Below are 241,377 nucleotides of genomic sequence, written 5' to 3'. Positions count from 1 at the left end.
CGGGCGGGAGAACTTTTCCTTATTTGCTCCGACAGCCCCCAGGCCGGAGAGCGGCGCAACGCCCGACCACCTCCGCATTCCCCGCGGGGCCGGAGCGGGGTCAGGGCCGGGCTGTCGGCCCGGCCAGGGGCGTGGGGATCAGGTGGCGGCGAGGCGGGGCGGGGCGAGCGCGGCACCGCCTCTCCTCCCTATTGGCGCTGGCGGCGGGGGCCGCGCCGCACCGCCCTCCCCGGCCACAAAGCGTGGTGCCCGACGGCGGCGGGGCGGTGTTAGCGGGGCCATGCAGCACTGCGGGCGCTGGTGGGGGCGGCTAGCGGCCCGCGGGGCGCCGCGGCACCTGAGGCCGGCAGCGGCAGTGGGGAGCCCTCCGTGGCAGCAGCAACGGTGGGGCGGCGGCGAGGCGGCGCGGTGCATCGAGCAGCTGCTGCCGCGGCACGATGACTTCTGCCGGCGGCACATCGGCCCGAGGGAGCGGGAGAAGCGGGAGATGCTGCGCGCCATCGGGGTGCAGGTGGGTGCCTGCGGCACGGGCGCCGCGCAGCCGCGGCGGTACAGGGTGGCTAACGATGCTGTGCGGCCGCCTCTTTGCAGAGCGTCGAGGAGCTGATGGATAAAACCATCCCGGCCAGCATCCGGCTGCAGAGACCGCTGAGGATGGACGACCACGTCGGTAAGTGGCCCCGCTGCCGCCCGGGCGGCCTCCGCGCTCGGCAGCTGCACCCCCTCCCGCACAGCCCCCTCCCCCCGCTCAGGGCGGGAGGAAAACTTGTGCGAGTCCGCTCCCGGCGATGCGGTGCTACCGCTTTGTCCCAGGAGCCCCATACGGAGGGAAAGGCGTGGCCAAAAGCCGTGTCTTCCAAGCGCTGCTTCGGGTGGGCTGCCATCTGTCTGCAAGACTTCTTTGTGTGTCCTTCCCCCCTCCCGAGTAGCGTGTACGAAACCCTCGTCTCCGTGTAACGGCTGCGCCCGAAAGCAGTGGCAGTGATTGGGGGACGGGTGAGCAGCGGCAGCGCGGAGCCCCGCGCCGGCTGTTGCGGCAAAGAACGGTTCAGCGAGCTGCAGTTCAGAACTGGCGTGGCTTGGTGATGACGCTTTGAAGTAATCGATCACTGGTGAAATCTCAGTCTGCAGTCTTAACATGCAAACATCGTCCTGCGAGCCTAGGGAGCGAAGGAAACACTTAAAAACACACCGAACTCAACACTTCCACCAAAATTTACAGAGTGCAGTACCCACTCAGGTGCCAGGGGTGTTTCCATCAGTGTCAGCGTCACGTCTGTACCTGGATTCTCTGCTCAGTTCTTAGGCACAGGGTCCTTGCTGCCCAGTCCCTGCAGGCCTCCGGGGCTCTGTGTGAGTCCCAGGTGGTATCACCACTACTACCAGCAACAGGAGTGTGGGGGAAGCTGGGTCTGTGGGGATGTGGCCTAGTGTTGGAGGGGGGAATGGGTCCTGCTGGTGAAACACCCTGTCAGTGCCGTGGCACTGAATTCCTGGTACCTTCCTGTCCTGTGGGAACAGGGAGAGAGGTGAAATTCAGTCACTTACTTTAATCTATGTGAATGCTGCCAGTGCTGCTCAGCATGTTTTGCTGTGGTTAATATTAGTGGGTCAGGATTTTCCCAGGCTGATGAGTTGTCATTATTTAACCCCCAGTGCAAGGAACTTTTTAAATTTTATTTTTTAAGTAAAAAGGAGTGGAGGTAAATGTAGATTGTCAGTAATAATCACATCTCAAGTAACTGCTTCTCCAATTTCTGGATTTAATTTGAGATTGCTAACGTGTGCAGAACTGTGATACAGCACAGTTTGGCACTACGGTAATTGTGTGCTAACAAAATACAAGCCAACGATGCTGGCTTAAACCAAAATCCTTTTGCAGTTTTATGTATGTGAATGCACGCTGGTCTGTTTGAAGCAGTTCCCTCCCACATCACTGTGAATTAGTGATGTCCTGTTACATACAGGCTCTCACTGTGCAGTGGGACCTGTGAGCCAATGGTGTGTTTTCCTTCATTTGTTATGCTGTTCAAGTTCCCTTACAGCAAACTCTGACAGAATGTGGCTGTGATTCCATCTCGCACCACAGAGTGCAGTGAGTTCTCAAGAGAGATGAAGCGCTGAAAACCTCTGTCTGTCACTGCTGCTTGTCTTTGTTCTCCCCTCAGCATGGAGGCTGACTGCCTTTGTAACTTACTGTGTAGCTTTCCCCTCTGTTGGCAGTAGGGAACTCTACTAATTGTAAAAGAAAAGTTGTCCACTTAAAATAGTGCAACTTCTCACTGAACATTTTGGATCCAGAGCTCTCTATTCTGGGTAGAGCTTACTTCCCTGTTAATGCACCATTAGAGAGAACACCACTGTTTTATCACTGGTGTAGGATTCCTTATGTCAGTATGGTATATGATTTCTCTATCCACTGTCTTGTATTAAAAAGAGATGGCAAAACTAGGAAAGTGACGTGAGAACTGTTGTCTTTTGAAATCATGGAATTGCCAAGGTTGGAAAAGCCTTCCATCTAGTCCAACCATCCACCTACCATTAATACTACCCTACCAAACCATGCTTTAAACATGTTCTTTTCATTTGGGTGAAGATTCTGCTCCCACCTTCTCCAGATATCATACATGTAAGAGAGAATAGGGCAAAGCAATTCAGAACATGTTGTTCAGTGACAGAGTTTATCAAGTTCCTGATATGCTGATTCCTAACAGTTTAAATACATACATCATTTTTTTTCTGTACAAAAAAGCAAACAATAAAACCATAATGACTGCCCAGGTCAGCCTGCAGCTGGGCAATCAACTACACTCATTCTTGTCCTTCGTACAGGGAAATGCAGCTGCGCTTACCCTGAAGTCTTGCTGAAATTGTTACTTAAGGCTAAAATTTGATCTGTAGCCCAGGAAAGCCATTCGTATACCACCAGTACAGTGAATGAGTGTCATATGTCTCTGTAACTGTTTTCATTTTCTGAAGATTTTATAGCTTTAGGCTTAGCAGGTGTGAGCATGAAGTAACATAGCTACGTTCCTAATGACCACTGCTATAGAATTCTGTGTGACCCAAAGGTTACGTAGGAGAGCAATTTTGTTATCATACACCTCTATAGCTGATGGCTTCCTTTAGATGGTAGGACTCGGCACCTGGAGCAGGTTCTTGTGCTGTCCTGCAGTGTTAGTGCATGTCTGACAGTGCTTTGGAACTTTTCCACTCCAATAAATTGTGGTTTTGTTAAGAAAATTAAGTTAATTTCTAATTCAATAGAAATCATGCCCTTTTTTCTTGTAGCAACTGCTATGAGGATCTTGCTTCCTTGATATCAGAAGGCTTAAAAAAAAAAAGTTTAAGGCCTGGCATAGTGATAAAATTATGAAATAGTCTCCTCCCTTTTACACTGTAGATTTTAAGTTGTGTATCTCAGTCGTCTTCTCATGTCTTGATTCCTCTCCCTTTCCCAACCTTTTGGATATCTTTTTTTTTTTTTTTTTTTTTTTTTTTTCAGATATCAAGTGAAAAGCGACACTGCTACACTAAACACTGAAACATTAGCAGGAATAATAGTATTGTCATTTTATGACCAGATAGCTCATTCCCACTTAATATTTTTGTGATGCATTTTGCCTTTTCCATCTGTGGATGTTGCAGTAGCAGTTCCAGAAGTATTCTCGCTGAACTCCTAGCAGGAATTTCATTGAGTTTTCTCTTCAGTTATTTGATAAGAGTAATGCAGGATCAGTGAACTTTCTTCTGGGTATGCTATCTCTGATCGTGTTATCTGATGTAATGATGAGAGGAATAAAGATCAACTGCAGTAACTTACCTGGGAATTTTATTTTCTGCTGAATAAGGTTCCTAAAGGATTTGTAGACTATCGTCAATGAAGTGAATTCCAGATAAAGATGTTTCAATCATGTTGTTTTAGAAAACTGGAAAATATCTCTGTGCTATTGCCAGTTTCCCACTGTTAGCAGTAGTCAATTCTTTATCTCATTTTATTTCCACATTTGGGGTATTTCTTTATCTCTCCCATTGCTGAGGAGATCTTAAAGAGATTGGAAACCTGACACTGAGGTATCATGGGTGGTGTTTTTAATGTACATTTTAATGTACAGGGCTTCACCCTGCCGTAGTGTGAGGACCCTGATTAAAAGTAATTATTTGACCTGTCTCCAGGGATAACCTAAAATCAGTGTTGGGATCTATCTGTGCAGCTCTTCCAGGTGAATGCCCTTCTATCTTTCGCTTAGAAGTTTAATTGCTGCTTGAGCTGCTTACAGTCTCACTAAGGCTCTTTCCCTTCTTCCTTGGATTAGTATGGAAATGTTAGTGTTATTTCAGGGAGCAAAAGTGCAGTGTGTGCATGTGATAGTTGTTAGCTGTGTTTGCTGAGAAGTAACTCTTAACTTTCTAGATTACCTGTCCAATGAGGCAAACAAAGGGAACGCTATCAGCATATAGTACAGTACTTGCGGTATGTGCTCACTATGGAATTCATGCTCTTAATGCACTGTGGTATGATATCAGGCTAGTGGGCAAGTTAAATGATAGCCTGCCTCTGCCTTTGACTTAATTTGGAGTCAAATAAAGACATTGGAATTTCAAAAAAATTGCTGAAGTTAGAATTTTGCAAGAATACAACACTCCCCTTCAAATCAAACACAAAAACATCTTTATTTTTGGCTTGCAAATGATAGAGGAAAGTATCTGCAGTGCTAAAGCTTTCACTAAAAGAAAGGGAAAAAAAAAAAGTAGTAAAAGTAGTAAAAAAAAAACACTGGAATAAGCATTGTAGCAGCAGTATAGGGGAGTGGAACTGTCACTGCTATTTAGAAACTTTGCTTTGGATGTTGCTGAGATCAAATAAACACATGACTCCTGAACATCCAGGAAAATTGTAACAGCTCACCAAAAACAAGAAATTAAACTTTATTCATTAAATGTAACAGTGAGTAAGAGGCAGAGAAAGAATGAACATTGTGATTGAAACTGAAGGTCTGTAAAAAAAACAAATGAAAAACTCCTTTGTAGAAGTGTTATTGCCGCTTAGGTGACTGTGGGGAAAAACTAATCGAAGGAAAAATTTAATTAATTTTTTTACATATTAAATAAAATGTCAGGAGTAAAATGTTAGGAGTAAAAGAGGAAATACGAGTTTTGAGGTCAGAGATGAAGTGATTGTATCTTATATCTGCTGAAGATATTAATTCACAAACTTGATGTTTTCTATGGAAAATAATTTGCCAGCAGATTCTAGAGTATCACATAATTGATCTCTTCTGGTGGAGTAACCCACAGTGAGAAAGAAATTTTGAAATATCCAGGGCTCAAGTTTTTCTGCGTTGGTGATTTATAGCCTCATATTCCAAAGTCTGATTTTTCAGATTGCAATGCAGAACAGACAGAATAACTTAGTGCATCTACTGTATTGCTGCTGCACAGCAGTTTCCAGGGTCAGAATTGGAGAAAAGTTAGAAAAAAAATCTTTCCAAGCACCTCACCTAGGAGGCTTGGTGTCCAGTTTCATCAAGGTTTGTTAGGTTGGGCATGGTTATCCCTCCTCATAATGTTACAAAGCTTACTGACCACTTTCTGCATCCTCAAGTACTAAGTTTAATAAGGTAGTTGGTAAGTCTTTCCTTTTGGTTGGTGTTGGTTAGAGTTATTTGCTAGAGGAGTTGGCAGGACACGATTTTTGTATGGGCATATGATCAGTGAGAAGCGTGTTGAAGCAAGAGCAAAACTGGACTGTAGCTGGGAGAGACAGGACGTGCATACACCTTTCATCTGGATACTTCAAAAGTGTTCAATTGTAATTGCTAAGCCAGATTGGCAGACTGATTTCAAAGCTAATCTTGAATGGAATTTCTTAAGCTAGAAATGTGTTCACTTTTTTTTTTTTTTTTTAATAAACCAATGAAGGAAACTTAATATTGAATGAATAAAACTTTTCAATTTTATCAACTGTTTAGGGAAAGTATCTAAAGTCTGTAGAGGGGGGAAAAAAGTTCTCTGATAAATGGTCCCTTCTGAGATGTACTGTAACGCATTATGCAAAAAATCTGGAATGCACATTGCCTTAAAGCAAAAAGAACTCAAGACATGTTTCTCTCATCATCATTTTCACAGTGGTGGAACTGCATTTTCTTGAGAAAAGGAGATTTCTGTTCTTTAGGGCACTCGGTATTTTAAAAGTGAGTAACTGCCTAAAATGGAATATTTATGACTGAGCTGTCAGATCTGATTAATATGATACGCCAATAGAGGAAAAGTAATATAAATATTTAAGTTCAGATGTATCCATATCAGCTGTTTCTTAAAATTAATGGGGACAAAAGCTCATATTTTGTAGAATTTAAGCTTTCCCATATGCTTTAACATTTTGGCCTTACTCTGTTATTGTTCCTATGTCAGTCAGTCCTGGTAAGTTTCTATATGAGGGAATATTTCATACAAGGCAATTTAGTTAAAATCTGTTAGTGTTATGTGTAACTGAAGTTTTCTGATGTTGTTTTTTCTCAATTAGGTGAAAATGAAATCCTCGAGAAGTTATACAACATAGCAAGCAAGAACAAGATATGGAGGTCCTATATAGGCATGGGTTATTACAACTGCTCAGTGCCACAGCCCATTGCACGGAACCTTTTGGAGAATGCAGGATGGTAATGAACAACATTTTCTTGCTAAATACATATTTGTAAAATTTGAACATGTTTGAAATTCACCGTGCAACTACTGCAGACATATATGGCCCAAATCTATTTTTATCATTAAGGCTGTTCTGTATTAGGTACTAGTATAGGATGTAGATGCAGGAACTGTGTTGCTGTTATTGAAGCTAGAGAGAAGAAAGAAAATTCTTTCACTTTAGAAGATACATTTTCTGTAAAATATTTCATAGGATAGTAGAATATTATTGACCTAGAAGTCACAACTTCTATATACAGTTATCAAACCAAGAATGTTTTAGTTTGCTTTAAGGAAGTGTAAAAACTTAATTCTTGAACTTAATTCTTTCACTTTCAAGAATTCTTTCAATTCTTTAAGCTTCTGCTTAAAACTAAAGCAGCAACCTCTTCCACTGCATTTTTGGTTGAATGTAATTAAATATGCAGTAGTTTGATTAAATTATTTTCTTATGAGTTAGAAGGCAGCCTTGGAAATGTCAGAGGCTTTTCATCTTAAAATTCTATTCCCTCAACCTCCCCGCCTCCCCCCCTTTTTTTTTTTTTTCTTCTTTCTGAAACCAGAGTTTCAAGAAAGTGAATCTGTATTCACAAAGTATGTTCTTGTCTGAACAAATAATTGACTCCACTGATGCCTCAATATAGGTAGACAGTGATAGTTGATAATTCGTTTTTGAAAGAACAGAGGGCATTTTGATCTCATCATTCAATGGATGTTTAGCTTTTTGAGACAAGCCTGACTTATGGACTTGAATTGGACTCATTTGGTTTTGGCTTTTCTCAAATGTAAAGAAGAAATACTTCAGTGCATTAATTTGTATTTTATAAACAGTGTTAGATTAAATAAAAGTGGAATTTTTTTCTCTTCATGGTCTTTTCTTGACAAAAGCACTGAAGCTTGTTTATAAACATTCATTTACTGTTGACATTTTTCTAAGGAACTGTAACTCATGCAATAGAGAAACTAAAATTGATGTGGAGTCTCACTGCATCACACAGAATGTCATTGGTACGTTTCATTGTCTCATTTCGTTTGGAAGCTCCCTTATTTGAAGTTAATGACAATCTTTTTTTTTTTTTGTACTGTATTAAGACAGTAACGGTCATCTTACTTACCAAGTAAATTTGATTTTAATAGAAGCGGTTTTTAAAGGTTATTTATATTTAGAGGTTGTAAAAAATCACTGCTTCTTAGATACTAAATCTTATGAGTTTCCATAAATGGATCTGCATTTATATGGATTTATATCTGCAGACGTTCAAGACTTTGAAGTATTTGGTTTGAGTGCTTTATTTGTGTCTCAGACTTTTGAATTGACTACAGAGTTGCACTTTTTTGTATTTAAGGAATCTACGCAGTGTGTATAAGCCGAACTTTATTTGGCTTCCTGTCCTCTTTTACAAAATATGTAAACTAAGTATTTCAGTAGAGTGCAACAAATAACCACTTGCTAAAGATGGTAGAAAGTGGGCCAAAAGGAACTGTATGTTTTGAAATCCTAACAAATTATGTAGTAGTATTAAAATGACTGGTAGATTGCATCCAGAAATCTCTTCTTGCAGTGTCCAGTAAAACCACATAGCTAAAATCCTAACAGCTAAACCTGCAGAAGAATAAAAAGAACTATGTTTGCTGGGGGGACAGAAAGAAGGAAAGTGTGAGGGAACTAATGCTCTCTCACATGCAGACTTTATGGAGGCTGCTTAAAGAAATGACAGCTCTGCTTATGTCGTCTGAGTGTTTAACTATCAGTGTTAACGCAGTGTGCATTATGGAGCCGGGGAAATGCTGCAAGTGCAGGTTTATTGTTTCTGCCCAATTCTGGCTCTCTCATGTGACTGCTTGGCACTCATTAGAGCAAAGTTTGCAAGATGAATTTGAAAAAGAATTCTTGTAGAAGTCGGTGAGCACAGAAATGGAGGACTTTCAGTTTTTTGAAGCAGTTGAATTTGCTAGAAGGAGGTAGGAAATGCAAAGGTGGATTTTAGGAGAAAATTATTTTTGAGCAATGTATTTTCAGCTGAAAATGAACCTCCTGATCTACAGTAGTGGATCTGCTTTCTTTTAATTTGCCAGAAACATCTTCCCAAATCTCAGGTTCTGCTAAGAAAATAACACTGCTGGAGTTGCAGAACTTCCTGAAGTATCAGGACAACAGTGTATAGTATCTCTGTTTGCAATATAAGCTTAGTTTTAAATAAAACTGTCTGACAGTACCATGCACTAATTAACTGCCTAGTAGCATTAGAAAATATTGGGCATCCTTTCCTTTTAAGCCGGAATCCCATTTGAAAAAGATCCATATTCATTAAAGAAGCTACTTCAAAACCTTTTGGGTAGATATTCTTTATACAGTTTTATATCCAACAAACACTTTGATTCAAAGGAAATAAGCAGAAAACCTTCTGTAGTGAAACAGGGTTTTACTGGAATGCAGCAACTAAAATTCCTGTCTTCTGGTGAGGCATATGATTTAGTCACAGAGTGACTAAATTTATTTTTGATACTTGGTTTGCTTTTGGTCTTGGATACTAGCTGCTAACAATGCCTTGTTCCTGGCACTCTGTAACTGGCAGTTCTATACCAGTAGTGGATGGATGCCTTAGATGTATTTTCCATACACTACTGAGTTGTTAAGAACAAAAATATTAGTCTGCTTTTTTTTTTTTAAAACAAGAAGCAGGTCAGTATGTATACTTGCTTTATCTTTAGAGAAGAGAGTGCAGGCAGAGGGATTTGTTTGGGGGCATACTACCCATTATATGACATCCAGCACAGGCCCCTCAACTGCGTAAATACCCCACCTGTCTACTGGCTTGAATGAATTTATTCTGCTATGTCCCATTTTCACATATGAGTTTTTTTTACACCAAATGTGCTGAACTCTTGCCTTAGTAGCACTCATATTTGTCGCATAATGTGAACATAAATGAATGACTAAAGATATGAAGGATATTTGGCTTCATAATCAGCTTGTAGGGTGATTAGGCTTTTTTGTTAACATATGAGTTTCTTATTAAGGTATATCAAAACAACATAGTATTTACATTACTATAACAGATACAAAGAGCACAATAACACTATTTGATAGTATTTTGTAGCGAGAATTTGCTCTATTTTTCAACATAGTCACCACCATTAGTTATACATCCTCACCAGCAATTAACAAAAGTGCGTATGCTGAGCCTGTACCAGTGGAGGTGACCCACTGTCACCACAGCTGAAACACACCACTCACCACCTCTCTGTGCTCACATTGAGTGTTTGGTCTCCAGAAACATTAACCAAACATCAGTGAATGTCAGTGGGTGCCATTTTTTCTGTGTGGAGGAATTCAGTTCTTTGCCTTTGCTTCTTATGCATTTGCATGTCAGATGCCATTTTGTCCCTCTGCTGCCATCTGTTGCATGGCAACAAAAGAATAGAATCATAGAGTGGCTTAGGTTGGCAGGATCTTAAAGACCCCTTGTCTGAATGACCTGCCATGAGCAGGGCTACCACCCACTAGCTCAGGCTGCCCCAGGCCCCATCCAGTCTGGTTTAGAACACCTCCAAGGGTTGGACATCCACAGCTTCTCTGGGCAACTTGTTCCTGTACTTCATGACTCTCTGAGCAAATAATTTTTTTCTCAAATCTAGCATATATTTCCTCTATTTTTGTTTGAAGCTGTTCTCCTTGTCCTGTCACTATCAGACTGTGTAAAATGTCAGTCCCCATCTGCTTGTAAGCTCCCCATAAGAACTGGAACGCATAATGTGATCTCCTATGCAGCCTTCTCTTCTCCAAACTAAACAGTTCCCCAGTTCCTTCAGCTTTTCATGAAAGAGGTGCTCCAGATCTCTGATCATCTTCATGGTCTTCTTCTGGACCCAACCTGCAGCTGAACTGCTTGTACTGGAAACCCCAAGCCTGGACATAGTACTTCAGATGGAATCTCCTTGACCTGTTGGCCACCCCCTCTTTTGATGCAGCCCAGGATAAAGTTGGCCTTCCAGACTCCAAACATGCGCTGCTTCCTTTTTGTCCAGCCGGACTCCCAGTGTAACTGAACGTTGGTGGGAAAATTCAACCTCTGTTGTCCTGCCATGAACATACACCTTTGATGCTGTGGTACGATGTAATAAAATAGGAGGCATTACTTTTAGAGCACAATATTTGCGTATCTTTCAGCCCCTTGAAAATCTGTGAGACATTTTGTAACATTTGCAGTGGAACATGGTGCAGAGATCTCCAAAGTACTTCATCTTTTTTATCCACAGATATAAAGTATGTAAAAGTAAAGTAATCGTACCAAGGATATCAGCAATCTTAACATCACCTTTGTAACATAGTAGGCAGTAGTACTTAGCTCTCATGCATTGCATTGTAAAATTTACTGTATATGATACAAACTTTAAGCAGTTATCTTCCTCTTGCAGACTAAGTACAGAAAGCTGCACAAGCAACTCACAGACTATGCCAAATTGGCAGGAAATTCAGTGTCTGTGCTTTGACTGGAAACTGGCATGTCTCCATGCCTATCACAGGACCATCCTGCTTTCTCGAACCCACAAATAAGATACTGCTTATGTAGGTTGGTTTGAAATTATGCTAGAGGTCTGTCTTTACTTTACATTCCTGTTACTTTACTGTCAGATCTCAAAAAGAAACCTCTGTGACTGGAAATACAAATAAACGCCAGCTCTGACAATACATGAGATTCGTGTTGTGGATGTCTAAAACTTCAAGAACTTATGTTATAGTGGAAGTATTATGTTGCTTATGAGTACAGTAACTTTCCAGAGATTTAATAAGACTATAGAAGAAATTACTGTAGGAGATATATGGTGAAATGTTTTGACTGTATTTTAGGAAACAACTTAGACATACTCTCACATCTTATTGACTGTGCACTTGCAAGTACTAATCAAGAACTGCTTCACTGAGTGTTTTTTGATAATGGAGTCTATACACATTCTGCCATTTCATTAGTATTTCCCAAAGGAGATATTTTAAGGTAAAGTAGAAGCAAGAGCTAACTTTAGCATAAAGAAGCTGTAATTGTTATTTTTAAAGTTAATGTATCTGTTTTCCTGTTAAACCTAAAACAACCCCAGCTCCTATGTACAAAAACTGCTCCTTTGTAAAGCAGAATTTTTGATCAGCAGCCTAGACGTGGGCTGAAAGCGTGCTTCCTGGATACAGCTTGCTTTGATGCCAGTCTGACGATGCCAGCCTTGCAGGGACACAGTATTTAAGTGTCTTTCTAAACCTTCCTCAGTGTCTTGAAATTGATATTTATGTAAATGTTTCTGAGTGCAGAATGAGGCAAAGAGTGAAAAAAAAACCCAAACATGTTTGAAATAGCTACAAAAGTGACAGCCATTTAATATCAAACTCCTGACTGGTCTGACACAGGCTTCAGAAAGACTTTGTTAGCTTCCCATGGAAAGTTTCCTGTGTCATGACCCATCTGTCACTGTGAACTTCTGAGCCCAGGTCTGCAGAAGCAGTTTTGGTCCTGAATGATATCAACTGGAGATGGTATTTTCCTCCAATTTTCTTGTGGGGGGGGGGGAAGGCAGTTTGCAGTTTGTATTCCTTGTCATTACAGAAATTTAATTTGAATGTTGATGCTATTGAACTTCCACATGCAAAGTAGCCACTAACCTAGGCAGAAGAGAGGTGCTGGTTGGTTTGTTTTTTGGCTTTTTTTTAATGTTGTTTTGACTGAGAGATAGTTTAGTGTACTTTTTAGATTTGATCTGTGCAAATGTTTACTTCAAAAATGAGTTTTACTTTTAAGGATTTGACTTGTAAATGACTTTAGGAACATCATTTAATGTGAAGTAAAGATTGTCATAAATATTCAGGCAGGAGTTGGATTGCAGACTAAAACCAGCTGTTTTATTTGAAGAAGTTGTGGAGAAGTATTGTTATTTTGTGAAAGTATTTAGATGCTTGAACAGTGCCAATCAATCTTTAAAGAAAAGATTATGTGTTTAAATAAATGTTTCAGTTTTACGGAAGATTTCTTCACTAGTGAAACTGTTAAACCTGATCCATGGTTATTTGCACTAGTACTGGAATTAAAGATTTCACTGTTGAACTTTGTGTCCTTACTGAAATTGGTAATTTTTATTTCAGCATTTTTAGCATTCAAAAACATAGCATTTATCTGATGTGTTATCCTTTCTCCGCTGGAGCAGTAGGATTGAGAACTATCAAATTTACAGCTGCTTAGTTTAAGAATAGATTTAAAGAAAATAAAACAACAAAGAATGGAGAAACTTCATTTAAAAACTATTTGATTATAACCTGTGAATAGAAATCCTTTTAAAACTGCCTACTTGCAGTTCCCTTATGCTAATTGTCCATTCTCAAGAAGTGGTGTGTTACTAAGCCTGAACCTGAGAAGTGCCAAGTGCCTTTCCTCCCGTGAGTGCAGAGTGCTTGGCAAGCACAAGATTTCAGAAACAGCATGTTGACAGATAGCAACAATACTTGGATATGCTTGAAATAAGCATGCTTGTTCAGACACAGTGACGTGACTCAGTTCTCCCACATTCTGATCCTACTACACCTTTCTCTTCTCCAGTAAGCAATCCTATGACAACTTTAGAAGTAATTTCTCTTTTCAAAATGGAGGAAGATAATTCATCTGTAAAAAGCCAAGTCAGAATGAAGTAAGGAGATACCCTCAGGTTTTCAGAAGAATAATAAATTACAACAACCTAAAAATAAATGTTTCCTAACAGATTTTTTAATTGGTGGATCATACTCAACAATATAATTTTGGGTTGTTTGTGTTGTTGTTGTTGTTGTCATTGTTTCTTAATGGTATAAGCCTGTTAGGTATTCTGTTACCCAGACTTTGAATTCTTTCCTTACAGGGTTACCCAGTATACTCCTTACCAACCTGAGGTCTCCCAGGGCAGACTGGAGAGCCTGCTAAATTACCAGACCATGGTGTGTGATATCACAGGAATGGATGTGGCTAATGCATCTTTGCTGGATGAGGGGACAGCTGCTGCAGAAGCTATGCAATTATGTCACAGGTACTATGTTTAAATTTATGATTAAATTACAGCAGGAAGGAATTTGGTGTTTGAAAGACATCTCAGCTGTATAGGCATGAGTTGAGTTTAAATTGACCTTTTCAAGTTTTCTTGAAAACTTTTTCAAGTTTTCTTGAAAACTTTTTCAAGTTTAAGTGGCCTTTTCACTGTGAGCAAATTGCTCAATAGCTAAGGCTCATGCTAGTAAGCCTCACAAGCAGTTGCCAGTGTTAATGTGAGTGTTTGAACAATTTCAAGCCTTCAGAAATGTAAGGACCCAGTAACTAGAGTGAAAGGCTGGAACAAGGAATGCTTACCCTTGGTGAAAGAGGATCGAATCTGTGAGCATTTATGAAAACTGAGCATGCGTGAGTCCTCAGAGGCTTATAGAACAGGTTTCCTCTCCAGAGGGGTCTGAAGTCAGCGTGCTCCAGTCTTCAGTTGACTCACCAGGGACTCATGGACCCTCTGACTACCCATCATCTGAGTCCTCATGCTGGCACTCAGACTCCAATATGCACATATATGCATCACAAATACAGAGTGCCTTGCCCAAAGAAAGGAAATTAAACCAGAAGAAAGGAAGACTACACCATTCAGAGGTGTGACTTAGCCAAATAAGTGCATCAGACAACAGCTGGCCCCTTTTATCCTCTTATCCCTCAATTTTTCCATACTTATTCCTCCCAAAATCACTTTGATCTATGCTTTCCTTTGATTCTTCCTTCTAATATCCCATAATAAGCCCTGAAATGCCTTCCCTGCATCCCATAATATATCTCACACTTCTGGGATAGCTCTCAGGTTGCCAGGCAAAGTATCCCTTCCTCTGAGACTTTATCTTGGTTCCCACCTTCCTCTGTGCTTGCAGAGTTGACTTCTAGTGGACTGTTGTCTCCTGAGATGGATCTGGAAGTAACAAGGACAAGGTGTGACCTGTGGTCTCCATCTGCCCTTGCCTTGCAGGTGCTCCCTTATGGGGCTGCAGAGGAGCTTAACCTTACAGTCTGTGACATCAGACTCTCATGTCCTATCCAAACAGACTTTTAGAGGACTGTACTGTAAAAGTAATTGAAAGGAATCTGTAAATCAAATGAAGTCTGAGGGGCATTACTGAAGGTACTGGAAGTCTCTATTATCAAGGAGGAAACTATACTGTTGTTCAAAATGTCAGCCTGACATATAGTCACGCCATTTTACTGGAGAAAACCAGGCAAATATGCAAGGTTCTGTTTTATTATTTCAGTAGCACCTGTTAAGTTATCCAAGGAAATGCAAGGAATCTGTATTGGAGAATGCAATTGTACTTCTTTATAAGAGTAGTTGTGAATGAAGGCATTCTTGACGCTTTGTCAGCTGCCTCCCAGTCCTGTTTCATAGCCTGCTTTAATTTTTGTTACATTTGAATCTCACTGGAGTGTCTGCAAAGAACTTTTTTATTCTAAATTGACTAGAACTTTCTCTCATATACTCAACCTACTTATGAACATCAGAATTTGCAACTTCCTTTTTACTTTATGAAAACTAACATATAGAAAACAAGTTAATTTCAATTCCATAGAAAAAAATATATTCTTAATGTATGTCTCTTCTTTTATTCCTTTTTTAAACAGGCACAACAAAAGAAGGAAGTTCTATATAGATGCCCGATGCCACCCACAGACTATAGCAGTGGTCCAAACTAGAGCAAAGTAATGTTCTTCTCCATCTTCCACTGTATCTTTTAACTTAAATTGAATCATTTTTTATCTACGCCTCTTCATGATATATTTGACACACTTGAACTGTACGACTATGCTTTCTCAGCAAAATAGAAGCAGAAATCCGTTAGCTTCTGGTGTCGCTTCTAATTTTCCATTCAAATTTAACTGTGAAGTAATTCAAGATGTTTAAAAAGAGACTGAACATATGATAACAAGAAAATATTTATTTTTTTTCCTTAAATTTCTTTGTGCAGATACATGTGTTTGCTTTTTGAATTCAATTTGTTCAGCTCTTTTTAGCTGGGAAATAACTAAGCTGAGATAGTAAAACTTCTCTTTTAGTGAAAATTAATTCCATTCCGAATTTGATGTTTGAAATCACTATCTTTGAAAAATATTACTTCTTTCTGGAAGTTAAACTTGCAGCAAAAGTAGGTTATGAATAGTCTGCTCTTCTCCTCTGCATATTTCTGATGATGATATCATCAGATGCATTTATTCTTTCAGAACTTTCTGAATGTTGTTGGTGCAGAGCAGGATCGATTATATGTATGTTAAAGAAAAGATTCCTTAGTCCACAGAAATATCGTGTGAAGTATCACTTCAAGGCAGGAAATAATTTGAATGTGTTGGATTGTACGAGTTTTTGTTTTCCAGTTATACAGGTGTTATTACTGAGCTCAAATTACCCCATGAGATGGATTTCAGTGGAAAAGATGTCAGTGGAGTATTATTTCAGTATCCAGACACCGAGGGAAAGGTGGAAGACTTTTCTGAACTCATTGAAAGAGCACATCAGAATGGGGTAAAGTAAATGTTGCTTGTCTCATCAGATTTCACTTTGATGCATAAAGCAGACATAGTGTTTTTGCAGTGTTATGTGAGATACTGTGTAAAGGTTACCATTTGCATGTCAGCGCTGTCTAAGTTAAAATAAACTGTTTGAAGGTGTTAGAACCTAGCTCCCATGCAAGCAGCGTTCCTTCCGAAAAGAGGCTGACTGCTTTGTTCACTTCCCTTCTCAGACTCTTGCCTGCTGCGCTACTGACCTTCTGGCTCTCTGTATTCTGAAGCCTCCTGGGGAGTTTGGAGTAGATGTTGTCTTGGGCAGCTCCCAGAGATTTGGCGTGCCACTCTGCTATGGGGGACCCCACGCAGCATTCTTTGCTGTCAAGGAAAACCTAGTGAGAATGATGCCAGGCAGGATGGTGGGCGTTACAAGGTAAAGGCTCCCCTCACCTTTCGTCTCTTCAGGGAAAACCCAAATGAAACGTCTTGTGACCAGCTAACCCAGACTTTACAAATAACATCTGACCTGATCATTGTACCAAACATCTTTATTTCTTGAAAACCAGGAGACTAAAGATTAGCTTCAGTTTTTAGGAAGTGAACTTAAAGCATTGCACAGAATGATGCCGTGCCGTGCCCTGCCTATAGTGCTTGCTGCCATGTGGGATGAAGAAATAACCTACACTGCAGAGATAATTAATTATGATGGTGTGAGGCTTTGCAAGCTGATTTATTCTGCCTGTTTGTACTGTAATACCTCTTTCTCTTACACTAAGTCATCAAAAACTTAATTGGGAAGAAGTAGGAAGTACAGTGACTTGAGGGGAGTAGTCTGGCCATTCAAAACCTTACATGTGTACGTATATACATATGTCCCTGTGCATTGCAGGGGAGTTGGACTGGATGACCTTTAAAGGTCCCTTCCAACTCTAGAGTTTCTACGATTCCACATATACAGATTTCTATATATGTGTAGAGTTCATTCTTCTCTTTTTGAGATAGTTGTGAAAGTGTTTGTAAAAGGATGCAGGGCTGGTTCTTAGTTCTCCAGTCTCAACATGCTGGGAAGGGACCCTTTGCAGAATGGATCGACCCTAGTCCAGTTAGTTTCTCCATACAGCTTTGTTGTGCAGGTTATTTTTATGTACGAACTCTGCATACTATTGCTGGACATAAGAAAAGATGCTTTATGGTAAGTGTTCAAAACAAGTCCTGGGCTACATTCATTTAAAGCAGGGACACTTTGTGATACCTTAAGGAGAGTACCAGGTTTGGTAGAACATTTTCTATGCACTGTTTCTGGCTGGGCAGACTTGCCACATATGATGTAAGTACAAATCAAGAGACCTTAGTCCCTGTCTGATGTTCCCTCTGTGCTTATAGGACAGTCAAGGCTAGTATGCATAGAACTTAGCTTGCTGTCATTTTTAAGTAACAGAAACAGTATTTTCCTGTGTGTGTTAGAGATGCAAATGGAAAGGAAGTTTACCGACTGGCTTTACAAACCCGAGAGCAGCACATCAGGAGGGATAAAGCTACCAGCAACATCTGCACAGCACAGGTGACCCATCTTCTCTGCTTCCATAATGTAACCGTAATGTTGAAGTCATAACACCATAGTATTATGATTTAGCTTTCCTTCTGAGACTTTTTATTGAAAAAGGAAGAACATTGAAATATATTCCCTTGTATTTGTGTTTCAAGTCCTTTGGAAAAATGGGACTATGCTTGAAGAGAGGGTAATAGTATCTATTTCTTTTTAAAACAACTTGAGCTCTGAATGAACCCATGTATCCCTCTGCTTTGCTGAATAGTGCTGTGTTTATTACAAATGAGACAGATTTTCTTAATAAATTCTGATCGTCCGAAACTTGCAAAATTCAAAGCAAAAATTCTGTTCTGAAATTCAGAGACTACTTAGACATAAATGCAGGTTGACAGTTTGAATATGGGATTTAACACAAAAATACTACATTGCTCCAAAATTCTCTTTAAGTAAAATATTATGATCAAATTTGTAATTACTGTAAAAAGTTATCTTTAGTCTCTGCTAGACAAGTTTATAAAGTTTTCTGTTCCTATTGATATATTGTTCACACTCTTAATGTTTTGCTTTATTTGATAGAATAATTATTATTGTTAAAAGAGCTGATTACTTAGCATTTATGGGATATTCCATAAAAAAATAATAGTAATACTATATATAAAGTTTCTTACAAGTCTAGTTTTACTTATGATTCTTCAGCCTTCTTTGTTGCAGTAATTGAATTTTGATTCATGTTAACTGACAGTTAAATTTCAAAGGGCATTGAGTTCATAGTCAGTACCTGCAGTTTCATAAATACACTTTGTGTCTCCCAGCTTTTATTTTATGGGCAATTACAATAAAAGTATAACATCAGCTGGGGACATGTGGCTCTCCTGATACTAAAGAAACTTTCCACCAAAATAACATGAAGTAATATTTGCAAATAATAACATGCTAAACTGTATTTGGATCTTAGGCTCTCCTGGCTAATATGGCAGCCATGTACGGTGTCTACCATGGATCCGATGGATTAAAGGATATTGCAAGACGGGTACACAATGCTACATTAATCCTGGCGGAAGGTGAATATTAAATGATTGCAGAAGCCCTTCTTAAGACCTTACACCTTCTTAAATAAGAAACTCTTGTGGTTTGCTTGTTTGCTTTGCCAGCTGATGTCTTTTAGCTCTCTCAGATAAAGGAGTATGTTTATAGAAAAGCCATTATCATGACTAATGTTTTTTTTTTCTTTTGTTTTCTTTTGTTAATAAAATCCAAGAATTAGATACGTATGCAAAGTGAGCTTGCAGGTGTTCTATTTTCTTGAGAAACTAGTAGAAATCCTCATAGCGAGTCTCTAGCTGATAATGCTGTTTTCCATCTGCAAGCCCTGTGCTTTTCTTTTTGGACCATTCTGGTTTACACCCAGAAATATGCTAATAACATATCAAAAATAGATAATAAATGAGATTAAAGAAATGGGAACATTTCAATTCAGTTACATGGAGTGTCACACCCAGTACAAACAGTGAAGTCCCAAAGCTAATAGCTGTCTGAAAGAACAGCATTTGCGGTAGTAAATAATGACAGCAGCTGGACTGTGGTGTGGAATTTCTTTTAACTGATGTGACTGTCATTGCTGTCAGGAGGAGCTGTGCAAAGCTGGAATGCTGTGAACTGGAGAGGGACAGTTGCAATTATCCATGAACTCTTATCCACGAACTCTTCCAGCTCAGCTGGAAGACTGCTTGCTGCTTTTGAAAAGCACTAAGCCTTTTAACTTTGTAATAGCAAATTCCATGACAGCTAACACCCATTTGTGTAGGAAAATTTTGCTTTCCAGTCTTGCAATTTTGTCCTTATTTAATTTGTAGACTTATTCTTCTGAAGTATGTATTTATAAATCTGTCGGATTTGTCAGAAAGATCTTCTGTAAGATCAGTCTGCATTACTAACTAAACCTGAATGATACAGATGCATTTCATGCACAATGGTATTTTGCTATTAAAGTTGGTGATTTCACTGCTCTATACGCAAGGGGAATGTCTGTTCTTATTTTATAGCAGCATTTACTTGCAAGTCTGATGTAGTGTTGCTGTGTAAGCAAGCAGTAGAGCAGATAATAGCATTAACTTAACATGTTTCATAGGTCTCAGGCGAGCTGGTCATAAACTGCATCATGATCTGTTCTTTGATACCTTGACGGTCACATGTGGATGCTCGGTCAAAGAGGTTTTGGACAGGGCAGCTCTTAGGAAGATAAATGTTCGGATTTACAGTGATGGCAAAGTAAGCAACTTTAAACCTTTCAGAAATTTTATAGCATGACTTTTTCCACTCATAATGTGTTAAAAAGAAGGAAATTAATAATTAATAGAAATTTAATAGAAAAAGTTTCTTGTAATTTGGCCAGATATATCAGTCAATTATAAAGATAGTACAAAGAATGTGCCGAACTTCCAGAAATATGTACTGTGTTTTCGTTTTATGCTTAATATGTTTTCTAATTATTTCATTGTAAATATGCCACTAAGGGCTGTATAGAGAGAATCTAAACTCTGAAATTCACGATAACCCGCAAATTTCAGGCCCCTTGGTACTAAAGACAGATGATAATATAGCCTAGATACTAAGGACTGTGGAAAATCTTGTTCTTTAAAATGAGATTGGAGAAGCAGTGATCTAGCAAAATAGGAGATTTTCCAGTTTACTTAGAAATATTAGAATTGAAGTCACAAATTTTGCAGCTTGTGATCTGTTCAGTGTGGATGACTTAGAAGGGGAAAGGCGGGAATCAGAAAATTGTACATTAATAAAATTTGTGCATCTGTTAGATAAAACAACGTGACATTTGCATATTGTTGGGTGTAGAGATTTTTGTCTTTTTCTTTTGTCATGTGTGTCTGGAATGTCTTTTTCTTGGCCACAACAAAGAGAGTATACCCGCGAAAATGACAGCTTTGATTAATGAGTGTTGCTTTTGTCCATAGCTTGGAGTGTCACTTGATGAAACTGTAAACGAGAAAGACCTTGATGACATATTATGGATTTTTGGTTGCGAGTCTTCAGCTGTAAGTGGACAACAGAACATGCATTAAATTAATCTGAATGTTTCAGAAATGCAGTGAAAAACAAAATTGTGTTTTCACTTAGTGGTTATCTTTATGGTATCTGTTAAATACTAACAATTTCAGATCCTGTCTTACAGCGAGAGACAGAATAAAACAACAATGATATATTCAATTGGTTACGAAGTTTAGTTCTTTTGGCCAGTCTAGACACACCACATTAACCCATTATTTGCTTTGTGGAGTTGAGGGCATGGAGGTCAGTTATCTTTGTTCCACTGGATTTTTTTTTTGCTTATCATTGGTAATTGGCAGCAATACTTCCAAGATGAGGGGACTACTGAGACTTCTGTGCCAGTTTTACTATAATATTGTTGATAAGCAGTGTTTTTACCAGTGTTTTTACCTGGAGAACTGACAATGGCTTGTGGTATGCTGCTGATTCAAGTTAATTCCTATAGAAAGTGATGATGAAAAGAGAAATGTATTTGAAAGTCTTTGACTTCATGTTTCTTTTTGTCAAAGGAACTAGTTGCTGAGGGAATGGGTGAAGAAACCAAGGGGATCCTTAGCACCTCATTTAAGAGAACTTCCAAATTCTTGACACATCAGGTTTTCAACAGGTTTGTGAAATTGCTGTAAATCTGAGTTTTTAAATGGAAACTGATAGTATTGTCTTTCAAAAGTTGTACTGGGAGGTCCATTGAGGATAGTTTTGTACCTGTAGTCGCAGTCACTTGTTACTCTGAAATAATCAATTTAGTAGCATTTTTAGACACCTTTTAAATTTTAATTGAACAAAGCGTGGTCACAGGTAGAATATATGTTTTCGTCAGTCTGCTTCATTGTACAAGTTATTATTTGAGACCTAATATTGGCAGACTTTCTTGAAATTGTATAGTCAACATTCAGTGATAGCATTTCTCAGCTACCGATAACAGCTGTTTTTCATCCACATTATTCCTAGGAAGCATAAATTAATGACTTGAAATAAGTATCTAATAAAAACTAAAAATTAAAGAAGTGGCCTGTGCTCACACCTGTGTAGTCTTATTTTTTTTATTAATTTTTAAGAATTATTATTATTAAATGCTGTTTCCTTTGTTGGAATACAGATCAGCCTGGTGGTAGGGCTTGTCTTGTTTGCCTTAACATCATGTTTTGTGTCTTACAGCTATCACTCCGAGACAAATATTGTGCGGTACATGAAGAGATTAGAAAACAAAGATATTTCTCTCGTTCACAGCATGATTCCTTTGGTGGGTATTTGCCAACAAGAGAAAAAAATAAAGTTACATGCACACATAGATCATTCTGAAAGTAATGCCTCCTATTTATTTCCATGGAAATTACAACAAATACAAGAGCACAATAACACTGTTCGATAGAGTAAATTTGCAGCTACAAAATACTAATTTTTAGTGTAGGCACCACCACTAGCTATTCACTTATGCCAGTGATGAGTAAGAGCCTGCATGCTGTGCTTGTAAAAATCTGCACCAGTGGAGGTGACTCACTGTTGCTGTTGCCCCTGCTGAAACTCAGTACCCACCACCTCACATCCACTGTTGGTCTCCAGAAGCGTTCAGCAAATGTCAATGAATGTCAGTGGGTGTAATCTTTTCAACCTGAGGAAGTCAGTGACACACCTTCACTTCATCTGCACTTCCATGTCAATCATCATTCTGTCAGAGTGCCCCTCTGCTGCCCTCTGTTGCAACAACAAAATATAACAGGATGTTGGTGGGAAAGTTCAACCTTGACTGCCTTACAACTATCTGCCTCTGACACTGTGAGCCAACATAATAAATAGGAAGCATTACTCTCAGAGCAGATCTCTTAATATATACTAATAAATGGTTTTCCATTTTTAGGGGTCCTGTACAATGAAGCTCAATAGTTCAGCTGAACTTGCGGTAAGTTGCAATAACAGTGTCTTACCTGCAATCCACGTTATGCAGCCAGTGTCAATGAAAACACATTACAAGTACAGAGTGGCATTGGTCTAGGTCTCCATATACGGGGGGAGGAGGAGGTTCAGAATAAGCTAATGGGATTGACTCTGTCTTTTACTATGAAAAAGCTTCAAGAAGTTCAGGAGTGCAGCAAAAGCAGGAAGGTGGCTTTGAAGGCTTAATTTGGAAAAATATATATATATATGTATTTGTAATATATATAATACATATATATGTATTTGGAATTGGGTGTTACATTCATGTTCCCTCACATGGTGTTGCTGTAGCTAACTTCTAGCTGTTTCACAAATCTTACAGTAAAACCTAATTCTTGCCTTTTGACTATTTGCTGCTCCTTAGGGGAGCACTCCTTGTCCTCAGGTAAGGAGTTGGAGTTTCCCTCTATCTTCGTTTCTTTACAGCTGGTATCAGCTTAGCTAGCATTGGGTACTGAATGCTCTTTGATTTTTTGCTCTCTCTCCTTGTTGCTACTTGCTTGCTAGGTTTCTTTTCTCCCCTTTCTCTCAGTCATTTCTGTACCTTGTTCCTTCTTTTATTTTTGTCTTTTATATTAAAATTGAAATTAACAGAAGTTTATGAAGCAGATTGTTAGGCACTGTTCCTTGAGTCATCTCTTTTTGCCCTGTGATCTCAGCTGCACATAAGCACAAGTAACTAAAAGGAAGCGAGGATTTTAAACATCTCCTGAATATTAAAAAATGTTTTTGAGAATCATCCTTCACAGAGGCTGGGAACTTACGTTGACATGCAAGAAACGTTTGGTCTTTATTTGAGCAAGGGCAGCTTATCTTCTTTAGAGAATTTAACAACAAAACAGAGTTGTCTTCAGAATTTTTTTTTACAGCACTTGAGGATTTTGTTTGTTTGTTTTTTTAAGCCGATTTCATGGAAAGAATTTGCCAGCATCCACCCTTTTGTGCCTTTGGATCAAGCTCAGGGGTATCAGCAGCTTTTTAAGGATTTAGAGAAGGACCTGTGTGAGATTACTGGCTATGACAAAATCTCCTTCCAACCGAACAGGTAGGAATTTTTTTTCTAAACATTTGCTCCTTCACATGGACTCCAAAAACTTATTCATGAGGAAAATGTGTAAGACAAAACTGGCAGAAAGCTCCTGCAGAGTGGTAGTCCATTCTGGTTCATGTTTTTTCTTACCAGCCTTTGTTCTTCTCTTGCAGTGGAGCCCAAGGAGAGTACGCAGGTTTGGCTGCAATCAAAGCTTATTTAAATGCAAAAGGAGAACGCCATAGAAGTGTAAGTGTCAACTCTTGTCTGGGGAAGAACTGGGAGTGGGAAGTGGAGATGGGAGATTTGGTTTGGAAGTTAGGGCTCACCCATGACTAGGTTCAGTGTCCTTGTCTCTGACAAGCCTTTTGTTATTCATTGCTTTCCTCACAGATCATGTGTACTGTATTAAAAGTATTAATTCACTGTATAAGCAGTGGTAGTGAGGAGAAGTTTTATCAGTGGTCTGGATCCATTTTGAGTCTGTCTGGGATGGGGTTGGCTTTGTTCACAGCAGGCCATATGGTGCTGTGCTCTGCATATGTAGCTGGTAAAGCACTAATGGTAACCATTTTTTTTGTCTACTGCATGCAGAGTGTCAGGCTTCTCTTTCCCATTCTGCCCTGCACCCCATCCTCAAGTGAGTAGGCTGGGTGGGCAAGAAGCTGGGAGGTGACACAGCCAGAACAGCTGACTGAGACTGAACTAACCATAGGGGTATTCCATGCCATGTAATGTCATACTCCACAAACAAAGCTCAGGAAAAGAAGGGTGAAAGGGACAAGTTCATGGTTACGGAATTTATTTTTCCAAACAACCATTAAACATGCTGAGGCCCTGCTTTCCAGGAGGTGACTAAATACGTGCCTGCTAATGGGAAGTAGTGAAGGAATTCCACTTCTTGGTTTGGCTGTGCACACAGCTTTTGTTTTCCCTATTTAAATTATCATTATCTCAGTCCATTTATCTTCTCACCTTACCTCTATTTTCTCCTTGTCCCACGGGAGAGGGGAATGAGTGAGCAGCTGTGTGGGTGTTTGACTGTTGGCCAGGCCAACCCACCACTGTCCTTTTTGGTGTCCAACGTGGAGCTAAGGTAATTACAGTTTTGATCTGAGCATGCCAATCTGTTTATTGGAAGGCTCCCTATTCTGGTCACAGAGCTTGTTGCTTTATTGTGTATCTGAGCTCAGGGCTTTTAAATGGCTGCTTTCAGACCTTGCAGTTTGCTATGCTGCCTATCACTTCATTTTGCTGTGACCGGGAACATTCTGATAAAAGCAATGGCCATGTGTCTGGGCTGACATATGTCCCTGGAATGACGCTGTCCTGTTCTGTGTGGGCTACCTTGTGGAGACGAGGATTACTCCTCGCTTTTCTCCTCAGCTGTTGATCTGTCCAGCTTTCTTGCATGAGCTCTTGAGTTTTTTGTACATCCTTACATCAGATGTTTGATTTTATTATTTAACATCTTTGACTTGTTACTGTGTGTGTGGAACCTGTTTTGGTGCTGGCATAAGAGTGAAGAACTTCTTGTTGAGGTGACAGAAAAATGTGCCCCCAAGAAGTTGAACCCTGTGAGTCAGGGGATGGGAGGATTTGGGGCTTGTACCTGGTGCTGCTGACACCTCTGATAACTTGGTATTGTATGCCCAAATGAGCTTGTGGTCCCAGCTCCCAGCAGCTCATATTGTTTTGTGCCTATCCAGCCTCCATGTAGTTCTGTCAGAGCAACATGGTAGGCAGGCCATGGCATCTGACAGCACCACATTTGAGACAAGGACCCATTCACAGGAATCACCTATATCAAGGCTCATCCAGTTCTTGACTATTTAAACTGCTTCAAATAAGTTTCTATAAAATATGTGAAATAGCCTTTCTTCTCAAGCTCCACAAGGTTCTGGATGAGTAATGGAAAACAGTTTTCAATCTTATAATCTTCAGTTGGTAATGCTAGAGTCAGAAGTCTTAATTTTTATTCTCTTCAGTACTATTTACCTAAAACTTTGACCTCAAGGAATCACTTCTGAGTTATACCATTGAAGCCTGATAAAAGAGAGTTCTTGTAAACCTGAGTGGTGATACAGCTGTAGGTAACCCCAAAGACTAGTTCTTGCTAGACACCATGTTTAATAGTTTTTTTTAGTTCTAACTCTATTTTAAAGAGAAAACACCTAGAGATTAACTGTGCAGGTACAGCTGTTGCCTGCAGAATTTATTCAACCTTTGTGGTGATGCTTTTGTTTAACTGTAACTAACTGATGGTTCTGTTTTCTCTGTTTCACACTGGATGGCTACTATGTATGCGATGCAAAGAAAGCCTTGTATAGACATTTAAAGTTAAAGTAGTAGTGAAAAGGGAAAGATTGAATGGCAGGGCTCCTGCTGGTAGGCAGCTTGATCTCTGTTCTAGACGCATGAAGAGGCAACAGAAGAAGGTCTGAAGTGTTTAAGGTTAAAGTCACTGCTATGAGACTTCACTACTACTACAGTGTTCAATACATGACACTATAGCATCACTACTTTCTATGAATTAGCATCTGTCCTTGTAAATGTCAAGTTCAGATCTGTTTCATTTCACACCCATTTCTTTCCATACATTGACCATATTATAGAAAGTAGGGGTGTTCTCACTGGCTTCTTCTGCAAAACATACATAGTGTGTACTAAGAGATTAGTTGGGTTTTTTTGTTCGTTTGTTTTTTATTGTTTTGCTTTCTTATTTGTTTTGCAATTTAGGAAAGTAAACTGAAGCAGCTGATCAAGCTTCTTGCAGTCAGCCTCGTTTGGATCTGCTGCCCTCTTCTGGAAAAAAGACCAACAAACTTACATTCAATTACAGCTCACAGCATTTGTTTGCTTTGTAGTCTAATCAGTAACTTCTGAATCCTGCAGCTGCAGATACAACGCAGCAGGACTGGGTAGCACTTAACATTACCATTTAAAATTACCATGAACGTGTCACAGTGGATGTGTCACCAGTGGAGCCATGATCTTTGTATTTCTTTCAGCACAGCTGCACAGTGAAACACTGTTATTTCAGTGCAAAAAGAGCGAATATCCATCTGCTGAGACTGAGCGCTTAGTAGCTTGAAATAGCTTTTGAAGTAATCAGCATTTGTCTTAGCATCTCCATAGAGCATGAGATAGAGGTCACAATGCAGTTTTTCATGAAATCATCCAAACAAACAAACAAAAAACCCAACCAACAACCTTGCTGTTAGTTATTTAATACAGCAAATTTTGAGTAACTTAATGAGCTTTGTTAAATTAATCTTCTCAAGGGAATCATAAGAGACAAATATTTTAATATAGCCACTTAATAGAAGCAAAGAACTTCTTAAAAAAAAAAAAAAAAAAAAGGTATATTTATTGACTTTAGAATGGATGGAGTTCCTAATAAGTGTCTGGGAACTCCAGATCCCTGTTTCCTAATTGTCACTGATAAGAGCCAGTATTTACATAAGTAGAAGCCCTTCCTTTTCTCTTTGTCTCTCTCTCTCTCTTTTTTTTTTTTTTAACTGAGCTGTATAGAGGCTGTAAGTAACTTCCTGAAACTTGTTAGTTATAATAAAAGAAATGGCAATAGAATAGAGAAGGAAATGCTTAAGTCAGTTGGGATGTAGCGGAAGGTTAGAATCAGGTAGTTTTTCCTGTCAGGTCACTATACTCAGCACCAGACTGGAAAATAAATAAATAAATAAATAAATAAAAAGTCTCTGAAATAATGTTCTGGAAACACAGTCCTAAATATGATTTATAGAACAAAGAAAAATGTTTTCCTAATGGGTATTTTGATGCTTCTGCCTGATTTCTCCAAAGAAAACTAAGTTTCAGTGTTTGATGCAAGTAGTAGTTTACCAGTAAACATTTCCTTTGTCTCCCTTTTAAGAACTGTGATAATGAATTTGTGCTGAGTATGAACCATAATATTCAAAGACTTGTATAACTGGCTGTACTATAAAGCTTGCTTCTTTTTCCTTCCAAGGTTTGCCTTATTCCTAGATCTGCTCATGGTACAAATCCAGCAAGTGCACAAATGGCAGGAATGAAGATTCAGCCAATTGAAGTGGACAAAAATGGGAGCATTGATATCTCCCATTTAAAAGCAATGGTGAGTATTTTATCAGCTTTAATGTTCAAGGCAGGAGCACTCCTTCTCAACAGGTAATAGTTTTGGCAGACAAATTGGATACTCATTTGAGGGAAAATAGGGCATAAAATAGTGAATATGTACTTGAAAAGAATAAGTATTTCTTTCATTTCTTCTCATTCAGATACAAGCCATGTGACTTATGAGATTTCATTTAATTTGAGGATCTTTTGTGCAGGAGTGGCTAAGTGAGTCTCAGCGGGCTCTTTTACAGCAAAACTTTCCCATCTGCATTTAGTATTTGAAATGAAAGGAGCATGTTTGTGAGGCTGCGACCTTTCAGACTGCACTGTAGCCTTCACTTAGTTAAATTCAAGACTACCTCTGCTGGGGAGGGTGTTGCTAGGCAACTTTTTTCACTTTTTTGAGTAGATTTGCTGCAGGTGAGTCCTGGGAATTCAAGGGATTAGCAGGACACATTTCTAAAAATACATATTTGAGCAGCTTTTTATGATAGTAATAGATCTGTACTGCTGAAAGCAAAGGTATAACCTGTGGATGACGTTACCTTGAAGAGTGCTTCACTCCTGGTTTGTTTAAAGGTCTCAGAAGTATCTGCTTTTTGTCTTCTCATACCACGCTTCTGCAATTTAAAGTTCTGATCTATCAAGAAAACACTCTTTCTGCACAGCATTCTGCTGGTAAATACGAGAGCTGGTATTTTTTCTTACTGTAAGTGACTTAGGCTGATAGTCTCACTTCTCATGTGTAAAACACTTGATGACATAAGCTGAGTAGAGGTCTTGTCTTGAAGGAGCTTTGTGAGCCTCAGTGACCTTTTCCTCTGTCTCCTCCCTGCCTCCAGGTGGACAAGCACAAAGAGAACTTGGCAGCCATCATGATCACGTACCCTTCTACCAATGGTGTGTTTGAAGAGGAGATTGCAGATGTGTGCGATCTAATTCACAAACATGGAGGCCAGGTTTACCTGGATGGAGCAAATATGAATGCCCAGGTATATGGTCTCCTAGGCAGATATAATACAATTGAGTCTGTAGTTTCTCTGGGAAAAAAAGTATCCTGGCAGTATTCAGTTCAGACTATAACTTCATTACAAGATGGTGCAGGGCTCAGGGGAGGTGGTGAGGATTCCTTGAATAGTATTAGGAGTTAGTTGCTGGTATAGCTTTTGTTTATGTAAGTTTGCTTTGAAATACCAGATGATCACTGTGGTCCTTTTCAACCCAGGCCATTCTATGATTCAATGAAAATGACTTAGCTTGCCTAATCTTTGTCAGAGGCATTCTTTAAACATGAATGAGAATTCCTAAAGCAAAAAACTCACAGCGTTTGCATCAGTACTTGATTGTGATGTATCATGTTAAAGGAAAATGGGAAAATGTGTAACATCTCTTACAGTGTAATTTTCTTGAGGGTAGTAAAAGGTCTTTCAGTGCCAGGAGATCAGTTCACATGTAAGTATTCACTTCACAGGTGGGTCTGTGTCGTCCTGGAGATTATGGCTCTGATGTCTCTCACTTAAACCTTCATAAAACCTTTTGCATTCCCCATGGAGGAGGAGGACCTGGAATGGGACCAATTGGAGTGTAAATATATTTTAATAAGTTTTTTTAAGGAATTTGTTTTAAGGAAAATAAATTCAGATAGCAAACAAACAAAATCCCTTAATGAATCCTGATTGATAGTTCCCTTACGTATTGAGCTATTCATGTGAGAAGTATATTGCTGTTTGTAAACTTTTGTCTTTCTCCTGGATGATCATATCATAGAATCATGTGCTAATTTGTTGAGTGATGAGGCTCACAGATATTTGCAAACCCTGACTGCATGTTGGCCCTTAGTATGTATGGCAGATCCTGCTCAGCAGTCTGGTTTTTGAATAAGTACAAAACTCATCTGTGGGCTTTGAGGACTAATATTGTATACAGTCCACCGAAATGGTAGATGAAAATCTTGATTCTAGTCTAATCTAGTCTACAGACTAGTTTTATTGTTAAAAATTATATCTTGTTCCTTTAAAATATTATTTTGATTTGGATAGCTGCATGAGTATCTTCTGATGGTCTGTAAAATGAATGCCATCCTACATTGCCACCAATTAGGCTACTACATTTTCTGCTGAAGAAGACATTGACCAGACCTCCTAGTGGACTGTGTTTGGAAGGAATGTGAAGAGAATCTACTGCTGAAAATGTTCAGGAATGGTAACACAGCAACACATATTTAAGTTCTAAAGTCAATCTTTTTATTTTAGGAAGAAACATTTGGCTCCCTACTTGCCTACCCATCCTGTCATCAAAATTCAGACGGATAAGGATGCTTGTCCTTTGGGTACTGTCAGTGCTGCACCTTGGGGTTCCAGTGCCATACTGCCCATTTCCTGGGTGTATATCAAGGTTTGTAGACTTTTTTTTTAAGGCGTATCAGCTGAAGGGCTGTTTCTCTTTCAGCAAACCTGAGTACCACTATCACTGAAATCACATAGACAGTTTAAGTGCAGTACTTCACATGCTGTTTGCACAGACTGCAGTGCACCCATGGCATAGCCAGAAATTTTAAAAATCCTTTGAATCTCCTTGTTTTCAAGTAGAAATGCCTATTGCCATCTGTTACAATTATTAATATGGCAGGATGACAGTAGTGTTGTACCTATACAGCCTGCTTCATTCTTTTGACTCTTGTCAGTAATAATTCTTGAGACAAGTGGACTTGTGGACAAGAGAGCACAATCAGGCTGCTGTTAGGCTTGTCCCTCTGCTGTCTCTGATATTAAATTTTTATTTAAAAACTAGTTGGAAACTACTTATTTTCCCAGTTGTCCCATCTAAAGAGAGAACTGCAAGGGCTGCTTTGGCATTCTCCCTGTCAGCCTAACTCAAAGTCAAACACTAATTCCAGCCCTTTCCTCTGGCAGTGCCTTACCAGAGAATTAAGTATGCAATTGTATTCAATTGACTCTAATCTTTTTTAATGCACAGTTTCATCTGTGATATGACACCAAAGCAATGTCTGTTCAGGCAGCAGAGTCCGCTTTTCAGGCAGCTCTGTGGGTGCTCTTTGCCTGAAGATGCAGGCAGTGGCAGGGGCACAGGCAGAGATAGAAGCCACTTGAAGAAATTCATCAGTTCTGCTCTCTTCATTTCAAAGCTGCTCCATTTCTGGAGTTGAGTTATTCACCTGTTTACTTTCCACACATACTCTTAGGCACACAGCATTCTAACAAGCCACATCTTTCATGTGCTTTCCTGTGAGTCCAGTGTGGAAACCTGCAGTAGCAGTGTGCTGCTGTAAATGAGCCACATGTGTTCCCACTCTGTCATATTTGTTGGGATAAGCACATGCTTATCTTGCTTGAGAATGTTTTTATGTCTGTTTCTTCATGTTGTTCCTCTTTCAGACAATGGGCACATGCTTATCTTGCTTGAGAATGTTTTTATGTCTGTTTCTTCATGTTGTTCCTCTTTCAGACAATGGGAGCAAAAGGTCTTAAACATGCTTCTGAGATTGCTATATTAAATGCAAACTACATGGCAAAGAGGCTAGAGAAGCACTACAAAATCCTTTTCAGAGGAGTAAGAGGCAAGTAGTGGGCAATTTGATTTCCTCTACAAAGCTTTTTTCAAAATGTTTTATGTAAAAGTTGGCTTGCAGTATGGCTCTTACGTAATGCTATGTGGCAGCTGAATCTCAGTCTTCTCCTGGTTCCGTACGCAAGGAGAGGAATAGCCTGCTACAGTTTCTGTGGAGGTACCACAGTGGGAACAGAGAAATAGCTGGAGGCAGAAGTAAAAATGCTTTTTTTTTGTAGTTAGATAAAATGATGGCAGCAGATGGAGTAAACCTTGGAAAATCCAACTGTTCTCCTTGAAGTCTAATAGTAAATTAATGACGCATTAGAAAAAAAAGAAGCAACAATGTCAGGCCTCCAAACCTGTCCTAACCTCTCTATATCCCACATAACAATGTAAGAACTTTTCATCATAAACTTTCCCTTAAACACAGTCCTCTGAGAAAAAAAAATAAAAAAAATTCTATCCTCATTTTGTTTCCCTATTCTGTTTTATAAGGAGGATGAGAATCTCTTTGACAATGGGAAACACCAGCTACATTTCAGTTCCCTGATGCAACTCTTCTGTCCTGTAAGAGTAGGGAATAAGAGAGGACACAATTACCTGTCTGTTACACTAGACCATCATAACTATAATAAAATGCAGTTTTGCTTGTTAAAGCCCAATGGCACCAGAGAAAACCTGAGTACAGTTTGTATGCAGTTGAAAATACGTTTATTGAATTTAAGAGTACAAACTGACTAAACCTGCAGGTTGCATTTTAGGAGAATATATAATTTCCTCACGGAAGTAAATAAAATTTTGAAATTTTGAAGGATTCACTAAAGAAATGGAACATAGTTCTTCAGAATCATGGCTTGAGATAACTTTGGTCTTTAGCCTATCTGTAACAACAGATTTGAGCTTTTCTCTGATGTAATGTTAAATCAGTTTTCTTATATGTGGCTAATTTGAAAAAGTCCGTGATCCAAATGATGTTGGGCTACAGACAAATCCATTTACTTTTCACAGAGCTTACCAATGATATGAGCTATTTTGACTACCCTCTCCTAAACATCTTGGAAAACGAGGCCTCTTAAAGTGGTCTTGGAGGACCAGTGTTCAAATGCTGGGTTGTGTAGCTTTTACCTGGTAATTTCTCTGGATAGAGAATTTGACAAAGCAAATATTTTTTAATTTGTTTTTTTATCATATTCTACACAAAACCAATGAGGATAGACTGCTCAATGGATTGCGTTATTCTCCCAACAAGTAAACCACATTGTTTTCCTTACAGGTTACGTAGCCCATGAATTTATTTTGGATACAAGACCTTTCAAAAAAACAGCAAATGTTGAAGCTGTGGATCTTGCTAAGCGACTTCAGGATTATGGTTAGTCAAATGTCTTTTAAACGGCAGCCTAAATAAGAAATTCACAAATCTTTTCTAAACGGTTCCCAAAACATTCTAGTCTCGTGCTTATGGATGATGAATCTGCCTTGATCATCTCATCATTTTTCCACATGCTCATTAAGCTCATTAGAGAGCTTTTGTATCCATGAAGTTGTTATAACTACTGAAGAATCTGCTGCTACTTCCCCGCCTTTGTAAACTGCCCTCCCAATTTACAATTACATGACTGGTTGGGCACTCCAAGGCTGTTTTTGGTACACTTGTTCTGAAGAATGTTATCTGCAGCCTGAAGGCTGTGTTTAGCAGCAGTACAGGAAAAAAAAATGGTAACAAACAACCTTCTATTCTTTTCTTCATCTCCTACTGCACAAATCTGTATTCATCTTGCATTGGCATATTATAGGAGGGTGTAGGGACCAAACACTGAAATCAGCAGCAGGGAATGGAAATAAATCTGAATGGTGGGGCTGTTCAGCCCGGAGAAGAGAAAGCTTTGAGGTGAACGAATAACAGCCTTTCGGTATGTAAAGGGGAGCTGCAGGAAGGAAGGGACAGACTCTTTAGGAGGGACTGTGGTGACAGAATAAGGGGAAATGGTTTCAAGCATAAAGAGGGTACATTTAGGTTGGATATAAGGAAAAAGTCTTTTACAATGAGAGTGTGAGGCACTGGAACAAGTTGCCCAGAGATGTGCTTGCTGCCCCATCCCTGGAGACTTTGAAGGCCAGACTGAACCAGGCCCTGGGCAATCTGATCTAGCTGTGGACATCCCTGTTCATTGTAGGGGAGTTAGACTACATGACCTTTAATGATCCCTTCCAACTATAATGAACCTATGATTCTACAGGCCAGTCAGTCTCACGTCTGTGCCTGAAACAACCATGGAGCATTTCTTCCTGAAGGCCCTATTAAGACACATGGAAAATAAAGATGAGGTTCACGAAGGGCAAGTCATGCCTGACAAACTTAGTGGCCTTTTATAATGGGGTTACAACATCAGTGGATAAAGGAAGAGCTACTGATGTCATCTACCTGGACTTGTGTAAAATGTTTGACATTGTCCTGCATACCATCCTAGTTGCCAAATGGAGAAAGATGGATTTGGTGGATGGACCACTCGCTGGATAAAGAATTGGCTGGATGGTTGCACTCTGAGTGTTGTGATCAATGACTCAATGTCCAAGTGGAGACTGGAGATGAGTGGCATTCCTTGGGGATCAGTGCTGGGATCATCTTTGTAGTGGGCATATGCACAGTGGGATCGAGTTGTCAGCAAGTTTGCAGGCGCCACGAAGCTGAGTGGTGCAGTTGACATGCCAGAAGAAAGGGATGCTATCCAGAGGGATCTGGACGGGCGTGAGAGGTGGGCCCATTCCAACCTCATGAAGTTTAAGTTTGGAGGCAGGAGCAGCTCCTCTACAAGACAGGCTGAGAGAGCTGGAGCTCTTCAGCCTGGAGAAGAGAAGGCTCCGAAGAGACCTTGTAGTGGCCTTCCAGTACCTAAGGCTAGGGAGGGACTTTTTATAAGGGCATGTAGGGACAGTGTGAGAGGAAATGGTTTTAAACTGGAAGAGGGTAGATTTAGACTAGATATCAGGGAGAAACTGTTTACTGTGAGAGCGATGAGACACTGGAACAGGTTGCAGAGAGAGGCTGTGGATACCCCCTCCCTGGTAGCACTGAAGACAGGCTGGATGCGGCTTTGAGCAACCTGGTCCAGTGGGAGGTGTCCCTGCCTACTGCAGGGGAATTGGAACTAAATGATCTTAAGGGTCCCCTCCAACACAAAATATTCTGTGATACTATTGAAAAATAATGTATTGAGCTAAAAACTAATAGAGCAAAAAGTGCAGATTTTAAGATCATTTCATTATTGGTGTGTAACTTTAAACCCTCTTGTAAATAACACAATAAAATTGTCTTTTGATTTAGAAGAACTAAGATACTTTAAAATCTGTCTGTACGCTACCAATCCATGCGTTTGCTCCTGTAAAGATTAAAGAAAGGACTGAATTTTGAGTCCATTGCTAGCTGGTGCATGTGTTGGCTTATGACCCGTTGTCAGTGACTGATTCTGTTTTCAGGTTTTCATGCTCCAACCATGTCCTGGCCAGTGGCAGGGACTCTCATGATTGAACCAACAGAGTCTGAAGACAAGGCAGAGCTGGACAGGTTTTGTGATGCAATGATCAGTATTCGACAGGAAATTGCTGAAATAGAGGAGGGCAGGATGGATGCCCAGGTTAACCCTCTGAAGGTAAGATGACAAGTAAGAGCAAGTTGCCAGCTCCAGCTTAACTCTTGAGACTTACTTGAGCCCATTTGAGCCCCTTTTCTGGTCTTTCAGTACTCCAGAAAATAGCTGTGTGGCAGTGAAGTAGCACGGGATGACAGATTAACGTCTTGAAATTCTTTAGAAACCTTGAAAGTTCTCAAAACCTGGAATTCTGACTTTTTAAAGTAAAAGCTCAAACTTTGCAGACACAGTAGAGAAAGTTACTGAAGGAAGCATATGATCTCTAGTTTTGGAGACCATCTTAAATTAGTGAAGGAGTGGTGCTTACTTATTTATTTGATTTAAGAAAGGAAGTGAAATGACCTTAAAGCTAACAGTTAAATGAAGACCACATGAGTTACGTAAGCAACTATGGCACAATACTGCTACAGGCTCAAGTTCTGGTTAACTGTTGTGAGGCTGCATTGAATCTTTAAATACTGAGGGAAAGTAGTGAAAAGCTGGAAGCACATTCACATCTCGGGTGATGTTGGACAAAATGGAATGAATCTAGATACTGGCTGGCTTCCTGTTTTAGATCCACTCCTTTTTTTTTTTTTCCCCTGAGATATATTGTGTCTCAAGGAGATACCAGACAGTAATCTGAATTATTTTTATGTAATAATGTGAATCTTAAGGAAGATTCTCACTGATATGTTCAATTGAATCCAGTAATTTCATGTCATACACGCCTTTCTGCTTGCAGATGTCACCACATACTCTGAACTGTGTCACTTCTTCAAAGTGGGATCGCCCTTATTCCCGAGAAGTGGCAGCATTCCCACTGGTGAGTAAACGATGGAATGTTAGTGATGTGGTAATGTATGAATTTGCTTTCTGCCTTGTGGTTTTCTGGTTTATTGCAGAAGAACTAGTCTGGTAGGAATAAACACTTCAAAGAAATTGTTGCCATTACACTGTTTGTGTGAGCTCTACAGCAGTTCTATAAGTTTTCTTTTTCAAGACAAGAAAAAAGATCTTTTAAAAAATCTCTAGACACGAAGGAAACGTGAACTTGGATTTGTAATGTCAGCACTTGGATATTCATTATTCTTGGTGGAAGCGAGTTACAGCTCGAGTCCCTTCAATTCAGACGTTGCACCAGAGCCTCTGAAAACAGAGACCACATTTAATGTTCAGCACTCTGCTATGAGGAGCTTAGAGGAGGGTTTGATGAGATGGAAAAGCAGCATGGGGTGGCAGACACCAATACGAGTCAGCTACAGAGGACAGACTGGGGTGCAATGTATCTGATTTCTTGAAAGCACTGTGTAAAACTTTTTCCACAACCTTATTAGTTAGCTAAATGCATGTAACTTTTGTCACCTGAAACTGAACTGCACCTACTTTACCTCTGCATTATTGCCATGTACTGTTTCAAAGAAGAATAATTTAACTGCACTTAGGAAGTTTACCACGTTATTATATATATTTTTTAATATAAATTATTACTGCATTGAACAGCGCAGATCTTGATAGTCTTTCACTTTTCTTTCATTTCTGTCCATTAGCCACTAATTCAAGAGATCACAGTTTTTGTTTATTTCATGACTGCTTCTTTGCAAGCTCAGGTCAGAGGATAGAGATGCACTTTTTTGAGAATCTAAATTTTCCTTTAACTAACTGCCATTTTTGTTATACATACTTGTTATGGGATTGAAATGCAGGAGATTTGATTTCACACTCCAACGTTGGTTGTTCTTGAAACTTCAGGTGTCTGTTAGATTTACACAGTTGCTTAGTACAACAATTAAGATAATGTCTTTTTTTATTTCTGCATTTAGCCTTTTGTGAAGCCTGAAAGCAAGTTTTGGCCCACAATTGCTCGCATTGATGACATATATGGAGACCAACATCTGGTTTGTACCTGCCCACCAATGGAAGCCTATGAATCTCCCTTCTCTGAGCAGAAGAGAGCTTCTTCATAACACTGTTTCCAGCTTGAGTTTCTGAGTCAATCAGGATGGCCTTTTCCTCCCAGACCTGATAGGGGATTTATATACTGTGTATATTTTGGATAATCACCACATTCGTTAATTGAATCACCACTCAGTCAAAATGTAAATACAATCAGTATAGTAGGTGTGAACAAAACATGTTTGTTCCACAGCAGCTGACGTTGAAGTTGCCTCGATTCAGCATTTTCTCTGCTTTGTGCTAAAGCTTTAACTGTTAACTCCCAGTTTGTGATGTGGTATACAAAATACGGTTACAGAAATTAGAGAAGGTGCAGATGTGTAAAGCTATAGTAATAAATATTAACCGGAGGACTAATTGTTTATATTTTGTAAAAACAGATGAAGTAGATTGTTTAATTTACTTCATGTACTACTGGTCGCATTGCTAATATTAATATTTTGTGCTGTTTTTTATCTACCAATGTTAGTATTCTAATAAAGTTGGACAGAATTTAAGTATCATATCCTTTTGAATTTTAACTCTTAAGCTGGTTTTGTATGAACTGAGGCTTCTGAGATTGAAGTTCTGATTTGTCAGAACTGCCACAGCAGTAACAGATTCTACATGAAGCAAAATGCTGGCAGAGATTGAGATAAATCTGTCATTTTCAATGATTAGTTTTACTGAGTGGTAACAAACTTACCTTCTGTCTGTACCACATCACTTCTTCCTTGTAGTTCCCATGTAATCTTCTCCTCTTATTCCTGAGAAAACGTGAGACAACTTCTCTAGTACACTGTGCTTAGTTTGAGTTAAATCTTGTCTAACAAAGTATTCTCCTTACATCACTTCTCAAATATCTTGTTCTGGATTTTGGTTTTGGTGTACTTAGCTTGCTTTGCTTTGTAAGTCTTACACTCTGTGTAAACATTATTCAAAACTTGAGCTCCAGCCATCCATGATTACTGATGGTGCACTCTGTAACCAGTATCCTGTGGGTATGCACAATGCCATATTCAATTAAGTAGCATGAACTAAATGTTAAAGAACGTCATCTTCTAATCTGTTCCAAGTCATATTTTATGAAACCTAGCTCTCTAGTTACACTGACAGACAGTGCACTTGACACCAAAGAAGTGCATCCTGGCTTGTGTTAGGAATTGTGTGGTGAGCAGGACTAGGGAAGTAATCCTGCATTTTTAACTCAGCACTGGTGAGGCCTCACCTCGAGTACTGTGTTCAGTTTTGGGCACTTCACTACAGAAGGATATTGAGGTGCTGGAGCCGGTCCAAAGAAGGGCAGTAAGGCTTGTGAAGGGCTTGGAGAATATGCCCTACGAGACTGAAGTAACTAAGGCTGTTTAGTCTGGGGAAAAGGAGGCTGAGGGGAGACTTTACTCTTTCAATATCTGACAGGTGCTTACAGCAAGAGTGGGATTGATCTCTTCTCACTAGTGACATGACAAGGCAAAATGGCCTCAAGTTGCACCAGGGTAAATTTAGGTTGGCTATCAGGAAACACTTCTTTACAGAAAGGGTTGTTAAGCAATGGAATAGGCTCCCCAGGGAGGTAGCTGAGTCACCATCCCTGGATGTGTTTAAATCTGTATGGATGTGGTGCTCAGGGACTTGACTTAGCAGAGGGTTGTTAGTTAGGGTAGCATGGTTAGGTTGTAGTTGGACTTAATGATCTTGAAGGTCTCTTCCAACCTGAGCGGTTCTATGATTTGGAGTAATGTAGGAGTTGGTCTGTGCAGGTTGAGTTGTGTTTGACTCAAGTGGTCTCCCAAGCAATGACAGCCTCATATGGCCATGTGAAGCAGGATTTGGTGAATCAGGAAGCAGGTAACACCCAAGAAAGCTCTACAACCAGGAACTACACAACCTCTTCATGAAGGTGTACACGCAGTCATTAGCAGGGGTTCTCGCTGAAGGGACACAAACAAGGATAGTGCTAACAGCAGCACCTCAAGTACTGCACTTCTGGGTCTCTTCTGTTCTGGCTTTGCAACCTTTACATTACTTTCCAAAGGACTTTCATGTGGAATTAGTTAACCAGAAAAACTGAACAACAGATGATAGGAATGGCTTCCATTAAAGGAAGAATGGGCCAGGTTGATCTGCACATAGGTCCCAAAACATCTATGTATGGAGAGAAAATTAGAATTTTCTAATGTAGAATCTATTACTGAAAAGATATTCTTCAGGCTACTGATGTAACACTGGGGAATGGGGAGAGATATGAAACACCAAAACAGTGCCATAAGCACCACTTGCAGTGTGAGGAAGGGACAGGCATTCTGACCTACCAAGCTAACTCCACAAAGCCTTCCCTTTACCAACTACTTTGGTAAAAAGGCACTTTCATGGTGCCAGATGGTGTCTGATAAAGGGATTACAATTTTTTTTTTTTACACATTTGTATCAAGTGATGAAATCCCCGCTGTTGTCTTTCAACTGACAAATCTTAGCTGATGGTAAATTAGCAGTAAAATCAATAACAATGAAGTAATTAATAGAAGTCAGAAATAACCACATTTCCTAGAAGACAACATTTACTAATTGTTCTGCATTAAAAATAAGTTTTTATAAGATAAACCTTGGAAACATAAATCCGAACTACTCATTTGAAAATAACCATTCACATAACAAATACTAAAAATGCTACCAACATTCATGTTAGGCTGGGGTATGAATTAAAAATCAAGTGTTCTATGCACACTTGTAAGAGATTTCTCTCTCCAAATTGTGCATAGCTACTACACATATAATCCTCAATTGGTAAAAGCTATTGAACAGAATAAAAGCATCTTTGCTTGCTGCAAAAATGCATACCATCCTTACAGAGGTTGAATTACATCTGTTTCCCCATAAAATGCTGAGTTACCACTTCGTAAAACACAGAATTCAACAGGATGTAAGACTGTTTATAGCTCTTATAAAGCATATGCTTAATACTAATTCACCTACTGAACAAAGAATCTTCATTCTAATAAGCACAGAAAAAGCCAAACTGCTCAACAACACCTGTGCACTTGATATTTGTTACATTATGAGAGATACTACCAACATTTGGTATGCTAATGGCCTCCTGAGGAGAAATGGGGGTAGGGTAAGGAGAGAGAGAAGTTCATTGGAATGATGTGAGTAGGCCACTAAACTGACTTTGGCCACGAAAAAGCCAAACAGCACCAACATCTGAGTGAGTGGTTAGTTACGAATGACTAGAGGGCAGTACCCAACTGCACCAGGCTGCGGGCAGAGCGGCCTTACTGCTCTCTGGCACATGAAGTGCAATCCAGCACCAGCCTTCCTTCAGGCAGATGCTCAGCAGAGACCAGAGCAGCTCTATGACAGCTGCTACTGTACAGAGTATAGATGTTGGGTTGTTCTTTTCTTAACATTTTTTTTTTTTAAATCAATAATAAATGAAAGGAATGTAAAGCTTAGAGAAAAAGCAACCCACCTAAAGAAAGTATGTAGCAATCTGGAAAAAAAAAAATCTGCTATAAAAATATAATTTACATAAGAGGATAATAGTGAAAACAGAATTAGCGATTTTTCAGAATCATAAAATATTTAATAAGGTATATTTAGGGGGGATATATTGTATATAAAATTTCAGATCACAATATGAAGCGATTTGAACCCTCTCCGAGCTAGCACTGCCTTCAATGCTGTGTAGATGTATTGCCACTGATACAAGACCTACTAAAAGCATACAGTTTAACTAATACAGAAGTGGCAGTTCTTCATATGAAATATTTTTTACACAACTAGAGTGTCTTGAATACCCTCTTTAAGTGCAAAAAACACAGATCACTTTACACTAATGTAGCAACAATGCATTCATATTGTTCTCATTAGTCATTAGTAGTCAACTTGCATAAGATACAAGAAAAGCACAATGAAGCTCACAAAAATAGACTAAAAATCAGCCTGTTCTTGCAAAAAAATACAGCATAATGGAAGAAAAAGACAAAAAAGGATTATGCACTGCACACCACATAATTTGCTGTTCTTTAATCCAGCTGGCTTAAGTGCTGTTTCTGTTTTTTGCTGTTTTTGTGGTTTTTTTTTTTTTTTAATTGTTTTGTTTTTTTCTTTCTTTCTTATTTTTTTGTAAATCAAACCACACGGACCAGGCACAACTATTATTCAGGAGGCAGTGTGTAGCTAAAAATTCGCTAACTTTTTGTCATCCCCATAATTTATTTTCCTCTGTCCTGAGGTAGTTACAAAAAAAAAAAAAAAAAATCATAAATCAAGCATCAGCTAGGTCAGTGGGAGCTGAAGCTTTTCATTTTTCTCTTTAAAAACTATTCATTAACTGGCCCAAACTACCCTTGATGTTAAAAGACAGCCGAGAATTAAGAGATCTCACTACACCAAAAAGATGGCTATGAGGGGAAGAGGGTGAGCTGCTTCAAAATGTGACAACATATTGAGTCCCATCAAGCTGGCTGGTCCACTGTTGAATTTCCCACGTTTATTCTCCTTAACTGTCTATAAAGTCACTGGGAGGAATTCAGAAGGATCTGAGCACATCATCGTCCTTTACTGTAACCAGGGAAGAACTGGTCCAACAGGGTCTGCAGTATCTTGTTAGGAACCATAGTGTAGCTCTTCCCCAGGTCGTAGCGGCAGGCAGGGCAGGTGAAGACCTCAGCTCTGAAGGAGCGCTGTAAACAGCTCTAGGAAAGATAAAAGAGAGGAGTGAATTGTGGGAACTTTCTTTTATACTGACAGCTTCATCAGCCAAAACTAAGGAGTTACTAAAAGCTAAAGACGCAATTTTTTGTACTTCCAGAAAAAAGAGGAAGTAATTACCAAGCCCCTTGGGGCACAACTTTGCCTATGTGACTAAAGTGACCTAAGAAAAGAACTTTGAAACATGGAGCCTGGCAAGGATTAAAAGACAACCCTGCTGATATCCCCATTAATGTCTTCCTGTGAATCAGAGCCACAACTGCAGCTGTTTTCTAGCATCCCTGTTAGACAGCAACTGTACTCCGGACATTCCCATCAAGCTGAAGGTGAATGTATACACAGGTTGCAGTGCTGAAGACGGCCTCCATCCACCTCATCTGACAAAATTGAGTTACTCCTTAAAGATATATTCAGAGTGATACAGTAGTTTTTAATTAGCCCAAATAATTTTCTGTTATTTACTCTGCATCCTTTAAACAACTCTTGGTTAAAATGTTACACACTTTTACGATCTGTCTTTAATTCCTTAACTATTAATCTATCAACATCTGACTCCTGGGCTAAAAACAACTCCTAGCATACCTCCTCTGATCATAGTGGAATGACAGCAATGCTAAACCCAACTCATTGCGCCTGGGTTTATACTAAGCTCACTTCCACTCTTTATTACATAAAATTAAAACTACACAGCAATCACTGAAAGCAAACATGCAGCAAGTTACTGCCCAGAATTCTAGGCAATAATTATCATCTTTCTAAAATACATTTTGGCTCCAGTGTCTGGAGTCTCAGAGCCAAGAAGACAGCCCAGAGCACAACCAAGCTTGTTCTTACTTTACAGACGTTGTGGAGGCACTCCGTTGTCACTGGCTGGTAAACCAGCTCCTGGCAGCAGACACACATAAAGGATTGTTCCAGTTTCTTCAGAAAATTCTAATGTAGGGCAAAGGAATAAAGAAGACAAATCATTAAAAGGCATGCAAAAAAAAAAAAGTAGTATTTTTATTTTAATTATATATGTTATATATAAAACTATAGTGCCCAGCTTTGGTAATTACTATATACATTTAAAATCTTCATGAACTTTCATGTGAAATTCAACTCTTAGATCTAAGCTGAGGAAATGATAAAACTGATTTTGCCTCTGAAAATGTGTGAAATCTGTGGATTAACTCACAGGACTCTTGTGTAACCCTGCTGTTGTTCCCTTCCCAAACTCACTTAACAGTAAGTAAAAAGATTACAGAATTACTGTAAGTTGCTAAGCTTAATTTGTAAAATGGTTAGACATAGCTTCACTCTGCTTACACTGCAGCTCTTCTAGAGTAGTCTTCAAGACTCAGTCAACATTCAATTACCTTCCAGAGACAGTCAGCATCAAGTGTATATTGATAAGATACATAAAGGGTATTTTCACGCCCTCTGGTCCTGTTACCTGCATTTTGCTCACATTTACTAGAGCTCTACATACACCATCTTCCTTCTTCCTGCCAGAATAAAATTCTAGCTATTCAAATTTAATTAAAACAGTTGATAGTTTCCACCAAAAAGCTGTCATAGCAGCTACCCAATGTTTGCAGTGATTCCTATTGCCTTTAGTGGCAATCAAATGAAATCTTACCAAAACAATGGGTATGAATTTGTAGAAAAGTGACTTTTCAGTAACTCAATTGCTCTTAAATTACCATTTTCTCCTTTTTAAAACCATGCATCTCTACTGCTTATGAACAATTTTCAGCTGAAATTCTTTTCAATCATTACAGATACTGAATAGAAAACAGACAAAAGGTTCTAAATTTATAGTAAGTGGAAAAAAGCATTTCTCATGCTTTTTGGAAAAGAAGATCCCTACTGTGAAGGTGCCAAGCTAGTCATCAACAGCAAACCCTACAAGGAATTGGTACTAGATTGCTTTATCTATAATACTTTCTTCAAATCAAAGCTTTACAGATAAAAACAGTGCTAGAAGCAATCTGTATTCAGCAACCGTTCAACAAGCAAATTATGTCTTAAGAGAGACTAAAGTTTTCTCCTAGTACTTTTCTACAGAAAAGTAAAAAATAAAAAATCTAAGCATGCAGCAAACATACTGGTCCTTCCTTCAGAGAAGCAAGTACTTCATCCCACAGTTTCTGGTTCATACAATCTTCTCTAATCAGCCACTGCTGTTCTTGGGTCAGCTGAAAAGCTTCTCCTTTCCCTCCATCTCCCATTCTCATGGCTTTAGGTGTATTTGTAGGTTCCTCAATACCTGCTCAAGATGATGACCATCAAACACAGTAATATCTTTGTGTTAGTCTAAATTAATAAAGGGGAAGGCAAAGCCGATTCTAAAAGGGAATAAATGAACTACACCCATAAAATGTGTCAATCAAATGCCTACTCAAACTCTACTTCAGCTCAGCACTGCTTTGAGCTGCAAAGTTCATTTTTCTACTGAGCTTAAAGAAAAAAAGCCTTACAAATACTACATAAAATCTTAGGATCCCTAGGCTGCTACTTTATTACAGAATATGCACTACAATTTACATTAGTATTCCAAATAACTTCATGCTTCTGCGAGGCTTTCATGCTATTGGCTCAAAGAACACAACATGACAGACTCCACTGCTGAAAGCTAAAAAATAAGAAGAAATACCATCATCAATTGTTCTTTTCTGGTTTCCATTACTCTGGCTGGTTGGCTCCTGTTTCACAGTTTGCTTTTTAACCTTATCTTTCTTCTCCTTACTAGCCATGGCTTCCAAATAACCTTCTGGATACTAAAATAAAAAGCACAGATTTAAAACAAAACCTACTGGCAAACACAAATCCCCAAGTATGAACAAGACTAATTTCTAAAAGACGCTAAAACCATATGACAGCATACTGAAATAATTAAAAAGTAGTTTTTAAAATCCTACATGATGGAAAAAAGTTTTAAAGTAGTGTCTGTTTTCCAGAAAATTTAGCCAAGCTAAAAGATCTAATCTAGACTGAACTGTATTCAAAGGAAACTGACAATTAAACCTATGCCCTTTCTAATGGTGTACGTTAAGAAGTGTAGCCAGCAGACTGAAATAGTTTATCCTCCCCCTCTGTTCTGCCCCGGCAAGGTCAGGACAGAACTGCGTCCAGTCCCACGCTCTTTAGCTCAAGGCAGTCAGGGTACTTCTAGAGAAAGTCTAGTTGAAGGCCACAGAGATGTTGAGGGGACTGGAGCTCCCTTGTGAGGAAAGGCTGAGCAACCTGGGACTTCAGCCTGGAGAAGAGAAGGTCGAGGGAGGTATTTTAACCATGCTTATGAGTATCTGAAGGGCATGAGTCAAGTGGATGGAGCCAGGCTCTTTTCAGTGGTGACCAGCAACAGCACAAGGAGTATCAAGGATAAACTGGAAAACAGGAAGTTCCATACAAACATGAGGAAAAACTTATTTGAGGGTGACAAAGCACTGGAACAAGCTCCCCAGAGAGGCAGTGGAGTCTCCCTCTTTGGAGATGTGCAAAACCTGCCCAGAAGATCTGCCTGTGCAACCTACACTATGGAACCTACTTCAGCACGGGAGTTGGACTCAATGGTCTTCAGAGGCCCATTCCAGCCCCCCTGATTCTATGAACTACACAAAGTTTTCTCCAAAGGCAAAGTTGAATATGATGATACATAATATGATAAACCATTGCCTTGATAAGAAAAAAAGTGCAGTGATTTTTTCCACCTTTCATGGTGGAAAAGGCCCGAGTCCTTATGGGTTAGTTTATTTTTGCATCTGAAATACAATAGCCATACAAGCTCCTCAGCTACATATAGAGAAAAACATAGAAATGCACATATTTTTTGATTTCTCAGATGGACTCAACTGTAAGAACAATTACTTGAAAAAATTCTATCCAGGAAAATTATCACTGGTTTTAAACTGTTAATTTACATACACACACACACACATATGCATACACACACACACACACACACACACATATATGCACAGTATTTCACTGCTACGACAAAACTTCCTTTTGCTTTGTTTGTTTAAAAGGATTTTTCCAGTCTTTAGATAATTTTTTTGTGTGTTTTGTAGATGTCTGATTTTGTCACTGTGATGTAAAAGAAAAAAATAGGGATTTAATATAACTGATTTCTATTCTGCAATTTGTTTACTTGAATTGAGGAAAAAAAACCAAAACAGTTCCTGAGCGATCCAGACTCGAACCTGTACACTCAGACCCAGCTTCTTCGTCCTCTCCATTCCTTCAGAAGTCCAAGGTGCAGGCTCAACATCATCTCTCCTCAGAAGATAGCGCCAAACTAAAAATCCACATTTTCCAATTTCTGGCCAATATTTCACCACCTACAGAAAAATACAGAATTTCTACTGTTACTTTACCACAAGCCAAATGTCTGTGCATATACTCCCACTCCAATTATTCAAGAAAAAAAATCAGAAAAGGAAGTCAAACATTATTATAAAGCCGCTCTTCCACTATCTGCAAAAGTTTTTTGATTTTGATAAACACAGTGGTATCTATTTCACATGCTGTGAAGATTCTGAATGTAAAAAAAAAAGCGACAGCACAATTGGAAGGTGTGAGGACGTTATCTGACTTCCATTTGGTAAGCATGTATAGCTTAAATATTCAAGTTCATATAACCTATTATGGATTTTGAGGTTCAACAAGACCAAATGCCGGGTCCTGTGGCCCACTTCGGCCACAACAACCCCAGGCGACACTACAGGCTTGGGGCGGTGTGGCTGGATGACTGCATAGAGGAAATGGACCTGGGAGTATTGATTAATGCTCGGCTGAACATGAGCCAGCACTGTGCCCAGGTGCCAAGAAGGCCAATGGCATCCTGGCTTGCATCAGAAACAGTGTTGCCAGCAGGAGCAGAGAGGTGATTGTTCCCCTGTACTCAGCACTAGTGAGGCCTCACCTCGAGTACTGTGTCCAGTTTTGGGCCCCTCACTGCAAGAAAGACATTGAGGCCCTGGAGCGGGTTCAAAGGAGGGCAACAAAGCTGGTGAGGGGTCTGGAACACAGGCCATATGAGAAGAGGCTGAAGGAGCTGGGAATGTTCAGCCTGGAGAAGAGGAGGCTCAGGGGAGACCTCATTGCTCTCTATAACTTCCTGAAGGGAGGTTGTAGTGAGCTGGGGGTCGGCCTCTTCTCTCGTGTCATTAGTGATAGGACCAGAGGGAATGGTTTCAAGCTACGGCAGGGGAGATTCAAGTTGGACATTAGTAAGTATTACTTTTCAGAAAGGGTGGTCAGGCACTGGAATGGACTGCCCAGGGAGGTGATGGAGTCATCGACCCTGGGGGTGATGTTGTGTTGAGGGACATGGTTTAGTGGGAGCTATTGGTAATAGGTGAATGGTTGGACTGGATGATCTTTTAGGTCTTTTCCAACCTTGGTGATTCTATGATTACATTCTATTATCACTACTCTGACTAATTCTACTTCTTTTCTGAGTGAACTATGGCTAAAATGCTGTCTTGGAGTTAAAATAATTCTTTCTTTTAAGTAATAACAAAGAATTTACAACGTAAGACATACAAGACTTTCTAAAATAGCTCTAGAAAAATGTTATGTTGTACCTTCTAGAAATCAAAATACCTTGTAAATGCCATCGTATCTGTTGCCTTCCTCTGGGGCATATTTGCTGATCCGTCGTCCTTTTGAACTACGTACCACTCTCACTGGCTTACCAGCTCGCCAGTTCTTAGACTCTGCTCCATTTTTATCATCCAGTGGAGCATCACAGTTAAGAGCCAGTGCCCTAAAAACAGATATATCAAATTGCTTCATAAAAATTTTTTCAGGGAAATAATGCAATTATATCATATCTATTTCTGATATTTATTTATGCTTTATCAAGCAGTACAGAACTTTTAAGTATAATCTTCAACAACTGCAGAACTGATGGAAGCAATAAGTTACAAGTACAATTAAAAAAAAGAAGAACACAAAATATCTTGCTGTCAATGGTCAAGATGAAAATTCAGATTATATATGTAAATGTAATAAAAAAATCCTCCTTTCATATTTAATATCCTTCATTTTTAAAAATAACTCTTTCCTGGATAATATTGAGAAAAGTAAGAGAAATTACAAATAAAGGAAAACGTTATCATTATTCCCCAGTAACAGCAGATTTTTAGACTTTTTAAGCACAAACATAAAAATAATGAATATAACAAAAAATGCTATATAGTAAAAAGCACCAAAACTATCCAATAATCTCTGTGTAAAAGAAGTTCCTCACATAACATATAAACTGGTTAGAGCACGAGTTAAATAACAGCAGTAACTCAAGGACAAGCATCTTCTCCTTCATCATTTTATGCATCATCTGTATTTCTGGGCTTGTTGAGCCTGGAAAAGAAAAAGCTCAGGAAAGACCTCATTGTGGCCTTCCAGTACTTGGAGCGTATGAACAGGAGGAAGACTGTCTTTTTACACAGTCTAATAGTGATAAGACAAGGAGGAACAGCGTTTAACTACAAGGGGGGAAATTTAGGTTAGACGTTAGGAGGAAATTCTTTACTCAGAGGTCAACGAGGCACTGGCACAGGCTGCCCAGAGAGGTTGTTGATGCCCAATCTCTGGAGGCGTTCAAGGCCAGATGGGGCTGTAGGCAGCTTGAGGTGATTTGGGGCAGACCTGACCATGGCTGGGGGTTGGAGCCTGATGATCTTTAAGGACCATTCCAGCTTTAGCCATTCTGTGATTCTATATGAAGACCCTCTTCTAGAAACCTGTAGCAGTACAGTGAATATCTACAAGAACAAACTGCTGCAGTATCTTTGCTGCTACAATCTAATTAAACCACGTATCTCAGAACAGAAGGAACAATAAGCAGAACTGGTATAAATCCAAAATCCATATTGTAAACAACAGCAACACAGAGGTACACAATGTAGATTCTAAAAATACTTCTTTTATATAAAAACAAAGCTTAAAAAAAAAGAAAAATATCTGAACAAGCAAAAAACAAATCTGATCTTACTACATGAAATCAAAACAGTCCTGTGCACCAAAGTGCCTGAGAACTTTCATTGAAATTAGTAATGGAGAGCAGCACCTTGATATACACCATATTTATAGCATGAAAAATAACGCTACAAATCCTCAAAGCTTTGCCAGTGTATATTTTATTTGCTGAAAGCAGAGAAATGCTGATGCTAAGAAGTCAAGCTTTTAATTCTATTTCTGAAAGGAATTTTGCTCTGTTAATTGAAAATGCTTGTGAACTCACTGCTTAAACCTTCCATCTTCCTTCCTTCCTTGCTGTGGTTCACATTATCTTCCCTCTCTCTCCTTCCCTCCTTCCCTTCCTTTCTCAGTATCCAATCTGGCTTTTCCTCTCTCTCTCTCTCTCCTCTAAATGCCACTAAAAAGCCAAAAAGAATTCCTCTCTGCTCTACTTGACAGCAGCACATTTACATCAAAAAGGAAGCCTAGCAAACAAATGTCTCAGTCAGTACCAGCACTCCAGAGTTGTTAAGTGGTCAGCTACTTAATGCACCTATATTCATGCAGTCTTTTTAAAGGGTACAAAAATACTTTAAGAGGATGTCCAACTAATCTCTTTGGATACAAATGCTCTTTTTAAAGCATTTTTTATAATGCAGCACCATAACTCCTTATTTTTTTCTGCAATACTACAATGGAAGTGCAGACTATCTTGGAAGTGCAGACTATCTAACTATGAAAGATTTTTTTTTTTTCCAAGGGAAAATGAGCATTCTCTCTTCATACTGAATTTTCATAAATCAGACTGATAGAAACATCTAGAATAATCTCGAAGTTCTACCCAAGAGTTCTGACAAACTTCTCTAACTTAAAACAAGATCCCCTGAAGAAAACGTTGGGACAATTTCAACCAGAGACATGGCTAATGGCTGTAACAATAACACAACAACCTACCTCATTCATATGCAAACGTTTCTTGAAACCAACAGAACATAATGCCTGATAAAACACCTCTTAGCAGCAAGAGGCACCACTGTTTTCACAAAGTAGCATGTACAGCAGAGAATAAAACATATTTCACAGAAAATCTGTTCTAATTAAAGCACAACAGCAAAGGTTTTGCAATACTTCCTAATTTTATTTGCAAAACTTACCTATTCATGTGTGTTAATGTCTGATCAAATGAATGCTCTCCAATTCTTTTATTGCCAGAAAGATCTCTACCTCCACTCCCAGTATAAGTGAATTCATCTCCTCGATCCTGTGCAAGAAGGTTGGTTTTAACACTCCAAATTGAAGCAAATAAATAAATTAAAAATAAAAAAAAGAAGTGACTTCATTTGTTCATTACTCTGACAGACAAAAAATATACTCCAAGATATGGAAACACGTGTTTTCTATTTCACTATCACTGTCTTACAATTCTTGCAAAAAATCATCATTAGAAAAAATTGCCTGCCTTGAAAAAATTGACACTGACAGTCTTTTTAAAAATTACTTTGAAAAATAAAATATTTCTTTAATGACACATTCTAGCGAGTGGTGTAGCACTAAGTAGAGCCTTCTTTTACTTTACAAGAATAGTGTTTGCAAAATACATCATAAATAGCTTGGGGACATCAGTTTGTGGAAGGGACTGCGTTCTAATAAGTCAGAGCCATGTGTACTTAAATTCAAATTAGATGCTTTAGTATATGAATAGTTCCAGCTATTCTGAACTAGTAAGAGGTTAAAATCATTTAGATTCACATTTTAAGCTGAGGCAGTTACGTAGTAGAATTCCTACAGGGAATCTTTAAATTCAAGATAAATTGATCAACCTCTTTTCTGCCATCTTCTGCCACATACAAAAAGAATGATCAAAATCAAATTATTAATTTCCTTAGAAACTATATCACAGAAAGTCAGACCACCCTGAGAAAATTCAAGAATTTCTAGAAAGATAAATTATTTAACATGATATTTCATGGAGACACAAATTTTGTGCAAAGCGTGAATCAATAGCATAAGGTAAATACTTCATAAGAAAGTAAAATTTCCATGAAGTTTTACAGTAACTTTCTGAACAACTCAGTCAATTTCTTAACACTATTAAAAGCCTGACATTATGGATCCATCGCTAGACTGTTACAGATATTTCATGGCTGACAATAGCAGAAAAAAGGAAAATTGGGAATTGAAATGTTGGTTGTACAAAGCCATAAATTAATTATAGAAATTATCTCATCTGCGTGGGGAAAACACAAAAGAAATTCAGTTGCAGTATTACAGCATTTCATTCCAAAGATTCATACAGATGCAAAAAAAAAACAACCATGTGCTATCACCAAGTTGAAAAAAAACAAACCCTCTAAACCTAACAATGATATTGTATAAACACTAGTTTACCCTTTCCTAAAACAGTCTGTTTATCTCCAAAATGAATCTCCAAAAACAAACAAAAAACAACAAGCAAACAACACAGCTAGAAGTAGAATTGTGTTGTACAAGGAAAATGTATGAAACAATTTCAAAAGAATGAAAGACTAAAAAGACATGAGACATTTATTAAGCAAGGACATGAAAAAAATTGCATTAAAAGAGATATCACAGAATTGAATTGTTTGGTCTTTTGTCAATGATTGCTAAATAAATAATGCCAAAAGAAATGTGCAGATTACACAAAGATGATTGTGGTGATAAGAACAGAGATGGATTTGTTTGATGAATTTGATGAATACGCTCATTCTAAGAACTGAATAAGTTGTTTTTGCAAAGTTGAGGAAACCAAATTGACATATTTGGCCAATGTGTGTTTCTACATACAGAATTTGAATGTTATTTTCATTCTTATTTTATTTCTTGCATTCAAATAAATGATTAAAATCAAAAGAATTAACTTTATATTAGTTTTCAAGCAAAATGAAGTTCTGCAAGAAACTCATGGCTTGATAAAATGGAAAAACTAAGACCAGTAGAGCTTCAAAATTTTATGAAGGGAATAGAATGATGATACTAATGTAACTAACATTTCCTTGAAAATATCTGAATAGAGCAAGAAAGAATCTCGGCAAATTAGTTGTTCATAATCAGAGCCCATGCGACACAATATAAAACTAGATTAAAAAATGGAAATTAACATTGCCAATGCTTAGTAAAACACCATTTGGCCCTTTTTTTTTTTTTTTATAAATATTTAATGCTGTCCAAGAAGCACGTTGTTTGTAGTTCTATTCTCACAGAATTCTTTGGAAAAAAAGTCTTTGTCCTTTACCTAAGGTATTCTTAAAAAAACCACTAATTTCAAAGTTGTTTTTCAATGTTTTTAAATATTCTTCAGTGTTTTAGAAACATTCAAATGAACTTTGGAAAAGCATGGGTAGGAGCAGAACTAACAAAGGTTCTACACCCAATCAGAAAAGGAGCAGACAAATAGGTATGTAAGACTACTATGACAGGCATAGTTCTAACAGTCAGAATTGACAGAAAGGGTCTCTGCAACAAACTAAGGCTTATCAGAAGTGAAAATAATTCTGGATATAATGTAAGTACAGGACAATGAAATTCAGAAAATGATACCAGAAATGTATTTTTCAGCATTAGTACCTTGTATGGACGGGTAGCTAACAATACGGAATAACAGAAGAGGTGGACAGAAGATTGTCACAGAATAGGAGCTGTTGTGCGAATTTGAAATGCCAGGAATAAGTGAGTGGTGAAGCTATTGTCCAACAGATTATGTCAAGAACATCCTTAGTATCAGAGGTAGCAAGAGTGGGTGAATAATAATTAAGAGTGAGAAGAAATATATTTAATGTCTATTGTAATGTGAGATAATTCAAGTATCTCGTCATACATCTGAGTTACAAGTCGGTACCAAACTAGCTGGGCTCTGAAACCTCAAAAACAAGGCAGCATTTGAAAACAGCAGGTTTCATGGCATCAGACATGAGGTTTTCAGCTCTTTATTCAATCCAGTTGACAGTGTAAAGGCTGTGATGAACTTATGTTGGATTCTCAGTGGTGTAAAATAGAGAGAAAATCTGCAAGGAACTGTTTCCTCGGTAACATAGCATGGAAAGATAATACAAAAAAATTGTTTAGGACACAACATCTCTGCTTCAGGGGAGCTCACACTGGATTCAAGCAATCCAGGTAAGACTTAAAATAAATAAATCATAAAGCTGTATACCACACATATTTCTAAGTTCTGTTAGTCGTGGTCTTTAGATACAATAATTAATTTAAAGCTACAAGAAGAGAATTAAGATGGCACATTAGCAGACTGTGTAAATAGTACATAAATACAGGTTATAACTCTACAATGAAACAATTTTTCAAAGTGCACTTATTTCTCAATCCTGTGAAAATTTACGCAAGGGTTAACTATGTCATATTGTTGCAATTCAAATAAGAGCTGCCACTCTTTCGCTCATTACATACAATAAAATAGCTAGAAGTAAGGAGATTTTATCCATATTTTCATTTAAAATTTTCAAAGGAGGAAAGAAGGTACTTATAGTCTTATTTTTCACTGTATATTCACGTAGGAGTTTCATTTCAACCTTTTTGCAAGACATAGGTGAAATGGAAGTAAACTGAAAATTAAAATTTGGTATATAAAAAAAACGGAGGAAAAATGCACTTGGGAATAAATTTTGTTTTCCTTGCACCTTAGTTCAGAAAACTGAAAAAAAAACCAACAAAAAAACGCACCTCACATTCATATGCACTGTTAGGTATTACTTGTAATGTTTCTCCCCAACTATTCATTTTGAAAAATATGTCTGTCATCAAGGCTAGGACAGTATCTAAATGTCCATAAAACCCATATTAACACAGTACCACTTTGTTGAACTGGAAAAGGCACGCAAAAGATCCAAATAAGTTTATTAAACAGTATTAACTGAATAATGATAGCTGCAGACATAAGGGAATATCAGTATCAACACCAAAACAAACAAACACACACAACTCAAAGTAAATAAACATCTTCAGCATACCAGGAATGCAGCTACAGTTACTGAGCATATTCTTAGGATTCACCAGTTAAGGTCCTAGAGCTTGGGTTGGGGTTGACTCAAAGGAAATATTAAAACACCCCAACATTAAGTACCACCTCTTGTGACTGGCTCAACAAAAAGACATCTTCAGAGACAACATCTTGCAGCAGCGTCAGAAGGTAGGTGCTGTTGGCAAAGAATACATTACACTCTGATGCTATTTCAGATGCTTATTTCTTTCTCCAGTGCCTTTCTCCTGGTGACTACCAGTTACACATGTTGTCATAACAACAGATTGCTTACTGCTTTATTCTTCCCTTGATGCATGATTCAAAATCCCACCTGTGGAAGAGATCTGCAGGAAGGGATGTACCTTTTATAAACATTATTTGGTTGCAGAGAACAGCAATCTATTCTTAAAGAAGTGTTTGTCAACGTAATGAGAAGAAAATTGGACACGGTTACTGTTTTGTTTAGCAACACAATTGCTTTTGTTGCTCTATTTAGATGGTAACACCAAAGTCGAAAATTTTTCAGCAACTTTAGGGATGATAATAAAAGTTACTGAGACTTTCCCAAGAAGTTCTGAAAGCATCTACCAGTAGGAGGCAAGAGCCCTCAAAACTTCATGGAATCTTTCATAGAAACTTTTTATTCTTGCTTCATTAAAATAAACACATTATGTAAACAAACCCAAAGAATGAGGCATCTATCTTACTTAAAGGCAATAATAAATGTAGTACATCTATGTAAAATGTAAAACTTGCACTTAATTAAAATTTTTAAATAATACCAAATTCGGACCCTGAAAGCATACTGAAATTTAACTACCCTACGTGATGGAAAATTTGGCTTAATTTTTTTGCTTAAGCATACACATACACAAAAGCATTCCCTAATAAATATGTATATTTCTCCACAAAACACTGAGAACTTTTGATTTGTTACCAGAGGTTATTCTTCTCACAGTCATATCTGTATAAGCAGGAAGGCTCATAATCCTCTGTCTTTGCAAACATTAGTGTGTTAGAACAGCAAAATGATTGCTTAATAAACGACATACCACTTCATCTTCAAACCCTCCAGCTAATACAAGTGAATAAGCTCCATCATTACTGCGTCCATGAATTCCACCCACGTGTGGTCTGTGAACACCTGCTTCGCTCACCTGGTAACAGAAAAACAGCAGTTTCTAACATTTTTATCCAACTAATCAGTCATTTACAGTCACTTTTAAACAACAATCTTTCAGCTTAAAAAATTGCATAGAGGTATCTGTGTAAACAGTTAATGTAAAACTGCTATTAAAGGTGAGAATTTCATTTGTCTTTAATGAAGAAAAACCAAAAGTAAAGTCACCTAAAAAAGGGAAGGACAACATACAGCAGTAGTGACATTGCAAGCTGAAAATATATACTTTCTTCTCTGGGAAAATCTTCCATTATTCTTTCCGTAAGCAGTACTTAAGATTGAACTTACTGTTACAGCCCATTTGCACAAGTCATTTAGAAAAATTCAACAAAGATGGAGATCTGCCAGTTTAGTAACATCATGTATCTGTTAATTATGGAAGGTCACAATGACCTCTGTAAAGATCACTGTGTCAGGAACCAATGAAGTAATGTGCTAATTTGTGACCAGCTTACAAATTTGTGACCAACTCAGAGGAATACTATCACACAGCCTAATAAAAGAGAAGAAGTCATTGCAATAAAGTATAGCTCATATCCAACCAGGATTACTCTCAAGTTATGAATATGCAACTAAGCTGCAACCAGACCAACTGAGAGCTGCTGTTGTAACATAAACCTTCAACATCAGTAAAGCCTGCTGGGATACACTTCCCACAGAAATTTATGTATTAACCATCTCTTTGCTATTTTCAAATTTAATTTTAAAAACTCTTTGTGAATTAAGAAGGGGACAGCATGTTAAATTACATGTTTTCTCAGTACATGATGCAAATTTACAATTAATAGAAGTAAGACTCCCAGTAGAAAAGCAATTAGGATCCTTCATATCTCCCCATGTTCCTTCAAGTCTAGGTTTCATCTGTTTCCAATTCCATCCCTCTCAATCCTATAACCTTTTTTCCATTCAATATACTTAAGCAACTTCTTTAGGAGTTTACATTCTTTTGGTGCAGTCTTGCACATTTATCATACTACAACGCATCAGATAAAATGTCCAGATGGCAGGAAACGCTGTTTCTAACATCAGATAAGAGAAGGCAGCTGTGCACAGTATGAAAAACACGCACGGATACCATGATACTTCTTTGTACAGTTTCTCAGCATCTAGCTGTCTGTGGCTCTGGCTTCTTAAACTACTCGAAAATTCTCGAATCCATAGTAACTAAGAGAGAAGAGTACTGCTTGTTTTATGAACTTCAAATAGCTTGTTCCATTTGAGTCAGGCACCTGATCTTTTTTGCTCTGATGAACCCTCTTCTGGATTATGGAAGTATGTATGTATAGTGTTCCATAATTATGCCTTTTATACTATACTACTTAATTTTACAAACTTCATCTCCATTGCATTGTTTTAGCTAACTTCACATATGAAAAGTCTTTCAGTTGATTTTAAACCATTCCATTCCTCTAATAGTTCTGACTGCTGTTGATGATAGTATCTGCTGTTTTCCTCGTCCTTCCTTTCATCATATTTTAACTCTTGATTACTTTTTTTTATTATATCATCACTACTGGACATTAAGACGGCATATTTTCAAAACTGGCTATTAGAAGATCTTTTTCCTAAATAATAATGATGAAAGTAGCTGGAAGCCCAATACAATTCATATGAAGTTAAAACTATTCCCCACCCCATGCTTACTATGCATGACAACTTAGTACTCTCACCTAACTATCAGTTATTTGACAATTTTTCCAGATTATTTATGTGCATGCTGATTAAAAAGGCCTCACTATCGTGATCCTCTTTCCTGCTGTATCAAACATCCTTTTATTCATTCCTCCCTCCCTTCTTCCATTTCCAGGATTTATTAAATTAAATCTAGGTTTCGGTAGGTGATTCACCCCAAAGATGAATTCTGGTAAGTAATTCATGCCAAAGATGCTCTTCAGATGCTCTCTCCAGAGGCAATACTTAGTCAAATTCCTTCTACGGAAAAGAGAGTTTGTGTCATGAAAAACTAAGCAAATAAAAAATAAAGAAACTACGGACTCTAAATTCTCATAGATCTGCTGAGACAAACCTATTTCTCATAAAGAATACTGGTCATATGAGAAATATACAAGTGCAATTTAAATGCCTATGTAGAAAACATTTCAATCCTCTGTTTTTTAGATTAAGTAAAATGGTTTGATTTGTACAAAAATTAAATGATTATGTATAAGTGGCAATTGCTTTTTGCTCTCTACTATACATCCACTTATATACATAAAATCATCATACTTTGCTCAAGTTTCTGACAAAAGCAGTTATCTAATTCTGTTCCTTTCTCCTACTAGCACTAGAATCTGAAAACGATCAACTTTTGTGTCATCAGTGGAACTTATAACAGAAATATGAACTCAAAACTTTAATTACTGCTCAAGCAGTGAAAAAACTTGGTTTTGAGATTTTCAGTTTGCATAGTGGACTTTAGAAGCTTCTTGTTACGTGATTTTAGAAACCTCTCTTATTTATGAAACCAAGCTTAATCTGGAAACTAGTAAAAATATAACTACTTTATTTCCTTTCACACACACACACACACACACACACACACACACACAAAAAAAAAAAAAAAAAACAAAAAAAAAACCTCTTAAACACAGAGAAGTCAACAAAATATCCCAAAGAATGAAAATGGCATAATGGCATTTACCTCTTACTCAATTACTTGTCTGTTAAAATCAGTGGGATAATGAGCAGAATAATTTTACAGTACAAGATTAATTAATAATAATCTTTGTATTGATGGTAGCATTCACATTAAGGTGAAAAAGAATCAATTAGTTTAGCTTTCAACTTCATCATTCTGTTTTCTCTAAAGAAAAGAAACCAAAAACTGTTGCCATGTGGGAAATACGTGCTGCAAACCTTATCAGCCTTAAAACCTGCACAACCTCCCAAATCCTGAATTCTTCAGACAGTATGAAGACACCTCAACTGGAGAAAAACTCTGTTAAGCATTTTCTTCTAACAGTTTAATAATAAAATATTTCTCTTCTTCTCATAGGAAAGCAGGGGATGAAAGATTTAAAAACCAAATCAAGAAAAGCTTGTCACGCTCCTCCTTAAATGCAGAAAAAAACCACCTTCCTATTCTTCCAGATAATACAGAAAACACTCAGTTACCATCCACAACACATGCAAGAGACAAAGAATTAACTGATTTTGAAAATGAAGAACTATTCATTTCCTGAACAAATCAGCAAAAAATCAAAAATAAATCAAAAACTGGAGATATCAGATAAGACCACAGTGAAGTCTGTAGATTACTGGACATCTCAAAACCACAAAAACTAGCACAAGCAAAAAAAAAAAAAAGTTGTTGATTGTTCCACCCTTTTTTTATATAAAGAACACTTCACACATATTATTACATTTATATGTATACAAATAAAGTGCCTATGACCATACTGATGAACATTTAGTCCCTCTGTGTATTGCCACAGTAGTTCTATAACCAGCATGCGAAATGGACTGGGAAAATTAACTGCCCTCTCAGTCTGGGTGACATTATTTTTCAGCCAGATTTTTTACCCATCTAGTTTACCATAAAGCCTAATAAATACTTGCAACAGAAAACAAGTATGCAAGAAGTAGCAAATTCTAATTGATCAGATCATTATCTAGCCGTACGGACTTATGTTGGTTTAAGATGTTCGTTCACTTAAATGAAGAGTTGAACATCAGTTACATATGAACAAAACAACAACAAAAAAAACACAAATCAGAGTCTATTTACAGTTATACCATCTACTATTTTTGAAATCCACAGCCTAAATCTCCAAAGTGGAATGACAGTTCACTGAGTGTCCTACTTAGAGTTTTAACAGGTAAAATGTATCTATCCTAGATAGAACAGGATTCAGATATTTTAAAAGGCTACTTGTTAGCTGTATTGTAAAATCAGTATGCTTCTACTACTCTACAATTGTCATTATTTCCAGTATTGTAATATATTTGCTTTGTTTTGTCCTGGTTATCAATTTAAACTTCTATTAAGGTTAAACTCATATTATTATTCTTAATTCAGCTACAGATAACACTGAAACAACATACCTGAACTCTGAACTTCCAAGTTGTCCCAACAGGAACACCAGGTATGGGCCCATAATGATTTGAAGGAACAATAGTGCATTCCTTAGTGCGACCAACACAGGCCATGCCCTAAAAATACATCCAACAGAATGAATTAGCATTATAATATTGAAGCTTAGTTGCAAAATGAGAGGCAGATGTCAGGAAATCTAATTAATGAAGACATACATTAAAATGCATTAAGAACTGTTAAAAGGAATGTTTTAAGTAATGTGTTCTTACAGTTTTTGGAGGGGACTGGGAGTTGTTCTTTTTGCTTTTACCTCTAGTCAACTTAATAATTATTCCACCTCTTCAGCTGTCAATAGATAGTGGGCAGGATTCAACATTGCCTTATTGTCTGTGCAACCCAGTACTGAATTTTGTGTAGTGCGTATATAATTACAGATGTAGCACATACATGAACAATTAGAGTAACAGCTATTTCTAAAATACACTCTACCTTGCCCCAGTCTCTCTGGCTTTCAGTACTGGCAGATGGCATCTTTGCTTTCTTTTTACTCTGTTTGAGCTTTTCTCCAGCCTTTACAACTTCATTAGAATCATTTTTGCAGGAAGGACAATACCTAAAAAAACGGTTTTAGTAAATTCTCAATTACTTCATAATAATGGCAATACATTTCCTGTAGCCAAAATAGTGTCAATCAGTTTATCTTGACTGAATATTTCAAGCTAGCAAATATATACCACTCTCAAGCAGCTAAAGCCTGCAGCAAAAAAGAGAACCCAACATGAACAAACACTGTCAAATTTAAAACAGGGCATTTCAATATTTTTTGAAGGTAGAGTGTTAAAGACAATAATTTCTCTATTCTTTCTCACATGTGTGAGATGTCCCATGTTTCCTGTATTCTCTCTTCATTCTGTCCTCTCTTGTTAAGACCATGTAAAGAAGATAGGCACAATTAAACTATGCTGCTGACCAGTGGTTATGGTTTGTTTGTACGTCCTGCCCACTCTACCCTTATTTTCTGCTTCTACAGCCCTACATTTCATTGTAGACAGCTAAATGTGAAACAAAGCGAAGAAACCCTGAAATGTGTAGACAGACAGACACACACACGGATACACACACACACACACATACACACGCTCGCTCAATCCTACCCCCACAATGCCTAAGGCACTTGAAGTATAGCACTGGAACTCATTCCAACTAACACAAAGCCAACCTGGTAGGAAAGAAGGAGATAGCAGTATGTAGTGACTTCAGCAGAGAGAGAAAAGCAGTACTCTGGCTCTGTTACTGTTTCTAAATAACATTTTCACCCCATTCCAAGAATGCCAGTGCAAAGGCGACAGTCCATGTTTCCATCTGCTATAGGCTAATTTTGGCACATATGCCTTAGTGGAAGAAACCTGACTTTAATAGCATTGATAACCTACTTTATATGACTACCACTACTACCATCATTACAGCTACTGTTACTACTGCTACCATTGTTTTGAATTTATTAATGAACTTTTGCATTTGGTTATGAACAGAAGAATTAATGATCAACATCCACAGGAACAGCCTTCACTATTAAAAGTGTTGAACCATTTAGATAACGGAACTACACTGAAAAAGAAAGAAAAATAATAAAAGATGCTGAATTTCTCTATCGCTAAAGCTCTGAATGATATTACAGTCATTTGAAAAAAAAGCATGCAGTGGCCACCTTCAAAGAAGGAACATCTCCCCTTCAAATATAGGCTGAGAGAGCTGGGGCTTGTTCAGCCTGGAAAAGAGAAGGCTCTGTGGAAACCTGATAATGGCAGTTCAGTATCTAAAGGGGAGCTGTAAGAAAGAAGGGAAAGACTCTTTAGCAGAGTCTCTTGTGACAGGACAAAGGGAAATTGTTTCAAACTAAAAGACAGAAGATTTAAACTGGACATAAGCAGAAACTTTTTTACGATAAGGGTTGTGAAGCAAGGTTGACCAAAGAGGTGGTTGATGCCCTGTTCACACTCAAGATTAGGCTATTTGGGGCTCAGAGCAACCTGATCTACCTGTAGGCGTCCCTGTTCACTGCAGGGAATTGGACTAGATGGCCTTCAGGAGTCCCTTCCAACTCAAACAACTCTGTGTCATTAAGCGTGATAATGTAAGTTCACAAGGTTAACAATGACACTCTTTGCTTCATGATAGAGTAACTATACTACCTTCACACTTTTTAAATTGAGGTTTGTATGGAATATTAAATAGTGTATAGCATCAGTGCTAAACCGATAGCCTCCTCTCTGAAAAAGAACCTTATAATCATTTTCCAAAGTGCAGACCTAATAGCCTACAGGTAGTTTGCCAAATTTTTCCACTTCTAAAGTAAACTAGTTTAAGTACGAAGTTAAGAATCACAAGCCTTTACCCTTTGCTAGTATGAAAGAATACTAGACAATCTTTAGGGTCCCTTCCAACCCAAGCCAATCTATGATTCCAAGAAGTTGTGAGGTCTCAGACATCCTCTTTGATAGGAGACACTGTTTTGCCAAGTGTAACTGCACAGCTTCTACTAAACTAATCATTAAGAGTGCAGAGGCCTGGTATCACTAAGTATCTCAAACTTAACAATAAAAGAGACAACATCTTCATAACAGTACCACTCCCATCCAATGATTTAATTCACAGATGTGGAGATTTAGTTACTTAAATAAATCTTAAGGTTCATATTTTACAAAGGAAACAGAAAAACCTACGGTAACTCCTAAGAACATCTCCTAAGAAGCTTCTGAAAAAGAATGGGTGCCAGTGAATGTCAGAGCAATAATAACTAACCAAGAACAATCATTTGGCACTCCGCTGGCCAAGAGAATCTCAGCACTCTAGAAAGAGACACCAGTGGCTGGTGATATTTCAGCACTAGTAAACCAATTAGTAAACGCACTGTTCAGTTGAAGATGCAGGAGAAACTGGTGAGAATAAATTGTTCTTGGAGTAAAACGAATGATTTGGGGGTTTTGTGGGAGGGGGTCATATATATTTGAAGCATATATATTTATCAGAAACTTTATCATGACTAAATATTGCTGTACTACTGGATAAGAGCAGAAGAATGCATGGATCAAACATTATGAATGAAATCAAATAGGAACTTCTCAGTTGGTATGCCCAAAAGTTGAGCACTATTAAGTAAGAACAGTGTTTAAGGACTGCAGTAAATAAACAATAAAAAAAAAAAACTTGCGTGTTGAGAACAGTTTCCAGTACATGACATCAATTCATTAATGCTGGCAATTAGTAGGAAGCAAGGATACGTCATGTACAGAAGAGCAATCTGCCCTGATCTTGGAAATGCTTAGGATTAATATGCTGCATAATAAACACTGCTGCATAAGCATACTGTCATTTTGCACATGAAAGAAGTGGAAAGTACTCAGGCATTACTGAAATAAATGCTATTTTTTGTTCCAACAACCCATACCTGTTTCCAGCAGGTATTGAAAATATTTTTAGATACTGTTTCAAGCCAGCAATTCCTCCAAGAAACAGTGAATACAATTTCTCAGTGAAGCAATTCCATAGGAAAAAGATACAATAGTATCTGTGAGGCCAAATGTACACACTGATAAACACCTATCAGTGTTAGTGCTTTCAATTGCTTAATCGTGCATCAGCGTAAACACTGAAGTAGCTCCTTAAAAATGCAGTGCCATAGAAAACAGGCACAGCATTAGACACCAATACACAAACTACTTTGAACTTGGCATCCACTACAGTATAATAAACTGAGATATTTATTTCCAGAGAACGTTGAAACTTCCACACCACTTAATGGACTTTTTAGGTGAAGTGTACAAAGATTAATCACAAGGCCTGAAAACATTCCATAAAATGTTATCTGTTGATACCTTGGACGTTTAATGATGACTACATGATGGAAAACTTTATTAGAATGAAGTTCTATTTAATAGTCATTTATAAAGGATTAGCACCTCATTTAAACTACAGACAGGTTAAAAATATGAATAATGTAAATTGTAGATAGCTAATAAAGACAAAAAATGGCACAGTCCAAGATAACTTAATGGACTGCTACTGGCTCCGTGCAGACTAACTTCAAAATACAAATATTTTGATTTGATAATGTGAGTTAGCTTAGTTTTCCTGCTATCTGAGCCAGGGAGAGTAGAAATGAAGAATGGCAAGCTGGTGGAACGCCTACAGCAGAAGAAAGGAATGGGGTAGAGGCAATTAGAAGATAGAGGAACATCACAGCACAGGGCCAGTAATAGGATGAGAGGATGAAGGGAAAGAGAAAGTTGAGGAAACTGAGTTGTTCGAGAAGTTTGAACAACATTAAAAGACAAAGGAACAACCACTGCAGATAAATACAGTCAGGTCAGGCAATATAATAGTGATAAAAACAAAGAAAATTAACATATCAGTTTTTCAAACCCAGTAATGACAATTAAAGCTTACTACTAATCCTTTATGAATGATTTTTAAAAAAATATCTTGACAGAAAACATAATGTATTTATATTAAGTAAACAGATGAAAAACAGAATTATAAATATTTTTCAGTTCTGTCCCTCATGAGGTGCAAATAACAAAGAGGTACCTTGTGCAGAATGGTAATATAGATAAGTAAATCATCCTTGTATATTTACCAGTCCTCATCTTCTGGTATCTTGCTTAAGGGAGGGTTCAGGCAGTATATATGATAAGCCATATTACATTCATCACACAGGAGTTGCATGTGAGCATCCTGTTTTCCACCACACAAATAACACGAACAAAACCGGCATTCCTTATCTGGATCAGCCCTACAGTGCTTGCACTCAGGGCCACTTTTTCCTGTCAAAAACAAAGAAAAAGTCAAATGCCATGTATCCTAGATAACAGTATTACTGTAGCAATAGGAAACAATTCTTTCAGCACTCCAACACCACCCTCTTGAACATGGATTCTTCCCACACTGATACTTTTACTTGACTACCCAGGCTAAAGGGATGTCTTCTTTGTATGAACAAGCAGCATTGACAATGCCCAAAGAGCTTGTCTTTTTTTCTCTCCCAACTAGCCCATCGTGCCTCAGTACCCCCAACATGCCATCTGCATACACTCCCTTAAAACCTTGGTCAACCTTTAGTTGGAGGATTCTTAAATATAGCCACGAAGAATCTGCAACTAAGTAATTGATAACAACCAAATAAAGAAAAAAATCTAGAACAGCTGTTTTCCCCTTAAAACTAAGTTCAGAACTGCACAGAAGAATCAACTCTCTAAGTTCATAAGCACCCCAAAATCATCAGTTGTTCACAATAACGGTTTAGTTTACACACAAAGAAGCACTAACTTTCTGTTTCCAAGGAAATTTGGACTCAAGAGCTCACATAAAAAATCCCAAACATGAGCACCGATTTTCCAAAAGATGGAAAAAATGCTTTTATAGAACAGAAAAGCACTTAGTAGCCTAAAACAGATGTGAAAGAGTACAGAGAAGAAACACTGAATACATATAGGAGAATTTATAAGATTTACAAAAAAAAAAAAAAAAAAATTGAAACAAATGGAAAGACCAGAGAAATGAGAGAAGACTCCAGAAGAGAACTTGATCACTGCTGAAGCAATCCTTCATTAAAAGAAAGAAAAAAAAAACCATAGGATCATAGAATATCCTGAGTTGGAAGGGAATCACAAAGCTAATGAAGTCTTTACATACTCATGTACTGTGTGAAAATCCTCTAGAAATGCCATGGAAGTGAATTTGAGCTTAAACTAGCCCAGTACAAAGATTGAATACATCTAAGCTGGCCTGGAAATATTTTCTTATCTGAAAGAAGTGCTTTTGAATCAGGAGGTAAGAAAGACTAGAAACCTACATGGGAGTTCAAAGCTTGCAGTAGGAATCTAGACAACTGAAATAATTCAGAGATATTTTTCTGAAAGTTTAGAATATACAAAACTACTACCTAACTTACAGCTACTACCTACTACAACTACTACCTAACTTTCTTCACCCGCTTTGTGAAGTCTTGAACTTCTGGCCCTCTGGCTCTAATACAACATTCTGTAATTTTATCCTCTTAAACAGACAGACTGTTCATCTGAAGCTTTGAGGTAGCTGCAGACTGTCAGAAATACTGTAAAGTAGGAAGAACAGACTTTTCTTTCCAAAAAACCAAAAAGTGTTATTTTACATTTTAACTACTGATAATGGCCTTCAGTTTGCAAGAGTACTTTAACATGTGCTTTCTTACTGTAATCTAACTGGAAAATTTCAATGCAAACTCAGAAAGGGTAACAGGGAAGACTAGGCTAGCAAATATTCTTTCATATACAATTCTGGAAGAAAAAATTAACCATGAGTTACAGTAGTTCAGAAGCTGAAATAGCTGGAATATCAACACTTACGATAAGTTTTCTGAGTCAAACTATCTGAGAAACTTCTGAATTATTCGATAACATCTACTCAAAATGGCAACTTCCCAAGAAGAGCAGCATGATAAGGACAGACAAAATTATCCACATCATAATCTTTGCCAAAAATAGCCCAAAGTCATTAGTCATACAAAAACCACCACTTTCATTCTCTGGAACGAGCCTCAGTGAATATGGCCATGACGTCACAAGCAAATACATCTGGAAGAAATCTGAGGAGAAGGTCTAAGAATATTACACGAATACAGAGAGTACAAATGAAAAATCGTAATGCTTAAGAAAGCATTGCCTTTCTCATAAAAGATTTAATCCTTAGCAAAGCAGGATTTCTTTCATTCTAAAGGACTTCTGCCTTTCTGACACACTTTATAGGAGACTAGAATTTTCAAACTCCATGGGCATCTCCTCCCACGGTTCTTTGACTCATACAGGGCAACACTGTTCAAGCACAAGCTTTCATCTTCTCTTAGCTTTATTTCTTATTTTTCTTCACCACAAGCTATTGTTTAAGTTGACGCATTTAGAAGCTGGATAGTTTATTAGTTCACTGTAAGTTAGCTTGCTTGTATAACATAAGCCATCAACATAAATACTTCTTTTAAGAGCTGATTCCTGAATAGAAAGAAAGATAGTTAATTTACCAGAAGAATTCTGGATACTTTTACATTTTTCCTAAACATGGAGAACAAAAGGGATTAATGAGGGTTCATGGAAATCTGACCTCACAACATGATAGACATTACAGAAATTGTGGTCAACAAGAATAAGATATCAGCGTAAAAATTCAGTGGAGAGGAGCTCTAGACTGAAAGCCTTATCAGAAAGGGGGACTGGAATGCTAGATGTTGTTTTATATCAACAGTCCTTCTGGGTGATCTGGAGCAATGTTTTTCACAAGTGGAAGGAGTACAGCTACCCGCAATTTTTAAGAGAAAAAAACAGAAAAGTTGAAAAACTTAAAAGAATGACTGAAAATGAAAAATTACCAGCTACAAATAGAACACCTAGTGAGATACCATGGAAACATGATGAGCAAATCTGTAAGACCACCAGCACTGGCTTTTTGACTGAGCTCTCCCTACAGAAACACTCTGCCTCATCTGATAAATAGCAGACAAAAAAAACCCTTTTTTATCTGTATCTTAGTACCGTGGGTTGTCTAGGCTTATGAAATTTACTGTTTTCTATTACAAAACTAGTTTCTTAGGTCAAAGATTAGCAACAATCTTAAAATAAATTAATAAATAAGCAAGCAGAGGTTGACATATTTATTCAGTTCAATGATACCTCAAGTTTTTTGACATTCATCAGTATACACATGAAATTCAAACCATCATTTTCATTACCTGACTTTAATTTCTCACATTTCTGCCTTTAATCATGTTCATCACTGATATACATTGAATACCCTTGGTCATATTGAGACAGGCCTGTCTGTCCCTACCACACAGTACACTTGGGTTGCACGTATTTTGCATTCTCTTATTATCCCATGTTTATTTTACTCATACTGATTCTAATGGAAATAATGTATGTTGATGTCAAGCTTTTAATTTCATTTTACATAGAAATATTTGATATTTATTAACAAATACGTAACTTCTTAGTTTTCTAACAGGTTTTAGCAATGACGTTTTTCCTGTACTGCAGAATTTAGACTCCCATTCAATAATTACAAAATAACTGCCTTATATTTAAATGCAACAGCGAAACTTATATTGACACACCATATACATTTTTCCTAATTGACACGCACAAAGCCTAAATAGCATATAACCACAAACAAACAATTTTCCTGCACTGTTTATCCAGCTGAGTAGTTATTCTAACTTAGGAAAGACACAAACAGGAGCTTCACATAGGCAAAAATACAGTCAGTGCATTTTCTGATTGTGTTCACAACAATCTCATGGAGCATTTAAGGCCAGTTAATTTCACCTGGTGTTGTAACAAGATTATACCACTTTTCATAGCATACATATAAAGTAGCTGTACATGCAAGATTATGCATACATATTCAAAGTTTTAAATTACAAATTAGGACTAGAGAAATACAGTTGAGAGGCAAAGACTGTACTATGTATGGCTTACAGCTCAAGATGTGCACTGTGCATAAGTGAGCAAAGACAAGACAGCTTGCTACAAAAAACAGAATCATATGAACAGAAGTGAATAGGGCAATGATGTAAGTGAAAATAAGGAGCTTGAATTTGAAGTAATAAAAACAAAAGTCAGCACAAGAAATAGAGAATACAAAATGAATAAATAAGTCACTCAGGACTCAAATGGTCCTATTTAGCCAATTTTGTATAATCAGCAATATAGTAATGATTCATTTCCTTAACATGTAAATACATTTCAAAATTCATTCATTAAACAGAATATGTGTGGGAAGAACTAAAAAAAAATTATGCCTTTTGAAAAGTTTCATGAATAATTATACTTGCAAACTAAGTAAATATGTTAACGTAAAGCAGTATGTGTAAAATATATCATTTATAAAAATAAATATGCACATTTAGATGCTGCAAAATCCCTTTGATTTTACTAATAAGATAAACGCTATTTTTTTTTTTTTTTTGTGAGCAATCTGAGGAAAGTAAACACAAGTAATAAGAAAAGAGTTGTGAAAAATTCATTTACAGAAATTAGTATTTGTACTTTCCGGGTACCACTTCAAATGGAATGTGCTTTCTAAAAAAAATTGTTTCTTCAGATGACTGCAAATTAGCAGTAAGCAGATTAGTTCTTGTGCATTCATAGCTACCCACAAAAGCTCTGAAAAACACCTGGAGTCTGTATCTAAAATATTATGTATCTACTTCATTTTTTAATTCAGAAACATCTACTAGTAAGGGTGGAGATCAGTCTCTCAGTCTCACTGTTGTGAATAGTGAAACTACAATGTATTTTTAAACTTCGGACAAAATGTCACATCACATTTTATATATGCTACCAACTCCTTCCTTCGCTTGTGGGAAGGATGAGGAAATAAGGCATAGTTATTTTTTTAGAAGGTTTTGCTGGGCCAAATAACCATTCAAATATTAAATATCTGATTCTTTCCACAGTACTAACAGCTTTGACATACAGTCCTTTATTTATTTATTTATTTATAATTCTTATGTAATGACAGGGTTAAAGAGTAGAATCACAGACTAGTTCTGTCTTCGACATTTACTGATTTATTAGAAGATTGAAGGATATGTCTATTGTCATAGAAGTTCTGGTGATCTGAACAAATGTTTAGTAACTTGACTATTGTTATGACCTCATTCTACACAACTTTTGGAACGTTCCCATTTCCCTGCTCGTGAGTCAAAGATTTTAAAACACACCTTACAGTAAATACGATTTTAGAACAGAAATCTAAAAAAAATTGCATTACTACTTTCCTGCACGCGGAAATATTTACTATTACTTCTGCATTCCAGTTACAGAAACATCATTCAATTAGGCCTGTTCAAATAATGAAAAAAAAAAAAAGAAACACATACTTTTGAAATCTCCATCACCAAATGTCAATGGGTAAGCTCCTGGCTTTTCAATCTTGTACATTTCCTCTATAAAAAGGATTTTACAATCATTTATCGTGTCTTCTGGGCCTCTGAAAAATAAAAAGTACATTCAATTTACTTTTGCAGATCTAGATTCAGTAGTTTATGAATCCTAAGCAATGAAAAAAATCTTATTGGTATTTTTTTTTTTCAATGCCAATTCAATTCACACCAAAAATTCTATGTAATAATAACTTCTACCAAAGCCAAAATACATACTCATTGCACTCACGTGAGCAAAAGACTAGCTCACTCTCCCCAGATTAACAGGCTGCCACATCACAGAATGTAACTGAATACAACCTTACTGACAGCCATCCATAGCACGGCAGTTCTATCTCTAAAACCACAAACTGTTTTGTTGGCTGAATGCAGCCGACCAGTAAAAATTATATCCTCTTGAATAACGTGTGATAAACATTTTAATGAAAATATATTGTTAGAAATAAACCAGGACCATGTCTCACAATACACAGTAACAGATGCTACTTGGAACCTGTAGAGTAAGAAAAGCAATAAAAAAGATAACTGTAAACTAATAGAAAACTTCAAAAGGCTTCTAAACATTTTTGGAAAATTAAAATCTAGTCCTGCAAACAATATTGAATTTTATCTCCAAGATTAATGACAGAATTCAGTGCAGAGTGCAAATGATTTATGACTCCACAGAGTAAAGGTCTTCACTTGCTCACAGTGAATTTACAAAAATTCTAATTCAATTATAAATGCAGCAGGAAAGAAAAGGTTATACAACTCCAACGCTTTTCAAATGTTTCCTTTTCCTCCCCCATCATGACACTGTGCATTCTTCAATGTACTAAATAATTTAGAGCTGATTACTAGTTTTCACTATAATCCAGTCTGGAAGAATTTATTACTGAGCACATCCTCACTAACTTCACAGAATCATGTGTTATTATCAGTTTCATAAAATAGAAAGGAATTTGCTTGCTGGAGAGCTTCATTTCTTGCAGAGAGTGATATCCAGTTATTAAAACAAGGTCTGAAGGAGATTCGGGTTTGCTGAACTTCTCTTCAAAAATTAGTCTAACTTATACCTACACTCTTTGTTCCAGCAAATCTCTTCAAAATCTGAAATTACACAAGCAAATAAAGGAATACAGACCACAAATGTCCTGGCTTGAATTACAAAGGTCATAAAGTTTAACATTTTTCTATGACTGTTATGTTTGTAGTTAAAATATCCATTGAGAATGCTACTACAAACGGAATGTATTCTTTTCCTCTCTGCCATACAGAGACATTAGATGTGTTAGACATAATATAAAAGCAGCAGCACACAGTCAGCCTATTTCCAAATTAGATAAGAGTTAAGATTATATAGATTTTTAAAAGGCTTTGTTACGAATTAAAACAAACAAACAAAAAAACCACACAACAAACTAGTGCACTGTTCACAGTTCATTATTTGAAATAGGTTCTGCTAACCAAAACTAAAGTGCACTGTGTCATTACGCAGAAATAACAAAAACAAATAATTAAAGATAATGATTAAATATTGCCACACTGGTGATAATTCTCCAAGCAGAGACAACCAGTTATGTTTCCTTCAAATAATCAGACTACACAAGTCCCTGAGAATACGTCTGAAGGGCGTACAAATTTTCTAAGCCTTATTTGTAGAGTATTTGTAGGAAATAGTCACAAAGACAATTTAAAAATCCTTCTGAAGACAGCTAGGTGGTGTATTCATAGCAAAAGCTCTTAGCTGGAAAACAACATTAGACTACAGACAGGTAAGGAAACACTATTATGGTCGACTATAAACGATGTTAACCACAGTAACAGAACATCTCCAAGACTGCCAAATGGGTAGTCTGGTGTATGGAAGCAGTTAGAATGTGACCAGATTCACAGCTCTAAATGTGTGGGGGAGCATGTTTACTACAGCTAAAAGCAATGTGAGAAAGAAATTTACGTACATATCTACCCACAAAAAAAAAATGCATCCATCTAAATCTTACCACTGTTTCTGTCTATTACTGATGCATAAGAGTGGTTTTTACTATCAAAGCAGACTCAAAGCCTTCATACCCTCCTAAGTTTGAAGTAGACAAATGAAACAGCCAATGGAAATGTAAATTAAGATGCTGTATTAAAAAGTTTCTATTTGTCTGTTAATAGTTTGTGGTAACTTGAATTTAGGACTTGACTTGCCCAAATATTTTGCTTGAGGGTGTGCCTCTGCTCCTTCAGTAAGACCACAGTTCTCAGAAAAGAGGCCATCTCTGGGAAGAAAGAAAGGCTTTGCTCTCTCCCTCATCTCATTGTCTGCTCCCACCACTTCCCTTGTGCTGACACCAGTTCTTGGACTCTGCCACATGCTGACTTAACTGAGGCAGAAGAAAACTAAGCCTAAGAAAAATCCACAAGCAACAAAACCCTTTGTGGTGGCCTTAAGCTCTGCAATGGTTTAGATCTCCAAGGAAATAGAGTTTAAGAGGACTTTGATGGTGTCTTGATTCACTATAATTGCCTTTTACATTTACCAAACATTTCGGCATCTGCATTTATTTCAACCCTTTCAACTCCTTTCAGTGTTCGGAGGGTAGCAATTCCCATTGTAAATCATATCATAAACAACAAATGCTAGCAAATTTCAGAGTTCAGGGATATTTCAACAGAACATACAAATGCTACATCAACGCAAAGACATCAGTCTGAGAGAAACAGTTTGTTCCTGTGATTAAGAAAATAAGGTATTTAAGATAATTTTCGTTTGCACATTAGGTGGCATTGCTTAAAGCAGTTTGATCCACTGTAGGAAATATCTCCAAGATTTATCTATATTTCTATACAGTGAAGTGAACACAGGAAAGCTAATTTCCTGCACTTCAATCTGGACAAGACTGTACGGTCCAACTACTCACACTAGAAGGCTGGACTCCAACTTCTTTGGAACCTGAAGGCATAGCAAAGCATGCCGCATTCTGTGAATGATTATAGCACTTAAATTCCTTCAGCTGTCACCACATCTGCAGATCTGCTTGAACAAAATCTCCAGCTTTGGTTTAAAATGAACTGTTTATCTAGAAAATCCTCCCTGTAGCAGATAAAAGAGTACTTCTGAGAATGACTACCCCTTTAAAAAGGATCTGGAGATCAGTACAACACTTCACGGAAAGGGAGAAAGGAAACTCTTCTCCAGTAGCATACAAAATCCCTTTGGATAATCTAGGACACAACCACAAGTTCATGGTCATAAAAAATTATGCATTTAGATATAAAGAGGAAAAATTTTACATAATCTTGGTCAGAAAACACAAATAGCACCAAACAAACACAGATGGAGCTTCTCAGAGCCACAGTTTCCCTGCTTATTTTTTGTGCCCTGGGGAGTGTTTTCTTAACTACCCTACACTTTTTATTAGTCCTAGATTCTTTAAAGCAAACAAACTAGCACACCACTACAAAAATAAAATAAAAAAAAAAAATCCACAAAAAACAATACATATATGCACAAAACAAAAAATAAAAATAAAATAAACCAGCTGCTCTCCTGCTTCTTTTCAATGTTATTAACCTAATTATGCCAGGACATTCCTTATCTATACTATTGCTTGCTTTGTTTGTTTGCCCAGCTATCCAGCTTGAATCCTCTAATTCCTAATTCTAATGTAACATGCAAGCAGTGAATGTATTTTAAAACTAAAACACACAATTATGTCTTATTTCTTCTAAATAACATGAAATGTTATGTTTAACAAACCATAAGCATGGGTTCAAATATCTGTATGCTCAGAATGAAAAATAAGCATACCTTAAAATTTAAGCATATCTGTGTGGTAAAGTAAAAGAAGTATAAAAGTAAAGTTGAATAATACGTTGGTTATTAGTCAGTACAGATGTATCTACTGAAAACTTGAAGCATAATGCATTAAATAAGTTACAATTTTGTTAAGAAATGTTACCCTCAGGCTCAATGTAAATCAAAACATAGCTGCTACAAGTATGACTCTCATACAGAGACACGTCTTAAATTCTAGTACACTTCAGAAAAAGATCAACATATTTTCAGAGCATATTTTTCCTATTTTTAGATCTTGCTCATCTTTACTATTTGTTTGCCTTTAGTATTCTGTCACTATTATAAGCAAACAGATACTAGAAAAGACATAAAGCATTAATTTCCCCTGTCTCTACATTATCTTATTGTTTACAACTGTTTTACTTTAGTTTACCTTCTTTCTTGCAGCATTTCCTCTAGAAATTTTAAAAGTTGTGTTTAAAAAAAAAAAATTAATCGTATGTAATTCTCTGCATACAGTTTTTAGAAAAGAAAAAAGATGGAAGATCACCATAAAGCTGTGGTAGTAATCTAAGGAAGCTCATGCTATTGATATCTGCATCTGTGGGGAACAAGCCAAACCTAAGTTCCGTAGAATATTACTAGGAATAAAATCCACAGACATCAATTAAAATATGAAAATTACTTTTAACTACACAGATTAATACACTGTTTTCTTCAAAAATGTCAGTAAGAGACGTATAAATTAGCTGAATGATGTGAGTACACCAAAAGGTACTACAATAAAAAGTCTATTAAATGCAAAGAAAAGAGGTTAATCACTAACATCATTACTGAAAGTCATGTCTATGTTATGTTAAAGTCGAAGTGTTGAAGCTCATTATACTTTTTTTCTGTAATTAGCAAAATACAGAACCGTATTTAACTTCTACCTCTACAAAGGCACTTGCAAAACAGTGCAAAAAGTGTTTAAGCTACCTAGTGGTTTGGCAGCACCATGCCATATATCCACGATTAAAAAAAACTAGGACATTAACAGAATGAACAAATCTTAGAGGGCAAAAAATCTCTTCAGAAAACACCTAGACTAAGGTGTTGACTGAGATTCCACTAAAGTGTATCTAGTATTCGAACTAGAGAAAATATAGTATTGTTTTTATTTACACTTTCAAGTTGCAAAGCAGTCTAGACATATAATATCATAGTTGACTAGAAGCACGTTATGTGGGCATTATCCTGGATATTTCAAAGATCAGGTTTCAAGAAAGCAAATGCTGCTAGAAAACAGTTACCACACTGTGAATACTCAATCAGTCCTTATAGCTTGAGAGATTTACTTAGAATTGCCACATCTCTCTCTGGAATTTTCTGGCTTTAGAACTTCACCATATTGAAATTAGAAAAAAAAAAAAGGTTAAAAAAAATCAACATGCACTAAAAGTCAAAATACAAACTTGAATAAAAATAGTAAGAAACTGAGTTCCTAAGCAGAGCACACAAACAATGTTTAACAGTCATTATTTTAAAAGCATTATGAGTACATTAAAATCAGGCTAAAGAACCGTGTATGTGCCATTAAAATAAACAGTCTCTATGGAAGTATACTCTTGACAATCGAAAACATCTTATAACATTCACTTTAATATATTTAAACATTGCAAATATCGGAGCACTGGAACAGGCTGCCCAGGGAGGTTGTGGATTCTCCTTCTCTGGAGATACTTAAGACCCACCTGGATGCCTACTTGTGCAGCCTGTTGTAGGGGGCATGCTTTGCAGGGGGGCTGGACTTGATGATACCTAGAGGTCCCTTCTAACCCTTTCAATTCTATGATTAGAACATAAAAATTACTACTGCTTGCTTTACATTAAAACATAACTATAACTTTGGTTAGACCGCAAACACATAATGTTTGCATAATTAAATAAAGGCTAAAACATACCCACATAATTACAGTGCTCACCAGACATGAATAAAGATTTGATTTGAAACAGGCTTCTTTAAGATGACTTATTAGTATATTGCAGTGATGATTTTACCAAATTCTGCAAAAGTGAATAAAATTACAAAGAAATTATTTTATTTTGCACTAAGACAGTATTATCAATATTATTTCAAAGCATTCCACCCTCATTTGGCTTACTATGAAAATATAACTGCACAGCTACAAAATGGAGTAGTCTCAGCTATGCTTTTTGTTCGACTTTATTTATATGAGCCACTATTATGGCTCATACATACATAAATACAATTTTTCAGGATTAGTAGAAGACCTTACTGTTAGAAATGTTGTGACCTAATAGGAATAAATAAAGTAAAGTAAAGCAAAGCAAAGCAAAGCAAAACAGAACACTCATTACTCCACCTCCCTCCCTACTACTAAACTTTCATGTTCACATTGTGAATACACACATAAGCCAGCCAGGAAATTACTTTTTTAACATCAGAACTAAGAATAATGCTTCTTGCATTTATAAAATAATATATTATAGGTCGTTACACGAAAGAGAAGTTTTCAGGGACTATCCTTTTTCATTAGTTTGGGATCTGTAAAGTAGATGAATATTAGAAAAATAAACATAAACTTCGTATCTGAAAGCATGAAAGCACTAGCCTTAAAGGATAGCAAGTCACATTTGCAAGTCCTAATAATCTAATTACCAGAGTAACTTAGGAGCATGACTGCTTTAAGCCATGAAACCTACTGAGAATAAAGAGGAAAAGGCAGTGAAGGAGGAAGGATAGGTCCCACCCTATGCGCCAGGACCTGCACAAGGCGCACCTGCACTGAGCACCTGCCCATGGTGCTGTAGAAAGGACCCTGGCTCGGAAAAAGGAAGGGAAAAGAACTTGACATGGGTTACAACACTCCACTCTTGTTACCAGATAAATGGTAGTCCACAGATTTCATTGCCACATGAAAACATGCAGCTGTCAGAACATCTATAAAGTACCAGGATAAAAAAGCAGAGCTGGTTGAAGACACGCAGGGATGGAACCCCAAAGGCTTCATGTTTGAAAGACAAAGATAAAGCAGTCGTGCTTTATTACAGGACACGACCTAAGCTCAGCCCGGTTCGCCATTTGACTGCGGGCTGAATCACAAGACATAGGGCAACACAAAGACAGTTCACAACATCATTTCAGGGTGTCTGGACCAATCAACAAGTTCTTTTACCTTAGAAAGAGGCAGAGTCAAAATTAAAGTTGACAGTTACTAGAAGAAATTAAAAGACATTACAAAGATTTTGTTTTCCTTCATTCCTGATAGTAGACACAAAACAGACTTCTAAGGAATTTAGATACAATCAGAAGACCAATTCTGTACACAGACTAAGAATCTCAGTTCAGAAAGACGAGAAGCACCTCCATTAATACTAAAAACATCCATCAGGATATAGGCCTATCAGAAAGTAATTAACAAAGAAATAATCTTGAAAACACATGAACAATAACAAAAATACTAGTGAAAAGAGAAACAAAGAGAGATAAAGAGAAAAAGAAGCAAGAAGGAAGGGAGGGAAGAGGGAAGAAATGGTGAAAGAGATGGTGGAGAACTGAAGCTACCCACCTTAAAACAGTAAGAAAAAAAAACAAATATTGATCTAAAGACAAATGAGAACTGTTTGTGGACTAGGCCAAAAACACATTTCCAGCCTTCAAAAATCAATAACTAACGATTACTATGTTTTGAATGTATATGACAGCATTTGTTTAAGGAAAAAAAAATGACATCTAGGGATCTTTCCACTCAAAACAGGACAAATTTCTTATCACCAAGAACTCCTGAAAATCAGAAAGTATGCAGACTGACAGAAAGTCATAATTAATTAGGCATTTAGAGGGTCCTTCATTATAAATGATCCTCATTCTTCCCATTGCTCAACTTTGTTTACACAAATTAAATCAGGTAATTGTGCAATGATGGCAAATTCCATTACACACAATATTAAATCCACCATTTAAGCGCCTAATGGCTATTGCATAATGGAAGTATAGCATTTCTAGTTCTTCTGTGTGTATTTGGAGTTGGTGATCATAGCATTATTACTCATTTCTAGGCAAGCATATAACTTCTGGATAAAACTTTTAAAGAGATTCCTTCAACAAACAAGTGAGGAAGCTGTGAATGGGGTAGGCAAGCAAACAACTTGGTATGATCAGCAGGAACACAGCAATTAGCAAATCAAGGCTGAAGTGCAATCACTATCAAGGCTAGATACTGAAAGAAGGAAATGCCAGCAGACTAGTCTTATGGAGAAAGCTCTTTTGCCGTTCCTGGGGAATCAGCACACTTGGGTGCTTCCTTGAAAATGACTGTATGCTAATGCACACAGCATGGGGAACAAACAGGGAAAATTACAAAAGCCTTGTAATTATCACATGGTTACAATCTCACTGGGAAGATCAAAGCATGGTGGAATAACTCCTAAGACTGGAGTACTGTGATGATGAACAGATACACATTCCTCAGGAAGGGCAGGCTAGAAAGGGAGGGAAGCTGAACTTTATGTGGTAACAGATCAGTAAGCAGTTGAGTCATGGGTCATGATTAGCAGATAGAACAACATGGGAATGTTACAGTGTCTGCTATGTCCGCTGGAAGTAGAAGTAAACATCTGAAGCTTTCTTCAGGCAAACAGAAGTACCATGTCCACAGGGTCTGAACTTAAAGCACCCTGACAGGACAACACAGTGGAACACACACAACTAAGAAATATCTGGAGTGTACTGACAACTTTGATGCAGGTGATTGAAGAGATGTGTCTAGGCCTGATAATAAACAGAAGAACTGGTCAACAGATGTGAAATTCAAGGCCAGCTTTGGCTACAGCGGTGATTACTTGGCAGAAGATCCTTAAAGCAAAGTAACAAAATTCAGCAATACTGGATTTTGGAGAGCACGCTATGATCTCTTCAGATATGTGCTTGGAAAAATCCTACAAGATACAGCTCTTGATATTCAAGGATTATATCCTCCAATCTCAATAAATGCTCATCACTATATACAGAAAATTAAAGGCATCAGGAGACCTGCAATGATGATCAAGGAGCTAAAGTCACACATAAAAAGAAAGTAGATAAGAAGTGGAAGAGGGTAGCTAGCATAGGAAAGTAGAGAGTTACTGTCCAATTGCTTAGGGGTAGAGCTGGGAAAATCTACTACATGCTGAATCTCACAAGGAACACAAAGGACAACAAGGAAAGATTCTACCAGTATAAAAATGGCAAACACTACAGAAAAAGTGTGCTCTGTGCTAAACGTGAAATTCATGGTGGTGGGGAAAAAAAAAAAAAGAGGCAAATGTACTCAATGCCTTCTTTACCTCAGTGTTTATTAGGAAGAACAGTCTTCAGGAATCCCAGGTGCTTGGGATCAGAAGAAATGCCCAGAACAAAGATTACTTTATATCAGTGCAGGTTATGGAGCACTTAAACTGGACACAGTTTAGCCTATGGAATCTAATAGGTTGCACACACAAGCTCTGAGAGAGCTGCTTTTTGTCTGTGCAGCACCACTTTTGGACATCTTTGAAAGGTCATGACAACCAGGATGTGTTCCTGTGAACCAGAAGAGACTAAGTGCCACTTATCTTCAGGAAGGAAGATCTACTGACAGGCTGGTGAATATCACCTCCATCCCCAGGAAGTTAGAAGAGCAAATAACCCTGAAAATCATTTTCAGTTTTAAGGACAAGAAGGTGACTGAGAATTGTCAGCATTCATTTTCAAAAGGGAAATCATGTTTACCTAGCATGGTGGTCTTCTACAATGCAGCAACATGCCTGGAGAATAACAGGTGAGCAGCCAGCTGGAAGCTTGTCACTACTGATTCAACCCCAGCCACTGATACAGAGCCAGAATTGCAGAACGATACAAAACCAGGAATGACTACTACACCAAATAACTATGCTGCCTTTCAGAATGACCTGGGTAAGCTAAGAAACACAGAGAAATTTCATTATGTTCAACAAAGGGAAATGCACAGGGCTTGCATCCGAGGAGTACCTCTTCTCACAGTACAGCTGACTCTTCATCAAGTGGCTGGAGAGCAGCTTAGCTGAGGAGGACCCTGAAATTTTGGTAGACAAGATGATCATAAGCCAGCAATGGGACTTAATGAGCCGAGAAAGTCAGTAGTCTTCAGGGCTGCCTAAGGAAGAGAACTGCCAACATAGAGAAATGAGAAGAAAGCAATTGCTTTTTTTATTATTAAAAACAAACAAACAAAAAAACAAACCAGCACTAGTCTTCTCAATGTAAGTAAGTTATAGGCTTACTGGAGTGATTCCAGAAAAGAGTCTGTCACAGAGATGCTAAAGGGACTGGAGCATTTTATACAACAGAAAGTTTAGCCTGCAGAAGAGAAAGCTTATTCATAGATGTCTCTTAATCGTGTGAATAAATTTCTAAGAGGAGTACATATAGAATCTAGAACCAGACTCTTCACACAAGTACCTTGTCAGGACAAGAGCAACTGGCATGAACAAAAACACATGAAATTCATACAATATCAAGAGGCCTTTATTGCCCTTAATTACTACCTTAAGTATATGCATATATTCCAGTACAATCCCTTTTTCTATTATTTTTCATACTGTTTTTCCTGATATGGTGGTCACTTTTTTTGCATTGACATTTATTCTTCCACTCTCTTCTGTTACCTTCCTCAGTGAGAAGACAATTACATTGCAAAATGCTCCTAAAAATCACCTCCTAAGTCAAAAGACTCAGTGGTTCCAAGTCCACATGTTTATTAGAAAAAGGACAACATTACAGTTACTGAAGATGCTTTTATTTTATGGTAATTAAACAAAAAAAATTCTAACTTTTAACACTTCCTTAAGAGTGTTATTTGGGTGGTTTTTTTTCTTTGTTTTTAAATTAATGTTTTAACCAGTTTACCTCACTCATTATTTTAGTCCATCATTTCTACTCTACCAAACTGTATTACTGGGCTCCCCAAACCATCTACTAAGTCCAACAGGTTCTTCTCAGCAAAGTTGCTTCCCAGCCAGTCCAGTTTTAGCCTGCACAGCAGCAAGAGGCTCTATCTTTGCAGGTCCAGCAGGACACTGCATTTATCCTTGTAGAAATTTTGTAAGGCTCTTCCTCAAGCCTATTCAACTTTCTCAGACTTGCAGTACAATCAACTGCATCCAGCAGACTCCAACAATTCAGTATCTCCTTCGATGTGACTGAGAGTGCATAGTCTTGCCTTTGCTGAGCCACTGTTAAAAATATTGTACAGTAAGTACATCTGCAGTTCTTCACTTAACACTTAGCAGGTTGTGTACAACTCATTAACCACTGTTCTCTGAGACTGATCTTTTTAATAACTATCTGGTTGTCCATCCACCCTGATAGCATCACCCTAATTTGGACAAAATATTGTGGAACACAGCTGAACGACTTGCTAATGCTGAAGTAGATTACATTTATTACTTTCCACCTAGATATGGAACTTACTCATTTAGTCACGAAGGCAGTGAGGCTCACAAGCCATGATTTGCACGTGGGGGAAAATAAGTCCATCTTGGCTACTTAAAATGTCAGGTGCTTCCAACAAGACTATCCTGTAGTTTTTCCTAGACTGAAGTGAGGTTAATTGACTTCTAACTCCATTTAGGCATTCTTTGAAGGTGGTTGTTTGTCCTCTTCCCACTGAAAAGGGCCCTACCTGATTTCCAGCAAGACTTTCCCAAGATACTAGAGAGCAATGTCACTAAAGCACCAGACAGTTCCTTAGGAATTGCCAAATGCAACTCATCTGGTTCCAAGGATTTGCACGGGTCATGTTCTAGCAAGTGATGCTTGATTTAGACCTCCTACATTGCTGGTAGTCATCTTCTTGAATGATTTTACTAAGCAGAGCTGTCAGAAATATCTTGTTGGTGACGACTGACACAATGAAGGCAGTGTCTACTGTTATATACATACACACACACACACACACAATATATATATGTAAAATCACTGTCATACTGAATTATATGTCCTATTTACAAACACATCCAGACTTCCTTACTCAGTCTTCTACTGTTAAGGCAGTGGTAAAAGTTCTTTGTGCTGCCACTGATATCCCATTCAAGTGTTAACTCTAGATAAGCTTTTGTTCATTTAATATCTTTTTATGTTAAAAATCCCCAATTATACCAGTTTTCAGAAAGAAATTGATGTTTTCTCTATTTAAGTAGAGAGGCTGTACTCTGTTACTCCTCCCTCACTTCCACCAAGATCTTGATACATTTAATGATCAGTGTAGCCAAGGTTACCATTAATCATCTCATCTCCAGACAGCTTGATAATAAACAGCAGATCCAGCTGTATATCATCAGTTGACCTACCCACTATCTGTAAGATGTAGTTCTCTGACATTACCCAGAAATTCTCTTGACTGCTTACATTCCACCTGGTTGTCCTGCCAGCAGGTGTCCGGGAATTTTACATCTCTCATCTGAAGTGGTACCTTGTCATTCAGAGAATGTTAAATGAGGCTCTGTACACCTTCTCAGCCTGATCAGGTCAATTACTACAATACTGTCATCCTTTTTGACCTTTAATCCCGACTAACAGCCTCTCAGCACTTTTAACCCACTGAACAGCTCATGTATATACAATATTTGCATACATGCACTTGAGATGAATACCATTCTTTAGCAATACCAACATCACTCTTATTTCTGTAACAGTGCCCTCTGTTTTCCACGTACATACCAATACCCTTTTAAGATGGGGTCATAAACCCTCTTCACTACCTCAAACACTACTCACCAGGTTTATCAGCCTGCTAGCGTGGATGCATTCACTGCACTTGAGGATCAAAAGCTTTCAGCTAAAGATCCAAATATGGGATTCAAATATGGGTACCATGGTATTAAAAGTCAAATTTTTGGTTAGTTGCACAACTAGTGTTGGAAGATTTTGATTCACAGGATAGGTCTACTCCTTTCATTTAAGAAGATCCGTCCTTCAAACATTTTTTCCCTTTACCAAGAGCACCGAGAAGTTCCTATAAACAACTGTGCTAATTCATAAAAGTCTCTTCTTTAGAAGACAACCAGTTGCACTGGTTGTCACAAGTAGGAGAGGAAAGAGTGAGACATTTATTCACTCTTTCAAAGTTTTATCATTTACAAGAAATATGCCATTTTTATGTCTGTGCAAGAAACCTGCCAGCAAGTTCTTCTTAGCAAGCATCTTATTAGCAGGATACCTGTTGATACCTCATGAAAGCTATTCTGAAAAAATAGCTCTAAATAAATCCTGTCAGTATTCCACACATAAGCAAAACAATGTATTCCAAGATAACCAACATTAGTCAAAGATATTTAAGTAAACAAAAAAAAAAACCAACAAATTATTTTGGGCAGAGAATCATATCACAAAATGACAAACTATACAGAATGAAATTGCAGGTCTAAAGAAACACTTGATATCAGCAACTACTCTACTGGGAATCAACCAGATATGATAACAACTGTGACATATAATAAGGATAGGAAAATAACAGTAATATACTTTGTGAATGTCAAAAAAAGAGGTGCAACTGCCAAAAACCTTTTTTTATTATTATTTTTTGACACAAAATTTCTTGATATTACTTAGGAGAGTATGCAAGGCTTGTTTCATTGTTAGTCCACTGTTCCGTAATAATATATTTAAGTTCTGTATGTCGGTGAAGCCAGAAAAACAAGTAGCATGACTTCAAAACCAGAAATTAAATATAAATGGGAAAAAATGTTTGAAAATAGAATAAGGAATTGAAACAGTGCAGTCTGAATAAGTAGCATAAAATTTTCAAGAACTGTGGTACATACTGCAAATTGAATTTAAATCAGCTTTGAAGTACCACACACACGGAACATTCTGACCTGTAAATGCACAGTCAAGGAAGACTCATGGACCCAGGCCTACTTTTGGTACACAAAGAACCACAGTTTCCCATGTATTTCTATCTAAGATGCATTCAGTCCAGTTTGGATAGGTCTCAAGCATCCTGTAATTACAAATTCTGATTGCAATGCAGATACAGTACAAATGAAAGCTAAATCGTGGTTAAATCTTTGGTAATCCCTTTTTCAGTCTCATTTCTCTTTAATATTGTTCTCTAATACCCATCTCTTTCCCAAAACATGAACTAATAATGACAAACTGTACAGGACATTTCCTTTAGGTTACGAATGAGACATGACTAAAAGTAACACCCAAGAAACATGCATATCAACAAATACAGTAAAAAGCAAGAATTCATACTATATTCTATCATTCCCAAAGCATTAACACAAACAATACACGTTCTTGTTATTTCCTGCCACTGTGTCAATAGCTTCATGAAATCTTTGTCATAAGCAATCAACATTAATGTATTAAATGTTAAACAATTTTGTACAAAACAGGTTATTTTATACAGAGCCTCTTTAACATAATACCAGAAAGAAGGGGGAACAGATCATGGCTGTGGAATATATCTGAAGCATCTCTAAGATCACTGCCTCTTTTTACAATCTACTAAGGTTGTTTTCAAGTAGTGCACAAATTATTAGCCCCTAGCATATAATCAACTCATGACTAATATATATTCATAAAGTATTTGTAACAGATTAGACCTTTATTTAAAATAATTACTAATGTTAAGTACCAACGACAATGTTATATTAAGAATATCAAAAACAGACTGATTTTTATTTTACAAACAAACACACAAAATGTAAACTGAGTGTTTATCAGTATAAATACTAGCACGCTTATCTTGCATGTTTACTTTTAAATGAGAGGACTTACTGTTAATTGAGAGAAATTATTTAGGTAACGCAGGTGGATAAGGAACGATTCCTTGATGAATTACAGAAAAGATTCAGATTGCAAATACTCTCTGCAAACTGCATTTGATTAGTTTCATATACAATCCACCAGGATTTAAATACATTCTTAATCAGGAAAAAGATTCACAAGATTAAGATTCTATTTAGAAAATGGACTTAAGTTCATCACTTTACAAATAAAGTATTTGTCAACTCTGATTCTTTTTCTTAGTTTGAGGGGATAGTGAGATGTCAGTACTATGGGGAATCCCACAGTACTTTATCTACAATGACCATCTTCAAATTCCAAGATAACTATCATCTAAGTTATATTTTTAAAAGGCTATTCTATCAAGGTCCAATCAACATGAGCAAAGTTCTTTTCCTTAGGTATCACTTGAAATTGGTACTTGCTTTAGCCAATATAAAGTATGTTTTGATTATCCTACTTTACTAAGTGGGAAAAGCTTTGGAAGAACCCCTGAAGACAACAGTTTTAAATAACTTTATCAGTATACATTTGAACTTCATGTAAATTCATACAGTTCTGATATAGAGGACGAAGTTAATTTCTGCAATTCACTGTATGTCACACAATTATTAAATGCATTATAATGGAAACCTTCATCTTTCAAGTCTGGACTGAAGTTTTTAATCTCTTTCTTTTGCCAAGTTAATGACTAATATCTATTCAATTCCTTGTTTTATATTTGATTGACTTTTTTTCTCCATTTTAGTCTCCAAAGCGTGTCCTCATGCCAGCTCCACTTAATACAAGAAGATTGTAGTAAACTGATTCCATGAAACTCCCACTGCTCTACAATTAGAAAATATTCACAAAACAATTTTAATCTACTTCTATGATAAACCAAGTCAATATCCTTCTAATTTCCCAGTACTACTTATGACTGTATTTAAAATGAAATAGAGAATTGCACCTGATCACAGGTCTGTATCTTTCTTCCAACTAAATGTGTCCTACATTTTTTCTTACAAATAGGAAAATTCTCCTTTTTCATAATGAAGTATATTTATATTTTAGTCTATTTCACTTAAATAATATACTCCCAGACTAATGACATTACTCACTGAGTACTATGTGGTACACGTCATCATTAAACCAATCATTGCTTAAGTAGAAAAAGATATATCACTTCAGTTTGAGTTTAATTTCAAGTATAGTTTTAACCTTAGCAGCCCCTTAAAATACACATATCCCTCTTCTGGAAGAATGGGGTCGCAGATTGGATGCAATTGTCTTCAGTTCTTTTATGCCAAAAAGAAGAATGTTAGAGAAGTAAGAAAAGCTAGTGGGAGAGGAAGATTATAGTGAATTCTTCAAGGAGACAGTCAATAAAGACCGGCCATCTCTTCATCCTTAAGAAGGCAATCAAACAGCTTACTGCAAGTTAAGTCACACAAATTCCTGTAGAAAACCCTGTACCCAAAGAACCACACACAAGTTTTTAAAAATCAAATAGAAAAACCAAACCAAAGCAAAAATATTCTGGTAAGTTCAGCTACATGAAAGTTAGTGCAACTTGCAAATCCACAGTTCCATATTTTACCTGTCATAAGCAATAGTACCTGCATCAAGATTTTATTCTTTAAAATACTAACCAGCCAGCTCAGTGACTTACTCAGATTGTCATAGATAATTAACTTTTTATGATACCTACAAGTTCCCAAACTTCTCAGAAATTTCTGAAAACTGATGTTTCAGCTTTGAATGGAACTATAGAAATTAACATAGATTTATAATTAACTAAATATAAACATATAAACACAAATAAATGCATATTTAGATCAGGTGAAATCTTGTATTACATAAAATCCTGTAATTACCTTCAGCAATTGCATGAAATACAGAAATTACAACTTATAGTTTGCACAACTAAAAAACTGTGTACTGCAATTCCATGACTCAGATAGCTGTGGGATTGAAGTGTCACATTAATTTTAATCTGGTGATGACTAGTAGACAAAAAGATAATTTACATGGTATGTAAAGATCTTATGAGTTGGTCAATCAATCTTACCCCAGCAGAATTTTAGCATGAACCTCTTTGTTAGTCCTTGAGATTTCTCTCAAAGAGGTAATTTCTGCATCAAACCAAAATCCTCTTTCTTCTGGAGTCTCAACATTGTAGTTAACCATCACCACGTCACCCACTTTTAATTCACTCCACTTCAGAATTGTTCTTGCTCGGGGTCGAAGATTATTGATGTCCATTTCTACTACGCCACTCTCTGGGTACCTTCAAAAGTGAAACCAAGAACAGTAGTGATTACTCTTTCTGTACCAGTAGGTTACAAGACACAGATAACAATTCAGGAAAGTATGATTCTTAAAAATGTGTTAAGGATATTTAAAAAACTTGATATGAAAATCTAATCTAATATCCTTTTCAAAATGCAAATTTAATATAAACAGAAATCCAGTTACTTGATTAATCTGACATGGGAAAAACAGTCCCTAAAGTTATTTAAAAAAAACTATTAAAAAAATGGTTGATTGTTTTCATTTAGAACACAATCAGTTCCAAGTTTTAGCCCAGACATAGCCCAAATTTGGTCTCAGTGTGGTCCGTATTTTAAGTAAATTAGAGTGAAAAGGTAGTAAAGAATAATTTTTTCAGCATGGAACATTTTTAATTTAACTCTGCCTTCATGCACTCATTACATTTCCACTACCATCATATTTAGGACAGATCTTTTAAGAAGTCTACCAACACAGCTTATCAAATTCATGTGATGGATGTAGCTCAAGTACACATTCCATGAACATATGCTTAAAGAACAGTTATCTACAAAATCTATTAGAGAATAAAATATAGTAAATCTAAAATCTCTAGAACAGAAAACATTTATCTCTTAATTACAAAAGGAAAAATCTCATGAAGTAAATGGGAGATTATTTCTTTTGACAACTTATCTTGAAAAGATGCAGTGAGGAATCTTTAAGCAAGGAAAGTAAAGATAAATGGTTCACTAAATCATAGCTAAGAAATTTTGATCGATTTGTTATTTTTCAGTTAAGACCTTTTTTTTGAAGGCAGCTTTTTACACAATATTATCTGCAAGTTAATAGATTTTACGAGTGATGTCATAGTAGCACAAGAAGACATAAGCAATCAGTACAAAACCAAAACTAAACAATTATGAATAACATCTGAAGAGCTCCAATTTCATCCCAAACTGAAACTCATTTAGTAAAGTTAAAAGTGATATACAACAGCAATACAGCTAAAATAAAAAAGAATACTAAAGAAAAAAATTACAAACTTTCTAAGATCTGAGATGTTAACTTTTCAGTCTAACGATATAGCCTTCACAATTGTTGTTAACTCTTCAACATTAGCAGTTCTTGTAGGATTTTCAAATATGCTATAAATACAGCACAATAAAGACTTTACGAAAACACTGCTAGCAGAAACTAGACGGCCTGCTACAAAAAAAAAGTGCTAGACTAAAATGGTGAAGTTGTTTAGTAATACTGCACGTAAGCTAAGAAATCCTCCATCATTAAACGAGTAACAGATGACATCACAGCAAACATTTCATACAATATGCCTATAGACCTACTTTTAAGCATCCTTTTTTTTCTAGCAAAAACTGCAAAGAACAAAAGCTCTTAAATTTCCAGCATGTAATTATAATTATTTTAGAAACAGCACTCCTGCTATGCAGTTTGATATGACTTCGTAAACTACGCTGCTAAATAACAAAGACAAAATTTCACTTTTGCTAATTAAAGTACAGTACCTGTTACTTTCAAGCATGCCTGTCTATAGTGAACAAGACCACCTCAAAGCCTTGGAAAAACCGCACACTGTGACTTGACACATTTCTATACAAACTAAGCAGATTTGTCATTAACAGCATAAAGCTTTAGTAAACTACAGTCTGAAGGCTGTCCTCTCATAACCAACTGGATGAAAGCCAGGCGACACAACTGGGTACATAACTATCATAGAATCATAGAACGGCCTGGGTTGAAAAGGACCACAGTGATAATCTAGTTTCAACCCCCCTGCTGTGTGCAGGGCTGTCAACCACCAGACCAGGCTGCCCCAGAGCCACATCCAGTCTGGCCTTGAATGCCTCCAGGGATGGGGCATCCACAACCACCTTGTGCAACCTGTTCCACTGCTTCACCACTCTGTGTGAGAAAAACTTCCTTCTAATATCTAACCTAGACCTCCCTGTCTCAGTTTAAAACCATTTCTCCTCTTGTCCTATCACTGTCCACCCTCATAAACAGTCAATCTCCATCCTCTATATGCTCCTTTTAAATACTGGAAGGCCACAGCGAGGCCAACTGGGTAAGTTTATTTTTGTTTGTTCAACATTTTCTTTTAAATTTAACATACTGGTCTGCTACAACAACACTTTCAGATCCTGATTATCAAAACCTGCATAATGGAAATTATATCATGCAGAGACAGGTGCTTGAGATAGAGTCACTATCAAAGTAACAGTCTCATATGATCCAACTTTTAAATTCGTAATACTTTAGTTTCAGTTTGAGGGTACTGCAAAGCCATTGTTGGTATACACTTTTGTGCTGCAGCTGTCCCTTAGAAGAACTATTCTACAACTGTACAATGCTCATACTGCAGTACTGTAATATCCATCAAAAAAAAAAAAGTAAGAATCCCACCTACAGCAATACAAAAAGCAACGATGAAGTAATGTCTGTTTTATTGAAGGACCTACATAATGGCAAGCCATTATAGTAGAACAGGCAACTGAAATCTAAGGACAGCTAAGCTTGAGCTACTGGTTCATTCCAATCATAACAAACCCTTCCTGAAGTTTGAAGATGACTGTAAATAAATGAAGAAATGATGTACTTGAACTGAGAAATGAAAAAAGGTCTTAAACATCAGAAAAATAAAGAATTATAAATTAGACAATGCTTACGTATACAAAAATAAGCAAGAAGTATCCATGAGATTATAAAAATGTTATTTCTATAACGTTAAAAAATTCCAATGTCACTACCCCCCCCAAAAAAAATCAAAGAGACGTAACTCACAACAACATGCATTCATAGGAATTTTGATGTGAAAAAAAATCTCTTCTAAAATTAAGACTTTTTGGTGTCCGATTTTCCAGAAAGGTCTTTGGACAAATAACTGTCATTTAATCATCAAAAATTACTTTGTGTCAAACTCTTTGTGTCATCTTTGTACCCAAGAAAGCTCAGAACAAAATGCTTCCTACTGTTTGTCTGAGAGCTTCAAAGATTTCCATTGTTAATTATTCCAACTCTGCTCTTGGAAGTATATATACATAAAGAGCCCAAATAAGGAAGATTGCTAAACCATCATTAATAAAATAAGATTCAGAAGATACAATCTAGTGTCCCCACTTACAGGCAGAAACCTACTGCTTTCCAAAGCAAGTAAAAGGTAGAATCTTCACTGAGGAAATTTTTTACTCATTTTTTACTCACTAGCTGGACAGAACCTTAAGCTTGCAAATCTTCCTTTTGAAGGACAGTTTATGAACAGGTAAGATTTTTCCTTGTTAGATTCTATACTCTTCCCCATCAGGTTCCACACACAGAATGTTTTGCTGCTGTGCCTCTGCACACCAAAAGGCTCTTGACAAAACAGCCTTTGGTAAATCCTAACAGATACTTGACATTTGTCCATAATTCATACCCAAACTAAACAGATGGAACAGCATTTTGAGTTCAGCTCAAGATCACACAAATACGTTAAGCACAGCAACACTACTCCTCACTATACTGAGTAATAAACAATGAGTACTTCCACAATAATTTTGGAACCTCAACGTATCAAATGCCACAGTTTACTTCGGTAGGAAAAAAAATAAAATAAAATCACACCCAACGTTAGAAAGTGCCATTCACTCCATGCTCACTTTCTAGAAGTTGAGGATGTTATTTGCATAAGATGCATTAAGTTAAAACTTAATCTTTTACATATGGATGAGTAATATGTAACTACGTATGCTTACTTTTTGGTATTGTAGGTATATGTAGATAAACCAAAAGACAATTAATATTTATTCAGCCTTTAACAAACCTCAAGAAAGAAATGAAGAACTCATTCCAAGAACTGCAATCAACAAGCAATAGACATGAATGTTTAGCTAAAGTATTTTTCTCACTTACTGCATTACCTATAAAATTCTGTGATGTGATCCTCAATTAAAAACAGAAGCAGTTTCACATTAAGTTTGTTGAAGTTTTAATGATCATTTGACACAATTCAAGCTTTAAACATTATAGACATTTCTTGTCTTTCCATTTTTTTCACTACACTCAGCACCTAATATTTGAAAAAGCAAACACAGTAGCAGTAACTATTATCCTAACACTGATGTTATAGTGAGTACTGCTCACTGGAAGTCTCGTATTCACTGCCAAGGTACATTCCCTCGTAATTTTATTTCCCTTTAATTTAGTTTTCCTGGTAATATTTCTAACTAGATAGCAATATCGGCATAACAGGGTTTACCTCTGATTTATTTCATTACCAATTTCTTGGTATCCACTCATTCCTAAGGCATTCAAATACTGAGAAACATGAGTTTCTCATCAGAACACAAACAAGACTTCAATTCACTAAGAACTTTCAATGTATCTTTTAAGTCTCTCCCCAGGTGTCGCTAGAACAACTGAAACTGGAAAGATAAAATTACTGAAACAAAACAAAAAATACCAAGACTTCCCTACCGTTTCTCCAAACTAGTATGATAAGCAATATTAGTGGGAATTTTCAAAAATTGCTGTTTTCCAAAATAAACAGAATGAACACTAGAAGTGTTTGAGAAATACACTGAGTGCCAGGGGAGGTACTTTGACATTCCTTCACAGAAAACAAAATAATTCTATTTGCAGCATGAGCATTAACTCTGCTGGAAGTAGCTACCTCTTAAAGCAATGCTTCTCTACCTTAGTCTGCCATTCTGTGCAGCCACCAGCCAAACTCATTTGAAAGGATAAACAGTACTGAGGATTTGTCTTTTAAATGTATCAGGAAGCAAGAACATTTTACAGCCATACAATCAATAAATTCAACAACACTGAACTATCACGCATTGTATACCTGGAAAATGAGGTAAGAGGAAGAAGTGGCCACCTCTTCTGAAAAAAACAAAACCCTTAATGCTTAAGAGTGTCTTTTTGTCTCCAAAAGTCAATTTATCAACAAGTTGTAGTATGATAACTGTCATCTATTAAATCCCAGACTATTACATCTTAAGGTGAAGTGTGCAAATAAATATTTTGAAAATAAAGCTCTTAAGTCTCAACTTCAAACCATTTGTTGAGAAAGCATTAGCAAGTTTAGACTATTATTCTGCTATCTCTTCAGCTAAGGACACACTTTAAAGGAAAAAGTGTTGTAGTTTTTATTTCCTGAAAAGGTTGTTCTTAAAACAAGAAATGATGTGGCTCTTCACCTTCTAACTTTCTCAAAATATTCTGTGCTCTCCAACAGCCTGAAGCTATAACTTTGAGAATTCAAGATTAAGCTACCCATATCAAAGTTCACAAGAATCTCAATCTGTCTGGGACATTACTTTCAAGGCATACACAATGACAAATTCCTGACTTTTGATTACACAATGAAATTTTGTTTTTCTTAATACCTATGCATACATACACACTCTTGGAGAGAACGTAGAATTGTGTATTAATGTGTTATTTTTAAGAGGTTAACAATAGCCCCGACTATACACAAACAAAGAAACTTGCCTGAAATAGGGAAGACACTGTTAGTATGGATAATGCGTGCAGCAAGAGTGTTTTTGGAGTGCTAGCCTTTCACAACCTTTCAGATGTAATGTTTTTTTTGTTTGTTTGTTTTTGTCTCCTCTCCTTCTGAAAAGGAGGATCAGTAAAACCTTTAAACTTCCACAGGAACTGTTACTCCTTATACAGCATTCCGTGACAACTTCTCTTACTGTCTGCAATCCTGATTAGTCTTGAATAAACAGGGGACATAATACAAGGATTAAAGAAAGTAGTAATGTAGCTGACAATATCTGAAACGCCTTTTCTCCCTATACTTACAGACTGTTCAAAGATTTTACAACAAGAAAATATTCATTCATTTTACCCCTTCATTATTTAATTTAGGGAGATTAAGACCGAGGGAACTAGTAAGCGTTTTAAAGAAATTATTTCCAGCAGGATTACCCCATCTTTTTCCTTCTTAACTACCTTTTCATTATGCATCATTTCCCATCTGCCCAAATTGAAATTTGTTGCCCAAGTTCATATTTTTACATCCGCTCCAGCCAGCATGACATACCTATGCTCCTAACATGACTCAAACATTTCAAAAGCAAAGAATCTTAGATCTAAGACAATCTCACAAATGCTTCTCAGACAGAAGCAAAACAAAAATTAAAACTTGAATACTGACTTGGTGGGTCAAGGCATTTCACTACTATTAAACAAACCTTCCTATTCCAAATGGAAGCTGCCACTGACAGACTGATGCAACTGTATTAGCTCAATTTCCATTTAGAAACATAGGAACCCAACTCAGCCCCAGATCACTGAGATTAGTCCCTCTTTATTATAGGCTACCACACACACACTCATTTTCTTGGACATCATTTATCATCTACGAATCTAAAATTATTATGATATTTTTCACAGTTCACTTCATTTTTATGACATTTTACATAGTTTATGGAAAACTAAATGACTAACGAAAGTTAAGTTCTGAGTGACACTTACTTACAGGTACAGTAATAGCACATTTCTACGTGCCTTTACCATCAAGCAGGCAGTAATCAATTCAGGAGTAATGAATGTCTTTTTCTGAAGTCATTTTAAGAAGCAATTGAGTTTATTCTTGAAGACTACAGGTCCTAATTAGTAATAGTATTTCATAACAGCATACAGTACATAAATACAACCTGTTTATTTAGCTGGAATAGCATCTTCTGAACAGGACAGAAATTGTAAGAAGAAAGGTCTCATTAGAACCTGAGGAATAGGATGTTCTTAATTCTTCACGAAAAATAAAATAAACTACCCACCAGAATTTGTTTCATAGAAACACATTGCTCAGGTTCACTCTGTGAGCTGCACAGCCAAAAAGCACCTCTTTAACAGACATCAATCTACATATTCTCTTCTTCTTGGTCCACCTCTGGCCTTATCTTCAGTTCAAGGAGAATGTGTGAAGGCAGCACAAGACAAAACTACACAGCTGAACTCTGCAGGGAACTGCAGAAGTCAGCATAACCAGAGTGCAAGCAAGAGTGCCACCCTAGCAAAGCCACATTCATGGCTGTTTTACTAGGCTACATGCAACAAAGTAAATCAGTTCAAAGTTCACAGTATTGTCTGCACAAACAGCTCAGCCTCAAAATCCTCAACAGACTACAGGCTCCAGGATGGATAAATACATATGGATTCAGAAAACACGTACCTCACAGTAACCAACAGACTAACTGCCTACGCAACTGCTTATATGCAACAGTCAGTAGCTCTCTACATCCAGTTTACAGAGTAGATTTCAAAATTTTGTTACACGAGAATTACTGTAGGATCACATCCAAGGACAGTATAGTTTCTACACATATGTAGTATCCACTACTCAGAAACATCCTACTCTACCGATTTTCTGAATGCAGGCATTCTTCAGCAACATCAAAGTATATTGCAACTTTAACCCTGCCTTAGCAGTCTTGCAGCAAATTTTCAAATTGCCATCATCCAACCATGACAATTGGAAATTGCTGTACCCTTTGATTTTTCAGCTAGTGGCATAAATATCTATAGGTCCTAAAATATATCTTGCAAAATTAAAATTAAAAAAAAAAAAAACAAAAAAACAGAAGCAAGCTGTGGTTCTCTGTAGAGAGTCTCTGATGGTTAACATCTAATGGCTTTCTACAGCATTAATGATGAGGATCCCTCACAGATTGCAGACCCAAAAGAAATATTACGTGCAAACAGATAAGTCTGAGAAACCCACTGAAAAACGGTGCACAGAAAGAGCAGCAAAGACTAATGTAATTAGTAGATCTATCTTCAAAATCCATCAGACAACCAAAGCTATAAACAAAACAACTTCTGTTTGAAGAACGTAGTTGGATAACATCTGGTAAGCAATGAAATCATCACCCATCACCAACAACCAGGTCTATTTTAACAAGACCAAAATGTTAACTGATGATATAAAAACGGGTTTTCACAAATCTATAGCTGGAAGTACTCTAAGTTCTGCCTGCATAGAACAGTGAACTTGATAAAACTTACAGGAATCCTTACCAGTTTTAACTGCTGACTACCTAAACTACCTTAACAAAACTGGGCACATTAACTCACTGATAAGACATCCTATTTCATGGTGCTTATCTGACAGACTCTTTACAACATCAAAGACAAAACATCCATGAAAATTCTACCAGGTCATAAACATCCAACACACATCCCAAATAGATGAGAAACAGATGTGACTTGCAGTGATAGAACTGTCTCCTGAACATTAAGCTATAAGCTGCACTGCACAAGAAGGTACACAATGAAGACATTAACAAGAAATTGTAAGCTTTTACGTTATAGCAATACAAGATATCTTTGCTGTACAAACTACTAAGTAGTAGCTCCTGCTCCTCATATTCTTAAGCAGGTAAACTCTGGTAACTACCTACAGTCCTGTTAATTTAAGATCCAAACATACACAGGATTTGTTCGAAGTCCTTTCAAAGAGAAGAAAGCTGAGTCATGTTAAAGATAAGTTTATAGTCTCTTTGCATTAGAAAACAGTTGCTTGAGGCAGAAGAAATGGATGATAGTAATGTATGAAAACTGACAGCACATCTCAACCTTAATACCAAAAATAGCCATTAAACACTTGAACCCATGCAAAGGTGAAACTGAAATACAATGAATGAAGTGGCAGGGAGAATGACAACAGTGGTAGAAACAGGAACATCTGTAAGAAATACTGCCTCCAGGCAAAAAGCTGTGTTAAAGTCACTACAGAAGAAGAACTTAACAGGTAAAAGCACTATTTCCACAACTGGATACTGAACTTAGTACCAAAGGCCAAGTGAAGTTCAGGATTGATAAAACTTTCTACTTTAATGAAAAATGCTCTTAAACAAGTATCACTGGTGTTTTAAAACCTTTCAAAATAAGGGATATCCCTTCTTTATTCACATCACTAGCAGACACAGATGAGAGGAAGTCTTCTTATCCATAAGGAAATTCCCCTTACAAAAACTATTCTAAGCCCTTATCCACAAAAATTAATTTTTCTTCATTGCAATCCTCCCTAGAAAAGCTTTGCCATTGCGTGTTCCCTCTCATATTCACTTTAACTATGCTACCTAAACAGGAAATAGAACGAACAAAGGAATAAGTGAAAACACTGACCATCAAGAGGAAGTACACTTGTGAAACTATTCAGCCCAGAAATTAGAAGTAGTTTAGCAAGTGTGAAACTGCAAGGGCTTGGGCAAGACTAATATATAAATCAAGCAGCACCACTGCTAAAACCACTTAAAGGGACAAATTCTGCTTCAGCCTCTAAGAAGAGTCATTCCAAGGAGTGACCCAAAAATTAACTTATTAATAATTAGTTGGATTCTTCACCTGATAGCCTATCAAATATTTTCAGCTAAGAAAACAAAGCCAGAACTTACCTGAAATCTGTTGATACTACACTAACTTTTTCAAGGATCAAATGTGGAATACACTGGCATCAAATAAAGATTGGACTATGATGCACAGCCAAGAATAAAGTACAATTAATAGCTGGGGCAAAATTAACCCTTACTGAAATTGATAAACTCAATTTCTATAGACATTTTGGCTAAAAGAAATTTTAATTAGTTCTTTGCTCTGACAGATTATCTCATCAACGTGAAAAATTTGAAAGCAGAAGCATGCTTTGGTACAAATTACTAAGGAGATGTAGCTTAATAACACACTTTCCCTGAGAGGTGGTAGTATAAGAGAATGACTGAGGTGAAGCACCACTTTTGGATAAAATTTTCAGCAAGACTTCTCAGACAGATGTGTCAAACAGTGCACAAATCTGTCCCAAACCTGTGAACCCAGTGTGAATACTAACGAGTCCGCTAAAAAAAAGGAAGCAGCAGTCCTTCATTTACGCTAAGATATGTAGGATCTGTGTGTTTCAGAGACAGCAAGGCAGCTCAGGTCTGCACTTGAGGACTTCACTTACAATGACAGAAAGCTGTTCCGGAGATGGAGTTGCACGGTACTCTGTACTCTTATGTAAGTGCTGCTATAAGCGCTATGGGTTCAAATGGGAAAAAAAGAAGGAAAGGATGTCTGAGCACTTTCTTCTGAGCAGATTAAGTCTACCACCAAAAAAAAAAAAGAAAAAAGGCATAATAATGTGTATTTGCTATTTATCTGCAAGCCTCAGAAAGAGAGAAGTGGAATAGATCAATTTAATATACTACACGTACTGCATCCTCCAGCTATAACCTTTTTGGTGAGATTTTCTTCCAAACAAGCAGAGGGAAAACATAAGCATCAGTGACAATTTAAGAAGCTGCGGATGTGCGTCCACCCCTGACATCTCTCCAGTGTAATTCAAGTAATTCTGATAACCTTACACATACCATGCTTATGATTTCCATTCCACTAGCCATTTTTATTCTGTTTCAGAAAACTGCAAGTGTTTTCATCTCTTGCAAGAGTACAGCTGTTACGGACAATGCAAAGCTGAAATTACCCTACTGGATAGCTCCCTCAAGACAATACAGTAAGAAAAAACAAGACAATGGTAAATAAGTGAGGTAGCAAAACGCATAGGTTTAATCTAAAAAACCCACCGGAAACATCCAGGAACAAGTAACTGTGCAGAAGAACAAAGAACAGAATACGAACCTCAAAGAAGTGAGAAGTTAAATTAGACATGACAAACTCTGGAGCAGAGAGGAATTGCATTCGAAAGTACATCATGATTAACCTATTTATCCATAGGAAGCATACTGGCAGCATGCCACATATGTGGTCTACAAAGAGGTAAACACTAATGTATGCAAATCAAGTACTACAAAAACACATAACCATTAACACTAAAGAGAAAAGCGAAACATCTACACTAATGGTCAGCAATATTCATCTAAAACAAAGTAACGGATAGAAGTTCAAAGTCTTCCTTTCCAAAAAGCCTTTCCACAGTTTGTTTCTGAAAGTTCAAGCATTCAATACCTTACAGTGAATTAGTGATTAAAGGCTATGATCCACTGTATGCAAAATTATGTTTCTATATTTTATTTAATTTTGCTGGCAAGGAACACACAGTTGCTATCCATCATCTTACAGTAAGATGATGATTGTCTCTACTTGCTAGAGTATATGTAGTAAAGGTCAATTCTATTTTTTAGTATGGGTACGCCAAATAAGATCAAACACGTTGTGCAACATTTTATACTTTAGTACTCTAATTCATGGAAGAAACTAAGCCACTCACAAGAACAGCATAATTCCTCTTACAGTTACAACTATTTCTAAAAATTTTTTGTCCATGGCTCAATTGTATACGGCTACACTGTTAGGAAAAATAGGTAATCTTTAAGCTAAGACTTTGAAATCAAATCACAATGCGCACATGATTAAATAGATAGTATTTTGATTATATTTCTTGATTAAATTCTTTCCATGTACTTCAGTATCTGATAAAATATTAGAAAATTAGAAAGTTTAAAATAAAAACTTGAATAACTTATACAGTTACAGACAATTTTATCTCTGTATTTAAGAGTTTAAAAAGTCTATGAAATTGTAACTGCTACTAACAAGAACAACAAAGTGTACTCTAATCAAGATGGAAATATTTTTATTTTTCCTTGCAAAAGCAGATTCAGTTACATATTAAAATAACTAAAGTTAAAATAGCTGCTCTAAAAACTTCTTTTGGAAATCTAGTTAATACCAAATATACTTTGCTTTTCTTTACATCAAGCTCAGACTGCACAAACTGCAATAGTTCTACTATGCTCAGTAACAAAAATTTTAAATTCTCAACAATTCTACTCATTCAGATGTTTAACTTGATGTTTCAGCAAATGTTACCTAAAGAGTAAAATAAATAAATAAAAAATAAGTAATCAAGGCCAATTTTTCCAGTGAATGAAATGGTGCAAAACTTGGTAAAAAGAAATCCCTTTAAACTTAGTAAGCAATATGAAGGCTTTCTCCAATCCAAACATTGCAGGTGCAATGTTTTTACTAGAAAAAAAGAAGGAAAAAACACAAGAAAAACAGCTCTCCCTCAGTCCAATTCTGAATCAATTTCATGCACTCACATCATCAAGTTCTCTAAAAGAATCCTTTACTGGCAATGCAGACCTGCTATTTTGTGTATAATTATTTAATTTATAATAAAGTTCGTCAAAATTGCATACCCAAATTTCCTCATGATACTCCAATGAGAGGAACTGAATATGCACAAAGAATAGATAAATGATATTTTGTTTGGGAAAAAAAAACAGTGAAAATTCACTTAAAAATTTCTTCTTCTCACATACAAAGGATGGATTTTAAGTTTTATAAAGACAAATTAGTACTTGATTATTTAGGCATTAATATAACAGAGCTCCCAATATACTCACTATATCCAACCGAAAAGTGTGTGATTAGTGAATATTTTAATATTCTTTCTTGATATTGAACTTGCTTTCTTTGATTACAAGTTTCTTCAAGAAATTCTTGGTTTATACAAACCAAACAACAGTATGTGATGTCCTCAAAATAGTATCAGGAGCACTTACTCATCATACTTGATATGATAAATAACTTCTTCAGTGTCCATACAGTCTGAATAAGATGTAGATGGTGTACTGTCCAAATTATTTGCATTCTCTCTAGAATGATCTTGACTTAAGCTTCCGTTAGTCCTTTTGTAAGTATTACTGCTCTTTCCTTGAGCTTTACCATTCTTTTGTCCCTTTGTTGCTCGGGTAACGTTTTCTATATGAGCTTCAAACCAGGCTCCAATGCTGACATCACGTGCATCCACCAACTCATTTATCTGAAAAGAAAATTCAATAATGAATTTATGCTTCTCTTCTACAGTCTCAATTAAGAATAAACAACGCAACTTACTATAAAACTGCTTAACCTTATTAGCCTTAATCTGTATAACATTCAACAACATTAACTCAGTTAGCTTGAGCAAGTTGAAATTAACATGCAGTCGTCATTAATACACTGCACATTGACCATTACATTCTTGTCTCATTAAAATCTAGTAGCAGGAAGAATCACAGAATCATCAGGCTAGAAAGGACTTCTGGATATCATCTACTCTATCCTTGTGCTCAAGCCATGGTCAGCTAAACCAGATGTCCATGTGCAGCTTACAACCTACAGCCTCCAGCAGCAGAGACAGAATTATCATCCCCAAAGGCTAGCTTCTATTAATTGAACAACTATTATGTATTTTGAGAAGGGCAAGACAAAACAGAAATAAACAAACACACATGCAGTAACTTTTACTATTTGGAGTTAAGCATTCCATGAAGTTGACAGCAGTTTGAGATAACAAATTTAACCCAAGGAATCAATTGTCTAGATTATACTTAATATTGTACTCTTCACTTTTTGGCCATCTTCTTAAAACTCAATCCTCTTCTTTCTCCCATATAAAATTAAAAACACATGTTTTTAATCATTTTATTCTACAAGCAACAGTATCAAAAGTATAGCTTTTTGTCAGGACGAATACTTTAATCACGTAAATCCAGAGTTTCAGAAGTGTCTCTCATATATATATAAATTATATATGAATATAATATATATATGAATATATATATTTATATAAAAATATATAAATGACCACACTTCTTTAATGACAATTCTGTAAGAATGCCCCCCAAAAGTATATCCATATGATCTGAAGTGTTCAAATTAGTTGTAGCACAAGCTGCTTCTTTACTTCCTTCTCTCAGAAACACAGTTGAGACACTACTAAAGACTCCTTCTGCTGCTACTTTTTGAGACAAGTGCTATCAACCAAGCCAGCTTCATCATTACATTAAAAAAAATAAAGTACAACGCAACCTCCCACGATCCCTCTCAAACTATAATTCCCATTCCTTTCAGACCACAATTCGATGTGTGTACTCATAAACCTGACTTCCATCCTTGCAAAGCACAAGGGCAAAACTATTACTACGTAACACTGGGAACACCATGTAACAGCTTTACAAGCAGTTATCATTGTTCCCAAAAAAGAGATCCAAATTGCATCAGAGAATTCAAAGAAATGTGGTCAATTTCACTTTAAACAAAATTGTTTTGATAGATGTGTTTTCTATTGATTATAAACAGGGGTATGACTATTTGGAGTATTTTCTGAGGAACAGGAGCTTGGAATCAAGTTGCACATGAGGAATACTTTCCATGAGAAACGAGATATATGAAGAAAGTAAGCAACAATCCAAGCAAAGTTGAAATTCTAAGGTAAGGAAGAACTTCAACATTGATGTAACTCTTCCTCCATTCTTTAACTGACTTACAATCTAAGTGCAATTATTTACACTAATAGACTGATTAAAGACAACCACCAACCTAAATCATATTTCACTCTAGTTTGTAGAACAGCATCCAGTCATACAATCACACTTACTAATACCAAGAAAGCACCAATTTTTATAATAGTTAAATTAACCATTTTAAACTGTGACAAACAGAACAATTATTGCGATGACAAAAATGAGAAAATTACCAATTATTTCAAACATTTTTAAAACTCTTTTACAAGAATTACCAAAAAAAAAGTTTAAAAAATTAAAAATAGGACAGACCAAGCCAGATCATGAGATCTGTTTATAGATCCGTTATTCTTATAGAAAGCATTTTTGCCCTACTTCCTGGTATGAAATCCTCAGCAAGTTTGCAGACAACACCAGCTGAGTGATGCAACTGATACACAAGGGATGCTATCCAGAAGAGTCTGGACAGACTTGTGAGGAGGGCCCATGATCACCTTATTAAGTTCCACAAGGCTAAGTGCAAGGTCCTGTACCCGGGTTGGGGCAACCCCAAGCACAGATACAGGTTGGGCGAAGAATGACATGAGTGCATCCCTGAGGAGAAGGACTTGGGAGGGTCAGTTGACAGAAGTGCCAGCAATGTGCACTTGCAGCCCAGAAGGCCAATCACAGCCTGGGTTACATCAAAAGAACTGTGACCAGAAGGTTCAAGGACATAATTCTGCTCCGCTGTTCTTTTGAGTCCCTACCTGGAGTACTGTGTCCAGTTCTGGAGCCCTCAAGACAAGAAGGACATTGAGCTGTTGGAGCAGGTCCAGAGAAGGGCCACAAACATGATCAGAGGGCTAGAGCACCTCACCCATGAGAACAGGCTGAAAGAGCTAAGGCTCTTCAGCCAGGAGAAGAGAAGGCTCTAGGGTGACCTTATAGCAGCTTCCAGCACCTGAACGGGGCCTGCAAGAAAGCTAGGTAGGGAGGTTTTGTAAGGGTACATAGTGATAGCACAAGGAGAAATGTCTTTAATCTGGAAGAGAATAGATACAGACTAGATATTAGGAAGAAATTCCTTACTGAGGGTGGTAAGACACTGGAACAGGTTGCCCAGTGAGGCTGTGAATGACCTCTCCTTGGAAGCCAGGTTAGATGGGGCTTTGAGCAACCTGGTCTAGTGGGAGGTGTGCCTGCCTATAGCGGGGGGGGTGGAACTAGATTATCTTAAAGGTCCCTTCCAACTGATACCTTTCTGTGATTCTACAAAACTCTATAACCTTGTCAATTGTTATGTGCTAATTCTTTACTCTGAAAACTTCATGTGAACTACTTCAAAATTTGCAGCAAAATATGAAGATTGACAATGAGATAATTAATAATTGCTGCTCCAGTGTGGGAGTGTAAGCATACAACTCAGTAAGAGCAAATTTGTATTGTACTGTTCAATAGCATGGTTCTGGTTCAAACTGGTACTACAAAATAACTCACAAGAACATGGAACAAAATATCAAATACAATCAACAAGCACACCTTTAATTATTAAAGGAAAATACTGCATGCAAATAGAAATTATACATTTTTGGAAGCAAAATCCTAAAAAACTCCGTTTTATGCCTCAAGGAAAAATGAAAATGAAAACCTTCAAATTAAAAGGCTCTGAAAGGACAAAGTACAGGCAGCAAACAAAGCTGGCTCTCAGGGCTAATATGAGAGGAGCAATACAACAGAACAACTACATAAATATCTGCAAATTCTAAAGGATGTCAGAACAGTGGAAAAAATAAACCAAGCAGAATCAATAGATGTGCCATGACAAAATGAAATGAAAAAAATGCATTCTGATTTTCACCAATCACTCAGTTTTAAGGTACCTCAGGAGACTTAGTCCAAATTCCTGCTCAAAACAAGATTAAAATTGAACACATAAATTTGTCCAGCACTTTATCTGGTTGCTATGACTCTCAGACTTCTAAGGACAGATATTCCATAGCATAAGGCAATTTTTCAACTCTTAACAATCCTTGTAGTTAAATGGAATCAGAGTTGGAAGAGATCTCCAAAGTAAAAAATTTTTTTCCTTCTATTCAACCTAAATCTACCCTCTTTCAGTTTGAAACCATTTCCCTTTGTCTTTATTATCTCTTTTCAATGACCATATACTGTCTTTCATACTCCTATTCTACACCTCACTAAGACTTTGCATACTTTTGGAAGGTCCTTTCTCTCCCAGAACCTTCTCTTTTACAGGTTAGGTAAGACCACTGTGGTATTCTCTTTAAGACAGAAATGCTACTACATTGGACACCTCTGTAACCCCAACTGAGCCTGCTAAGTTTATCAATACTTTTCTCATACTGAAGCATCCCACATTTGATGCAGATGTGGTATAGCCAGTGGCAAGTTAAATTACCATTTCCTCCATATAGCTGGCTATGCTCCTCCTGACAGAGCCAGTTCCTGTACATGCACTGTTAACATCCAGCACTGCCACGGTGCACTGAAAACTGTTTAGCCAATATTACTACAGCTCCAGACGCCACTACAGCAAAGCCACTCCCAAGCTGGCTGTCACTGCTCCAGCCCGCTCCATGGGAAAAGGTCAGCTCAATCCAAGTGCAAGACTTGAACTTCTTGAGATTCAAAAGTAGCCTATTGCTCCAGTTCACATAGACCCTTCTGCATGGCAGACTTGGCTTCACACCAGCTATACTACCCAATACATTGGTGTCACAGTCAAAGAATGCACATTTCGTTTCCATCCTGGCCACTGGTGAAGTCACTGAACGGGATATCTCCTAGGATAGCCATTAACAGAATAAGAAACAACAAATAATCCAGTTCTCAAGCCAAGTATCACTGACAATTCTCAGTCTTCATGAAAAGAACAAGAGTTGAGTATTGTTTCACACACCACTAATTCTTCTAAACTGCAATTTAGATAATATACAGTGACCACACAGAGGAACTCTGTTTAAATCATTATTTTAACCACCCAACAATAATTACAGTTTGTTTTTTTTTTTTTTTTTCAAATTAACATCTACTTTTTTTTTTTTTTTTAATGACAGGTTCCATACTGGCTATATCCTTTCATTGGAAGCTGAAACCACAAAGGAGGGCACAAAGACTGATGCTGTTCCAAACACTGAGTAACATGCATCTTGAGCCTAGTTGTAGACAGATATCCAGGGATGCAGACGACTTTGTTCAGCTATAAAAAAAATTGTAAGATTATATCTTCTTGTAACTAGACAACTCCTTATTGTCTGACAAAAAAATGCAAAATAATAATCCATGTATATAGCCATCTGACATGCCTTAGATTATGGTCTTTTTTGCTGGCTTTTATTAAACAAATCTTCTACCTTTGAATTACATTACTTGTCAGAACTCAGAGTTTTCTGATTCTACAAGCAGAAATCCTCTAGGCGTACCTACTGTCATCTGCAGAATAGCTAAGATCAGAATGATTGTACCCTTCCACCAATTATTTCCTCTAGCTAGATATACTAAAATTATAAGGCTAGCTCAAAAAGTTACAATTTCACTGATAACTAAGGAGAAAGTGCTTGGTCTGTAGTATTACAGACAGCAAAATTTCCAGGCAACTCGAGAGACCAGATCTCTTTGACTATTTCGTCAATATTATCATTCCATTTTGTTTTCCATTTTAATTCCAGGAAGAAAAAAAAAGAAAAGAAAAACAAGAGAAACTGATTACCACTTAGCATTCTTCCAAATACGCTTTAATATTCCTTTTCTTTGATCAGCTTACCCTCTATGACCTTCCATCCTTCCAGTCTTCTCCCTATCCTATTACATATAATCCATAAGTATAAAGGGTAAAACATCACAATTGAAGAATTGGGTTTATTTTCGTTATAATGGATGGAGACTAAAAAGAAAGAAAGGATGAACACAATCTTGTGTCCTAACATTTTAAGATGTCAATTTCACATTTCTCTCCTTTTTTCCAACAATGAGTTATAAAACTCATTGCACAGAGTGTGCATGTGGTGAAACAGTTTAAATCAAACTAACAGTTTCCCATCTGGATGATGGGTTTAAATAAGAACATTCCTTCAAATAAGACAAAGATGGGGAAGTATGGCATTTGCAACCTTCTTTTCTCTTGCTGAAAAATGTCCACGATTACAAAAAGAATAAGAGATACTTCTCAGGAAAGCACAATATTACCATTAGCTGTATATATATATACACACACACACACACACACACACACACTTCTAAATACTCAGCTACCTAGTAAGTCTGGAAATTGCCCATTTTCTGTTTAAATTAAGTTTCTGGTATCCTAATGCAATCCTACATAGCAATATGGAAAAATTCTGAAAGGTACAAAAACTATCAATAAAAAAAGATGTGACTACTAAATAAAGTAATAAAATCACATCCACTGTATCACATACAAAGTTCTAGTTTATCTCACACTGATAAATATTACTATTAACACTAGTACTTGATAAGAGTGAAAAAATATAAATAGGGAAAAAGTTACACTTTTTCCACAGTTTTCCCTCCCCATGGATTTTTCTTCTCAGTTTACAGAAAGCAAAGCACTACTGCTTTCCAGGTACCTTAAACTTACTAGAGGACACAAAACACTTACTGAAAAACAGGTTTAGGAGAAAATATTATGTTACAGTTTAGGAACACACCCAAAGGCTACAACAGCCTAGTACAGGTACACATGACCATGACATGAAAATGACATGAAGTCATTTTAAAAAACTTGACTATAATGCAACCCTCAAATAACTCCCGAAAATCAGATTACATGATCAAGATGAGTGAACTTTGAAAACACAACACTCTCAATTAGGCTTGAAATAGTTAAAATTTTAAGTCAGTTCTTTAAATCAATTTAACACTAATAAATAAAATACATCCATCAGTGAAGCTTCATGAATCTGCAGAGATAACTATACAAGCTCAGTCTAATCTACTTTCATCCAAGTGGGAAATTATTTCACATCATGAAAGACAGTAATAAAGACACATATCTATATATATAAACATATATATATATATTTACATGTACACATATCTATAAATGATTTTAAAAAAAACCTAAACAATAAAACTAAACCTGAAAGTAAAAGATAAGTTTTCAGCTTTTAAAGCCTTACATACCTTGTACAATCCTATGCCAGGATCAATGAGAAATGAGCGAGATGATGTAGATGGCTGACTAGGTGATCCACTACTTGTTTTTTTTACTTTGTTCTTACAGTTAGAAATAGAACAGGGATTGACTTCTCCATCTTGATCAGTCACAGAAGCAGTGGCAGGAGCTTCAGATTCAGAACGTATCAAAAGCTGAACAATGTCATTGAGTCCAACATTGTAGTCAAATAACGTGTGTCCATCTTCTAGCTGTCAAAAGAAAACTATAGTTGTAAAATTCTACCTTGAGGTGAGTAACTAGTTTACAAATCTTTCTTTCATAGACAATAATTACACCATTAGACCATAAATTTGTGTCAGTTATTAAAGAGAGAAGTCAACTACTTCAGGTAAATAAAAGCCTGTGTCTTGAGTAAATGCTGCGAGCGTAAAATTAGGAATAGACATTTTTACAGACTTTGGATCTTCTTTTTACGGAAGAAAAAAAAAGCAGGAAGGATGAAAAAGCAGAAAAGACAGAACTAGGAAGGAATTCTCAATCTTCTCACTAGCAGTCTTCTATTACATTAAAATGATCTCAGGACGGACAAAAGAGGAGTGAAAGTTTATTCCTCTGCCTCTTCAAGGCAAAAAAAACACCCATACAGAAGGATGAAGAGACAAAGGTTGTACTCAAGAAATAAGTCAGTTTTCCTTCCACAATGGTAAGACCTGTGTAAAAAATAAAAAAATATATAATCATCAATTACTCTCCTTACTCCTGTTAACTACTACACCCACAGTGCACTGCAGTTACCAACAGATGAAAAAAGCAGAGTGCACTGAAGTCACAAATGAGACTCCAGATGTTTGGTTCATTGTTTGGTTACATAGTAGCCTAAAGCAAGCAGAACTAAATACAGTAAGGCTACTGATTATTCTTTGTTGTACCCTCAACAGAACAACTGTTCCACGTCTGACAACTACAGGAACTACCCATGTTCAACTGGAAGTTTTCAAAACCGGAAGTTAGTCAAAAAGTGTACTGAAGATCTTGATAATATGCCCCATCAGTTTCAAATATTAAACAAATTGAAATCTCAAGTATTCTTCTACAGGTGACCGCCAACACTGACTCAAGTACCCAGAGCCCTAGAGTTGCAATCCGAGTAGCAAGCTACTTACACAAATTCAGCTAACCTTTCTCCTCCCACCATGTTGCAGAACGCCACACCTCTGAAAAGTCTTGAACACACAGGATACAAGAGTTCTTGCAGCTCTATGACAATCCATATTTGTGAGCTTTTCATACTACCAGAAGTCTGTATTATTACTGTTAAGGTTATTAAAGTTTACAAAAAAATGGGGATTCTTGCATTCAAAATATATATAAACCCAAAACAAATATAAATAATTACCTTGCAATAATACATTTGATGAGGGAAAAATGATACATATTTTAATGAATTTCTGGAGCTGCTTCTTCACATTATTCTAAGCTCATTTTGAAGACTCAATCCTCCTGCAAACAATTTGTTTTTGAAATGTCTTATAAAATTTCACCCTACATTTTAAAGAAAATTCAGCAGTAGTTCCAGAAACTAGACCACTACTGAAATAACAAATCAGATATTACTGAGACAACATAACTTTTGCTTTATCTTGTCTATTCCAGCTAGACTGGACAATCTCTATTAGATGTTCCAGAGCACAATTTCCAGAATCCTATGGAATAAGGAAAGCTTCTGGCAACTAGTAAGGTGATGTGTAAAGTACTTTGCTTCTGGTAGACTGGAAATATATAGGTAACATACAAGTGGAAACAAATAAACACCATTATTGATCTCTTTTTAGAACACAGCATGTATTTGCTGACAGAAAATAAACAGTGCCCCAAAATATCTGAAGTCTAAAGCCAAGTCAGCGAAGAACTAAATCTGACCAGCTTGAATGTTCTACCATGATTAAGTAGTGTTAACAGTTGTCAAATGGTTTACAGGCTGGTTTGGCCCGGTTCCTTAACTAGCAGGGCAGAGGGATCTGCAGATCCGCGCCTCTGGAAAGGGGAAACAGGAGACCCAAAATAGTTAAAAACAGTGGCAATGATCTGAAGAGAAACAAACTAATTTACTAAATATGGAATCAAAATGCAAGATAATACACTATAATACAATATAACATAGCATAATTAGAATTGAAGCTAATAAATCAAATATAATGAGAAAGAGTGTTTGAGAGGTGAAAAAGCCTCACCATAACGCTGAGGTGAGATGCGCAGTGGAGTCAATCAGCAAGGAGGAGAGCTGAAGGAAAGAAGGGCATCAGGTGACCCTGCCAGGGGTTATATATGTCTCCTCTCTGAACACGAAGTGTTCTGGGGAATGTACTTCTCTCCTCTTCCAGACAGGTGCCCGGAACTGGAGCACTAACTCTTTAACTCTCAGTGCACTACATGATGTTATGATGTGGAATACCGATAAACAAAAATCATAAAACCATGACAAGCACAAAATTCAATGTCTAGTTATAACAACCTGATCTAGCTGCCAATCTCCCAGTTTGTTGCTGGAAAGTTGGGACAGATGACCTTTAATGGTCCCTTCCAACTCAAATGATTCAGTGATTCTATGAATTGTGATTTATTTATCAATTATTACTCAGATTAATTTATATATTCTGTCCACAAATTAGTTATGCCCATTAGCATGAGAAAGAGTTAAACAAAAGAGAATGCTTGAATTACAAGTAGTCTGTCTAGGAATACTCACTATGCTCAGAGGGTCACACAGACCTATGCCATGTCATGAATGAGAAGCCTTTTCCAATAACCCACACGCTAATTATCATACAAGGACTACTCACGTTCCTTAAAAAGAATCAAAATAAGACCTGATTAACATAAATTAAATGGTCAGACTAATCCAGTGATTTCCGAGTCATTTATAATAAATTAGTATTCTGCCCTCAGTTTGTTTGGGTTTTTTCTTCATTTTTTTTAAAATCAGTTTTCTTTCCAGGAGTAGTTTATGACTATAGACTGATCTATGACTAGTGATGTCATGTTTAAATCTGAAAGCGAAGTAACAAAGATAAGATTACAGACTTCAAATGAGGCAGGATGAGGAGTTTGGTAAAGTGATAGTCAGGGAAAGAGCATCTGTTTGTACCATGAGCAAAAACATATTCCTAGAATATTAGCAAAGGTATAGATTTAGACCAAGTCAATGACTTGTAGTACTGCTTTATTCTGTGGACAAGGTTGTTCTGTCTTAACGAAACAAAAACTAATAAAATCAAGCTCAGGTAATCTGACTTACATTAATTTAACTAATGTGTGTATCTACAGGTTATACCTATACCTATACCCATCATTATTGCATCACTGACAATTGAAAGCTTAAGAGTAATGAAGTTGGAAAACAATCAGCATTTGAAGAGCTCCATGCAACAACCAGAAGAATGAGAAATTGCAAGACAGTGCTTCTTGAATTACTCTTGACACTATTCTGATGTTAATATAACAAAAATCTTCGCTAATAAGGTCATATCCTCAGACCACTATAGCAAGAAAACAATAAGGTATGAAATCACTCTCCAGCATATCTGTCCAGTCAGACTGAAAATTTTAAAACCATCCCAGAACACAGTTTTTCTTAGCAAAAAGAACCATCAGGAAAAAAAAAAAAAAAGACCAAAAAAGGCCCCTCACTCCTCATATTCCCTGCAAACAATGATGCCCTATGTTATCAAAATTCATGGAAGCATTGCAGAATTGAATCCTCTCAGAAATATAAGTAATAACCCTCAGAAAAATTAAGTATCCAACATACGAAAGTAGAAAAACTTGTTCAAAAATATTATGGTTATTTGTTGGAATAGGTGCTGAACCAGTAATTCCACAGTCACCTTTGCAATATGCTCAGTTCTAAGAATACTTTTTGTATGAACATTCAAACAAACTCATCCCATTGTGATACATAAAAGTACTAACAGGAATCCCTGAAAATACATTTGCCTGGACAGCATGTTAAATGAAAACAAAGAAACATTACTTGTTTTTTTTTTGTTGTTTTTTTTTTTTGTTTGTTTTCTCCAATCACTGAGTGTTAAAGGACACTTCTTATTCTCACATTCATAAACACAAATGACAAAAGTAATCAGGTGAATACTAGACAGTCAAGCTATATCTCAATTTCTTAATGGGTCATTAAAGCCTGTACAAAAGCAAAAATAACTAAACAGCAATTTCATTTATGATTTTTTTTTTTTGCTAGCTCTTCTGACACAACAGCCATTAGAAGTATTACTTAGCGGCAGATGCCACTTTCAGTTTTCATTCTCTTCGTGACTGGCATGCTTCAGAAGCATTTAAGGTCTCATTCAATACTGTTGTAAATAATTTAAAGAGTCACCAAATAGCAGTTAGATTTATGGTACGTAGTAGCCCTCTTAAGATACTACAAATATCCGTAAGTAAGGAAACAGATTATATCCTTCAAATCTATTTTCCTAGTGTTAGAGACACTATCAATTTAAAATACTCTTCCGTAGAAGCTTGTTATAAATACTTAAAAGTAAGCCAACACTGTGCTTATGCTACTACACAAGAGTGGCTGTTACAATGCAATACTGGAATTGATACCTACCACCCCTGTTAGAACTATGTCCCGTAATATCAGGCCGTAAATAACATAAAAAGCATGTTGAAACTGCAATTAAACTTGAAATGATCATGCAGAGTGCAGTATGTCACACTGCTTCAAAAAGATGTCCAATAAGGAACTCATATCATTAACATTCATATCAATTAATACCATTAATTTGTCTGTAAGTACCAGCAGAATCACAACTTATTATGTGTTACACAACACACACAGAGAATTATGTGTTACACAACACACAACGCACACAGAGAAAAACACACACTAAGAAAGCACATAAACATTCTGGAACGCTGTTTTTATCTTAAAGTGTGACCCAAGCGGCTAAGCTCCTAGGTCGACTTAATCCAGTCACTCCACTTGGAAAACAAGATCTTTCATCATTCATAAAGGTGTGCTTTTGAGCATCTTCTGATGTTTTATTTTCCAAGAATTAGATCTAGCAATAAACTTGAAAGGAATATGGAATGCAGTAGAGCTCTTTAATTAAAGCAGTAAGTTGAAAAGTTAGGTGACATCAATCTTTTACACAGGTGTTACACACTCCCTACAAATTTCTTTAACAAGAAAAGCAGAAGAGTAAACAGTTTAACTTTGGATTAATTAATAGGCATTACCCAGAAGCCAAGTTAGTTTGAATAAATTAGAAAAACTTAAGACTTCCTCCGAGGTACTCATTAAAGGCAATTAAAGTGGACAATCAGCAACTGATATTTTCAGCCTGAAGACTGCTGTATGTACTTTGCTCTTCTTGTATACAAGGCTGCTGAAATTTTGAATTCCACTTAGTACTTTTACAGAGTGCTTCAAACACATCGCCAATCAGTTTCTAACAACAAAAAGCCCAACTAAAAAAAATACAATTTGGAACATTGAGTTCTGAACTAATGGGACTATCTCAGGTCAAGAAAATTTCAGTAATCTTTAGTACAGCACAAACATTTAGCTTGCAAATCTCTGCCATTTGGATTTGCTTGTACTTCCAAAGCTAAAAAATAAGCATGAACAATACTTTTAATTCAGATGGTGAACTATTCCCTATACCTGGATTATCTTGTATCTGAAGAAAATAAGATTCTGGGATATTTAAGTTCATGAAGTAGCCACATAAGGACTAAGACATTCTGACAGGTTTTTAAAATAACTGTCTATTGGCACTGTTTCTCCAAACAAAACAAAACAAAAGAATAGCTGTCTTAATAGCAATGAACATAAAAGCTAAACAAAAAGGAATTTACAGTAATTCCATTTGGTTGGCTATGCTTTATATTAACTGGAATGTTCAATGCATACTACTTTTAAGTTTTTTCAACTCCAGAAGATCCAGTTCTTCATCAAAAACTCTAGCTTCAATAGTCACTGCCTGAATCTTCAAAGATTCTACCAAAACTTAAACACTAATAATTTTTGTATGAGACTAATAGCTAACTGTACTACAGGTTTACTTTCCAAAAAACATTAATCTTTCTTGGAAAGAAATATCAATAGAACAACAAGATGTCTTTATCGGGGCTTTATGTCCATCACTCTCTAACAGGCTCCTCAGCAAAAGCAAAGCCCATTTTAAGGTGGAGAATTTTCCAGTCAATAAGAAAAAAAAAAAAAAACTATTGCTCTGCCATGTTTATAGTCTGTTAACAATCTTAAGAGTAACGAAATCATAACAATACAAGTGGGTGAAATATTTGGACATGAAAGTTGCCTGACAGACTACATATCCATACCCCACTAGTATACAAGATGGGCAGGCTATATTTTTTTAAACAATAATTAAGCAAAATATGTTTTAAGAATACAGACCAAACCAGGCTCAGTTCTGTCGCTCTCGTTGCCAAGAGAATCACACTTCAAAGCAGTCTACAGGAAGAGGGCCATTATTCCGTGCATAAGTATAACTAAAATCACACCAGTATATTTACTGGTTTCCTATCAGAGCATACTCGTTTTTGATTGCTTATGTCTTTTAATGGAACAGCTAATTATCTGTTTTTTACCAAAGAAAAAGGTAGACATAATATTAGATGATATAAAAAGTTTTACTTATAGTCACTCATAACCTAGAAATATACCACAGTCCTATACGGATTCCCACAGTACTCAGCAGAAAGCACACTGCGAGTCCTCTGACAGAGGACAATACAGTGAAATTTCAAATATTTAAGAAAGTCTTTGAATCAAAATGTCAAACAGTTATCACCACACAAACAGTGTAAATACTGTTTGTTCAACTCCATACACAACAGAAAGTTTCAAATGCTAGAGAAGAGACAACCTAGGAAGACATTGCAGATTCCTGTTGATTATATTGTCTGTAACTGCACCTCAATCTCAGTAAACGCACCACGATGAACGTACATCTGTCACCTGGGAACTCAATCAACATGACTAACTTCTCCTCTTTTCCTACTAAAACTAAGCAGTGAAGTCTATAGCTTAAGGCTATAGCCTCCAATTAAAGGTTTTTATTAACACTGTTACTAAGAAATTGTATGCAGAGTGTACCAGTGGCACCACTACATTTTACCTTATGGTTTGGACCATAAGGTAAAAAAAAATCCAGTGTACAAGATTACTGTCAACATGAAAACAGTTGAAAGCTGCCAAAAGACACTTATCATGCCCTAGGTTGAAAAGGACCACAGTGATAATCTAGTTTCAACCCCCCTGCTATGTGTAGGGTCTCCAAGCACCAGACCAGGCTGCCCAAAGCCACATCCAGCCTGGCTTTGAATGCCTCCAGGGATGGGGCATCCATAACCTCCTTGGGCAACCTGTTCCTCTGCTTCACCACCCTGTGTGAGAAAAAATTCCTCCTAATATCCAACCTAAACCTTCCCTGTCTCAGTTTAAAACCATTCCCCCTTGTCCTATCACTATCCACCCTCATAAACAGCCACTGCCCCTCCTGTTTATAAGCTCCCTTCAAGTATTGGAAGGCCACAATGAGGTCTCCCTGGCACCTTCTCTTCTCTAAAGAAGCCCAATTCCCTCAACTTTTCTTCATAGGAGAGGTGCTCCAGCCTTCTGGTCATCTTAAACTGCTTGACTTAATCAAGGTGAAGGCAGCCATTCTCAGTCTCAACACACAACTCTTCAAGATTCACATCCAAAACTCTTTCAAGTTAATTTTTTTTCAAGTAATAACTCCAGGTGTTGAGAATTATTTCTTCCTTTATCACTAGGCGAGTGTGTGGGGAAAATACATATCATGGCCTGAACAGGCAACTAGCCTGTAAGAAAGAGCTATTTAACTTGGGAACACAGGTAAACTGCTTCCAGTTTTTGCACTAATTAGAAGAAATTTGGGCAAAACTGATCTGTAGTTGTAACTAAGTAATCCTTGATTTCTGTGAATGACCTTACTTGAATGCAATTGTTTCTTGCTGTTACATATATGACAGAAGGACTAAGGAGTTGCTTGGATATCTTAATGGCCATCTGCCACCAGTACCTGCTGGGGGAAGCCCCAGAGTAGACATTCCACCAGCTGGCCACCACTAATAGTAACGACTTGGGGAAAGCTCAACTGGCAAGCCAGCCCTGGTAACTGAGTACTTCTCTATTAAACTGATGAATATTAACTTGCCTCTGCATGTTCTCTTCAGGATCAGTAAATGTTCTGCAGAAGCACCAGCACTTCTTCATTAGAGTGAGATACAAAAAACTTGTTAATTTAGATAAGATTCTCTTCTTAGATGCAAGTCTCAATCCCATTACAGGAACAACTGTTCACTAATTTCTAGCTGGAAGATAAACTTAGAGCAAGTTTCTTCTTCAGAAGAAGTAGTCTTCTAATTAGGAAAATAAAATTTCATGATATCTTCTGTCTGATACTGAGGATTACTTGTCACTTGTAGTAAAAATGAATGCCAAAAATATAAAGTTGTACTGAAATCCTAAGAAGCATGGAAAGACTCATCCATCTCTGTTATTATCAGACCACAGTTATCAAGTACCTCCTCTATGATGGTATGGACTTCCATAGCACAAGCAACAGAAGTTCAGCAACAGTGGTGCCAGGGAGTGCAGATGATAATTTGCAGCTTATAACGACACCTGAAATGAAGAGCTAGTTGCTATGTGAACCTGCTGTAACCAAAAACGAATCTAAGCAAGCCTAACAAATATAAATCTTGATATAGCCTACCTCAACTTCAGCAAAGCCTCTGACACTGTCTGCCACAGTATTCTCCTAGAAAACCAGGCAGTCCAGAAAAGCCTGGACAGGTCACTCTTTGCTGGGTGAAGAAGTGGCTGGACAGCTGGACCCAGAGAGTGAAGGTGAATGAATCCATCAGGTGACTGGTCACCAGTGGTGCCCCCAGGTGTCGGTACTGGAGCCAGTTCTGTTCAATATCTTCACTGATGACCTGGATGAGGGCATTGAGTGCACCCTCATAAGTCTGCAGATGGCACCAAGTTAGCAGGAAGAACTGATCTGCCTGGGAGCAGGAAGGCCCTACAGAGAGGTCTGGACAGACAGGATCATGGAGCTGAGGGCATAAGGGCAGTTATTTGCATGGAATTTATCCATTAAATGATAACAAATGTTCATCGAGTTAACAGTTTTAGAGAAGGGAATTCTCATAAATGATACCAACATCTGTCACTGGCAGGCAATCCTCATCATGCACACATTAAGTGCTTTATGTATTTAAGGATGTTGAAGAAGGGAAGAAGTTTGTTGCTTTCTGTGGGGGCTCTTTTTCATTTGCAAACATTCAGTTTGCAAGAGCATCTACCTTAAGAAAAAGTGAAAGTGCTAAACCAACAAAGCCAGGTTCCATACACATACACACCACAAAACAGAGCCCTCAAACTAGCTGCTTTTTCATGCAAAAACTAATATATTTCACCAATTTCCTAATACTGAAGTCACTCAGTATAAAGTATTCTGCTTTTATTCTTTTTATTCTGCTTCAGTATTTCCCTCTGTTTAGGTGTCCAGAATAACAAAGCTAACGGTAGAGGGGACTGCAGAGTTGCCTTAGTAACTTTAAAAATGCAACAAGAAGTCAATTTCAGTAAACAATTTTGCAACCAAGGAAAACTGCTAATAGAGCTGCCAAGTAAATTTTAAGTATAATCCATGAATGTTTCAGGAATTTCTCAAATGCAGTCTGACCCCATTCACCCTGAAGACTCCAGACTGTGTTCTTAAATCAAGCTACAGAGTTACTTACCACCTTGTTTTGTTCAAGAAGGACAATCAATCCCCTTCTAAGGCTTCTTCAAATTTATTTCTCCACAATGTAAAGCTAACTGCTCAAATTGAAGACTTCTCACACCCATACTCTGCCTGAAGCAGATCGGTTTTGGACAGCTTCAGTTGGAAATGTTTGCAATTTTAAAAACAAAGCTGGGAAGAAATTGTATTAAGTAACTCGATTGTTTTATGAATACGATTGGCACTCCCATTCTTTGGGGCAAAACTCAAATAAAGCTTTTCTGTCCTTTTGGAAATCCATCCAAGCTGTTAGTAATTAAGAAGCCCTTAAACATACAGTTCATAAACCTGAAACTTAAAAGTCTCATGAAACTCTGTCCAACTGCCCAGTTCAATTAAAGACATATCCCATTGCTAAATTAATAACTGTGTTTCGCTAAGGTTCAAGAATCAAGACTGCTTTAACAAAAGAAGGTTCAGATGCAAACTACAGTGCATCTACTCCTGCTACTCCTCAATCTTTTCAATTTAATTTACAAAAACAAAACCATAAGCATTTCAGAATCATAGCAGTGACCCAAAAAATTATACATGAGTCAACTTCAACAGGTAGGGAGCAAAATGCACGCTACCACACCTTTTTTGTGTATAGGAGCAGAGATGCATTTCCTCTACTGAATCTGATTTGCACACTTACTTGAATTCCAGTCTGATATCAAGTCACTGAATAGCTTTAACACTCCCACCTCTACCTGCTCATTTCAGTCTTTCACAAAATAGGTTTGGAGCAACTTCCTTACCAAAAAGAGCAAGAACCTAAAAGGCAATTTTTATCATTGCTTGTATTGAATTTACATAGCATAGTTTTGTTATTAGGGACTGCAAGGATAGTCTCTGCAAGAAGTCACCACAAACCACTTCAATGTTGGATTCAGCCAGTTCCGGATAGCTGCAAAAGAGAATCATTGCTGGTCAATAATAGTTTTGCCTCTATGTTAACATATTTAAGAAATACTAAAAGATTAAAAAAAAAAAAAAAGGAACTGTAAGAGAGGACTGAGAAAACACAAGAAAAACAGCCCTGCAGACACCATGGTCTAGGAAGAAATAAGAGGGACAATGGGGAGGAATGAGATACAGAAATTCTTCCCATACAGCCCCTAGGCACCACATGGAGCAGATCTCTATGTGCAGCCATGGGGAAGCCCACAGTGCAGTAGTGCATGTAGCCTGAAGGACACTGCAGCCCATGACGCAGGCCCAAGGCCTAAGCTGCAGCCCAACTGGGAGCAATCCCCTCCTGAAGGATGGACTCATCCATGTTGGAGCAGCTCTTGAAGTCCTATGGGAAAGAACCACACTGTAACAATTCATGAAGGACTGTATCCAATACAGGTTCAGTCCCACCACAGGACCTGAGGAAGAGTAGAAGAGAGAGGAAGTAGAAGAATCAAGGCTGAAGTTGAGCTTGGGAAGAAAGGGGAGAAGGGGTACTTATAGTTTGTCTTTTTTTCATTTCTTACTCACTACTCTTATCAACTGACAATAACTCAATCTTAACCAAGCCAAGTTTCTTTTGCCTGTGATGGTAACTCATGAGAGACCTCCCCCGTCCTTATCTCAACCCACAAACTTGCTTGTTTTCATCATATTTCTTTTTTCCTCCTTTTGCTGAAGAGAGGGAATGAGAGGCTGGCACCTGGCAACCACCTGTAGTTAACTCAGCACACTGATGCATGTACAAACCAGGAAGAAAAAAAACTGGGTTTCTAACATTCTTGCTTCTCTGCTCTGCTAAACACTAGAGAAGAGCCACATAAGATGACTGTCTCTGAAAGGACAGTGGCCATCCACAAGCTTCCACTGAAGTCAAATTGTAACAGGGTGGGAGGGAGTAATGAAAAAAGAAAAGACAAAATAATTTGTCATATTCCACAAAGAATGCATATTGCTATAATACAACAGCATTTGCGCTTACTTCTATACAGAACCCAAATTTGTATTCATACTCTTGCGGTCTTCTGCACAACTTTCAGTTTTCTGGTGAATTTTCAAACTTAAACTTCATCATATTTTTTCCTGTTCAATTTTTCCAGCATTACTATTCAAATCTAGAAATCACACTCATGACTACTGTTTGGGCACATAGAAAGTCAGCCCTGTTAGATCATGATGCCAAGAATACATCTAGTCTAGCATCTTTCATTTTTCATAAGAAAAACTGTTTGTTTGTTTTTTTTAATATTCTCACTAGAAAGCGCTACACAAGTTTTCTAATTAGCACAGACAGACAGCATACTGCCAACAGTTGAATTGCCTCATCTCAACTTTCTGACAGAGAAGCTCCATACACTGCATTGTAACTTAGGAAGTTTATTAGGTTGCTGCAGCACAGCAAATAGCTATGCATAAACTCTCCTACATAAATTTTACTTTAATCTACAGAAGAATTTCACTTCTTTGGCTGACAGTTTAGCTCTACAAAATAGATCCTCAGAGAAATCTCTGCAGATCAAGTAAACTAAGTTAGAGAATAATACTGTTCCTGTTCACTCTTCAGTGCCACATGTGCACAGTAGGTCCTCCTGGCAGGAAGAGCTGAAAACAAATCTGTTCAATCATGCGGCGCTTTTCAGGATTATGCAAGGAAGAAGTAGTAACATCGAGTATCACATTAATCACAATGCCAAGTGTTCACCATTGGTCCTAGGAGCAATAGATGAAGAACTGCCGATAGTTCCCACTTCAGTGTTTGAAGACCAGACCTCAGCAAATTACAGTACACAAGGAAAACTGTATAAACTGGATATGGGCACTGCTAGTCCAAGAAAAGCAAAATAGAAGTCAAAGCTTAAAATGTTAGTTGAAGCTGAGTTCATAACTACTGCAAGTTAAGACCATGGAGGTGTTGAAATTTAGCCCATCAACTGTGACTCACTGAGGTTTTTGTATCCATACAACCTCATACAACCTCATACACCTCCCACTTTTAGAAGAAAGGCAGTTATTTAGCCAGTCTGTCTATACCAGTACTTTGGAGGTCAAAGCATCTCTACAAGGTCCCAAAGAGACTACATTAAGTACTGCCCAGCAGCTGGATCACAGTTCTACTAGCAGACCACAGAGATTAAACCATATCAAATGCTAAACACTTGAAAAAGGAAAAGAGTGCGAACTAGATTTTTTTTACCATGAGATGCACTAATTTGCAGTTTTTCCATGTTGTTTACTTCAATTGAATGTTTTCTGTTCAATTCACATTTAACTGAAATATCCCCTTTATCCTGATTTTATCATGTTCTTGAGAGAGTTGCAGCTGTTTACACTTTCCTTTACTCATATCTCTCTCAGTTTTACTTGTGCAAGAACAATCCTTTTGACCTTTTTTCTACTTACTAACGCTATGGGATCAGAAAAAACAATCCATAACCACCAAGAAAACTTCAGACTTAATTATGGTAAATGTAAGAAAATGGACATAAACCATCACGGAATTAGTAAACCTACCCCCCCCAAAAAAAGCAAAGAAATTCCTTCTCCTTAACTCTTTACTAGACATCATCCCAAATGAGGCCTGGGCTAAATGAAGTAAGCACTGGACTAATAAATGTTACTAATGTGTACAAATGCAGGTGTAATATTTCACTGTTCTGCCAGTCAGTGAAGACATTTGCCCATGTAAGCACCGAAGCTAGTTACTCCAGATGATGCTTCCCTGCTTCTCAGGTAAGCTCTGTGTTCCACAGCAAGTCCTGTGCTGGGGGATACACAGGGGCACAGGGTAAGCAAATTACTCAACGTCAGGGCTGACGTTCCTTATTTGGCCCCTTTTGAGAAGCAGGAGGCTGCCCACGGTGTTATGATACGCGCAGTCTTCAAGTGCTCAGTCCCATCAATGGGCACACACAGGGTCTGCCCATAGCTTTAGAAGCCAGGCTTCGCATCGACCCGCTGCAGCTCACCTCCTGGTCATCTCTAAGAGGAAAAAAGAAAAATAAATCCCTATGCCTTACTTTATTTTTCCCCGTTGGTACAAATACACCCCTCATCAGTCATACGGCAGAAGCCTCAGTGCAGAGCCGGAGCTAACAGTGCGGCAGCGCTCTGCAGGAGAAGCTGCACCTCGAAGCCACGCTCCGGGAACACGCCGCACACCCCCCCGCGAGATGATGGCTGCGCCTCTCAGCAACGGAGCGCCGCGTACACCTCCTAGTTTATGTAATGCAGCACACAAGGTTACACCCTTCGGAAGGAACACACAGCCCGAGGCGACGTATTCCATCACGGCACCTCTGGAGCGGCGGCAGCAGCGCGCTCCGTATCGCGGGTTCGGTCCGGCGAGGGCCCGCGCAAACCAACGGCCCGGCCCGGCCGGTCACGTGGCCGCCCCCCGCAGGGAAACGGGAGCGGCGCCCCGAGAACCGCTAAGCGCCGCGGTTCGCAGCCGGCGCAGCCGGACGGGACCTCCGGGCTCGCGCAGCGTCGAGCACGGCACGGCCTCGGCGGTAACGCGGGAAGCCCCGGGTGGGCGCCCCCGGCCGCCCGTTACCGTCACGGAGGTGCGGCGGAGGCAGGGGCGGGGGAGGAGCCTCCGCCGCTCAGGTGGGAAAACACAAACACAAAGGGCCCCGCCGGCACCTGCCGCCCCCGGGAGCAGAGCGTCTCGGCAGGCAGCCGCCCGTCTCCCTACCCCAGGCCGGGCGGGATGAGAGTCGAGGACGGCCGACGGGCGGGCGGGGCGGGGCACACACAAAGAGCCGGCCGGGCCGGGAGCGAGGGGCGCGGGGCAGCCCCCGCCCGCAGCCCGAGAGAGGCTGTCCCGCTCACCTGCTTGCCCCGGTAGAAGAGGCGCTGGCGGTCGGGGCTGACGCGGAAGGTCTCCTGGATCTTCTCCCGCAGGCACTCGATCTTGGTCAGCCGGCTCAGGTCGTCGATGGTCTGCGTCTCGGTGCCGTCGATGGTGCGCACCTGGATCCACATGGCTCGTCCGGCCGCGGCGCGAGGAGGCGTGATGCGGCCGCTTCGCCGCTCTTGGGGTGCACGGCCGTGGCGTGCGAGGCGGGAGGGGAGGGGACCGGGCGCGTCCCGGCTCTTTGTTCGGATCGGCGCGGCAGGGTTTTTAAATCGCGCGGAACGGGCGCGAGGTTCCCCGCCCGCCGGGCTGCTGGCCCCGCTCTGAAGGGACGCGGGGAGGACGGGACGGCCGAGACGAGCGGCTTCGCGCCGCAATGGACCACGCCGCGCCGCCCCGGGTCAGCGCGGAGCGAGGCGCGGCCGGGCGGGAAGCGGTGCGCCGGGGCTAACGGGCGCCGCCGAGAACCATCTCTCAACCCCGGGGAGTGTTTACCAGGCGCCGCCGCTCTCACATGGAGGTCACGGCGCCAACGCTGCTCTCGCGAGAGCCGCCGGCCGCGGCCGTAAAGAGACAACAACACCGGGGCGGGGGGCGAGGGAAGCGGGCAGCGCCACGCCCCCTCCCGCTGCGCCCGGGCCGCCGGCCCTCGCACCGCATTCGGCGCCACCCGCGGCCCCGCCCCGCCTCGCGCGCCACGCCCTCTGCGCGGGCCCCGCCGGCTGGCGCGAGGCGGCGGGGGAGGGGTTGGCGCGCTGCAGGGGAGCGACCGTTACGTCTCCATGGCGGTCGCGCGGGACAGGTCGCCGCTCTCTCCGCCCGCCGCGGGGCTCGCCGTCTGCGGCCGAATGCGGCCGGGGATCAGCGGCGCTCGAGGGGAGGACCGTGTTTAGGCGAGGAGTAAAACGGGGGGCCGGTAGCACGCGAGCCCCGGCGTTTCTGAGAATGTAAAATCTCGACTTGGCTCCATGCGGCGGTCCCTCCAACACACAAATTAAGGCCGACCGAATCCGTTACATGACACAGGCGGACGTGTGTGTGGGCCGGGGCAAGGAGCAGCAATCCTCATTTTTACCACGGATCCGATGTCGGTTCACTTGCCGTCAAAAAACTTGGTGATTCTACAACTTGACATCAGAAAAATGGAGATCTGCCATCCTGCTGTGGTTTAACCCCTGCAGGCAGCGGCACCTTGCAGAAAACCCGGGGGCTGAGATTAAGAGAGATTAACAGTTAAAGCAAAAGCTGTGCCACAGGCAAAGCAAAATCAGAAATTAATTCAGCACCTCCCATCAGCCCGCAGATAGGTGCTCGCTGCTTCCAGTACTGCAGCTCACGTTAGCATCACTTGGGAAGACAAACGCCATCGCTGTGAACACCTCTTGTCTTTCCTCTCTTATATCACCCTCATACCTTCCATTGCTGAGCACGGCCACGTGGCACGGAACGCCCTTCTGCTGGCCAGGGCCAGCTCTCCCTTCTGTGTACCCTCCTGGTGTCTGGGCACCCGCAGCTCTGCAATGGAGACACAGCATGTAACAGAAGGTCATGGTTCTGCAAGCACTGCTCTGAGACTCTGTTATCAGTGCTGTTTTGGTCACAAATCTGAAACACAGGAGCTCCTGTGAGGAAAATTTAACTATTGCAGCCAAAAACTGTACGTATATATACTGGCAAAATGGTTCAGTGGAAATGTGTCTAATAGAGAGCTCAGGAGAAACTAGGAGATGGGTGAATGGTTGCATCTGGGGGTAATTCAGATCATTTTTATTGTCTGAGTGGTAACAGGATTAAAATACAGAATTATTAAATACAGACAGGTCCAGAAGACCCCTGTGCTTTTTTTTTTGTGGCTTCTTTGTGGTAGGTGTTGAAAATGTTACTGACGTAGTACTGAGGCAGAAGGAGGAACAGATCATAACCAGTGTTTATTAGAAAGCCTTTCGCTAATTAGACTTCTTATTTATAGCACATAACTGCATAGCGCACACTGTTTCTCCCTCACAGAGAGCACACATGGGGGGTTACCCAGCAGCACCAGAAGGCCCATCCCCGGCGCTCACAGAGCAGCAGAGGATCCTGCTCATGTTCCCAGGTTTCCTGTTCAGTATCTCTCTCACAGGGCGCTCCTGCAGTAGGTGTACTCATGGTGCTGCCCTGTGGTCTCTGAACCAGCAGCAGCCACTGCCTCTCGAGATGTGGTGTGGATTACGCCACCCATCCCAGGCAGCAGGCTGCGCTGAAGGTCTTGTGCAGACCTAGCACCAACTCAGCATCCTGAGCTTAGAAGTTGCTCCAAACACGCTGTTGGCTCTTGAGAAGATGCAACCTGCCAGCTTGTACTTTCCCTCTAATTGCCCTGCTGTTATTTAGTGCCATGCACAACTGGAGGTGCCTATAGAGTCCATTCAAACAAACAAAGATTTGGTGGCAAAGTATGGTAGTACAGATTCCTATATTTCACTTTTAGGTTTGGGAATTCCCACTGCTGTTCTGAGTGAGTTAACTTGGGCTTGATTTTGGGGGTATTGAGCATGTGCAAAGGCAGCTGAAACAATTAAAAGTTTCTCAATTATTCTGAAAGTCTGTTCCTTTCTTTCTTATCCTTGCTAGTCCATTTCCGTTTTACAACAACTTTCTTTTTACTTGACACTGCCACGGCAAGTTGCTGGATTGCCCTTTACGCAAATCCAGATTTTCATTTGCAATTTGTGGTTGTAACACAGGCTCATACTCAAATGGTGAAGTACGCGTCATCATTTTAGCTCTTTTGGCCCCAGCCTTCTTAGGCTTATTGAAACATTCAATTATTGTTTAACTTAGAGGTTAAGAGGTTAAGAATGGTTTAATAGTTATATCTGAAATAAAGATAAATCAAGTTGTCTGCAGATTCATCTTAGACACCATCTGTACACTAAAAAGAAAGGAATCGCAGTGTAAATCCATATGTAGAAATTGATCTTTCTTTTGAAGCAAGCACTGAAATGTCTGTCTTCAGCAAAAAATCTGAAAGAATTCTGAAATGGAGTATGTTTTTCCATATTAGAGAGAATAGCAGCAGTTTGTGCTAGAGAAACTTAATGGAAAGCACATGATGGACTATCAGAACAGGAAATGTTTTTTTGTAGGGGACAAATAATGAACGAGGATCCATTTGCTACTACAGTATACAAGGAAATATATTTTGTGGCAGGGACTGTAGAGAAAGGCAGATCAGGTTGCTGCCACGGGAGTGACTGAGTAGAAGGAGCACACAGTTATAAAGTGATTGATTGTGCTGGCGGCCTGCTTTATAATATGCGTCCTGTGGCATAGATACTAGGGGGGAAAATGAGTAAAAAACAAAAAAATACTTGCTTGAGAATCTAGCAGTGGATGTGAAAAGAGGCAGTTACTGAGTGTTTAGAGTAACAGAGAGCTGTCTGTTCAGAAAACAGCAATGTTCTCTCTGGAGTAGGGGTGGACTGATAAACAAATTATGGTAAAGCAGAAACTGGAAAGCGTATGTGGTGGCATAGAGTGGTAGTGGCAGAAGAATGACTAGAAAGAGCACAGAACAGAAATAAGTTAGCTCTGAAAGAAATGCCTCCTATTTTATGACGTTGGCCCACCATGTCAGAGCTGGATATTGGTAGTACAGCAGTAGAGTTTGAACTCTTCTGCCAGTATTCCATTACATTTTGATGCCATGTGACAGATGGCAGCAGAGGGGCAGTCTGACAGAATGGTGTCTCATATGGAAGCAAAGGTTTGTCACTAAATTCCTCCACATGGATAAAATGGCACCCACTGACATTCATCAATACTTGCTGAATGTTTCTAAAGACCAAACAGTAGAAGCAAGCACAGTGAGGTGGTGGCAACAGCAACATTAAAGACAAACCATTTTCTGGATGGTCATGCAGATTTTTACAAGCAAGCATGCAAGCTTTTGTTCATTGCTGGTGAAAATATGTAACTAATGGTTGTGACTATATTGAAAAATAGCATTTCGTACCTGAGAATTTGCTCCATCAAACAATACTATTGCGCTCTTTGTACCTGTTGTCATTTCCATGGAAATAAATAGAAGACATTACTTTTGGAGTAATTTATGTATATTCTTTGTTTATCCATAGGAGATCATTTATTTGTTTGAATGACTTAATGTGGTTAAAATCATGGGAATAGGCAGAAAAAGTCATAGAGGTGCTCAGCAGAGAGACAAATATATATGAGGAAGAATTGGAAAAATGGAAGTGTAAGACAAACCAAGGAAGCAGAAAGAAAACAGCAGAGGAGGGAAACACATGCCACTCAGTTTTCAAAGAGAAGCTGTGCAAGAAGGAGAAGACAAGGAACATTTTATAGGATTATTTTTCTAACGAACTCTATGCCTGAGAGCCTTTCAAAGTTTTATAGGCAATGCAATAAACTATGTGGATGCTTTGCTACTGTTTTGCTCAGATGTGCCCATCTGTCTTCCAGGGAAGAAGAGTAGAAGTAAATTGAAATTGTGCGTCAACTGTCCTTAGCAGAAATGTATCACTCAGCTCCCATGACATCAATGTGACCATTTCAGTGGAAACATGCTGGGAAAGAAATGAGGCCAGTTAACTTAATTATTCTGTTTTAAACTTAATGTAAAGAGAGAAACATCAAATGCAGTATATTTTGTTGCAGATAATGCCGCACATGTGCATAAGAATGATACCATATATGTAGAGCTGACTGATTGTAATCTTTTTTCTTTCAGGTGTCAGGTGTATTTCTGTAGTGAGGGTAACAATGCATAGGATCACAGCCTATATATGATTTGTTTTTGTTTTTTTCATTAGTTTGAATTGTTTGCAATAGTTTAGGTATTGATATGGTACAGTACAACATGTAAGCAGCTGATTTTCTTTTGGAAATGCAGTGATTTTATCAAGAATTATTGTATTATAATTGTGTTATAAATCCTACATTACTGAAATTAGAAATGTTTTGTTTTAGATTTTTGTTTATCAACTGTCTTGTATCATTTCTAGATCTAATGGTATTGCAACTTTTACATGCAAATTTCTAACAAGATGCTTAGCTTGTGAGCAAAGCTATCATGTTGAATGTAGTATTTATAGTTATATGGCTTATAGTTATAATATACATAAAAATTTCATGTGTGTGATAAAAACAGCCTTCTACAGATATATAAATAAATGATAAATTATTTAATAACTACCTATGAAATGTAAATGTCAAATAATGCTGCTGGTGCTTAGTTGGGCAACTAGGAGTTTGGAGGTATTAAGGGTGAACTCTTCATCTTGTATGTCTCCCAACTCTTCCTTTGAGCATCGAAGATAGAAAATATAAAGTCATATGTATAAAATATAAAAACATAGTCAAAAACATTCATATTTTGTTATCGTAGAATCATTAAGGTTGGAAAAGAATTCTAAGATCAGCTAGTCCAGCCATCCACCTAGCACAAATACTGCCTGCTAAGCCATGGCCCCAAGTACTACGCTTCCTTAAATACCTCCAGGGACGGTGACTCAAACACCTCCCCAGGCAGCTTATTCCAATGCCTAACCATTCTTTCTGGGAATAAATTCTTCCTAATATCCAATCTGAACCTCCCCTGTTGCAATTTGAAGCCATTCCTCTCAGTCTGACCACTAGCTACTTAAGAGAAGAGGCTGACCCCCACCTTACCACAATCTGTTTTCAGGTAGTTGTGGAGAGCGATAAGGTCTCTTCTGAGTCTCCTTTTCTCCAGAGTAAACAATCCCAGCTCCCACAGCTGCTACAAATAAGGCTTCTGTTCCAGACCCCTCACGAGCTTTGTTGCCCTTCTCAGCATATGCTCCAGGGCTTCATTATCTTTCTTGTAGTGTGGGGGTCGAACCTGAACACACAGCACTCAAGGTATGGCCTCACCAGAGCGGAATACAAGAAGACTATCAGCTCCGTGCTCCTGCTGGCTGCACTATTTCTCATACAAGCCAGAAAGCCATTGGCCTTCTTGGGCAACTGCTGGCTCATCTTCAGCTGAGTGTTGATCAACACCCTCACATGCATTTCTTCTGCACAGTCTTTTAGCCACTCTGCTCAAACTCTGTAGTGTTGCTTGCCTAGGGTTGTTAAGGTCAAAATGCAGGACCTGGCATTTGGTTTTGTTGAACTTCATCCCTTTGGCCTCAGCCCAGCAATCCGTCCTGTCCAGACTTATGAGGGTGCACTCAATGCCCTCATCCAGGTCATCAGTGAAGATATTGAACAGAACTGGCTCCAGTACTGACACCTGGGGGCACCACTGGTGACCAGTCACCAGATGGATTTAACTTCATTCACGATCACTTTCTGGGTCCAGCTGTCCAGCCAATTCTTCACCCAGCAAAGAGTGATCTGTTCAAGCTTTTCTGGTCTGCCTGGTTTTCTAGGAGAATACTGTGGCAGACAGTGTCAAAGGCTTTGCTGAAGTCTAGAAAGACTGCATCAACAGCCTTTCCTTCACCCATCAGACAAGTCACTCAGTCATAAAAGGAGATGAGATTGGTCAAGCACAACCTGTATTTTATGAACCCACACTGGCTGGGCCTAGTCCTCTACTTGTCCCACATGTGCTGAAGGTTTTATAACCTTCCCTAGCACTGAAGTCAGGCTGATAGGCATGTGGTTCTCTGGATCCTTCTTATGGATGACAGCACATTGGCAAACCTCCAGTCATCTGGAACCAGTTGACCGGAAATGCTGATAGAAGGAAAGTGACTTGCCAGTGACATCTGTCATCTCCCTCAACACCCTCAGGTGGTTCACAACTGGTCCCACGGACCTGTGGCAGTCCAGGTGGAGTAGCAAATCTCTAAATGTTTCCACCTGAATCATGGAGGGTTTATTCTGCTCTTCATCCCAGGCTTCCAGATAAGGAGGCTGAGTTCCCTGAGTGTAATTGATCTGACTATTAGAGACAGCTGTAAAGAAGGCCCTGAAAACCTCAGCTTTTTTCTTATCCTCAAAGGTCATGTTCCTCACTCCTCATGTGGAGAGATTCATACCTAATCTGTGCTATTGTCCTTTCTTTCTCTGACTCAGAAGTGGCCACCTTTGTGAGGGGGCTATATGATTTTTGGGAGGATTTGAAAGGATGAAACTTTGAGGATACTTAATGCCTCCTATAGTAATGTTATCACTTTGCACTTGAGGATTTCCCTGTAAAAGACAGAGTGATGTAAACACAGTCTTATCTGAAATCCTATCCAGTCCTCAAAATGTTCCTGCATTAGGAGGAAACCCAAAAAAGCCTTGGGCTCTTCTAGGAGTCTGTATGCTTTTTCTCCATGGCCTTCACTTTTTGACATTCTTTTTCTTACACATTTTCTTTAGTTTTTCTCATTGCAACAAAATGCTTTCCAAAGTATTAAAACAGTACAAAGGAAAAATTATCAGTAGGCTTTTCGCGTAGTAGTCCTGAAGTCAGGATAAATAGATTGTCTTATTTCCAAATGTTGGTGAGCAGTGCTATATGAATTTTTAGTTGATGGTCTCACGAGATAACTCAGGCTGGAAAAACAAATAAATAAAAAAGTATCATAGAAATCAATAGATCTTCTTATGATCAAATCTGAACTTTGCTATAAGCTATTGTACAATTACTGTACAAATGGAATTGTTTCTATTTCCATAGGAAACTATATGATTAACATTGTTGATTTTTACAGCTTTGCTACACTTTTTTTGTTTCAGGTGAGAAACTCATTATCTCATGTTTTCAGTAGGTTATGTGTCACTATGATGTCTATTGCAGAAATAAAAGACGCACCACTTATACTGTTGGGAGTCAAAGAACATACATTAAATATAAAGCCAATAATCTCCTGTTAGTCCAGGTAAAATGTTAGTGGGCTGACCAAGATTTAGTATTAGTCCACTGAAATGGTTACCAGCAATTACAGTTCAGGCTGTCCACAATTAATATTGATAGATGCTCATTTTTCTAATTCCTTTCTTTGATTGGATGTAATCTTTCCACTCACCCTCTGAGTCTGAAACATTAATGGCTTCAATATGGGCACTGCATCTTGAGTTCATCTTTGAGCATGATATTGATTTCTTCCTTATACTTGCTAGCAGAAGTAAAACATAGATGCTGATGATTCCTTTCTGTAGGATCTGTGTATGTTTGTTAGCATAGTCTATATATTGCTCTTTTATTTCATAAGACTGCAGGGTATGTTGAAATTTACTATAGGTTATGTTTCACCTATGTTGGATACTTTTGTAATGGCCATAAGTCTGTTAATAGCTAGCAGCATACTAGTGACCTGCTTATAGCCTGAGCACCCTAGTATGATTCTGTGCCTGGGTGTTCAAGGCATCTGGTCTCATCTGATTTTTCTACTTCTCTACCCTGCCTTTTATTGCAGGCTCATAGATATTTAATCCTACAGAAAATAACAACATGTTAATTCCAGAAGGCAGCAATTAGTTATCAAACACATTATAACAGGCAACAGTGCAAAACTAACCAAAAGGTAAAATATACTGGAACGAGTGTAATAATCAGCAATAGACACCTAGGTAAATAATAATAACACTGTGTAACTGCCAAAAAAGTTAGGCAATTGTTCATAGTATAAAGTACAAAACAAGCTAAGAAAGATCTTGAGGTGAGCCAATCCAAGACAAATCCAGAAATGTCCTAAGGCTTGAGCTGTTAGCTTAACAAGAAGCTTGTGTCCTATTACAAGCAATGACATATTACATTTACCAGGCTTTAAAGCTGCAACTTGAATGACATTTAAGGCTAAAGCAAGTATACAAAACACTACATATGAATTGGCGCAACATCTGCAGTTGCTCAGAGTAGTGTTGGCATTAGTGGACCATCAGGCTTTATATCTGCAGGACCTATGTTTTTGAGGAGGCTCCTCTCTAGGGACATGGTTTTTTAACCACTCCAATGGCCATGCAAATTAAATTGGGCTTTTTTTTTTTTTTTTTTTTTTTTTTGGTCCAAAATACAATTTCCAGTCAGAATCTAGTTCTTTTCATTGCTGCTTAATGCAGCTATTCTGTGTATAAACAGACATTGCCTGAGTTTATGTTAAATATATGTTGACACAACAGAGGGAAGGTAGATTAGATTTTGCCTTTGTTTATGTTATAATGACATTGACTTTCCATCTTCAGTTTGTTGGTTTTTTTTGGTAAGTGATCTATTCTGTTAACGAAAGAGCTATATTTCAGGTTCAGCCTGACTCTGTAGCTGAGCTGACCACTTAGCCGGACCTATTTATTCTTTATGTAAGATAGTTCTATCTGATGAGTTGAAATTCTACAAATGCTTGCGATTTTTGTTTGCAGTGATGGCATTCTGAGCATTTACATGTCCGGTGTGTCATAAAGCTATTGGCCATCAGAACACCATGGCAGTCATCCTGCATTTCTGCAAGAATAAACATTTTTGAATTTACCATAATGCATACACTTAGGCATTATGTTCAACACATAGACAGTAACACATCCAACATACCAGATGGTAACTGTAATACATTAAAGCAAGCCCAAAAGGAGAAAGAAGAAAAGAGATTAAATGTTATTGAATATGATAGTAAAATTGTAATATTCATTAAAATAATTCTTGACCATTGGTGGACATTTATGTGATGAAGGCCAATATTGAGAGGTTGTACTGCGATTAGTGACAGCATCACACAATCATTTCTGTTATTTTTTATGACGTCTTTACTCTGAAATGATGCTTATTCATCTGGTATTTAAGGGAATTAGTTGATGCTGAAAGGAATTACAAATAATTCTATAGGATTTATATTAGAAATATAAGATATTAGAAATCTAAGATAATCTAGGATATGTTCAGGGGTTTATTACACAAATAAGTGTAATAAACGAAGACTATTCTACCGTTCAACAAGAGCTGGACAGGCTGGAGATTCGGGCAGAGAGGATGTTCAGCAAGAGCAAGTGTGGAGTCCTGCACGTGGGGAGGAATAACTGCATGCATCATCAGTACAGGTTAAGGGCTGAGCTGCTGGAAAGAAGCTCTGCAGAGAAGGACTTGGTTGGACAATGGATTGACCCTGAGTAAAGAATCTGCTCTTGAGGCCAAGAAGACCAGTGCTATCCCGGCATCCATTAAAAAAGGCGTGGTCAGCAGGTCGAGAGAGGTGGTCCTCCCTCTCTTCTCTACCCCATCTTGGTAAGCCACATATGGAATACTGTGTTCAGTTCAAAAAAAGACAGGGATCTCATAGAGTCCAGTAGAGAGGAACAAAGATGATTAGGAACCTGAAACCTCTCCCACCTGACAAAAGGCCGGAGAAGAGAAGGGTGAGGGGGGATCACATAACTATTTATACTTATCTGAAGTGTAGGAGTCAAGTTGATGGGAGCAGAGTCTTTCTGGGGGTGAGCAACAATAGAACAGGGGCAGTGGGCAGAAACTGCAACACAGGAAGTTTCATTCTAACAAGGAGGAATTTCTTAAGAGTCTCCTTGTCTGGAGATATTCAAACTCCCTGGAAGCCTACCTGATTGACCTGCTATAGAAACCTGCTTTAGCACAGGGGTTGGGCTCTATGATCTCTAGAGGTCCCTTCCAACCCTTACAATTCTGTCACTCTGTGATTTTATTCGGTAGCAGAAATAAACTCCATTAGAAATACAATTCAAAGTGAAAAACCAGAAATAAAAATGACTTCAGCTATCCAGTACAGAGAATATGAGTTTATGTTGCACATTACACACTCAAACAAGACTATGCCTCATGTTATATTGTGGAAATCATTCAGTCAGATTTTACCATCTGATCTAAATACATAATCAGCTGGCTGATCTGACTGATCCTGCAGGTCTATCTATTGTTAGATCTAACTAAAGAAAGGAGTGAGCAGTGCTACCTGTTTTAGAGTTAACCTGCTGTTAAAAGTTACATAAATTCTCAACTGCATACTTGAACTGCTGCAAGGACTGTTGCTACACTGACCAACACCTTTCCTTTTATTATTCTAGACTCATGCAACCCGGAGCGTTTTCTAAGTTCCTTCATTCTCATTTTTTCCTTTGCCAATATTGCCTCCACAAAGCTTTCAATTATGTAGGATTACTTATTTGAGGATGAATGACTATGGCTGTCAATGGTTGTAGTACACTGTAAGAGAACAGTAGTGTCAGAATCAAATACAATTCATTTTAGTATTTTGCCAAGTACACTCTATGGGGTTTTTGTTGTTGTTACTAAACGTATCTGTTCTACAGTTTTATGTACTCAGAGTTTTTCAGCAAAACTTTTTTTTACAGGAAAATGAAGTTCATTGCTTTGGGAGTACACCTTGCATTTGCAAATCTGTGGACCACAAGTAAACATACTTTTTCATTTGTTCCAAGGAAAATTTTCCCTGGAAATTGACATGTGGAACTTGTCTCATGAAGTTACAATGTGGTAATACAGTGGTCAGTGAAAAACAGAAATGGAATGATAAGGGAGCCATCCTGTGGAATACTGTGAAGCTCACAGACAAGACAAATCAGAACTAAATCTGAGATAGTTCTGTCTTCTTGATTTTGTGATACTGAGTGTTGTCCCTTGTGTCTGAATCTGCATATACTACTAAATGCTAAATTCCTTTATTTCTTGTGTTCATTTTAAATAACTAATTTTCCCAAAAAATGTGCAAGGTTTTTAAGGTTAAGACAAGGAGCTGCATTTTCTACAATATAAATTCAGCTGAGTTTTGTACACTGAACTCCGTTCTTTTTCAGTTTAGTTTATACAATGAAAATGAGGTTGGAACATGTTCGTTCATCCCTTTAATTTCTATTTTGAAGTAAAGTTTTATTTTAATTCTTTTGTAATTTTAGCTGTTTGAAATTTCCACTTATGAGTTTCCAAATTCATTAGGGATTTATTTAGAATCTCAGCTACAGATTATTTATGGATGGTTTAAATGGGTTTGTTCACTTACCAGAGTAAAATGAATAGTCAACTGCATTTCAGTGCTTACAGCAGCAGAAGACCTTCAATCTAGAATAGTTTAGATCACAGCTCAAGGAGTAGGGAGAAATTGCCACTCTTTCCTTAGCTTCAAAAGATATATTAATTGAAAATAAAATGGACATCTTAATTACCAATAACATAGCAATTGTTGATGTTTTCTTTTCTCTGATGAAAATTTTATTTCTTGGTTTTGCTTCTTGTTTTTGTTTGTTTGGGATTATTTTGGAAGTATTAGCAAGAAAAATATTATTTCATGCCTGTGCTGGTCTTCTTTGTATGTTGTGGGAGGAAACATCAACAGATAAGCCTCCTGCATTGATTTTCAGCAGAACTGATAGGCAGTAATCCAAAACCTATCCTAACTTATTCTGTTTGTAGAGATCTGTGATGATGAAGAATTCAGCCTTTATAATAACACTTCATAAAATAACAGGTTATTCAGAAACATATAATCACTTTCCATGATGGAGCTAATAAATCAAATGTTCAAACTAAAATGAATGCTCGATTGTAGCATATATTCCATTAAGTTAGATTTCCTGTTAGAAATGTATCAGTTTTAAAGATTAATTATGACAAAATGAGCAACTTACTTATAGAATTGAAACCTCTAGATGGGAACTTAGAACCAGCTCTCATAGTCTTTTCCAGCATCTAAAGCAAAACTGGGCATGTCTCCCCATCCAGGGTCTCAGATTTTATACCATTTTCTCATTTAATTGTCAGCTATTATGAAGAATCTTTTCGTAGACTTTGGTTATGTGGCAGCATCAAGCTGTGTTTGTTTAATGCATTTGCTAAATTTACCAGCTACCAGAGTATGCTTATAGTGTATCCTGAAGAAGAGATGCTTTATCAGATTTTCAGCCCTTGAAATCATATTTCACTTAGGCACCAATTTTCAAAATATATTGGTTTCAATACAGCAATCAAAATTGCTTTTGAGTTTTTGGTCTACCTCTGGTTTTCTGCCAGATGGCAGGCTTTAGTATTGTATGGTCGTGTTTTAAGCAGACTTATTCTCTTGTTGCTGTATTACAGTCTCATTCAAACAGAAGAGGACTGAAGTACAGTATTCATTCTGCAGCTGATCTGGCATGGTGTTCAAGAAACACACAGTTACTAGGAGATCTAAGAAATCATAAGTCAGAATAGCATTTATGCCTTTCTAGAGTCTGCCTTTGCTAGTATTACCAGGTTCCAAATCAAAAACCTCTGAGTTATTTCTTCTTAGTGCCAGTTCCCAATCCTGACATTCCACCCCTGGTGCTTTACTATTGTATGTGTTATTCATTTTCATTATTTAGGCCAAAGTGTAAGTAGCATGAAAAGCGGCAGTGTTCAACGTTCAAACCTAAGGAAATTAGTGACAGTGGTACTACTGTGTTCAGCTGTACAGCTGTACTTGTTACCTTTAAATGTAGCTAAGCTTTAAGGTTCCACAGAAGGAGGAGGGTTTTGGGTCGTTCTTCTATTAAGGTCAGTGGAGCTCATTACAACTCCAATTGTAACAAAGATTACCTTAGCAATATCTGTATTTTCTTTATGATATATGTAGAAAGAAGCAGTCCAAATGCTTCAACAAAGCTTGGTGTCATAACCACAGAGAAGTACTGAGATGTATCTTTCAGGGAGCCAGGAACTCGTTAAAAAGCACACACGCAGCACTGTTGAATATGAGGTCAGAGCTCACGTTAGAATTTCTCACCTAATAAACAGCCTTCATCTACAGATGAGTAGATTGCATGATAATTTTTCCTTCGTAATAAGATTATTTTAAATTAGCCATTTATTTATGAGTACCTTGGTGCACAGCCAGTGATTTCTTTCATTTACTAACTGCATATCCCACTGTGGTATTATTGGGTGTAACAATGGAATTACACTAGTATATCCATGGATTCTGGCACTGGCAGCTTTCTAGATAAACAGTAAATCTGCTCATTAGCACTAATACTACAGAACTGCTGTCAAAACACTGCTGCACTAACTCCGTGCTGGCAGTAGGAGAATTGCTTCTCAACAGCTTACTTCATCCTTGTTTCATGAAAATATTATCAGAGTTGTGAAAACACAAATTAGCTCTTCATATTTATTTAGTAGTTTAGTCTGCAGTCAGAACTGGGTCCTCACTGAGACGTTACTCAGACATATTTTGTTTAGACTTCTACTTTAGGTGCAAGATGACAAAAAAATACAGCTGATAAAAAAGAATGGGATTATAGGCAAGAAAGGACAAGGGTTATAGAATGTTTCTGTGTTTGAACTCCCGTCTTCTGTTGAGAGATATGCTTGTGAGTTTTGATACTTTTTGCATGATTTAAGAGAAAGCATAGGGAGTAAAAGTCCTGGGTTAAACAATCAGAAACTAAACATCTATTTTACACAAGCCAGGCTTTAAAACTCATCTGATCCCTTTAATTCCCATAGATTTTACACTGTTAGTGAGTAATTTTCAGCAGCCCACAGTAAATTCTTGTCCTTTGAAATTCAGTTTCAAAGTTGACTTTGAATGATGCTGCTAAACTCCTGGTATTGCTAGATGAAAGCTGAAAAAAAATAATGACAAATATGTTAAAATTATTCTTAGGCTATAAATTAAAAAAATCATCATCATGAAATTAGAAATTGGAGATGACCAAAAGACAAAAGAAGGCGTAGTCATATTGTCTATATTCCCATAAAAATACTTGACCCTGTCCTGCCATTAAGTCCGAGGACTGAAGCACAAGGCACACAAACTTCAGTGTGACACCAAATACACCGACACTTAGGTTTCCAGATGGTTTATAATGAAGAAATGATGTGTATTTATTTCTATGTCAGTTCAATCTTATGGTTAAAAGTAAAGTCAAATTGTTTCTACATACCTTTATGACTTCTTTAAACCGTGGTTTGCCCTTATTTGAGAATGTACTGTTGCTGTGAAGAAATGGCTTGGGGTCAGATCCAGCCAGTTTAAAACATTGTCCTTTTTCTCAGCTGACAGCTTTTTAGGCACAGTTAATGTAGATACCTCTTCTGTTTGTTAGATTTCTAGAAAGAGGAAGGAATTGCATATGGAATCACACTACTCTTTCTGTGCTTTTTCTTTTCATATTTTTACCTGATCTCTCTCCATTTTGAGTTTTTCAGTACATTTCTAATTCCATACTGTCACTTTGTCCTTGTCTGTTCTCTTTCTCCATGCTTCTCTCTCCAGTTTTGATCCATTTTCTAGACTTCCTCAACTCTCTTTTTTTTCATATACTTCTCACATTCAGTCTCTACAAAACACCTTAGAATGCCTTTACCAACAAACTGACAAGAAAGACATGTTCAGCAACGTTTTAGGTTTTTTTTTCAGTGTCTGCTGGTCAATTCAGGTACTTTCCTTGAGACCAAAAGGAGATCCTTGAGTAAAATTGTAGCTTACTTTTTATTTTTAAAAAGTGCAATGGAGGAAATCCTGGCAGAAATAACCAGATTTCAGTGCAGTGGGACGTACTTGGTGTTTTTTTTTTTTTTTGTTCCTTCAAATATCAAGAACATTATCACAAGAACAACACATATTATCAGAAAGAATGCAGTAGCTTTTAAATTGCCCTGACAAGATAAATTGCTTTTACTTTTTTTATTTTCCAAATGAACATTTCTTCTCCATACAGAGCTTTCTGCTCTGAAAGAAGTGCATGTTTTGCTTTGAATTTTCCAGAAGATGGAATCTTTCAATTGTTTTGCCAGTGAATTTATCTCTCCTCAGGCTTAAGCCCACATGCAGTCATGAATGCATTGTGCCTTGGGAGGAAATCAAGACATTTCATTTTATTTGCTTTTATGTGGTTCCTCTGTGGCTCTTTTATGTGGTATGTTTGCAGAGTTTGCACTAAATACTTTGCTGTTTGGATTAAATATTCTGTCAGTTGTAACACGTGGAAGCTGTCTGAGGGTCACGATATAATGTAATTTAGGTTGGAAGGAACTCCTGGAGATCATCTTGCCAAGCTGCATGCTCAAAGCAGGTTTTCCTACAGTGTTTGATCAGACTGCACGTGTCCTTGTCCAGTCAAATGTTAGAAAACTCACAAAGACTGCTTGAAATTCTACATACATATCCTTGTAATTTTCAGATTATTTTTGTAATTCACAGATAGAATGGCCCTTGCTACTACTTGTGATAACTGCCTACTGTCGTTTTGTTCTACACTCTAAGGAAAGTTTGGTTCTGTCTTCTCCACAACCCCTCCAGGTGAAGACTTTTAACCTTATCATCTCCAGGATTTTCCTCCCCAGGCCTCGCCTGCCCTGGGCATGCACTGAGTCTCCCTCATCTTTTCTCCAGTTTGCACTGGGAAACCCAAAAGCGAGAATAGTATTCCTGATGTGGCCTTGAAAATGCTAATAGAGAGAAACTCTTCCTTCCTTTGACGTGCTTCCCAGCCTTCTTCAGTCACTCCAGAGAGAAGATCTAGGCCTTGTATCAGTTAGAAATTAGTTCCGCTGTGTGAAGAAAAGGTGAATATTTTCGGCTTTCTGCTGCTGAGATCTTTTTGGTGGCTTGCTGATGTAAAATCTGGGTGCAAGTTTACTACTGCATTCCTGCAGACCACGAGATGGTGCCAGAGACCGTCGGATCTCAGTGTACTCCTGTGGGCCCGCCCACAGTGCCCGCCCCACAGTGCCCGCCCACAGCCCCTGCAGTGCGGCGGGAGCGCCGGGGAGCGGAGCTGTGGAGTCCGCTCGCCTGAGCAGTTCCCGACAGAGGGTCTGTGAGAAGCGCTGCCCAGCAGACGCAAACTGCAAAAGCGTTTAACCTCCTATGAATTCTTCGGTTAGACAAACTACGGATGAATGGAAACAAAACCAAGATGACAGTTTTTTGTAAAATCTCCACTGATGCGCGCACTGTAGTTCGAAATATGTGCTGCATGTATCTAAAATCTATGCCGAATATAGAACAGTGTTCTGTCAACCTCAGTGGGGAACTATGAGGTTCATAAATTAGTAAGTCTCCCTTTACTAATGTGTCTATTGAAATCTAATGTAGCAACAGGACAAGGGGCAACTGGTAAAAAAGCTGCTACACAGGCAGTGCAATGCCATTATGAGGAGGAACTTTACTGTGAGGGGAACAGAGCCCTGGGACAAGCTGCCCAGGGAGGCTGTGGTGTCTCCCTCTTTGGTATATTCAAGACCCACCTGGAAGCTTTCCTGTGCAACGTTCTGTAGGGAACCTGCTTTAGCAGGGAGTTGAATGTGATGATCCCCAAGAGGTCCCTTTCAACCCATATGGTTCTGTGATTTTGTGCAGTGGTGATGCCATCAAAGAAAAAGGGTGACTTCCAACAAGAACAACTATACGGCTGGGGACTTCATATCAGAGAGGAGGAGAGAGAATCTTTGTCTATTCCTTTATTGTGTTACTAATGAGAATTAACAGAGTAAATGGAAATGTACATAGTATTTGATAGTGTTCCTTTAATAGAAAATGGTTAACTTGAATTAGTTAGAAGTTTTACAAATTTCAGTATTGTTATAACCACACTCAAGATAGGTCGTTAGCTTTTGTTCCAACTGTAAAAACATTCATTAGACTAACAATTTCTGATTTTGATATCTAGATCATAATCCACAGTTGTCCATAATGAAAGTAGTATGTAACACAGTGCATAGAAGGCATATATTTCAGGCCTAGCAATGTTGGGTACCAATCTCATGCTTTAATGTACAACAGTTGATCCTAAACAGACTTTAATGCAATGATTCTTTTGCCAACCTTCAACATTTCTCTACTGCGAGTGACCGTTCCCTTCTCCAAGGACAAAAAAATGTAGTCTCTGGATTAATTAGCACATAGATCCTAGGCAGGTATGGTCAACACTTGTTTATACATTCTATCTCCCCTTTGGATTAACTAGCATCAGAATCACATTATTTATATTGAATGATGTTCTTTTACAAATTTTATTCTAATAGGTCACAAATATGGTCAAAGAACCAGAGGCCCATGAAACTACATATGGAGAACACTTGTATTAAATTATTTTCCATCAAACAGAACCCACTATTTTCTATTAGGCACAGCTTTTGAAGCACAGAAAAGCAAAACCTATATATTGATTTTAATATTTTAATAATTATCATATCTGCAAAGTAAAAGTTTAAGAATATCTGCCTCATTTTGAAAGTAAACTGCAAAGTAGTAATTATATTTCATATTCAAATGTTAGGCACATTGGATAAATATGTTTTTTTTTCCCCCACTGTAAAGTAAGGAGGCTATATTTTGAAAAAGCTCAAAAACTCACTGGCATTAGTTTTGTATTTATGCCTAAATAAAATTAATATATGCTTTCTCCCTTGTCTGTTACTTGTTCAGATTAGTTGGAAGCTGAAGACGTCAGTTTACAGGTTTTGTAAGTGCAAAGTAAGAGTCTGGGAAAGATGAGTATCCATGAAGTGTTGATCTGATTTCTCATCACAGAGCTGACTGAATTTATTATTTTCTAAAAAAAAAATTGTCAAAAACATTTTGACTTTGTATCTCAAATCTACAACTTGACAAAACTCCACTGCTGATATCCAAAAAGGTTTTAAAGTGTTTTAAAAAATCTTGTTTTTAAGGTAGATGGTAGAAGTGCAGCAGTCTACATTACAGCCAAAATTTAAGCTTTGACTATAGAACAGAACCAGTGTTCACCAAGTTTAAACACATTTTTTGCAGTCATCAGCAGAGGTATGTTATCAGTATGTTTCATGCAAGCTTTGTGATGAGTTGTAGCAATTTCATCAGCTGTTGTGACCTGAGTAAGGTGATAGATATCCTTGCCATTAGTAAATATCAAACTGTCTCAGTCAAATTATTGCACCTAACACACAATTTAATTTATTGTTTGTATAGCATAATAGATTATTCTAAATAACTTACTTCTTGTGTAACATATGCTGTAGTCAATATAGAATTGTAGAAGCATAGAATCATAGAATCACCAAGACCCCTAAGATCATCCAGTACAAACATTCATCTATCACCAATATTTTCCATTAACTATGTAGGTTTTTTCATTGTTATTGTTGTTGGGATTGGGCTGTTCTTGTATTTTTGTTTGTTTCCCACCCACTGACTTCAGTGAACACTTAACAGATCTAGAAGCCACAGATATTGCTCACAGGTAGAATACTCAGAAGCTCTCTGAGCTCTAAGCAATGGAAGCAACAAAACGATTTTTGCTGTTCCTAATGTAGTAGTCCAGCAGTGAAGCACCACACTGCTGTTACTGAAAGAAATATAATATTGCCTTGTTGTAATGCACATGAATTGGATTGACTGATGTTAGGATTCACTGGCAGTGAACAGCCCTGGCAGGGCATTACTGCTGTATGCTGTTTCACTGCAGCTAAGCCACAGCTCCTTGCACAGGTGCATGACATCCAGCATTCATACAGATGTGTTCCAAAATGCTTGTGTTAAAGAAAAGTGCCACCAAATGGCAGTGGGACTGCATGCACAGCAACTGAGAACCAGACTTCTAACACCAAATGTGTATAGCTATGGTTTGTTTCCTCTTCCATTCAATGTGTTTTGTGCCTCGCAGAGTTGCATGTGCTCTAAGGAGCAGCGTCTTCCTCCTAGAACTGTGAATCATTAAGGTTGCAAAAGACCTTTAAGATCATTAAGTCCAACCCTGACTAACAGGGCCCTTTGCTGTAAGACTGCTCCTCTGGTGTGGTGTGTGCTTTTTTTCAGTTTATTTACTTCCAATTTATTTAGTCATTAAGAAATTTGCAGCCGAGCACTGACTGCACTTCCCCTGGGGTCCAGATGAGGCTGCACTGCTGCCAGGCTGAGTGCGTGCACCCTCCAAGCTGCCAATCTTGATCTCCTCCCCTGCTCTCCTTGAGATGATCTCCTCCCCTACTCTCCTTGAGATGAGCGGCACTTTCCTCAGCTTTCCCACAGCTACTTGGTCAGTACACATACATAAGCATTTAATGACTTCTAAATGCAAGTTCACTGCAAGTTCAGATAAGCTTATAAGAAACCTATTTTTTAAAAGTGGAATGTTTACACTGTGGAAAGCTATGCTTTTCCGTGCCTGTGCGTGAGCTCTTTTCCCTTGCCCTTGGAATATACCCAATGTACTTTTCCCCTCCAGGGAAAATTCAGCTTCTGAAGTCCATAATTGTGCAAGTACAATACGAAAAGAAGTTAGTTACTGTTTTTCAAATTTAGCCATTACCCCTTCCTATTGTAAGTACAGAAAGAAAGGATGTTACTCATGCAAAATGGTGATTGAAAGAACAACAAAAAAGAAGTAAAAAATAAGGCAAAATAGAAATGAGTTAACCTCAACCTCTTGCCCTCTCTGTTTAAACTGTGATAGGAGCAGTACTGGTACTCAGGCCATTGAAAGGTAGAAAAAAAAATTTTCCTAAAAATATGTCACCTTGAAGACAAAGTTCCTCTCCCCATCAGGGTCATCATGATCCAGCTTGCGTATGTCAAGTGAGTGATCATTCACGTGCAGAAAGTAACTTGTGTCTTCATAGCACTGGAACTTTACCGAATCTCCTTCAGAATGCATGATGAAAAAGTGATTATCTTCCTTCAGCTATGAAATACACAGTGCAAAGAACACGTTATTTTATAAAGCTTTTCTTTAGGGCCCTGTATTATGAAAATTCAGAGATATTGCTATCTTGGTATATTTTAAATGGTTTTCTCCAGTGACATTTATTTTCCAGTGTTCATCATAAATCTTACTGAAGATCTAACCATTTGGTTTAGATTCTATGAGGAATGAAAACACAACAATACCTGCTACCCTCAAAGGACTGAGCGCTTCCAGAACTGCAATTGCATTCCTTTGCTTCCCAAAAAGACCAGTGCAGGTTTGCTCTGCACTATGCCAGTTATTGGAATAGTTTAGGATTTTCTTCTGGTCATTTTCTTACCTCAGGCCTTCCAGGTCAGCTGCCAGTAGAAACAACATGTCAAGTGACAGCTTCTCTTGCCTATTTTGGAGTAATCTGAATATGACAGTGTCTATTACTCTTAATAAAACCTGGTTTATTACGTACAATTTGTACACATCTCAAGTCTCCAAGAAATCTTCTTCTAAGATCCATCTTAAGAAGAAATAACTATTGTCCAAGCAGCCCCTTGGTAAGACTCAATGTGTATAAGCTCTCCAGATGCTCCTGGATGAGGATGAAAAATGTTACCAGAAAAGACCACTCTGGAGAGAGGAAAGATAAGAGATAGTCCCCAGACTCATCAGCTCTGGAGTCCATCAGCCTTTTGAAATAAGCAATGAGAGCTCTGATAAAGTCAGAGGAGGTGGTAGGCCTGCCCAAAGAAAAATCAGAAAGGCTTGGGATAAGGCTCAGAGAGACAGTAGTAAAGGGTTCCAACTATGCTGGAGATTCCAGCAAAAAGCACCTTGCCATAGAAGGAGGAATGTGCCTTTTCAGTCCAACTGACATGAAAGGAAAGAATATGCCCTGTGGTTACTCTAGAGCACAGAAAGTGAAACGTGAGGATACACCTCCCGTATTAATGAAGCTATAATGGAAAGCAGCTAAAACATCTTGTCCTGATAAACCAGAGTGACAGCACAGTGTTTGCAGCTTCAAGCCAAAATTTATGTTTTAAAAACAGGAAAGCTGAAGAAAATTTGTCATTAAGAAAAACACCTTCTGGTAACTTGAAAATGAAAACCGTAGAACAGAACAGTACATTTAATGAAAGAATCTGATGGATTCATAGAGAGGATGGGAAGAGAAGACCCTGGGGGGAATAGAAAGAGAGAACCAGAAGAAGCAAGAAGAGGAATCAGTGTGTGCCATGTAGAAATTCATCCTACAAAGATGAATAGCAAAGGGCACTCAAATGAGATGGAACAATATTTGCATATCTGCATGAAGTGATGGAAAATCAGATGAGGGAGCCATCAGAAGATGGTTTGGGGAATGATACAGTGTGGGTGGAAGAGAGCAGGAGCAGCCACTGCTGGAAGTGCTGACTCAAGGCTGCGAGGTGCCACAGGTCCTGACTCTGACATTGAGGAATATTTATAACTACGTTCTATGCAAGAAAGCAGGAACCGGGTAATTTTCCATTATGACCTGCTAAAAAGGCAGATGACAAAACCCAGAGAATGACAGACTTCTTCCAATCAGTTCTTTCTGAGGATTGCTCATATTGCAACCAGAAAACAGCTCCTACTGCAGCAGGCATGATCATTTGTACAATTTAGGAAATGAACAGGTGATTTTCAGTTACAAATCTATTTCTTTGGCATTGCATTAGAGGAAAAATAAATCTGCAGGTTTGCTTTCATGAAAAAAATACACCATAGTCATGCCCCGCAGGTAAGACACAGTGCTCTTGTAGTAGCATATGCCCAACATATGTTGACTCAACAGGCTAAAGAAAATCCGTCCAGGTATGTAATAATGTTTCAGAGGAAACTGTGTGAGAGAGGAGTATCAATGTTTTAAAATAAATCAGCACAATAGGATTCAAATGAGGCACAATTATCAAAACCCCAGGTTGGGTCTAACTGCTGCTCTCTGAAGCAGGAAGCAGTTAAAAGATAAGAGTCTGAAAAGGACAGCTGAAGCAGAGCAACTCGCCATGCACCATCATGGTATGTACATGGCATACTATAACATATTTTGCCCCATATGAAACAAGGAAACATTAATCAACATAAGCAACAGCTGATGATAAACAAAATAATAAAACTGAACAGCCATCTCAGCTGCCTCAGTGAAGTCATTGTCCTTGGGAAATATTTCAGAAAAATGAGATGGTTTGAGTTGAGACTGGAGCAGGGCTGATGACACACAAGCGTGATGGCTCAGTGCTTGCTCGGCATCAGGATGACATCTTTTTCTCAAATCCAGCCCCAGGGAGCAGGCTGGACAAGAGGCTGGGAGCAATGCAGCCAGGACAGCTGGCCCCAACCCACAAAAAGGTTCACACCAGATGACTTTATGCTCAGCAATTGCATGCAGAGGACATGCACTCCCCAATGCTGAGGGGAGTGGTTTTGCCTTCCAAGGTGTCTGTTGCTCAGAGAATGGTGATGCTCTCTATGCTGTCAGTCTCTATTTTGACCAATCTGTTTATGAGAAAGGGAGAGTAATTGTTTTTGCATCACGTAGTGTTGTTGTTTGTTTGATTGATTGATTTTCCAACCTTCACATATTATACTTTCATGTCTTTATTTTGACATGAAAGTCTTCTTATTTCTGTATTTCTCATCTCTCCCTATCTCACTGGTGATGGAAGGTGATGGAATCATGCAAGTGGCTGTTCCAGTGCAGCCCTTATCTCCTCACAGCTAGTCCTGTCCTGAAGAACAATAGGGCTGTACTTCCACCCTGGGCATTCAGTTCCAGTTGCATTGCACTTCCCTCCACATGGAAGCAAACTGGCTTATACCTTGCCATCCAAGGGTTTGAGAACAACACTTTGGTAACATGTAACATCAGTTATAGCATGCATTTTGACTCCTGCTCATACTGGACTGTAGGATACCTCTTGCAGAAGAGCTCAATAGTGGTGTGACTTTGTTCAGGCCACTTTGGCTAGGTGCCAGAAAGGACAGCGACAAATTGACTCCAGCCAGCAGCTAAGCAGAGTAAATATGGCATTATCACTGACCTACAGTTCTGAACCAAAATACTTCTATTGTCCTCACTTTTTGTCAGCTTGGTGCATGAGTAAGACCCACAATAACTCTATTGATGGCTGCATAGCTGCCCTCTGACTCTGTCTTGCTTAGCTTTGTCTAACTACTCAGTGAATTATAGAAGACCTAGAATAAAAACTAGTCAGGCCTTAATGGAACTGTGTGAGCAACCCTTCAGTTCTGGAAAAATGCTGTCCAGCAGTAACAACCTAATAATCTTGCATAACCCACCAGGGAACAACTTGAGGAGAAAGAGCCAAATCTAGTGATAGAATTGTTGACTTCAGTCACTGTTTAAGTAAGCATGTCATGGCAAGAAGGAATTTAGGAGGGGTATCAAGCAAGGAAGAAAATAAAAAAAGAACGAAGCTGAAGGAAGACTGAGCACTACTCATGCTTAATGTAAACTGAGAGCGAGGTGAGAGGCTCACTGTTCTTCTGCCTGTGCCATAAGCATACAGCTCTGACACCATGTGGCTGAATAATTCTGGTCCAGACTTCTGAGGAAAGTGTTGATTTGTGAGACAGAATGCAAGAATAAGAAGAGCATCACACATAACAATCTAGTTGAGCAATTCAGGTCAAATCAATACATTAATGTGAATAGTGAATACTAACTGACTCATTTCAACTCCATAACCTTTGCTTTAGAAGAAATGACTGGGGCTAACATTTCCCTAGGCATGCACTACATCAAGTGGCAGAGATTATAAATGTAATCTTACTTGGGCTGGAACAGACAATATTAATCAGCAGGAGAAATACATGAGCGGTTGGAAAGATTCCATTGTTGTCAACATGTTGTGTGGGCGGACCTGGAAGCCTTTCCTGTGGTGGAAGGGAAGGAAATAATACTCCACACCTCTTACTACAACCCATTGCATAGTTATCTACTTTATGATATGGATAACTATGAAAAGCAAACTATACTATTGGGTTAGAATAGCTGCTGCTCAGTCAATGCTGGGACTCGGCTCCAGGTGGATGACCACCAGTATGTGCCTTCTGTGAGGGAAGAATGGTGTATACTGTGCAAACTACTCTGCTATTACCAGCATAGCATTGTTATACACATTGGTTGTGGTCTGTGTTACCTACCCACTTCAATCCTCTGTCATTGTAAGCTTTTATTGCAAACTATTATTTGCCGTTAGAAACTGTTATTATCTTATGATAATAGGCTAAATAATAAAAGATCTTTTAGTGAATATTTGTTGACTGTGACTCCACAAGTCTTGGTTTCAGAAACGGAAATCTACAGCACAGTGGGAAAGTCTTTCTGCTGGTGTAATGGCAGGCTTCAGATTCTCATGTTTCTGGTAATTGTATTGGCAGTTTTCCAGTAATAAACAAAAATGCCAGTCTTTAGCACTACTGAAAACTAGCAGACAAAATACCATGTTGTGGCACCATGTAGCTCAGTCAACCTGAGCCCGGTGCACAATGGAGGCTTAACTCATTATATCAAAAAATATTTCTTATTTAGTGCACCCATTTTAGAAGGTTTACAGGAATTTCAAATTCCAGGTAGGGCTATGGCACTGCCTCTTGGGCGTGACCCAAATGCAGGCTACTGATCTCTCTGATATCCTACTTGAGGGTATTTGCAAACTGTGATGGGTCACTCACTAGCTGCCTTGTAAGGTGTATAACAAATATGTTCTTAGAATGGTTTCTTAATTCTTTCTCTATTCACAGCTCTACAGGAAAAGGCATGTCTTCTTTTCTATAAAAAAGCTTTCAAGGTAGAGTTATATCATGCAAGGAAGAGGTTAGAATTTGTCTTAAATATTGTCTGCCTTGTTGTTTTCTGCTTCTGTGTAGAAACAAGGAATGTTTCTGGTAGGAACTTCAGGAGAAAAGTAAACTAAAGGACTGAATTGTTTTTTTACCAGAGATCAGTTAATTAATTATGCAAACAAACAAACAAGGCGATAGATGTGTAGCTTTTACCTTTGAAAGATCATTTCAGAATGACTTCAAGCAAGAAACTAACGGTAATTTCAAATTGCCAGAATTCCTTTCTGACTTTGGAGAAATATTAGAAATGAAGTAAATTTTAGGCTGTGAATTTTAGATATTCAGTATTTCAGTCTTGTTATTATGAAATTGTGAAAGCTACTTGATCCCAGTTAGCTTTAATTTTCCTTACTGAAATTGGAAATGTTGTCTTTTCATCGTCTAGAGCAGTCAGCTGGAGCACAACCGTAATAAAAAATAATTGTTTTCAACGCTTTCACAGCTTTTTATTTTCTCTGCATTAGAATATCTGCTTAAAATATATTACAGGACAACTAAAGTATCATCCTTCCCATGCTTAAAATATTTTATTGTTTCTATCTATAGAAGAATTGACAAAATCAAACTTTGGTCACCAAAATTTCTGAATTTTATACATTACTATGTAAGTGACCTGGCTGCCCGCATATCATCAGATACACAGTGTGTTACTCCAGATTCACAGTCACCTGCTGACAAAAAAATTCACTCTGAAAGTGCTTTGGGAGTTGCTTACTTTTAATTTTTTATTTATATTAAATACTTTGTATTATTATTATTATTATTATTATTATTATTATTATTATTAATGTATATTTTGAGTTTTTATCAATTCCGTAAGTTTTTGATACATGGATTCATTTTTGTTAAAAACATCATTATTCTTACAATTTGACCCTTCTCAATCTGCTAATGCACTCATCAGGATTTTCTAGACTTTGAAAAGTAATTTTCATGTAGCATGATTTCTTGTACATCTCCCCACATTTTAGAGAAGCACAATAACACAAAAATCATGTTTTTGTCATTCATGTTGTAATTAAAACTCAGATATTTCACTGTAGATTGAGTAACGTATTGTGTACACAAGCCAACTGGAAAAGTTGCTCATGTTTCTTTTTCTTGAGGAAAATGGTAAAAATAAATGCGTAAATGTTCATTTCATGGGTAACAATAGAAATATACTTAGCTTTTAATTTTTTTTTTTTACATTTATGTTTGCATATGCTCTCTCTCATACATACATTTTTATTAATTGATGATAATTACATACCTTTTTGAAGTCAAGACCTCTCTTCTTGCACGTTTTCCTGTTGCCTTTTTCCACTGAAGTATGATCGGGCTCGGAACAGCATCCCTTTAAAACCTGTGTTTACCAGCATGCAAATTGGTAATTTTGCCATCACATTTTCCAGTTTAAATGCACAAAATGCTGTATTAATTCTAAATTATTTTTTTTTCCCCAAAACTCACTTGTACTTAAACTTCAGTTATCTGAGATGAATAAGTTTTTAAGTTCTCAAAATACTTCCTGAAAATATTATGAATTGGGTTGGAAACAAACATCAAAAGAAAATCCAACGAACTGTTCAATGCCAAGATTCTATTTTGCAATACAGCTGAGGTTGCAGCATGCCATAACCAAATACAAAAGAAATAACTGCAGATAAGGAGCACTGTCATCCTCCTTATGAGATTTCCTGTCATGAATAAAGAATTATTCACATTCTGTTGAAAACAGAATAGTCAGTGATCTTTCCAAGGTTTTTACATAGTTGGAGGATAGTAAATACATCTTACGCCATTTTTGGTTAACAACTGCTCTTAGTCATGCTAAGAAATGTAATCTGGTATTATTCCATACTTTCGAAATAGGTGATGGGGCGTAACCTCTACGGGTACTGAACACTCAGTTCTTTCTCTGATTTGGTGGAACACCTTTCATATAATTAATTTATGAAAAAATCATCTCTGAAACAGAAAAGATAATTATTCTTCCAAGGAAAGTAAATAAAATTCCGATGTGGTAATATGCTATAAACATGATTAATGTATCTTATAAAGCACATTTCCAAAAAAAAATTTAGGAGACATTTTCTGGAAAGTCCTGAAATGAAAAAAAAAAGAAGAAAAACACAGATTTATTCAGAAAAAGACATTTGGAGGATTGGAGCACCTCTCCTATGAAGAAATGTTGAGGGAACTGGGCTTGTTCAGCTGAGAGAACAAAGGTCTGGGGAGACCTCACTGTGGCCTTCCAAAATTTGAAGGGAGCATATAGGCAGGAGGGGGTATGTCTGTTTACAAAAGTGGATAGTGAGATGGAAGGTTTAGGTTAGATACTAGGGGGAAGTTTTTCACTCAAAGGTTGGTGACGCACTGGAACGGGCTGCCTAGAGAGGCTATGGATGCCCCATCCCTGGAGGCATTCAGGGCCAGGCTGGATGTGGCTCAGGGCAGCCTCGTCTGCTGGTTGGCAACCCTGCACATAGCAGGGGTTTGAAACAAGATGGTCCTTTTCAACCCAGGCCATTCTATGATTCTATGATCATTCCTTATCTTGATATAATGTGGGGAAACAGAGCTCAGATCTTTGCCCTGCTATAAAGGCTAAATTCTTGCATTAAGTTCTTCCTCAGACAGATAGTAAGGTTTGTAACCTGACCCTACCAAAGGGAAATCTGACCTTGACTGCTCTTGCCACTATAAATAAACCAGACAAGACTAAAGAAAATGAGTATGCTCCGACAACAGATTCTTCTAAGTCAGGCTGATTAGGAGAAAATAATTCCCCTCTTAAACTCACCTCTTTTCAATGCGGTAGCCTAAACCCAATTATTTTTGCAATAATCTATTTTAAATATTTGTCTGGATAGCAGAGAGGGAGGTAGTCAAGTTGTGCAAGATGGAAAGTGATAAGCAAAGGAAAACTAATTCAAAAAGGACTGTGGGAGAAATTGTTCTGCAGAGAAAAAGAGCACTTAAAAGTTACAAATTAAACTACTTCTTACCTTCAGGCAGAGTTGATTTTCGCCCTTGCTCAAAAGCACAAATTCATTACACTTTAATCGCTGCATGAGGACCACCACGTTTTTAGAGTTTGTTTTTCCTAGAAAAAGAATTGCAGTAAGATGTGTATCACTTCATAAAATGAAGCACAGATGAAAGCAGTAAAGTAGAAAACATTCAGATTCGCTTTACACTCATAGGTACAGGAAGAAAAACAAATACAATCACTCAGTAAGTCTTTCCTCTGAATAGTATTTAAAGTCTATGACTTCATGACAAATTTAAATTTGTCACACAAAAACTCAATTTCTCTCTGCAAAAAAATTGATTATGGATAAAAAATATGATATATGGAGTATCAGATTTATGTGAATATAAGTGCATTTATGTATATAAACTCATCAACTGTGAAGGCACGTTCACATTATTATGGGTATTAATGGGTATACAATATTATTACAGGTATACAGGATTCTGGTTCATATAATACACCTGGCCATGCACACACCTCTACAGAAAATACAGGATTTTTCTGTTTTATTTACTGGGTACTTTGTTGGTTAAAATCTTTCCACTCTCAATGGGTGCACTGGATAGACTTCCTTTTTGAAAACATTGTTTTCTTAGCTGCAGGAAATAAGTGTATACAACATGGGATAATTCTCAATCTGATAAAACAAACACTGCCCTCAGATAGTTCAAAGTCCCAGACCCAGAAAAACAAAAAATAAAGCTACTTTTTGTCAACTGTTATGTGATACAAAAGCATTAGCTAGCAAATAGCATTACCTACCATAAATATCTGCCTTGAAGATTTATTTAAAATAACACTACTTGTGCTTTTGAAAATATTTCTAGTGTACTGTTTATGACAAAAAAAAAAAACCCTAAAAAACTTATTTTTAAGATCTTTTTTGTATCAGAGATTATTTTTTTCATAAATTAATAGTATGACATGTGTTCAAATCAGAGAAAAAACCTACATGTCCATCACCACAGCAAATGAATACAGAGCATACAGAGTTACAGAGGTTAGTAATTAACAGCTTTAACAGCTGCAGTTAAAGACTTGTCTTTTTTTTTCTTGTCACTGAGGATATTTTTCAGCCTTTGAAGGATATTCTGAATCAGCAGAACATACTCATTCCACCAGAACTATTTTATGTTCCTTAATCCTATATATTATTTTAGCTACCCTTTCTTACTCTAGCTATAATGCTTTTGTATAAGTCTTCCAAAGGAATTTTGTCTGAACCAGTAACAGCATTAGAAGGGCATAAAAATCCTTGATAAAATTTGAGTTGCACTTCAGCATGTTGTGCTCAGTCTGCATATTTATAATTACATTTGATAAATGTAGTAGAATGTAACATCTAAAAGTCTTCCCACTTCTTTACGTGCAGATTCACCAGTTCAGATTACTTCAGTCAGTTGTCCAACATCTGTAGCATATAGGTGGCACATCAGCAGGCAAGAGATATTTCACACCCAAGTCACAACAGTATTCTGACTTAAGGGAGATTAACTGTCTAAATCACATCTGATAAACGTGACAAATTGGCTACTGGGTAGATGGTTGCTGGTAGGCAAAGTAAGGAACTTTTCCATGATTTTGTACATGCTGCTTCCACTCTCTGTTGGGCTGTGGTTGAGCAATTTATCTTCTCTGATTTCTAAAACCAGAGTCTTAAGGGGTACTTTTACAACCAAATTCATGCTAAATTGAATGCCTTGTTATTGATGAAATACAAGGTGCCATTTCTAGCTTGGGGTATCCCTGAAATGCAAATTGTTGGGATTGAGGCAAGTACTGCATGGATGGGTCAGTATTTTATAGTCTTCCCTAGAAATTCCCACTTGACCACTAGTCAAGGTGCAATCCTGGATCACAGCAGTTCTTTCTGATTAAAACTGAAATAAATTTATCTTTTATTGGAATACTGGAACTAAGTATCCTTCAATGTACCACTCATCTGTTATGCTTACAATAGGGAGGTTCCAAAAATACATCTTCTCTTTCTTCATACACTTCTTATTTTCCCCTTCCTGTTACAACAGGTCTTTGCTAGCTGAGACTCGAGTGCCAGCAATATAGCACGTGTTTTTCTTTCAAAAATATTGATACAAGCTTGTGTGCATTCTATTTCCTTGTGCACATTTGTCCTCTGTTTAAGTCCTTATTCATAACTTGCTATGGCAAGTTTTGTGGCTTTTAAGATTGTCCAGTAGCCTGACCTAAATGAACATCTGGTTTAATATATGGCTTCTGATACTATGTCTTAGAAACATTACAAACTCATTTTAAATCAGTCTCTAACAAAGAGAATGAAACATTTTGTTCCCACATAAGTCATTCAAGTCTTACCTCTAACTGCTGGCTCCTTGCTTGTGAATAGGCTTAACCATGCTGTATCTAAAACAAAAGATTTAGAATTAGACAGAACCATCCTTCAAATTTAAAAATGATTTGAAGAATTGCTTTAGTGTATAGTCTGAGAAATGGAGAAATGGTTCGGAACTGCAGTAGATATCAGACTTCACTTCTTGCAGGTCTCTGAATTCATGTGGTGCCACTAAGACTCAACAGTTGTACCTGTACACATACACCCTGACTTCTGTGCTCCGAATCTAATATATTGTCTGGATGTCTTTTACAAAACAGAATACACTTGACAAAATGGAGGCCAGTGATGAAATGTAAGGCCTTAAATGATATCAAATAGAAATCCCTAAGGTCTTTGGGCAGTAGATGTGAGACTCCTGACACAAAATGAGTAAGACTGAGAAATAGCAGGTAGCCATGGAATGGGTGTTACAGCATTTCTTCTAACAGCGTGCACTATGTAGGCAGTGCGTTGGGGAAAGCATTACCTATTCAGCTCAAAGCCACAAATAACAGTACAACAAGGAGTTGGCTCCTTATATGATGCTATCTTGATATTATCATGAATGTATGTTTGTGATACTTGTGTTTACATATACAAATATATCACATAGAATTTCCTTTTTTCTGTTGTTTCTTTTTTTTCTTTTCTTGGAGAATAGTGGTATCTTCTACAACAGGATTCTAACACCATGAGCATACTCACAGATCTTACAGTTTTCCACTTTTTGCTGTACTTTCATAAGAAATCTGCCTATTTTATTATCTCTATTATCTCATCTTTGGAAAATAAATTATTCTAGGATAATTGTATTTGTTGTTACTTGCCTCTTACCAACCAAAAAATACCCCAAAGAAACCCTAAGAACCACTTCTGTGGTTCTGTGTACCATTTTGGGATCAATTAGAAAAGACCTGCCTGAGATAAAAGGAGGTTTACATGAAATATAGAATAGTTCTACAAATTCCAGAATGTCTCTGTTTTGCTTCATTTTGCCCTTGTCTCTGAGTGTTTTCTTTGCAAGGTGCTGCACTTGGATTGGGGCAGTCCCAGATGGGTGTATAGAGTGGGAGAAGAGCTCATCGAGATCAGCCCTGCAGAAAAGGGCTTTGAGGTTCTGGTGGAGAAGAAACTTGGCATGAGTCAACAATTTGCACTTGCAGCCTGGAAAGCCAACTGTATACTATGCTACATCAAAAGAGGGGTGGTCAACAGTCAGAGAGGTGACTGTCCTTCTCTGCTCTGCCCGTACAAGATCCTCCCTGAAATACTGAAACCAAGACTGGAGAAGACATGGAGGTCCTGGAGAGGGTCCAGAGGATGCCATGAAGATGATCAGAGGGCAGGAGCACTGCTTCTACAAAGAAGAGCTGAAGCAACTGGGCTCTTCCAGCCTGGAGAAGGCTCTGGAGAGACCTTATAGTGGCCTTCCTGTACTCAAAGAGAGCTTACAAACAGGAGGGAGCTTGACTTTTTAAACATTCTAATAGTAACAGGACAAAAGGGAATGGTTTTAAAGTAAAAGAGATTTCGATTAGACATTAGGCAGAAATTCTTTACTCGGAAGGTAGTGAGGCACTGGCACAGGCTGCCCAGAGAAGCTGTGGGTGTCCCCTACCTGGAGGCATTTAAGATCAGTTTGGATGTGACCCTGATGTAGTGGGTGGAACTGGATGGTCTTTAAAGTCCCTGCCTATCCAAGCCATTCTATAATTAATAACCAAAAATGTAGATTTCCCAATAATTTAAATGGAGTGAACAAAATAATCTTTTTGAAAAATTGTTATGTATACTTAGTATGTATTATACTTACCTATTTTAAACTGGAATAAATGTTTTCATATATCACTATCAATATTCGTAAAAATGCAACAAAATATGATCTGTACTGGCTCATGAACAGATTGTATAAAAGTGCGTTCAGCAGTTCCTTATGATACTACACAAACAGTTAATGACTTTTGGTCCAAAAGCACACTACCTGCAGGGTGTTGTGAATCCATGGTTGATATTTCATGACGACCACATTCATCTAAGTTGAAATGCACAGTTTTTGAATCTTCAGTCTGTATATAGCACCTCCGTGTTTTCCTCAGTTGAAGCTCTAATCATAAATGAGTTGTAATTAATTGTACTGATAACAGAAAAATGATAAAATTACGTAATAAAGTATAAGGTGTATTTTATAGCTATTTTTGCTTGATAATCAGTGTAAATTTTACATAAACTACATGTACATTAGAATAGTATGGGCAACATATAATTATACAGTTAGCTTAAGCTGCTTTTTAAGAGGCTTGGTTGCTGTGCCAAGAAGGAAAGCAAGGATTTATTTGCTTGCAATTTACCCCAATGAGAATATGAGATTTAAACTGAGCTTTCTGGAGAGTTACCCCATTTGTGCAGAAACTTGAGCTTGCAAAAATATCTTCCTACTTGAGAGGATCCTGTAAACCTGGAGGCTGGAGCTGTGGACAACCTGCAGATAGCTGTGCTGGAAGATGCTGACAGGGAAAGGAGAAATTTTCACACACACAAAAAAAGAGGGGGTCTAAAGTAGCAATTGGTGTGGGAAGGCAAAACAAAGTAACACTCTGTATGGGGGCCCACAGGAGAGGACAGCAGCATAGAACACACTGTTAAGGTATAAATTTAATCTGAAGAAAGGTAAATGTGATGTGGGGGAAATGATTCTGCAGCATGTTGTTCCTGGATAGTTTCCTTCCTTTCATAAGTATGGGGAACCTCCCTGTTCCCCAGTTTTCCACTTTGAAAATTGGATCTGCATACAAATAAGTGTTTTAGGGTGCATATGGCTACCTACAATAGCAGCCTTTTTTTGGAGGGGGTGTTGGAGGGTTGGATGGGCAGGAAAGGAGGTTGTACAGAGTACCTGGCATCTCTTACTGAAAAAAGAAGTATACTATGACAGCAAAGGTATTTATAGGTAAAAGTTCTTAGGCAGACAAGTTGTTTTTCACCACAATTGAATATGAGTGTGCAGCATCTACAGATTAATACTGTAAGGCACAACTTAGATTATACTAGACTGAGCATTTTTTCCTGGGCCAGGTTTGCTACTTTCCAATTCAGTACAGAGCTCAAGAAGTTCCAGTAACAACGCAGACCTCTATAGTAAACAAGTGTTGTAAAGTAAATTGTCCTTTCTGAGTGGGAAGTTAGGCAAGTGAAGCAACAGGATACTGAAAATGCATTAGCTATGACATAATGCTCTGGGAATGCTTGACCTCACTGCAAACTTTTGTTACTCCTTTTAAGTTAGTACAGTTCCCCTGAAATACTCGTTTTTCAGCTGAAATTTTGCTTTAAAAAAAAAGAGAAAAAGAAAGAAGAACTGTCTTTGAGAAGTTGTCCCTGTTTCTGCTGAACAGCATCAACATGTTCTTGAACAAAATGAACAAAATTGACAAGAGATGCACACTCTGACCCTCCTGCACTGGCAGCTCTGACACATCCTATGCTGGACCTTAGGCACATACATGGGCAAAGGCCTTTTCTTCACTGGTCTGACAACTTGAGCTACAAGGCCTCCAGAAGAAACATGGGTTTTTCTCAAAAGAAATTAGCAGAGCAACACTTTCAGAAAGACCTGTTATGGTGCATTATAGCTCTTACATTTTAAGAATTCTGGTATACTCTAAGAACTAGTACAGTACTCAGAACAGTTGGCAGGCCTGCTATGACATTCACTCTCTTCTAGGGAGTTTCAGATGTACTTAAGAAATCACCATAATGCATTTAGTCATATGAAAAAATTAACATCACTTCTTTGAGGAGTGCTCATTTTTTTAAAAGCCAGGTTTCGCTTTGCTATTCCTTCATGTATTTTTATTTTTGAGCTGCTTTTGGTACTTGATTTAGTTGAATTCAACCTTGGACTGGCATCCCACAATTACAAACACACTTTTCATTCAAAAGGAGAAGTTACCTGAGATTTTAGCAGCTGCTGATCTGGTGCTCACCGGAAATTCCCTTCCCACTCTTTGCCTTCTACAGGTAGGCACTCTGTATGGTTTTTCACGACCCGAGCGGAGCACCATTTTGCAATTCGTTGAGAAACTCTGATATCCTGAGTTGTCTCTCATTCCTAGTCCTGAAGTATAAGTTCATATTTCAGTTGAGAAACAAGTTTGAAAATGGTAAAATTTCAATACACGACATTCAAGGGAATGAGGATAAATCCAATAAACATGGCAGCCTGGATGACTAAAGCTTGTGTCTTAAAAAGTAAAAACTGTTTCCGATGGCAGTAATTCAGTTGGATATATCTGAATTTCTACTAAGATGTATATATAAAGTTGTGTTAAAGGAATGTATTGAAAAAGACTTGCCCCTAGACAAAATATGACTAGTTTGTGTTACTTCAATTTTTTTTTAATTTACAGTTTTCAACCATAGCAATCTTTCTGCAGTTTGGTGGCCAGATTGAAAAATCATACTCTTTCTGTCCCTCAGAAATACCTTGGTTTAAGATCATTTTCAAAGCATTCATAAATGATAGTTTATGATGCTAACTTCAACATACCATAGCCTAAATTTCAATAAAGACAAGCAGCTATACTGTAATCTTAAACGGAAAGTCAAGGAGAACTACAGTTTATAAACTTGAGTAGCATATTAGAATAATTCATTCATGAATACAAGAAGTTGCTGCAAGAAAAAAAATCAACCTCCAACAAATCGTATAATTCAGATAATTAGTGATTCACCCGCTATTTAATCATTTGACTTCAGTGTATTCTGCATCTTTCAATTGATAAACAACGTTGATTTACTAAAACAACGTGTTTCTCTTTGAATGACAGATGAATAAATGGATTACCTCAGGTAGATATCCTAAGGAAAGGTTAGCATCTAAGAATGGGAAATACACTGACGAGTGAACCGCCCAGCCAGCTAATAGGTTATTAGCACACAGCTTGAATCACTGCACTTCAGAAAAGCTGAGGATAACACTTCAGTTTGAAAAAAGGGAGACTGGGCTTCTCAAATCTAGGTAATTTTCTGAAATCAATAGTTTGTGACCACTTATTATGGCAAAATGCACATCACAGAAGACACCTAGCTTCAGTTATTTACGGTACCCTGGGAAAATGAACTAAGTGAAGGCAAGTATAACTTCAGCCCCATAATTTTAACTTTGCATAGAATGACCAAATATCAGTCAGACCAGACAGCCTGTGGATGTGGCATGACAGTAATAATTTATGAAATCATTTAGGAAGGTGAGTTCTGTATTCTAGTTTGATTTAGTTCTCTGATGCAATATTTCACATTAGTTATTTATGAGAAATGGTGAAAATGAAGGACTTCTTTCACTTCAGTTCTCCTGTTAGTAAATTACACAAAGCTAGCTAAGGTTCTTTTTTACTTTTTGACTCAGTTAAAAATGAACACTGAGTTAGCCTATGGAAAAGTGAAATATCTCTAGTAGAAAGATATATTTTTTTCCTACTTACTGAATTTTCTCATTTTTCAGATGTCTAGTAAAAAATAGTTGGGGTAGAAAATAAAGTCAAGGTCTTCTTCGTCTTTCTGTAACTGCTTCATCATTGAAGTAAGCTAAACAAATAAAGAAGACCATTTGCGAAGTCTTAACTGAACCTGACCTCTGCAACCTCCTAACTGAGTTAGGGTCTGCAGAGCATCTGGGAAATAATACCAGCTTGTGAATCTTCAGAGGTATTGTTGTGCTAGGAGTTCAGCACCTACAAAGTGTCAAGGCCTAGTTAGAATTAGGGATGCTCAAAAATAGGCATTTGATTCCTCTTTGAATGTTTCTAATGAAAGTATAAGTTTGGCTGCACTTGATCAGAAGTCCGGAAGATCCAAATTCTTGATTTTTACAACTAGTGGAACAGCCAGGGAACAATCTTATGATTCCATTGACTCTGTCCTTCATAGACTGCAGTTATTAATTGCAACTTATGTTCAGTTAGGCCTAAATGCTTATTGAAGTGAAAATTAATTTTATGAAGAGGTAAAGTGACACCATGCAAACCACCGAGACACAAAGACTGTTTCATCTGGGTTATTTATAATCATCAACTCTGTGAGAAGACAAAGACAATACAACCTTGGACCCCAAAGAAATCCTGGGGAGGACAGAGGAATTATTCTTAGAAAACTTTCTACTCAGAACAATGGGTGTATACAAGTTCTGAAGGACTGTACTCAAATTCAATTATTTTTGGTTATTTTAATTAGCAGACATTTAAAAATGAGAAATTGTAAAAGTTTGTGTTAGATCTTAGTTCTGTTAGCACTGTAGGATAAATAAAACTCTCTACAATGATTTAAAAAGATACAAGCTTCCACAGCTTCAATTTCCACATGCAACTCACAGCAGTGTGCGAAATAAAGACTCTTATTCTGATAACCCTTTCCTCTTCCACCATGTACTTACATACATGCCACCTACTCCCACTCTTTTCATTTTTATTCGTAGTTGTTTCAGTTATGTGTTTTTGTTGTTGTTGTAATGTCTTTTCATGCCCATTTCTTCACTAATTTTCCACTTCTGTGCAGTATACACAGCTTGAGGAGGGCTAGAAAGAGGAGGCGCATATTCTTGGCTGCAGATCAGGTCAGACACCATTTGTTTTGGAGACAGTGGTCTCTTTCATTTTGTTTCACATCCACTAACTGGAAGGGAAGCAGAAAAGTTGATCTTTGGCTCTTCAAGCTGCTGGAATCAGCTATACTTAAGCACAGTGGTGGTCAGTGGCAGCAAGATCACCCTGAAAGCATAGGGGGTTTGAATCTTTTTCCTGCTACATACAACATGTTGATGAATTTGCATGAAGGCAGTAAAGAAAATCTGTTTTATATAAAATGGCATATAATCTGTATAACTTCCTGCCTCCTTAGTAATCCCTTTTGTTCTTAGGCATCATTCACTGTTCCACTTATCCCAGGCACATCTCAGTACGTATAAACAGAACTTAAAAAACTTGGAGTCCGTTCACATAGTAGAATGATCCAAATATTATCTAATTCTATACAGATACATTCACAGCAAGTGCTCTCTAGGACCACTGGATCAGATCTGTTTTTACTGTGTCCGGCTGCAGCTGACAGTCCTGCTTCCAAATAACATAAGTAACTTCTCAAAGTTTCTTACAATTTAACAGTAGATTAAAAGGAACTTCTGCCAACATATGGTTAATGAATAATGGGGACGCAATTACTTTCATATCAGCTAGCTTTTACAAAATCTAGAGACTCTAAAATAGATACAGTAACATACAGACTCGATGTAAAACAGGCTGCAGAAGAGGCTTTGGAAGAGAAGTTTAAAGTGAACAGATAAATCAGTATTTGTTAGATTCTAAACAAGCAGTATGGTAAATAAAGTCTTAATGTGAAACCTTGAAACCCATTCAGAACCCTGCTGCAATCTTTCACTCCTGTTTACCTTTATTGTGCCTGCTTCTGTCCCTCTGCTGGGATACTTCCATTCGGCAGAATGCTACTAGCTGCTTTGCTGCAGCCAATTTATTTCATGAAAACATGGAAGGGAGCCAAACCTCAGAATAAAAGAAAAGTCTGACGTGGATCTATTCTTTTTGATCTTTATACCCACTCACTCACATCAATATTCTTATGGCTCTCACTGGTAACAGAATTCTAGGAATGTTGGAAATGGTAAATACAATTTTCTTAAATTTTATTTCCTCAAAGTAGAGGATGTAGAGGATGCAGTAGAAAATGTCTTCCCTGGAACTTCATGCAATTTCTTAGCTCCCGTTTCTGCATAGAGCCTGAATAATCCCACAATTATTACTGAAACATTGTATGTCACTCGTATTGCCGCTATTGTCTGTTCCTTCAAAGGTTGATCCAAGGGCAGATTCTGGGTTTCTGGCAGTGCTGTCTTTCTGCAAGTAGGAGTGAAGCCTCAGTTGCGGGAAGCTTGAAGCAAAATTGCTCGAGTATTTACCCAGCTATTAAAAAGCAATTTGCAGTCTATTTAACAACTGCAATACTTTGCTTCTGGTATGAGTGTGAACTTGTTTAAGGCGGATGTGCTGTATTGATCTGCCTATAAACCTCAAATTTTTTATCATGAAAGGCTTAGCTCTATCACAATCTGCTATGTTCAGTTGATTTTATCTATCTACTTCCTATCAGACAGTCCTTTCTATTCATAAGCACTAGATTTGCTTTAATGCAAGCCTTACATTTTTACAGGAGTCAATCAGACATCCATGCACCTCCCTGAAATAATGAAACTCCGCTAAGAACAATTCTACTCCTTTATGCCAGTTTTCTAAAAATTGATGTTCAGCAAATCCAAACAGAGCTGCTCCTTTTATCCAGAATTTGTATACAATGTCAAGAAATTTCTCAATGTATAAAATACCTCTTTTAGTTTGTTAAGCCCCCACTGGACTCTGGAAATACATCAGGTCTGTAGAAAGACTTTCTTAGAAGATACATTTTGCAACAAAGCAGTGCAGAACTTTGAAATCTCACATCTTTGCCTGTCACTCAGGCAGACACAGAAATGTGGGTATTTCTCTAAATGTGTGACTGTTTAGTACAGGAAAAATACAATTAAAAATGCATATGATGCAGCAGGAGCATTTTTAGAATACACAGGTTTTCAGAGGCTGCTCATGGGTTAGACCTGATTATGCTGCAGCAGCTGTGTTTGTTGTTAAAAGTGACTGGATCCAGGCTGCATGATACAGACTCTCTCCTATGAACAATTTGTAAGACAGGCTATATATGATCCTGGCCCCCAGGTAATGTTCCAGACCTAGGTGAAGTGCTTGTGCTCCCCGCAGCTACAGCACAGAACAATTCCTGATTTTACACGAATGTACAGAGGTGATGAACTACAGCAACACTGCTGTAGAATAACCAAATAATAACATATAACAACAACAGCCACATAGAGAAACTATTTAAAATTATTTGTAATGGAAATGATCTGGGAAAGTTAAGCCATGTAGATACTGAAGATGTATCAATATCACGTCTGACTTTACAATTAACAGACTTCAGTATTTATTTTAAACATATTTCTTTTTTAATAATGTCATTGAACATTCCTGTATGTGAAAGATTTCACAGGATCTTTCTAAATTCACATCAGTAGAAGTCTTTGGCAGTAAATGAATAAAGTTTTAGTTTAAAGTAACTCAGATTTGCGACAATATTTTTCTGATGTTGTTCTCATGCTCTTTTTAATAATCTTGGCCTTGCAACTACAGACATGGCTACATTGGGCTCCTATAGGAAGCAATTGTCCCTGAAATTAATCCCTCTTCCCCTCCATTTTCCTACCATTTGGTTACAGCTCCCATTTTGGGATCAGTAGTTCTTGCAGAAAGTGCAGCATTGAACCTGCCATGCAGCACCTTCCCCAGTCAACATTTTATTCCACCAGTGATTACAGCATAAGCAGGAGCTATCAATGGGGGATTTGTGCATGTCCTGATGAAGAATACCGAGTTACTGTGGGAAAAGTACTGTGAGGGTGACCACCAATTCTACTGGAAAGATTGCCCAGGGTAGGACACTTATCCAGGAAGCCCCAGCGGATGGTCATCTCTGTTCTAAGTGTCTCTCCCTTCCTCCATCTCTCTCTCTCCTCCTTGGTGCCCACATCTCTCACTTTCCTTTTTGTTCCACCCTCTCTCCCTCTTCTCTGATGTTTTCTTATTTTCCTCCAGATATAGCTTCATCATTAGAATCACTGTGGTTCATCATTTGTAGAATACACTAATAAATCTTTATTTACGTGAACTTAGAATGTTTGCTGTATCCTTACTGTTACAACGACGACTTCAGTCCACCACAGGATATATTTTCAAATTCAAATGAATATCTTGCATCAAATTATCTTTAAGGGGAGTAGCCTTTAGAGAACAATATATATTTAGAAAAAAAAAAAATCAATGAAATTACTACACGTTGAGTCTTACTATTATTATCAGTTTTTAAATTATTTGTTTTGTAAATTCTTTTAACAAAAGTGCTTGTACTAACCCGCTTAAACTTTTCATTATCATCCTTGTTATTATACCAGGTGATGCTTAATGTTTTATGGATGACAGAGCAGAAAACAACATACAAGCTAAAACTTAACTACATTAATGAGATACAGGAAGTTTTAGGATGAAAAATAACATGGAGAACAACTGAATGATAATTAAATACTTTCTTAATGTAAAAAGAGAATAGTCTACAGAAAGTCAATATTTCAGTAATAACAAAAAAAAAATGTTTCTGGTGTAATATGCTGTTGCTTGATTATTGAGGATAAAATAAATATCAGCAAATACATTTTATCAGCCAATAAATTTGCAAAGAATTTGCAGGAGAAATAATTCAAAGTCTCTCAAACAGCAATTAAACTAAAGCATAGGCAATGGACCATACTAGAAACAAACATTTATTTCAAAGTCTGTGTATTGCCAGGTTTACACTGGAGGAAAGTTTGATAGCAAAAAAGCACTGTTCTAAAGAAAGCCCATCCTATGTTTTTTCAATGAAGAGGACTGAAAACATTCAAACAGATGTGAAACATAGGAATTTCAGATTTTGAAGATAACAGGTTAAAAATTCAAAATTAGCTCTAGTTTTGAATAAAGAATTTCTATTCTAAAACCCAGCGGCTCATTAGAGAATATAGATTATGTTTTCATTATACCAGAACGTGAATTAATATTTGTATCAGAACTTGCAGTTTTACTTCACACTGTGGTCTTTTCTCGCCCAGAGTCATGAAGATACCAAATTCAATATATCTAGCAGCTTGTTGAAACAAACTGACACAGCAATCTGACAGGACTTCTTTCTTTTTTCCTGGAAACTGTAGGCATTTTTTAATATGATAAGTACTTTTCAATATTAGAATGTAACAGTCAACTTTATCTTAATTCATATCCTGTTTTCATGGCATGCCAAAGACATATATAGGACTTAATTGAGTCTGTTGTCTACTATCTATTGCTCCCAGTACTTCCAAACTGTCCTTAAATAATTCTACAGTGAAGATTTCTACTGTGCAGAACATCACATACTTAATTAAACCAGCATGTGTTTTCCTATACAACAGAAGATTATTGACTTAGTAATGCCTGTTGACAACTGCTGTTCTTTAAAACACACTCACAGAAAGTGAAAAACTGCTGTATAAAAGGAATATTTTTTCTCAAATTCTGTTTTGCTATTTGATGTTTCTCAAAGTCTAGAACTCTTATACTGGATGTTACTCATTATGTGTCACATCATTTTTGATGCTTTCAGGAATTATAGAAGGGTGTTGTCTCTTGAATCTGAAATCACAAACATTACACTCTGTTTGCTCTGTAGGGAGTACACAGGTGCACAGACGGAGCTGAGCAAAAGTGCTCCATTGCATGACAGTACACTGAAATACACAGCACACATCTTTTCGTTGCATACAGAAAGCCTGGAGGCTGTCAGGACATCTTCCGGGACCACAACAGGTTCTCCTTCATAAAGGCAAACATGAGGCATTTTAACTTTGGCTTTAGCCATTCTGTTGCTAAAGATAGTGGGAAGAACACAGTATATAAAGACTTTCTAAAAGTTCGCATATTCTCATTGAAAGTTACAGAAAGGCTGGTCAGTTTGTATCATTAAGAAGCGGTCCTTTCTTGTTTACTTAGTTCTCTTGATTTCAGTGAGGATTTTCTGTAAGAGGCAATGTGGACACAGGTTCATAAGGATTCAGCTGAGGAACTTGGAAAACAAAAAGGTGGAAACAAGCCCTGTGGGAGTTAACAGAGTCCATCCACAAGTGCTGAGGGAACTCACAGACATCACTGTGAGGCCATGCTTTCTCTGAAAATTCATGGAAACTGGGAGAAGTTCCCAAGATTGAAAGAGAGCAAATGCCATTCCTGTCTCCAGGAGGAAACAATGATATAGATCCTTTGAAGTAAAGGCCAGTCAGCTTCACCTTAATCCCAGTGAAGGCAATGCAGCAAATAACATTAGAAAGCATTTCTAAACTATATGAAGGATGAAGTGATGACTGGGAGTAGTCAGTATGGGTTCACAGAGATAAAATCACTTTTGTTCTGCTGATCACCACCTTCTGAGCCTGGTAATTCACTATTACTAATCATATTTTTCTCCTTCATATGCTTGAAAATGGTTTCCAGGATCACATTTCCAAGGCTCAGATTGATTCTGACTAGCCTTTTATTCCTCAGATCCTTCTTTTTGCCCTTCTTGAACTTAGGAGTGACATCTGTTTTGCTTCAGACTTTGGACACTTCTCTTAGCTGCAACAATCAATGGAAGATGATAAAGAGTGGCCTCACAATGACATCTGCTGGCTCTCTTAGCACTTGTGGTTGCAGCTCATCAAGGTCTGCAAGTATGTTTATGTAAGCATTTCCTGACCTGACCACTTTTCACAAAGAGTATAACGTATTTGTTCCAGCCTTTTCATCTGTCTCCAAGACCTGAGTCCTTGGAGATCAGTATTACTGGCAGACTGAGGCAAAGAAAGCATTCAGTACTTTGGTGTTTTCCCGACTATTTGTAACCGGGTCCCCATCTCATTCAGCCCACATTCTCCCTTTTCCATAGAAGTCTTTTCTGCTGCCTTGACAACTGTTCAGATTCAACTCCTTTAGAGCTTTAGCTTTCCTAGCATCATCACTGAATATTTGAATAGTCTTAGTGTTCTCTGCAGGTTATTCATCCTCGTTTCCACCCTCAGTATGCTTCATTTTTGTGTTTGAGTTTGTACAGGAATTCCTTATTAATTCAAGCAGACCTTACGGTTTTTTTGCCTGATTTCCTCTTTGTTGAGATGAATCTCTCTTGAGCTTGGATGAGGTCACTCTCCCAGCTGGGGGCCCTTCAGCTGGAAAGCTACTTGCTGGAATTGAGCAGGTTGTCTAGAGCAGATTAGAGACAGATTGTCTAAAACCTGCAGTTTTAGTCATGGCCCAGACATCATATGTCTTCTCAGACTCTGTGGAACATGGTCTTTACAGCTAGTGATTACAAAGGAACTGAACGGGAAATGTTTTAGTCATCTAAATATGAGCTTTTTGTATACTTTTAATGTGCAGATCTATCCTCACTTTCAATCTTTCTTTGCTACTGTACATTTTTCTCCACTCTTCTGCAATGAAAAAGGGAAATGACTGCCATTCCTAAAATACTGGGACAATGAAATCTCAGCTTTTCAATATAATGTTGAAATTTCAGCATAAATAAATGATAAGTTTGTGAAACAGTCTAGCGGCTGCCTTTCTCATTTTGGGCAGCTGTAGACAAAATATTCAAAGTTGGAGATAACTAAGTCCCTGTTAGTTTTATTTCCTAAAGAACTGAGGCTTAAGTAATTGTGCTGTCTGTTCCTCCTCTCCAGTCACTTTTGAACATGCTGGATTATTCCGACCAAGTTTGCTGAGGACATAGAAGAAGAGGCAAGCTTAGCTAAAAAAATACACATTCATGAACATTTTGTGAAGATCAGTAGCTGGATAGTTGGGAGGAAGATTCTGAAATGCATAACTGAATGAAAAACAGCATTTCTCTTTGACTGAGGAGTCAATTACTCAATTTGTATATACTGGCTGGCAAGCTGCAACAATAAATGATATCCTACAGCAAAAATAAATACTGGATTTGATGTTAGAACTAAAGATATTAGGGTTTTTACACTATTTGATTATCTGACTTGCTCACCTCCAGCATCATCATTCCGAAGTCCCAACTTGCTTTCTCTGCAGGAAGGTCTCTGTTGATGCAGAATGGCTGTGCAGAAAGTCACATTGGTTCCCTCTGAGCTGCCTCCTGCAGCTTCCAGTTTTGGAAACATAGTAAAATTTTACTTCTGCTTTATCTCCTGTTGCTAAAAAAGGCATTTAAAGGATAGTTACAGTTCTTCAGCCATTTATGCTGAAAAAATTTGGATGCCGAATAGCTTACAGGTTCGAGAACTCAGAAGAAGAGAATGCCTCTACAGCTTAATATAAGGATACTTTCTTTGTCTGTTTATGTAACTAATTTGCAACGAGAGTGGTATTAACAACAGGAAGGAACACTGTGTCCCTAAATGGGAGGAAGATGCCTAATGACAGTAATAATGTGTGAGAGGGTGAAAAAGATCATCAGAATTCATCAGGAACATTTCAAAGAAATTGACTATTCTCACTTGCCACTTGTGCTCCCCGAAAATTATTGCACAGATGACAAAAATGAAACCTTGGATGGCAGATCCTCAAGGGAACAAAATTTTGGCAGTGTTTCTCAGTGTTCTTACTCTTCTTCCTAACCTGTGTCTGTACTGGTACAGTAGAAATCACCCTTTTTTTCTTCATCTCACACCTTGACACAAGTAGCTTCAGACCTGCAGCAAAATCTCCCAGTGGTTTATACACACATTATAATTCAGCCAACCTAAATGATTCTTTGACTGTTATGGAACAGTACTATTATCTTCTTCATAAGAAGGCTATTGTTCATTAAAACATTGGGATAGACAAAAGCTGAAGCTAGAAAAAGAGTGTGAACATTATGTTCAGAGTAGTTTTTGGTAAACTATTTCACATATATTTTGAGAATTATGTATAGATCTTTGAGGATGCATATATTATCTGTTGTAAAAGAAAAACAATGGCAGAAGGTAAATTATGGAGTTAAAACTTATTTATGTGTCTTGTAATTTAATATATTCTATAACATTAGTAGCCACTAGATGTTCATTTCTGGCTTACTGACACTGACTACAGTCTGAAGTCAAATATAAAGGCAGTGTCAGGCCAGGACATAACATAAATACTTTGTAATAACACCCAAGTCAAGTTGAGAAAATGCCTTTATTTCTGAAAAGGCTAAATATTGATATAGTCAATGGATGCCTTGGTGCGCTACAAATCTAGTTTTGACCTTGACTGCCAGAACTTTCAGTGGACAAATTAACTGATATTTCAAAAGAACAGATAATTTGTAGAAGTGATAGACATAGCAGGCTTGGGACAGCCCCTGATAAAAGCACAAGCTGCAATAGCACCGATGTATAGTAAGTGCTAGCAAAAATACACGCTATCCCAGTTATTCTTTACAAAGAGGTGATGCACAGTGCTTACCAAGATGTCTTTATCTTGATGGAGTAAGAGCAGTGCAGCTTCCCATCACTTATGTCTCTTCAGTCTCTTTTCCTTTCTCTTCCCCTTCTCTTCTCCACTCTGTCTCTATAGATATCTTCCCTTCTATGCTAAACTTTATCTGTTTCCCTCCCCAGGGTGACGTTTAACACGATTTGAGCAGAGAGCTGAGAACAACAGTCATGTATGTTTAGCATGTTCTTAAAGCTCATTATAATTCTCAGAGTTAAATTTTAATACTAATTTCAAGGTTAATGAAGCAAAAGTTTCACTTTTGGCACTTAAGGCACTGTGGTCTTAGAGACTCTTTGTTGAGACTGTTTATCTTCTTATTCCTGCAACCTTTTGCCTAAGCAGGACTGTCTTCTCACTGCTGGACTCCCTGCATTTGGCTGTTTTTCACACCAGCCTTTCAAATTTCCACTTCACAGTTTATGCAAGAAATAAGGCTCCTGCATTTTATCACCTTATATGAAGATCTCACATGCCTATGGAAATTGTGGATGCTTTCATACTCAGCCTAAAATATTCTCTTCAGATCCCTGAATTTGACCTGCTAATTTTCACTTTACCAAGAAGTCAGAGGCAGGGAATACTGGTCATGTCTGATAGGTGTCTTTTATCCTTTACAAGATTATCCTCTATCCTTTGTGAACTGCAATTATAGTTTACAATGTTTGTTTGCTTGTTTTTTAATATTTTATTTTGTTTGTTTTCATTTGTTTGCTTAACTGGAATAATATTCCTCCCAAAGCATAACGCACATTTCTCCCTTATGGTAAACCTTTATGCATGTGATACTTGAACTTTCCCCTAAAACTTCATTGGTTGTGAATAACAGAAAAATTGCATTTCTTGTCATTTTCTTCTGGTACCTTAAGGACGAGTTCATTCTGTCTTTCAGAGGAGATCATGCAGACTCACGTTTTCAATTTCTTTTTAATTGTTAAAATGATACAAATCTATACAATGGCATTTTACAAAACTTGCATCTCTTTTTTAAAGAAACTAGTGTATGCTCACTTCAAGTGTTAAATTCAGCAACTACATTTATTCTTAACTATGATTCTTCTGATAGGTGAGTGATAGCTCGCGCAGTTAATACCTGACGTGGCAAAACACAACTCTTTTTTGTTATATGTTTTCTACAGTCCCTGTTTGCTTTTGCTGGCAATGGGGTTCCAACTCTAACTGAAAGTAGGACATGGTTATAATGCCACAGTGCACTCATGTGGCAAGATTTTCAAGTACATTGATGGACTATTTTGGGATTGGTCAAAATGAATATTTTTTCTTCTTCAGTCTCGAAGGCAAAATAACACATTAAGGTTGCTATAGGTAGATACTGTATTCTGTTTTCTAGTATAATTCATTTTATATATTTTTTTTTGTTACTCTTTTATCCTAATTTGAGTGCTTATCTCGAAAAATTTATCATTTAAACACTTTTTGTGATAAAAGTCACAATTCCCAATAAGGGTCATTGTCTTTCTTTGTGATCTTCTTCCTTAATCCAGCTCCATTCTTTACTGTAAATTTAATTTCAGAATATAATCTTGATATTTATACTTCACTCATCACCACAGACTAAACATCTGTTTTCTAAGAGAGTTGCCTGTAGCTGAGATGCTATCACACCACAAACTGGGGACATCAATTTTTATGGCATCTTGGGTATTTATCTGTGAACTGAATGTGAAAATCTGACAAAAATTCTCACAGCCTGAACATAAGGATAGATGTTATCTAGGAGTATTAACTTTCATTAGGCTACTTCATATTATTGGAGAACGTATAAATGAAGTTTCAAGCAAAGAAGCCCTTCTTCAAATAAAAATAAAAATAAAAATAAAACAACCCTACAAAGTTGAAAGCTAAATATATATTGAGAATAACTACTGTCATTTGCTTAAGCATACAGTATATGTGCTAGATATCATGAATAAATTATTTACTGTGAAAGTGGTGAGACACTGGAACAGCTTGCCCAGTGAGGTTGTGGATGCCCGCTCTCTGGAAGCAGTCAAGGCCAGGCTGAATGGGATTTCGAGCAACCTGGTCTAGAGGGAGGTGTGCCTGCCTATAGCAGGGGAGCTGGAAGTAGATAGTCCTTTCCAGCACAAACCATTCTATGATTCTATGAAATAATCACTCATTTTTGTCTCAGTCCTTAGTCCCAGGTGAGACCTACAAAACACTTAAAGAACATAAGCATTGAATTAAAACACACAAATAACTTGCTGGAATACAAAAAAAAAAAAAGGTAGAAAACAGACACAAGCTATATAGTTCATTACACTCCCTCCCTCATCACAAAAACGCATATTTGAGAGGCCACAAATCCTATTTTTAGTTTTCATTAAGAAGAAAACCACCTTTAAGAAAATGTGATAGGCATCTGCATGTTGAGAGCCTTTAGGTGGCTGGAAAGATGATAATAGATTACATGATACAAGTTGAAAGAACTTTTTTGTTGACATTATGAATCTTTATGATGTAGTGTTTCTGCAAGAGGCCCTTGGAGTACATGTGCCATACATGGCAATTATAAGAGGGTGTAGATTGATACAATGTGAGTCAGTGAGCAGCTTCACAACAGAAAGATAGCCAGGAGCAAAGAGACACCAGGCACACAGGGCAGAGTGTGCAAAGCTGAGGCACGCAGGGCAGAGGGCAAAGCTGAGGAAGTGTGGGATAGACGAGTGGACAGTGAGGTGGGTTGAGAACTGGCTGACTGGCAGAGCGCAGAGGGTCGTCGTTGGTGGTGCAGAGTCTGGCTGGAGACCTGTAACCAGTGGTGTCCCCCAGGGGTCTGTGCTGGGTCCGGTCTTGTTCAACGTCTTCTTCAATGACCTTGATGAGGGGATAGTGGCCACCCTCAGCAAGTTTGCTGATGATACCAAGTTGGGAGGATTGGCTGACACGTCTGAAGGCTGTGCTGCCATTCAGCAAGACCTGGACGGCTGGAGAGCTGGGCAGTAAGAAACCGGATGAGGTTCAACAAAAGCAAGTGTAGGGTCTTACACCTAGGGAGGAATAATTGCATGCACCAGTACAGGCTGGGGGATGAGCTGCTGGAGAGGAGCTCTGCAGAGAGGGACCTGGGTGTCCTGGTGGACAACTGGTTGGCCATGAGCCAGCAGTGTGCCCTCGTGGCCAAAAAGGCCAATGGCATTCTGGGGTGCATTAAGAAGAGCGTGTCCAGCAGGTCGAGGGAGGTGATCCTCCCCCTCTACTCTGCCCTGGTAAGGCCTCATCTGGAGTACTGTGTCCAGTTCTGGGCTCCCCATTACAAAAAAGACAGGGATCTCTTGGAAAGAGTCCAGCGGAGGGCCACAAAGATGGTGAAGGGCCTGGAGCATCTCCCCTATGAAGAAAGGCTGAGTGAACTGGGTCTGTTTAGCCTTGAGAAAAGAAGACTGAGAGGGGACCTGATCCAGGTTTATAAATATCTGAGGTGTGGCGGCCATAGTGGTGAGGCCAGGCTCTTTTCAGTGGTACGTGGAGACAGGACGAGGGGAAACGGACATAAGCTGCAGCATAGGAAGTTTCGCATGAATGTTCATGCTCTTCACGGTGAGGGTGACGGAGCACTGGAACAGGCTGCCCAGGGGGGTTGTGGAGTCTCCTTCTCTGGAGATATTCAAGTCTTGCCTGGACGCTTACCTGTGCGACCTGGTGTAGGAAACCTGCTTTGGCAGGGGGGTTGGTCTCGATGATCTCTAGAGGTCCCTTCCAACCCCTACAATTCTGTGATTCTGTGATTCTGTGAGTCCAGACTAGTCACAGCTACACCGCACTAACAAGAGAAAGATGAGACATATGATCACAAAAAGGCCTCAGATAATCTAGTTCCAGCCACTGCCATGGGCAGGGCTGCCACCCACCAGCTCAGGCTGCCCAGGGCCCATCCAACCTGGCCTGGAACACCTCCAGGATGGGACATCCACAGCTTCTCTATGCAGCTGTGCCAGCACCTCACTGACCTCAACGTGAAGAATTCCCTCCCAACATCTAATCTATATCACCCCTCATCTACTATAAAAACATTCTCCCTTGTTCATCTCATGGTCCCCCTCTGAACTTGCTCCAACATGTTGCTCCATATCCTCCAGACCTGGATGGTGTAAAGCAGAGGAGAGGAGCATCTGAGGAGGATAAACATCCCTTGCCCTGCTGGCCACTTTATACATGTCTCTGTCTTGATGCTAAGAGGTGTCACAGGCTCACTGAGCTAGAAATAATTCACCCTTAGGTTACCAGTCCAGATCCACCTGGCTCTGGTGAGGATCCACCTGGAGAACTGTGTTCACTTTTGGGCCCCTCAATACAAGAAAAACATTGAGGCCTTGGAGCACGTCCAAAGAAGGGCATCAAAGCTGGTGAAGGGTCTCGAGTGCAAGTCTTACAAAGAGAGGCTGAGGGAACTGGGATAATTTAGTCTGGAAGAGGCTCAGGAAGAGACCTTGTTGCTCTTGATAACTGTCTGAAAGGAGGCTGTGGTGAGGTACCTCTTCTCACTGGTAAACAGTGATAGGACTAGAGGTAATGGCCTTAAGTTGCAAAGGGGAGGTTCAGATTGGATATTAAGAAGTTCATATCGGAAAAAGTGGTAATGCATTGGAACAGGCTACATTCCATCCCTGGAGGTTTTCAAGAAAAGGATAGATGTTGCACTTACAGACATAGGGTAGTGGACACGTTGGTGATGGGCTGATGATTGGACTAGATTGTCTTAGTAGTCTTTTCCTAAATTAACGATACTAAGATTCCATTATTCAGTAGCAGCCTGATCCACCTGGTGCTTATTCTGATGTTTTTCAGGTGGTATGACTCTTGGGTACTCGACATACTTCTGCAACCCATGCAGCAATATGTTCCTACAGTGCAGTTGCCCAAATAGGTTTGCATTTGCACTACCAATTGTTCTGTTTCCACTGCTGTAACAAATGGGGCACCTGACACTACCATGAGTAGAGGTAGAACACAGGCCACACAGGACTGTTAAAGGGTGAGCAAGTCTTGCTGATTACTCCTTGGCTCTTCAGTTGGCAAATCAGCTTACATATAGGGACTGGGGAGTCTCAGCACCACCAGTGCACTGTTGTAGTGATCAGCACCTCCTGTTCTTCTACTCTTAGCAACCCCACACAGAAAGGTTCTCTAAGAGATCAGGAAAGTAGACAGCTGTTTTATGTCCTCCATCTCTAAGACGGCTATATTAAAAGGATTCACAGTCCTTTGGGTCCTTGAAGAACCCACTCCTGAGGTAACCTATAGCAAGAATGCACAGAGCCTCTGGGACAGTCACAGTAGTTTAGTTTTGCCACTCATTCCCAACTAGATTCAATTCAGCTTCCAACAATTAGCTGCTGAGATACCCCTGTTAGTCCAGAACTAGAGATGCGTTCTGCACCTTTGTAACTTCACGACACTAGGGTACACTGTATGTCAATGCCTCCTAGACCCTTATACTCCTGTACAAGGCCATCAAATCCACACAGTCCAAGAAATTTGATTGTGTCATTTTTCCATCTGGCTGGAGGCAGGACCTCTCTAATCCTAGTTATTGTATTCATTACTCAGTTCACATGGATGTAAACCAGAAAGTTCGTTATCAAGCTCAGAAATAAGATCAGTCCATCATCTCTGTCTTGGAGACTGCTCATTGGAAACTGGAGTGGCCATTTTCCTGGAAGAATCTCCTTTTATAGTCGTTCTTCCTCACAGCTCATGTTCCCATGCCTCTAGCGTTTTCCGTCCTACTTCTTCACATATTCTCCATGTTCACACAGGTAAAACCATGTGGTGGCACTTGGTGCGTACCCACTATATCTTCTCAACTGAACTGAGAAATGTTTGCTTCTGCTAACTGAGATGCTGGTATGTGCAGATAGGGAGGAAGATGTATTCCATATGAGTTGCTGAATCTCCTGAGGCAGTTTACTCACAACTGAAACGCAGACCCATTTGAAAGAAGAGAGACTTTCTTCGTATTGTCAGAGTTGGTCGCCAATTCATTCCCTGTTCGTTCATCTCTATCTTTCCAGGTCATTACTGCCAGTGAGTTGTCATTAAGCAATGGTGAACTCTGTACAAACTTCCACCACATAGTCTGCATGCACCAGATGCTACCTGAATTTGAGGATAATTGATAGTTGTTCAGGTCAACATTATATACCATCCTCAGCACAGCTAATTCCTCAGATATTGGATGTTGCTTTCCATAGTGCTCAAGTTACCTGGCTGACATGTTGCTTTCCATAGTGGTCAAGTTACCTGGCTGACATGTAATATTGTCCCTGCAGAAATACCTTCTTTCTCAGCTGACAAGAGTTGCATCAAGAGGAGGAGAAATCTTTCATATTTTGCAAACACCTTGTCAATGCCCCCTTCCCTAAAGAGGGATCCCAGCTGCCTGGCTTCCATGCTCACTAAGTCCATGTTATTATCCCCATTATCCCAGCATCAGAGCAGCCAGCCAACAATGTACTTGCCTGGATAACAGTGAAATCTTCCTATGTATCTCACAGCTCACCTAGGGACAGGAATCATAGTTACTGACTCAACTATAACTTCTGCCTCTTCTTTCAATTTTCATGATGAACCTGCTATGGATTAGCCTTCCTCATTCTCTTCGTCCTTCCATAGTAATGAGTTGACTTTCACATCCATTGTTTCTTCTTATGGTCAGGTGTGATGGATGCTGGCATAGGTTGGTTCTCTAGTTCAACCACAGAGCCTGACATGGGGATCAAGCCAGATCCAAAGGAATTTTTTTCCTTTTGAGGATGCAGAATAGTGTTGAACAGTGTTTGGTAAGTGCAGGCCAGAGCCCCTACACAGTGCAGGTAGCTATAAATCTTTGGCATTGACAGGATCAGGGCATACCTTTTTAAAAAACTGTCAGCTTTTTAGGATTCCGCACTTGTCCAGGGATAAGTTCCAGGCCTGTCGGAGGTTATAATCATAATAGACACCTACACATGTCCAGCCACATACCTTGCAACCCACAACCACCCTTCCTCAGGGTAGATCTCAGCACAGTATTTTTGAATAGTCTCTTAGCCACAAATAAAACTGGAAAGACAAAGCAATAAGAACATGTTAGTTTGAATATCCTAGGTATACTCAACATTTTCAAAAACTGTTTTAGCTAGCCTGAAGTAGAGAGTGTACTCTTTAACAATTTATGGAGTAAATTTTCTGAAGTGCAAGAATGATGGGACTACAGAGTACAAATATCAAATTAAATCCATTACTGTTATAACATGAGCACATACTATATACGAATTGGTAAAAACATAAGTATGCCTAGACCAGCTCTCAAAGACTATAAACAACCTGATTGGAGTCAAGAAAAACAATCTTGAAAGCAAGTAACACTAGACTGTGAACAGCTATTAAGCTACTACACTGCTTTTAACAATTCTGTGTACCAAGTTGAGTGGCAAAAGGACTGTTGTGGTTTTACCCAGCAGGCAGCTCAGCACTACATAGCCTTTTTTTCATTAACCCCCTCTCCCATACCCCCCCCAAATGTGACAGGGGATAGAATTGGGAAAAAAAAAAAGTTGAACTCCTAGGTTGAGATAAAAACTATTTTCTAAGACAGAAAAGGAAAAGAGAAATAATAACAGTGATAACAATATATGCATATATTTACAAAACAAGAGATGCACAGTACAATTGTATGCCATCTGTTAACAGATGATCAGCCAGTCTCTAAGCAGTGGAAGCCTCCCCTTGACTAATTTCCCCCAGTTTTACAGTTTAATCACATTACGTCATATGGTCTTACATGTCCCTTTGGCCAGTTTAGGTCAGCTGTCCTGGTTCTGCCTGCTCACAGCTCCTTGTGAACCTCCCAGCCTCTTTGCTGTCAGGATAGTATGAGAAGCTGAAAAACTGAAATGTCCTTGGCTCTGTGCAGCACTGCTCAGCAACAACTAAAATACAGGTATGTTACCAACACTGTTTTTCTCCTAGAACCAAAACATAGCATCAGATCAGATGTGGTAAAGGAAATCAGCTCTGTTCCAGCTGAAACAAGGATAGAGGCCTCTTCAAAGCTTTCTCTTCTCCAGGCTGAACAACTCCAGCTCCATCAACCTTTCCTCACAGGAGAGGTACTCCAGTCTTCTGATCATCTTTGTGACCTACTTCAGACCCACTCCAATAGCTTCCTCTGCTGCAGGCCACAGGTCTGAAGGCAGGACTCCACACAGGATGTCATGAGGGCAGAACAGAAGGGGACAATCATCTTCCTCCTCCTACTGGCCACCCTTCTTTTGATGCAGCCCAGAATGGTGTTGGCCTTTTGGGCTGCAAGTGCAGACTGCTATCTTGTGTCTAGCTTTTCATTCACCAGAAGACCCGAATCTTTCTCACTAGAGCTGCTCTCAATGCATTCTTCTCTGGAATTGCCCTAACCCAAGTGCAAAATCTTGCATTTGACCTTATCGAACCTCATTAGGTTCACACAGTCTCACTTTGAAGCTTGTCCAGGTCTCTTTGGATAGATCCATTTAAACTCCATATGTCTTGCAGGAAGACCGCCACTTCAAAAGGTAACCCTGCATACAGTAGCATCAAATGGGCCTTCAATTAGGGCATTATCATACCATGCAAACCCTGTCTGTGGAAGTGCTATTCCACATCTAGTTATTCAAGCTATTACAAGATTTTCTAACAATACTAACAAAGAAACAAAGAATAAATCCTCTAATAGTCATTTCTACTGTAAAACAGAATACAAACATGAGAACTTACTGCTGCAGATTTAGATAAAGGCAACACCAAGCAGATAACATAATTACTTGTACAACATAAGTGGGAGCCAAATGTTATGTCTCTATGGGTATACCCTTGGGCTATGGGATACGCATGGGACAACACCGGTCCCAGCACTGCAATATGTATGTGGTTACACTCAGGTCAATTGTTCTATGGATTCCTAATTGCTTGATGCACAATGGTCTTCCAGTGAGGGTCACAGTGTCACTCTCTAGTGTGGAGGTATGCTACTTTCTCTGCTCTACTATCACAACAAATTTTGTGATGTCTGATCTCATTTCAGCTCTTAATTCAAGAGGAGGTTTTGGAGGAATAACCTGGATAGTTGTAATATCAGCAACCAAAAGTGATCTGAAGAGATGGTAGGACCTAGATGAAATAACTTTTGTGCATAGGTTATAGACATACACTAGGGTTGGAAAACAGAGCTATAGGGGCCTTTTGGCAATCTTCATGGTCTCAAAATCCTGTCCTGTATCCAAAACCTGCCTGGGAAGAACAGCACTGTGAGCTCGGTACTGAGTACCACAGACTCTGCTCTTCTAGGAACACAGCTTGAGAGAAACATCTATGAAAGCTGGCTGTGACCAAGCATGGGTGAAGAGAGGGAGATTTCATGGTGTCCTTACAGAGCGCAGTAAGGACAGGGATAGTTCTGTAATACTTTGCCACAAAGCCTGGTTTGCTCCTGCCAGGATGATATCACACATTTGTTTTCTGCAGTGACCTCTGGAGAAAGCTACCATGGAGAGAGAAAGATGGTGACCTGAGGGAGGAGCAGAAGACTGCTCGTGTTGAACGCTTTTCATGCTTTGTTTCTTTTTGAACATTCGTTGTCTATTGCACAGCAAGGTACCCTAAGTTTTCGTGTATGTTCAATGTTGCGAGCACCAACACATTTCCCAGATTTGTAATACTGCGGGGTCCTGTGGAGTCCAAGTGACGTTCCTCAGTTCACTGCTGCCTGTGCACTGGGACTAGAGAGTGTCCAGGCGTATAGAAAGGAAGAGCACCTTTGGGACGGCTCAGCGCTGGCAGTCACCGGTCCCGATTCCCCCCACGCCTAAAGCAACCCCCCCTGCCCCAAGCAACCGCGACTTCGCCTGTGCCAACGGCAGCCGCACGCGGGCGCTCCGAGCGCGTCGCCCTCTGATGACGCCGGCTCACCTGGCGCCCAAAACACCCATCCCCCGCCGCCGCTCGAGCGCATGCGCGGTAGGTGAGACGCCGCGTCTCTTTCTCTCGCGCCTCTCCGCAGCGCCCCCTTCCCCCCTCCCCCGCGCGTCGCCAACGGCCAGCAACGGCCGCCGCCAACCGTCGCTTCGGGGCGGACCGCACCGTGAAGCGAGGAGGCAGGAACGGGAGGCGCTCACGCGAGGGCCGTCCGGCGCCGTGAGCGTTTTCGCCGGGCCCACCCCCTCCTCCCCCTTCTCGCGGGGGATCGGCGGAGGGCTCGGGGCGGGGTATGCGCCGTGCCCGTCGCCGGGGGCGGCCCCTGAGGGCGAGGGCGCGGCTGAGTGGCGGGCGGGGCCGCGTGCGCGGGTCCGGGCACGCCAGGCGGAGGCCGGGGAGAGGCGGGCCCAGCCGGCTGCCGGCCGCCGCCGTTTCCTCCTTCTCGTCCTCCTCTTCCTCGGCGGCCGCCGTCCTCCCCTCGGTGGCGGGGGGGCAGGACTGGGGCCGCCGCAGGGGAGCGCGGCGAGGGCTTAACCGCGTCTCTCTGCCTAGGTGAGACCGATGTGGATCCCGCTGCTGGGCGAGGGGCAGCGCGGCCCCTAGCTGATGCTGAAGAGCCGGCCCGCTGCTGGCGGCGCCCCTGCAGCCGCCAAGGCCCTGTGCGCGCGCGGGGCGGCAGACATGGACTCGGCGCGGCCTGCCGACGTCGCGGAGCGGACAGCGGGGCTCGCCGCGAGCGGAGAGCTTTCAGCGGAGCGGGCCTCGGCCGGCCGCCCTCGGCGCCGGGAGGAGCGGCGGGACGAGGATGGAAGCGTCGCAGGAGGGGAGAGTGGCGACGGCTCCTGGGAACAGAGGCTGAGCCCCGAGCTGCAGCAGGGATACCGCATCCTGCGCGAGTTCCTGCTAGAGAAGTACCGGCCTCTGACAGCGCCGTTTTTAAAGCCGCTCGCGGATCAGGAATGCGTGAGGGAAGAAGGAGGAGCTGGCTCAGTTCATAACAGCAGTCGCTCCGCTCAGCAGTCACCGGCTGGAATGTGGCTGCTGAAAATGGAAGAGAAATTTTCCAGCGGGCAGTACGCTGGGATAGCAGATTTCGTGGGTGACTTCCGGCAGATGCTGGAGACCTGTTACCGGTTGCACGGAGTGGATCACTGGCTGTCCAAACAGGCCCAGAAGCTGGAGATGATGCTGGAACAGAAGCTGGCGTTGCTGTCCCGGTAGGTGTGGAAAACTCTGTCGAGGATCTGGCATATGCCGTTTACATAAATTAGATTATGAAATGTATTTCTTTTTGGAAAGTAACCTTTTGTTCCTCTTCACATTTAAAAAAAAAAAAAAAGAAAGAGAAAGAAAAAAGAAAAACCCAGAAACCTGAACTCCAGAACCACAGATGGTTTTAAAAACAACATGTGAGTGATTCCCAAAAGGATCAAATCTTCAAAACTCTCAGTACTACCACAAAGAGGAATGGTGCCTTCTGGCACCATTCAGGTCTTAATTGAAAATGTTTTGGAGTTTCTGAAGCTTGACATACTAAAATGCAAAGTAGGGCTTAGCATTTCCTGACTAAGATTTTGCATCTGAAAGAAGCCTTTTAGGAACATGGAGAGGTAGTTGTTTGGACAAGATGTCAAACGCTCCTTTCTTTATTTTATGCTGGCAGAACCAAGTGCTGCCCATGTATGACTGCCTCTGTATGACCGTCTCTTTAAAATTAATACCATTCTCAGTTAAAAATACATCATAATTTTAACCCAGTGTTTGTAGTCTGCAAAATTTGTACTGCTTCTAAGTGGGAATAAAATGTTGGGCCAAAGTACCTGCTTTGAAATAGATAATTTAGTGTCCCTATTTTTGGAAATAAGAAAATGGAAAATAACATCTAGCATTTATAATCAGATTTAAATAACGAAATACAAATTGTGTTATGTTTAAGCACAAATTCCTTGCTTTTAAGCCAAAGCAGCTGAGTGTGGAAAGATTTCAAGCCATATAGTACAAAGTCCAATCTAAATCAAACTGAAATATGTTTTTTCTCGAGTTTGACACAGGCGTAGGTCAGTCACATTAAAGCTGTGGTGTCTTTTTACCCTGAAATGTCTACTGCTTTTCTGTGTGACTTAGTGTTTTACATGTTAAAATTCCCAAAAGATTTTTGGGAGAGGGTGAAGGTGAACAAGATGGAATCGTATTAGCAGATATGAAAAGCTGTTCATGTCCATCAAGCTTAAACTTGCTAGTGACACAGGGTGTTAGTGCCAGCTGGTAAGAAGAACCTTTCTTGTGTAGTGGGAACACTTGAGGAGTGTGGGGAAGAGCTCAACTGAATAAGTGACTGTGAAGTGTGTTGGTGCATCAGAACTACACATTTGAAACTGTTGTACCTAACAGCAATTAGGAGTACAATGAAATAGCTGTATGTAATGGAGTGTGATCAGCTCAAGAAAACCATCTATATTGATTAAAAAAAAAAAAAAATCCTGTCTTAAAACTATTAACCCTGGAAAATAGATACTCCAACAGAATTTGAAAGATTTATTCCAAATTCATTTCTGTATGTAGTATGACACAACGTCTCGAGCACAGGAGTGTTTTGTGGAAGCCTCAAATTATGTTACTCTCATTGGACTTGATAGGATGTGAGAGAACTCAGTGCCTTTTTATTAGAGATTACATAAGAAAGCAAAGTCAAATTATGCACAGTGTCATCATGTAGTCGTACTTAATGTTTACTAAAAAATGCAGTTGCTGTTGTCATTCTTTCAGAAATGCAAATGCGTTGGTTCAAATAAAAAATATTGAACAAGCTAAAAATTATTCTACCCTTATCTACAGGTATATATCTCTTATACTAACACATCAGAGATTTATAAAGATACATCTTTAAAGTGTCTGTGTGCATAATAGAAGTCATAGGCATGGCTGCCACCCACCAGCTCAGACTCCCCAGGGCCCCATCCAACCTGGCCTTAAATGCTTTAGGGGACGGGGCATCCACAGCTTCTGTGCCAGTGCTTCACCATCTTCTGTGTAAAAATTTATGTTATTCTCAACATCTAACCTTAATCTTTTAGTTTAAAACCATTCTCCCTTGTCCTGTAACTATTAGTCCACATGAAAAGTTGATTTCCCTCATGGTTGTAAGATCCCTTTAAGTACTGGAATGCCACAATGAGGACTTCCTAGAGCCTTGTCTTCTCCAGATGGAAAAAGCCCAGATCCTTCAGCCTTTCTTTGTAGGAGTGGTGTTCCAGCACTCCGATAATTTTTGTGGCCCTGCTTTGGACCTTCTCTAGGAGCTCCATATTTTTAATGTGCTGGGGGCACCAGGCTTGGATGCAGTGCTCCGGTTGGGTCCATACGAGATCAGAACAGAGGACAATCACCTCCCTGACCTGCTGACCACCCCTCTTTTGATGTAGCCTGGGATACAGTTGGTACACACCGTTGACTCCCATTGTGCTTTTCAACCACCAGAACCCCAAGTCTTTCTCTGCTGTGCTGCTCTCAGTGAATTGGCTGTGGGTGCTCCGTCTCTGGAGATATTCAAGGCCAGATTGAATAGAGCCCTGGGCAGCCTGGTCTAGTGCCAGATCTGGAGCTTGATGGCCCTACCTGGGGTAGGGATGTTGGAACTTAATGATTCTTGGGGTACCTTTCAACCCAAGCCATTCTATAATGCTATGAGTTTTCCTCACCTGTACACATATCTAGGATTGCCCTCATGTAAGTGCAACACTTTGCACTTGGCTTGTTGAATCTCTTAGGTTTGTGTGGGCCCACTTTTCAAGCTTGTCCAGGTCCTTTTGGGTGGCTTCCCTTCCCTCTTTAGTATCAACTGCATCACTCAGTATCATTAGCAAACTTGCTGAGAATGTACTCAAACCCTTTTTCTAGATCATTGATTAAGATGTTGAAGAGCACCTGTTCCAAGGCGGTCCCCTGGGGGACACCACTCTTGGCTGTCCTCCACTTGAACAAAGAGACATTTACTATAACCTTCTGGCTGCAACCATATAGTCAATTCCTTATCCACTGTATAGTCACCCTTCATATCTCTTCAGGTTGGGGATAAGGACGTGGTGTCAGAGGCCTCCAGGCAGACAACGTCATTTGTACTTCCTTTTCCTATTGATGTTGTCAGTCCATTGTAGTCCACGTTGGTCAGGCACAACCTGCCCTTGGTGGAGCCATACTGGCAGTCTCAGGTCTCCTCCTTGTCTTGCACGTGCCTTAACACAGCTTCCAGGAGGATCTTTTCATCCTCATGCATATTTGTGATCTGTTATTCCATGCTTCCTTGCATTGTCCCATTCTTAAAAAATGGTAGTGATTGTTTCCCTTTTTTCCAGTCACTGAGGGGCTTCACCTGACAGCCATGACTTTTTGATTATGGTGAAGAATGGCTTGGCCACCACATCAGCCTGTTCTTTCAGGATCCTGGGATGTGTATCATTGGGACCTACAAACATGTTTAGTCTCATCAGGTGGTTTTGAGCTTGCACTTTCCTTATTGTGGGAGGGATTTTGTTTTCCCCAAGTCCACCTAAAGGTTCAGGGGTGGGAGAGTGGTGGAAGGACTGATTGCCATTGAAGGATAAAGCAAAGGCCTTGTTCAATACTTCAGTCTTTGACACATACTTTGTTGCCATGTCCTTTTTCATTTATGTGAGTGGTATGCTTTCTTTTGCTGTTTATTTCTTATCCGTGTACCTATAGAATCCCTTGATATTTTCACATCCCATGCCAACTTCAGTTCCTTATGTGCATTGGCTTTCCCTATCCCAGTTGGCTTCACTTCACAGCGGTGTTTACTCAGTCTTCATCAAGTAGTTCAGGTGCAGCAGTGTATGATTTTCAATTACTACTAACTAAAGAGTATTACCTCAAAGTAAATAGTGATTTTAAGGGGAGGTTGGATTTTTTTTTTTTCCCCCCCACTTGTTTTCAGAGGTTGCTTAGAACATTTTCACTGCATTACTTTCAAATACAGCATAGTATGAAATGCACAACCACGTATGCTGTGCTGTTTTACATCTTCTTTTAAAGAATATTTAATAGTAATAAGCTGCTGCTTGAAGAGAGTGACAACAAAAAACCCATTTTTTTCAGTATTTTTAGGTATCTTCTAAAAAGTGTGGTTCTTAAGTATTGCATAAGTATTTTTTTCCAAATATTTATCTAATTCTATGACTTAAGGATTAAAATATGGATTTAAACCTCCAAATAGTACTTGGTTCCTTGAGATAATTATCCATCATTTTTAAGAGACATGAACATATATGTATGTTAGTCTATTAGTTTTAAATTATACAATTTTGTGAAGGTATTTCTGAAGGCAGCCCTAGTAATGTCAAGAGTAGAAGTCCTGACTAAATATTCTTGACCTATGGGTGGTGGTTTAGGCATTGTAGTGCAGCAGTTAAGAAAAATTAAAATTGTGGATTGACTTTGTTTTCCCTTCTAGGCATTTAAGAGAGAAAACATCAATAGCAGTAACATCTAGAGGATCCTATGGTCTAGAAGATGAGAAAGGAACACCATGCACTTCAACAAGACGTCGTTCCACACCTCGCAATTTAGTAGGCTTGTCAACAGGCATGTTCGAGTCTGTGATGGTTCAGGTTCTAAGGCAAGAGGAACAGCTGAGAGCAAAAGAAGAGAAGAGGTAAAAGGAAAAACTGTGTTTTGGTAAAATAATCGTGCCATCTTAATACCTGAGACTCCGTTGCATCACTAAACTTGGTAGTGTTATTTGCCTTTAGTAAATGAATGAAGTCAGCCTTCAGTATAGTGTATCCATGGAGAAAGGAATTAGTTTTTGATTTATCACCTTTTTGGAAAAAATAAAGCATTATAATCTTTGAAAGTAATTTAAGGCTGCTATTGTTTTTGAACTGTAAAAATTTTAATAGTAACAGAAAGCATCTGCAATCCAGTCATGGTTTATCCTACTTCTTACTGGTCTTTTTGCTATACAGGGAGGAAAAAAAAAAAAAAAAAAAAGATAAAAACTACCAATATGGTCACTGAAATAGACTGTAGTTATGCTTTTTTGTACTTCCCTTTCTGTTAGCCAAAAGCAAACTACTTCTGTAAGTGCCATTCCTATTATCTCCCCAGTTTGGCATTTTACCTTGTTTGTTAGGTAAAAAATTTACAGTTTTTGTGTAGTTAACTCTGTGGAATTTTGCAGTTATCAAATGTGATAAACATGGAGGGTAATGACAAGACTTAGCTTTAGGAGATGAAATGCTTCTAACTTTTTTCAACTGTAAAGATTTTGGAGATTTTTCTCATATGTAATGAAAGCATTCTCAGTTTGCAGGTAAAAATATTTTCAACAAATCTGAAGCCATACAGTTTGGGCTGTGTTGCATGCCGAACAGTACCTCTTCCCTAGATCTGATTAAGTCTTTCTTCTGATTCACCTCATTCTTTGCAAAAAAGTAAAGATCAGTAGAGATTTATTGCATTCCATATCTCTGAACTTGGTTGCACTTTTTTTATGAAAAGGTTATGGAAATTGAAAAGGCCTATAAAATTAGCAATACATTATTAATGGAGATCCATATAATATTGACATCATGCGTATTTTTCACAGTATTTTTATCTATAAGTATGCATACTTGAAACTACGTTGACATACCTTTTTTCTTCAAAAATATATTACAAATTCTTGTGCTTATATTGGATTATTGATAAAATATAGATGATGATGAATATATTCTATCTATTATGAAAAAAATAGCTGTTTACCTTCTTTTTCTAGAAATCTGATACACCAAGTTGCTATAGAATATATACTTAACAAAAGGAGATATAAAACTGCTTCCTTGGGGAGCTTATTGCAATTTACAGTGCTTTCCTTTTAGTAAAGCCATTAAAGTGTTCCTTAGAGCTACAGACTTAATCCATTGGCAAATATACATTTTACTGAATTTGCCTTTCACTCGTTGTTCATTTTTTTGTAATCATGTTGAAGTTTGTTGACCTGAAATTTCATTTAAATCTATTTAAAGCTTGTACTGAATTGATGGGAAAATTCAGTTAAAGCATGGGTTAGCAAACAATTATCCACATATTTTTCAGGACTCAAATTGTTAATGCAGCATTTCCAATTGTTTTGGTGTATTTTTGTAAAATTTATGGTATTAACTCTAGTCTCAGAACTAAAGCACTACCTTAGTAGATACAAATTATTTCGTTCATATTGATCCTTTGAGTCTTACTACTGTTACAAAAAAACAGTCTCCAAATCTGTTGCTATAATATAGGCTATTCTGTGTCTAATTGTGAGTGGGTAAAGTATTTAGGATTTTAATTTCCGCTGTATCAAACTTTGCCTTCCTCCCAGTCTTGCTCTACTACTGGTTTTTCCCATGAAATAGTGTGCAGTACGACAGTGTAACTTGCTTGTATGCTGTCAAATCAGTTTTGACCTGCTGTTTACCTAGCTTGCAAGTGAGTGGTCTGCTGAATAAAAACATATTCCTTTTCTGGCACTGCGTTCAGTGAGTCAGCATACATTCTTTGTAGTTATCAAGCATATTAGTTGAGTCTCTTGAACTGCTTGAGTTACTAACTTGCAGCACTAGGGTAGACGAAGTTGCTGATGCTGGTGTCTTGCTAGAATACACCCTCATACCTAAAGAAATTGGCTGTTGAAATCTAATTTAATATCTAAACGTTTGCTTTAGGTACTTAAATACTCTTATAAGACACAGGCATTTTATGAAATGGATTTTTTTTTTAAAATCATAGAATCATTAAGGTTGGAAAAGACCTCTAAGATCATGAAGTCCAACCATCAACCCATCACCACCATGTCCAATGAACCTTATTCAAGATTTTCTTAAGCTGCATATTTTGAAAGACTATCCTGAAACATGTTATTTTTCTTTTCTTTTCTGTAGTTAATTTTGTGGAACTCCTACTCTTTGTCTATTCATTATGTTTTTATGGGTACACTTTGTACATACTTTTCTTTCTTTCTTGTTGTCTATCCATGTCTTGCACAATCTATTTTATCTATCAATTGATGGTTCTTTTTATAACCTCCCCTAAGTCGTACATTAATTGAGGTCAACTTGACTTAGAACATGTCTTTGCAGCTATTAATTTTATGTGGCAGCAAAAGCCCTTTTTTTTTTTTTTTTTTTTTTTCTCCTCCTAAGTGTACTTACAAAAACAACCTTCAGAGAAAAAATTATGAGAAGCTTGGGAATAGCTCTGAAGCTCTGTAAAAAATTTCCTACAACTATGGTTGTATCCTAGTTCTAACCGCTGGAATCTGGCCATGCTATGAGGCAAAAATGTTTCTTTACCATTAAAACTTAAATTCGTCCTACTATTAACAGCTGTTGGTGCTGATATGATTAATGATGATATCCTATTAGTTACTCTAGAACTAAATTAACATATCTTGTGATCTAGTAAATTAGGTAGTAAACTAATGGCTATTGATTATCTGAAGTGGAAGCATTTCTTCCTCTTCAACTTGTTACTTTTGACTGTCATGATAAATTTACAAATAAAAGGAAATTGTTTTATATATTGTGGTCATGTTTTTCTCTTGCTAATATTTTGTATGGAGTCTGAAATTTTAAGGAGTTTAACAGGACTCATTGCCAATAACCTCTTTCTCTGAATACCCACTATTTCTGCTCTATCCTTTTCTTAGCTAGGGGACCAGAACTGAATACAATTTTTCAGGTGAGGGCAAACCATTTATTAATGTAATGACATCTTATTTCTAGTGTCTTTTTCCATCACATTCTTCATACAATTTAATATGTTTCCTTTTTGACCACTGTTGTACACCAAGGCTTTACATGGGAGGGATTTTCACATTCTTGCATGTGAATGAAGCACTTAAGACAGAAACAAGGAGATTACAAGTTAGGTGACACAAGCCACATGACAATAATTTGGAATTAAGTTATCTAGCATTTGTTTTAAGAGATGTTTATATGAGTAGATGACAAGTAAAATACTGTTAATTGGAAATACTGAAACACAGCAAAAATAAGGGATTTGAGAACTAGAGAGGGATACGCTTTATAAATAACCAAGACAGTGGTATGTATTGTGTTCCGTATTCCTTCAAGATGTGTGTATGTCATACTGGAGTTCTGATTTTTTTTTTTTCCTCTCCTGTTTCTTTTAATTCAAGTGATACCTGATTTTTTGTGGACTTTCTCCTAATAGGATGAGAGAGCAAGAAAGAAAAGAAGCAGAAGAAGCTAGTCAGAAGGAAATAGAAGAATGGGAAAAGTCACTTCTAGCTCAAGCAGCACCTACGAGGATGGAGACGATGTGGGAGATTCCAGCTATTGGTCATTTCCTTTGTTTAGCACAACAGATTTTAAACTTACCTGAAATAGTGTTCTATGAATTGGAACGTTGTCTTCTTATGCCTCAGTGTAATGCTTTTTTATCTAAAATAATGACTTCTTTGTTAAGTCCTCCACATCGCAGATCTACATTACATCGTAGGCCAACACTTTCTTACAGGGCTTGGGAAGCAGCACTAAGACAGAAAGTCCAACACTGGTATAATATTGTAGGGCAGACTGACAATCCTAATAGCTCTGCAGAAAAACTTGGATTGTGTCCACAGTTTTTTAAAGTCCTTGGAGAAGTTAATCCCTTACAGGAAAAACCATTTCATGAACTACCATTCTACCAAAAAGTGTGGCTGCTAAAAGGTCTTTGTGATTTTGTCTATGAAACACAAAAGGATGTTCAAGATGCTGTTCTGGGTCAACCTATTCATGAATGCAGAGAAGTAATTCTTGGTTATGACTACTTGGAAAATGCATATGTTCATTTTCCACAGTTTTGTGGTGCAGATGTTCGGATTTACAAACAGAAACCTTTTCAGGCTCCTGAGTTCCCATCTCCTCCCATCAAAGTAAAAAAAGTGCCACGTACAAAGGTAGAGAAAGTAAAACATGAATATGTAAGCAAAAGAAATGGAGCTGTCAGCTCTGGCAATAGAAGAGATCTGCTACCTCGTTCCAAGTCAGAAGGAGGGAAAAGTATGGGTTCCATTGCCAGCTGTCCAGAAAAAGATACACATTTAGATAGCTTTAGTGTCACTACAGAGATTAAGATTAACTGTGAAATGAAGACCTCAGGAGTCTGTGACATTAAAAAAACTTGTTGTTATAAAGAGAACTTGAGGCATTTAATTAGTTCAGGAGAGATTGTTAGCATGGCCGATCACTTTAGTTCAGGAGAAAGAAAGCCTGCAGAGAAAGGACAAGGTTGTGCGGAAATGGCCAGAGTAAAAGTTGAGATCAGTCCGTTCAAAGAGAACACGCTGAAAGCTTGTCAGGTGCTTGTCAATGGCACGCATAATGACAACCAAGACACAGACTACAACAAATCTGTTAAAGAAATAACGCTGGAGAACTCACTTCGAAGTAATAATAATAAACTAATTAAGTTGCGGGCAAAGAAGAAGAAAAAGAAAAAAAAGAAATTGAAGGACATTATAAATGAAAATCTGCAGAAAAAACTTGATGACTTGCAAAGAAGACGTGAGGTTCATCTTTATCCATTCAAATCTTACAAATCTGAGATCCAAAGCAAGTTATTCAAAAAGAAAGCAAAACACAAGAAACACAAGTCTGGTGAGTTGACATTTTTAGCTATAGTAAAAACTAATGAAATACTGATTTTTGTTTGCTTGTTTATTTGTTTTGATATTTGCTTAGCTGATCTTTCTAAGTTTTGATTCTTGAAACTGGACAGCATTATTGCTTTATCTTGTTCAGATACCAGTTTTTTGGTGAAAGTTTCCCTTTGAGTTACACAAGCATACATTACAGGGTTGCAAGGTGATTGAACTGTGATTAATTTACATAATATGTCTAGAGAGAGTGTAACTTCTAAGAATGTGTGTTACAAATAAAATTTAAGTGAATGAATCTGATTGATTAACTTCAGAGGGATAAAACAAGCTTGAACTTGTTTTATGCTATGCTATCTCACAGCAGTTTTGGAAATATTTTTCCCCTTTCTGGTAACATTACTTTATTCATGTTCAGAAAAATACACAGTAAATGTAAGATATGATGAAAAATCATCACTGCGAGAGATGTGCAGTGTTAGGTCACCAGTCCTGCTTTCACTGCGGACATTAATCATGTTTCTGCTTAATCAAGCAAATAGGATAGAGAATTTATGCAGTTGACATTTTTGTCATGTATGTGGACACTACCTAGTTAAGTGCTGTAGGTAGGTGGAGGATTTCAGTTAACTCACTGAATAACTTGAAAACAATTTTAAAATAGTGGAGGTGCACAGTTGTTGCATCACTTCAAATTGTTAGGTGGCTGCTGTATTTTTTTGAGCTACTATGAAGCAGTTTTGTTGAGTCATGAGCTTGCTATCAATGTAAGATTTTAGCAGGCTGCTTCAAACACTGCAATGGGCCTAGTTTGAGAACAATGTCAACTTGCAAGTAGATACTCATTTTCAGCCGTAAAGTTAAGCAACAAAAGATCTGTGTTTAAAATAACAGCTTGTGAAGGATAAGTGCATTCAGAAAATTGTTGCCAGTGTAGTTTAGTTAGAGCATGGAAATTTAAACCTAAGAAGACAGGTAACTTTTTTAGATCCTCAGTATCTGTGCAGAATATTCAAAACAACTGTCTTAACATATCAATCATAAACCCCTTCCTCCAAAAAATTTCAGTGAACATAAATTTCATCTCAACATAAATTTTAAGAGTTCCAGTTCAGTTTCATATATGTGATGTTGAGCAGCAGTAATGTATTTTGTTAGCTTTCCAAATGTATTACTGTTTTCATTCACTTTAAAAACAAGCAACAAAATTAGTAACAACCTAAATTGCAGGTGAGGATTTTTAATTTAGAGAACTATTATTTAAAAGTTCCAGGCTGGATGTGGCTCTGGGCAGCCTGCTCTAGTGGTTGGCATCCTTGCCCGTGGCAGGGGGGTTTAAACTACGTGATCTTTATGGTTCTTTTCAGCCCAGGCCATTCTATGATTCTAAGATTTTATGAAAAGTAAATAAATAAACAGATTTCTGTGACTGTATTTAAGTTATATTGCAGTTTTTGCTGTAGCTGTTATTTTACAATGCATAATTTAAAATCTTCTTTCTATGAAGTTATTTTGAATGACAATCACCATTAGCAAAACAGTATAAAATATGTGAAAGTAGCTTTTGAAACTGCTTGATAGAGATGATGTTTATTGTGCTAGCTGCTTTTTTTATATGCTATTTATAAAAATAAGAAGGCTTCAAAAATGCCTGTTTGCCTCAGTCTTGATATACTTAGTGCCATGTTAGCAGAATTTTTTTGTAGTTACAAATTGTATTTTACTAAAACTGAGAAGAGGAGAACAAACTGAAGTGGTGTTAAATGAGATGTAAATATCTCTAAGTTGCTTTTTAAGAAGTGCATTATTAACAGTTCTCGCAGAATAATTATATTTATAAGAAAAATACATTCTAAAATAATTGGAACACTGGTGAAGTCATCTTCTATGGAGATACTCAAGACCTACCTGAACACCTACCTGGGCTACATGTTGTAGGGTACCTGCTTTAGCAGGGGGTTGGACTCAGTGATCTCTTGAGATCTCTTACAACCACCGTAATGTTGTTTTTTGTTTTCTAAAATTTCTGGTTTGTGGTCTGTAACATTAAAGAATTCTTGCTCCTGAGTAGATCAAAAGCTTAATCTTGCCCTGGAAGTAGAAACAGTATTGCCCACTCTAATGTGGTGAATAGTAATTTCTAAATATTTTATATATACATAATTATTATATGTACTATATATATAATTCCTGTCCTTCAGTTGATACTCTCTCAAGAACAAATTGTCTTCCAGTCGGTTTTTGAGTCTAACGTACAGTTATTCAGTGAATAGTGAAAATGAAGATAGACGTGCCTGGCTTTTCATTAGTTAGTTTTCTTACCTATGTTAACTAGTACAGCTATAATTTCATTTTGTTTTCTGAAGTTTTAAAAAAAAGTTTGGATCTTTATTCCAAAAACTTTATTACAAGGCTTTATTACACGACTTACCTAAAACTGGTTTGATACTGGAATATAAAGGAGATTATTTATGCAGATATCATACTTTGTGCTTTATGCTGAAGTTCTTTAGAATGTATTTTAGGAACAAATATGTTTCACAAGCTAGCACTCTATGCCACTAAACATAGGAGAGCTAAAACTATTATTCTTTCAATGTTATGTGTGTTTTTCCATGACTTGAATAGTAAATTCAGGTCCCCTCATCAGAGGGGACCTGATCCAGGTTTATAAATATCTGAGGTGTGGCGGCCATAGCGGTGAGGCCAGTCTCTTTTCAGTGGTACATGGAGACAGGACGAGGGGAAACGGACATAAGCTGCAGCACAGGAAGTTTCGCACGAATGTGCGTAAGAACTTCTTCACGGTGAGGGTGATGGAGCACTGGAACAGGCTGCCCAGGGAGGTTGTGGAGTCTCCTTCTCTGGAGATATTCAAGTCTCGCCTGGACGCCTACCTGTGCGACCTGGTGTAGGGAACCTGCTTTGGCAGGGGGGTTGGTCTCGATGATCTCTAGAGGTCCCTTCCAACCCCTACAATTCTGTGATTCTGTGATTCTGTGATTCTGAAATTCAGCTGTAGGATGCTATGGACTTCTGTTTTTCCAGTTCCTTGTTGTATTGTAAGGAATTTAATATTGTTGAAGGTTGTTTAATACAAAAAATAATTGGTATGTTTTTGTTAGGAGTATGTTTCTGTAACAGTAGACCAGTATATACGGAGAAATAATACCATCAGTTATCTGAACTTAGGTTTTAATTATACATACGTTTGTTTTTGAGAACGCTGTGGATATATAGTTACTTACTTTCATTATCACTTTCAGACATGGGGAAAAGTGTAGTAGAAAGAAATCCAGATGAGATGACCAAAGCTTTCTACTACATGTTCTAATGGTGTTTGCACAGAGCTCATGTTTGTCTGTAGAATGAGAAACAATAGAAATGCCTCTTATCCACTTCCATTTTTCCTGTCCTTACTATTTAGTCTAATTTATGCTGAGGTGGGGAGAGTAAGACAACATTCAGACATTCCTCATCTGTAGATAAGAGGCATTCCTAAGCATGTTAGGAAGAGTCCTATCTCATTTGATATTTTCTTCTTTCTCTCTCAAACTTTGGCGGATTTCCCTCATTATTCTGACCTTGCTGGAGTAAAATTTTCCTAGCTGGTTAAATATTATGTGATAGAGCTTATGTTCCTTTGCTTATGAAGTATGCATATGTACTAGGCTGAAATGGATAAGGAAGAATTGTATTGGAGGAATGAACTCACACTAGTACCACACTACAGAGATTGCTATTCACTGTTTTGTCACTTTTTAGGTTAAATAGCATTCCTCGAAGTTCTGAAATTTTGTTTTTTCCTTGAAGATACCATTACAGTGTACAGTGAAAGAGACTTAGTATAGCCAATTTGAATTCACAAGAAACACAGATTTAAGTATGATCATAGCAATCATTGCTCTTCAATATGTTCCTTAACAGTACAGTGTGTAGAACAGATAATTAGAAATGGAAAAGTTTACTTTAGCATTTTTTAGATATAGACTGATTGGATTGTTTTTAGCTGAAAGCTTCACACAATCAGAAAGTCTTACAGGTTTGAAGGAAGCTCTAGATATCATCTAGTCCTGCTCACCTGCTAAAGAAGGTTCCCTAGAGTAGTGTGCACAGGAAAAGGAATATTTTTAATATCTCCAGAGGAAGAAACTTCGCAACACCTCTGGGCAGCATTTTCCAGTGCTCTGTCTCCTTTAAAAGAAAAAAAGCTTTTCCTCATGTTCAGATGGAAGTTCCTCTGTTCTAGTTTGTGCCTGTTGCTCTTTGTCCTGTCACTGGGCTCCACTGAAAGGAGCTGAATGCGATTGTCTTGACACTCACCCTTCAGCTATTTATAAGCTTGGGTAAGATTCCCCCTTGGTCGTCTTCTGGTTGAACGGTTCCCCAAGTCTCTCAGCCTTTCCTCATGAGAATGATGCTCCCAGATCCTAATCTACTTTGTAGCCCTCCCCTTGACTCTCAAATAGTTCCCTATCTTTCTTCAACTGGGGAGCAGAGACCTGGACACAGTATTCCAAATGTGACCCCTCCGGAATAGAGTAGAGGGGGAGGATCCACCTCCTGCTGGCCACGCTCTGTAATGCATCCTAGGATACCATGGCCTTCTTGGCATCATGGGCACATTGCTGGCTAATGGTCAACCAGGACACCTAGCTCCCTGTCTGCTGAGCTCTCTTCCAGCAGTTCAGTCCTTAACCTGTACTGATGATGCAGTTATTCCTGCCCAGATGCAGGACTCTGCACTTGTCCTTGTTGAATCTCCTAATTTTCCTCCATAATCAGCTCTCCGACCTGTACTGGTCTTGCTGAATGGCAGCACAGTTTTCTGGTGTGTCAGCCACTCCTCCCAGCTTTGTACCATCAGCAAACTTTCTGAGGGTGCACTTTCCATAACTACTGTGAGAAAAACTACAGCCATATTGTAAGCATTGCAATAAATAAGGAACTTCTTTATAAGTTATGAAAAGAAGAACGTAATCACTTTATTGAGTTTTTGCAATGTGGTAACTGTGTCAATATTACTGAAACGGTAGTACTGAATATGATCGTATGTAATCAAGATCTAAGCTTGATCTAGTGTTAATGCTCTGAAGTAAGAATTTCACTTTCCAACATTTTTACATTCACAAGTATTAACGTTCTTCTGGGCTTCATCAATTTCTGTTTTGCCGTACATAGAGACTAGATGTGAAATGGCATCTAAAGAACGAACAACCTCATGTTTTAAGATAATGAATTCTGAATGGTTGACAAGTGAATGTCTTCTTTGCTTGACAGGGAATAGACTCTTTAGCACAGTCTGTTGTGATAGGGCAAGAGGAAATAGTTTCAAACTAAAAGAGAGAAAATTTAGATTGGATATAAGGAAAAAGTTTTTTACTATAAGGGTGGTGAGGCACTGGGACAGGTTGCCCAGAGATGCGGTGGATGCTCCATCTGTGGAGAGATACAAGATTAGTCTGGATGAGGCTCTGAACAACCTGAGCTAGCTGTAGATGTTCCTGTTCATTGCAGAGGAGTTGGACCAGATGATTTTTTAAGGTCCCATCCAACTCAAATCAGTGATTTTGTAATTCTTGGCTTTCCTATTCCTATCTCTGCTTGTCTGGACAGCATTCCTGTATTCTTCCTGAGCCAGTTATCCCTGCTTCAGTTATCTGTGTGCTTCCTTTTTATCCTTCAGCTTGACCAGCAGGTTGTTTTTCAGCTATCTTGATTTCCCTCTCTTCCTGCTTTGATTCACGCACTGGGGGATGTACAACTCTTGTGCTCTCAGAAAGGCTCATTAAGCTCTGCTCTGTTCCTTTGTCCCTAAAGAACTTCCCAGACAATCTTATCCAATAATTCCTTAACCAGCTGGAAGTTAATTTATTTGAAATTTGGTGTCTTGACATAGCTCTTTACCAGGCCCATATTCCTTGAGATCAGAAACACCTCTAGGACATCCCTGCTACATCTCAGTCCACCTCCAGTCTTAATCTCTTTAATGAGTTTGTCTGTATTGGTGAGTACCATGTCCATAGCACTTCTCCACTGATTGGTTTATCTACTACCTGGAGCAGGAAGTTACCCTCTTTGCACTCCAGGAGTCTCTTGGATTGCTTGCAGCCTGCTGAGTTGCTTTCCCAGCAGGTACTTGGTGGTGGAAATGTCCCATACGGATGAGAGATTATATGCACAATGACTCTTGTAGCTAAGCAAGAAGGCCTTGTCAGCAAGCTCCTCTAGGGCCTTTAGTAGATCCTACCACCAGATGTCCCTTATTGGTCTTGTCCTTAAGTTTTACCCATCAGCTCTTAGTATATTCATGACTGTTTCTCAGAGGTTGCTCTTTGCAATCTAATCAGTTGGTTAACATATAGGGCAACTCCACTGCCCCTCTTTCTAAAAACCTTGTATCCCTCTGATGCCTTGTATCCCTACAAGTAGTGTTCTGGTCATGTAGTTCGTACAATGGATTGTGTTGGAAAGGACTTTAAAGATCATCTAATTCCATCTACCCCACCGTGGGCAGGATTGGCAACCACCACACTTCTGTATTAGCAATTAGGCCATACTTTTCTAGTTACACTATGGTTTCCAACTCCTCCTGCCTATTTCCCGTGCTGTATGCATTGGCGTACTGGCATTTCAACTGGCCTATGCACAGTGTTACCTTCTTGAGGAGCCCTCCCTAAATGCCTTTGGAACAAATCTGGATTTTTTTTTCCTCCTGCTTCCTGAAATGACAGAGTTCCCTGGCTCTTTTTTGTAACTCAGAGGTACATTCCCATCAAACCTAGTTTAAAGTTTTGCTAATCAGTGCAGTCAGATTGCTGCCTATTTGATCAGTTGTGTCCCATCTGACATCAGTGTACCTGGTCTTTCCAAGATGCAAGCGAAAGCCCTGAGTGTGGCACCAGGTACCCAGATGTACCTGTTAAGACAGTGAGGTACATCAAGGATTGTAGTGCAAGGCACAATATAAAAATGGAATTCTGACTTTGCTTGGAATGCAGACTGGATGAAACTGAAAACATGCAGAGGGGTGATAAAAAAAAAAAAGGATGAGAGTCTGATTGAAGTAATTCTATATGCCTGAAGCAGAGGTTGAAGTAAGTGTGAGTTCAGTCATCTCTTTTAATTCAGTTTGTATAGAAAACCCCTTTTATAGCATACATCTGCTGTAAACAGTCATTTGTTAAAATGTTATCCCTTAGAAGAACCTCACTGTGAATACTATACTTATGCTTTAAAAGATTCATAGCTATCTATCCTCTTAAACTTTATTTCACAGCATATTTTATTTCTTTGAAGTATCGTTAAGTTTTGTGTGCAAAGTCAACATTTGCTTGAATATGAAGGAATGAATTTAACAGCCTGGCAGCTGTTTTGTAGTACGTGGTATGTTTTCATCTTCACCTTTGTCTTCAGAATAGTAAAGATTTCTTTGTAGGTGTCTGACTTCTTTACGTGGAGCAACCCATTAACAATATTTAAAATAATACATGTGGTTTCTTTTCTTTTGCAAGTTGCAACTGGATTCTCAATGCATCAAGCTGCAGTGCCAGTCAAGTTTTGTAATTCTGGAAACATGGCTCTGTTGTGGGTTTATTTGCATTGTTCTTTAAATCATCGTAATTAATGCACTTGTTCAGATCTGCTTTGCCATTGTAACTTTATAAAAACATTCTCTGCCAAGTGGAAGATTTAAAAAGTCTTTAGTAATGCTTCATTTTCTAGATAATTGCATATGATATTTTCTAGAAGGGGAGCTGTTGGGATCAAGGTTTAAGATAAGGAGAATACTGTTAAGTCAGGACATGCTCAGTTTTTGCCAAACCTTTGAAATGTGTGAAAATATATCTTAAATGTTTGTGAAGAGGGAAACTGTTGCAAGTTTTTCCATTTTGGAACAGTGGAGTTGCAGGTAGAATGGGACGAGCAAGCAGGAATTTATTGGACTTTATTTTATCATGGTGAGTATTGGTGATGTAGAGTAAAATACTATCTTTTTCATCCTCAGGGAGATTGCTGCTGTGTTGCATATGCTGCAAAAACTGCATTACTGCTCTATGATGATGTCACTTTGTAATTGGTAGCACTGATTGCTATCTTCAAACAAGAGCCACAAGATCTCACAAAAAGTTTTACTAGATCTTTAGATATGTTCCTGTTTTCAAGTAAAAATGATTTATGTTATGCTAACTAATAAATGGTCTTTATTACTCTTGGTGGGGTGATTTAAGACTGTCAAGAGCATTTCTAAGAATTTTCTTAGTGCTGTTGGAAGAGTTGTTAGCTAATAAGATGTTGATTTCCAGTAAATCTTTGAACAGAAGTATTCAAACAGCATTGTTATTTAAAATGAGTAAATGCTGAAAGATCTGTAAATGTGAACTTTTTTTAACTTTTACACTCGTAGCAATCACTTTGATTATTAAATGGCTTGATCACAAATCATAAATACATAGAATCACAGAATGGTGCTTCGAAAGCACCTAGGAAGACATCTTGTCCAACCCCTGTATACAAACAGGACCACCTTGCAGCAGGTTGCAAGTAGTCACCTACACAGTAAAAATAAAATAAAATTCTACTGATATTCAGACAGAGCATTCTTTGTTTCCCTTTGTGCTCATTGCCTCTTGTCATGTCTCTGGGAGTCAGTGAAATGGATCTGGTTGTGTTTAGTTTGCAACTACCCTTCTGCTACTTACATACATTGATGAGATCTTTCCTACCCTTCTCCAGGCTGAGCAGTCTCAAGTTTCTCAGCCTGTCCTTGTAGAAATGATGCTCTAGTCCCTTCATCATTTTCATGGCTCTTTTGTTGCACTCTGATGTACCCTTGTTTGTCTTATACTGGGGAACCACAGTGTTCCAACTGTAGTCTCATTAGCCCCAAAGAGAGGAGAAGGGTCATCTCCCTTGGAGGATCTTACTGTCCATACTTTGTCTAACATAGCCCAGGTTACCATTAGCCTTCTTTGCTGCAAGGGTATATAGTTGGCTTGTGTTCAAGCTGGTGATCCCCAGCTGCTTTCCTTTGAGGTAGCCCCCAGCACGTTCTGGTGCTTGGGATTGTTCTTAACGAAGTGCAGGTCTTTGCACATCCCCTTGCTGAACTTCCCTTGTTTCCTGTCAGCCCATTTCTCCAGACTGTCCAAGTCCCTCTGGGTACCAGCATGACCCTGTGCCCTATCAGCCACGCCTCCCAGTTTTGTGTCATCTGTGAATTTACTGTGTGTACACTTCACCCCATCATCCAGATCATTAATTATGATACAGAACAGTATTGCTGACTGGAATGTTCACCACCAGTTACTTTCCACATAGACTTCATTCCACAAACTACTACCCTTTGGGCCTGGCAATTTAGCCAGCTTTCAACCCACCTCACTGTCTGTCCATCCACCCCATAAATCAGTATCTTTTCTGTGCGGACCTTATGGGAGGCAGTGTCAAAGGCCCTATAGAAATTCACTGCTTTTCCCACATTTAGTAGGCTGATCACTTCATCATAGAAGTCTATCATGCTGGTTGAACATGATTTCTCCTTGGTAGATCCGAGCTGACTACGCATGAAGAAAGAAATGATGAAGGAAAATAAGTAACAATCGGCACTTAATTGTCTGTCAAAAGTATAATGTATGTTAGAATTGAGATTTGAATGGACAAATTCATTCAAGACAGGATGAATTCATGAAGTCATTTTTCTTTGGCTTCACTTACTATGTTGATTCTTCACTGTTAATTTAGAATTAACAATTAAAACAGCAATGTAAAAATTATTCAGTTTTTAATTATGTTACTAATCTATTTTGGTTTAGTTTTGTCTTTGTTATATAAAATACTGTCTTTGATTGAGGAGCCAGGGATACCTTAAACCTGGAATACATTGTTTCAAACAGCATCTCAGTCATACAAAGAACATTCGCCTCCTTTGAAAACAACTTTTCTGAGACCAGTGTTTGTTTAACATTCATTTTAGTGCTTTCAGCTATCTCTCTTTCTCACTTACACAATACACAAGTTTTCTTCTTCATCATCCTTCAAAGACCAAACCATGACAAGCAGGACAGGAGAGTATCCATGTTAAATGTTACTTGTGTGCGCTTAATACCTTTCTGGCCCCTTCTAGAGTTTGTTTTCATTCAGAAAAGCAAACAAAGAAATGACTCAACTGTACAACCCCTATTGCCGATTGTGTACATTTTGACAAGAGGTTTGTCTCAGCAGATAAAGTCAGGAAATATACAAATGCAACTTTTCTACTGTGATGCTGCCAGCTCTAGGTGAAGATTTGCATCATTTATTTATGAGAAGTACTATCTACTATCTATTATTAATAAAGTTTTTGTTTTATATCCCTACATATCTGGATTATAGTTTAATTTAGGGTAATGTGTTGTAGTTTACTTGAAGAATAAGGAGACTGTGTATTTTCCCTGTATTCTCTGGTGGAGAATTAAAGGGGCATTTATTTGTTGCAGTCTTTCTGTGCTCACTGAACAGGGCTCTTGCCTTAAATGTTTGTAGTTTTTACCTCTCTAACCTCAAGAATGTCTTAATTCTGTCTGTTTCGGAAGTGGTATGAAAAAGAGTTGATCCTCTCCTGCGCTATGGGAGGGAGAAAAGAGATGAGAAAAGCTACTTTTATCCAGGGTAAGATTCTCATATCCAATTCTCTGAATTGAAACCCCAGTGAGGTGTGAAGCCTACTGGAACAAGCATTGTGGAGACATTAGAAATTGTGGCCCAGGTTTGTGGGTGAATAAAAGGTTATACAGGAATAATGCTGGCTGACATTTCCTAGTTTTATAACACTTCTATTGTAGCAAAGTAGAATTTTATTAATATAGTTTTGATATGTATATATTTGAACACAAGTCAGTTTTCCTTTTTTAGTAATATTATATAATTCTGATAAAAGGCAAAAAGTTTTTTTTTTCTTTTTAAAGAAATATTGTCATATTTGAAATTAAACTTTATCTAAAAAATAAAATTTTAATCTTCATTAGGAGTATTGTCATGTGGTACTAGCAAAAGTAAGGATAAATCAGTATTTACTTATTAATCTTTATAAAGATTAATCTTTATAAAGATTGAGGTGCAGGAGCAGGTCCAAAGAAGGGCAACAAGGCTTGTGAAGGGCTTGGAGAATATGCCCTATGAGGAGAGCCTGAAGGAACTGGATCTGTTTAGTCTGGGGAAAAGGAGGCTGTGGGGAGACCTTATTGCTCTCTTCTAATATCTGAAAGGTGCTTACAGTGAAAATGGGATTTGTTTCTTATTGGTGACAGGTGACAGGACAAGGGGAAATGGCCTCAAGTTGCACCAGGGTAAGTTTAGGTTGGATATCAGGAAAAATTTATTTACAGAAAGGGTTGTTAGTACTGGAATAGGCTCTCCAGGGAGGTGGTTGAGTCAGCATCCTTGGATGTGTTTATAAACCATTTGGATGCGGTAATCAGGGACATGATTTAGCGGAGGGTTGCTAGAGTTAGGGTAGTATGGTTAGGTTGTGGTTGAACTCAGTGATCTTTAAGGTCTTTTCTAGCCTGAGTGATTCCATGATTCTATAAAACATTTGTCAAATACTTGTCCCAGTAAGTATATCTCTGCTATGCAAAAAAAAATATATATAACTGTTGTAACTGTTGGGTTCCGAGACCACTATTAATTCTTCAAGATGGTAGTTGTAATAGCTACAGCCTTTGTGAAGTTGCAACTATTGAGGAGAAGACCTCTTCGGAAGCTTCTAGATCATCATTTTACATGGACTTTTTGTTGTAGTTTGCGTAATAATTTATTTTGAAGGGAAACTATTTCGTGTTTTTATCTTTTCATTCTTAACATGATAGGAGAAGAGAACTGTGAAACTGGACAAAACATTTTCTGATTAATCTTCCATCTGTGCATTGCACTCTAGTATTATTGATTCCTGTCTGTTTGTTATAGCATGTGTATTCTCTACAAGGCAGTCTTTTAAAAGCAGCACAGTGATAGAAAAGTTGGTTGGAAGAAACCTCTGGAGGTCACATAGTTTGGCTCCTTGTTGGAAGCAGTAATTTTACAAGCAGTCATGTTGGCTGTGACTTATCTACCTATTTCTTGAAGATATCTGAAGGTCTATTTATTGAGCTACCTCATCCCTTGTGAGAATGTTTTACTGAAGTGGCTGCACATTCACTGGCACAGGCTGCCCAGAGGTCGTGGAGTCTCCTCCTTGGAGATATTTAGAAGATGGGAACTAGGCACCCTGCTCTCATGTTTCTACTTAAAAAGGACCTCAAACAGATGGAGCCAAAAGTCCCTGCCAACTTCAGTCATTCTGTGATTCTATGATTATTTCTCTAGTCTGTGTGTTGAATTATTGCTAAATGGTTTCTAAATCACGACTAGTAAAAGTGAGAGACTGAGAACTGAGAGATAAGCAGGTCACATTGAATTGCTATAGGTAACTTAATGAAACAGTGTGTATCAACTTTTTCATTAGATTTTTTTCCTTCTTTATTTCTCATATTTGTTTTTCCAGCTGTGATTGCTTAAATGTATCTGTACATTGAGCATGATCTAAAGGGTGCAGTGTGCTATGACTCAAAATACATCTAGCATCTCTCAGTAGCATTACTTCTATTCTTGAAGTAATTTAAACTATTTTAAACAGTCTCTCTAGCTAAGATCATAGGCAAAGGAGCTCTAGCATATAACACTGGAGTAGTTTGAGAAATTGCTACTCACAGTAGTAATCTGTTCAACCCTTTACTGATTTTACTGTCCATACAGAATCTATGCCTACCTCAACCTGGCAGTTCAAGACAAGCAACTATGCTTTGTGGTGGCGTGACTTCAGTATTAGCATGACCATTTTTGTATGTGACAGAGCTTGAAGCCGCTTGTAGGGGCAGCCATATCTTATCATCACTGTTGTCTTTGCAGAACATACTTGCTTTTTCAAAGTATGCTGCATCATATAATACCTCATGCTGAAAGTACTCAAGCAAATATTCATTATAAAATGTTATGTTGAAAATATTTGAAGCTAAACATTTCTTTTTAACCATTCAGAACTATCTTTATATAAAGAAAGATAATGTAGGACTATCTGGCAGCCTCGTGTTTTTATCCCTTCATGCTAGTGCCAGATGACATTCTTTTACAGCATTAGGTAACCACCGTATGTCCAGACTTCTTCAGGGTTTGTCACAAAAACTTGTATTAGATGTGTGCTTTAATTCATTTAATGAACAGCACTGTTTTCAGTCATACCAAATATGTTTTCAATGCATCTGAATCCTTAAAGTGTGCACTAAAAATGTTGATATTTTGGATTTTTTTCATGTTCTCAAAATGTGTAGGTCTTTGTTTTAATAAAGATGCACCTATATCTTCTTCACTCTTCTCTAATGTTAAGTCTATGAGTGCACTTTTGGTAGCTGAGGACTCTTTAAATTTTCATGCATTTCATTAAGTGGATTTTCAAGTCTAGGATTATAGCAGCAGTCCATCCAGTCCTGTACCCTCCCCTTGCTCTGTTCTGTGTGAGATTCAGCTACAGTGTTTTGGAAACCACATAGTATAGTAAACTTAAAATAAAATTTTGATTTTTCTCTGTTCCCATTGTTTTGGTTAATGATTGATAGAGTGTCTTGAGATACGATCAGTATCTCAGTGTATTCTGTTTAAATTGCCTCTGCACTTACATCGGTCCCTCTGAAAGTAACGCCTCCTATTTATTTGGGAACTACAACAGATAAAAAGAGCACAATAATACTATTCAGTAGAGCAAATTCTCAGCTACAAAACACTGTTTTGCAACAAGGGCACCACCATTAGCTGTGTGTTTTGTGAACAAGAGCCTGCATATCATGCTTGTAAAAATTGGCCCCAGCAGAGGTGACCCACTGTTTCTTAGCAACTCATTGTTGCTAAGAAGATGTTGCCCATGCAGTCCATCTTTCATCAGAAAAATAGATGGAAGTGAGAAGGCATCAAATCTGGACTGTGCAGGGGATGTGGTAGGACAGTCTAGCCAAGATTGGCATTGTGCTTCATGGTCGTCAGACTAGTATGGGGCCTGGTGTTAGTTACTGTGTTGCATGAGAAAGGTAGTCTTCTCTGGAAGTTCAGGCCTTTAGCTTAGTCAGGGCTGTGGTCTAGTGGTCAGAGTTCCTTTGTCCAAGTTCCAGGATATCCAGAAGGATTATCCCTTTCCTATCCCAAAAGAGATAGTGCTACCCATAACACCCATGTGTTATGAACATTTTCTTTGTTGGTGAATGTAGTTGTTGTTGCTGCATGGTTTACTGTTTTGACTGCAGCTCTTAGTGGTGACATCACATCTCATCATCAGTTATGATGCAAACCACAGCTGCCATCTTCAGCCTCACACTGGTTCAGTAGGACCCGACAAACTTGCATACTATGTTATTTCTGTTACCATGTGAGCATTCATGGGACGCACTTGGCACAAACTTTGCAATATTCAAATTTTGTCACCATTGTTTCCAACTGAAGCTCATACTGAGCTCTGTTTCGTTCCTTTGTCATAAGCTGCTGATTTGTACAGGTGAGCTGATCGAGATGTTCTTCCTTTGGTGATGTAACAGCTATGCATGGCTGTCAAGAATGTGGCTTGCTTTTCTAGCCACTGTCACTACAACTGGAACACACCACTGACCACCTCACTGTTTTCACATTCACTGTTTTATCTCCACAAACATTTGTCAAATGTCAGTGAAAGTCCATGGGTGCTATTTGTTCCACATGGAGGACACACCTTTGCTTTACACGCATTTCCATGTCAGATGCCATTTTGTCAGACTGCCCCTCTGCTGCCATCTGTTGCACAGCAATTACATAGCAGAATATTGGTGGAAAGGTTCGGCCTTCAGAGCCATACCACTGACAAAAACTTGAGTCGTGGGCCAACGTAATAAAATATGAGGTATTACTGTTGGAGTTGTTTTCATATAATTGCATGTGTGTATTCGCACATACATATATATTAGGAAAAAAAACCAACAATTCTTGAGAATATTTTCATAATTAAAAAATTACTGTTTTTTTTTTTTTTAAACCAGGTAACGTGATGACTACATCTAACAATGAATTCAGCATATGTCATGTGATTCTTTAGGTTTTACATGATGTTTAGGACTCTGGAAAGTGAGCATGTTGGTAATCTTATAGTGGTGGTTTTAGTCTAAATGAACTTGTCAGAAGAGGACTTGTTGCAGTTTACCATGTGAACATAGGAATAAGGAACTCAATTATATACATAAGTATACATTATATACATAAGTCTGGGTGATGCAACTATTTGATGTGGGAAGTGTTCACGATCTATTAATCTTGATACTTCAGGCATTACTTTGCTTGTCTTGCCTTAAAGTTAATTGTTACGTATATGTTACAATATGCCATAATTATGTGGTGAGGACATGAGGTTTCTTCTAAAATGTTAGGCTTTGCCTCTGCCAGAATAACTCTGTGAGTATTCTGATTTCACTGATAACTTTAGTATATCCATTTGGCAATTTCTAGATATTGTTTGTTCTTTGAGGGTATTTTTTACTGTAAGATGTAGATGTCCCAGACCCTAATGTATGATTCACTTTGCAGTGTCAGAGAACATGCCTTGCAGGTAAGATACTATATTTCTTAAGTTTGTGGCGTAAGTTCTGGATTTTGCTCCTTGCAGAATAGTGATGTGGATGTTTCTTCTATGACTTAAATAATTTCTTGCAGTGTTCTCTTAATTTTTAGGTGGCATATTGTGAGCATTATAATGGGATTGTAATGGGAATGTAGTTTTTTAATTTATTTATTTATTTATTTATTTATTTATTTATTGCAAAAGAATTGCCCCACAGATACTTGTAGTTTAATGTTTGATTTTGCTGCGTCTAGTTCAGGTTCGTTGTTTTTATGTGACGCACTTGTCAGCCATCTGGTAGTTACAGTTTAACTTTAAAGTCTGTATGTAATTTGGTTTTGTTAATGAAGTACAACAAACAGCATTATGAAGCTTTTCTCTTTTAATCTTAAAAGGAAAAAAATCGGTTTCTAAAAAAGCAATCACAAAGAAGAGGAAAGGTGTCACAAAGTCTGCCATACCAGAATTTCAGGTAAATGATTTTAATTCTTGTTCTAAGTTTTTGAATGCCTGTAAATTAAGTCCCACATTGTTTGACATAGATCTTGTAAATCCTAGTCAAGAGATGGATTTTCCTTTTCCCGATTAAAAGGTGTGCTTCCGGTAGTGTTTTTAAACACACACTTCACATTTTCTTGGTAGTGAATGTTTTAGCATTTTTTATTATATGCATCTTATATAGTACATAAAAAGTACACGGTACTTTTTAAGATCCCAGGTAAGTATGATGCAGGAGCAAACCTGGAAAACAGAAGTTGTTGATGTAATTTGTAAGATACAGTTTAGGATAAAATTACTAGTGTTTTTACTGGTTTGATTTGATATGCTTTAATGATATGTTTCACTGTGACCCTTGAATTGAAATCGAGCTTAATTTTACTCAAGGACTTTGACAAAATCTGTACCTTCATGTGTTCATCTTGTCTGTAACTTTTACCTCTTATCTGCTCATGAACTTTAGACCAGAGAGCACTAAGAAGAGAGTGGCAGTTATAACAATGTATTTTTTATGGTGCTGTAACAGAAGTATGAAAGCGTTTAAGTTGTAAGTCACAGTTTTTATATCCATACCTACTTGAATTAAGCTTATCTTTTGGTGGCATCTGTTTTAGAAAAACTTATTTTTGAGACAGCAGTCTGTGCTATTCTAAGCAATCAAACCTCATAAAGCTACAACTGCTGTGTAGGTAGTGTCTAAAAAAATGTATTTTTCTCAATGCATTCCCTGCATGCCATGGATATATGTAGTTTAGTTAGAAATAGTCTATCTAAAATATTATCTAAAGCTTAGCCTAATTTTATATCAAACCAAAGTAAACTATATGTTTATGTATCTATTTAAATGCTAAATTAACATTTTATGCTTACCTATATAAAATGTTAATTAAAATGTTACTGAGTAATTTCAGCTCTTTTGATCAAAACTAGGCTTTAGATCTGTTTTAGGTGAAGGTAAGATACATCACTATGGGCAGTTTAATCTTTTTAGGGAATTTTTTAATTATTTATCTGCTTTTTTTCAGGAGGATAGATAGGGCTGGTATGACTGTGTTTCAAATATTTTCATATTTTATACCATATTTGCAGATGTGAAACTTCTAAAGCAGTATAAAACATGTGTCTTGATATTCTTTTCCACATGCATGGATTGCCAGATACCATATAATTATTTAAAGTTGAGAATATGATTTAAAATATTTAATAAAACAAGTTTATACAGTGAGATATGCAAGGGAGGGTACAACTGCGAAAATGTTGCTATTCATATGTAAATAGCAGCTCTTCTAGGAAGAAAGCAAATAATTGAAATCTTTTCAAAAATTTATAATCTGTTTTATATGCCTTAAGTGTACAAATGTAAGAAAGAAAATAATAAAATAAAAAGAAAAATAGCCACAATGTACCTTATTGCTTAGGAGTAGATAGTATAAATTAGTCTAAATGTGTAAATCCTTTCTTTACTCGAAGATCAAAATTCAGCATTAATGCTGAGAAAATTTATATTATTACATATTTTAATATCTTAAATCGCAGAGACCAAATGACTCAAACTGTGCATTATAACCAGTTACTAACAACAACAACAAAAAAAACCCAACAGCAACAGAATATATAATAATAATATAGCTAACTAATTCTAATGTTTATAATGCCACTTTTAAGTATCTTTTTGAGGAAATAAACCATGTGAATTTTCTGTTCACTTTTGTAGTTTGAATGTTGTAAACAAGATGTAAAAAGCACATATCAGTGCCTACTGATAAGGTGTTTTCAGACCTTATGCTAGGTTCTTAGCTGAAAGCTGTTGAAAAATAATAATAAAAACAGAAGCAGATGTCAATTAAATTATTTTTTATCAAATAAAGCACAAAAAACATGCTGTTTTTAGTATTATGGAAATTATTTAATAAGTGAGGTGACAGCTCATCAGTTTGTAAGTTGGGTTCTACAGTTTTCCTTTTAATAGAAATTCTCATTTCCAAGTTTATAGCTACTGTTTCCTGTTAATGTTAAAAAAAAAAAAAAAAAGAAAAAAGACAATAATTATACTTCTGTACTAAAAGGTTACTAAGTTGGTGTTGTTGGTTCTCTCTCTGACCCATGTCTACTAATGTCTTGTTCTAAGTGCTTTCTCTCATTCTTTCCTTCTTTTTCTGTACATATATACACATGTAGGTACATAGACTTACATGCACCATAAGCAAAGAAGGAGCACACATTGTAAGGAGCTGGGCTAATGTTTTGGCTTTTCTGTGACTGTGTTTAACAGTCTCAACTTTCATCAGCTGTGGTCTGTAATAAATACAGATCTCAAATGAAGAATATTTGGATATTTTCCACTCTGAAATGGTTTCAATTAAAGAACAGTTTAATGAGAAGTTAAAGTATAACTTAAAATCATTATGCAGACAACCTGAAGTTGGGAACAAAACTACACTGAAGTGCATTATGTCTAGAAAGGTTAGCTGAAGTTTCAGCTGGTTAAAGAGAACCAAGGAGGAGGCATCCATAATCCAGGGGTGTACACAAGGTGTGTATTTACAAACAGATTTACAGATTGCACTTTTAAAATAATGATAAAAGTTCATTTGTAAGTTCTGAGAGATCACTGGAGAGTGCCAAGTTAGAATGGTACTCATCTTTCCTTGCAAAAGTCTGGAGATCTGTTTTATTCCTGCCATTCTTCCTTGAGGGTCCAATGAGGATCTTTGAGAGATTACTAAGATCTGAGATTGTATCTAATGGGAAAGGTTCAACACTGAATTTGAACATGTACTTGGAAACAGAATATCTGAAGTTTACTTTATGCTCAACTGAAAAACAGAATACTTATTTCCTGCAAAAATGCGGTCCTGTGCTTGATATGAAAATGCCTGTGTCGAAGTGAGCATGTACATGATTATTGTACAGGACATATACATTAATGGAAATACTAGCACCCCAGAAAGTTAGGATACTGCATAGTATTTTAGAGAATGGGGACTAACTTTTCTCTACCTTCAAGTAATAAGATGTTTTTTCTCTCTTAAAACTATTTTTCTCATGATACATAATTAGAAAGCATGTTCTCCAAGAGAGATAGGAAGATCAGACTGTAACATTAGTATGTTTCTTATTACGATCACATAACTCACTTGTAAAAACATACAAACAAATTCAGAAAATCAGTGTTCCTTGCTGGAAGTTGAATTGCTGCATTCTGGCATGTAGCAACGATGAGCAAAGAACAGTGAAACATTAGTGTGTCATTATGAGACACAACTGCTGTATTTCATATCAAGATGATCATTAAAAAAAAAATTCCTTCATTTTGTTTACTGACAGTACATGTCATGCAAAAGAAAAGAGTTTTAAATCATGCTCTAATATAATGATAAATAATACTTTAAAAGCATTGTTTTTTATCTCTCAGTATATTGCAAAATGAATTAAGTCATAAGCTAAGTTTGCTGAAGAGAAAGGTAAGTAACGACTGAAATAAGCTGTTACTTATTGAACATGATTTTAGAAGTTTGTGAGAATTTCACTGATCATCATCTGTCTTAATTATGCCTTAAATTTGCCTACAATTTCTATATTAGTTATCCAAAATTAGAGAAATTTGCAAACTACTTATCCTTGCAGCTTTAGATCCCTTCTGCTTTTGTATAAAAAATATATTCTACACTTAAATTACTGTTCTTTTCATTTTTAAAACACTGCCTTCGTTTTGTAAGAAATGTTGGATGAATGAGAGAAATTTGAGAAATAACTCATTCCCAATAAGTGTATTAGTATTAATATCTTATTTAAAATCCTGCTTTTTTTGAAGAAATAGATTTCTTCTTGAATGCTTTTGTGATGGTTTCCAGTACGATATCAGAGTGTTCAAGATATTAAACTCATTTTGACAATAAATCCTCTAAGCTAAGCTGCTGCTACCTTCATTGTTTTACCGGCAGATAATTAGTAAACAAGTATTAGTCTTAGAGGCACATCTCTGCTAATATGAAATTGGAATTTGATTGCTCTGTCAGCACCATCCCCAAAACAACTCATTTTTTTTTAATGTTTGCTTTATTTTTCCTTTTGATGTACACTCACTGACAATTCGGCAAATTAGATCCTAATGTCTCAAGTGACTGCTCTGGCAGGACCAGAGACTGTGAAAAGTTTGGCAACAGGAAATACCCGCTGACATGTAGGAGCTCTGTTGTAAAGATACAGTTGGTATTTTCAAGATGGCATTGAACTAATAACACTGAAATCATCCTTCTTAAAAACTCTTACTATATATAAATTTCTAGAGAGAAGTTCACAAGCTTTTAGCAAATTAAATAGAGTTGGATGAATGGTATCTTCCTTTGGCTCATAGTTCTGCTTTGTCTTTGGTCATTGACTCATAACACCTACAGTAGGAGAACACATAAGGCAATTTCAAAAATGAATTCCAAAGGAACGGATTATAACTGTGTAAGGGAATTCTCTATTCATGTCTTTATTTACTTGTCACAGGTGTGACAAACTTGCGAATTTTTGCATAATTACAATGTGTCATAGATTTGTTTGCAGGCCAGGTAGAAGAAGAAAAATCATTATTTTCCTTCTGGTTTGCAGTTACATACTTGGAACTTCCTTCCATGCGGGACATGTCTGTTCTATGTTATAATAATGAAAGAACCTGATGTGCTTTTTTAAATGAACTTGTTCCAAATCTAGAAATTATAGAATTTAATGTGTAATTGAAGTTAAGATGTATTGTTGTGAGTCACTAATATGGAGGTAAAAATTGTATCATGATAGCATATTGGTGGTTTTTTTTCCTTCTTGGATTTGACTTTTCTTACATTATTTTGAAGTTTTTTCAATTCTAATGGAAACATTTCTGAACATAAAGATGTTCAGAAATAAGCAAGTCTTAACTTATAGTGACCTGAATGAACCTAACATCTTAATAATTTCCAGTTTAATAAGTCTGTAATTGTTGTAAGTGACGGTAAGCCAAAACTTAAAGATCATTATTGTTTCTTTGAAAATTTGTTCAAGTAAATAACAGCCATTTTGTTATAGGAAGAATGTAAAAAGCTGTTTGCTAAGGACAGAAATAAGAAGAAATTCCAGAGCACTAGGTATACTGCTTTTACTGAGATGAGATAGATTTTATAGATAAGGCTAGCTTATCATTCCGGAATGCTGCGTGTAAAAAGATAAGGTTCTGATCAGGTGAAAGTTGTAACAAGAGCAGTAACATTATAACAACAGCATAGTGCAAAGATGGTACACTTAATTCAACAAGTTTTTGTTTGGTACTCAAGTTTGTTCCAGCTCATTGCTTTACTTGAGACAAATCTGGTAACTTGTTTCATTCACTGCAGCTTGGAGGAAGAACCTACATTGTGAAAAGGAAGCTCATACACAGAGATATATGGTTTGTATCTGAAGTGCGTTCATTTCAATAAGAACTTTTTTTAAAAAAAAAAAATAATACTCTAAGAAAATAAAAACCAAATGGTTGGCACTGTAACATGAGTTTTTAGATTTTATTTAACTTCATTGTGTATTTTTCAAGTCCCACATTACCAAGTGTTTGTGTTCTTTTTTTTTTTTTTTTTAGCTTATTTGCACTAATCTTGATGAACTCAGGGAATTAATCACAAAGATTGAGAATGAACTCAAAGATCTGGAAGACATTAAAAAGAAATCGGTATGTGACATAAAAAGTTTTCTCTTGTATGAATGTGAAACTGAGCCAGTTATTTGCTGAGGACTGTCAGCTGAAGATTTTTTGCCTTTTCATTGATTGTATGAAGTCTCAATATGGTTGGTGCCTGGAGACTGTAATCTTAATCTTTTCTGTATGTATTGTTCTATTCACAGTTTTCTTATAAGGGAATTCATTAACTATATGTTAATAGTTCTCACTGCCAAAAAAAATTGCAAGCAATGGTGATACCTTAGAAGAAGCAGTCTATTTCTATTAAATGTGTGCCCTCTTCCCTTAAGACAAATTCTTACTAGCAAGTACAGCGCAGAGTTCTCAAATCTATCAGATCAGATCTTTCTTGAGACCACTGAGATGCATATTAGGATTCCTAACCCCATTTATTTTTTTGAATAAGCTATTAAAATAGGCTTTGCTGAAGTGTTCCAGCAACTCAATATTTTTTTTGCAATGAGAGGCCCAAAATTAGGCACAGTCCTCAAGGTCCTGCTGACCTCAGTATTCCTGATGCAGGTAGGATGCCATTTGCATTTTGGGCCACTTGGACACACTGCTGTAATCGTGTTCAGCCAGCTGCCAAACAGCACCCTTTGGTCATTTTCTGCCAGGAAGCTTTCCAGCCAATCTTCCACAAACTGATGTTTAGTCTGGAGAAGAGAATGCTCATTGTTCTCTACAACTACTTGAAAGGAGGTTGCAGTGAAGATGTTATCTTTTCTCAAGTGACAACTGACAGGATGCAAGAAAGCATCCTCAAATTGCTCTAGCAGAGGTTTACATTGAACACAGGAAGAATTTCTTCATGGAAAGGCTGGCAAGGCTCTGGAACTGGCTGCTTAGGGAGGTGGTGAAGTCACTATCCCTGGAGGTGTTGAAGAGATGCATGGATTTGGTTTTTAGGGATGTAATTTGGAGGTGAACTTGATAGTGTTAGATTAACCTATGGACTTTGTGGTCTTCAGGGGCTTTTCTAACTTAAATGATTCTGTGATTCTGTTTTTGTATTGAAATACGTTGAATAGGAGAGTATCTAAATATCTTGGTCTCGATGATCTCTAGAGGTCCCTTCCAACCCCTACAATTCTGTGATCTAATTTAAATGGTCCCCTACAGCCAATTCTTTCTAATACTGATTCTTTTTTTCTATTAAACTTTTGGGAGAAGTTTCTGTGACATTTCTATGGATAGTAGTGGTTAAAAATTTTGCTTTTTCTGTACCGTGGATGTTTGGTCACTAATTTGTGTGAATGTCCTTAGTCTGGATCAGAAGTAATTATATTATATTATATTTTTAATTATTTGAGTATTGGAGAGATGGTAGAGGAGAGGCAGCAAAAGAACTTCAGTGCATTTCCTTAGTGTAATAGCTGTTACAATATCTAAAGGAATAAAGATTGATGACTCTTGAAGTTATAGTTGCTAAATTGGAAATTGGTTTTAATGTAGGATTGTCCAGTGGTTATCAGACAGACTGTATCTACAATAGAAGAAAAAGACAAAAATGAGAGTACACATCAGCATACTAATAATTCTATTATAGATGAGACTTTTCCTACTGGTAGGATTGATACCAACAAGACTTCTTCAAGGGTATACAAATGCTAAATATGTCATAATCGCTCTTTGAACTGAAATCTGATAATGTCATTATGTAAATAAGTTGCATGACTTCAGCAGGAATACTATGTTTAGTTCTAATCACACCATCTTAGAAAACCAACAAGCTCTTAAATACAGGGTTAAGGTACAACTCATTCAGTGGTCAGAAGTTGTGAGGTAAGAACAATTTTTCTGTGTGTTTGCCCATTTCTATGTTTTGAGGCTTTAAACATTTATGGTGTTAGAAATATTATGTGAAGAAATAAGAGTAGGATTAATTACTGAAGAATTGATTAAAAAGGAACAGTGAAATGTTGATTTTAGAAATCACTCAGATTGCATACTTTAAAAAAAATACAAAGATCTTGAGTCAGCAAACTTGGCTAGACATTTTGCAAGGGAGGTTATTAAAGTTGCATTTTTTATGTCAATAACACCATGCATAATTAAGTTAGGTAACTTCAAATCTGGAGGAGATGCAGATTTTCATTATTCGTCTTTGGCGTAATTGACAGTGGCATCCATAACAGAGTTTCTTGCAGGTTTTCTGAAGTTCCTGATGTTTTTAGTAAAACATTGCTCTCTCATAATATAAATTTGGCTTAATATGAAAGTGTATTTTAATATGATATATTATGATAATTTTGAGGCTTTCGTGGCCTTTTTTCTTGTTTGGACCTGAAGATGAAGAAAGTGGTGGTGGTCTCATTACATTACTACTTCACAGTAGTTGTTTTGATGACATAAAGGAAATCTCTACTCCAGAACTTGGACGTACTGAAGGCTGTAACAGAAAAGCTGAGCTGTAAGACTTCTTTAACATGAGTAAATGTGCTTTTTGCTGGCAATTTTTGTACATAATTGGACTGGTTGTATCTGACACTTCTCAGAAATGAGCTTGAGCCAACAAATGACACGAGATTTTTAGTTCAAACAAGTTTGGTTTGGCAGAATGAGTGCAAATTAGATCAATGTTATGTAATGGAAGGATATGGATAATTGTAGATGTGAGTGTTACCACCAATTCCTCCCACAGCAGTGAAATAATAAACCTGTTTGAAATGATTTTCACTGTTTGGCTGATTAAAACAGTTTAATTCTGTACTCACTTGAACATCTGCAATGCTTTTTGAATTAACTGTAGTGTAACATATTCATTTTAAAAAATTTACATTTCTGTTTGATTACTGATGAGTTCATTCTAAGAACTATGAGATTTGCATTACTACAAGCTTGAAGTAAATGTTTAGAGAAGAAAATGAAATTTGACCTCAATTCTTCAACATTAAGCTGAAGCTCAGTCTTAGTTTTAGCTCTTTCCAGACTAGTACACTCTTGAACTCTAGCCACAGCTCTGACACAAGGTTGCAATTTTGCATATGCCTCCAACTGACATAAGCAAAAAATGCTGCCAAAAAACAGTTCTTATTCTCCATGTCTCTGGCAGCTTCTGTTTTCTCTACCACGCTGTAAGGGAGTGTAGCAAAATTCTTTGTTCAACTGCATGAGAGTCTGTTATAAACTTAACTTCTTTTTGACTGCTGCTGGGGTAGATTTAAAGCAGATCAGTATCCTAGAGCAATTTATCCTGGAATTGCACAAATAACCACTTGTGTTCTGCCACAGCTCAAAGGATCATTCTGAGGACAGAATTGAGCATCTGCGGGCAAAAAGATGTCAAACTGCTTTTGTCAGAAGTGCTTTCCTGTATTTGTAGTAGTTACTGATACTACAGTCTGAGCCAGAGGTGTTCTAAAATTCTTAATCCCTTCAACTACTAAACAGTTCATCTCATTACCACCTAATAAATTTCGGGACTGAGAGAAGAAACTCAGTTATGCTGATTTATTATTTATTTGACTTCCTTGATGGAAAAAAGTAAGCTTAAGATGCAGAAAAAGGACTTACTTGAATCAAATGGAAGAAGTATAAGTTCTGAGCATAATCTAGTAAAACGATGGAGGATTGCTTTATAAAGAGTGTGTAAGATACAGTGTCTTACAGCTTTGGTGCTTTGCTGCTTGTCATAAGTAATGTGTTCTGTCACATCCATTGTGCGAGGAGCACTATAAGGGAAAACAAAGGGAAAATGGCATATTAGAACTTGAGAGAATACTTCAGGAGTTGCCCTGGGGAAAGGTTCCATCTCTTTCAGAATTGATAGAACTTTTCCAAGGGCATCTCCTGAAATCTAGGCAAAGGATCTGCCCACACTTTAATCTGAAATGATATGTCATTGGAGTTGTAAATAATTTGTTTTAAGTAGTGAAGATCTAAGTCTTTAGTCTACCTTTACAGGAAAGTACACAATACTAAATCTCACTTTTCTCATTTCCTTATTCTTATGATTCTCTTAGAATGTCTTAAAGTTTTCATCAGGTCAAATGTAGCTTGCAGTGTGGAGGTGTGCCACAAATGAGTGCCAGCACTCAAACAGTAGAGCTTTTTGCCTCTGCCTCTATTTAGTAGCCTTGCTTACTGCTAAAATACAATTGTATTTTGGGTCTATAGTGTATCTATTACACTCAATTATCATTAAGTGCTAGGTTTCGTTGGGATAGTATCTTAGATCATGGCTTCTAAAACTGTTCTCTCATTCACTGCTCGGTATGGTGGAGCACAACATGTTTTTTAATTAGGGAGTTGCAGTCAGTCAGACGTTGGTCAATTGCCTTAAAACTGTTGATGTAAGCTAAATTTCTGGTAGTTTTAATTTTGCTGTGTTATATATGTGAAAATGTTATATGTTTAAAGGAAATCTAAAATTGTACCCTATGTTACCCTAGTGCTTTTTATTTCCCCTGAGGTATGCTAATTTGTTAAGAAGCCATTTGTCAATTGCTGTGTTTTTTTACTTGGTTTTGTTTGTTTGTTTTCTGTAGTTTATCTGAAAAGTTAGGAAATAAGGAACTGTTTTAAATGAGGAACTTAGATTTTTTAAAAAGTTAGAAAGTGTTATTTATTTTTGTGGGTTTTGTGTGTGTGCATTCTGATGTACATGCCACATATTTTTAAAAAATTCATCTTGCTGTGCTTTCTCTGTGTTGCATTTGATAATTAACATCCTTCCATTTTAAAGCAGTGTGAATAAAAAGTAGCATAAAAATCGAATGGATAGGAAAATAAATTACAGGAGAAAAAATCAGATTAAAATAAAGACTTTCTGCTACGTTGCTAATACTATGGTGGTTAAGATGCAGCAGAAGTTACCGCTAGTCAGTAGACAGCTATAACTCTGAAGTAGGGTGTGCTGGCTAGAAACATTTTCCTTGTGATTGTACACTGTTTTTACCTCCTGTTTGCTGAAAATTTGGACTGTACATATAAACATAACAGTTCATTTGAATTTAGACATTTAGACAATTAGGCATTTAGACATGTGCTGTACCTAGCAAATGAATTAAGAAATGCAGAATAACACTTTCTGTCATGATAAGTACACAAAATAACTATCATTTTTTTACATTTTGAATCTTTTTTTTTTTTTTTTTTTGATATATTTTCTGATTTATCAGGTAAGATCAGATGAAGTTGCAGTGGGAATGGAAATTTCTTTGCTGCCATTTAGATAATTCAGATAATAATTTATTTAGACGTCTGGAGTCACTGGAGTTTTCTTGTGTGAAAATGCTAATTAAGGAGCTCAATAAATCAGTTCTGTGTATTTGACTCTTTTATATTACCACACGATTTAAATAGTCTTTATGATTTGTTGCTATTGTTTAATATGAAACTGTGACAGGATTACAGATACTTGTATCAAGTAGTGAACTTTTTTTTGTAGTTTTTGCAGATGTTATTTTGAATCTAACTTTATGGTTAACATGTTTGTAGTAAAAGGAATGGGGCTGTGACAATGTTAGTCAATTCTAGACACTGCTCTATGTTTATGTTAGAACACAGATCACCTGGAGGAAGCATAAACACTTACAGATTTTGTGTTTCCTGAAATGCAAAACTGTATTTAGTAGCACCATTGGATTTGAATCATTACTTGCAGGCCTGATGGTAAGTGTCTTTTGAGGGAGAAGAGAGGCTGGAGCCCAGGATTCCCATGGTTAAGTACATAAAGTTAAAATGATAAAAGGCAGGGTTTTCCAGAGTAGAAGGCACCAGACTGTCCCTGCAGGAAACATCAGATGAAGGTGAGAGGAAGGATAGTCAAGTTCACGATTAACTAGGATTTGTAGCAAAAAGACTGAAAGTTGTATTGTTTTACAGAGATGTGTAACAAGCTTGTGTTCTTGACTTCATAGTAAAAAAAGATAAAAACCTCCTTTATAAAGGCTTTGGATTTTTCTTTTTTCTAATGTTGTTCATAAAGGTTTCAATTAGGCAGCTGTACTTCCCGTCACAGATCTTTATCTCTATTTTCAAGCACTGAATATCTTTTAAGCAGATAAGTCTTGGAAGTGCAGAATGCACACTGAGGCTCTGTGCAGCCCTTAAATCCATATCAGCTATGGAAATCTGTATTTGGGAGTGCACCTGAAGACTTGAAAACCCACTCATTCAGATCAGAAGTTTTTAGAACTTCAGACATGAAATAGTTTGTGGGATCAGAGAGGAATCCCAAAGGATTCCTGTTGGGCTAGGGTAGAACAATATCTTCTGTGTCTGCTGTTGGTTTGTTTTTTTTTTGAAATTTGGAACGGGCTGTTGTTAAATTTGCTGTAGGGAACACAAGTATCCAAAGTAAGGGAAGAGTATTTTCTTTTTTCACTGATTTGCATCATATTACTTTAAAAATACAATGTTCCTATATGGCAAAAATAATGCAAATTGGCTAATTTACTAAATGAGTTTTTAAAACGTTCTCTCTGTGTATAGTAAAGAAATTGGAAATATTACCATCTGTTGGTGGTAGGGGCACTGTGTTACTACAAGATTGTGCAAGGATTTTACTGGGTTAAATTTTCATTTTTTAGCTTGAGTTAGGCTTCCTTTTCCGTATTCTTCTCCCTTCTCATTCCTTCCTATACTCCCCAGTGAAATATGAGGGCTGCTCCAAAAGTAATGACTCCTATTTTATTATATTGTCCAACAATATTAGAGGCGGATGTTGGTGGTACGGCAGTGGAACTTGCATCTTTCCTCCAATATTCTGTTGCATGTTGTTGCCGTGTGATAGATGACAGCAGAGGGGCACTCTGACAAAATGTCATCTGACATGGATGCGCTTATGGAGCAAAGCTGTGGAATTGAATTTCTCCATGCAGAATTCATTGTTATTCATAGACACCTACTGAATGCTTATGGAGATACAGTGGATGTGAACACAGTGAGGTAGAGTATGGTACATTTCAGCAACGGTGACAGCAAAACTAGGTCACTTCCATTGGTGCAGATTTTTATGAGCATGACATGCAGCCTCTTCTTTGTCACTGCCAAAGATGCATACCTATTGGTGTTGACTGTGTTGAAATCCAGTATTTAGTAGCTGAGAATTTGCTCTATCAAATAATTTTATTGTAATCTGTTGTGGTTTCCATGGAAATAAACAGGAGGCATTATTTTTTGGAGCAACCTATGCATATATTGTACTTGAATATCTTTGGATGTAAGGAGCTTTCTGTTATACTTGTTTGCATTATATTACTGTATTTATATTAATGTACATGCAAACAAATAATATAATATGAGAAATCGATGTTTGCTATTAATTTAAACTTTAGATTAAGAGATCTTTGTTGTAAGTCTTTATGGAAATGACATAGTTTTAATAGACCTGCTTGTAATCTTGCACCTGTTTTTATTTCAGCCTATGTTCTGTATTGCTATGCAGCTTCTATTATAATGGATCTAATTCTCATTTTCCATCCTTTCTCCTAAAAACTTGATTTGTATTTTAATCACTTCCGTAATAGTTTCTTATTACTTCTTTCTGGTTTACTTGTCTCTTTAAAGGCACTCATAGGAATCCAAAGTGTTGGATTTGGAGTCTGAAATAAGGTTTTTCAATTCACTTTTACATTCACGCAGTTTTGCATATTTCTGAGGAGAAATTGAGATGTACAGTTTTTGAAAAAACAGTTGGCTAGTTAGTTGCACACTTTGAAGGAATATAACAAATTTTAAGCTTCAGATTTTTAAAGCTTTCCACAGAATTACTTCCCTGCTATTTCTATTTTCTACATATCATTTCCATATTTTTGTCCTATACTTCTGTTTGTCTTAGCTCCTTCAGTATCTCTTCAGTGCTACCTGTACTAGGTGTATTCTTTTTCACAACTGTTTTCTCTTAACTTCGCGCAATTTTTTATGCCTTTCCTGGAATATAGACTAGTCTGCCAATAAATGTTTGCTAAGATTCTTCACCTATGCCACTTCTATCACATATATTTCACAATTCTAGATGCGTAGATATGAATTCTGCATCAAACGTATGAGTAGGTAGTCATACATTTAATGTGGAAGATTTTCGTCTTAGAGATACTGCTGTGTATTCAGAACATTTTGTAGTGCTTTGGATTTTGATCAACCAGAGTATTTTGAAAAATCAGGCAAAACCTTAAAAATCATCTATTCCAACTCCCCTCCAAATAAACAGGGACATAGTAATGAAATAAATAATGGAGATGAGGACATGCCAGTTAGTAAGAATTATTATTTTTTCTTAGGATATTGTATGTTTATTTTCACCTCATTTATTTGCAATATTTGACAAGAGAGTCTGGGATACCATTCCATGATATACTTCAGTTTGGTTGGATTCTTGTAATGGAAGTTCAAGCTGAAGTCTTACAGAATAACAACAAAAAGTTTGCGGGCTGACATAAGATGTTCACCAGTCTTTTCATTGGTTATAGGTAAATGCTCAAAGATATAATTGATAAAGAGGTGTCATGAATGATTTTGTTTTATGCTTTACTACCAGCCATTCTTCCTGACTGTTCCATCCCAGTCTTCTAATAATGCAAAGGCTAGCTGTTGGTGGATAAAAATGCTCAGAAGGACTTGCCAAGGGTAAATACAAGTGTTTGGCTTGAAGGACATTAGACTTTAAAAAGTAACGCTTAAGCTTTTTCAAAATGAAAGCATATTCTATTACAGATGTGGTTGCATAGTGTGAGTGATCTCATTTATTCCTTTTTTTCATCAAAGTTGCCACTAAAGTTCTGAAATACTACAATATGGCCCATAAATTGATTAAGAAGAGCATTCAGTATTAACCAATCTTTGAATTGAAGAAAGTTATTAATCTCTTTTCTTTAGGTATCTGATGTCCAAAGCAGCTGCAGATCAACTCCCTCTCCATGTGACATCACTAGAAAACGCTAGACTGGTGATGTCACATATACCACAGAACCCCGCTGCAGAATGGAGCAGGCCTATTAAGGGTAAGGTAAGTTTTCTCCCTCCACCACCACCCCTTTTCAACAATATTGCATGGTTTTATAAGATTTCTAATTTTCTTAATTTTATATCCTCAGGATATAAAGTAAAGACTAAAGAAAATCTTATAAAACTGCATAATATTGTGGTTGTGTGTGTGTGTGTTTATTTAAAAAACAACAACAACAAAACAAAAACAAAACAAAACAAAACAAAAACCTCCCCTATAAAGTTCAGTCCTTACCCCATATATCAGTATCCTGGCTCCAGTCTGCTTTGGGGTTCCATGATATGGAGTATGCCAGAATAGTGTATGTTGGGACATCACGGAGAGTGGAGTCAGCATTCCCTGGCTGCTCTGGATGTCAGAAACCTAATTTTAAAAGGTAAGTTTTCAGTTCAAAATGTGTTGAATGTCTCTGTGTGCACATATGGAAACATTCAGCACATTTCCTCAATTTTTTTTGTATTTGTATTTTAAAATTTTAGCTGTAGAACGCAGGTAGGAGTTACATCTTGTGCTTGTCCTCTATCTAGGCCATTTAATCTCCATTGTTCTCAATACCGTTGTGTTTCTGAAGGAAAATACAGGGTTTTGCTCATCACAATTTGAAAGAAAATAGTAATTAGCAGTTCAGATTAATGTACAGAAGCAGTGCTATGGGGAATGTGAATTACAAGCCATACAAGAATATAATTCTGCACACATCCAAGTTAGCTACTGGATATTTCTGCCTAAATATTTGGCTTGGAATGTAGACTGTACAGGCTTAATGAAACTTAAAATTAGTTCCAGTAGACTGAAGGGGAACAATTTCTTCACATATATTAAAAGCAATTTCTTCATTGACATTGAGAACTTTTTCAGGCAAAGACTATCTTGGGTTGATGTGATTGAGTATTTTTATTTCATGTCTACTAATAAAGCCCAGTTGGATTTCATAGACACAGTAAGGTGGTGCATCAAGATCTGCATATCTACATGCCAGCCATTTATGAGAGAACTGAACTGTGAAGCTGTAATAGCTATTTAATTGTATAAAATCTTCTGCTCCACTACTTCACTCGTTGTTGAATTTCATATGCAACTACATTTTTATATCTTTGAGTATAAAGTTCTTTGCTGTTCTGTGCTGGTAAGCACCTTTTGTACCCTGAGGTGTTGCATTCTATTTATTTGTTAATCTCGTTACTACATCAAGTCATATTCAGAGACTTTGTCTTTCATTTTAAGGAGTCCACTAGTCAGGGACCTCTGAAGGTCTCCCTACCTTGAAAAAGCACTATTACTATTTATGCAGCAGATCAGCCAACGCCTGATAAGCTGAAATCTGAAAGCAAAATGAAATGGAAACTCAGCAGCTTTTCTGGGACAAGATGTTCTAACGCTGTAGGTTTATGATGAAAGTATATCTTCTAAATTCCAACCTAAACCTCCTAAGTTTCAGTTTGTGGATGTTTTCTTGCACTTATACCATTTAGTGTAACTGAGAAGAGTTTGCAACATACCTATTTGTAAAGGAACGTTTATGTTCTGTAGAAAGTAGGCTGATACATATTGCTGAAGTGAGAGTTAAATTATAGCTTCATCAGTCATTGATTAGCTTTTTACCTGGAGAAGAACTATTCTTCTAGAAGAATAGGGCTATGTGTTGTGTTTAACCCAGTAGGAAGTGAAGCACCACACAGCCCTTTGCTCCCTCCCTCCACACAAGTGGAGTAGGGGAGAGAATAGAGGTAGAGGGGAACGTAAAACGTATGGGTTGAAATAAGGACAGTTCTACCAAAAAGAAAGAGAACAAAAAATAAAACGATATGCAAAAAAAGTGATACACAGTGTGACTGCTCACCACCAACTGACCAAGGCACAGCCAGTCCATGAGTAATGGTACTCCCTGCCCTCAGGGAGCTCCCCACAGTTTCATTCTGAGCACTGCCCTTACTGCTTCTGAGGGAAGGATATTATAATTTGTATGTGTTGTGTGTATGTCAGAGATTTATTACAAACTACTAAACCACAGTAAGAAAAGCAAGTAGTTAAGATACAGGAAAATAATTAACTTTAAAAAAAAATTATTGTGTTGGTACACAACTGTATTAAAAAGATTTGGAAGCACGTGTGGAGTTTCCTAGAGATTACACTTAATATTCACTACAATTTTCAGTAAAAACCTATCCATAGTATTGTGTTTCTGTCTTTTTATTTTTGAAGTAAGGAGAAAAGTGGCCTGTAGTAACAAGACTTTTTTGAAGTGATAATGAAGGCAGTAACATTCTGAGGTTTGTTCTTCACTAAGCCCTATACTTGTGTCAGGCTATTTGATGCATGATACTGTTATCATTTCAAAGTTGACTCAATGATTCAGCTAGTATTTATCAGGCTCATAAATGCTCCCTTTTTTCTTCTTAAACCAAGATCTCACTCTTATTTAAAAATAAATTAGTTTCGCAGAAATTGAATATTTCCTGTGAACTCTGTAGTTGTTCTTAGTATAACTGTTCTTATTTTATACTGCGTTTTAATACATACCATTTTTTACTTTATTGGATGTAGGTACAGCATTTCTGTACCCTGATAGTAGTGGCATAATTCATATTTTACTTCAGCAAAACCCACCAAGAAAGTATAAAATTAATCCGTTTTAAAACTTCCTCTAAAATGTTTTTTATATATCACAGGAAAAATAAATCTGTGCGCATAATTCTTTCATACATTAGGAATTAATTCTATTTACTGCTGGTACTAAGAGTTGATACCTTTTTTAAGCTGCAGTATGCACAAGAACAGTTTTCTGTTGCAGTGCTCAGTGGCAAGTTTTATGCTGCATTGTGTTGTGTGTGCAAATGTGGCTGGCCAGAAATTGAAGAATGTAGAACGCAGTTTCCTAGCTTGTCTGTGGGCTCAGCACTAAGAGTTACATTGTAATGTGGCATAATTTCCTACTTAAAACCTTTTGATTTTTTTTTTATTTTATGAGAATGAAAGAAGAGCTGTTCATTTTGTAATATAACACATAAATTATTACCTGTAAAAATAACTATGATACCTGATCTCCAAATAAGCATTCAGCCTGATTGATCTTGCTGCACTTTGGAGAGATCAGCTGAAATTCACAGAAAGGAGTTACTCCATAATCCATAGAAATACCATTATTGCAGACTGCTGAAAAGTAGCCAAGTTGACATTTATGTTGTCTTTCCTGCCATAGGTTTCTTTGTATGCTGGACTGCAGGAAGCCATTAAAGATAAGAGTTCTATTGGAAGGAAAATATATGTATAAAAGAAATAACTTCCCAAGTGTTACTTCTTTTTCATGCTGAACCATAATCTATTTACTGTCTTAACATTTTCTCAGACAAGTCAAGAAAGAAAATTCTCATTTATGTAAAATGCACAAAATTTGTAGAGTGGCAGAAGAACTGAAGAATACCACATCCCTTTTTATAGCTGCTTGTATGTCACAGAATCATAGAATATCCCAATTTAGGCAGGATTATCCAAAATTCAAATCATATTTCTGAGAGCACTGTCCAGACACTTTCTGAACTCCTGAAGTCTTGGTGTCATGATCTCTGCACTGGGCCATTCCTGACCACCCTCACGGTAAAAAAACTTTTCTAATACCTAACCTGACCCTTCCCTGTTGCATCTCCGTGCCATTCCCTCAGGTCCTGTCTCTCTTACCAGAGAGCAGAGGTCAATGGCTGCCCCTCCACTCCTGTTATGAATAGGCTGCCACGAGGCCTCCCTCAGTCTCTTATTGACTGAACTAACCTAGGGACCTCAGCTGGTTCTTAAATGTCTTCTCCTTTAGATATTCCACTATCCTTGTTGCCCTTCACTAGTTTTACGACCTCATATTGTGGCACCCAAAACTGCATATAGTTCTCGAGGCTGCAGCAGTGCGGAGTAGAGTGTTAAATTCACTTGCTTTGACCAGCTATCAGTGCTGAGCCAAATGCATCCTAGGATATAGTTGGTCCTTTTGGCTTCCAGGGCACACCGAGGTCATGTTCATCTTGCCATCAGCTAAAATCCCCAGATCCCTTCCTGTGGGGCCGCTTTCCAGCCTTTCTTACCCCAGCATTTGCTGGGGATTGTCCTATCTCAAATGCAGAATCTACCACTTGCTCCTGTTAAGTTTCACACAGTGAGTGATTGCCCGTCTCTCTAAACTGCATTGTCAAGGGATTCAACAGCTCCTTATTTAGTTTTGTCTGTAGACTTACTATACATTAAACTCCTGCATCCAGGTCGTTTATAAAAATGCACAGGAGAACTAGCCCTAAAATGGAGTCTTGTGGAACTCCGCTAGTGACTGGCTATCAGCATGATGAAGTCCTCTTTAACCCTTTGAGCCTGACTCATCAGCCTATTGCCCAGCTACTGCATTACAGTAACTGTATGCTGGACCTTTTATCCAGTAGGATATTGGAGAAACGTATCAAAAGTTTTTCTTAAATCAAAAAAGATTACATCAACTGTCATCCCTTAGTCTGCTATGTGGGTAAGCTTGTCATGAAAGGATATTAAGTTGGTTAAATAGAACTCTTCCCCCCCCCACGAGCCTGTGTTGGCTATGACCAATAACTGCGTTGTCTTTCAGGTGTTTTTCAGAAACTCTCAGAATAATCTTCTCCATAATTTTACCAGACACTGAAGTGAGACTGACAAACCTGCAGTTACTGGGGTCGTCTTTGTAATTCTACTTGAAAACTGTGACATTTGCCAGCTTCTAGTTTACTGGGACTTCTCCAGATTACCAAGACCATTGACAAGTGATTGAGATCTTGTGGTGACGTCAGCCAGCAATTTGAGGACCCTGGGATGTATTCCATTGTGCCCCATAGACTTGTATACATACAGTCAGAGCAGAAATTCCCAACAAATGCAGGGTTGACTGGGAGTTTATCATTACTGCAGTAATCATGCTCTACCTCAGAGCCCATCATCAGCACCGAAGGCAGAGGTGAAAAATGCATTAATTGTCCCTGCTTTGTCTGTGTCCTTATTTGTGAGATGACCATCCTCATCGTGTAATAGACTGATGTTATGTCTGGTCCTCCTTTTTGTACTTACATACTTTAAATACCCTTTTTGTTTTGTCTTACAGTACCAGCCAACTTCAGCTCTCATTGATGTTTGGCTGCATTAATTTTTTCCATGCAGTGGCAAACAGCAGCTCTGTAGCTCACCCATTTCACCTGATGTTACTTCCAGTGTCTGTACATTTTCCTTTTCTGTCAGAGCTTGAGAAGAAAATCCCTGCTGAGACAAGCCAGACATTTATCCTACTTAAATGACTTCTGATGCTTTGGAATTACCTCCTGCCCTCTTAGAAGAGAGCTGTTAAAAAGCAATCAGCACCGATAAATCCCTGTACCTTCAGAAGCATACGTCCAGAGGACCTGGTTAACTAGTTCTTTAAGCAACCAGTAGCCTACTCTCTCCATATCCAGCACTGAAATCTTGCTAGAAAAATTCAGTCCTTTGTGTAATTAAGTTAGAGAATTATTGGGAAAAATTCTTAGGAAGGAGTGTAGATTTAATACTCTTTAGAAGGGTGTTTGGCACTATTACAAATACTGTGATTTCTTCTCAGTATTGCACTTTCCTTATTTAAGTGAATTACAGCAGAAAATAGAATCATAAAATGTTACAGAATCATAAAATACAAAAAGTCCCGAGATGGAAGGGACCTTGTGGATGATAGAATCATGTCGGTCACTCTGAAAGTCATGCCTCCTGTTTATTTCCATGGAAACCACAACAGATACAAAGAGCACTGTAACACTGTGTGAAAGAGAAAACTTTCAGCTACGAAACAGTCAGAACAGGGTCACCACCATAAGCAAAGCATTTTTACCAGTGATAAATAAGAGCCTTCATGCCACACTTGTAAAAATCTGCATGGCCGTCTGGAACATGGCTTGTCTTTAACCTCACTGTCACTACTGCTGAAATGGACCATCCACCACCTCATGTGCTCACATCTGCTGTTCAATCTCCACAAACATTCTCAGCAAATGTTAATGAATGTCAGTGGGTGGAATTTTTTCTGCGTGGAGACACTGGATTCCACACTTCAGCTTCATACGCACTTCCATGTCAGACGCCATTTTGTCAGACAGTCCCTCTGCTGCCATCAGTCGCACAGCAACAAAATGTAATGGAATATTGGTGGGATCATGCAACCTCTACTGCCATATCACCATCTGCCTCTGATGTGGTGGGCCAACAAAGCCAAACAGGAGACATTTCTTTTGGAACAGCTCTCATAGGATGGCTTGGGTTGGAAGGATCCCACGGGAATCATCAACTCCTGGCTTCACACGGGACTACCTGAAATGAGACTGTATTTCTTGCTTTCCAAATATTTCTTGAACTCCAGCAGCATGAGGCTGTGACCACTGCCCTGGGCAGCTTGATCCATGCCCACCATTCTCTAGTGGACAACCTTTTCTAACCCCCACCTCATCCCTCTCATCTCTGTGCCATTCGCTGGGGTCCAGTTGTTGTCACCAGAGAGCAGAGCTCAGTGCTGCCCCTCTGCTCCCCTCATGAGGAGCTGTAGCTGTCATGAGGCCTCCTGTCAGCCTCCTCTACTCTGGGCTGGACAGACCCAGGAGCCTCAGCTGCTCCCCCTGCATCTTGCAAAATATATTTTTCTCTGAATATGTTTTATCCTCATTCAGCCTTTCCAGACTGATCAAACATGAAGTTTTCATGGAAGATCATAAGAGTACTGAATGAAATACAAAATACAAAAATATAATGCAAAAACTGTTTTCTTCCTAAGAACTATAGTAAATTATCTTTGCAAGTAAAAATATAAACGATATCATTTACATTAAATGAAATTATTGTAAGCTTTACTGTATAAATTTAATCATTGAAAATGTAATTATATGGTTGGCTTCCCTAACTGGAGTGGGCAACTATACATGTTAGTTACCAACAAAAGTAATTTTAAATGCATAGTGTGTTTGTAGGGTTCTGTTTCAATTTTAATTTTAGCTGTAAAAAAACGAACATCTTTACTATATTACTTTTTTAAGTAGGACATTATCTCTCTGTGATAAAGAAAATATAGAAATACTCCTTTGTCTTACATTCATAAGAGTAGAAAAGGCTGTGGAACTTATTAATGTTTTCTTCAGATTATTTTCTTTCAGTACTGTATTAACATGTACCAGGATTATTGTAGGACTGATGCACAATAACAAGATTCAGATTTAATGCAATGATAAATAGATTATATTTATGTTTGCAGGGAAGATGGTACCACCGAAAACAAGCGGTAAAGGAATTGCATGGTACGTTGATACGACTGCTTAATGAACTGTTACCATGGGAACCAAAGCTAATGAAAGCATTTCAGAGGAACAGGTAATTAGCTACTCTTTTTTTTGTTAACAATGGTGCATGTAATAAAACAAAAACAGGACAAAATTCACCTTTCGTAAAATAATAAATATAGTTGATCTCTCAAAGAAACTAAGTAAAGAGAAAATAGGGGGAGGCATAGGCAGTGCTTTAGTTCATAGGTTTTTTTGTATTCCAGACCTAGTGTCTCTTAAGTAAAGTTAAGGTTAACCCCAAATATTTTTTTCTCTAAAATGATCTAAAATCTTTAATCATGCCTAACTTGATAGTTATAACACTATAAAACATGACTTGAATTGCTGTTTATTTGATTCATAAATGGATGAGGGCTTACTATGGCACTTTGTGTCTGACTACATACTGTCTTAACCTATCTAAATGAGTTACTGATGAATTCTCTGCAAAGCAATTCAAAGCAATTATTAAAATGTCTCCATAGAGCTGCAAGTTTAGAATTCATCTAGAATGAGATCTAACTGAGAAATATCAGACAAGTAAGGAAAAGTGTTAGCAGCAGTTAAGATAGATGTGTAGCATCTAAATTCTAAGCCCTGGGGAGTCTTGATAGTGCTTTTATATGGTCATTTTGTCTTGAATTGTGATGCCACTGTTGTCTGTTAGCTGTAGAGTTGTTGCTATAATCACATAACTGTTTTGTCACATAGACACTGAAAGAGTAGATAATGATTTAGAAGCATGTGTCAAATGCTAGGGAAAGTTGGGCTGCTGCTAATATGTTAAATATGAAGGAAGCAACTTAAATAGTTATATGGTGCAGAACTAATTCTGAAAATGTAATAGGTATTACATTAGAAAAAAAACAAAGCAAAACAGTAAGAGTTGGTTCCTTAGTTCATGGGCATCATACATGAATGAAGACCCTTATTTGAAATCTAGAATGTTGTTAAACATTTTACTTTATATAATAGCCCAAAGTGCAAGTTTTGCTCTTTTCTATTCTTTTTGAGTTTCTGTTCATTTTTTTAACTGTTCTTTTCTGCTTGTGTGTAACAATTCAGACTCCTTCGGAAATGTGTCAGATGTATTATTAAAAGAATTCCATTTTCCAGAGTACAAGCTCTCTAGTCACTCCTTTGTGTAAATTATCCTTCATATAAATTCTATTGTGGAATAGGTTTTGTCAACTTTTATCAACTGTGGTGCTCAGGTGAGTGGCCACATAATGTGGAAGCAGAAGTATCATTTGTAAGGTATATTCATAGAAGTACTGTATATGAGTAGGTCTGAGCTGTTTTTATAAGTGATCTGGATGGCTGAAGTCTAGCATATGTATGTACTGGTAGCTAAGGAAACATGCATTTTATGTAGAGAATTGTTTCTGAAATGATCTTAACTTATCTTCCTCAGATGTGCTTTAGGCTGAAAACCAAATTTCTTCATCTAGCCTAGTCATTTCTGAGACAGAACTATTTGGACAGAGACATAGCGTACTTTTGAAAAGCTTGGAAAACAACCTTTATGAATTGAGAGGAGGAGAGATGGATAGGGGAAAGCTAATTCAGTGTTCTGTTTCATTATGCAGCTGCTAGGCAGCAGTGTAGTACAAATGACAAGTGCTGAAAAAAAGTATCCTGAAAGAGAGAACTCAACTGAATAAAGGTTGCTTATGCTAGTATAAGCAGCAGCACCATTACAACTCTAGCTGCAGTTGCAGTGTGTCATCCAGTTAACATCTGCTAATTACATGACAGCCTTCTTGGTTGCTGAGGGCTGTGCAGAGCTCCTTCGATCACTGCAATACCTCTACATGGATTAAAAGTTTGGAGTTGTACCTCTTCCTCTTTGTAGTCTTGACATAGTAGAAGTACTCTTTATGACTGAAATCCATTTTTAAATTTTAATACGGTAGTTGTTAACTTGGATCATTCTGTAGTTCCCTAGTGTTCTTCTGCATCTAGACTTAAAGTTTGAAGTCCTAATGACAGAGCTGATGAAGTATCTCACCCTCACTACTTCTTACATAATCTTCAAAGTTGTCTTACTAGTGAGAGTGTGAAAGCTACCATATACTAATAGGTCTTTTTGGCCTTGACCAAACTCACTTTAGTCTCCAGCCATATTACATAACCATCGGCCCAGAATCCCAATTTCAAGCCATTCTGCAGCGTTTAACTTCTACCATAGGAATGCTAGTTTCCTGCTCAACTACAGCAGTGCCACTGCTTGGCCATGGGTCTTGCTGATCTGGCCTGACTTCAGCCTGACCTCAGACCTGCATCATCAATGTGGGCCTGCTCAACAATCACAAGACTGAGCAGCCATCACTGGGTCCAGTCCTTACCAAAAATAGTGAATTGAATTCCTAGCTTAACCTCAGACCTGCCTCATCACCAGGAACTTATCTGTCGATTTGAGTTCTTGATTGAAGCCAACTACCATCTCCAGGACTGCCCTGTACTCTCACTTAGACACAGGGGGGTGGTGTTTTGACTGGTGAATTTTCTGCTCTATCAGTTGTAATACTCTGTTTAGCTCTTCCTCCCAACCCCCACCTCTTAGGGAGCAGCTAGACATTGCTGCACTCAATGCAAAGAATTGCAATTTTAACCCTTAAGAATGGGTAAAATTAAGATCTTAATATCACAGAGACTGACTTTAGGTGCAAACAGGAGTCTAGGTTCTCTTCCACACGGAATACTAATTGCTATCATCTCTTTATTCTTTTGCTGATTAATCCTCCTGGATATTGTGTTGGTTACCACCAGCTGAATCATGCAGTTCACTGTATTTGTACGCTAAAATATCCCTAGATCTCATCTAAACAATGGCGTAGAAGAAGGGACAATGGAAATACGCAGCAGTTTAGGAGTATCAAGATAAGTGTGCTATAAAGTGGATGTGTTTCTGAAGAGTGTTCAAGTGAGTAAAGCAGCTATGTAATTCCATCATATGTACATTCTTAGTGAAGTGTGAGCCTGTGAAAATGACAGTGGCAGCTGTTCAGTTGACCCAGAAAATAAAAGGTTGTCTTAAAGGAGCAAGTTACATTATGGTCCCATAGCTGAGCCAAAAGCATGATGCATTCAAGAAAACAAGATTTACCTAATTTGTTTAGTTGAAGCTGTTTTCAGAGGCAAGATTAGTCTTGTTACATTTAATACTCAATATTCTTGTCACAGTGCAAGATGAATTAAGAAACAGAAAATAAATGAAGTTTAACAGCGATGGTCATATTTGACTCAATCTTTTTTGCTTATTGTTTAAGGATTTAATGGCATACAATTCAATTTTGGCAAGGAAAGTCACTTCACATTTTCTGGGTTTTAGAGACTTGCAGAGCTACCCTGAAAATTTCTTCTTCTATGGCAGCAAATGCAATTAAGAGAATTTCAAAAGAGTAATATTTTTTTGTAAAGTTAGTTTTGTTACTTTCAAGGTCTAGATTGAAGAAGGACTACGATGAATTTAAAAGACATCCAGACCATGATAAATTTACCAGAGAATTGTGGAGTAATGATGAAAGTGAGGTTGATGCTGGCAAAGATTGTTTTGCAGTAGTAAGCAGTAAATCTTCAGAGTCTGCAGAATATGTGGAAATTCCCAGAAAAGATCACCCAGACAATGGTAAGCATTTACTGGAATTTGATAGCCTGAACTTGATCCAGGAGCTGAATGAAATTGACTAAGGAGCTGAATTTTTCCATCTGGCCTTACATTATATTCTTTTCCTTAGCTACCATTGTGATAATATTGAAATATATTTTGATTTATGTTTGACAGGTGTGAAATAGAAGGGTATAGACATGACCGAGATGAAAATTTTAATTCATGGAAACTTCTACTATTTTATTGTTAACTATTTATGTGATCATGTAATGTATCTGTTCAGAATTTACCTTTATGGTGGGATGACCCCAGCAACCCACCTAGGCACCCTCTCACTCCCTGTTCAGGGTAAAAGATAAGATGGGAGATCTTATGGATCAAAATAAAGAGAAGAATAGACCAAACATGTAGAAGACCAACTGATTTCTAGTGGGAGTAGGATGGTCAGAAACAAAGATAAAACCTTGGCCATGCCTGTCCCTAATTGAACTTTATTTAATTCCCAAATACTCCTCTTCTTCCCTGCACTGAGTGGCACAATGGTGATGGAGAATGGCGGTTACAGTCAGTTCATAGTAGTTGGTCTTTCTTTCTCCTTACTCCACCTTCATTCAGCTCCAGTACAGATTGTTCTCATGGGCTGCAGTTCATTGAATTGCAGGATGGTCTGGGATTGAAGGGACTTACAAGCCCATCCAATTCCAACCCCAATGCCTTGGCCAGGATTGCCATCCACTAGATCAAGTTGCTTTAAGTCTCATCCAAACTGTCCTTGAAAACCTCCAGAGATGGACACCCACAACTTCTCTGATTAACCTGGTCCTGGTGCTTCACCCCCCTCTCAGTAAAAAATTTCTTCCTAACATCTAATCTAAATCTTTCCTCTTACAATTTAAAACCATTCCACCTTGTCCTGTCAATATCAAACTGTGTAAAAAGTTGGTCACCCTCCTATTTTATAAGCACCCTTAAGTACTGGAAGGCTGCAGTGAAGTCTCCCCAAGTCTTCTCCAGCCCAACTCCCTCAACCTTTCTTCATAAGAGAGGTGCTCCAACCTTTAGATCACCTTCATGGCTCTCCTCTGGACCTATTCTAAGAGCTGTGGGCCCAGGCGTGGCTGTGGTACTCCAAGTGGGACCTCACCAGAGCAGAACAGAATGGAACAATCACCTCTTTAATCCTGCTGATTACTCCTCTTTTAATGCAGCCTAGAATACAGTTGGCCTTCTAGACTACAAGTGAACACCACTGGCTCATGTCAAGCTTTTCATCCACGAGAACTTCCAAGTTCTTCTCTGCAGGGCTGTCGTCAAGGAGTTTTTTTCCCAGTCTTCAGTCATGTCTTGGATTGCCCCAACCTGAAGTCCATAACACCTTGCATTTGGCCTTGTTGAACCTCATTAGGTTCAGTTTTCAAATTTGTCCAGGTCCCTCTAGATAGCATCCCTTCTTCTGTTGTATCAATTGCTCCACTCAGCTTAGTCTCATCAGCAAACGTAATTGAGGGGGCACGCAATTCCACTGTCAAGATCATTAATACAGAAGAGCATTTGTCTCAAGACAGACCTTTTGGATACACCCCTTGTCACCAGCCTGGACATAGAACTGTTGACCACAGTCCTCTGGCTGTGACCATCCAATTTCTTATCCACTGAAACTCCATCTTCCAAATCCATATCTTTCCAATTTAGAGATGAGAAGTTCTTCAGTAGCTGTTACAGTATGAGTCCACAGGTTACTGTCTTTCAGTATAAGAATGCTCCAAAATCAGTCTTATTCTCCATGGATCCCAAAATGTGTGAGGAGCCTAATCCAGTGTAAGCACCCCATGGACTGCTACTTCCTGAACCTGCAGTGTGGGATCTTCCGTGGACTGCATGTGAAGATCTGATCCAGAATGGTTCTGTCCATAGATTTCAGGAAAATATCTCCCCCATACCTGGAGCATCTTCTTCCCCTTCTTCTTCTCCAACCTAAGTTTCTGCAGGATCAGTTGTTTTTTCATACTTATTCTTCTCACTCCTTTTTTCCCCCACTCAACTGAAATTTGTTTTCCCAGAGCTCTGCTGATGTGCCTACTTATGGTCCATTTTGAAGCCAGCTGGTCCCAGCTGTATTTGGCACAGGGGCAGCTCTTTTCTCTATGAGGCCAGTCCTGCAGCTCCCCCACTACCAAAACCTTACTATGTGAAACTAGTACATCACTGAATTGGAAATAACAGTCATCACCTCAGAGACTGCTCTTCATAGTTGTCGTGATAAATGCTTATTGGGTTGTTAGGAGCACATCTGCCTCCTCCAGCAACCCAACCCAGGAGTCACTTTTGTTGGGCCACTGAAGCCCAGTCCAGTTTATCCAGGGACTCCTGGTCTCTGATCAGGCTGAGAGATGCAACTACTGTAGTCCTGTTTGCAAGTTGAACCAGTGGCAAAGTTGAGCATGCATTCCAGAGAGAGAGATGCATATACGCACAACAGTGACACAGCTGGTTGTGCAGACTGCCACAGGCAAGATGCAACTTTGTTAGGGATTCAGATAAAACATATGCACACATCTGCAAACTATCCTTTTTAGTTGGTAGAGTAGATGCATACTGATGAAGACACATACATGATATGCTCTATGTTAACAAATACATGTTTGCTATTCCCTCAGTGCTGGCATAGCTCCCTCTGTCCACCTGCATGAATCTTGGGTTCCTTTAGTCACCTCACAGTTTCCCCCTGCTCACTGGCTGGTCCAGCGTGATACTTGCTGCAAACACTTAGCACTCATATACACTTGTTTTACAGATACTCTACACTTGTTAGTTTCCCTGGATATACAGCACAAACCCTTCACACACCTGATCCATAGGCTGGACCTCAACCTCCTCCAGATCCAGCCTGAAGTTTGGTGTGAATTAGCTGTGTATATCCCCATGCACATCATGTTTGGGGAAGATGAAGATGCTTGGACCTTCTTTCACAGTGGCTGTTAGCAGACACATGCACTGTGATGTGTGGAGCAGTGTGGATCCCTAACTCACACCAGTCTCCTCGGTCATTGATTTTCAGGACATGCACACTATTCCCAGCCCACTGGCCACACTTGCTCCAGTATCTGACACTGCAGGCTTAAGATATGTACACCAACGGTCTGATTCCAGTAGTTAGCCTCAAATCCACTCACACTGGTATTCCCAGTAGCTGGCGCTCTGGGACACAAATTCTGCAGGATCCTCTCTCGATCCGTGCGTCTGTGGCCCTTCCAGCTACTTATGCTAGGAGCCCCACTCCCCCAGTCAGGGGTGCCTAATGCCATGGTCTAAGATCTCATTCACAAATACGTCTCACTGCTAGGTGTCAGTTGGTCCTTGCAGCACAGACACACATGGATGGGAGTGAGATTACACAAAGAGATAGTTATGAAAGGATTTTAAAAAAAGATCTAAGAAGGTAGGACTGTCTGTGGTGATCAGACACAGCACTCAATCAAATAAGAGTACAGGCCACATTTTAGACATGCTGACTTCTTCTATTCACTTTCCTGCCCACCCTCACATCCCCTACCTTGTCTATTATTCCCATCAGCCCCATCTCCAGCATGCTTCTTTCATGGACTTGTCCAGCTCAATTTCCTCACTCCAGCATCATGTCCTTGATTTTACCAGTTGCAGAGTCCAGACTGGTCTCTCTCAAAGTGACACTTGTATTTTCTTGAGAGCCCAAGGGATCAGTGAGGTTTTTTCTAGTCCCCTTTGTTTTGTTTGGTCTGTGTATATTTTATTTCTGGTTTTCCAGTTTTCCCTACTTGTCCCAATGACCAGGTCCCCAGTCAGATAACCTTGCTGGAAGAAACATTCTCAAATTTTCACAGGCCTTTACCAATTAATACGAAGTTTGATTTTCCTCAGTTTCTCCTGTGTTGGTCAGGTTGTGTCTCTGTATGTTATTCCTTACAGCTTCCTCCTTTTCTTGTTATCCTCATTTTGCACTTTCCAGTACACTTTCCAGTGCACATTCCTTGACCAAATGCCTTTAAAGGAGCAGACAGTTATTCTGTCCCTATACCTACACTTAAACTAGCATCTTGGCTTTAGCTAAACACTATTAATTTGTTGTATAGAGATAACAATTGCAAACTTGTAAAATGTGATTTCTGATTTAATATCCTTGCAGGTGAAATGAAGCTATTAGAGATGAATTTACCTGCTGGGAAAAGTAAACTTCTGAAAAAAGAATCAACTTCTAAAGAAATACACAGGACACTGCTCAAATCTGTTAAACGGCAATCCAAGCAGAACAGTTGTCTGGATCAAAACACTAATGAGCTTTCACCAAGAAAGAAAGCTAAGCTGAGCACTAGTGAGGATGCAGTACAAAGTTCAGAAAGTAGCCTACAGACAGACTGTACAAACAGTTGTTTGACTGATCTGAAGCAACTTGAAGGATCATCTCCAGAATCATTTTCTTTGGCAGATCCTGCAACATCAGTATCAAGCTTTCTGAAAGGGACCAAACCCATTCAGGCCTTGCTTGCCAAGAATATTGGGAACAAAGTGACCTTAACAAATCAATTGTCACCTCCAGCAGGCATAAGTGTATCTACTTCTGAAAAGCCAGTTTTATCACCCGTTGAATCATCACTGATAAAATCAGCATTGCCATGTCAGACAAGTTCAAAGACTCCTTTACAGATGGTATACAAAATGCCAAATGGACACTGTGTACCAGTAGACCTTCACAACAGCTCTGTGAAAATTCAAATGCAGTCTGTGATTGACCCTAAAACTGGAGAAAAAGTCATGCAACAAATTCTTATCTTACCTAAGAATTTTCTTCTGCAGCAGAAAGAAGGAAAAGTCATGTCCAAGGATAGTAATTTACTCCAGCAGAACTCTTCTGAGCTGCACTGTGCAACTTTGCCAGAAATAACAAATGTCAATGTATCTTTAACATCTGTCCTGGTAACAACACCTGCAAATGTTACCTCTCACTCAACAAGTACAATTTTTAGCAAGAGTATTAGCAACGTGTCACAAGGGACTGGTTCCACCAGCAGTACACAAACGTTGCCTGCTACAAGTAACTTGGTATCAACAGTGAAGGGGTGCCAAACTGAAAATGTCCGGCTTGGGACTGAAGTTTCAACTACCACATTCCCTGTGTTTTTGTCTTCACCTAGTATTTCCACAGCTGGTCAGTCTCTGATATCAGCAACAGCATTAAGTGCATCTACAAACACTGCTACTGCCTTTCATTCTCTTGCCTCAAAGCAAGCAACAGAATCCTTTGAAACTAGGCAAGAGTTGAAAACCGTGTGTGTAAGAGAGTCACAGTCTATTCTTGTCACAACACGAGGTGGAAACACAGGAATTGTTAAAGTACAGACAAACTCAGACCAAATTTCACCTACTAGTATATCTTCTGGTTCAGTTTTGACATATGCATCTCAATTTAAGGCTTTTTTGGTGCCAAAAACCACAGCATTATCAACTTCTATGCTTCCATCTGTAGCAGCAGCCACATCTAGTCTCCCACATTTTGGACAATCATGTATTTCTGCATTTGCCTCCTCAACAGGTTCATCATTTAACACTCCATCTTTCCCAGCTGATTTTAACAAGGCAATTGATAAAAGTATCAAATTCACATTACAGCAGCCTGCTATTGGAAGCAGTTTGGGTCAAGTAGTAGAGAACACCTGCCAGGTGTCCTGTCCTTCTACATCCTGCATTTCGTCAGCTAGCAGCTCAATATCAGCAACTCCAAACAGTCCCATTAGAGTGACTAGCACTGGACAAAATAATACAGTCGTAACTCCAAATTCTTCTGTGGTGCAGCAGTGTGATACTAAAACTAAAACAAATTCTGTTATTCAATCGGAGTCTAGTTCAGTAATAAATGGAGATTTTATCAGTGGTACTCCAGTACATAAACTGACTTTAGTCACAAATCCACCTATTTTATCCCCCTGTGGTGCATCAGGAATCAATGTTATACCATCTCTAGCATCTACTGGTGTTAGTGCTCAGAAGTTAGTTTTCATTAATACGCCAATTCCCAATGGACCTTCAGCCACTAGCCTTGTAGCAGAGTCTCTGAAACATAACCTTCCTTCTTCTATAAGCAAAACCTTTGTTAGCAGCACAGAGCAACCACAGTTGGTTTTGATCCCATCTACAATGGGAGCACCAATAAGAATAAATTCATCACCAACCATTGCTCAGGTAAAAGATGTGAAAATTGGACTAAATATCGGTCAAACCATTGTAAATACTAAAGGTAATGCACAGCAAATTCCACCAGTTAATATATTGCACTCTGCAATTTCTAAAGGAGAAGACAAAAAAAACATAGGCTCAGCTTTATCGTTGGCAAGTACTAGTAGTTTTGTTCCCGTGTGTTCAAGTTTTATGAGTCAAAGTGCTGTGTCAATTAATGAATCTCTGTGTGTTGCAGCAAAAGCTACAAATTCCTTTTCAGTTCCAACAACAAAAGCATGTCCAGAGTCTGTTTCAGTAGCACCAAGTGGGACTTCTGGGACGCGACCTACTGTCTTGAGTGGTAGAAATGATCCTTCAAGAGTAAGGCCAGTTCTGGGTAATAGACTGTGTACAGCAAATATTGGAAATACTGTGGGTATATCAACTGTGAAATCAGGACATCTTGCTTCATCTGTGCTAATTTCAACAACTCAGCCAGTGGTATCTTCTCAGAACTTAACATCTGCCTTGCCGTTTCCAGTCATTACCTTGTCTGGATCTGTAGCCACCCCACGCAAAGTTTTACATACAGTTCCTCAGTTGACAGCAGTTTCAGCTCCCCCAGTACCAAAAAGCCAGCTGCCCACACTGCTGCAGTTTCAGTCATCCGGAGTTACAGTTGCTGGGCCAAGTAATGCAAGTACTCAGAAACCTCAAAGTTTGTTGACCCCTGCCTCACCAAACACTGGCAAAGTTGTAAGTTTTCCAAGCTTTTCATCACTGCAATGCCAGCAGGTGCCTCCCAGTCTAGAGAAACAAAATCCTGCCCACACTGTTGCTTCTACCGTTCAGATGTGTGCGGCTTCACCAGCTATAACAAGCAAGACAGGAGGTCAACTGAACGAACCTTGCATTCAGCAGAAGATAGTCATTAACACTTGTATGCCTTTGGCACCTGGAACTCAGATAATGATTAATGGTACTTGTTTTGTTGTTCCGCCACAAGGCCTTGGAGCTGGCAGCCATGTCCTTCTTCTCTCTTATAACACAAAACAGACTCCTCTAAATATTAACCATGGCCCAGAGGCTCAAGGTATACCAATGGTTAATCCAATAACCTCAAAAATCATTCTAGCACCAAGTAACTCACTAAGTTGGCAAACGTCACAACGACTTTTGAAAAACTCTACAAAAATTGTGAACTCTTTTGGGTCTGCAGATGCATTACCCATTGTACATGCAACACCACAGATACTTAGCACTCCATCTAGCTCATCTACTCCACTACCTGCAGCAACACTGTCTATGTCTTCAGTGATAAAATCTCCTGCTAATGTTCCAACTACATCCTCTGTGGTTTCTGCTGTTCATCCTTCAAACTCTCATTTACCCAGCAACACTTCAGTGTTTCAGTTGGACACTTCTATCAAAAAACTGTTGGTCAGTCCAGAAGGAGCCATTCTGAATGCTATAAATACTCCAGCATCAAAAGTTTCTTCGCTGTCTTCATCACTGCCTCCTGTTATTGTGTCCACAAGCAGAATTTCTACCGCTGCCTTCCCTATATCTCAGTCATCTTGCCTTGATAAACCTGATAACGCTGCATCCTGAATTTAGAGCAAATGAGCCACTTTGAAATTGTGGTGCATTCTTTTGACTCTGGAAGTTACAAGTGTTGAATGATTTCTTACATTGTTTGAAACAGTTCATTTTCTCAAAAATACTTAAGATTACACTTTCCAGTTTACCTATGGGGATAAGAAATAAAAATATATTTAGTTTGTCAGAGAGTTGTTTAGTAAAAAGGTCAGAAATGACCAATGAGTTCATTAAACAGTTTTGAAAAATCTAGCTTTTTGCACATATTCCATCTTACAATATGGACTGTTTGGCAGTGTGTCTATGACAGTGTGTGTCTCCTTTTTATTTGTCAAATTTATTTTTGATTTGTTTCTGTAAAAAAATATTTATGCATTGTAAAAATGCAGTCTACCGTATAGAACTGTAAATATTCATGAATTCCTAACAGTCTGTACTAAACTATATGTACAAAGAACTATGCTGTCTTATTTATGTTTTGTTTACATAATGTATAGTTTTTTAAGTATTTTAGTAACTTTGGACCAGTGTACTGTTTATCAACAATGCAAAAGAATCTGCATATAATAAATCAAGTTGCTGTAGTCTGTTGTGTTGGGTATAGTTTAAAAATGCATAAATCTGTTATGATGGCAGAATACATATATATACATCAGAATGCAGGTTTTTTTTAATATAGTCAAATGAAAATAATATCTTCTGCTTCTCAACATGGCTTACATTTCACATGATATACTAAAAGTTGGAAAGAAGACCACCTTATTGAATCCTTCTGACACAGAGAGGGGTAACCTCTGGTTAAATTGTCTGACATCTTCTATGAATGGGTAAGAATGGAAATGATTTCCCAAGAACCATTCTAAATCACACTGATTGCTGTTCAGGACTACCATGTTTTGTCATAAAGCTTTCAGATATCTTGAAAATTCATTACTGCCTTTCTTTTACAGTGGTATCTGGTAACAGTAACAAGGTGGCTCTTTAACCTCCTATATAGTCAGATTAAGCTATGCAGCTTTTTTTTTTTTTTTTGCCAGTCATGCTTTCTAGATATGTATTTTTTTCTTTAATTTTTCATTGGTCCAAGTCTTTATGAAAGGATAATGCTAAAACATCACCTGGTATTAAAGGAACATTGCTAGTATTGCATACATTTCTTTTCTATGAACGGTATTCAATATTTTATGTTGTAGGTTCAGCATTTGGTGTCATAAAACCATTTCATTTTCAGCAGATCAGCTACATTTGTAAGTGCCTGCTGCAGTGCACGTGGAAATGGAGAAGTTTTTTCTAACCTTTTAAGATTTTTATGTGTTTTCTAGCATACAAAAAAAGGATGCCTTAGGCTAAATATCTTCGTACATGCAGACTGTTGTTTGTATGGTTCATTTGTTTTAAGAATAATATAGAGCAGAGGATTAAGTACTTGTGAATGTTAGTTATCTTTTTAATAGTACTGATTTCTAAATGGAAGAAAAACTTTGATATCTTCCTTTAGCAGTATTCTTGGACTGATCTTTTTCAAAGACAAGGCCTAAGCTTTTCTTCCTCATCTCCTCTGGTTTTCTCCTTCCCTTCTTCATTTACTGCTCACAGTTTGGTTCCCATCTTGGTATGAAGAATAAACCCACAGATTCCTATGTGTCAACTGCCCTTCGTACTGTTCTGAAAAGTAATTTGGTAACTGATCAACTAGAATTCTGGGGAAGTACTGCCAAGAAAATCTTACACATTCCATAGATACCTTCCCTTTCTTCACTAATTAAAAAAATAAATATATTTGGAAATAGTCATTTTCTTTATCTGCAATATCTATCTTATTTGAGGGTTGGAAAAGACAGAAATGGTTGTTTTGGGGAGTTTGAGGATGTTTGCTTTCATTTCAGAAAAAGTGATCTGGTACTCTTCACCTGTTTGTCATTGAAGGCATACTGTAGTCTCTTGAAGATTCCTATTAGAAGAGGATGCCTGCATGCTGGACTTTGCAATACTAAGGCTGTTTTAAACTAATTGCATTGTGTAGTTGAATGTGATAGGTGACTTCTTTTTATGCAGAGGAAGCTGGCAGAGGATGGCACCTTAGGTACTATAAAAGTATATATTCCAGCAATACATTTTATTGACATTTCACTGATGGAAGGGACCGACCTTCATGGATTTTTCTTTCCTCTTAGAATGTTTGTTTTCCGTTTATTTTTGCATTAGAATCAGTATCTCTGTTGCTTAGAACACAAAAGAGTAGTTGGTAGGAGGAACAGATCTTGCCTGACATTTTTCTTGGCCAATGTTGTAGAAGGATACATGATATTATTCATTCTAATAAAGAGCGAAGTTAGAAAAAGCTTTATTGGGAAATTCAGAACTCTGGTTATTTACATAAATGATTTGTTAGATTTTTTTTCTGATTTTTTATAAATATTTTATAATTTTACAAGTATAATCCTGTGCAAAGTTTGCTTCAGTCTGTTTGGAATTCTCATGAACTTTTATGCTCTACTGCACACATATTCAGATCCCAAATACTGTTGGAGAAAGGCTAGATACTACTATGTAAGAAACTGGAATGACTCTTTATTTTGTAGAAAAAAAGAATTCATCTTCCCATCACCTTTCCCTGACATATTGATCAGAGGAAAGCTTTCTTTCAAAGAAAAGTGAATTTCCATCAGAAGTTTGGAATGTACTACTTCTGTGTGCTACTAATAGCACAAAAACTGAAGAAAAAAAACCCAAACATTATATTTGATGGGGAATGGAAACACCTTTTTAAATGAAGTTTTTAAGAAATGTGATCACATTTGTGACCTAATAAGCTATGTACAAATCAATCTGTGAAGAAAACACGTTCAGAGCTTGTAAAATGCCTTGCATTTAAACAATCTCATCACTCCCTACGGCTACCTGAAAGGAGGCTGTAGTGAGGAGGGTGTCGATCTCTCCTCAAGTTACATGTTATAGGATGCAAGGAAATAGCCTCAAGGAGAAAGCTTAGATTGGTCATCAGGAAGAATTTCTTCACAGAAGGGCTGGCAAGGCATTGGAAGTGGCTACCCAGGGAGGTGGTGAAGTTGCCATCCCACATCCCATGTGGATATGGTGTTTAGGATCATGGTTTAGTGATAGAACTTCATAGGTCAGGTTGATAGCTTAGCTAGGTGAAGTGAATGGTCTTTTCCAACTGAGATTATCCTATTATCTTATTAATATTTTGTTGTTCTCTATTCAAACATAGTGGTTAGTCACCCTAAGCAAACAAATGGTTTTCTGCCTCCCAATAAGAGTGCTGGATCCAAATAGTAAGTGCTGGATCAAGATAAAGGTCCATCTTTTTTAGTGTCATGTGCCTTGGAGCAGTACACAGCAGTGATTCAGATCTGTGTAAGAAGGAAAACAGTTGGTGACACATCTCTGAACATTCCTATAGTATCCAGTAATCTGTGAACCAGCATTTCCTTCAGAAAATTTATTATTCTTGTAATTGTTTGTTTTGGTTATGGATGGTTTTTGTTTTTTTATTTTGTCTTAGGGTTTTGTATTGTTTGTTATTTTGTATTTATTTAAGAGACTTTAAAGCACTTTTCATGATGAAATGGATCAACCCTTTCCAGAATACCTCTTGAATGCATGTGATGTATTACCATCCCCAGTATCCTGTGATGAAGTTTTTCACATAATATGCATATTATCACTTTTTTTCTGAACACAATAACTGCTAATTTCATACTCATAGTATTAATAGTGGGACTCTATTCATTTCTCCATGCAGCTGATGTGGACCTTTGTCATGTTGGTTGTCTCTTTTTTAGAATGAAGAGACTTGGTCAGTTCAGTTATTTCCCTCATGGGAGTGATCTGTTACTGTCATTGCTGTCATTTTCAATTTTACTATATCCTTGAGACGTGGGAACAGAATTCAGACTTCTAAAAACAAAGGAGCACTATGGCTCTATTCTATACAAATCTTTTCACAGGATTATCAACTATAAACCAAACTTATTTCACTGCCAAAAAAGATACAACTTCTCCTAAAACTATATCTACTCAAAAATATCATGATTTTAAAGGCATGACCTTTCAAGGAGATTATTGAAACCAGTGCAAGTCTGTCACTCCTCTCTCTGCAGTCCCTGCTAGTGTTGGTTTGAGCATCTTCACTGTGGTGACCAGTAGAGAACAATGGTGAAAAGAAGAAGAGTTATTTTCCCGGAGAGTTGAGAGAACTCAGCCGGGAAATCAGGGGCTAGAAAAAAGGTGAGCAGTAACCTGGAGAAGCAGAACAGAAATAACTGTGGGCATAAAAGCTGAAACTGTTCTTTCATCTACAGAAATGATGAGAGAGGTATATGAATGACTACTAAAAAAGGATTTGGCTATGAGACACCGTTGTGATCTTTCCTGTTGGTGAGGCCAAACACAGTATGTGCAGAGTACATGGACGGCATATGCAGGGGTGTACCAAGGTTGTAAGAACCACAACCTTAAATCTGTGTTGACTCCAGAAAAGTTCAGGAAGTGGTTTCTGGAGCTACTGATGTAAGAGTAACATACTAGAAGGCACAAATTGGGCATCTTCCAGCCTTTGCTAGGACATCTTTACAGGAGGTTAATGTTCATAAGTATTCACGCATGCCGTATGATTCTGCTGTTTTGACAAATATTCTGAAGAGATTCAGAAGTTTTGAAAGCACAGTTAACAGGCAAACAACAAGCCTAAAATTCCTACTGCAAATAACTACAGACAGTAGATCTAGCACTGAGTAGTGTTAGCCTGGACTTCAGTGAGACCTTTGACACTGTCCTCCGTAACACCTTCATAGAGAAGATGGGGCTGGATGAGAAGACTGTGAGACGAGCTGAAAACTGGCTGAGATTCTGTATCTAAAATGGGGGCTGTTTTTCTCCTGAGTGTCAGCATAAGTGATGGCACAGAAAAAGAAATAAATTGCCTCTAACAAGGTAATTGGAAAAGGGTGAACTGGCAGATATTGAACGATTAAACCATTTTCTTGGAAAAAACTCTCCAGAAGATATGAGTCTGTTCTTTTCCCAAGTAGCTGCAGGAATGAAAATAATGATAACAAGGATAATTTAGATACGAACCAGGAGGAGGAAGCCTCATTTTCTGTGTAAGCGGAGAACACAGTGAACAGAATGTGCAGCACCAGAGTCTGTTCCTTCCGTCCAGAAATGAGAGTGAGCTGAGTTGAAAAGTCCTGACAAAATCAGTAGTGAAAGACTATTAGACCATTGCTTTTGGTCCTGTTCTGATCTGTACTTTGCTCATGCGGGGAAAGAACAAAAAAAGCATATGGTCCAAGCATGTAATCAGTGCCATAGCAGTAAGATGGTTTGGAAATGTGGAAGTACATCTGCTGCTCAAGCACTGCTGCATGCTTGGGCCCTGTGAGCCCAGCAAGAGTGGAGTGCAGCAATATCTGCAAGCAGGAGCTTTGTGGAGGAACTGAGGAACTGGAGAAGGCAGTAACTGTATCTTGTAGCTTTGATGTTTAAGATGTGCAACTGAATTGGATCCTGTGTT

At 38.1% G+C, this 241,377-nt stretch overlaps 4 protein-coding genes and 2 long non-coding RNA genes across 12 annotated transcripts; 3 read left to right on the top strand and 3 right to left on the bottom strand.

The window, feature by feature from the left end:
• The first annotated feature begins 216 nt into the window (after nt 1-216).
• GLDC (glycine decarboxylase) lies at nt 217-37,715 on the top strand. The gene is made up of 25 exons (XM_085212592.1): nt 217-511; nt 592-670; nt 6,527-6,662; nt 13,561-13,725; nt 15,339-15,416; nt 16,086-16,233; nt 16,454-16,650; nt 17,682-17,778; nt 18,722-18,827; nt 19,895-20,034; nt 20,736-20,816; nt 21,339-21,436; nt 21,988-22,072; nt 22,688-22,729; nt 23,667-23,809; nt 23,968-24,043; nt 27,783-27,908; nt 28,753-28,902; nt 29,382-29,494; nt 30,163-30,304; nt 31,376-31,487; nt 32,754-32,849; nt 34,955-35,127; nt 35,852-35,932; nt 36,930-37,715. Exons 1-25 carry the CDS (start codon nt 281-283, stop codon nt 37,071-37,073), a joined length of 3,039 nt encoding a protein of 1,012 aa, XP_085068718.1. The 5' UTR covers nt 217-280; the 3' UTR covers nt 37,074-37,715.
• A 1,866-nt stretch (nt 37,716-39,581) lies between these two features.
• On the bottom strand, nt 39,582-120,279 carry UHRF2 (ubiquitin like with PHD and ring finger domains 2). Its single transcript, XM_085212593.1, has 16 exons — nt 119,715-120,279; nt 105,087-105,329; nt 98,217-98,476; nt 85,496-85,714; nt 68,822-68,931; nt 63,551-63,737; nt 59,404-59,527; nt 58,923-59,030; nt 54,751-54,855; nt 49,860-49,966; nt 47,347-47,509; nt 45,942-46,079; nt 44,393-44,516; nt 43,845-44,005; nt 42,589-42,687; nt 39,582-41,738 (listed from the first exon to the last, which is right to left on the bottom strand). Exons 1-16 carry the CDS (start codon nt 119,865-119,867, stop codon nt 41,592-41,594), a joined length of 2,448 nt encoding a protein of 815 aa, XP_085068719.1. The 5' UTR covers nt 119,868-120,279; the 3' UTR covers nt 39,582-41,591.
• Nucleotides 120,280-120,464: 185 nt separating this feature from the next.
• Nucleotides 120,465-131,856, top strand: LOC146542184 (uncharacterized). The gene is made up of 2 exons (XR_014880278.1): nt 120,465-121,396; nt 123,858-131,856. It is a non-coding gene; the product is annotated as an uncharacterized LOC146542184 (long non-coding RNA).
• Nucleotides 131,857-137,095: 5,239 nt separating this feature from the next.
• LOC104915014 (uncharacterized) lies at nt 137,096-164,442 on the bottom strand. Of its 4 annotated transcripts, none has more exons than XM_010725634.4 (8): nt 158,011-158,129; nt 157,000-157,333; nt 154,522-154,686; nt 152,554-152,676; nt 150,554-150,601; nt 148,191-148,288; nt 146,453-146,545; nt 137,096-140,310 (listed from the first exon to the last, which is right to left on the bottom strand). In XM_010725634.4, the coding sequence occupies exons 3-8, from the start codon at nt 154,676-154,678 to the stop codon at nt 140,131-140,133; spliced, it is 699 nt and encodes a 232-aa protein (XP_010723936.1). In that variant the 5' UTR covers nt 154,679-154,686; nt 157,000-157,333; nt 158,011-158,129; the 3' UTR covers nt 137,096-140,130. The 4 variants fall into 4 exon arrangements, with proteins under 4 accessions (XP_010723936.1, XP_010723935.1, XP_031413146.1 ...); XM_010725633.4 differs by having other exon boundaries at nt 157,000-157,238; nt 158,011-158,092; XM_031557286.2 differs by lacking the exons at nt 157,000-157,333; nt 158,011-158,129 and adding an exon at nt 164,286-164,442.
• A 2,184-nt stretch (nt 164,443-166,626) lies between these two features.
• On the bottom strand, nt 166,627-175,971 carry LOC116217532 (uncharacterized). 2 transcript variants are annotated; one of them, XR_014880688.1, is made up of 4 exons: nt 175,841-175,971; nt 173,508-174,282; nt 172,709-172,786; nt 166,627-169,505 (listed from the first exon to the last, which is right to left on the bottom strand). It is a non-coding gene; the product is annotated as an uncharacterized LOC116217532 (long non-coding RNA). The 2 variants fall into 2 exon arrangements; XR_004162193.2 differs by lacking the exon at nt 175,841-175,971 and having other exon boundaries at nt 173,508-175,663.
• BRD10 (bromodomain containing 10) lies at nt 175,699-236,422 on the top strand. Of its 3 annotated transcripts, none has more exons than XM_085214436.1 (9): nt 175,699-175,717; nt 176,228-176,892; nt 181,143-181,343; nt 184,886-186,315; nt 202,356-202,432; nt 208,055-208,144; nt 224,371-224,486; nt 227,881-228,068; nt 232,213-236,422. In XM_085214436.1, the coding sequence occupies exons 2-9, from the start codon at nt 176,282-176,284 to the stop codon at nt 235,848-235,850; spliced, it is 6,351 nt and encodes a 2,116-aa protein (XP_085070562.1). In that variant the 5' UTR covers nt 175,699-175,717; nt 176,228-176,281; the 3' UTR covers nt 235,851-236,422. The 3 variants fall into 3 exon arrangements, with proteins under 3 accessions (XP_085070562.1, XP_085070561.1, XP_085070563.1); XM_085214435.1 differs by having other exon boundaries at nt 175,704-175,721; XM_085214437.1 differs by lacking the exon at nt 175,699-175,717 and adding an exon at nt 175,771-175,965.
• Nucleotides 236,423-241,377: the final 4,955 nt, after the last annotated feature.

This window comes from Meleagris gallopavo, chromosome Z (genome assembly GCF_905368555.1).
Source record: "Meleagris gallopavo chromosome Z, MGAL_WU_HG_1.1, whole genome shotgun sequence".
Taxonomy (NCBI): Eukaryota; Metazoa; Chordata; class Aves; order Galliformes; family Phasianidae; genus Meleagris; species Meleagris gallopavo.
The sequence above is the reverse complement of the archived record's forward strand: the minus strand, read 5'-3'. Positions and strand labels throughout refer to the sequence as shown.

Coding starts and splice junctions, on each gene's coding strand:
- GLDC (XM_085212592.1), top strand. CDS start 281: ATGCAGCACTGCGGGCGCTGGTGGGGGCGGCTAGCGGCCCGCGGGGCG. Junction 16,651..17,681: donor AGGATGGTGGGCGTTACAAG/GTAAAGGCTCCC, acceptor TGTGTGTGTTAG/AGATGCAAATGGAAAGGAAG. Junction 17,779..18,721: donor GCAACATCTGCACAGCACAG/GTGACCCATCTT, acceptor TTTGGATCTTAG/GCTCTCCTGGCTAATATGGC.
- UHRF2 (XM_085212593.1), bottom strand. CDS start 119,867: ATGTGGATCCAGGTGCGCACCATCGACGGCACCGAGACGCAGACCATC. Junction 59,528..63,550: donor ATACCAGAAGATGAGGACTG/GTAAATATACAA, acceptor CCGTTTTTTTAG/GTATTGTCCTTCCTGCAAAA. Junction 54,856..58,922: donor CTTGGAAGTTCAGAGTTCAG/GTATGTTGTTTC, acceptor TTCTGTTACCAG/GTGAGCGAAGCAGGTGTTCA.
- LOC104915014 (XM_031557286.2), bottom strand. CDS start 164,418: ATGTTTCCAAAACTGGAAGCTGCAGGAGGCAGCTCAGAGGGAACCAAT. Junction 152,677..154,521: donor AGCAGCTGCTAAAATCTCAG/GTAACTTCTCCT, acceptor ATTTATGATTAG/AGCTTCAACTGAGGAAAACA. Junction 148,289..150,553: donor CAAGGAGCCAGCAGTTAGAG/GTAAGACTTGAA, acceptor TTCTTTTTCTAG/GAAAAACAAACTCTAAAAAC.
- BRD10 (XM_085214436.1), top strand. CDS start 176,282: ATGCTGAAGAGCCGGCCCGCTGCTGGCGGCGCCCCTGCAGCCGCCAAG. Junction 176,893..181,142: donor AAGCTGGCGTTGCTGTCCCG/GTAGGTGTGGAA, acceptor TTTCCCTTCTAG/GCATTTAAGAGAGAAAACAT. Junction 181,344..184,885: donor AGAGCAAAAGAAGAGAAGAG/GTAAAAGGAAAA, acceptor TTCTCCTAATAG/GATGAGAGAGCAAGAAAGAA.